Raw genomic sequence first — 246,078 nt, 5'->3', positions numbered from 1 at the left:
TTTAGAAGATTTATATTAGTTTATCTATTCTTTTAATTTGTACGTTCCAATTGGAATCCAGACCTAATTTGGGATCAACTAACAAAATTGTCTCCGATTGAGATAATTATTAATTGGTTGCATTATTTCTCCAAGAACAATTCCTTAAAAAAAGAAAATCATTATTGTTTGGTTTTTTTCTTCTTTCCATATTTTGATCTCCTGACTCAAAGACGGTTTCATTTTAGTTTTGAAAATCTCCATTTTAATTTATAAGGCTGAAATTGATAGTTGTTTCACTCTTTTTAAAAATTAAATTTAGAAATATTGTTTCCACTCATGTTATATGATGTTTTCAAAATCTAAATTAAATTTTAAAACGCACAAAAAGTAGGTTTTATATTTTAAATTGAGCTAAAATTTCACATATGTTTTCCGAGTGACTTGAAAACCATACTAATGAAATTATACAAAAACACACAATACAAAACAGAATACGAAAGTGTGTTATCAAACCGTAACTAAAATTTCAAAACTTTGTTTTATTTTATAAATGTTTTTTAGTCCTAGTCTTTTTTTTTTGGCACACCATATCCAATTTGTATATATGCATATGATATCACGTGCACAACTCTTTGATTTTGACCTTATACTAATCCGGTCAATAGTATCATGAATTTAGATCTTGAAAATTTATATATCCATCTTCGTACCATCGAGTCTCGATAAAATTAAAATTCAATACATGTTCATTATTAAGTTTTTCACTATGGTTCAATCTACGGAATGTTGTTTCAATTTTTGTGTGAGCTCGAGGGTGCTTTGATGAGAGACTTTACAATTTTCTAAATCGCAAAATTTTTGAAAATTATATGTTTCGATAAATGTCTTTGGTTCAAACGACAACTTAGTAGTATAATTTTATCAAGCCCCCTATTATAACATGAATAAAAGAGAAATTTTTTTCAGTTCAACAATCTGGGTGAGAATTCAAACGTCTAATTTTTTAGAATGATGAATAGTGCCTCTAGTTCAGGTGGGGATTGAACCATTGACCTTTGGAGTAAAAATAGATGCCTTATTTACGGAGACATGCTCGAATTTACGCTTTAATCAATTGAGTTATGTTCAAATTGACGGGAAGAATTTTGAAATTTGGGGCATATTGGTAAGTATGGTTTGAAAGTTAGAATGTTGTGATGGGGATGTGATAAGATCTTGGTTGTTTCCAAGTTGAAAGATGGGATTTTAACATCATTTCCAACAAGGATAGGGAGATAATTCAATCTTGAATCTTGATCTGTTCTTTCATTCATATTTTACAACTTTGTATGATTGTATTTATAGTTCCAAAACGTCATTAATAACCAGGTTCAATTAGTTAAGGTATATATCTCGATTAAAAAATTGTAGATTTGAATCTCTATCACACGTTGTACTAAAAAAACAATTTTAATAAAATTTTCCTTTTTTAATTTGTTTGTGCTTTTAGAATAGGTACAAAAATAGTACAACTTTAAACATTGCATATGCATTTACTTTCATGGATTCAAATGTATCTATATCGATATAGGACAAAATAAGCTAGACATTGATTTCCATTGAAAATAAAAGTCAGCACATGTTATCTTGTGCTTAATTTGCAATATATTATCTTGTGCTTAATTTGCAATATATTATCTTGTGCTTAATTTGCAATATATATGATACCTCGATCAATCACATCAATAAAACATAAATAAACTCTAATCTTCTTTTTTTTTCTCTTTGTTTTTTAATACATAGAAGTTGCAGTTCGAACATACGACATTTTGGTTGGAGATACATGCCTTAACCAATTAAGTTAAGTTCAAGTTGACTCTAATCTCCTGTTTTGATATAACGAGTTAGTAAAACTAAATTAAAATATCGCGCAAGTCATTTCTTATGATTTGTGTAAAGGAAATGCAAGGGGAAAAAGAACAAACTTAGCAACATGTGGAATGATTGATACCCAACATTTTGGTTCATCAAAATAGTGGAACAATGATAGTGGTAAATTATTATAGGATAAGTGTGGTTCTGCTTTTGGCTTTGTTCTTCACACATTCCACAAAACCTAGTAAGCTCCTACTCATCTTTCCCACATTCAAACAAACAAGATTTCAAGTTGGTCTCCAAGGATATGGCTATTCTGTTCCAATTTCAAATTTAAAATCTATCCATTTCATCTAAATAGTATGGCATCTCAAAATATTGAATAAACAACTATTTTTATAATTTATTCCCTCCTCAAGTTCGAAAAAAACATTATCAAACAGAACCTGCGACTTCCCGAATTCTTTACAGCGGTTTAAAACTGGAATGGTATTTCGATACTATAACTCTACATCAATCCTTATTTTAAATACAGAACTGCGAGTATACAAATTTTCCCTTGTTTATGAGGTTGGAGACTTTAGGAGGATCAAGAGAACCCCATCTCTTCATTTTGCTACCTTTCTAAGCTGATGAGAGTGGAGAAATTGCGGCGTATTTATCTACAGATTAAGAAGAACACAGCTTCTCTAAACTTGGCAGCCTTGAGTGTATTCTTGAAACAAATTCAGAACGAGAATCAGCTCGGCCGAACTTGTTCATGAGCTATCGCGTAAAGTCGGGAAACTGAGTCCATCTTTTAGATGGCTTACTGAAGTAGGCCATGCCCATTTCAGAACGTTTGGACCTAAGACCTGATAACAATATCAACACCCCAGATGGGTTACTTTGTTTTGTTTTAAAGAGTTCAGAATTTGTGATTCAATTCTTGGAATAGAAATGATATCTATAGAAATACAGCGTTTTATCGTTAAGAACTCAGATGACTAACCATATGGACAGATCATAGATTCAATGTTTTCAAATAATATAAGACACAAAAAGAACTTTGTAATAACCCAACATTCAGGATGGAGAGAACACATGGGAACATGTGTGTTAAGACAGACACATATATGCAGACAAAAGGGGATAAGAAATATAAGATACCAACCAAGGTTATATTTCTATAAGCACCAAGATCGAATGGGTGCTGGTAGCTCTGTCCGGACTTTCTCGCCAACCATGCTGCCCGTATTCCTTCGTAATACTGGTCAAAAGAAACACAATTCTCACTCGATAATCGTTGGGGGAAGTAAATTCATGCATATAAGTCCAAGTATCCAACTGTAGAAACCCATATTGTACCTCTATAGTTGTCATATTCCGAATTATGAGGTAGATATGCCAGGCCAGAAGAGTTCCAAGAGTCGTGGTCAAGGAGATCACCATCGCCCCGCAAATGACCTAAAACATAAAAGTTAACTAAATCTTTTTGCCCATAAAATTTGGCCAGCTGCAATGGTTTTATTGGGAATATGTTATGCCAGTTAGAATTTCTCTATACCTTATAGTTATACCAAGTAGCAACTAATATGATGAAGTTGAAGATGGATTAGAAGCATGAGTTGATTAAGCGAAATAAACTAGTAGATTGGACGAGGACTAAAATTGGTGACGCAGACAGCTTTGATGGACTATAGACTAAGCTCAAAGTGCTTAACCAGATGAATGCAAAATTATGATATTATGAGTAGTGAAAATGGAACCGGGTTATATAAACAAACAGCTTACATAGAAAATCTTTACAGGAAGCATTCCCTCAAGATTCCAGTTCTTCTGGAATGCACAGCTCACAATGATGAACTAAGCAATCAAAGCTAGAGTCATAAGCAAACAATTATACATACTGTTGAATGAAAAAAATTAAACTGAAAAAGGCATACCGTGGAATGTATGCTTGCCATAGTCCCATATGCGACAAGGACAAAAAAGGACTTGTAGTTCCAATAACCAACGCAATTATTTATCCACAAACAGTGATGATCCTGCATCCAATTTAAGCTCAAGTGAAATGGAACAAAAAACCACAGGGATTCAGATTATCCATATTCAAAACGAAGAGTTAGAGTTCAATTTTTGACGTCTTGGTACAGCAGAACTTACCATCCTCAAAACACACCTTCTGCAGACCCGACAATGATGGGTCCTTGGAGGCTTGTAGGTGCTACACTTTTCACAATGCTTCATCTGTAAAGCCTGTTAATCAAATCAATGAGTCCAAAATAATCCATATTCTAAAGTAAACAACTGGAATAATTTCCTGTTTGCTTCACAAAAAAATTACTTTTCCTGGTGCATGTCAAATGCCTAACATATAGAAAGATTGGTTCGTGGTACAATTACAAGTCTTAAAGGTGCCACTGGATTCTAGGTTTGGATTTTACTCAACAGGATAGTACCTTCGATATTAAGAAAGAGAGAGATACAGATATGTATAATGATCAGCGGCATCAGCCTGCATTAAAAGGTCCATTAACACCATTGGTCATCGACAAACAAGTAGCATACTTGAGCTTCAAAACTATATGGACTTCTGAGAATAAGGCTATGTGTTTCCTCATTGTCCTATTAAATATAGGATTTAAAAGTTCACAGTTAGAATAGGATTTGGCCAAATGATTGCTCCGCCACTAAATTACCGTCCAATCTCCTTTGTATCCATTAAACTTCGAAATATGATCATCCTCTAAAGTATGCAATCAATCAGGAAGAAGAGGCAGAGTGAAGAGGGAAAGAAAGGGGCAAGTGTTCCCCTCTCGATCGTCTTAGATTAAGAAAATTATATAAAAACCTTAAGATTTTAAAGTTTTCTCTCTACTTTCCCTCCCTGTGAAAAATTATCGCTTTGCACCTTGCCACGTAGTTAATGTAGCAGGCTTTGCAATCTCTAACTACCTTGCTTGAGATCATGACTCCACTAATATGATATTATATATTAAGCCATAAAGCAGTATGGCTAAGAAATACAAGATATTACATGTTACAATCAAATATCTATCTGAACTAATAGAGGCTTAATTAAGTCTTCTACGAGACAAATATGAAATAAGAATAAATTCAAATGAGGACAAAGATCCTTTTTTGGGCTTTCGGTGGCTACATATATCAATAAATCATACATTTCTACAGTATCTGTAGTCCTCAAATAAAAACAAAACGAAGATAACAAATAAAATGTGTTTCAATCTGACTCTTAACATCTTTTACCAAATATATCAGACAATAAGAATTCTTTCCTGGAAAATGTGATCACTAATATCAACTGAGGCTCAAAACCCATACCCCAACATACGTGTAATTAGCAATTCATGCCCATACAAACACAACCAATACAAATTAGCCTGAGAAGCAGCTAATTGATAAACCAATAACCTCATAAATAAAGCATAAAATCAGAAGAAACCACAAATCCACAGCATAGAATCGGTGAAAACAAAGAAATCTAGCTCGTAATTCTAAAATTCTTCACATAATACGAGTCCCCAAACTTACGGTACACTTGGCATCTTGATCTGAGCCGGCATTTTCTTCAACATCGGGCAAATAGGAAGAGGGAACAGAACCCGGGTCGGTGAGAACACAGGTGGCGAAAGAGAAAAGGCATAGGGAAGCCAAGGAAGTGAAAATCAGAGAGTTGAGCAACCCGGGAGAAGAAAGCAAACCAGTCCAATCCTCGATGAAAATGAACACCGTGATGTAATACACAAAACCCATCAAGGAAAACACACAGAAAATGGGAACTGATACGAATTTCTTCAACTTCATTGGGGATTCGAGCAGAAAACGAGCGAAAACAGAGCGAGAGAGGCAAAGCGAGGGAATTTCAGGATTTTAGCTGCCCGGGCAATTTCCTGATGGGCCTGCGTTTGGGCTTTACAAAAGTTGGTCCAGATTCTCGTAGCCCAAAGTTTGGGATAAAATTCAATTTTTACCAAAAACTTTTAATTTCATCGAACTACGTTTTAAATTTGAATGATTGTTGCAATCTTTACTCGATATTTGAATGGTTGTTGCAATTTTAATCTTCTGATTGGTTTCTTTAGAAAAATCGTTAGAAAAAAATATTATCTCGTGCGTTTATATGTTTATCGTGAAATTGATGAATAAAGAAAATTGATATTAGATTTGATTTTTTTTTTAAGTTTAAGAATTTTCATAAATATATTCAGTAGTTTTTTTAAGTACAACACGTGGAACGTGCGATGTGGTTCAATCTCACAGTCTCTTAGATATATGTCAATTACCATTGAGTTAAGCTCGCTTTGGTATAAATATATTCGATAGTTGTTATGTATGGATTGAATTTAATTTTAGGAGATTTATACTAGACAAATTACATAAATTGGACAGGTCAAGTTTAGGAGTTACAATTTTTGTTTTTTCATAATATTAATATTATAATTCAAAACAAAGTGGCTGGGCAAAGGGAACATAACTCCACCGACATATATCTCCAATAAGGAGGTTATGAGTTTGATCCCTTATCCCATACTATGAGTAAATATTGATACAACGAGATCATGAAGTTTAAATTATAGTGTTTTTAAGTACAAAAGTCATATTTTTAAGAGATAATTAAAAAAATAAAATAAAATGAATATGTATTTTTATATATAACATTAGCTTTAAAATTTTACAAAAATAGCATAAGTTGCAAACTTTTATAATTACATGAGACCAATCAAAAATTATTTATGTGACATTTTTCAAAAAATAAAAAGTAATGATATTTTTATAAATACATATTTTTTTACTTCAAATACATATTTATTTTAGGCAGTTTAGTTTAAATTTTTTTTTAATTAAGATGATGGTGTTACATAGGATAAAAGTTAGTTTCGGTTTTAAAAATTAAATTGAATTTAAAAAACTTTTATGCATTTTAACAAAATTAAATTTTTGTCTTGTGAATTAATAAATGAGAAAATACCCCCGTCAAAAAATTGAAGGAATATATATATATATATATATATATATATATATGATTGATTCTGTTTTTATTTTCTATTTATAAAATATTTCTGCTTTTTTAGTACATAAAATATTTCTGTTACTTGAGCATGCACTTTGTAATTTTTATGATCTTCTTTTTTTTTTTAATATATATATAGCCTCATAAATTTCATTTAATTTGTTTTTTAAAAGGAGAAATATCAATGGGTGGCAATTCATTTAGCTATAAATAATAGCAATAAAATTATGATTTTACAATTATGACAGATTCTTAAATTTTGTGTCCGCCTATTTAAACATTTTTATGTAGTTTTATTTTTAAATTATATCAGTAATAAATTGATTATGGATAGATGTTCCAAGCTACTTTCAATTTTTCGTAAAAAAGAAAAAAGCATAAATCTAACTTTCCTTCGATACATTCACAAATCTAAAATGTTGTTGTTATATTTACAGTTAATTGAATTTATTTGGTTAAGTGTTTCTTAAAAAGAAAAAATGTCTCTTAAAAAAAAAGCATAAATCTAACTTTCTTGGTGTGTTTTAGATTTGGATTTTGGAATTTTTTATATTTATTTTAAACTTTCTAACTATATTTGAAAATATATACTAATTTTATGCTATTTAGGTAAATACTTCATCTTAAAACTTAAACTCGAAAAATAAAATATAATAAGTTCGGTCATAAACTTTATATTTTATTTAAGATTAAATTATAAGTTTGGTCATACACTTTCAGAAAGTTCACAACTCAAAATATCCGCTAAACACAAAATTTAAAATTTAAAAGATCTATGAGATACAAGATTCAAAATTAAAAAATCTATCAAACACTAAAGACCTACTAGATACAGTAATAAAAATTTATGGACATATTCTACACTTTTTAAAATTTGGAGATTTATTAAATACGATGTAGTCAAAATCTATTTACAGACCAAAACTTATAATAAATTAACCTATAGTTTTGTTTATATTTAAAAACACTTTTAGGCCCTATTATACTTTTATTAGAGTAATGGGTTAGTCTATAAACTTTAGTTGGTAACAATTTAATCCTTACACTTCCAAATTAGTAATAATTTAGTTTCTATCCCGCAAAAATTCTCATAAAAATTAAGTATTGATTTTATTATGTAATAATTTAGTTTATGTAGTTTATAAACACATTTGTTGAGTCCCTCGTCAGTTTATCGATTTACACATATTTATATATGAAACTTCATCAAATCTCAACAACATTTTCCACAATAAGAACTAAATTATTGTAAATTTTAAATTACAAGGAACCAATTTGTTGCCTACTAAAGTTGAGCAAAACAACTAAATTATTAAATAGAATATCAATGAAATTATTATAAACTGAAGTTCAAAATCGTTACATTTCGCTCATTAGAGTGGAAAAAATACATAATGAAACAAACAGGATTGCATTAATTAAATATTCTGTGTCTCAGTGAGATACACATAAGCTGTTAAACACAGACAATTATAGAAACCTAAGACATGAAGAACATCAAAACTAATTAACTTGTCCAAATCTCTGTGTCTGTCTCTAATAAGTTATATGTTGTGTATTTATTGCTTGACAGGATCAGTTTATTGATTAAGTTTCCATTCTCTCTCTATAATTAATTTTGGAAGATTGGAAAATGGGGTTAGAGAGAGAGAAAATTGAAAAAAAAAAAAGAAAAAGGAAAAAGATGCAGGCATTATGTGGAAATGGTACAATAAATGACCAAAGAAGCAGTATTGTTTATGTATTTTCTTGATCATATATTATTGTACTGCCTCAAACAGTTTCTTCAGCTGACCTGACTGTGAGTGTGACATTTTTTCTTTCACATGCTTCTTCTTCACCAACCCAAAAAAAAAAACAATAGTTTAAATTTCAAAACGTCCATTCTAGTTACTATACGTGGCTAACATGTAAAGATGGTCGTCTTTTTAAGAAACGACATAATGAGATTAAAAAACAAAAATTCAACTATTGCATGTCGTTTCTTGATCAAGAGATGACCATCCCTACCACGTAACCAGATCGTCCCTCGGAGAGACAGTCAATTATTTTTTAAGCATTATTTTAGAAAATAGTTTGATAAAGAGTATATTTTGGGAAATAATTAAAAAAAAAACCATTATTAACAGTCCTTCCATACAAATTTAAAAACCATATTCTAGTTTACCTTCCATACAAATTTAAAAATGAAATATCATATTTAATATAAATTTTTACGATGGAAAATTTTGCCCATCCTTAGTTATGTTTTTGTGTCTGAGTGGTTTTCATTTAATTTGCCTAATGAAGTTCTACAATTAAACCATTTTTCTTCTTTTTTTTTTTTAACTAAAATTTGATACCAGAATTATTTTCAAAATAGTAAATTTTTGTTCTTTAATTAAAAAGGGAAAAAAAAAAGTTGGTAAAAGTATGTCTTGATATATAATTATTCTCTAAAAGTTTGTTTTTTCCTTCCCTTTCCCCCCCTTTTTTGCAGTGTACTGTTTTCAACTGTTACATAATATTTGAAACGATAATGAAGTTATTTTTCATTTCAAAGTCTCCAATTTTATAATAATAATAATTTTTAACCTGGACAGTATATATAATTATAAATAGTTTGAAAATAAAATAAAATAGATATATTATTGGAGAGGGAAAAAAATACAGAACTGATTCTTGCAGAGACCTGTAATCATGGATAAAACATTGTTTTGGGGGGAAGGGCAAGAAATTCACCTTTTTCGCTATTTAATAGTCAAAATTTAACTTCAAATCTTTTATTTCTCATAAATTGAATTATTAATTTAAACAAGAAGTTAAAACTAAAACTCTCCCCTAATAGTTTTTTTTTTTAGTTTACCAACATAATATGGGTTTCCAGCCTTCTAGGTCCAAGATAAATTATGTCTCGACTAATTAAATTATGTTCATGTTGGTGATAAAATTAAGTAGAAGTCATCCTTATAAAAATCGACGAAATATATCTAGATTTAATTAAGCATAGTTATAATTATGCCAACATTAACTTCTACTCATTCCCATGAAGTTGGAAGTTCAAACACTCGTACTAAAGAATATAGCTACAATTATATATTGGGAATTTAATTTCTAAACTTCATGAACCAACAAAAGGTATTAATTTCACCACACAGTAAAATCCATGATTTGATTCTATACTAAACTAAAATTGAAATATCAAATTAAAAAACTAATTTTGCTTGGTACGGTAGGAGTTCGAACTTACGTCCCTTAACCAATTCAGCTATAGTCAGGTAATTGACAATTCAAAAACTAATTTTAACCAAACAAACTCTAAAAATTAAAGTCAACCTGAGCGTAGCACTAGTTAATTAAGACACCTGATCAAAAGACCGTGAATTCGAATCTCCACTCTTCACATGTTGTATTCACAAGAAAAAAAAAAGTTAATAAAAAATAAAATAAAATAAATAAAAATAAAGAGAAGAAAGTAGAAAACCTTGTTACTGTTTTTTTCCTTCTTCAATCTATTACCTAATATCGAATCATAATCCAAAGTTCCAAACACGATCTTCTAAATTAAAACCCCAATACCATATTCTCAGACCAGTGGAAGAACAATCGAAAACTTGAAAATTAGGGTTTTTTTTTTGGTGTAAAAAATAAAGAAATTGAAACATTAATTCCGATATATATTGATTTGATATCTAGGGTTTTTGAGGACCCAATTGTTCCACAGCCGATGTGGGACAGAAAACCAGTACGAAAAGGCTGCGCCTTTTAAACACCTTCAATTCGTCATCTCTCATCTTCCTCTTCACAAATATCTCAATTAATTTATCTGCAAAACATTCAAACCCTAATTTGTACCACAAGATTTATTTATGTAATTACTCTCTCTCTCTCTCTCTCTCTCTCTCTCTCTCTCTCTCTAGACCCACACTAACAGATGAGAGAAAGAGAAAATTGAAGATTTTGAAGAAAACCCTCTTTTTTTTTGTTTAAACTTAATTTTAGATTTAGATCTCTCAATCCTGAGAAAACCCCAAGAAAGAACAATTATGTATATATATAATTTCTCTCGAATTTACTTTTTGATTTTCTAAAACCGTATATAAAAAGTTAGAAGGTAAAATTTTTCTCGAAACGAAAGCGAAACAAGAAGCGGGTTAGTGTGTTTTTTTTTCCCCTAACTCTGAAAGAACTCTGAAAGAACCCTAGAAATGGGATTTGAGATCGACCCGCCATGGATGAAGATTCGACGAAATCAAACAAAGTTCATAGATTTCATATCTAAACAAAAAAAGAAAAAAAAAAACAGTAAAGAGCAGAAAGAAAGAACTGACCTGAGATCCAGAGTAATAGAGATAATATAGCCATTGGAATTATTGCTAATGCAGCATCATCAAGATTCTCAATCCAATTAAGAATAATAATAATCAAGGTTTTAAGTTTATAATTTTAATTCTTGTTGTGAATCTTGATGATGCTGCACCAGCAAATTTCCCAAAAGAAGATCAAGACAAGAAGAAGAGAGAAAAAAAAGAGGGGGTGTGGAGAGATTGGAGGTTAGAGGTGGATATATATACACGAGGGCAAATAGGGAAACTAAAAATGGAGAAAAATATTTGCAATTGAAAAAGAGAGAAGCTGAGGAGGTTAAATGGGAAATTAATATGTGAGCTGTTACTTTCCTCTTACAAGTCCAAGTCCTAGATTACTTTCCAGCTCCCTTGGGGCCACTTTACTCCTTCCAATTCTTTCTTTTTCAATTGCCGACTCGAAGCGTTGCTCGACTGGATAAGGTATCTGACCACAAAGTCGTGAGTTTGAATTTTCGTTCTCACATGTACTAAGAAAAATCTTAGTTTGGCGGTTAATTAGACGCCTCTATACTTCTAAAGGCGGATGGTGTTATAGGTTTGAATCTTACCTCCATATTTATATTGCAATATTCTCTAAAACATAAAAAGAACGAGTTTATGACATCTATGACCACTCTAACTAGAGATTAGAAAGTTTCAAAGTTTCAATCTGGCACGCTACAGTAAAATATATTTAAATTCATAGCTTTTTACATAAAAGTTTAAGCATGGCTCGACTAGTTAAGGTGTACTATAATATATCATCCTCTTCACCCTCATATATGTTGTTAACTCAAAAAAAAAAAAAAAGAAGGATGCGTATTGAAGAATCTTGGACTATAATCTATATTACATTATGGGTTTCTTAACGTATCAATAGTCAGCGGAGATTTGAACTTTAAATCTCTTGAAGAGTATGTGTACTAAGTTAATAGTAATATTTGTATCGTTTTTTTTTAGTCCAACGAGTATGATGACATGTGAAGGATCGAACCTCCCTCGACAATACTTGACCACTTAAATTATGTAAGATGGGTTGAAAAAAAATGCTCCATCAATTAATTAATTGGGGATGATTATGACTTTTTTTTCTTCTTCAGTATAACTGAAATTAAAAGGCCAAAGCAAGCATAGGTTAGCGGTAATTGACATATATCTTCAACCATGAGGTTGTGAGTTGGATCCCCCATCCCACATGTTGCATAAAAAAAACTGGCAAATAAAAAGATGAAATTAATGTATCATACGCTCAATTTGAAACTTTGTTAAATTTAATAAAGAAAGAATTAATTGATTCCTTCAATGAATTCGGCTGGTTGCTACATTTTATCAATTATATTAGGAAAAATATAAATATATGGTTGTAATTAAGTTTCTTTTTATGTCAAAAGAAAAAAAAAAGTTGGACGTGGGGGTATAACACATAATTAAAGGTGTCTTGGTTTACTGATTATAAAAATCAAGGAATTATTCATATCATATATACTAAATTAGTTGGGTAGTCCTATGAAATTAAAAATACCACATTAATGCCATTTCTTTTGCATTTTTTATTTTAATAATGAGATTCCCATTTTTATTCTAAATAATGAAAATAATTAAATAACTAAATAAATCAGCTAACTATTAAATGAGTGAATTGTTATTTTTGTTACTATTGATTCAAATATGGTTGATGAATTTTAGACTAATAGACGAAACTGTTGGTGCATGATTTGGATCAAAGATGGTTAGGCCAAAAATCTGATTTGCACACTGATGTGGTGCTAAGCCGGCCCTCTCCCGACTTTACTTTAGGTGAATTTAACATGGTGAATTTATCCAATAACACAAATATTTTGATCAACCATATATATTATAAATGAAGGAAAGATTGTTGAATAAAGAAATTAAGTGATGGGGTTTTTAAGAAAATCGACAGAAAAATATTATAATGATAAGGTTGAAGAAAAATTGAAGATTGCACTCAGAAAAAGTAATTGATGAAATATTCCAAAACTGAGGTGATGTCATTGCTTCAGCCCTTGTGGCCCCAATAATCGTACATATTCTCACTCATTATCTGTACAAAAATGAATGTATTTCTTTGTCCATGGGACCTCCCATTTTCAGCCTATATTGTCTCTATTTCTTCAACTTTTAAAAGTTTCAATTATATATATTTTTAAATTTGGATCGTCCACTTATATACTATAGTGTATGCGGACAAGTATAGTATATTCGCATACGTATCACACTGCAAGAAATAATGCTTTTTGTGACGTCATTTTAGTGACATTTAAAAAAAAATGTCGCTACAACATAGTTAACTTCTTTTTAACGACACGGCAAGGAAAATGTCGTTGAAAGTACTTTCAGCGACACAGTGTTGACTTTTGTTGTCGTTGAGAGTTTTTACAGCGACGCAGTCAACTTTTGTCGTTAAAAAGATAGTTTCAATGACAGATAAATAGCCCGTATCTCTGAAAATCCCAGATTAGAAACTCACTCACCCATCTTCTTCATTCGCGTTTTTTTTTTTTCAAAACTGTCGTTTTCTCCCCTTCCAGCCTCTCGCCTCCGCCATTTAAACTCTCGCTATCTTTTTGTGGGTTTGCAAGCTAGGATGGGATTGGAAAATACTTTTAGAGTACAAGGGCTAATGGTTTGTGTGGTTTATCGATGATTGTAATTTTGCAGATATTATAGATTCACTAAATCGATTGAGGTCGTTGTGGTATGAGTTTGGAAACGAATAGCATAAGAGTTATATACGATACGAAAATTTAAGAGTAAAAACTAAACTATGTTAGTGAGACTTCAAATACCAAAACAAAATATTGAAGTAAGAACATACATTTAGAAATTGAAAAAAAAAATGTTAAATTATATGTTTACCTATTGAACTTATGAGACTTGCATCTAATAAATCTCAACTTTAAAAAATATTTCAATGGTGTTTAGTAGGTGTCTTGGAGCTTTCAAAAGTGTATATTAACAAATCTCTGAACTTTACATTTTGTATTCGATGGGTCATTGAACTTTCAATATTTGTATTTTAAATCTTTGATTTATGAGACATTGTTTAAAGCTCGGAGATTTATTAATTAGGCACAAAATTTTAAAAAGTTTACAAACTTATTAAACACATTTTTTAAAATTCAGAAATCTAATAGACACATTATTGAAAATTTAGAAACTTTTTAAAAATTCAAGAACTTATTCAAGATAAAACTCTCAAACACGTACTGTTTCAGACACAAAATTGAAAATTTACAGACTTATTAAACACTTTTTAAAATTTAATAACTCATTAACACGTACTGATTCAAAGTTTAAGGCTCAAGCGTGTTTTTTAAATGAAATAAAAACTTAAACTTAACCTTTTCATTAAAAAAAATCAAATAATATAATTTTAGAAAAGAGAAAGAAAAAAAGCATGAGTTCTCCATTAGATCCACCAAGACTAAATGCATCTTTTTAGAGAAAAGAGAGTCAAAGAGTGACATTATTTGGCTTTGCCTTCCACATTTGCCAAATCAATCAATATCATGAGAATTATTATCTTCAAAAATAAAAATGGAGATTGATGCATTTATTACTTCATATACACATAAAATTACACTCAAAGAGATAATATATTTACAATACAAACAAAAATCATATCATTTTTTACAAGATTCTCCTTTCTTACCAATAGTTAAACTCCCCTCCCCCATTATTCAATAACTTCTTTTTCTTAAAAAAAAAATTATTATCAAACTATAATATCTTCTATACTAATGGCAACATAAAATATTATGGATAATATGAGTTAAATGTTCATATGATATATTTTATCTAAAAAAATGCCAACTTAAAATTTATTTCAGTCTTTATTACCAAGCGACAATCTTGATCCTTTTCTCTCGTTATAAAATAGATAAAATATTTTGATAACTGACATCTTTTAGTCGTCAACTATATCAATATCAATGTCCAAAACAATCAACTTGTTTGATGGAGTTGACAGTAAAAATGTCTCATCTTATTTATTTTTTTTATAGACATAACACGTGTTTTTATCGTGGGTAAAGATCCTTCGTAATATGTATTTTGTCCAATTACTATGTGAATTGATAGAAAGGACTTGTAAGCAAAATAAAGGAAATGGGAAAAAAATCTTTTTGGGCATGTCTTTTAATATCCAAACCAGGAGTTATATCTGTTGGTTATAAAAAAATAAAAATAAAAAATAAAAAAAAGGTTTTGGAAAAGTGAGGAAAAAAAGGTTGGTTATATAAAATAAACAAATTAATATGGCCAACATAACAAGGCAAGTGGCATCATTTTTAACTTTAAAAGCACACAAAATTGTTTCATAAATGTTCCTGTAATGGCCGACAACCTAGTACTACTTTTTTAACCTTTTTTTTTAATTTTGATTTTTCTCCAAGAGTAGATTTATTTTTTTATTTTTTATTTTTTGTTCTTCTTTTATTATTATTATTATTTTCAAAGGAGTAGATTTTAATTTTTCCCAATGAGAGAAGGACTGGTTTTGAAACATTATAACACACATGTCACCTGCCCATCAAGATGTGTTTCAAATAAAATATTTAAAATTTAATTAAATTAATCCTGTTTTTTTTATCATTCTAAAAAGTCGTACCCAAACAACTTCGAATTATTTTAAGTCTGATTTTAAAAGAATTTATTTTTGACTTATTTTTAGACGACAAAATTAGATGTTAGATTTTTTTATTAAATAATTTAAAGTTAATAGTGAGATTAACTTTTGAAATAAAAGGTAATATTCTTCGATTAATTAAATTTCCATTTTTTTGGGGATCTATGAGCCACAAGAAAATTGAAATGAATTGGAACAATTTAAAGGTCTGTTTAGTACCTATTTGATAACGTTTTTATATCTTATTTATGGTTTCCAATTTTATTGAGAAATTTAAGCATTTGGTAATTAAATATGTTTCTTGTTTTTCCATTCTTAGAAACATTTTAAAAATTGTATAGAAATTTTGAAAACAACAAAAATAAATTCCTTATTTATTGTAATCGTTTCCAATTTGTTCCAAAACATAAATAAAAATATTGTTTTATCATTTGGATTCATGGGTCGAGGGTATGCCATTTTAATTTTCTTTATTAAAATTGAGGGGAAAAAAAGTGGGAATGTTGTCATTTTCAATTTATTTTTGTGCTGGATCGTGCAATTCTATTTTGTTTATTAAAGGAAAATAAATAGAAATGAAAACGTTACCCAACGGACTTCATTATAATTTTCATTTGCCCTTCTGTCTCTTTGTCGATTATTTTAATATTCTTTCCGTTCCAATAAAAAATGTAGGTTTTTTTTTTTTTAATCAGGTCTATTTTAATTTTTAAAACTTAAATAATAACAATAATTTTCTTTTTTGAAATTGGAACATAAAATAATTAATTGATTGTGATGATTATTGCATGTTTTGTGGACAATTAGTGGGAATCTCGATCACTTTACGATAATCACTATGAAATAATTTAATTAAATTAACTTTAAAGTAATGGATTAGTCCATTAATTAAGCTAATTTTCTCCTCTATTCATCTAGGTTTGAGGATTCCTCTCCCCCACCCCTACCAATACATCCACTAATAAAAAGTTTGTACGATTTAGTGTTAAAATATGAGAGAAATTCTTCCAATATTAAAACTACAAACATATTTTGTAAAAAAAAAGAAAGAAAAAAAACTACAAACATATGTTAATTTCAACATAACTCAAATAGTTAAAGACACCTATCTCCAATCTATCTCCAATCAATAGGTCGTGAGTTCGAATTCCCATGCTTTAATATTGTACTAAAAAAACTAACTAGATACATGTGATTTTTAGAATTTATAATTCGATTTAGGGTATGATTTTATGATTTTAGAATTTCTTTACTCGGGGTATAGAATTTTAGAGTTTAGCCTTCTTTTTTGGGATATGATTTTCTAAGTTTATCATTCTTTCACGGACTTGTTATGATTTTCAGAGTTTAGCTTTCGATTTGTGGCATGATTATAACTTTTACAGTTTAGCATTCGAGGGTATTAGTTGTAGACTTTAGCAATCAGTTTGGGGGCATAATTTCAATTTTCAGTACAAAATTAAAGATACGTTGTGTTAAATTGAATATATAACTCATATGTTATATTATGTGGTATATACAAGAGATATATATATATATATATATATGCATATTAGTATGTAATTATGTAGTATATATTTGCTGTAATGTAAAAAATAACAAAGCTCTCAAACAAAGTATCAAATATATGAAGTATGTATTTGATCTAGTGTAATATTTAAGTTACTTGATTTTGAGTATATGAAAAATAAAAATGGGGTATATTATGTTATGGTATGAAAAATGTATATATTCGGTTTACATTTTGCTGCAAGAATAACATAAATTAGACAACAACGAAGGTTTGTTCCTATATGTTGATAATTGATATATATTTTTGATGATGTAGCCAATGTTTAGGGGAAAAAACATATTGGTAAAATAATATCATACCAAAAAAAAGTAGACGTAATGATATGGAATTATAGATTAAGAGAAGATCGCAGGAAATGCAATGTATCAAAAAATATATATATATATGGAAAATAAAAAGGAGACAAATTAGCGAAAAAAAACTTTTACTTTTTTTTAAGACTGTGATAATTGAACATGTATTGACAAAGAAGTTGAACTAGTGTCGGTGAATAACACGAAAACAAAATTGACGAAAAATAGAGAAAATAAAAGTTAATAATAAATATGGAGGGAAGAAGATTAGAAGAATAATTCAAATTTTGTAAAAATAAAATAAAAGTACGCAGTTTATAAAAAAAATATAAATATTTTTAAAAAATCAGATCTTTCACAAATGTCTCAATTAACTATCTTAAATGAAGGGCAAAGAAAATGAAAATAAATAGAAATATCATAATAAATATAGAGAAAAAGAAAATTAAGAAAGAGCAATTTAGAAACCTAAAAATAAAAAGAACAAATTTATGGGGAAATTGGGCTGAATGATTGAGATTTTGTTTAGGCCCAAGAAAAGTTGCAAAGCCCAATTTCCCGGCCCAAGTTTTCCGTTGACGTATTTTTCCTTCTTAAAAGTAATGGCCTACTTCACAAACAAACATAGTGGGCTGTCTTTGCAAATTCTCATAATGCCATTTCTTCTTTATTTAAATATATAATTTTATTATTTTTCAGTTTTATTCCTTGTAATTTCAAATTTTTTACTGTATTCCATATGTATTAATATAAATTTCATCAAATAAAAATCATGGTAGTTCCATAAAGTAACATCCAGTATCATTTATTTAATTACATATTTCAAACGTAAAATTAAAAGACTAAAGTACCATTAAATATTAATACGGGTTTGATGCTGTATTAGTTGGTATAAATGAAGACTTTTTGTGTAGGGGAAGAGAATTTGTTATGATAATAATTTTTTTTAGGAATATGATAATCATTTTAAAAAGAGAAATTTCGTTTCATTTTTTAATAATGATTAAATTTTGCTGTGTAATCTTTTATATTTTAAATAAAAAATATATAATTATTATATACGTGTTCAAAATTAATCGGAAAGAAACTTTACAGTAGGAGAATAAAGAATAATAATAATAACAAACATCTACAATCCATAATTGAACAAGACTTTTTAATAAAGCAAAGATACAATCTTCAGAATCTTCCTTCTTCTTTTTTTTTTTTAAAGAAATTCCATGGTAGCTTCATTTTATATTAATAATCATTCTATGATTTACCAATTAAATAATAAATTTATATAACTTTAACTAACGTTGCTTTGCTAATGCTAATTATATGATCATCTCGAGCTATGAATTTGGTTAATATAAACGCTGTTACATTTCTAGAAATTTAGTAATAGATTACATCTCACAAAATTTAGTTATTAAAAATGAATGGACTAAAATGAAGTACATATACCGTATATGTTTTAAAATGAACAAATATTGAAATTACAGTAATAAAAATGAACGTTTTGAAAATACAGTAACCAAATGAAGCAAAGCAAAAATTACCATAGCTAAAATAGTATTTAGACCTTATATATAATTATAGATAGATATAAACTTATCAATCATGCATTTATAAAGAAGTTATATATTAAAAAAATTAGGTTTGCAAAAGATTCATATGTAGATTATTCATACACGAGTGATTTATTGGTCTAATGAGACTACGGTAAAATGAGAGGAAATAGATTCAAACCTCATGTTGACCGTATCTATCTTATGAATTAATTCTTATTTCTTAACGTGTTTTTGATACCAAATATTGTAGGATTTAATAAATAGATCGATCACTCAATTATGTGTTGGAAAAAAACAAAATGCATGTTTATAAAATTATAGCCATTTTAAAATTGATGACTGATTTTTTTTTTTCAATGCATGTTTATAAAATTATAATTTTAACATCGTATTTTTAAAATTGTTGTGCTTACGTGAGCTCCTAATTTTATTAGGAAGAACACAGACTTTAACTTTCTAATTACTCCACCAATCGACTTTCCACACGCAATTAGTTTTTGTTTATTTTATTTTATTTTTTAGTGCTCTGCACGCTATTACTTTTTATTTTTGTAATTACTCCACCAATCAACTTTCCACACGTTATTACTTGAAAGCCAATAAATTAGTTCTTTAAATATTGGTTCCGACACACACATATTAACTACCTTTTAAAAATCAAGGTCAAAACTTTATTTAAGGATCAAATAGAAAAGATCATGGATCAAAAATGTATTTCATTCTTATAAAAAATATCTAATATTTTATAAATATATCATAACCTCGAAGAGTTCCACCTCTATAGTAATTTTGTGTTATTTTTTTAAAAACATTATAGTTTTATATTTCTAATTTTTAGTAATTATTTTTATTTTATTTTTGTTCAAAATTAGGTCCAAGAATAATACATCCATCTTAGTATTTACAGATAGAGGCGCCGACCAAAATTTATAAATTAAAAAAATTAAAATTAAAACCATTCACATTTCGTGGGGGAGGGGGAAAATTAAAAAAATAATAAAATTTAAAAGCTGTTCACACGTGCGGTTGTGGGAGTTGAAAGGACGTGGGCCCCTAGGTTCAGCGGTCAACATTTGCATTTAAAATTCATAAAAACTATAATTATTAATTATAAGCAAACAAAGAATATCTTTGATAACTTTAATGCAAATCTTCGCTTCTTGTCCTTCGATTATTTATTTTATTTGTTTATAATTAATAAACTTATTATTTACTTTATTTTTTAATTTCAATGTCTTTATTTTATATAACACCTTCGCAGGCAGCAGTATCGAGGGCACTGCGTATTTACCTTTTGCTCCCTGCCCATGAAGTCACCGAGGGCGGTGTGGCGAGGACAATACTGGAAATTCGCTTCCCAAGGACGAGCAAATATTAAGAAAAATAAAATTAAATGCCGACTTGATGGAATTGAGAGAACTCAAGATCTAATTAAATCTCATCTTTGAACAGTTTAATTCTGTTTAGGATCGTGCCATTAATTTTTTATCCACATTATATTAAAATCAAATTTTAATCATATTATTATAAATTATTCAAGTTGGATAAAAATTTTAAATATTATTTGCATTTCTAACTGTTAATGAAGTAGAAAGTACACTGCAAAAAATGTAATTAAATGTAAATTAAATTACAAGTTCTCAATGGATCAACTTTTAATGTTATGTTTTAAAGTGAGAGTAGAAGGCTTTTAAATTTGAGGACCTCGACCTTACAAGGATCTACTCGATTGAAGATGAAATTCATACACTCGTGATAAATAATTCGATATTTTCAATATGATATACAAAGAGAGATGTCAACAAGAATTTGCGCATGTACTTACTCGGGAGTATTGTGGATGGAAGATAAATGATTTGTGATTATGTTGTATCCGATTTGCTTGCTTGTTTAATAAAAAACAATATTTGAAGTATTTAATGAAGTGTTGTATTGTTTCAAACAAAAAAAAGGTTTCTCATGAGTATTTGAATTTAAACCTCTGTTATAAACTTTTAATTTTGTATCTACCTCCAATATTTTATAAAATTTAATTTTGTATCTACCTCCAATATTTTATAAAATTTACGTAAATCTTGATTTTTAAATTTTATGTTTAATATTATAAGAAATTAGAAAGTTGAAAATGGACTTATATGGTTTTAAAGTTTAAAAATTTATTGAATATAAATACTGATTAGGTATAATATTGAAACTTCAACAATTATAGGTACTTTTTAAACTCTATAAACCTATTACGTTTCAAAGTTCGATAATTAAATTCGTAATTTAATAAACCATGCTTTAATATTATAATAAATGATTTATTATAAATAATTATAAATCTTTAGAGAGTGTCACGCCTTCCAAAAAAGGGATATTTACAACTTCACCCCTAGTTGGACCAAGTCAATAGTTCAAGTACCTATACTATAAAATTCAATAAAAATAAATAAATAAATGTTATTGCAATTTGTCAGCATCATGGCTTAAGTCCAGATTCCTACTCCTACTATATCTACATGGAGTATTTATTTGTTTAATGTTGTTTCACACCATCACGAAAAAAATGTATTAAAATAAAAATTAATTCCAAATTAATAGTCTTTTAGTGTTCTTATACTAAATAATAATAACAATAATAATAACCCGAGACTTTCAATTTTCTGTTTATTAAAATGCTACAGTTAATAGTCTCTTAGTGTTGATTTAGTCCCTATGTTAAAAATTAGGATGAACTTATAATTTTAATTTGGTTGTCATAATCTTAAAAATTTCACATTAATTTAGTTTGTCAAAGTAATTTTTAAAACAACAATCAAATTAAAATAAAGTTAACATATTTTAGACAACTAACATTTCTTATTTTTGTGATGGTGGATATTATCACATTTTAAATTAGGGTTCTTATTTGTCTAAAAAAAACAAGAAATTTAGGACTCTTATTACTTTGCTTTTAATTTCAAAACATGGAGGTAATTGTTTTTACTAATATGTACCTTAAAATATTTTTAAAAATATCTAAATATTCACCAATGAGTATTGTGTTTACCAATGATTAAATTCTTAACAGGGAAAAATGTAAGATCAAATAATGAACTATCAAATTATCGATGGTAGGAATTTAAACCCAGTACTTTTCGATTGGGATATACACTGAAGTGCCTAAAATTTAATATACTTTTATTTAAGAGATTTTACGTAATTTATTACTTTGCAATTTTACCCATTGTTGAACACATTAAGTAGGGTTATTATCATCTTTTTCGCATGATGATGATGTGGCATTTAGAGTTGGAAGACAATCTAATGACAATTAGATTGTTTGACATATTAGATTGTTTTTTTAATACAAATTTTTACCTACCAGGCTGTTTATTTTCAAACCAGCCAAGAGTACTTGAAACTTTTGCAATTCTTGATTTAAGTTACACGTTTGAAACATCAAAGTTGGGTTCGTTCAACCTCTCATGTGGAGTGTTTAACTTCGATCAAGTAAAGAACTAATTTTCCTTACCTCGTGGTGGTAATCCCACCTTACTCTTCCTTGAAGTTAGCTAAATTGATTTTGGGGGTTTTAATGTTTGTGAATTAGGGGTTTACCTACCTAAATGGTTCATAATTCCAATTCTATAGGTTTTGATATCATATATCTTAATCAGTTCAACTAATTAATATTGTCACACTCTAAGAATGAGCCACAATTTTTTTCCAATATAACAATATATGAAAGTGAAGATTCGAACACACACTCAATCAGATACATGTCTTAATAGTCAACTTAAACATAATTCAATCCGTTCATTTTGGTTTCAAATTCTCATATATATTTTTGGATTTAAAAATGTATATATGATTCGCATAGGATTCGACATTCGGCCTAGGATAAACCACCGCTTAATCTCGAACTCCTCTCCTTTTTTTTTTTTTATGACTGATGCAATAATAAATCATTAATTAAAGGAAAAAGAGCTATTATTATTTTATTATATTCCAAGAACCCACGTAGGAGTTTAGTAGGACTATAAAGTGAACTCCCAAGCCCCCAAAAATAAACCCCACTCCTCCAACTCCAAGCTTCTCAATTCAACAACAAATCCTCTCTCTCTCTCTCTAGTTTCTCTCTCTAAAACCCATTTTCTCCAAAAAAAAAAAAGAAGAATTTATTCTTTGGTTTTTGAGAATTGAGATCGTAAAATAAAAATGATGGAAGAACGAAGAAGGCTGTGCAGCAGCAGGAGGAGAAGAACGGCGTCGTTTAAGCAACGCTGCAGTTTGCTAGTGAAGGAACAGAGGGCTAGATTTTACATCCTCCGCCGATGTGTCGTCATGCTCGTCTGCTGGCATTACTACGCCGACCCTTAAATCTTCTCCCTCTTTTTTCTTTCTTTCTTTTTTTTTTTGGTGTATATACTTATATTTATAAACCATTATTATTTTATATTTTAGTATTATTGTTCCAAATTAGGAGAAAATTTTGGGGATTTTAATTATATTCGATCAATTACTATATTATCCCTGTAATTTTGATCTGGATGGATTGATTATATATTAATTCCATGTCTTAATTTTAACCTACCTATTTCAATTTTGCCTTGAAATTTCTAGGAGAGAAATCATGAGAGAAGCTGTATTTTTACCATAGTTATTAAATATGAGGCGTTTCAAGGGAAAAAATTGTCAATAAATTTTAATAATTTATAACTTGAATTATTTATTATTAATAATGAATAAATGAATGAATAAAATAATAATGTGAACCGACAAGAAGAATCTTTGGAATAGCGAGCGAGGCATCGAATCGTACGACATCATCCCCAGAAAAACTCGGATTGGACCGCCATAAGCCCATTTCCCTGTACCTCTCTTGGGCCCACCGCCCGTTTCAAGGCCCAAATATGTATTTCTTTTGGTTTAAATATTATTTTTTATCTATGTTTTTTGTCATTGTATTTTTAACTTTTGATTATTTTTATCCATATCTACTCGTCTTGCAATTTAAACAAAATTTATCCTTTCGTCTTTATGGGCAAAATTTTAATTCAAATTGAAATCTTTTAATAGGAAGTTACCTTTTTAAAAAATTTAGCGAGTGAAATATTTTACTAAAATTTTGATCCTAAAAAAATGAAAAAGTTAAAATAGTCATTTTTTTAACGTACAAACCAAACCAAATGTTTTGAAAGTATAAAAACTAAAATAAACCAAAGTTAAAGATATATAGACTAAAATAGACGCTCGAAGGATACAACGATCAAAATAGTATATAATAAAATTTTATTATTTTATTACAAAGTCAAAACTTTTGTCCATAAATATATTTAAAATATCATTTTAATCCTTGTATTTTTTTTCTAGTAGTTGTATTTAATATTTGTACTTTTTAAGTTTCTAAAGTCAGCCCTAAATTTTAGGCTACGGTCCCCAAAAAAAAAAAAGAAAAAAGTCCGCAAATCTGGTTTGTAGGCTAAGATATCCACGCTTTTAAAAGATCCATGAAACCAGAAAACAATGAACTAAAAAATCAAAAGATGTTTAAAAAAAACACACACACACAAGTACTGATATGGGACCGAAAAAGTAAAAGAAACTTCGAACCAAGTTAAAATTCGGTGGTGACTACCTGCTTAGGATATTAAACTCTAATAATTTTATCATCAACTCAATTGTAAAGTTAATTTGATGACATTAATCGAAATACATATAAATTGATCCAGGTACTCACATATATTAAAAATGGTATATAGTTCTTGCTTGAGTGTTTTGCTAATTTAATTAGTTTCTATTGTTTAAAAGGTTTTATTTTAATCAGGGACATTATACCGTACAAGTTTACCAACCCTCCAATTTTAAGATTCACTAACAATGAGGGACTGAGTTGAAATATAAGGGATTAAAATGAAACTCTTAAACAATAGAGACTAAATTAAAGCAATACAACAACGAAGATTCAAACCTTCAATATTTTTTGGAAAATATACAACTTAACAAAATGATTGAATTACGATGAAAAGTGAGGGCCCACTTGTTTCCCAAGGTTTACAAGAGTAATGTTCCCTAGAAAGTGGGTTGGTCTAATCAAACACATCTCTCTCTCTTCCCTTAGAAATTCAATCTTTTTGCAAAGAAGAAAAAGAAATAATGCATGGCAATGGAATGCTATGCTCTCTCTTTCATTCAACATTTTGTCTCTGTTTGGCCTTCCAACCATTTCTTTTAATAGTTCCACTTTTGTCCACACTTCCTTTTCCCTCCTTTGCCCTAACTTTTTCTATGTGGGTTTTCATTTCTTTTCTCTAACCATAAAATGTGGGAGAAAACACTCTCCTCCTTTCCTTCTCTTCCCTTTTTTAACCAACTTGTTCCATACATCGTGTGATTCTTTAGGGAGATAATCGTTCGCGATTTTAAACTGACATTATTATTCACATGAATCGAATTTGGCAAAGAAAAGCAAATTGATGACATTAAAGATGAAAGGTAGTAAAAGGAAAAATATTTTGGATTTGAGAGGTAACTAACTAGCCCATATGGATAGATTCTTTTTTCGGTAGAACAAAAATATAAGAGAAAGGATAAATGTTTTGACTGCTGAGTTATGCTCATATTGAGTAGATCAAATATTCTTTTTAAGTCCATGGAGATCAGTTTCGTTAATGAGATAGGAGATATAAAAATTTGACAATTAATAACAAGTATAAAAATATTTAGACTAAAATAAGATGATACTGCAACCAATGTTCCACATTGGCTATAGATAAGATGACAACAATACCATACTACTGTGAAGATCTGTTTTGTTCCTAACTTTTTCTTTCCACGGGAAGAAAGAAAAATCTCGATATTTAAAAAGAAAAAGTCAACAAAATTCCACCCAATAAATTTAACCCAAAGGAATGGAATCAAGAATAAATATTCAAAGAATCAAGATTATTATGGACCACAAAGCACATACATCATCAATCCCAATCTACAAAAAAATCAAGAATAGTTTTACATACTTTGGAAAAGTCTTTCTGTCACACTTTGAAACTAAGATACAATAATGAATTAAAAAGAAGAGATAGGGCTATCCAAATTGATCTCAATGAGATCATTTTTTTTAAAAAAAAAGTTGCAAAGGGAGGGTTCAATGATTAATTCCCAAAGAGTTTGATTTCAATTAATTAGGGTTCCCACCACCAAAGCACACAGTTAGAAGATTGGGTTATGAAAAGATTTGAGGATTGCAATCAAACAAGATAGAAACTAGAAAAGCAAGATTGTCCAAATTGGTAGCTTATGATGGGGAAGTGTGTTGCCAATGCATCATGACCCATTTCTCCCTTATCCTTCAGGTGGAGTTGTCCCCCAAAGCCAACTTGGATTGTCTACTCAACAAATTTCCAAATATATATGTACACATCATCATCATCCCCTCTTAGTTGCTTAAAACCCTAAATGGGCCCCTCACTTTTTCAACTTTCATGTGAGAAATAAGATCAATGGGTTGCATTGTGTTCCTTTAAATTTACTACTAGGAATCACGATAAGTTTTGCGAATTTTCTGATTTGATAGGTATCATGAGTGACTCATTGGTACAAAGAGGTTGTGATGAATTGAGAGGGAATTAGTTCAAGTCTCATTGGTCTAACAAGGCATACATTTCTTGTCAATCGATAGCCCATTATTCATGTAAGATCAGTAGAATAAAAAGCTCATTCCACAAATTACTCTCGACAAAGACATGCTAAAGTTGACAAAACATTGTTGCTTCCTAAGTTAGAGAGAGTTAAAAACAATGTTACACATCGACATCCGTATATCTAAATCGTGACTAACAAGAAACTAAAGGTCGTAATCATTATCAAACTAAAACTCTCATTGTCTTCTAAAACATGTTTTTCAAGACGAGCTTTATCAAGATGAGCTTGAGATAAGCTTATCTATTTGAAAGTAGTCTTATCTACAAACAAGAATAGATGTTTTAAAGAGAAATGACTAATCTAAAATGGACATGCTTGAATCTCCAATCAAAACATTGAAAACCAAAGCAAAAACTACCAAATTATATGTGATCTCAAAAAACTTTCTATGGATACCACTTAAAGAAAAAAAGAGAACTTTCTTTGCCTTTATATTTGTGTTCAAACAGAGTTCTTGAGGCTTAAGTCTACTCATGATTTGAAACTTTAGAAGCTGTGCTACTATGTGACAAAGTTGTCATTCCCCTGTACTTGGGCCTTGTAGTTTAAGATTGAGGGCCCAACTTGGGAACTGATGAAAAAGACAAATTTGTGGGCCACAGCCCAATCCAGTCGGCAAAGCAAAGGAGATTAATTTCTTTTTTCAAAAAAGTTTATCGTATCCATATATACGGGTACGGGTGGAGATTTGAAACAATTATACTTTAAAAGAGATAGAGATATCTTAACTATTTAAAATCATATCACATAGCTCGATAGTCAATAAACCTACTCTTTTCCTGCGAGGTGATATTCAAATCTCACACCCCACGATGTGTTTAACAAAAAAGAAAGAAAGAAAATTACTTCTTTCTCGATGATGCTATTACAGTGCTACATGAAGTTAAAAGAGGGTGGTTAAGGATTCTTAAAAGGAATATTTTGTGAATCAAATATATGGTTCTCGATCATATTAAGTTCTACGCAACTTTCTTTACTTTTTGGGAGGTGTCTTTCATATTAAAAACAATTGCATTTTGATGAGGTTCACGAAACGATTGAACAACAATTGCTTCTGTCCACAAGCAATTTAGCCAACTCAAAACAGGACATGCCAATGGCACAACGAAACTATATATCTTGCAATCTCCACTCACGTTTTTTGAGAAAATAATTTTAGAACACCCGGTCGAAGAAAATGTTTTGAAAAACATATTGGATAGCATATTACAAACTTAAAGCAACATAAGATAAACAATGGCTTTCACTCATGATAAGTTGGTTCATTTTGCATATTATTGTGTTTTTGGAGGTATTTTTTATTTTTAATTTAAAAAAGCACTTATATAGAAGTCCGGCCCAATTGGCCCACTTTCGTTATTGGGCTCAGTTGACGTCTCTTCTTCTCAGCGTATCGGATTCGGATCTATTTGAGTTTCGGATCCGATATATCATTTTTCTGGTAGACGACGTCGTTTCTGTCTGCGATTCATTGGAAGATGAAATGTGAAATATTGTGGAAAAGTTTTTAACAGCCATTAACGAACCAGTCCCGGAGGCGCAAGCTTTCATCTTTTGCAGAATACTCCAATTGCTGCGTGGACTCTACGAAAGTTCAATCAATAGCTTAATTACTTGGATCGATTATTTTACAGACCTTGATCGCCATGGGTTGCTCCTCCTCTCTCCCAGGTATCTTCCTTTGTCGAATTCGTTGCTTCAGTTCTTGAGGGTTATCGGGTTCATTTCTCTGTCTAAGTTTGATCTAAGAGGATTTATTGAAAAATTTAAGAGGTACTGTTTGGTCAGTTCTTTGTTTTTTATTATGGAGTTGTTCTGGTTCTTTGATTTTTTAACGGGGACATTAGGGTTTGGTGGGTTTTTTTTCTCCCTCAAGTCATTTACTTCAGTTTTTAGTTTTACTGATGGCAGCGTATTTCGAGTTTGGTTGATCTTTTTGGGGGTTTTATTATACAGACGGGACTTCTGGGCGATCGGGTGGGCTTAATCCAGAGAACAGTGCAGATGATTCCAAGAATTTACGCGTCAAGGTATTTGAGAAGCAACAAAAAGCTGGTTTTTGTTTTTATTCACTGAGTGTTCGGCTGATATTTGCTCATGATGTATTTTTTTTCTTTTCTTTCCTTTTCTTTTTCATTGTTAAAGGAATAAGACCCCCTTAAGTGAGTTCTTTGTTAGACTGATAAGCGGAAATTTTGTTGATTTTCAATTCTTTCCCGTAAGAGGACAAACATACGATGGCTAAGATGCAGCAAAGGTTTCCTTGTTGGGGAATTGATAATCAAGATGTTATCAAATTTAATGATATTCAAAGTTGAAGATATGCTAATATGTCTGGTTGAGCGCTTGCTGAGAAAGCATAAAAGTTTCTATGGTCTCTTATTAGTTATTTTTCATCTTCTCTTTCTGTCTCCATGCAGCTTGTCCTGCTGGGTGATTCTGGTGTTGGTAAAAGCTGTATTGTTCTTCGCTTTGTCCGTGGTCAGTTTGACCCAACATCTAAGGTCAGGATTGTATTACGGTCCAGAAATTATTATAAATATATGCTTAACACAAGTAAATTTGTGTTATTATCATTTCATTCCCAAAGTAATTACAATATTTTGGTTATAAATGTTCGTTGGAAAACTCAGGTAACTGTTGGAGCATCATTCTTGTCACAAACAATAGCTTTGCAAGATTCCACAACAGTGAAGTTTGAAATATGGGACACCGCTGGGCAAGAGAGGTAGGATCATCTAAATCTCTAGTAGATATCCTCAAACTCCTCGTGTCTTTAACTTCTTGGCGAGCTACATTAATCTCATTGGCAGTCTTTTTCTAGCTTGCTTCATAGTCACTAGAGCTTTTTGTTGCAAGAGTGTTGTCATTGTTGATTTTTCTTGGTTTAGGTATGCTGCATTAGCTCCACTTTACTATCGAGGTGCTGCAGTTGCAGTTATTGTATATGATATAACAAGCCAAGATTCCTTCGCTAAAGCACAATATTGGGTTAAGGTATGTTTTAAAGTGATGATTAAAGTAGTTTTTGTCCTATATTTACTTCTTGTGATTGTTGTATCTGTTCAATTCCAAATTGTAACATCATTGGGCCTTTTACTAGTGATGATCTTATTCCATAGGTATTATGCGTGAGCGTAACCAAAGCAAAACCTAGGAGGCAATTCTTCATTAGCTGAGATTGCCACTCAGTACTGGCCAATTTGATACAGAATCTAATTCTTTTTAATCCATGGATATATTATCTTTTTTTTTTCTTTTTATGAAAAGTTGAGCTTTCATTGAGAGAAATGAAAGAATACAAAGGGGTATACCTAAAAAAAAAAACCAGCCCAACAAAAGGAGCCAAATTAAAAGAGGGCTCCAACCAAACAAAATCAAGTCTAAGGAGTAATTACGAAACACTTTGGACACCGAGGCCCAAAGGGACACAACCGACACATTGAACCTAACAAGGTCCCACACCTGCTCCCATGATCTCTCAACCCTTCTAAGATTCATGTGGTTCCTTTCAAGCCACAAAACCCAAAGAACAGCAAAGACACCCGCTTGCCACAAAAAGCGACCCTTGTCCTTGAACGGAGGATAGTGAAGAGCCTCCTCAAGCATGGAGCAACAATCTCCATGGATATATTATCTGATGATCACATTTCCCTATCTATCTGTTCCCTTGTAGCTTATACTGGCAATATGGTTTTGATATTGGCTCATTAGGATGCTCGATAACCTTGTGCCGAGGCCTGAAGATTATCACTCCTTTTTAACTCCTTTTTCCTAGTAGATGAAATTCGTTACATCTTTGCCGCTTGATAAGCAATCCTCTCTTTTTATGGGACTTCGTTGTTAATCAGTCTCCAATAGAAAGGGTATGGAAGTTGGAACTTTTTCCATCTGAGATGTCTCAGGTTTTGTGTTCGGAGAGGAAGAAAGAGAATTTTAAATGAACAAGTTGGACAATATTTTGTCAGTTTGAATAAAAATATTTATGTCTGGTATAAAGTGAATAGTCTAAAAGATTTCTCTTCATTTTGCAAAAGAAAAATATTTCTCTTCTTCTTTTTTTAGTTTGCATGCATGGTATATCCTTTGACTAGTTCAGTTTGAGTTGGTCATCCTTTGACTAGTTCAAAATCTTCACAATCCATATTGGGCACTTACAGGAGCTACAAAAGCATGGCAGCCCTGATATTATTTTGGCATTGGTCGGTAACAAAGCTGATCTTCAAGAGAAAAGGAAAGTGTCTGTTGAGGTAAAGTCGGTATTATTCAATCGAATGCATTCTTCTTCTTCTGTCTTCTTTATTTATCCTCCTTTTATGTTATTTTGTTTTTTGCAAATGGGGAAATAATTCACTGATATACTTATGTGTCACTTTTGAAGGATGGCACTGAGTATGCAGAGAAGAATGGAATGTTCTTTATTGAAACTTCTGCAAAGACTGCAGATAATATAAACGAGCTGTTTGAGGTATTCCTGATTTTATCCTTTTAGTATGATTTTCATAGCTGCTGTCTATAAACAAGGTAGATTATTGTGTATGCTACTTTTATGATATTCCACTGTTGTTAGAGTGGTATTAAACAATTTCAATTGAATATTCCTAGTGGATGCGAATGGGAAAGATATTGAATACTGCCGAGAATTGGCAGTTAGAAGTTCAGAATCTGCTTAATACATTGTCATAGGCTGTTAACTTTATAATATTCATTATAGTTGGTAGCCTTAGGAAATGAATTCTTTATTGGTGGTGGTTATGTTGAACTCCATCAAGTGTGAAGTTGGAACGTTCTTTCACCCCAGCTCTTTGTTGGTGGTTGTATCTTAACGTTATGCTACTCCATGAGGTGTCAAATCAAGTTGTTTGCTGTTAGAATGTTCTTGTCTTCTTACAACTCAAGGTCTTTATTGGTGGGTCTATCTTTTCATGATTGCTCAATGCCATGCCACCCTTATAACTGTGGCCTGCGGAATGAAGTTATATCAATTTCTGCGCGGATCCGTCGTTTTTTTGGATTGGATTGCTTTCTTTTCCTTGCAAAATTGTCTTCAGCGAATGTTTTATTGCACACCTCTCTCTAATTCGTGCTTTTAGTAGACACTTTATGAAATTGGGAAGTTTATTTATTAATCTCTAGTCCTCAGATACATTGGCATATCTTCCCATCTCTGATAAGATAGCATACGTCTATCATATCCCAAATAGGAAAAATCCTAGAGATACACATTTAACTGCTCAAATTATGTGAAGATGTTCAGTAGTTTTCGTGCTCACTTATCGAGATGCTGTTTCCTCTTTATCCAAAGCTTCTATAGAAATGTATATCACTCATCCCAATAGGGGCCACTTTGATCTTTCATTCAAATGCATTGTGGGATCAACTGTTTCTTCTTTATTTGGCAGGAAATTGCGAAGCGATTGCCACGACCAACTTCCTCATGATTGAAAACCGCTGTGACATTAATTATTTAATCAGCTCAGCAGCATATTTTACAGGAAATCGCTTTGCTCCCATGTGATCTGTATAGTGTGGTGAGTCCTGCAGTCTTTCGCTTTGTTATTTGCTTTGACTTGTTGATATTCAATCTAAAGTGTAACAAATGGTGAAAGATTCATTCCCCTTTAAACCATAAACTGCATTTGTAGACTATATTTTCTCTGGATTCTTAGAAAAAAAGGTAGATTTTTTTTTTCTTTTTACATGGGTTTCTGTTGGAGTGCAAACATTTTACGGATCAAATAAAGCATCATGTATTGCAATTTGGTTCTTTTTCTGGTGTTTTGGTGCATTCTTTGCCCTTTTCTACTAGATTATTCAACAGATACACTGATTTTGAACACGCTTTTTCTCTAAAACCATGTGTAAATCATTGTCAAACATTAGAGTATGTTTCAAAGGGTCAAAATCACTTTTGTCATTACCAAAATTACTTTTGTTATCTTCTAAAATCATGTATAAACCTGTCTTTAAAATCTTACACTGCTTACTCTTTTTTTCCCTAAAATGAAAACCAACTAATAAATTTTATTTTTTAAGTTAATAAAGGTCGAAAATCACAGATGGTTATTGAACAATATTTTTACATTTGGACAGTAAGAGGTAATTTTTTTTATTATGAAAAAAGGTTCAGATATAAGGAGAAGTGGAGAATTTATTTTTATATTTAGTTTGATCCGTTCATTAAAAATTAAATTTGAAAATTTTCTAAGGCTCAATTAATGCATTAATTCAATCTAGATAATGCTAAAGGCAAATTCATTTGAATGGTCTTGAGTTATTCTACAAAAATTCTCAATCCTAACTACAAAACGAAATGAAAGTGTAACCTTTTGGTAATATAAATTTAATTACAAGCTATTTGAACTTTAATGTATTATTTCAATAAACTTCTAGGGGCATTTAAATAGGTGTTTAAGTGAGCATAACTCAATGGTTATTGACAACCAAAAGGTCGTGGATTCGATTCGCTTTCAATTTTATGTCTAATAAATTCAAGAATTTTATTTGTGTGTCTAATAGTTTATGATCTATTAAGTGCTTTTTAAAATCTACGAATCACTTAAATACAAATTTGAAAATTTAGAATTCTTTTAGACATAAAATTGACACATATTTCAATTTTATGTCAAATAGATTCATAAATTTTGAAAGAAAAAAATATCAGAAGGTTTATTATATACAAAAAAAAAAAAAATCGAATGTTCAATGACCAATTACATACTTTATGTTTTTCAAAAAAAACAAAAATTACATGGGGGGCGAGGCTCGGGGGAACCTGTCCCCCAAAGCTTATTTGACCTGCATTTTTTAATACACATAGATTTGCAGATCTTCCGGCACTGAGCAGGCGTCAGTCCCTATACACGGTCTTACGACTTTGCGGAGAGCTTATTAGACACAAAATTAAAAGTGGGAGAACTTATTAGATACTTTTAAAAATCACGAATCTATTAGATTTAATCTTTGAAATGATAGAAACTTATTAAACATAATTCAAAGTTCATAGTATATAGTTTACCTCATAATTAAAAAAGGTTAAAAGTAATCCATCTCACGAGAAACAGCATTTATTGCTTATTCAAATTTGAAAATTTTGAAATTCAGCATTAAATTTGATTTTGAGAGCCTGATATGGGATTAGAAGAAGAAGGATAAAAATTAATATTAAAAGTAAAATTTAGAAAAAATAAAAATAAAAATGGTGGCACGCAACCCTACGTGGATGGGATTATCCAGTGAGGCTTTTAAAATACCTTTGTGAATAAATAAATAGATAAAAAGGAAGAGTCTTCGGAAGTACATATTTTTCAAATATAAAAGTTCCATAAAACTTTAGGTTCTTATTTTTCTATTAAAAAAAAACAACAAACATCTCTTTATTGTTGTGATTCCAGGCTTCTTCTTTATTGTTATTTTTTAGAATATGACCATGTCAACCTTGCAATTATTTTGGTTTTTTTTTTCCTGATATCAAAATGTCTCTTTTAATTTATATACTTTTGACCTCTATTTATCTTATAGACAATGAAAATCTGTTAATACAAATTTATGACTACATCTTATTTAATAAGTGAAATGTCATATTAAAATTATAATAATAATAAATGAGATAAAGATGAAAATAAATGTCCAAAAAGTAAGAAATACAATACAATGACTAAAACTTTGATATAAACAAAGTTAGAGATTACACAATCAAAATAATATTAGACCATATATTTATTATTAATTTCCCCTTTTTCCTTGTAATTCAATTTTGGAAAATCCAAATAATATGGAGAGGAAAAGTCACGTGCATCCCGGAGTTCCTTGTTTCAGTGGCCGCCGCCGGTCACGTGCAACTGCCGTCGCCGGATCACGAGCTCCTTTCTTCCCATAGACCTCCGAAGTTGAGCTTGCTTATTCTTCTTCTTCTTTTTTTTTTTTTTTCTTTTTTCGGTTCTTTTAATAATTAATATAGCCTGTCAAAAAATTTAAAATTAAAATTAATATATATGATATTGTGAATTTACCTAAACACCACTTGCCTAATGGGTGCAGTGCAGATGAGGTGTCCATGCCCATAACTTTATTCACACCGGACATGGACAAGACAAAGGATCTTCCATATTTTTTTTCCGTATTTTTAATAGACTTTAATCTACAACGAGATATGAATTATTCACCGAGCTAAGTTTATGTTAATAATTTCGATTTAGTCGTGTATGTTTTAATGTTTTTAAGTTCAGGCCCTCATTGTTAATCAATATTTTTTTATAATAAAAAGATTGAATAATTGGTTAGTGAATGTTAAAGTTAGTTTATAATAAATTTAAATGTTAAAATTAGTTTATAGTAAATCTGTTTGTCATGATATTTTGTGAATCGGTGAAAGTTTAGAAGATAAAAACTCAGCATAAATTTAACTCAACGATTGACGTCTTTGATCAAGACGTCATGAGTTTGAATCCCTCACACCAACTTGTTATACTGAAAATAAAAGTTTTAGATGATAAAAAATTATTAAGATACGAAAGATTCTAATTCATTCTAAAGAATTTGTAAGAAACTAGTAGAAATTTTAAGTTTCTTTTATCTTGTTACATCTATCTCCTTTAAAATTATTTAAGAATTCATCAACTGGGACTAAACCAAAACTTTTCTAACCCTATAAACTAAATTGAAAAAACTACAAAATATTAGACACTAAAATATATATTTATTAAATTTTTTTAAAATATGCTTGCATGTGAGACTTATACGTATATATATGTCAAAATAGCTTAGTTCAACTAATTAAGACATTTATATTCGACTAAAAAGTCATGAGTTATCGTACTTTTAGACGGTGAAACGTTGAATTTTGTTTGTTACAAGGAGAATAATGAAAAAAAATATTATAACAAAGAGGAAAAGTTATTATTTTTGAAACATGGTGTTAAAAAGGTATAGTAAATTCATATTAAAAAATACACTAAATTTGGAAAATAAATTATATAGTAATTTTGAATAAAAATACAGTAAATTTAGAAGAAAAAAAAGATGCAGTGAAAAAAAAAAGACAAATTAACTAAAAGAGAGAGAAAAGAAATGAAGAAAAAGATTGATAAAAAGGGAGGTGAGAATAAATAAAAGGGAAAAAAGCGTCCAAAAGTTTATGAAAAAAAAAAAGAACTGTAAGATATTTAATGAGATATTAATTTTCATAAAATAATTAAAAACCAAAAAATGAAAAAATGTTCACATATTATTGGATCGGATGACCAAGCCTTTTCCTCTTAAAGATATCCGGATAGAATTTCAATTTTCAATTTCCAACGCGACTTCTCCATAAAAATTTAAAAATAACTAAAATAATTCTGTGTAATATTATTTTATTACATATATATATATATATATTTATTTATTTAATTAAAATTAGTAATCGTTTCTCGTGGTCTTTTTATTGATTTTATTTTATTTTATTTTCATAAATCCTCTGTGATTCTCTCGCATCACGACATCAGCACCTTCCTTCCCGCTCCGCCCTCATGTCCACCGCCACGCGGCTGAGTAGGCTCGCCGTCGCCGCCGTCGCCACCGCTGCCGGCGGTTCTATCCTGCTTCAGCCTTCCCTCTCCTCCAATGACCGCGGTGCCAGTGGTCACGCGCTCGAGTCCTACAGAAACAAGATCAACGATCCGACTGCCGTTGTTCCGCCGCGATCAGTCCAGGAGTCAGCTTTGATTGGAGCCAGCCCTGTCAATCCTCTTGACATTCTCGTCGTCGGCGGAGGCGCTACCGGTTGCGGTGTCGCTCTCGATGCCGTCACACGAGGACTTCGCGTTGGCCTCGTTGAGCGCGAGGATTTCGCGTCCGGCACGTCTTCGCGTTCGACGAAGCTCATTCATGGAGGTACGGAGAATTTGAAGAATTTGAAAATTCTGTCGTCGTACATTTGTCGAATAATCTTTGTAACCTTTTTCAGATGTCCAATTTTGTTTCTTCGCCGTTTTATGAAGTATACGGTGAAATTCTGCTACTCAATCTGATAATTTTATTTCGATTTAATTGTTTTAGTTCTGCATACGAATTGATTGAATAATCAACAACATTAAGTTTTATTCCGTTTCGTGTTCATGGACGCTAAATTGCCTCGTATTTCATTATCAGGTGTGCGGTATTTGGAGAAAGCAGTGTTCAATTTGGATTATAAGCAGCTTAAACTGGTCTTTCATGCGCTTGAGGAGCGAAAGCAGTTTATTGAGAATGCACCACACCTATGCCATACGTTGCCGTGCATGACGCCCTGTTTTGATTGGTTCGAGGTTATCTACTTTTGGATTGGGTTGAAGATGTACGATTTAGTTTCAGGGCGTCGCCTCTTGCACTTGTCTCGGTACTATTCTGCGCAAGAATCTGTGGAGCTCTTCCCTACACTCGCTAGGAACGGTCAGGGCAGAAGTTTGAAAGGCACCGTGGTGTATTACGATGGCCAGATGAATGACTCGCGGGTCAATGTGGGTCTGGCTTGTACTGCCGCTCTGGCTGGTGCGGCGGTGCTTAACTATGCTGAAGTTGTGGGATTTTTGAAAGACGAGGATAGTGATCGAATTATTGGTGCGAGGATTCGTGACAAGTTGTCAGGTGCTAATTACATGGAACACTATCTTTTATATTTAAATTGAGTTGCTTTGGAAGACTTTTTTCTTTTTAGTTCTGTTAGATTTTTGCAGGGCAGTTCGTGTGGATGCTTTCAGTTTTGCTGGAATTATAATTTTGAGGGTTTAATCTCTCTCTTTCTAAAAAAAAAAGCCTTTCGCCACCCACCTTCTAACTTGATTTCTTTTGCTTTGTGGCGACTACTGTTGAAGGTTTTGATTTTTTTTTTTTTTTAAAAGTAATGTTTCAGTTGAGAACAGAAGGCAAGGAAAAATTCTCCTGTTGGATACTTATGTGAAGGATACTTTTGCCAATCAACTTGCTATACTGATTTTAGATCACTGCAATAACCTCCTGTTGGAAGATGAATCTAGATGTTACATGGTTTTGTATTTGGCATAAATGACAGTAGATGCTAGTTTAAATTACATAAAAAAAACAAGCAATGGAGTGTCCAGTAAAATTCTAAACTTAATATATTCCTTTTATTTCTCTGATCCTCACTAACTATCCATGTGTACCAGGTAGAGAGTTTGATACCTACGCAAAGGTAATTGTCAATGCCGCTGGGCCATTTTGTGACTCTGTGAGAAAGATGGCTGATAAAGAGGCAGTCTCTATGATCTGTCCCAGTAGTGGTGTCCATATAGTTCTCCCTGATTATTATTCTCCCGAGGGAATGGGTCTCATTGTTCCCAAGACTAAGGACGGCCGTGTTGTTTTTATGCTGCCATGGTTAGGACGAACAGTTGCTGGAACCACGGATTCCAACACCAGCATCACTATGCTTCCTGAGCCACATGAGGATGAAATTCAGTTTATACTGGATGCAATCTCTGATTACCTCAACGTAAAGGTATGTGGTTTTATTGTTCTTACCAAAAAAAAGGTATTTGACTTATCATTAACACCTGTTTCTTTATACTTTCTTGTGCAAAATTTAAATATTTTTTTCTTTTTCAATATACTTTTTATTGTATGACTAGGCGTGTTAAAATTTGAAACAGTTGAGAGAATTTTTGAGATGGTTGAACTTACTGATGTCCGTGTATTTATCTGCATTCATTTTTGTGCTTTGGATCCATAAATTTTATGCACGATTTGTTTCCTGCTTTGTAATAACAACATTGAAGCTCAAAACTCTTGTCCTTTAGAAGGCGGGTTTTAGGTGAATGCTAGAACTTAAAATTTATCTTTTTTGTTCATTTGGTTTATCGTTTCTTTTCTTATCTAATCAGTCTAACTACGCCCATCCTTAATTACATTGATGTAGAATCCATCAGCCACTTGCCACATTGCTTCTGTAATATGTGTCTATAACCATGGTTGATAAGTACTCACAATTGAAATTAGTAGCAAAAAATGACATTTAGAAAGAAAAATTTTAAAAAACTTTTCAAGGTATACACTATTAATTTCAAATGGCAGAAGAGAGTTTTCTGTTGATTCCTTACTTTTTATGGTAAAGCATGTATTAAGTTTGAGTTATATGCTTTAGCTCTGCTGATTACAAGAGGGTTGCATTTTAGCACAGTTTAATTTTGTAAGTTTCCTCTTTCACCTAGTCAGCTAAAATTTTCTCCGGGTTCCTTACATCTAGTATTTGTGTGGCAGAAAAGTAAAGGTTGGCTATCTTTTACGAAGTTTGTACGTGGAGAATAAGTTAAAAGATGACTCCAGAGTATTGTTTGTTTTACTGTTCTGTCATGGGATGCTTGGAGCTAATAGTTACCTCATTCAGATGTTGATCAGTGAAAGGGATTATATATGTTGGGTTGGGATTGTGTCCGATGGATAACTGATGGATTATGCATATATTTCAATATCTATGTCCTCCATGGCCCCTGAAAAGTAGTTTTTTATCGTTTTAGTTAGCTTTACTTGTGCTAGATAGAAAATTATGTCTCTTTCCTTCCTCATTCTGATCTGATCTTCTTCAAGGGACTTAATTCCTCTCCAAAATTTAGGTGCGGCGAACAGATGTTCTCTCAGCTTGGAGTGGTATTCGTCCTTTGGCTATAGATCCATCGGCAAAAAGTACAGAGAGCATTTCAAGAGATCATGTTGTTTGTGAAGATTATCCCGGATTGGTCACAATTACTGGTGGGAAATGGACTACTTATCGGAGGTACTATTATCTTGGCTGTGATGAAATATCTGGTCTACACGATTGAGAATTGTCAATGATTGAAATGGAAATCTTAATGCATGTAGCAAGTATTCAATTTGTTGTATCCTTAACGAAGTTGTCATATCAATATCTGGTTAATGTCTTCAATATTGTCTTGCTGTGTAGGCTGGCAGATTATGACTTCTTAGTAAGCCTTACACCTTACATGTTTTGACACTTTTTATCTTCTTGTCTTAATTAGACCATGTTTTCTTGGTTTCAGTATGGCAGAAGATGCTGTTAGTGCTGCTATAAAGTCTGGGAAGCTGAAGCCAACAAATGCATGTGTAACTGACAAGCTACGGCTTGTTGGTGGAGATGGATGGGAGCCTGCATTTTTTACTGTCCTAGCTCAACAATATATACGTATGAAAAAGACTCATAAGGGTAGTGTTGTCCCCGGAGTTATGGACACTGCAGCTGCAAGACATTTATCTCAAGCATATGGTGTTTCAGCTGAAAGAGTGGCTGCCATAGCCCAGGTTTGTGTTTCTCCCCTATACCATTGCTAACTTCTTTTTATAGCTTTTATTCCTTATGCCTCTAAAGAGAATATTTAAGAAATCTAATTTTGACCACCCTTCATTCTGTATGCTGATAGGATGGTCATATTAGGGTTAAATAGGCATTAGTCTGTGAATCTGTCATAGGAATAGTGGTTATATATGCTACATAAATAAGTGGTTGGCAGTTGGCACCATTAATTCTCGGATCGGGCAATCTCAGAAGTAGTAATGTGGCTTTAGCCTCCAAAATGTTGTGGTGTTTCTCTTAGGAAATAGACTCCATTTGGAGGAACTCCTTGTTACAAGTATTGATTGGGCAAGGATGGCTGTGTTTACTATAAAAGCTATAGGCATCAAATGGCCAGTACTAGGAACTCTATTGCCAATCTAGAGAGAGAATTAAGTGTGGAAGATTAAAGTTGGTAATGGATCCTCAATCTCTTTCTGGTCAGATTGGTGGCCAAAATCACTACCGTAAAGGAGAAACTTCGGCATTCTGAATCTTTATTGGTCAAGGATTTTGCTTGAATTTGACTGCTAATGGTTGGTATCTAGAACTTTCAAGTGGATTAAGCTTTCTCATCTTCTTGAAAGCGTTCAGTTCTGACCAAAGGGGTAAGACATCGTGGAGTTGGATTCAGATGGCCTCTTCGGACTGCATCTTTATTCTCCTTCATTAACACTGAAGGAAACGGCGGCGGCGGTGGCGGCGGCGGTGGTGGTGGTGTTTCCTTGAATCAGTTTTTAAAGATTTTTGGAGGAAGAAAGTGCCCAAAAAGGTAAACTTTTGTCTGGCTGCTAAAGGAGGATTGAATACTGCAGACATGGTTTAAAAAGGAACCTTATGTTCTCTCTTCCTCAAGCTGGTGTATTCTTTGTAAAACCAGCTATTTTCTGTCTTCAATCCTAGCCTCAGAGCGATTTGGTCATGCGTGATTACGAGTGTCTTGTGGGAAGTGTGGTGCAAAGAAATGCAATGAATCTTGAAGATAAGTCGAGAATTGGATTTTTTTTGTAACTTCTCACCAATTCAATTAAAATTTTTGGTTGTCTCAAAACAAAATCTTGGAGAAACAGATTAGTTGAATCTTTAAAATTTACATAGGCAGCATTGTGAGTGAAGTCTGCAAAGGTAATTTCAGGAAAATTCAGACGTTTAGTCATTTTTTGAAGTAACTGTTTAATTCAAATAACCTATTTAGAGGAAGGGGAGATCGGCAGTGAACCCAAAGCAAAGTCAATTTCAATAGCTTAGTACGAGATTTGTCATATCCATTCTATAAGATTTTTCCTTTTAGCTTTTAGGGGCTTTTTTAAGTCTAGTTTGTTTGATAAAACTTTTAGGACTAACTCAAATTCTTTTTCACCACAGAATGAGAGTTTGGGGAAGCGATTGGCCCATGGCTACCCCTTCTTGGAGGCTGAGGTTGCATACTGTGCTCGGCATGAGTACTGTGAATGTGCAGTCGATTTCATTGCCAGAAGATCACGGCTCGCTTTCCTCGATACGGACGCTGCCAACCACGCATTGCCTCGAGTAATTGAGATATTGGCATCTGAACACAATTGGGACAAGACAAGACAGAAGCAAGAACTGCAGAAGGCCAAGCAGTTCTTAGAAACTTTCAAGTCTTCAAAAAATGCCCAGTTCCATGATGGAAAGCACAATTAGTGAGTTCCTTAATGCTTTTTGTTTGTTAAATAGTTTTTTTTTATCCTGAAATTCATACATATTCATGAATATGATTTTGCTTGTTTGAAATTTGAATGCAAGGTTTTCAAACCCAATCCAACCCAACCAGCTGAGCAGAATTTTTCAAGAGCTCGACAACTCTCAACTATAATCTAAAATTGCTAGACAGCAACATTTCAATCTCATCAGGTGAAAATAATTATACTCTATGGCCTTTAACTTGTAATTGTTCTTGGCTGAGAGTGCCATGCTTCATATTGGTATAGCCTACACATACCAAAAAAGTATAAAAAAACTAAATTAACTCAAGATTGTTTTGCACCTTATTCACCACAAGAGTATAATGTTATTTTGATTATTTTGAAGATACACTGTCTTCACATTCTCATTTTTCTGTTCATCTTTTATGAGCTTTTTAAGATTTCAGTTATAAATTATTAGAGATTGGGACGGATCTTATTGGAAGTTGGATTACTTTGGGCTCTTTCAGCAATGTTTCCGTTTGTAATTTTATCAAGAGATTAAAGTATTTGACAACTATTCATGTATGTTATTTCTCATTTTTTAAGAAACGTTCTCAAAATTGTATAAAAAATTTGGAGAAAACAAAAAAAAGTTTTCTTGTTTCATTGTTTTCGTTTTCAATGTGTTCCAAAAACGTAATTAAAAACATTGTTTTATCGTTCTTGAAATGTTGGGACTATAAAATTTTATTTTTCTTTATTTAAAAAGAGGAAACGAAAATATTACCAAATGAGTCCTTTGTTATCCATAGTGTTGTTCTCGATTGAGAAGGCAAACTTGTTTCTGTTACTTCATCGTATTTTTGTTTTTGTTCACTTACATTGTAAATTAGGTAAGTGTTTGTCATTTCAGCCGCAATAATCTCTTGAGCTTGAGAGATGAAAAATAAGTTTAGGCCTTTTTTTAGTGAGAATTACTATAGGTCAATTAGAGCATGATTTAAGCGGATAAGACATCTATTGTCATTTTTAGAGTTGATTGTTCGATCTTTCACCTCACTCCACTCCATAATTGTTGAAGTAAAGAAAATGTACTATATAAAAATAGGGAAAAATACATTTTTTGTCCCTACTTGGGGTAGGTGTCAATTTGGTTCATGAAATTTCAAAATGAACATTTTTGGTCCTGAGATTTTGAGTAGGTGTTAATTTAGTCCTTTTCTTAGATTTCGGAACGCTCTAAATAAGAGTATGCACCCGATTCTTCTAATAAGCGATAACATATTTTCTTTGTCATTTTGGCAACAACAAGGAGGGAGTTATTTTGAAATTCATTGTTTGGGTGGTCCACCAACAGAGGGCAACCCCCAGCAACTGAAAGAAAGTCGCGAACGGTTAAAATGAGGATCTTTGACACCTCAATTGGACCGAAGTCCTCTCATGCGAATGAAATCCATTTAGCCAATGTTTTGTCCGGGTTCCTAAAGTTTTCTAAATTATCCCTAACCAACGAAAAAATGACGTGGCAATTAATTGATGACTGGAGTTTTTTTAATTTTTTTTAATGAGGTGTACAAAAATATTAATTTTTAAATAATTTTGTTATTTTTTATTCCTCTCTTCTTTTTATATCTTCATCTTCTTGTTGCCATCTACCACCAGTGCTGTCAATCATCGTCGTCCGTCGTCGCAAGGAGAGCTCTTCCCTCTCTTTGACGACACTGCTTGAATCTCTAACTTCATGGAAAGAGCCAAGCGACTCTACTATTAAATGATTTGACTTGGCAAAAATAAATGAGATAATAGCATAAGGTAAATTTTCTTCAAGCTTCGAAGGCAAAATCCCCGACCCTCCACGTTTACCGAGGATTTTTAATAGGTGGACTATTACGATGGAGTGTCCTTTCATCATTCATGTTAGTAGCAGTAGGATTTTTAATAGCTAGCAGGCATATGTATTAGAAGAAACTTAGTTTATAAATTTTGAGAGTCTGATAATTTAAGAGACGTTACGATAATATTAAAAATCAATAATTTAAGACTCGTTTAGTAATGAAATCAATTTCCGATTCACGTTTCTAGTTTTCTCCAAAATATAGATAAAATTATTATTTTATCATTCTTAACTATAATAAACATTAAAAATAAAACATAACAGAAAATCTTGGGTATTTAATTTAAAAAATTAATTTACATATTAAACTTTAAAAAAAATTAGAGAACAAGAAATAATAATAGTTATCAAAAAAAAAATGTAAAACAAAAAGCGGTTGTTTTCTTTATTAAAAAAGGATAAGCAAGATATGCATAAACACGTTACCAAAAAGACCTTTCTAACCTTTAAACTTGGAAAATAAAAAAATAGTAGTTGGTGACCTAAAGAGAGGCATTGCGACAATTATGAGAAAGAAGAAAAGAGGCTGTTTAACTTTTAAAGTTCAGAAATAAAAAACTGCAATAAGGTGATATGACAATTAAAAAATGGTATGGCAATGATAAGCTGAGTTTTCTTCAACAAATTAATAATGTCGGTTCTGTTGATTAAGGTTTAGTGTATCCCCTCCCTCTCTCTCAGCCCATTAACCATCTCTAGTTTGGAATATTCTTGTGTGAATTTGGATGTGATCCTTTGGAAGAACTCATTGATAATTCTGTGCAAAAATTGAATTGAAACATCCTCCCAAATAAATAGTTTTCCTACACAATTTTCTCAACTTCCTCCTGAAACTCTCCTACTTTAAACACCATCATTTTGCTCTAGTCTAGTCTAGTCCCTAGATTCACTCAAATTCCCTACACAATCCAAGATTCAACACACACAGGAACAAGGGCAAAAATCATTTGGATGATGTTTATCAACATCTCATGAAATTTCAAAGATGGGATTGTGTAAACAACCAGCCCACTTTATCAAGCAGAGATTTATAACCATTTCATATTTCCCAGAGACTAGGTCACAGGCAATAGGTTTGAAGGAGATAAAGACATGGGAAGAGAAGAAAAAGAGAGGAAATAGATTATGATATCCTTATAAGAAGCTTGGTAATCTAATTAATAGAATCGTAAGCCAAATTTCAGGAGGAAAATTAATGGTAAAGTATTTCAGATATCCAACAAGAATCAGACGGGACTATTTAGGAAGCAAGGCAGGCATAGACAATTCTAAAAAGTATGAACACTTCAATTTGGGTAACGTGTTCGAGTGTCGAATACGTATCAGACTCTTGTTAGCTCAATAGATATGTGTCACACACGAGTTGTAGAAAGTGAAATGAATTCGACATTTGTTAGACATGCGTCTGAACACTTGTTAAGCATAAGAAATAGACAAAAATAGTAATATATGACACAATAATAAATTTTGAGGGTGAAATACATCAAACTCATTTTTTTTCCAGCATTAAGACATTTAGTTTCCTTAAAAATGATATATACTTTTTTTTAAATTTATATTTTAATAAACATGTCCTTGTCGTGTCTGTGTCTTAGTTTTTTAGAAAATTACATGTCACCGTGTCTCGTGCTCGTATCCTTGCTTCATTGAGACAGGATGAATAATGTAGGGAACTATTTAAAGAATCCTTTCAAAATAATGGTATTAGAATCTATTCAAAATAAAATTGATCATAATGTGCAAAAAAATATTTCGAGAGATGGAAAATGACAAACCATATGGGGTATGAAATGAAATAGTCTCGTCTCATTGATGGAGGACATAAAAATTATCCGGTGAATGAAACCAATTGTGAGGGAGATTTCCGTGGCCTGTTCCAATACACATAACAAATCATATATTATTCTTCCATTCTCAATGGTTGAAGAGAAACTTTCTTTTTCTTTTTCTTTTTTTATCCTTTTTTTTCACTTTCATGAACGTTTTGAAAGGAAAATTTTCATCTAGTCCAAACTGAGAACTCAGCAAGGACACCAGTCAATGAGCAAAAGAAACAAATTGCCAGAAAGACATAACTTCCGCCTTACTTCATAGTTCTTCAACATCAAACCTCATCAGAAGTCAAGATTTATGGAGCAGAAATGCTAAACCGAAAGCCAGTTTTGCCACGATCGTGCTCTTGTTGCTTGAGTATGTAGTAGAAGTTACCCTGTTCATAGAACCAGGCTAGAATGAGTAGCAAATACAAAATAAAATCAAAAGACAATCTAAGACAATATTTCGGGGTGGGTCGTTTTTTCTGTTCAATAGGAGAATTATAACGAGGAAACAGAAGTCCCAACTTTATACTCGATCCGTAAGGACCACACACCTTATCTTTAGATAGAAAAACAGATATCAGAACCAGGCCAACGAATAGTATAACAGAACAACGAAACACACAAATCAGGGATCAGGGATCGTGACTGACCTCTAGGCGGAAGAGTCTTGTTGGAACCACAACTCCAACTCCTACAGAGGTACGAAAAGTTTCCAAGAACTTCTGAAAAGAGAAACTGCGGAACTCATTCTCAGTCAACTTTGCAAGGTTCCCTGCCCCAGCAAAAATGTGTCCGTGGATTCCATGTTCTCTTAACCAGCGAATTGGGAGGTCGAATGAAAGATCAGCAAAAGCAGTGACTGCAAGATCCCCTCCAACAAAATCCCTTCCAGGAGAATCATTGTTTTCACTATTATTTTTATCTTTCACTTCACGTCTTGGCTCAGTAGGCCCCATCCCACGGGTCTTAAATCCCCATACAGTTGTTGGGCCTCCAATGGTGCATACTGGAGAGAAATCACCACCTAAGAAAAAGCGTTCCGGAAGGGATGATGGCTTGTTCATGAATCCATTACCCCAAGGAAGGACAACGCCGGCAGAGATTCCAAAGTTCATGGCAGCACGGTCAAAACCAAAAGGAACGGCATAACGTAGATCAAATTCCTGTTAAAAGATGGAAACAAATAATTTTACTCAGCATTAAAAGAAACGGGTAGCATGGTGTACAACTATGAATGAATGTCCAACAACAGACGAGGTACAAATAGGCTTGGGAAAGTCTTATATTGTTACAAGAAAACCAAAAGGAAATGAAGAAAACCTGGCGCACGAATCGCAAGCTCCGATGATCAGGTGCAAGGCCACCGATTTGACTAGTAGAAACAAAAGCGTATCCTCTAGTCGGCCTCACTACTGAATTCCTCTTGTCAACCTTAAAAGTATATTTTAGAGAAGAAAGTAAACTATGTCCAAGCTGTCTCCTTATTGACCTAGATGCCATTTGAGAAGGGTCGGTTATGGTGCGCCATCCGAGGTTGTATGCCAAATCATGATACCTTGTTGAATATAGGCCAAGTGAAAGACCTAATGACCGCTCTTTGTAAGATGAAAACTCCAACCAATCTTGGGAAAGTAGGGATAGCCGTGCCACCAAAGGAGTCACCAATTGCTTCAGCCTTGGGAAATAAACACCGGCACTTACCTCAGATGTTTGGTTAGGACCGTATGCCAAAGAGCCATCCCATAAATCCCCATATCCAAGCCAATTTTTATACTTAACAGAACCTTCAAAAGTCCACGAACGAGCCTACAAAAGCATTATACTACTTCAAACTTCCCACTTGAGATAGCATGCCAAATAGTTCGTGCATAAATTCCACAATTAAACAGGCAATAAGCTTATCTTGGGAAATCATAGTCCGGACAGAGGAATCACACTTCAAAAAAGTAACAGAGTTCATGAATTCAGAACTGCTAAATGATATGTGATAAGCACGAAAAAGTTCAAATATCCATAGTTACAAGATTCGGTGCCATGAAGTACGACTGAGACAATTGATTTAGACAGGTATCAGAAAATAATGACGAGGGGAAAAAGTTTGTTTTTACATTACCAGTGACAAACAAGTGTGCTTTGATTACATGCTGACAGTGTAATTCTTCTTCTGATCTAATTCAATACAAAACACTCCATAGTAAACTGAATAATGAATTAGACAACCGACTATTCTGAAGACGAGAAAAGGGCGTAACATACCAATTCAACAACCTTAATGTTCCAGAACAGTTTGCAATGGGTTTTATGCACAGGTAGCAGTTACAAAACACAGGGCGTATACAAGCAGATTGTTCTCTGCCTGGGAAACTTACTTTTAGGTTCTAATTTACAGCAAGTCCTTTATGTCTTATATTAGAGAATGTAATTTACATTTCTGGAAAGGAAACCACGAGAGGCACAGGCCGCATAAAAGATGGAAAACCATTGAGATTTATTGGGGTAGACAACTATAGTAAAGCACGTCATTTTCCATTATTTAGCAATAATTTATCAACCAACAAGCCATAAATTCACGCATTACACACAAATATCTACACATACAAAGAATAAAAATCCTACCGCAGGTTTTGTGTAAGCACCGCATTCACCAGAGAGAGGGTTGTTCGTCTCAGCGACCTCGATAACAACATTTGCAGTACCAGGGAGCTCCGGCGGGCCTGAATCAAGTGTAATCTTGACAGAGTCAAAGATCTCAAGCCTCTGGAGCTTGGCATTGGCTACGCCTGCCGCCTCCAGCAGCTCTTGCATGGTTGAGGCGTTCTTAATAGCCTCCACTTCGGCTTCGATTAGAGAATCCTTGGTCTTCGTGTTTCCCTTGATCAAAATGTCGTGAACCCGAAGTTTGACATTCTCCTTCCTCATTCGCTCAATCAGGTTCTCTAACTTGGACCTCTGAGCAATCAATCTGGAGGCATCCGAAATATGCTTCCTCGGCAGCGGTCCTTCGTCAATTTCATCCTCGTCTTCCTCGTCTTCTTCCTCACCTTCAACTTCCTCATCTCCATCCTCGGCTTCTCCGTTGCCATTTTCGAAATCGGGAGGCTCTCGGTCTCCTTCCTCCTCCTCGTAATTCGGCCTAACAGGACCCTTTCCTACTTCCTCAGAGTTTGCCATTTAAACTATGATAAAACACAGCGAAAATTTATCAATTCTCGAATGAACTTACTCGAAAATTCTGAAATGAGCCCGATTCCAGCAGTAGTCTTGACTCTTCGCTGTGGTTAAGGAGTAGTTTTCTTAACTGAAATTGAATTCTGCGTAAATGAAGGAATATACAATACAGTTCTAGCTTGAAATACAACGCCGCATAATATTGGGAACGGTGATTCAAGAAAAAAGCAATGCTGCTTCAGCGAACAGTGATTGATTCTTCAGATTGAAATCCATGAAGTGAAACGCAAAATAACGGGGAGAAAATGATGGTTGATCGATCTGAATAAAGAAATATGCTAGGGTTTCTGATTGAAGCATCGGCAGCCGTACTGGTCCGGCTCGTAGAAGAAAGCGCGCGTGAACGCGACGCGTCTGAGTGAAATGTTTTGGGGCTCGCGGGTAAAGAGATTTTTGGGCCTCCGGCCTTCCACCATACGATCAAAGCCAAAGGTAATAATCCCTTCGTAATTCAGTTTTTTTTTTTTTTCATTTTTCTTTTATTGTTGTTAAAAAATATTTTGTTGGTGTATATTTAATCTAAGTTTAAAATATGCAATAATTTAATTCCTATCCGAAAAATGTCCATTTTTATTATGTAATGATTTGATTTGGTCCATTATTGGTTTTACATATGTGTCAAGTCCTAGTAAATTTTAACAACAATTATCACATGAAAACGAAATCATTATAAATTTTTAGCTGCACAGACTAAACTATCGTATGCTAAATTTTGAAGAATAAATTGTTACTTCGAGTACAATGATCAATTGTGGGTGTTTTTTTAATATATATATTTAACCATCGTGGAGTGATGAGATTGAAGTTTTAACTTCACAAAAACATAGCTGATTGTTGTTCATTTGATTATGTTCGATTTTGCATTCGTACTTAAAAATACCACCAGAAGTCACGACCACCAAGATACACATAGTGATTTGATCTCTTGATCACCTATTTTTTGAGTTGTTGCAAACTACCCGTTGATTATAAACATGGCTACAATTAAATATAACTATAAAATTGCTACCTTCAAACTAAACAATTGCCCATCTGAACAGTTCAACCGATTAAGGTAACTATCTCCGATCAAGATATTGTGAGTTAGAAATTTAAAACAGCATGTGGGGTAGAAGTTTTAACATGCGATATTTTAGTCGAATATATGTCTGAACCAATTGAATTATGTTCAGATTAACATTGATAAAATAAAATGAGATGCGATGCTGTGGACTATAACACATGATTTGAATGTTTGTGGATAAAAGCTTAGTAAGCACAATAGTTTGCATTTATTTTTTCTTGAAATATTAGTTTGCACAACTAGACCTTATGACATGTCATATATGAATTGGAGCCTCAAACACAACAAATGTACGGAGAAGATTATCGACGCGTAATCTACTAATCACGATTTAATCCAACATACATGTCGTTTTACTATGTCCAAACTAGTATTTTTCTTTCGCCACACCTGGTTAAATCACTCTACAAAAGATCAAAACGAGCATGAATCTCTGATTAAAGTAGGTTTGGAATCACAATGTAATATCATAAAAATTATTTAATTTATAGTATTTTTTAATTCCACAATCGAGGATTGAGAGATATAGGCAGGTTTAATCGGTAATTAATTAAATACAAAATATGTCACTCAAAAGCATAGATGAATGCATAAAATCCGATCTATTAAACTACCTATTTTCAGTGAGCTTGAGAAAAGGAAAAAAAAAAGAAAGAATGCATAAGATATTAATTAAAGGACACATTATGTAAAAAAAAAAAAAATAATAAATTAAAGGATAAATGTTTTAATTGCGTCAGCTTTGCTATCGTGAAATAAAAGAACAAAAATCAAAATCCAAAAAAAATCACCAATAGAATTGGTAGCCTCAAGTTCAATCGTGTTCCTTCTCCAATCCGAATGGTATAAAGCAGTGACGAAGCCGCGCGCGAAGGCAGTAAAAACTACCAGAATTTCGATTCCAATGGCTTCCTTAGCCGCAGCACTCTCTTCACTCTCCATTCTCTCCAAACCTTCCTTTATCCTCAACCCCATTCGCGCCATTCCTCGCATTTCCTGCTCTCTCTCCTCCAATTCCGCTCCCAATGCCTCCTCTTCATCTCCGTTGGAGTTCAATATCACATTCGCGCCCCCAAAGCCGAAACCCAAATCCGAAATCCAACACCCATTTCAGTTCATTGATCCAAACACCGGCGGTCAGCTCTTAATTCCCTGGATTGTTCGCGGCGAGGATGGCAACCTCCAGCTCCAATCGCACCCTCCTACGCGGTTCCTCCAATCCATGTCGGAGGCTGAAACCAAGCCCAGGAGGAAGAAGGGTTCTGCCGATAAGCGCGTGCCTGAACCACCCCCCAAGCATTCCAAGGCTGCCCGGAGATTTTACAACGAGAATATTAGGGACTCGTCGCAACGTCTCAGTAAAGTCCTTGCTGCTGCTGGAGGTCGTTCTTCTGACTTTTGATAACGTTTCTGTCTTTTTACTTATTGTTGTTTGGCAGTTGGTGCGGCGCTAGTCGTCTTTCCTTGGGTTATTTTTTGAAAAATGTTTAGTTATACCGATAAGGAGTTCTAGAAATATAATGGAAGGAATATCTACTTGTAGTTTAGTTAGTAATGTGGCGACACGCCTAGATGCAGAAGACGCACTTGTGTTGGTGTAAATCCATGCTTGAGATGGCTTTACTTGGCCCGAACTTCAAACGGTCATCCTTTGATATGAGCTCTAACATAGGGTCAATGTACAACTATACTTCAATCAGAAACAATGTCAAAGGCCCCCAAAGAACCAAGAAAGAAATATGATTGGAGCTCAACATCGTCTATCACGCAGCCTTCTTTTGTTCTTGTTGTCTATGCATACTTTTTTATTTTTGCTGCTTAGTAGTTAGTGCTCAGTTACTTGCTGCTTGTTTGGCTTATGTTAAGGGTAATTCTTCTCTTTGAGCTTCATTTTTCTTAAAAGTAGTAAGGTGGACTATGTAAATTGACATGTATTGTAAAAGTTCGCTTTCGTGAGCAATGACAAATATGACTAAATATTTCTTGTATTTATCCTGTTTGACCCTTTCGGAGGTGTGAACATTTGGTTTGAGTTTTTGTATTTAGATACGTAGATGGAGGATGTGCCCTATTTTTATCCTGTTTCTCCATCTACTTCATTCATGGTAGGAACTTAAGTTTGAATACTTCTGTGGATAACATGTTATTTCTAGCTAGTCTCAACCAGGTTAAGAAGACTGGGGATGAAAGTTCAGGTGTTCACCATTTGGTTGAGTTTGTAATTATAATTTCCATGAACTAAATGTTAAGTTGTAAGGCTAGGTACATGATCCTTCTCTCGTGTTTTATGGTTTCGCATTGGTCTTGGAGTGTTCTGTTTTGTTTTCTTCTCCAATGTCCTGTATACGTTAACTATCATGGTCCCAGTAAGATCTCATAGTTGGTATTGTCTCCTCTTTTGTTTGTCAGTGGCATCAAGACGGAGCAGTGAAGAGCTTATTTTTGAAGGCCGTGTGACTGTTAATGGTTCTGTTTGCAATACTCCTCAGGTCAGTTGGCTGTACCGTGTGGGTTGGATGGATTTTTGTCTTAACCACGAAGGAATAAATGATTCACATTTCTGTAGACTCGGGTGGATCCTGCAAGAGACGTTATTTATGTGAATGGAAATAGGCTCCCCAAGAAGCTGCCACCAAAAGTTTATCTAGCCTTGAACAAGCCAAAAGGGTTTGTCACTTAACCTCTGCGGTCAATTTTCCTCCCCTACCTGTGATTCCATTGCTAATTTTATTTAATGCTACGGCAGGTATATCTGTTCATCTGGGAAAAAGGAATCGAAGTCTGTGATAAGTTTATTTGATGATTATTTGAAGAGTTGGGTATGTTGAACCTACTAATCCATGTTGTCTTCAAGCAAAAGACTAGAAAGGAGCGGTGATCTTGTGATCATATTTACTCATGAAATATCATTTGCAAGTTATTCAACTAAAACTTTTTATTTGCAGGATAAAACATATCCAGGACAACCCAAACCACGTCTGTTTACTGTTGGCCGACTTGATGTTGCTACAACTGGGTTGATTATAGTGACCAATGATGGTATGTTCTTTGACAAACTAATCATCGTTGCCTCCGTTTTTAGGATTTCCATAGAAAAAATTCGGAGTTAGAAGGACAAAATTAACATTGATATTTCTTTCAGGAGATTTTGCTCAAAGTATCTCGCATCCTTCATCTGGCTTATCGAAGGAGTAAGTGATTGCATTTTCTTTCTTAACTATGGCTGAGGTATTATAAGGTTACCTACAAAAATAACTTTTGAAATAATTTCCATGGAGTAATTTAAAGATCAACAGATCAACCAAAAACTCCGACATCATAGTTACCTACTGTGTACTGACCATTTCAGGGATAAGGAATATGATACTGATCCTTTTCTTTTGTTCTTTTTTCCCTATAAAAAATTCAATTAAAGCATTTTCTTTTCTTTTTTTATGCTTCCTAATACATAAATTTTTAAGTTTTTGAATGTTGTGATTACTAAAAATACCAACATCTGCACATAACTGTAGATACATTGCAGCAATAGATGGTGCTGTTAGTAAGCAGAACCTGATAGCAATCAGTGAGGGAACAATAATTGATGGCGTCCATTGCACCCCAGATTCTGTGGAGCTGCTACCGCGACAGCCAGATGTATCAAGATCTCGTCTGCGTATTGTGGTGCGTTAGTCCATCCATATTATACTTTTTGAATCTCTATGCATTCTCAGCTCATTCATGCCTTCTTGTTTGATCTAATCGATCTTGAAGTTATGATTGTAAAGACCTGCAACATCACTTGCTTTTCTAACCTGAATGTTGTTGGTATTTATGTTCTCTTCTCTATAATTTTCGATGCTATGCAGTAGTCTGTGTGGAAGAAAATATACTAGTACCTTTTTTCTGCTCCCGGTGCTTGTTACAGCTCCGGACTAACTTAATGTGCTTTTGCAGGTACATGAAGGAAGGAACCATGAAGTTCGAGAACTTGTAAAAGCTGCTGGTCTAGAGGTTAGCTTCTGACTTTTTTTAAGATGCTTACCCTTTACTGTTACACTTTTCCACCAGTCTACAGAGATGACCTTTTTTCCACAGCCCTATAAGATAGAAATTAAGTAATACTATACCACTTTTTCTTAGTACAGTTGGTTGTGCTGTTAGCTACAACTACATTATGGCAATATTTTGAACGGGCATATTCTTCCATTGCATTTTATTCAGATAACCTTTCAACCCTTCGGTACATTAATAAATTAAAATTTGTTAGTCTGAGGGAAAATGATGGATGCAGTGGCTAGTTGGGACTCTATGTGCTGCTTGGGACATTTGGCTAAAAAATAATAGAAAGGTTTTAGGTCACAAGGTGAAGGAGATATACTGGAGGTGGGATTTCTGGTGCACTTTGCATACCTTTGTTTTCTGTAACTAGGGATTCATGTAACTACCATCCATATATGATTACTAACATTGGGGTTTATACTTGTAATCATGTTCTATATAGATTTTGGGTTTCATTTTCTTTTTGGACGGTTTTATTGTATCTTCTTGTTCTCATTTGTTCCTCTGTATAGCAGGCCTTTCTTTCCTTTCTTTCTTACGTTCATAGTCTTAATGGAAGTTCTGTTTTCTCTACAAAAATAAACATGTATTTACTTACATTTGAGAGAGAGGATCACACGAACACACACAAGGGAACAGAGAGAGAGAGAGAGAGGACCTGACATCGAGGGAGCCTTTTTGGCTACCATTTTAAGTTTTGGTTCTATTCTTTGGTTCCTGTCTGCCAAGTGTAATTTCTGAATTTTATTGTTCCAGATTTATTCATTAAAGCGTGTAAGGATTGGTGGCTTCAGACTTCCATCTGATTTGGGGTACTTGCTTGTTATGATACATCTTTGATCCTTTTCCTTTTATGATAAATTTATAATTTTTTGAGAATGGGTATAGAAATCAGATTACATGATTTACTCGGCAGTTCATTTTTCACATAACAGAAAACAAGTAATATATATAAATAATTTCTTATGTCTTGGAGTGGTTTCTTTATTATTTTGCAAGTACTTATTCACAAACATTGGTGAATAGTAAGTGTCGGTGTATTATATCATAATGATATCAAACCAAATGAAAACGTATCTTTCCCACTGACTGAACAAAGAACATCTTCGAAGTTTATCGTTGAAGATAGTTTTTTTTTCTTTGGTTAGATTTAAGACAAATTTAATTTTCAAATAAGATTTATCACAAAAGGTTTTAGCTGACAAAAAATAAGTTTTCTTCCCTTCTCCCAAGGTGAACTGTGAAAATGCTTTAACGAGGTTTTAGCTGCAACTTAGTTTATTTATGAACATGGGTATTCAGATAAATGCGATGTCATGTAGATTCATTGAATCTTTTTCCCAATAATTTCAGGCTTGGAAGTTATACTGAACTAAAGCAAAGTGACCTGAAGGCAATTGGATGGAAAAGTTGAGTTTCTGATAACTACAGAGTTGTCCATAGTTGTTAAAGCTTGACTATGCCAGGAGTGATTTCAGACATACCACCTGCATGGAAGCCATAGTTCTACTCTTGCTGCTGGGACAGTATATGAACATTTGAAGATGCTGGATACTGTTTACTCCAGCTCACGCTTCACATCATCGCCACTGATTATTTACAACAATGCCTGGGCAGAATATGTCAGTCAACACTGAAGGTGCAGGTTATCAAATTTCAACCTTCAAAGTTTTCTACCTAACGTGAATGAAGCGCAACCCCCTTCTATCAAGGATTATTTTCATCATATTGTGTATTAGACTGAATAGTACAGTTAGGAAAATACAGGTAGTTGCAGTTATGCTTTGTAACAGAATCTTGCGTTTCTCCCTCCTCGTTGAATGAGAGTGTGGGAGAGTATACTAATGCGGTGCTTTAATCCTGTAGTCACTACTCATATATGTCTTCACATTTAATTATTTTCTTTCCTCAACTTCCTTTAGCCATATTCTGCTTACAACCTCTTCCAGCAGATGCATGGGATCAGGCATTGCCGCACAGATGGGGTTTCTGTATTAAGCTCATATATCTTGTTTTAGCAAGGAAGCACCTACTACTGGTTGCGAGTTCAACGTGCTCTGCCTTTGAAAGCTTGTAGGTTAGAAGGTAAGATCCTTTATCGACAATATCCTTTCGTTTAATTCGTCTGTCTCTTGCATCTGTGTGCATACGACACAACATTTAGTACCAATTTTCCCGGTGGCTGAAGGGATATAATTATCATCGCACGAACCCTCCGACTGGTTTTATGTTCATTATACTGTGCGTCATTAATACTTAGGTGCTGAATTACTTGACATTTGATTGAAGTAAGTTTATGTTTAATTTGGTTCATATATCTGCATCATGTTAAACTGAAAAACAGGAAGAAGAATGCTAGAAAACAGGACTTAGAATGGAATGGAAGAGGTCAAGGACTCAAGCTAGATGAACAGTATGGAAATCTGAATACAGCTAAGTAGGCAAGTCCAAGAGCACAACTGCCTGGATCTTAGCCTTGTAGCTTAGCTAATTCAGTCCTGCAATTCAATCTTATGAAGATCTTTGTACTTTCTGAATTAACTTGAGATCTGGGAAACATAAAACTCCAAAAGCATAACTACCTAAATTTTAGCCTTGTAGCTTAACCTTCTATTCAGTTCTGCACTTTATCCATGGACTATCTGAAATAACTTGAGATCTGGGAACATTGTTTTTGTCCAATTCCCACAAGTCCAATATCATAACTACCCAAAATTTAACCTGTAGCTTAACTTTCTATTCAGTTTTTCACTTCATTTTTTTTATTAAGATCTATGCACTATCTGAAGTAACTTGAGATCTGGGAACATGGTTTTTGTCCAATTCCCACAAGTCCAAGTGCATAACTACCTGAAATTTTGCCTTGTAGCTTAACTTTCTATTCAGTTTTTCACTTCATTTTTTCCAAGATCTATGCATTATCTGAAAGAACTTGAGATCTGGGAACATGGTTTTTGTCCAACTTCCAGCTTGCACCGACTAACAAAATTGCCATTCATTGTCAGCAAAATGAAGCAACAAAAAACAAATGGACAGCAGAGCCTCACCTCTTCTACAGTACGGCCAGAATCTTCCTTCAGACTGACAAAATGGATATTATGCAACCGTATTTTGGTACATCCATTAACTCAAACTCCAACAGGTACGAGGTTTGGTTATTCATTTTAACCTTATGGGTTTTTACTGAAATTGAATAATTACTTGCAGAGATATATGGATTACTATGGACCCGTTTGATAACCCTTTCGTTTTTATTTTGTGTTTTTTAAAATTAAGCTTATAAACATTATATCCTTCCTTTGTTTTGTCATGTAGTTTCTATAAACATTTTCAAAATCTATATGAAATTTTGAAAACCACAAAAAGTAGCTTTCAAAAACTTGGTTTTTTTCTTTTTTTTTTTTTTGAAATTCAGGTATGAATTCAAATATATTTTAAAGAAAGGCGTAAAACTTACCAACAAAACTATACAAAAACAAGCATGATTTTTTACTTAAAAACAGAAAATAAAAAATAAAATGGTTATCAAACGGTCCTAAGGATTGATTTAAAGTAGAATGATAAAAATGTTTTTAGTCATTTAAAAAAAACTTTTGAGAAGTTATTTTGAAAATACAGAAAGTTCTTTTCTAAACAAAATTCGAATTGGCCAAAGAGAAGGCTTACTTTGGTAGAGTTTGACATAATTTCTTTTTACTGTAAGGGGAAGAGAACAGGAGACGTCTGAAAAAAAAAACTTGATTTTCTTTGAACAATGGAAATAGAATAAAATAATTGATTCAAGATTTGGAATATTATTCCAAAAAGGTGAAAGAATAATCTTTTGGCTTCCAATTTTATTCTCTAATGCCTTTCACGCACTTCATTGCAATGAAGCTGTGAAAAGGAGATGAAAAAGTTTCTCATTATTTCCTTTTACTTCCATAATGTCGGAAAGAAGGCAAACTTTTTTTGAGAAATGAAAGCCCTTTTCTTCTATGAGTTAGTGGAAAGATATATTATTTAAAAAAAAGTCCAATTACCATTTGTGTTTGATTTTGCTTTCATAAATAATATTAGTGAACCTCGCGGTGATATTGACATGACGGATACTCTCAGACTCGTAATACCATAATTTTTTTTACTTTGCTATTCTCATTGTCATAATCTATGGTCTAAGTAAGTACTAATTTATTTTGGTTGAGAGTGATTTCTCAGCCTGATTAGATAGTCGTTGAATATGCTAGTGATATCCAACATGTGAAATAGATGCATAACGATATTGTATCTATGCAGAACATAGTTGAAGAATTTTGAAAGTACTAGAGATTCATAAACATAATTTTCTCGATCGATTGAATGATTTTTATTTTTATTTTTGATAATTTCATTGTATTGAAGTTATTGCAATTTCTTATTATCCTTCAATAACTCACCCTGGGTCGTTTACGAGTATAAATATTCCATTAAATGTCAAACAATAATCTCCAACAAGAAGGATCGTCCTTTTTAATATATGGTGAGAAAACATAGCATGTGATATATACTTCATACTCAATTTCGTTGTAAAATCTTTGCAAAATTAAGTGTCCCCACAACATTATCAATGGGTTATGTCTAGAGGTCCCTACAAGTTCCACAAGTAGACATGGATGCACCAATTATTGACCTCAACTTTCAAAATGAAAATGAATAAATCTTGCCCTAGAGCTATAGACCTCACAAGGGAATGCAACTTTGGGAATTTTGTAGTTTTTGTCAATCATTAATTTTAGAGGCTATTTTGGGAATAATGTTGGCCGCTTTAACGCTCATGCTTTTGGACTTGTGTGGTCGCCCATGTATTATTTTTCGTCCAATAATTCTTTGACGAGATAGAACTAGAAGGCTTGTCAGCAATCAAGTATCGTTGTTATTTCAAACTCATTATGGTGAGTACCGTGCCAAATAGAAGCAGATTGATAAATAAATTTAGATTTTGGATAATGGGCCAAACTTGAATCTTTAGTATTTTTCTTGTTGATTATATTTGTCTATTATTTAGGTAGAAGATGTTCGTCCATGGTTATCAATAAGGCACCTACAAAAAAGGGAAAAATAGTGCACACACAAATTGAAGAGAGGAGAAAAGTGGGGAAGGAGTTAAAAATTCCCATCTAATGTAAGCAAATGGTAGGAAAAAAAATGAAAAAAGCTAACGTGAATTTAACTCAACCTTATTGATATCTATTTCCAACCATTATGTTGTGAGTTCGAATCTGTACACCTCCATAATGTTGTACTTAGAAAAAAAAAAGGCTAAATTACCAAAGTACCCTTAAACTTTGTCATTTGTTAAAAAAATACTCTATTCATCTCAAAAGTTTTAATATTACCCTTGACATTTCATAAACATTTTAAAAATACCCTTTAAGCAAACACCTGTCAATATTTTGAATGAAAAATTGACATGGTAGAATATGAAATGACATGATAATTAACGTAGAAACTTGTCTAGAACGATGTGACATATAACATAGAAAAACGCATCTACTTAATCTAATAAAATGCTAAATCTAACAATGTTGCCCTATACATCAGAGTTTAGAATGTTAACTAATTCTATTTCTAACAATAACGTCCTCTAAATTAGAGCAAACATTTATTTATATGCCACATTGTTGTTCCAGACAAGCTTCTACTCTAATCACCACATCGTTCTAAATTGTGTCGTATTAACTTTCCTTCAATAGTATTGAAACTTTTGAAATGATCTTGATGTTTGTTAGAAGAAAGGGTAAAATTCATGAGTATTTTTTTTAGTATTAATATATCATTGTTTTGAGTTCGATTGATGAATGGGTTCAAACCATGTTAATACTAAAGATATCATTTGTTTATTAAAAATGAAATATAATTGAGTAGTAACATACGTATGATATTAAAATTTTGTGAGATAAATTGAGATCGCGTAAGCTAAACATTAAAAAAAAAATTGATTTAAAATTAAAATTTCCTTAAAATACATTTTGGCGTCAGTATAAAAAAATAAGCAAACAAATTAAAAGGCGACAAAGAGAAAATACTTTTAGCTATGATATTATAAAGTCTAAATAAAAAAAAAAAGAAAAGGGAAGAAATATTGTTATTGGTTGCTTTGGAGATTGAATTTAAATGGCATTTAATTTTAGTCAAATAATAGTGACAGTAATTGAATAACTATAAATTTTAATTTAATAAATAAACGCTGCCGCCCCAAACGTTACCCAATTGCCAACGCGGGAACCAGTTCCTCTCTCTTTCTCTCTCTCTTCCTCTACGTGCCGGCCTCAACTCCTCCTCTGCTCTGGCATTCTGATAATGGATTCGTCGTTCTGTAAATGTGCGTTCGATTCTCGGATTTTCGTTCTCTCTGAAGCTTCGAGCTGTATGCTCTGATCAGAGAGAGCTTGGTTTCGAAGAAAATGGCTATGAATGGCGGTGGTAGTGCTTTCAGGTCTTCTATGAGGTCCGAGAGGCAAGGTGTTCATCACCATGTGCCTCTTTCTCCTGCTCATAGCAGCTCCTCTGGCTTCTCCATTGCTGCTTCCAAAAGTGTTGGTCATGGACAGAGTGTCGTTTCTTCAGCTCGCGCTAAGGCGTCCCCTACTTCTCGACGCTCTCTTACTCCTAATTCCAGGTCGCATTCGTTTGACGCCGACGAAGGTCGTGATTTCTGTATTCCTCTCTCTAGTAGTTTCTTTGATTCCTCGGTTTGGATGCTTGTCGTCCTGCTCTGTTCCTGACTATGTTGTTTCGGTTCAATGCGTGTTCTGTTTGCTTATGCGTCTGCTTCCTCGGGTTAATGGTATCTTTATATTTTAAATGAGTTTGAGCTCGTGCATCTCAGTTCGTCGCTGTATGGGCAGCTTCGTGGATTCTTTAGGGGATGTGATGTATGGAAGTTGAGCGAGAACGGATTTTTATCGGAGGCCATTTTGTTCACGAAGTTAACCAAATATATAAATAGATAGTTGAGGAAGCTTACAAACTTGTTAGCGTCACAGTTCGAAGTTGCAGTTATGTGCATTCCTTTTGTTATTAAACTTTGTTCCATGTAGCTGCTTGCTTTCTTGCGACGAGATTAGTACGAGAATGGTTAGTATGCCGGATGTCAAATTTAGAGAAGGTGCTTAATAAACTTGTAAATCATACAATGGTTAGTGTGTTTTCTTTGATACAATCATTTTGGAAGGGCTAATTACTAAAATTAACATACAAATATTGACATATTGCGATGACTGTATCTTAAATCATTCTGAAGATATTTGGTTACGTTTGGTGGGAAAACAGTGAATAGCCCCCTGCCTTTGGTGGAGATGAGTAGGAATAGTATTTGAACAAGTTTTTAGCTTCTCCGGAAGATATGTTTTGGTCGTTGTTTCTTTAAAGAGGTTTGGTTCCTGAAAGGATTGTCTTGCATTTGTAGGAATAGTGTTTGAACAAATTTTTAGCTTCTCCAGTAGATAAGTTTGCTGTTTCTTTGAAGAGGTTTGGTTCCTGAATAGATTGTCTGACATTTGTGAAGCTACCAAGATATAAGGATCACATTTTGAAGTTTTTTGCACGTGAACTTAATAGATCCCCAGAGGGTGAGAGTTGCTGTTAGAGTTCGACCGAGAAATGCTGAAGATCTCCTTTCTGATGCAGATTTTGCTGATTGTGTTGAATTACAGCCAGAGGTGATTGACTACAACATAATTACAAAATTATTTCATGAAGAAGCTTATGTATCCATTATTAAGCTGGAGCCCCTACTTTTTGACTCGGTCCATTTGTATTGGATCAAAAATATTTGTGAGATCTGTATATTTATTATTTATAATATCAATATCTTATCTACTCATCATCAAGTAGGAGTTACTAATGTGCTACCAAGTCTTATTCTTACTTTATTATCTATGCGAGCCAAAACTATGGGTTACCATAATAATTTTATTTTCTTTTATTTCACTATGTAGCTGAAGCGGTTGAAATTGAGAAAAAACAACTGGAGTTCTGAGTCATACAGATTTGATGAAGTTTTTACTGAATCTGCCTCTCAAAGGCGTGTATACGAAGTGGTAGCAAAACCTGTGGTTGAGGTTAGTGACTGATAAGTGATGTCATTAATAACTGCTTAATTCATATTTGATATGTGAATGTGATTTAATTTTCATAGACATCTTCTAGCTGCTTCCTGTATCTGTGGTTCTTCTTGTTGAGTTGTTGTATAGATTACTATTTTTTCATCTTTTAAATCTGTACAAATTATGCTAGTTGACATTTATGTTAATAAATTTCATGTACTTTTTGCAGAGTGTGCTAAATGGTTATAATGGGACAATTATGGCCTACGGTCAAACAGGAACTGGCAAGACTTATACACTTGGAAAAATGGGTAAAGAGGATGCATCTGAACGTGGTATCATGGTTAGAGCTTTAGAGGATATAATTGCCAATGTATCTCCTACTTCAGATAGCGTGGAAGTTTCCTATTTGCAGGTACAGTGCATATTGTGCATTTATGAATGGTGATGCTCGGACTAATTTTTGTGCATCCAATTACTTTGATGGATTGACGCATTCTTTATTTTCTTGAGCTTACTTTAAAGTTTTACTTTTGGTTGATTGGTTTAGGATCAATCTTGACCATTTAAATTTGTTTAGGTGAGATTAGAGATCTGTAAAATGTTAGAAGAATATATATAAAGCTTATATTTTTGGATGGATGAAGTCCACAAAGTTGAGCAGCTATTGGATTCTCGCATAGCTTGTTTAAAAATATGGATTTATGCTAGGTAGAAAACTGGTTGAAAATCTTCTTTGCTCTTCATATTCCAACTTTATAACTTCTTTTGAAGATTCTTGAGCATTTAAAATGATGCAACATATTCTAACGGCACTCTTAACTAGATCTCTAGAAGTTTAATTCTTGTAAAAAATTAAGAATTTATTATGAAATACGTCGGCATACTTATATGCTTAAAAGAGAATTCTAAACATTCAATTTTTGCTCCACTATTTTTTTATGGGCCAATGAACTGAAAAAAAGAAGAAGAAGAAGAAAATCCAAATTCAAAAGAACAAACTGAATCTCTCCGTCTCATACGTGTTGGACACAAGCATATTACCACGGCCATGCTTAATTGCTTTCCATTAGATTCCAGGTTTTTCTAATGGTATATGGACAATCAGAACTTATTGTGCTCTATTTCTTCTCAGTTGTATATGGAATCTATTCAAGATTTGCTCGCTCCTGAGAAGGTCAACATTCCTATTAATGAAGATCCTAAAACTGGAGAAGTATCAGCTCCTGGTGCTACTGTCGTCAAAATTCAAGATATAGATCACTTTTTACAATTATTAGAGATTAGTGAGGCTAATCGCCATGCAGCTAATACAAAACTGAATACAGAAAGTTCACGAAGTCATGCAATCCTCATGGTTGGTATTCAATGGGACGTTGGCTTTAAATTTGTAAATAATATAAATAATTTATCAATTCATGTTCATAGGTTTATGTACGAAGGGCTGTCAGCAAAAGAATTGAAGATAGGACTATTTCCCTAGAGAATGACAATGCAGTTGATGTTCTGGGTGGTGATGGCATACCCATTGTTCGGAAAAGCAAGTTGCTTGTTGTGGATCTAGCAGGATCAGAAAGAATAAATAAATCTGGTTTGTTACTTATTTTGACCACTACCAAGCTTTTCTCAGTTTCTTTTAATGCTTTTTTAGTTGATCAAATTACCATTTACATGGTAAAACTATGTCACAAGAACAACTACTTTGACTTGTCTTTTACTCGTTCCTTTATGTTGCAGGAAGTGAAGGTCATTTACTTGAAGAGGCAAAATTTATTAATCTTTCTCTCACTTCCCTCGGCAAATGTATCAATGCATTGGCGGAAAATAGCACTCATATACCCACCAGAGATTCTAAGCTTACAAGACTACTTCGTGATTCATTTGGAGGTTTGACTTTGGAAATCTTGTTCTAGTTTTCCCATGACCAGTTTTTAATAATTAAAAAAAACAATATCAAGCATCTGTGAATATAAGAGTTTCTTCTTCTCTCTTAATGTATCCTTTACTGTTTTGTGTTGTTAAAATCTCCTATATTTAAATTTGCATATTAAATTGACAAGTAAATCAGTTGATCAAGCGATATGTGTTGGTGTCTTTTGCTTTCTTTGTTTATGTTATGTTCTCAGACATTCTCTCAATTTGCTTATGAACTAATGATAGTTTTAACTCTATTAGGTTCTGCCAGGACTTCTCTCATTATAACAATTGGACCATCTTCACAGTATCACGCAGAAACTGCTAGCACAATAATGTTTGGACAACGTGTGAGTTGGATATGTTATTGTTTCTTCTCTTTCTTCTCCATGCTATCATCATTGGTGTTTTGAAACCTTTTAAGGAATAATCCCTCGGAGATTGTTCACTTTTCGTTAACATAAGCTCTCATTTCTTTTACTTTCTCCGTGATAAATTAAAGATTCTGTGGTGGTAAATTATGTATTTATGGTCCAGCTAAGTTTAAAGCGGTCTCAGTGGTGCTCGTTTTTACATTTATTTAAGGATTATTCTTCTAGTATCATTTGTTCTTCTTAGAATGCTTTCATATTTCACTAGTTGTAATTTTTTTTTTAATTTTTGTCACTTCGAAGTTTGTATCTTTGAACATTTTTATTCCTTTTCACTTGTCAAATGAAAACTTCGTATCTTGTTAAAAAAAAAAAAACTTATGTATGTGTAGTATATTCTGAAATAAATGATTTATAGATTTTAATGAAGTGCTGACGACTTCATATTTTCTTTTGGAATGGAGACAAGAAAAGAGCAAAAAAAAGCATCTGTGTACAATTTGCTTTATGTTTATCTTTTAGAATCTTTAAAATTTTTAGAATTTCAGTTGGTATGTCTTTCCTAGCCTTTAATTTTCTAAATGATCAGAGTGTATTACCTCTGCTACCATTCTAATCATTAATCAGAATGTTTTGCTTCGTTTCTATATTTTGTTTCAGGACATTAACAGGCTGCTATTTTGTTCTTTTATTAGGCAATGAAGATAGTGAACATGATAAAACTTAAAGAAGAATTTGACTATGAAAGTTTATGCCGGAAGCTTGAGAATCAAGTAGACAATCTCACTGCAGAAGTTGATAGGCAGCAAAAGTTCAGAGAAATTGAGAAACATAAACTGGAAAAGCAGCTGAGAGATTGTCAATCATCCTTAGCTGAAGCAGAAAATGGTTTAATTTCAAGGTCTGAGGTAGCCATCTCTCCTCTTGAATACATTTTCAAATTAACTTTTTCCTACCAGTTTTTCGTTTACCACTTTAGAATACTTATATATTTCAAGGGTTTTCTCTGGTTCCGAGAAATTTGTTCTGATGATGTTTATTTCAGTTTCTAGAGAAGGAGAATACCCGAATTGAAAAGGAGATGACGGATTTATTAACTGAATTGAACCGTCAAAGAGATCACAATGACCTGATGCGTGATAAAGTTTGTGATCTGGAAATGAGTTTAGAACACAGTAAGGTATTGTCAATTCTGAGAAAGAATGTACAACATCTTTTTGAACGTTTTGAATTTGAAACCATTTATTTTTCCAGTTTAACGAACTCGTGCTTCATTGTGTTATGTGGCATATTCTGTTAACCTAGCGTATGATGAATGGTGTACTAAACGTGCTTACTCTTGAATAGTCATTATCTAATCACTAAAAGATAAAAACAAGTCAATATCTGCCTATTAATTTTAGCCACAAGGATGATCAATAGGCTTAGTTGAAAGATGATTAGATTACTTATCATGGTCTTACGGTAGTCAATCCCGAGTTCAAGCCTTTACTATTGAAATTTCTTGTACATGTAGTGTCATTTGAGTCATCTGTATCATTAATTGATGTGGGTGAACTATTTTGCTTCTTATCTTGGGAGTAAACTAACGCTTTGTAGTTTGTGGACATCTAAAGCGTTTGGGATCAGCTGTATTTTAAAATTAATATTAGGCTTCCTAAAAAGATCAATTTCTATTCTGGGCTCTACTACTGCTTAGTATGGCGTATATAATTCACGATAAGCACCTGTTCTTGTATCTCTACTCCTCATAGTGTGCTTTGCGGGAAGGTCTGGAAAGTGGAAAGATTATAGACCACATTTTGTGCATTGCCCTTTTACCTGGAGGCTGTAGTCCATAGGAAGGATGTGCTGTGCACCAAAGAACTTAAACTCTGTGGTCATGAGAATTGATGGTCTCTTTTTGTGTACTGGCAGCAACATCAACTTGAAAACTATACGTATCAGAAAGTTTTGGCTGATACCACTCAAATGTATGAGAAGAATATAGCAGAATTGAAAAAACAGCTGGAAGTCGAGCATGTTCGCTCTGTCAGCGCCAAGGAAGAGTTAGAGGTGATGAAAAAGATTTTATGCGATCACAAAAAGTCAATGCAGGTCAGTAAATTTAGCGGGGTCTTTACTGTCTTTAGCTAAATCTTCATCATTACTATTTTACCATCTAGGATAATCAATATTGTCATATTTTATTGTGAATTTGGAATAGGAGCTAAATACTACTGTGACACATGCACGTAGTCGTAGCTTTTGATCACAAAGTTTTTGGTTGTAAGATTAGGCATTTTTCTATTTATGTTATAATCATGTTTGTTCGTTGCTTCTTTTTATCTTTTTGGTTTCTACTTGGTATTCATAAATGTTTTTGAAATTCTGTTTTTAAATTGAAAATGTAAACAAGGCGGCTCCAAATATTTATGATATCTTTTTTATTTAAAAAATGGTTGTCACATACATGAAATCATTTGACCGCTTGCAGTTCCTTTTTCCTTCAACATTTATACTTGATTGCTATCTTCCTTACCCCTCTCTCCTTTCCCCCTTCATTGGAACTGTAGTTGGCCTTAGTGCATGAACGTTGAAAACGATAATGTGGAGGGTTGATTTTCATTGTTTTAAACATCCAGTAGATTTCTTATTCTCCTTTGCTGTGAATAGCATCATGAAACAGAGAATTCAGCATATAAGAAGGCACTTGCTGAAACCACTCAGAGATACGAGAAGAAAATGGTAGAGCTAACGAAACAATTAGAGGATAAGAATGCCCACATTGAGGTTATGGAAGAACAGTTGCATTCGGCAAAGAGCTGCTTAAGTACTCATCAAAATTCAATGCAGGTTAACTTCTTTCTAAGATAGTAAACTATATTATTTGACCTTTTGTTAACATCATTACAGCTTCAAAAAGAATTTTACTCCATCTCACACTCTCTCCTCCCCTTGATGAATTGACATCTCATATAAAACATGATTTTTAAAAGCGATTCTTAACTCAAGAACAAGAATCCTGCTCTGTGCATGTCATCGATCCAGTTTACGATGAACTAGTCATCATTTTACCACGTCTAATGATAGTTGGAAACGTTCATTGGGCAAGGTAGTGCCGAAGATCAATTCGGTTGAAGCCTCTTTACCTTTCTGCATTATTTGGTTTTGGTTGAGCCTAAACATATTAAGTCTCATTCTTAATTTAAGTTCTAATGATACGCGTAGGACAAATGATTTAATTGAGACCAAGTTCTTCTTGCCATCATCATTATCATACTCATTTGTTTTGTTGGATGTATGGGTAGGAAGAGATCGAGGAACTCAAGGAAAAGTTAAAACATTCATGCCAGTTGCATGAAAATACTCTCACTGAATTTCAATGCTTGAAATTGGAGCATAAAGATCTAGCAGAAGGGAAGGTAACCAACTAATTTGTAACGAATTATTGTTAGTGGATGACGAGTTGTTTAAAAATCCTATGTTTTCTTAGGAAAAACTGAAGGAAGAACTTCACATCATGAGGCAAAAACTTCTATCAGAAGAGAAGCAGAGGAAGGCTATTGAAAATGAATTAGTTCAAATAAAAAGGACTGTACCCACGAGTGAGAATGATTTTGAGGTAAATTTTGTCATACACTTCCCCCATATCACAATCGTTCTAGTTCTTTATGGTTTTCTGATTCATTGAACACAGGATAAGAAATCGTACATAAAGGATAATATACAGAGAGAACCTTCAAACTTGGGAACTCCCTTGGGTTTACACAAGACGAGTCAATTGAAAGAGACCAATTCTGGTCAACGTGCAACAATTGCAAAGATATGCGAGGAAGGCAAGATGATTGTTAGTAGACTTGTATTATGATAAAATGGAAAATTGCTATGAACTTGTACATTCTCGAGAATTTTTTATTCTAATATGAACTGAATTTGTAAACTATCCTGATGAAAATTTGTCTGCTTCAATATCCAGTTGGTCTTCAGAAGATCTTACAGTTGTTGACTTCCGAAGACTCTGATGTCCAAGTCCATGCTGTAAAGGTGGTGGCCAATCTTGCTGCTGAAGGTGTACATTCATCTCCTCGTAATCTCTGTGTAATAGATTGGTGTCTATTCGGTTTGTCAAAATTTCTTTCTGGGGAATTGTTTTTACCCCTCAATGAATCGTCGCTGATGCATTAAAAGTTGAGGATGTTTGTATTACAATCTAATGGTCTTCATATATTTCAGATTCAAATCAGGAAAAAATCGTAGATGAAGGTGGCTTGGATGCTTTGCTTATGCTACTGCAGTCATCTAAAAATATGACAATTCTCAGAGTGGCTTCTGGAGCTATTGCAAATTTAGCAATGAACGGTAATTCTTTGGCCAAATTTATTTGCAAACATAAAAAGTAATCTGCTGCATTTACTTAGAACTATGTGAGATGTGCAGAAGTCATAGGTCTCAAAATCTTAACATTTTACGTTATTTTCATTCATAATGAGAAGTTCGTTTCTTGTTAAAAAAAAATTCTTAATATCCATTAAACAGACGGCAGGCATTGTCTATTCCGCATGCAAAAATTATCTGAGTGTTGCAAGTTATGCGCTGTACACTCTTTACAATTTCTACTTAGAAGTTCCAAAATTTCAAGGTTTAAGGTTTTGGTACCCGACATGGTCGATACACTGTTTTACCTTGGAGCTCCCTTTCACCTTTTTTCCCCTTATTTTTTAAATGAATAAATTAAAAAAAATTTGCAATTCTTCTTCCGATTGATGCAATTGGAAGAATTTTTTGTCCCTCAGCTTCCTTTATATCCTTGTGATCCGGTATAACTTTGTGATGTTAACGAGAACTTAATGTAACATAAACACTAATCCTTATTGATCTCTACACATAAAATGCAGTCATACACTCATACTTAACAATTTTCAACTTTTTTGTGGGGTGGCGTTGTGGACTTTACTCAGAAAGGAATCAAATCGTAATAGTGAACAAAGGAGGTGGCCAGCTACTGGCAAGAACAGCATCCAGAACAGACGATCCTCAAACCCTTCGCATGGTTGCTGGTGCCCTTGCTAATTTATGTGGAAATGGTAAGCTCGAGGTGACAATGCTCCACCTTGTCCAACTTTTAGAACTGAGAATCATGTTTGGAAATATTCTGAATTCTTAATAATTATCCTGATACTATAGGCCACTTTTTCTTTCGTGGAGCAGTCCTCTAATAGAGAATTTTCCAGGATACCATGAAAGAGATTCATAATTTTTTATACTGAAATTTTCGCGAACAGAAAAGTTGCACAAGATGCTAAAGGACGACGGTGGTATCAGGGCACTTCTGGAAATGGTTAGATCTGGAAGTAACGATGTTATTGCGCAAGTTGCAAGGGGAATGGCAAATTTTGCCAAGTGTGAATCAAGGGGAATCGTTCAAGGTTTACCATATATTTTTGCTTATGTAATTTGTATTGTTCAGAAACTGCATCCGCATTTTCACCAATTTCCCCTTGTTGCAGGACGCAAGAAAGGCCGTTCTCTTCTAATGGAGGATGGCGCCCTTACATGGTTAATCAACAATTCTCATACTAGTTCTGCATCAACTCGGCGCCATATTGAGCTTGCCCTCTGTCATTTAGCGCAAAATGGTAAGACATAATTAGGCACTTATAGAGATTCTTAATCACTCAAATTGCGGTATCTGGTCAGTCTGAAATTTTGGATCATTTATTGTTAGAATAATATTTAGGTGTAGTTCGTAGGTATCTTCTCCTCCTAACCCCTATTAAAAAATTGACACCTAGCACTTAAATGTTATTTTTGTGAAGAATAAAGAGCTCGATTCTAGATATAAGGCTGCCAAACAAATTCTTTCTAGCCCAGCCTTGTTTGATATATGCCACTCCACTTTGCCTCTTCAAGTTTTTTTGAGTTCGTTAAAGTTACTCTCCGTACCATATCATATCGACCTGGTAGAATCATCAACTTTTGACGAGTTCACTCCCCAAAATTAAGTCTAACAACAGATCCTTCTGGCATTCTATGCCTTGCGTCAGTTCTTTGGTTTGGTATGGCACTGATTTTGAAACGCAACTGAATTTAGTAGCTACTAAATAGTTTCCTCTCAACTGAGTGAAATCCAACATGAATCCCAATATGTTCCTATGTAATACTGTAGTTTTTATAGGTTATCCACAGCTAACAAACTAAATGTATTGGCAGAGGAAAATGCAGCAGATTTTGTATCGAGTGGAGGGGCGAAAGAGTTGGAGCGAATATCGTGCGAATCGAATAGAGACGATATCCGCAGCTTAGCGAAGAAGATGCTGAGGCTAAACAGCACATTTCAAGCTTAGATAGAGGAGAGAAGAGAAGAGAGCAAGATGTACAGGACTGAAGAATGTTTTGAAATCTCATAAATTCCTTGTCTGTGCATTCTGTTTTGACCAAGAAAAGAAAAAGGAAAAATGCAAGATCCCGAGTTTTAACAGGGCTAATTGTTTCCATAAGGATAAAACTATGGTGAGATGTAAAGAATTTTAATTTCCACTCTTAATTACAACTTGTGCTCAAATTTTCTATTTGACAGCACCCCATTTGTGGGAGGTATTAAAAACATCTACTGGTGAATTATTAATGTAGTAGCTATACTTGTAATGCAATATTGGATCTAAATATTCTAGTTAAATTATAAGTTTAGTTTGTGATTGTGTTGTAATAAATCTATAAACTTTCAATTTTAATTTTGTGTCTTGGACTTTATGTTATGATTGATTTGACATTTTTTAAAATTCCGAAACTTCAAAAAAAAAACTTTTAAATTTTGTATTTAATAGAACTATATTTTTAATTTTGTGTTTAATAGAACTGTGAATTAAAAAAAATAAAATGGGAGACTCATTAGACAATTAAAATATCAATAATTTATTAAAAAATGTGTGAATCTAGTTTAAACCCTCCCTCGATCCTCAGGTGATAAAAAATAATTAAATTATTCCAAATTATTATTAAAGAGTAAGTGAGCCAATTTTTTCAAAATAAACTGAAAATAAGTTTTTAAAATGGAAAAAAAGGGACATTCTCCGCATGCCATTTATGCACATCTTTCAAGTCTTGATCTGTGTTAATTTCAATTGAGATTTTTTAAAGTCCAGAGTCTTAAATTGAAACAAAGTTTTAGCGTACTGCAAAGAAAAAAAGTTGACTGGCTATAACATGATTGATTTAAATTAGTTATAGAAATGATAAATATATATATATAGTTATTTTTAAAATTTATAAAAAAAAAAGATAATGAATAGAAAAACATATTCATTAAAAAAGTAAACCAAACAAACCAGAACATGACCCAACTAGTTTAGAAATAACCAACCTTTTTGAAAGACGAGAATTTCAATTTCCATCCCCATATTTTGTAAAAATAAAATAAAAAATAAAAAATTCTCTAATTATTCTCCTCTCTATGAGACCTTCCACTCACAACACCAACTAGTGGTCTACAAGATTATAGAAAATACAATTTATACAATTTTTTTATAACTAGGAGTCGGAGCTTTACTATATAACCGGGACACCTGAGTTCACCCTAAGGTCTGGATCCAGCAAACATTAAACTCACCGAAAATACAATCTATACATTTGGAACTGAAAAACTTAAAAAAGTCAATCTTTTTCATCCAAGAATTGAAATGAGGAAAATAGACTCCATCTTTTTTCATTATGTACCTGATCATAACCCAAGTTTAAAAATTCTACATTGATACTGAAATTAGTGTAGAAGAAAAAATTAATATAATTTTATACAAGAAAACATTTCTAAAGTACATGTACATAAATTTTTTTTAATAATTCTCAACCTGAACTGAAGTTACCAAGGAGCATTGACAAATTGAAAAAGGAAGCAAAATTGATTCTGCACAAGAATTTAGAACACCGCCACAAACGAAGTGATAAAATTTACCGCATATGATGAATTTAGGATAGCAACCTCCTCCATTGAAGGAAGCATCGTTCGGTTTCCACTCGCCCCACTTCAAAATCTACCGAGCTATATGCTTGAACTGGAATCCTTGTTGGCACGACATGAGCATAGACATTCAAAGCATTCAGGAAATTAATGGGATAAGATCTCCGATATGTGATCTTGTGCGTTGGATGGGATCTTAACGGGATAAGACCTCTGATATACGATGGTGTGCATCGGCTGGAATCTCCCTTCCTGGAACATGGACCTTGAGAAGATTGGCATACCTATGAAAAGAACATACATCCACTGTTTAGGATCAACAGTTTCACCAGAACACCCTCGTTAAGCAGAATGCAGAGAAGTTGTGTTAAGAACTCACTCTGCTGCAGTAAACAAGTGCTCGTGCTCCATGATAAAGGCAAGCAAGGCCTGCAGAATAAAAATATTTGCCATGGTCAGTACAACATAATTAAACGTTCGATCATCAGATTTTGATAATTAAAATAAACAACTTACCTCAAATGGCATGTTTAACAATTCATAGTAAGTACGCACACGATCTAATCTCTGCTGTACTAACTCGCTGTTAACTGAAGGAATTGCTGCTAAGGCCTGTAAATTAGAACACAAGATAGATTAAACCGTTATAAACATTCTCACAATGTAGTTGTACGCCTTTCTCATATATTTAATAGCGATGGCTTTGAGATTAGACAAATATAATCCAACTAAGATTATTTTAACTGATTACTCAGTGTATCGGTTTCCACTAAGAGCAATTTATAAGCAAAGGTCGCATAAAATCCCCAAATCTTGGCTCATTTTAAAGTCAAGCTAATAGAAATGGGACTCTGTAACACCAGAGAACTAAATAAAGGAAATGTGTGAAGCGGAAAGAATAGAGATTATTTATGGGCTACATAGATCGAAAGGAATCAAAGAATCTTCAAAGGAACAAGCATATGATAGATTTTTTGAAAATGAAAATACTGTCTACGTTGCAATAGTTTGGTGCAAAATGTCACAGCTCTTCCAGTCTTATAGTTACGCTACACTTTCGTGCAATGGGGGAAGTTTCTGATAACTCCTCTGGACGGGTTGATTTTTTCCTCTCTTTTATAAATCTCATACATCAATGGAATTTTTTCTTATTAAAAAAAAAAAAATCCAGCTTATTGATCCTTCAGCACATTATCAGTTATCGCTTCTTAAGCTGTGATTAAGGCAATGTTGTGTTGAGATGAAATGGCTAAACCAACGGTAACTAAATGTGCCAAACCATTGAAAAGCATGAATTAGAATATTATGCGACCTTTGGTTAAATGTTCCAAACCACTCCAAACATAATGATTTTCAGGCTATCTCACTCATTCCAGAACAGATGCATTGTATATGATATACCTGTTCTAATGCAATTGAATTCCGACATATCTGCTGGACGCCAAAGAGATTGATAGACTTGATGTCAGCTACCGCCTAAACATACATTCTTACAAGTGAGAGGCTCAACCGAGGTGTAAATTTAAATAAAAAGCTAAAATCTAAAAGTTAGCTAATGATAACTCCCCAAGAATCTGAAGGTAATGAAAACATAATGAAAATATGGACCTTAATAAATGCATTTGCTGCACTAGCACTGATTCCGCCAAATATGTAATTCCGCCTGAGTCCTGAAATAAAAGGTGCCATTTCCTCGTCTCTACGTGTTATCTACAGGTAAGAATAGAAAGTATGTGAGTTCTTTTTTAAATGAATAAACATAAAATGAAGTAAAATATAAAGAAAAAAGAACAGCAATCAAATATATTATATTTGGAAAATAGATGAATAAGAAAGAGATGCAGATCTTCCCTCGCACTTTCACCCAGGATATGCATAATATACATTTGGGGTTTGGGTTTAGAGAGTATATGTGGATTATTAGCAAATACTTCCCTCAAAAATTCATTTTAAAAGCTATCCTGACTAAATTAGAAAAATTCAAGAATCTACTACTTTCAAGTACTGAAAGTTCTCATGATGTTCAAGAAGAAAAAACATATTCTGTTAAGGAAGCCAAGAGTTTAATTTTTTTTAGAAGAAACAATTTCATTAATAATATAAAATTTGAATTACAGCAGGTGCAATACAACCCGTTCTGAGAGAGTTACCAAAAGGCTCTCCAATTGGATATCAAATAGGAGATGCTAAGAGGGGGGAACGTTTACACCAAGAGATGACCAAGAAAATTAAAGATTCGAAAACTCGATCAAGTGGGAGTTCCTTGTCATGGAAAATCCTACCATTCCTTTTTACCCAGATAGTCCAAAAGAAACCACAAACAAAATGCATCCAGAGAATTTTTTTCCCTTGTCAAATGGGTGCCCACTAGAGTATATGTCATGAGGCTAGCATCATTTGAGAGAGCAAGCCAAGACTTTAATTAATATTTGACCATAGAGATTGTTTTACCCCTTTTTGTAATTCCATATCATCAACGAGACTGTTTTGAATAAAAAATAAAAATAAAAATAAGAAAAAAGATTGACCATAGAGATTCAGTAATTATTTTTTTTATGAAATTACGTAATCAGTTCAATTAAACTATCCAATAAAGAATCATCCTGAACTGGGAAAACAATATGGTTATTGCTTAGGCAATAATCAAGTGAACTTACCTGTGCGGTGAGGGAAATAATGAAGTCATCTGGCTCTTCAGCATCCTGGTTCTCCATATATTCCCTAGTTGTCATTTCCTGTTTCAATAATAATACAAAAAATTTGTTAAACTTTGCCCATCAAGCAAACTCCACAATTATTGACAATTCACACTTTCCAACCTGTAAATGGAAAAGCGTCTCAAGTTGCATCTCAACACGCAAAACCTTGAGGCAGTCAATAGATAATTTTCTATACTCCTCTGCAAATGATGCCAGATCCCGAGTAAATGCACTGTGACTTCGGGTATGATGGGGCCGGCCACTAACTTCTGCTTGATATGAAGGTTTCAAAGTTGTTTGTCCTAACCTGTTTGCAAACAAAAAATTGTTCATTTAGAATTACAGCATATGATTATCATATTCATATCACTAAATGCACCAAGCTCTTCAACATGTGCGTCTACAATCGTTAATAATGAAGAAAATACAATTAGCACTTTCCCAAAGAAGGAAAGAATAGTCAGCATATATTGTCATTGATCTTAAGTGTGCTACCCACTTCAGCATGTCATCATCCACTCCAAGTTATCCAAATATTGATATGGAGTCCAAGTTTCAATGAAATCCATCATATATTCTCCCAAACTTGCTCGTGTAGAGAATGGATTGTAATTGAGCAACTCATGTTGATGGGAATACGAAGCTGAAGATATGGTTGTTAAGATCTCTAGAATATTGTTAGGCCCCCGATCGTAAAGGTTTATGAGAGAAGGGATTAAAAGGGAAACGAACACGGTTTTAGTTCTAAGCCTGTATTTGGCCATTGGCAAGCAGGGGAGTTGCTTGTAGATTAATTTCCTCTCCCAGGTTTCGTTGATGTAAATTTTATGGGGAGTGGGATAGGCAATTGGTGAGCGAGAGGAGAGAGTATTTAGGAGAGAAATTGGCTGCCTCGAATTGGTGGAGTCTTTGTAATTGAGAGCTTGTAGATCTTTTTCATTTGTATATTGCAATAGTGAACTTGATACCAAGTACATCGTGATCTGGGGAAAAGAGGGAAAATGGCGAAAGAGCAAGTGAAGGTGACAGAGAAGGAAATGAAGGAGTTGCAAAGGCTTGTAGGATTAGGAAGGTTGATGGAGCACATGGCAAGTGATTACGTCACTAGAGGAAACTAAGAAGGCGTTATCGGCCATAATTACTGAGCAACATACCAAGATGCATGAGGTGTCTCAGGGAGAGGATACAGATGATCAGACAGTGAATGGAAGAACTCTAGAATACATAGAAGCCTTGGTGATGAAGGAGGGGGAGTTAAATAAACTTGCTGGAAATTTGGAACAGTTCGACCAAAGAAATTTAAAAAAATGGAAATACATGTCTTCAATGAATAAAACCCTGACCCGTGGTCGTTCATGGTTGAGAGGCACTTCAAGCTTGACTTCCTGACAGAATCAAAGTAGTTTAATATTGGTGGTGAGCTTTGATGAAGACGCACTGTCATGGTAATGGTGGGTTGAGACTGGGGGAGGTTTTAAGAGTTGGAATGAATTGAAGGAGAAACTTCTGATTTTAAAACCTATAAATTTAATCCTTAAGAGTCCATTGTTCTACATTCTTTCACTTGTTATCAGTACACATTTCTTCATTTTCCATTTTCCCATTTTATTATGTCTTACTCTGCTTTTGTTTCAGGAAGAAAAAAAGGGCCTCTCTATAATCTTCAATGTTAACACGTTCCTACTTTCCTAAAGGCACCCGTCGAGTGATAAATGGTATCAAGCAACAAATTTAAGTTGTAGTGTGATATTAAATTGCAGATTCTCCTAAAAAGTTCTGATTCACAAGCACCAAAATGGGTGTTAATCTCATCGATTGCCACGAAATAACCATTGAGGAAGATACATATAAGCCACTCAGATCTGTGAATGTAATGTTAGGCTTCTATGTGACACTCCCCAACTCTTTTGTTGGAACACAGAACTAGGTCCCCTATGTGATGCTTCAACGACTACTACTAAATTATTTAAGCCTAAATTTGCATCAATCAAAGTCTACCAAGAAAAAAGTGCTTCAAAAAAACAACAAAAATAAAAAAAATAAAAAAAGAAAGAAAGAAAGAAACATGCATGTACAACCAGATGCTTACTTGTCAATAGAGTCGGCAACAAATTCCAGTGAATCACTGAGTGATGCCAGCAAAATTAGTTTGTTATCATCACGGATAAGATAGTCCTAAACAGGTTTACAAAACATGTAAGCTTCATTCTATTTTTTATGTTCTCTCTAGAAGGGAAGGAGACGAACTACCAACTTTAATATTCAAAGTCTGAACTCAAAACTTAGTTGTAATAACAAGCATATTATGTGCAAACCTGCTTTATTGGTGGTAAGTTTAATAATAAATTGGAGAGCTCTAACTCGATCTCGACAGTTTCAGCATTAGAATAATCATTTTCCAGGTTTGACCCGCTGCTAAGATTTGATAACCAAGAACTAGCTGGATCAAGTCTCAACAATTTCTCAATATCGTGTCTCCCAATAAGCATATAACTCTGCTTTTCGAGAACTGCCTGGAATTATAACAACTCTTTTGAGTGATACAAAGTAATTTGAAAAAAGAAGTGTGCTACAGTGTAATTGTAAAATCGACTCAACAAGGAACCTTCCACCAAAAAAAAAAAGCATCAGTACTGACTTAAAACTTTCACTATGACATGGATAGAGATTGAAGGCAAAAAATAAATCAATATCCCCCATAAAAAGAGAACAAGACTTGCACAAAGCTCTTGACATAGAGGCCAAATAGGGCTGCATCCCGAATATTTCTATTGCTTATTACCATAATTAATTTCCTTGGAATCCATCAACGATTTGTCTCAAGGAAATGAACATTCCCGAAAGATTTGTTAGGTTTCCAGGAACATATGATCAGAGAAATATGCTGCTCCAACAACTTTTATACTTTGGCTTGAAAAAAGCACTCATTGGTTCTCGATTGATCTTATTTAACTATTAATTTGGTTTTTATATCATGTGGTATGCAAGTAAAGCAAAAGCCACATTGAGTCAGAATTGTCAGCATTTACCTAATCATATGTCTTTTCTTGCGAGGTTTGCCTTTGTTGATCTTTCTGTTTCAAGTGTTCTTTATAAAAAAAAAAATCTTATTTTAGTATTCTTGAACAAATCTTGTCCACAACTACAAAATAAAAATAACCTCGCCTCCAACCTACTCCTCCATTAATTAATCCGGAGTCTGTTTGTATAAAAAAGTACAAAACAAGTATTCTATTGTTTTGAGTTTGTACGAGAAATTGAGAAACATTTATCAAGTATAATACTTCATGGTTCAAACCTAACAAATAATGAACAAGAAGAAAAGTGAACACACTAACCAATAAAAATAATTTAAAATTAGAAGGATAGCATAAGTATAAGCATATTCCAACTGAGGAGAAAATAGAGCAGCAGACAAGGAACAAAAACACGTGCCTCCATATATGATGTTCGACACCTTTCATACGTTCGCTCCAAGAAAGTTTGTACATACTTCACAACGTCACTAGAAAACTTGGGCATGGCTTGAGCCCAACCAACAACCTAAAACAATTTGGCAAGTCCAAATCAGAAATTTTAAAAGCCAAACATCAGCGTCCAATATCAAACTATCAAATACAACAAAAGTGAAATAATAATGCAGAGGGAAGTCCACTTCTCCATCGGAGAAATATGGACTTACCTCTCGCTCAAGGAAATCAATAGCCAATAGACCCTGTAAGACTGGTCGACCCCTCTCAACAGATGAATTATAAATTGCAGCAGCATGGGCCCTTGGGCGAAATGCAGCAGGACCTACAAGGGGATCTTAAATTTAGAAATATAGTTCACCAGAAGTATCATAGGGCACAAACAACTGACAATCTTATATAAAAGTATCAAACTGAATATGCAGGCAAGGTTTTTCCTTCTTTTACAAAATTAACTCCATACAACTCTACATTTGTTCTCTTTATTTTATGCCAAATAAAAACCCATATCCTCTTATGGCAGATATTATTATGTCATATCAATCAAAAGACTCAATGGAGAAAGTTAATGAAAACAATTGGAAAACTATAGAATCGCCTTTAGGATATTATTTTCGTGGTTGGCACAATTCAATTTGTCGCAACTTTAATCTCATAGGAACTCCATCTATTCCCCATGCTGCAGTAAACAGAAATGGCTTGGATAAACCTCTACAATGCTTCACTCTATGCCTCATTTTCTGCTTTCCTTTGTAATATGCTTGTTTTTTAAAATTTATAAACAAATGGGGGTTAACTTTTTGAGGTTTTGCATTGATTATGCGGTGGCTTTGTCCTATTCTCCCTAGACACACAAGATGCGACTCCTGTACTTCCATTTTTCTTAAAAAGTCTTTGGTGGCTGTGACACTTGCATGTATTTTTGTATTTCCTACCAAAATCATTTATATCACCAGGAAAAAGCAGTAGGGACTTGAATTCTGAACATCTGATGCATGTAAGATAAATCTAATTCATGTCCATAAAACTCCTTGCCCTTTAATTTGGGGTATTTCATTTTTTCAATGAATGATTTCATATAACAAATGTCTGAAACTTAATTCAAGTTGCAATCATCCAATAGTTTCTAGAACGTGAAGCTAAGAGATGAGAGAACTTGCTTGAAATAGCTTGTTGTACACTTTTCCGGTAGTCCACAAACATGGTAGGCAAAAAGTGGTCCTTCACAAAGTTCTCCAGAAAAGGAAGTAGTCCATCGTTCCTGTAACTTTAAGAATTAAATAACAAAAACCAATAATAATGCAGAAAAAAGATAATAAAAAGGATTCTGAAGATAATATATTTGGATGAAGAAAATATAAGTCATGAATACTAATTTCTTTTGTCAAATAAATATAAATATTACACTTTAACTATCATATTGTTCGCTAGTAATATCTGCTTACTTATTATCATGCATGCATATATACAAAAGCACTTGCACACACGATAAAGAGAGCAACTAATGGATGCTGCAGAATAAGTTGTTATAAATTTTCATCTCTTGCTCTACAACATGGCTATGCTCTCTACAATCAATATTTGATCCTGTAACTCTACCAAGCTCTCCATCATATGCTCACATGTGCAGAATAGACAGAAAGTAACTATGTGGGGATTCCTTTCAAGTAGGTCTTCGTATAAGCACATGATTAGGTTTTCTACATCTTAAAACTTACCCGAGCTGTGAATACTTTTTTGGAAGCATTTTAGCAATTGTATCTGTGAACTGCAGAAGACATCAGAATGTCAGGACAGAAACCCACTATGGACTTGCTTGTTCATATTTGATTGTCTGCATATGTAACAGTCAGAAACCTGAAGAACTGGCCGATATATGGCTGCTGCCAAATAAATGCCCTGTTCAGGCAAGACAGCTGCTGATCCATAGCCTTCTTGTGATGCACTGGGGCCCTTCCTACTCCATCCATGGCGAATGAGATCCACACCTTTAAATAATTAAACAAAATGGAAAAATTTTCAGATATGCTGAGGAATAGAGAAATTGAAGAAGTGAAAACACACACAACATGGAAATAGTAACTGTATATAATAAATATCTATAAAAGGTATCCAAAGAGAATCTAGCTCCAAAGCACAAGGCTGTTATTAGCCATTCTGGCAACTACATAATCAATCAAGAATGTTCCACGGAATTGTTCCTTTCTCCCTTCTTCTGAATATATTTTTTTCAGTTTCTTATCAGAGGGAATGAAAGAAAATAGGATAGAAACAAAGAAGGGGAATTGAATTCTATAATTTTTATTGGAATTTTTATTCTGGTTGGAATTTTCCTTGGCTTGGGATTCTGGTTTGTTCCCCTTGTTTGTAATATGTACTGTTAATGAAATTTATTTGTTTTCTATCAAAATATGGAGAGTGAGAGAAGAAAAATGTTGTCGATATTATTATGCCATATACTAAACACTCACAATACAACCAAGAAACAATTATGCGCTTTTGTTATCAATAAAAACTACCATCATTTAACTACAAAATGTTTTATACTTTTTCGCACAAGAAAAATAATATTAAAGAAAATAAATATACAAAAGAGCACATCTCCACATTCAAATGGCAAGAGAAATTATAAAACGGTTCTCCAATTGACACCACTTAGCATAAAAATACCATATAGAATTGTCATCAGCCCTAAAACATGAACTGAACGAATTAGAGTTCTTGGCATCAGTAGAAATTGTCATCCGTGTAGTAATATCTATACCCACCTTGGTTAGGAACAGATATAGTAGCATCTGTGAAACGAAAAGCAAAGGTGAGACCATCTTCTGCCCCATCTCTGCAGATCATTTGCATGAGAATGACAATAAATATTCAAGAAAAATAAGTAAAACAAGAGAAATTTAATTGGCATATCATTCTCACACCTTAAAAGTATGAATATCGTACCAACTACAAAACCAGTAAAAAGAAACATAACCAAGATTGACATGTTATAAAATACCCTAGAACCTAGCAAGAACTTATAACTCTGAAGCCAACTCCAGACGTCAAATTATACTCCAGAAGACCAGAGAAAATAAGCAAAAAAATTTAGAAAAATGACAATAAAGAAGAAATAAGTAAAATAAAATAAGCTGAAGGTTGATGAAGAAGGTTAAGTAAATATACTGAAGGATAAATGAAGATAAAGTACAAAATATTTGTAGTAGTCAAATGAAGATAGATATATATACCAAAAAAAAAGAAAAAGATTCCAAAACATGCTGAGAATGTAAAGAAGATCAATTAAATACATGCCTCTTTTCTGTGGAGGGCACCTTATTCGCAAGCCTAGCAGTTTGTACAGCAGCATCAGCTGATGCTGCTTCAGGAGTTGCTCGCAGAATCTCACAAACTAGTTGCTGGCATTCACTCTGTTGCATAGGATGAAACAAATACCAACTTTGTTTAGAGATATAAACACCCATCCACATGTGCTTCACTACCCTTTAAAGTTGAGAGTTCTATATTAGCCAGCTAACAAAAAGTAAGCCACCAATGGCTGGTAAAAAAAGAAAATCTCCCAACTTCCTAAACCAAAACTAACTAAATGATCTAAACAACCAAATTCCATACATAAGATATATACCAACATTTTTACTAAAAATGCCATATGATGATTAAAAATAATAATAATAATAAATAAATAAATAAAAGAAGCAATTAGACGATTACCTGCAAAACTGTCAAGGCAAAGCCAATAGTATAACCTCCTGTAACTTGAGATCCTTCCGAGTCTGGGTTCCAACTATCATCAGTTGGCATGGACTTTGGTGTATTCATGTCTGTTTGTCGTGAGGATTTTGATTCCAAAAGCTCCCCAACAATAACATGATTCTCTGCTTGATCACTATTGGCAATTAAAATTAAGCATTTTATGGAAAAGAAAAATAAAAAGATATGAAAAATGAAAAATTCTGACCAAATATACGAACAACGGCTTCCAAAACAGAATCAAGAAGATCTCTAGCAGAAGTCTGTGCCTTTCCCATGGGCGCCATCACAGGTGAGACAGGGCTTACTGCAACCAATGTCCCAGCCAGTGGAATTCCATTCCGGCCCTTCTGTTTTGGTACATGTAAACTTTCTGACTGTCCCTTCATAAAATGAGCAGCAGTCTCAGATCGAACAGCCTGACCAAAGCCTAACCTCGAAGAATTTTTTTGTTCTGCATAAGCTTTGATTTGGGAAGTTATTATCTCATGGATAGTTGGCCGCAATCTTTGGCTGAGAAAAAAAAAATATTGAAGACGTTGATAGATCAAATCAATTGAGATCATACAGAATATATTTTGTTCCTTTGCAGGTACATAAATTAAATCATGTAAAAAAAATATATAAAACCAATAATGATAAACAAAAGAGCTCTGAAAAAAAAGAGTATAAAAGAGAGAGAAAAACTATCCCTTGAAGTAATAGATTGAAAGCAATTTCTACGAGATTAAGATACTGGGAAATGGAACTCTGGAAAGAGCAAGAGCGAGCAAAATAAACATTCATCTAAATGATACATCTGAAGCAATTTTTACAAGTTCAAGATTCTCTCGTGCAGAAATTATATCCCTACTTTTTAAAAGAAAAATGTGCTTGCCCGCACTAATGATGATAATTGTCAATATCCTGACATGTAGTGCCTAATTATACTAGCTGTCAAATAAGTAAATAAATAAGGGAAGCCAATTAGATAATTACATCAAAAATAAGAAATTATATTAACCAAAACTAACTAAAACCAAGACAAGAGGACACGGGACAAGTCAATAAACAAATCCTGTAAGAGATTGTTAGAAGCTCTCCAGTTAGCAATAATAGGAGACAGGATAAATAATTTACAGAATCCTAGAATAATTTACACAATCATTTACGGGGAAAATTCTAATGAATCAATATATCACCACTTTTTTTTTCTTTTCTTTTCTTTTTTAAATATAAGTAACTAGGAACAGGAAGCTATTGATTCAAAATTCCTGATACAAAAAGGAATAAAGTAAGATGTCAAACAAAATTCAAGCCAAAGGAATAACAAAATGCCTCCCAATTGGAGGTAAACTAAATAGGTTGTCTTAAAAAAAAAGGTACCAGACTTTCATTGAGATAAAATAAAAATGAAAGAATACACAAGAACATACAAAAAACAACCCAAGAAAAAGGAGTTGACCTGGAGGAAGGGGCTCCAATATAACAAAATAAGACCTCACCTAACGGATAAAAAGTCTTTAACTACTAAGTCCTAAAGAGAAACATGAAATCTAATGAGATACCAAACCTCCTATCAAGAACTCTCCACCCCTCTAAAAATTTCATTGTTTCTCTATCCACAAACCCCATAAAATAAAACAAACTCCAGCAAATCAAAGAAAACGCCCCTTATCACGAAAGGGCGGACTAGAGAGCAGCTAATCTGCCAATGCCCTACCAACTTTGGGGTGAGTGAGGCTGAAACCAAGCTCACCAAAAAAACTGTTCTGAACCAAGTAGGCAAAGTGGCAGTTCCAAAGAAGATGATCAAGATAGTGAAATACTCTCTCCACAAATATTCCTATTTCATTGAGCATCTATCCAAGATGGTGCCACATTCTTATGACTTTTTACCGGCATAATTTTTCTGACAAGAATATTTGTTGCTACCTTAGAACTATTATAGTTATAACCTTGTCAGTTCTCTCATTAATTCTCCTATTCTTGACCTTTAGACACTAGCAGAAGTCAACTCTCATACATAGGGTCTTACAATTGCATAGATGTGTTTTGAGTAGATACTCCTTTTTAAAATAGGTTGTCTTATTACAAAGGAATTTGGATGGAATAAACAAAAGGACACTCAAGAATCTGACAACGTTCCAAACGTTCTATGCAGAATGTTCTCTAGGCAATTGAGGATGGATATTCCTAGGAAGCATCAAGTATGCAAAAGTTAAAAAGAGGTCAGTAACAAATAAGACATATATTAATAGCAATTATAAGATTCCTTACAAAATCTTCCAGGGCAAAAGCATTAATTTCAAGTGAAAACAAACATTGACAAGGAGCAAACCATATCATAGCACCAGCAGCAGCAACTTTGCCGAGCATACACAGACATTCAATCATGGTCTGCAAATACTTCACATGAAGCGGAGCATCGAGCTTCTTTACTGTTTCCTACGTCCAAAAATTAATATAAACTCAACCACGAAATCTAGGGAAAAGTTATAGAATCAAACTATAAGACCATAAAAAATATTTCCTACTAGAAATTCATCTGGAATGGAATTTGAAAGCCATGTTGGCAATTGCCGTGTGGTCGGCTTCACGTCCTTTGACTGGCCTTCTGAGACAGCTTCATCATTTGATTCCAAAATACTACCTTCCTCGTGGCCATCAAAAGATGACCTGGAAATAAATAAAGGCACAGATATTGAAATAATTTAAAGGGTAAGCAAGATGAGACAACAATAATTAAAATAACATTATTCCCTCACAAACATCAGCAACATTTAATTAAGAAAAAGACGAGAGAGCAGGGTCTCCACAGTCTTTACAACTAATAGTTCAGGAGATATTGTTTGCATATCACATAAAAAGCATTTCTTAATAATAATGTAACCTGCTGGCCTTTAATGTAACCTTTCAAGAAAATAATAATAATAGTGTGGTCCACTAGAACAAATTGATTGTAAATACAACACTGTACTGAACAAGGACGACCAAAAATTTGTTCAAGCTCAAGAAATCAATGACAAAACGTAATTTTTCACATTATTCATACACATGGTAGCCATCAAAATTGGCTACATCAAGAACTTTGAGAAACGACCAAATGTACAAAATGGACAAATAAATTATAGGTAACTATATAGAGACAGGGGGGAAAGAACAGTACTCTAGATTGAGAAGGTAAAGCAGTACCTACAGATGAGGAAGAGAAAGAAAGAAATAAAGAAAAGAAGAAGGAAGTTCGTAACTCTTACCCATCATCAACAGAACCTGTTCTAAATGATCCAGCCACATGAATGCCAAACTGACTGTCACCTCTCTGTGACTTGGTTCTTCGAGACAGGGATTGTGAGCTATTCAAAGACAAAGCAACAGCTTCAGCAGTTGGGACTTCATTGTCTCTTTCCTGCATGATCGAGGCTGCTGAGCTGCAGAAAAGCAGATCAATAGTAAATTTGCATTAACAAAAACCAAGTCCAAATGTCATAGCTAACTTATAATTACCCAACCACATAGTTCGAGGTAGCGGCTGAAAGACAAAAAAGAGGCAAAGACCTTTGCTTTGCCTACAAATTTTCATTTTTCATTTCCCAGGAAAGATAAAGAAGTATCTTAGTGAAATGCTTCTTACCCTCAAAAGGAAAAGAGAAACTTCGTTAATGTATGATGGACCAAAAATGGAGATTTTTCAGAGTTTTTCTTTTCTTCAATTTTCTTTCCTCTAACAGAGGTAGCAGCTTACTTAACACAAACCAGAGGAGGAAGCCAAAACAATCACTTAACACAAACTGAACGCCCGAAGAAGTAAAGAAGATAAGTAAAGAATCTGAAACCTCCCTCCACCAAGAGAAGACAAGAAAACTATAATATCTCAACCTTCAAAACTGCAAAGCGGAACCAACCAAAAACATGTTGCCTACAATTAAAGCCTAAGTATTAGTGATTGTAACTAGGGTAAGGCCTACATCTTCAAAATATTTTTAAAAAACTTTTATTATCGGTGCAAGAAGCTTTTTTGACTACCAAAGGATGCTCCTGGGAAGGAGAAAGAATGGTATCCATTTATATTAACAAAGACGAGACAACCTAAGGGTAGAGGGATGAGAGAGCCCCTTCTCAACAGAAACTAATACATTATCACTTTCCAATCCTGTAGAATCGAGGATTCAAAAAAATCCTTGTGTTTAAAGCACCAAAGAGATGTCGTAAGTTGTACACCATATATGAACCTGTTAAAATTAGAGGCAGTTCCTTCAAAAATTCCATTGTCCCGTTCCTTCCACACCATCCACAAAAAAAGCACTAACATCACACCTCCATAACGTCTCAGCTTTACCCTTTAAAAGCCACCCGAACAACACTTCATTGAGCCACCCATCAATCGACTTGGACTTACAACAATTAATATAAAAAGTTTTAAGCAAAAACTCTCAGCCTATTGGGGTGAATTTACAGTGAAGGAATAAATGATCCGAAGTTTCTTCATGTTGGAGGCAAAGGAACACACCGCAGGAGAAATGGGCCACCCATTAAATTTTTTCTGTAACCTTTCATGTGTGATGAGACTTCTGTACAAAGAATAACTTTCGACTTTTTCGGGATATTAAATTGCCATATTGCTTTGATTAAAGGGGAAGTCAACTTCTGGTTTGAATTAGTGAGACAGAGAAAATTTGATTTGGTGGATTCCAAAGACCATGCTATCTTATCCGCTCCTGTAACCACACAAACCGTATCAATTTTCTCAATCAAACCCAACCAAGACATCGTTTTCTGATAAGAGACACTAAGAATTTCATTATAAAAAATGGGGAGTACACAAAAAATGGCTGAAAAGACAATGAGATCTATAAAAAGACACCGATCCAAAAGGAAATTTTTACTTTCAGGAAACAAAGAAATAACTTCACCCGTTTTCAGAAAAGCTGAGTGTTGGAATTAAAGTGCAAGATATTGGGACTTGCACAGAGGCCTTTTTGACAGATAATTAGATGGTTGGTTGAGCTTAGTTCGTTTGCTAGATATTGTGCACTTAGGAGATGGTAGAGATAAAGCTTGCTGGTCTTTGGAGAAAGATGGTGTGTTATCCACTAAATATGCCTTTTTGAAGCTTGTCGATGCTGCTCCTTCCCTAAAAATTCTCCCTTCGTCTCCTCCATTTGAAAATTCAACTCTCCTAACAAAATTAAGGTTTTCTTAAGGTTCTTGGCGCACAGAAGCTTGAACACTCATCACCTTCTTCAAAGAAAGTTTAGACATTGGGTTATCTTGCCTTCCATTTATAGATTATGTTGGAAGAGCAACGAAGATATTGATCACATCTTTCTCCACTGTCCCTTTGCTTCCCAAGGTTGGTCTTTTTTTTTTTTGATAAGAAACAATTCACTGAAGAAAAGAGAGGCCAAGGCAGCCCCTTCCAAAAAAAAAAGCTAATCACAAAAAAACTCTCAAATCCTGTAAGATCAAAGAGAGACTGTAATTAAAAAAGAATTTCATATTTCGTATGCACCACCAGGAAGCTAAGACCTGCACACCATTACAAAAAGATTCCCGAGACTTATCTTTATCTTTAAAGGAGCGTGAGTCCTCTCCAGCCATAGGTTCCACAAAAGAGCTTGAAAAGCACATCTCCACAAAACTCTAGCCTTTCCTTTTAAGTGCCACCCATAAAAGCATTCCAAAATCCAACTCTCCACGTCTTTTGGCATACAAATGTTAATATCAGAACACTATGGCACCACATCTCCACAAGACTCTAGCCTTTCCTTTTTTTTTTTTTTGATAAGAAACGATTCATTAAAAGAGATTGAAAGGAACAAAAAATAGCCTAAGGAAGAGGGACAAGGTGACCCCCTCCCAAAAACTAGCAAAGGAGAGCATTTCAGTCCTGTATAATCATAGAGAGGCTATAATTACAAAAGAATTTTATATTCCTATGGCACCACCACGACGCCGTAATATGAACACTATTACGAAGAAATTGAACATTGTGAGGCATGCAAGAAGAAAGGCCAAAGAAATTGAACAGAAAGTGCCAACCCTTTTCAACAAAAGAACATTGTAAAGAAGATGTGGTCTAAGGTTTCTCCACTCCTCAAACAAAAGAGACAAACAGAAGGAGAAATCATCCAATTTGGGCAGTGTTTCTGTAAACGATCATGAGTGTTCAACTAAGGTTGGTCTTCTTTGACAGATATCTTTGTATCTCTATTTGTTTTCCTAAACAAATAGATACTTGGTTGGTGGAAGTCCTAGTCGGTTGAAATCTTCCCTTAAGAGCGAAGAACTGTGCAACTAAAGCGCTAATTTGGCATATTTGGTTAGAAAGGAATCGTCACACTTTAAAAGAAAGGTTTCTTCTTCTGAAATTTTTTGTAGGAGTATACATCTCACCTCTCTTGGTGGTGTCTCAATCACAAAAAAATCCCTTGTAATTACAGTCTTTCCAATTGTGAACAACTGAAAAGCTCTTCTTTAATTTTTTTTCTTGTAGGTGGGGTAACTACCCCCAGCCCTTGGGCTATTCTCCTTTATGTTCTTAATACATTCAGGTTTCTTCTCAAAACAAAACAAAAAAACTAGGCATGGCATCATAAGTGAGTACGCCCCTAAAATTTTATGCAACCATGGTAGATTACACAGACTTCTACTTCTTTTTCTCTCGACACATAAAATTTCACGTCTACATTCACAAATTATTCCATTTAAAAAAATACTGAAAACTAGGACAATAATTCATGCATAAAAGGAAGCAAATACACAAACGATATATCATTTGTATATCTCAGATATTCTTTTCGTTCAATTTTTTTTACCAGCTTTAAGCCATTGAGAACAATTATTAAAATGCTTCATGATGATGCACCTTTTAAGTCCCAACAATTAAATCCAACTAAAGAAGTCAACATCGAGAACTAGTTTGAACATTTAATCAAAAAAATAAGAGACCAAGTTCAAATAATCAAAAGTAACAATGGATAAATACAAAACTCTATAGTCACTGGCACCCAGAAGGAGGTATTGAACCAAGTGTTTTTTTTTATAAGAAACTGCACTTGCACTTTCATGGAGATAAATGAATAAAAACTACAAAAAGAGGGCATACAAAAAAACAGCCCAGCAACAGGGAACCCCTAAAGAAACGGGCTCCGATCCAGGGATCGCTCCTAACTGATAATTACAAAAAGCCTTAGTGACCAATCTCCATAAAGAAGTGTTAAATCTAATAATATCTCACACAGATCCCTCCACTCCCCTAAAAATTCTATTGTTTCTCTCCTGCCAAATACCCATAGAGTAGCCAGAAAACATCAAGTGTTGGACCGAATCTCCCCTGAGACATCTTCTTCCCCCTAGACCACTCTTCCCAAAAATTCAAGAATCAAAACAATATTCGAATTATAACATACCATTCATTAAGATTAAATAAATAATTTTGTCCGTAATTGTAACATACATCAAAATTGATTTAAAGGCAATAACATGAATCACAATGGCACAACCACAAGGCCACATCTTTGTCTCTTGCAACTATTCTTCAAGAGTATGGAGTAAGATCTTTGTCTTTTGGGATTGTCCACAGCTCTTCCCACCGACATGAGTCTCCCATGGCATACACACTCATGGATCACCCTTTTGCCAAGGAGAAAGAAAAATCCTCTGGATGCGTTTTTTTTCTTTTGACATTATTTTGGTCTATTTGGATGTAACAGAACCCTAGGATTTTTCAAGACAAGGAACAACCAATTGACCGTTCTTTTGAATTGAATCATTAGATTTCTTGGTCGTTATATGGTGTAAATGTTCCTCTCTTACATCACTACAGTTACTCTTCATTGTTATCCAATTGGAGAAGTTTTTACCTTGGAATGGGTTAGGGAGCTCCCTATCTTGTACTTTAATTTCATATATCAATGAAATTGTTTCTTCTTAAAAAAACATGAACCACAACCAACAATGAGAAAGTACCAATGACCAGTAAGGTGTAGTAGATAATACCTACCTCATGCATAAACACAAAGCATAACATAACATCTCTAGCCATTAAAAATACAAATATACAAACACCCACAAGGCAGAAAAAAAAAACGAGGAAGAACCAAAATGCTGGCATCATTTCGTTTGCAACTTACAAAATGACACAAGGTAATGCCAGTGAGTAAATAACTTGACTTCTAACCAAGTGTCACCTACAAGCAAACAAGAAGATGAAGAAGAAATAAAATACCTGTATTCACCCTTATTATAAAGATGGGCATGCAAATCCTCCAAAACTTTATAAAAAATGACTCCCCGTAATTTCGTCAACTCTGATCGCACATCTTGAAGTGCACCAACCTAGCATGTGAATTGGTGTCACACAGGGCATCCACGATAAAGCAAACATCCTTCAAGTACTTGAAATAATAATGATATGTGTGTCCATGAGGAACCAGAAGAGAAACTTCTGAAGCATTAATATGAAATAGCAATGACGGGTGCTGAATAGAATTTATATGGGATGAAAAAAATTAGCATACTATATCAAATCTTATGAAATCATGCTATAAGCCCTAACCCAGTTCACTCATAAACGGAAATTAACCACAATTACCCATGCTCCCTTCCCTTTTCACTCTCTACCCTCCCATTCCTCCCATCTCTCCCTACCAAACATGGAGCAATAGTCACACCAGAAAGGAAAAGTGAATATAAATGTTCCTGTGGCAACAAAAAAGTTGTCAGCTAAATTTCCTTAATAAACTTACTGTTTGAAGCCCTTCTCGCTCAAGCATTAATGCAGATTGCACATGCAGCTGAACTGCTGCATAAAACTGCTTTTCTGCAATCAGTTTCTCAATTCGTCCTGGAACCTGACACGTGTTTCAGAAGAATATTATGACTGTTCACAACTATTGGGAATGAATAACAACATTTTCTGTTCACAACTGAAGCACAAAATCACAAAAAATCCGCGATGGCCGAAACTAGTCACTGCCACTCCCGGCAATGGCCACAAGACTACCTCAAATCATCACCCCAGGGCGAACATTTTCACTAAAATATTTTTATTGAAGACTAGAAATTAACTCTTGGTATAGGGGTGAACATTCAAACCTGAAAAACCAACAAACCAATGTCGGTCAGTTTACAAAACCGACATGTTGGTCAGTTAGTTTGGCCAAAAGTAATTTTTGACCAACCAACATATTGATAAATTAAAGAAAAAAAAAACAACAAAAAGATAAGGGAAAAAACAAACAAGAGCTACTGCTCTCTTAAAGAAAACCAATAATTTTTTGTTTCAAGAACAATTTATATATATATATATATATATATTAATAACCGCCACGCCAGCTCTACAACTGCACACCCTCATCACTTTCTCTTTCACTCAATCCCCCATCTATCTCATAGTAGGCCCACACCACCACACGCCTCCCCACTACCCTCCCCTCCTCTACGGCTCTCCCCTCCTCAAGTCTTCATCTCATGCTCTCAGCCCTCTCTATCTCCCTCTCGGTTTTCCACATCACTCCCCTCTCACTTCTCCACTGACATCTAAGCCCTCTCAGCCACGCAACAGCAAGCACACCCTAACTCCATCTCCCTCTAGCGTCCATCAACCTTTCTCCGATCTCACTCACTCTCGGCCTTGGTTTTGGCCAAAACAACCGACCAAACATCAATATTTGATTTATACAAACCTTCAAAAACTGCCAGAAAATAAAAAGAGGCATACCTTAGCAATGCCCTCAATTTGATCTAGGAGGGATATAATATGACGCAATGTAACTGAACGATACCATAGCTGATGCAACTGCTTACTGCGGGCACTGAAACTTCTTTTTGTATCAGCTAAATCAACCTTCAAAACTGCTATACTTTCGGCAGATTCACTAAATAACCGCAATATCTGAAGAAAAATCAATAAAAATATTCAAATCCACGCCCAGTAAATCCTGCATCACCACTCAGCTAAAAGCCTAGAACAAGATTTAGTTTTATAACAAATTACAGAGAATTCTGCAACAAATACAAGAGAGAAGGGGGGAAATGAGTAAGGCAGAAAATTGCAATATACATCAAATATTTATTTAATGAATGAAACGAGCTACTTATTAGATCAAGGAAAACTCTATGCCAATAATGGGTTCACCTAAAAGAAAATATGATGCAAGATTAATGACTAACTGAGAGTCCAAGTGAACATTTGAATCCCTAATCAGTGAGTAGAAGGGAGCATTCAGGTAAGTAAAAGTCTAAATAAACCTGGGAGTAATTTTGAATGGCTTTGTTGAAACCACTGTGAAAAGCATGCACGACTTCATCCACAACTTCCTCAATAACATCACTCTGCTCCTTTAAAATTTGTGCTTCCCCGTCACGATCTTTTGATGTCAAAATATGTACAACATGAGGAAGTGAATCAAACCGTGCAGTAGCCCAACTCTCATCTACTCTGGAAAGTTCATCCTTCAAATACTGCGTTTAACATAAATGTTCAGATATAAAGATAATTTGCACATGGTTTCAAGGAAATTGTCAAACTCAATGTTGATATTTAACAAAACTTGTTCAAAAGTCATTGGCTACATTTCTTTTATAGAAAACAAAGGGATTTAATTGCAGAATAATGATGACTAGGAAAATTAGAAAATTTCCATCATTTCAGTAGTTAATGTACTGGAAGAATCAAATAAGTCCAGTTTTATGCTTTTCTTCATTAAGACTCACAAATACAAATGGAGCAAATAGAGGAAATATCATATAAAAAGGAAGAGCAATAAGTCCTATAAAACAAGCAAAGAACTACCCACGATAACAAAGAAAATAAAAGATGAAAGTAAACCATAACAACTAGAAAAACACATCCATAATGAAGTCAATAAATAAACAACTCTGCAAAAGACTTAGCACCTTCCTCATCTCCAAAAATGCTATTGTTACTTTCTTTCCAAATGCACCAGATATGATAGGTGACATATTTGCACACATGCAGTATCTAGTTGGAGTCTTTACATAAGCATTTTTGTAATTACTCAATTCATCTTATTATTCTTGAGTGGGATATTTTTTAATATCACTGCTTGGGGAGATGCATTCCTGAACTACATGAAAATGAATGTCTAAAAGAAGACTCACAGCTTTCTCAGGAGGTACTGGCAAGCCATCAAAAATTCCCATCTTGAGCCTTTACCTAAGAAAGAGCAGCAGGTAGTTGTCGAAGCACAACTCAAGTCATTCAACTGATTCTTGAAACCAAGCTGAAAGGGCAAAACTACCTATTATAATAAGAAACAAAAACATAATAGCACAGCATCCACAAATAACAGTCCTAAAATGAACTTAATGCATGTCATGATATCTCCCCCTGGAGAAGCATATACTCTCTACAGGAAAAAAAATGCAGCACAAAAGCAACAACTCCCTTCCTTCATTTTAAGAAACTAATTTCAAAATAGACATTAGAGATATGTGTGTCAAATGGATGGTAGTACCAACAGTTACAGGCTCTTATATGGCAAGGTCAATACAGCATAGGTTATACAAAGGAAGACTCCTAAAATGGCTTTGCAACCATCCATCTGTTTATGAAAAGGGGGAAGGTTTGAGTCACGTTTTCTTTTTCTGCCCATATACTGCTGCTTGTTGGAATCTTTTGTTCCAGATGTTCGAATTAGCATGGGTGTGGGATCAATAATATTTTTCAGCTTCTCCATGGAGTTTGGTTGGTACCAAAAGCTAATCTACTTTGGATTCATGGGTTTAAGGCAATCATCTCAAAATTATGGTTTGAGAGGAATCAAAGGATATTTGAAGATTCTGGTCGTACGTCATTAGAATGCTTCAACATTGCCAAATTCAAAGCTGCTCAATGGTTTGCTCTTTCCGATATTTTTTCTTTGTATTCCCCTAGTATGATTTGTATGAATTGGGAGGCCTTTATTTCTCCTTTGTAGTTTTGTCCTATGTTTTATATTCTATTTCTTGTTTTTCACTCTCACCCCTTCGGGAGTTTGTATTTTTGTATTTTTGAACAATATTGTTCCTTTTCATCTATCAATTAAAAGTTCATATCTTGTTAAAAAAAAAAAAACCACAGTCTCGTTTTTTCACTTGAGGATACTTTAAAGCCCAAACCAGACTTTAAACCCCCTTTCCCCTTTCTCTTTATTTTAGTTGTTGATTGTTTCAGCAGGCTTCTCTCCCATGCTAGCAGTTCTGGATCAATTGAGGGCTTTTCGGTGGGCGATCCTCCTCATGGTACCCTCCTCATGATACCCTCCTATTCTCAACAGATTTGTATCGGGCCATCTAGAGGGATTCGTATCCAAAGACGATCAAATTCTTCTGGTGGGAAACTAGCCTTCACGCATTGGCGACAGGGTCTTGAAAGACAATCTTCTCTAGAGTTTGTCGTGCGTATTCAATGCGTGAAGGCTAGTTTCCCACAAGAAGAATTTGATCGTCTTTGGATACGAATCCCTCTAGATGGCCCGATACAAATCCGTTGGAGCAGTAGGTGAGATGGGCCTGTTAAGGTCTTTAATAAGCGAGCTTGTGGCAAAGGAGCCATGAGATTCCAAACTCCAAATGTAGGTACCAAATTTATAGAGGGCCGATGGGAGGGTAAATTATGGAGAAGTGCTGCCAGCTCAGATATTTATGCATCCTTAAGGTTGCGCCAAAAGTGAATATCCCAGGAGTGAGATTCCAAAGACTAGAAATTCTTAACAAAATCAGATTTTCTGGAATGAAGAGCAAAAGAAGGGGGTAGGTGCGGCATAAGGGCTCATTGTTGATCCAAACATCTTTCCAAAACCGAGGAAGGGAGCCATTGCCCAAGCGAAAGGTGATTCTGTCCTTAATCGAAGGATAAGGCTTGACAATGTCTCTCCGAGCTAGGTTATGTGGGCATGTGACCCAAGTGGGGGCATGATTATGAGAGGGATTTACTATGGGTTTATTGTGGGCTGATGATTGGCCGCTTTATAGTTTCATGCCATCGCATGTAAGGTCCAACTATGGATCACATCTGACACCAGAAATTGAGTCCTTCACTTTTCTCTATTAAGACCCTGTTACTTCACCTATGATGATTACAAATCGACCGTGTACACTTGCTGACGTGCATACATATGCAATGGTCCCAAAGAAGTACGAATGATCTGCTTAATTCTAGTTGAGATTATACATTTCAGACCTGATTAACCAACATAAAATTTACCACATAACTCGGCTAAACTGTGATGAACCTTCATACTTAGGGAAGGGAATGCATTTTTGAAATGCCAAAGCACAACGAGCAAGACCAACAAACGGGACTGAACTGCTTTGTTACCATGCCATGTTTGGTCCAGTTGATGTGGTTTTTTATAGAACTTTGAGACAAACTATTGTGGTTGGGTTGTTTTCACATGGTTTTCGATGGTTTTTTCCGACAGTCAATGCAGTTTTATCTTAAATTTTTGCTGAACCGACACATAAGCTCAATGTTAGATTTATACCGAGGGGGCCAAAATCAAAGTCAACCAACCAACAGCAACTTACACCGCTAGGTTCCCACAAGATTAGTTAGTTCAACCAACCAACAACAACTTACACCCCTAAGTTCCCACAAGATTAGTTAGTTTTGTGTATTTAACACAGCCCTTTACTGTGGTGACAAAACAATGGTTTTCTATGGCTCGATTTGATAATTTATGCATTCAAATGAATGGATTCAGCAAACATTAGCAAAACACTTTAGACGCTGAAGCCCAAATGAAAACATGAAACCGGGCAACGACCCACACCTCCTCCCCATATCTCTTCGTCCACCTAACAATCCTGTTGTTCCTCTCATACCACAAATCTCATAAAAAAACAACAAAAAAACCCGCCTGCCTGCCACAAAAACCCACCCTTATCGCTAAACGGAGGTTTGTCAACAATATTTTATTGTCAATGACCCACCAAATCGATAGAAATTGGATTCAATCTAACCATGAAATCGTGTACAACATACAGCTATCAATAGATTGCAAATAACAAACAAAACAATTTGAGCCTATCTACCATTTTCGCTACTAATGCTAATACTTTCATGTCTCAGCTGAAACACAAACACCTCAATGTTTCGGATCCAACGCCAGCACTAATTTCCTCCATGAGGTATCATCCGTCTCAAATATAAATAACGAAGAATAACTTATACTTTCTTAACACCCAGCTAAAATATCACATCATCAAACAATTCAAAGAACATCAAATCTAAAAACAGCATCTTCATTCTCCATTCATAATCTAATGCTTACAATGAGAGGAATGTAGAAAAGGCGAAAGGAGAGAAATAAGAACTCACAGAAAACCCTAGAAGACCAAGCAGCCGGTTATTGAAATTGCTTATCCAAGAACCCAGCAGTGGGTTATTGAGGATCGCGAAGTCACGGCAGATAAAGCTCTGGAATTTGTCTTGTTGTAGCGTTATGGGAAGAGATTTCTGTGGAGTGGGGCGGTGGCATGAAGACACAAATTCGGCTTTCTTCTGTGTCAGCACAGCTCTGAGGACTCCGCGATCTGTTCCTCTCGCCGCTGCTTCTTCCTTCTGCTGAAATTTTCTCTTTCGCTTTATTGTTTTCTTTTTTTTTTTTTTGGTTGCTTTATTTATAAATTTATTCTCTGTCTTTCCATAAATCGTAAGGAGTCTAATAGATGATTTAACTATAAAAATATTTAACCATATTTTAAAATTTTAATTTTATGCCGATGATATCTCACGTCATTTAAAATTTGACCACATATCATAAAAATAATATAAATTTATTTAACATTGTCACGTCATTTAAAACTTAACCACTCAATTATGCCATGTCATTTTTCTGTTAGTCAACTAACGGTCAAATAAGTTTATGGACTATTTATAACCATTTTCTAAAAGTTAGTAACCAAATTATTTTTTGAAACTTAAGAACCAAATAGACACTTCTCCTCAAACTCATTGACTAAAAGTGTATTTTAGCCTAAAATTTTTTATCACAACATGGCAGATTTGGGAGGCTAGGAACCGAGCGATTTTTAAAGGAGAAATTTCAAGCACTACAGACATCCAACATAAGATTAATATTTTTCTCAATCCACGTTCATCACCACATACATCTATTTAGAGAACTACATTATCAAACAATGGCACAATTTCAGGAAATTATCAAGTCGTTTGGAAGAAGCGTACCAAATATGTAGAGAAGAAAATACTTTAACTATTTTGATGGACCCCTCCCCCGGCAGGATCATGGAAGCTCAATACCGACGCGGCCTGGAGTGCATAAAGGAGATTTGGTGGGTTGGGTTGGGTTGGATACTCATAAACGATAAAGGATAAATTTTGAAGGCGGGCTGTGAAGTGATTAGAGAAGAAAGATAGATTACTTACCTTGAAATGTTTACGATTTGCAAGAGTTTGGATTCAATTGGGACTGAAATTCAAAAACCAATCTACTTAGAGATCGATTCTCTAGAGGTGGTTGAGCTTCTTCGCGGACGAATTCAAAATCTGAATGAAATTTGATGGCTACTCCAAGATACAAAAAGAAAGATGAAGAGATCAATCTGGTTTCGAAGGTGCACATCCAGCGAGATGCAAATGGAGCATCCCATGGTATTGCCCGAAGAGCTATCAAAGAGTGGATTCTTGGGTTTCCCATCTGGATGATGGAGCACACATTGATTAGTTTTTTTTTTCCTAAAAAAACAAAATAATAAAATATAGACTAAATAATAAAATGGCGACGATTTTATTAATAAGGAAAAAAAAATGAGGAGGGTATTTTTGTAAAGTAGATTCCCAGGTCGGTCTCCAATTTTACCCATCGCCGGGTAAGAACCAAACCGTCCCTTAATTTTCTCTCCGCCGACGACCGTCGCATCAGTTATTCGGAGTCGCTATCGCCGGCAGATCATGGATTCGTCGGACCAGAGTTCCGAACTATTTGATGCGTTCCCGCCGATTCCATTCACCCTCTTTTTGCCGGAAGATAATTTTAGCCTCAACATTAATCCTAATTCCGACACAACGATCACCACGGGCATCACTCCAAGTCTGAACCCTAATTTTGGTTCGAGCCAGTTTTTTCCATTCCCAGTTCCCAAGAAGCGGAGAAGAGGCAGACCTCAGCGAAGTGTCACATCGTTTAACTTCAATCCCCTTCCTAACGGCAATTTCAATGGCAACAATGGCATTGTCTATTCCTCTTCATCAGTTTCAACACCAGCACTCAGAAATAGCGTTGAAATTTCTAGCGCTTCCGTGCCGAACGTCCCAGATGTGGCCGACGAGATTATCGTCATTAATAAAGAATCCACTGCCGAGGCTTTGCTTGCGCTGACGGCCGGTTTTCCTGCCGATCACCTAACCGAGGACGAAATCGATGCTCGGGTGGTCTCTGTCATCGGAGGTATTGAACAGGTGAACTATATCATTATTCGGAATCACCTTATTGCTAAATGGCGTGAAAATGTGTCGAATTGGGTGACTAAGGAGATGTTCATTGATTCTATACCTGCACATTGTGATACTTTACTAGACACTGCTTATAATTATTTGGTTTCACATGGGTATATAAATTTTGGGGTTGCCCCTGCAATCAAAGAAAAAATTCCTGCCGAACCATCTAAGCCCAGTGTAATCGTGGTTGGGGCAGGACTGGCAGGCCTGGCTGCTGCTAGGCAACTGATGCGTTTTGGTTTTAAAGTGACTGTTTTGGAGGGTAGGAAGCGGGCAGGCGGGCGGGTATATACTAAGAAGATGGAGGGAGGAAATAGGGTATGTGCAGCTGCAGATTTAGGTGGGAGTGTTTTGACAGGTACTTTGGGAAACCCACTCGGGATTATGGCCAGACAATTAGGCTACTCTCTTCATAAGGTTAGAGATAAGTGTCCACTTTATAGTCTGGACGGGAGGCCCGTGGATCCTGATATGGACTTGAGGGTGGAAACTGCATTCAACAATCTCTTGGATAAGGCAAGTATGCTTAGGCAGTCAATGGGCGAGGTTTCTGTTGATGTTTCTCTTGGTGCAGCACTGGAAACGTTCTGGCAGGCTCATGGGGATGCAGCAAATGGTGAAGAAATGAACTTGTTCAATTGGCATCTTGCTAATTTAGAATATGCAAATGCAGGTTTGCTGTCAAAGCTTTCACTTGCATTCTGGGACCAAGATGATCCGTATGACATGGGAGGGGATCATTGCTTCTTGGCTGGGGGCAATGGAAGGTTGATTCAAGCATTGGCTGAAAATGTTTCAATTTTATACGAGAAAACAGTGCACACCATCAGATACAGTGGTCATGGTGTGCAGGTTATTGCTGGAAATCAGGTATTTGAAGGTGATATGGCTTTGTGCACTGTACCTCTTGGAGTTTTGAAGAGTGGTTCTATTAAGTTCATCCCAGAATTGCCTCAGAGAAAGCTAGATGGAATAAAGAGATTGGGTTTTGGATTGTTGAATAAGGTTGCTATGCTTTTTCCTCGTGTATTTTGGGAAATGGATCTTGATACCTTTGGCCACCTATCTGATGATCCAAGTCGTCGAGGAGAATTTTTTCTATTTTACAACTATGCAACTGTTGCTGGTGGTCCTCTGTTGATAGCCTTGGTTGCAGGTGAAGCTGCTCATAAATTTGAGAGCATGCCCCCAACAGATGCTGTGACCCGGGTTATTGAAATTCTTAAGGGTAATAGTCTTATGCTCACGCCTTTTTTCTGTATGGAGTCCCTGAACTTGAACTGTCTCCAACAAATTTGTCAACCATTTCCTTCTTGTGAAGGTTGTTAGACGTTGCATGGTCACATGTTAGATTTTTTACGGCAAGGGGCAAGAATAAATGGGACATATTTATGAGACAGGGATATTGCAGTTAGACTTTTCTAGCACACTCGAGATTTGGATAGGAATCGTATATTTGAAATCCTAGATTTTAATTGATGTCCTTTGATCGTGTCTTCCTAAATTGCATTGATTTATTTTTGTCATTCTTTCCTCTGAAAGCTTTCCTTTTTATGGGAAAGTAAGAATTTTTATTAAAGAATGCCTCAGATGAAAGATTTTAGCAAGAAAGGAACTTTTTAAGAGAAAATTAAGATACATCGGTACATCACTTTTAGAAACTTCCAATCAAGAGAATCCTAACTTTTTTTCTCTACCTTTGTGTCTTTATCTTTTTCCTTTTTTTTTAGTTTTAGTACTGTGTGCTCTCAGTGGAACCATTTTTTTATGAGATATTGTTTATTAGTTGTTAGTTGTCTTTATCGTATATTCTTACAGAAGTGTTTTTTTAATATATATCTTTGAAATGATTACTCTTGTTAAAAGATTCTTAGCATAAAGGGATGCAGGTATCTATGAACCCCAAGGAATTGATGTCCCAGAGCCTATTCAGACAGTCTGTACGAGATGGGCTAGTGATCCATTTAGTCTAGGCTCCTACTCAAATGTTGCAGTGGGGGCCTCAGGTGATGACTATGACATTCTCGCAGAAAATGTGGGAGATGGAAGACTCTTTTTTGCAGGCGAGGCGACTACAAGGCGATATCCTGCAACTATGCATGGCGCTTTTCTCAGTGGACTAAGAGAAGCAGCCAATATGGCCAAATTTGCCAATGCTCGAGATTTGAGGCTGAAGATAGATAGAAGCCCTTCCAAAAATGCACACTCTTGTGCCTGTCTTCTTGCAGATCTATTTCGAGAGCCGGATTTAGAATTTGGAAGCTTCTCATTCATCTTGGGTCGAAAGAATGCTGATCCTAAGTCAACAGTCATTCTAAGGGTGACATTCAATGATCCACAGAAGAAGAACCATGAAGGTTCAAAATCAGACCAACAGCACACAAATAAGTTGCTTTTCCAACAACTTCAATCACATTTTAGTCAGCAGCAACAGCTTCATGTTTATACTCTATTGTCAAGGCAACAGGCGCTTGAACTGAGGGAGGTGCGAGGGGGTGATGAAATGAGATTGCATTACCTTTGTGAAACGCTAGGGGTGAAGCTAGTGGGTAGAAAAGGTTTGGGTTCTAATGCCGATTCTGTGATTGCTTCCATTAAAGCTGAAAGGGGGAGTAAGAAACCGTCCTCAACTTATTTAGCTCTTAAATCAGGTGAGCATGATCCACTTTTCCCTCATTTCAGTCAAATTTACTGTAGATAAAATTTGAACTTTTACTTGGTTTTCAAAAGGGACATTGAAGTTGAAAACCAGCACTCTGAAGCGAAAAGCAGTTAGGTACTTTTAAATGTCTTAATATCTCTTATCCCCTTTTACTTTGACAATCTGTTATACGAGATTGATTTTCCAAACTTGGTAATTTTGCTTCTCTTCTTTAGGAGGGCCAAAATAGTGAGAAACAGTAGTAGATTAGCAGCTCCTCCTGTTTCAAGCACATTAAATGATCGAGTATCGGAGAACATTAAACCGATGGATCAAGACTCGTCTGCAGCAGCCCTTCGTCCAGGTAAATAGTCTGATCCACTTAATTATAAGTTGGATGTTGTCGCACCTTGGTGAGGGGTACGTTTCAGATTTTTTTGAGAATGGATTTTCCATTGTTATTAAATCGAGCCTTAGCTAAATAACCAACTAGCTCCCTTACCTGGAATGTAATGATTTAACAACCCCTTGCGCTGTATTGAAGTGTTTGGTTATGTTGAATAACTCATCTCCAGACCTATTTTACATTTACTTATTAACTATTTTGTGTTTTAATCAGAAAAGAAAGGTATGTGTTTTCATCTTCTTTTTTTCTTGCAATGGTCAACGACTGATAAGATTGGTTTTTCACTCTATTTTCTTGTCCAAAATACATGTCATGATCCAACCTTCCCCTGATGGAATTTCTGGTGCCTCTCACAGATCAAAACCAACATGATACACTGAAGCAATGAGTAGATTTCTTCTCAGACTTTCGATGCAATTGATCATTGAAGGGGCAACCTTTTGCTTCCAAGCCATCAAAACGTAGCTCCCTTTGGAGCTGGCTGAGCTGCAGATGACGTCTCCTACCTGGGATTCATTGATCAAAGGCTTACAATGACACAATTGGAACATCTGATTAAACTAAGTTCCTCAATATAACTGATATTACTGACCCGGAAATAGAATCAGCCACTAGCCATGGCTGTAGTCTTTAGATGCCAAGGTTATTTTGCTGTGGAAAAGCTTCAGCACCTGGTACAGCCTTATGATGAGGGCTCAAGGGAATCAAAGCAACCAATGTGGACATCGCATGTGGTGTTGGGTGAAAGACTTTGAATTATGTACTTCAAGTCGATGATTAGAATTGTTAATTAGAGAGCAACTTTTTATCCTATTCTCAGTGAATGTAAAAATGGAGACAAGTGGTTGCTGAGAAGTGTGCTGAATAGAATGAAATGGTTTATAGGCATTCTTGGACTTTAAAGGTCTCTTGCTTCTACATTTCCTTTGTAGGCCTTCCACTTTATTGGTTACTTCTGTTCCAGATGTAAGTTGATTGGCAAAATGTTTACTTGTATACTGCAATAATGGAGAGAAAGCCGAGTGGAAATGTTAGTTTTAGTTGTATTTTAGACACAGATTGGAATATAATTTGTTTTTATCATAACTTATTACTAATTTTGTGGAGATCTTATTATATTCCTAATCTTTTTGGGTAAAAAACCAATATTCTTCTTCATTTTTTAGCCTAAAAATTGCAGGGGTGGAGGGTCAAATGGTTTACCTTTGGAACGGTGGTAGTTGAAGCTTTATCCAGATTTGAAGATAGCTTAAAAGGGTTAGGAAGTTATAAGTTTGAATTTTATTATTATCATCATTTTTTTTGTAATATCAGGTTAAAAATTGTTTCCCACTCCATTCGCAATAAAGAATAACTAATTCGTTCTCTTTTCTATTGATCTAAACATGATTTAATAGACGATGCATTATTAACTTTTCAAGCCTCCCATTTTGATGAATTTAAAATAATAATAATCATCATCATCAGTGTTTTGTAAACTAATAATAATCATCATCATCAGTGTTTTGTAAAAAGTTTATTTACTTTATAACAAAAATGTAGTCTGCTGAAAGAAAAGAAAAAAAAATTAATTAATAGACAACGCCCCACAAATATTTATTCCAATAAGATGATGTTACAAAGCTATAAGAACACAACTCTTTACTAGTACAACTCATGGAAAGACGTCCCTAGAAGTTAATGGTTGGCCAAAATGATGGAAGAAAAGTACATGTGTTTGAAGTGGTTTTTAATTCATCATTTTTACAGTTAAATTAAGCATTGTCAACTCCCCGTGAATGGTCTTTCCCTGCGCTCAAATCTATAAGCTTATCCAAGCCGCCAGCCCCTCCCAACCACTCCTCCAATTTTGCTTCCTTATCAGCCCTGAAATCATCGAAGTTATCGGACCCCGAAAGTAAATCGGGGTCCAAACTGGCGTCAACCTGGTCGTCTCGTTGCAACTCATCGTTAACTTGACTAGACAGCGGCAGCTCATTAGTAGAGCCCAAATCTGGCTGTGATGAACTAGAACTAGCGGATGCAACTGATGGTTGGTTAGATTGTGGGTGTAGTTTATCGACTTCAACTTGTGCCAGATCGTCTTTGATGTCAAGCTGTGGCCACTTAAAGTTGCTGGCCTTTTCTCTAGCTGACTTGAATACCGTTGAAATATAACCACCACTGTATTCGTTGTGCGGGGCAACAATTGCACTTCGCCCCCACGTGGCCGATCTCCAAGTGCTTATTCTCCCTGTCTTCTGCACACCAGAAGTGTTGTGGATCAAGCCCCTTCTTGGTTGTTTGGTTGACATGATAGCAAGAGACTTCTTTATGTCTCTGATCATCTCATCAGCAATAGGAAACCCATATTCTTTCATCGACCGCAACATGGTAATCGAATCCTCTGAATCTTCTGTGTGCAGAGTTGTTTCATGAGACTTGTCCACCACACGATTTCTCAGACCGACAACATTGGGAACAGCATTTTGTGTATGCTGCTGAATATAGAATAATCCAGTTGAAGGTTCATTTGCAATATACTTGATCATCTCTGCCAAGCTTTCGGTTATCTCCACAAAGCCATCAACTGTGGAGAATCCATACATCTTTTCAAAGGTGAATGGCAGTTCATCACTGGGTTTGTGAAACATAACAGATGTAATTGCTAATCGAAGTGAAGGGGTAAAAAATGGAAGACAATCAATGAATTGTTGAAGAACTAAAAATACTAATTGTTCGGCCAAGTTAACAACACTAATTATCAGATCAAAATAGATTAAAAATTCAACATGATAAAAATATTTAATGAAGTCTAAAAATTTACGAAAAATGGCAACCTTCTTATCTCCACGTCGTCCATATTTCCCAGTCTTGCTTACTTTTGGCATTGGCAGAGGTCTACAACCAATAACTAAGTTTCATTAAAAAAGCAGCTAACCAGTTTCAATTTGCAGTGCAGATCTCTAATATAACGTGCACATACACTAGCTCTAGTAAATGCTAACTAGTATGGTGCAGTTGCAAAATGAAATAAAAACATAAACCAAGAAACAGAAGCATGGACAAATGAGCATCTAATCCAAGAAGATAGACAAATATTTTTACACCTCAGTTTCTTCTGGTTTCTTGAAGCAAAGAAAATGTATCCATTTTGCCTCAGTTTCTTTACTCAATATCATTTTTATAGTTTCATGCCATCGCATCTAAGGTCCGGTCCAACTATGGATCATATCTGACACCTAGAAATTGAGTCCTTCACTTTTCTCTATTAAGACCCTGTTACTTCACCTATGATGATTACAAATCGACCGTGTACACTTGCTGATGTGCATACATACGCAATGGTCCCAAAGAAGTACGAGTGATCTGCTTAATTCTAGTTGAGATTATACATTTCAGACTTAATTAACCAACATAAAATTTACCAAATAACTCGCTAAACTGTGATGAACCTTCATACTTGGGGAAGGGAATGCATTTTTGAAATGCCAAAGCAACAAGCAAGACCAACAAACAGAACTGAACTGCTTTGTTACCATGCCATGCCTGGTCCAGTTGATGTGGTTTTTTATAGAACTTTGAGACAAACTATTGTGGTTGGGTTGTGTTCACATGGTTTTCGATGGTTTCTTCAGGCAGTCAATGCGGTTTTATCTTAAATTTTTGCTGAACCGACACATAAGCTCAATGTCAGATTTATACCGAGGGGACCAAAATCAAAGTTAACCAACCAACAGCAACTTACACCCCTAAGTTCCCACAAGATTAGTTAGTTTTGTGTATTTAACCCAGCCCCTTACTGTGGTGACAAAACAATGGTTTTCTATGGCTCGATTTGATAATTTATGCATTCAGATGAAAGGATCCAGCAAATATTAGCTTGAAAAGCCTGAGAGATAATATGCCTCACAAAGAGTCGATGACTAACTACAGAGAACGTGAACCAATGTTAATCAGTTATTTGCTACAACACAAGGTTGATTTTATTTTATTTGTTATTAATCAGAGCTCAATATATAAGTTGATTATGGCAGAAATCATTGATTCTTTTCTTATGAGAAAATTGTTATAATTTGTATCTTGTATGACCTTGTATTTCACAATTTTATCCCATCGAAACAAACTATATTGCTTAAAATTGTTGAGGATCGATGACTATAGTGAAACATAGATAAAATAACAAATCAGTTGGCACCAGTCCATCTGTGAATTTATCTGAAGCTGAAGCTGAACTTACTCCCCATAACATGTCAAACCTCAAAAGATAGTGGGAACTTCCTAAGAAACTAACATTAGAAAGAACCTCATTCTGATCCTTACAAGATTGCAATAGACATTGAAGTTGTGCTTCAGTCAGAACTTCCTAGGATCATAATTTACATATAAACCTATACTTAAGATTCCTAGAAGATTGGAATTATTTTTATGAGGAATGGACAATTTCATCTGCCCTTCCGATAATTGGGTTCACCGACAATTTTATTTTTTATTTTTATCTTTTTTGATGAAAAGCCAAGCTTTCATTGAGAACGGGCTCCAATCAAGCAAGATCAAACCTAAGGAGTAATTATAAAACACTATAGACACTGAAGCCCAAAGGAAAACATGAAACCGGGCAACAACCCACACCTCCTCCCCAGATCTCTTCGTCCATCTAACAATCCTGTTGTTCCTCTCATACCACAAATCTCATAAAAAAAATTAAAAAAAAAAAAAAAAAAACTCGCCTGCTTGCTACAAAAACCCACCCCTCGGAGGTTTGTCGACGATATTTTATCTTCAATGACCCACCAAATCGATAGAAATTGGATTCAATCTAACCATGAAATTGTGTACAACCTACAGCTATCAATAGATTGCAAATAACAAACAAAACAATTTGAGCCTATCTACCCTTTTCGCTACTAATGCTAATACCTTCATGTCTCAGCTGAAACACAAACACCTCCATGTTTCAGATCCAACGCCAGCACTAATTTCCTCCATGAGGTATCATTCGTCTCAAATATAAATAACGAAGAATAACTTATACTTTCTTAACACCCAGCTAAAATATCACATCATCAAACAATTCAAAGAACACAAATCTAAAAACAGCATCTTCATTCCCCGTTCTTAATCTAATGCTTACGATGAGACGAATGTAGAAAAGGCGAAAGAAGAGAAATAAGAACTCACAGAAAACCCTAGAAGACCAAGCCGCCGGTTATTGAAATTGCTTATCCAAGAACCCAGCAGTGGGTTATTGAGGATCGCGAAGACACGGCAGATAAAGCTCTGGAATTTGTCTTGTTGTAGCGTTATGGGAAGAGATTTCTGTGGAGTGGGACGGTGGCATGTAGAGACAAATTCGACTTTCTTCCGTGTCAGCACAGCTCTGATGACTACGCGATCTGTTCCTCTGGCCGCTGCTTCTTCTTTTGCTGAAATTTTCTCTTTCGCTTTATTGTTTTCTTTTTGTTTTTGGTTGCTTTATTTATAATTTATTCTCTTTCCATTCATATATAGTAAGGAGTCTAATAGATGATTTAATTATAAAAATGTTTAACCATATTTTAAAATTTTAACTTTATGCCAAGCGTAACTCACCAAAAATTATCGACTTATTTTCTAATCAATAAATTGTGAATCAAACTTTCAACTATATTTTTAACGATCTTTTAAAATATACATATCTATTAGATATTTTTCAAAAATTTACTGATCTAATAAATATAAAATCAAGTCATTTTTTAAATCTAATAATTTAATATATATGAACTTGAAAGTTGATAGAATAGCTTTTAAATATAGGGGGACACGATTGCAAAAAGAAAAAAAAAACTTATTTTATTATAAAATTAAAAGTTCACGATAAATAATACAAAACTTATAATGTTTCTTCGACATAAATTTAAGATTTATAATTGAAAGTTAATATACATATATTTGCATAATAAATATTTTGTAATAAAAAGATGAAAAATTTGAACTCACGATATCTTAATTATAAGTAAGTGTTTTAACTTGAATTATATTCACGTTATCAGGGATAATAGAGATATGAATTACACTTGAATTATATTCACGTTATCAGAGATAATAGAGATATGAATTTTAAGTTGGTGACATATTTGACCTGAAATATTTTTTTTTTTTTAAGGAACATGAAATTAAAGTTGTGTGTATATATATATTATATATATATTTAATTCAGTAGTTTATTAGATATAATAAAAATGAGCGTAACTTAACGATAGTTGATATATATTGATAAGTATTTAATTCAATAATTTATTAGACATAATTAAAATGAACATAACTCAACCGTTGATATGATAAATATATCCGATGTGTTTCCGAAAAAGTTTATTAAACATGAGTAGCATTAAACACCACTAAAATTCTAATTTAACAATTAACTAATATTGTTTTTTATTTTAATTAATTTGAAGGTTTTAGGTTAAATTAGAAGCAGCGTAAACCAGTAGTCCCCGCCGGCGAGAAGCTGAAGCCTGAAGGTGAAGAAATGGCGCGAAAGGGAAAGAGAACAAACCCTAATAGCGACAGCGACGACGACGAAACCTTCTATTACCGATATCCCTCCGCCGCATCTTCTGCTCCGCCGCCGTCATCTTCACAGTCGTCTCAAGCACACTCACACTCTTCCATCAAGTCCGGCGGCGGCTCTGGAGGTTTGGTGCCTTCGAAATCGACTGTTTACGTTTCCAATGTTGACTATTCCCTCACCAATTCCGACCTCCATACTCTCTTCTCCACCTTCGGTAAGATCGCTCGCGTCACGGTGTTGAAAGACCGCCAGACCCGCAGATCTCGCGGCGTTGCTTTCATCCAGTTTATTTCGCAGGACGACGCGGTCAAGGCTTGTAAAGAGATGAACGGGAAGATTTTGAATGGCCGTGTTCTGAAGGCTGCTATAGCGACCGATAATGGCCGCGCCGCGGAGTTTATAAGGAAGAGGGTTTATAAGGATAAGAGTAGGTGCTACGAGTGCGGTGCGGTTGATGGGCATTTGTCTTATGAGTGCCCTAGAAACCAATTGGGGCCAAGGGAGCGACCAGAGCCGAAGCGGGGGAGGAGGGGTGGAGTCGGTGCAAGGCACGAGGAGGACTGGGGATCGGATGGTGGAGAAGGGTTCGAGGATGACAATTGGGCCTCGGTTGTGGATGGAGATGCGGACCAGAGACTGTTGACCGGCGGTGAGAACGTTGCAGAGAGGAAAAAAGGGAAGAAAGCGAGTTATTTCAGTGACGAGAGTGATGAAGATGAGTAACTTCCAGTCGTTCTCTCTTGAAAGAGTTCGCGAAGGTACGTGGTTTCCAACCATTGTATTGTTATTTTTTGAGCTCGAGTTTTGTATGATTATGGTGCATGATGTTTGGGAGTCATTGTTAGATGAAACTAAGCTTATAGACATCAAATTTAGGCTTCAGGCTTCCGGGTGCGATGGGTTAGAGTGAGTATACGTAGTTTACATTTTGCTTCGCAATAATGCCAGGAGCATTGAGGATAGAGATAACTGTTGTTAACAGTGTATTCCAATAGCAATAACCCGCCTTTTTTTAAGAGTTTAAGGATTTTTGTAGTGGTAATATAAAAGAGTATAGGTGCTATTGTGTTAACATATTAAATCCACCGAGCATGAGTTAGTTTGTGTATTCTTTACCACGGTGCCTATGTTTAATGCCGTTGATTTTTAAGGAAATGAATGGGACTCAGTTGGCCATCGGGATTACGGAACAAAACACCTGCAGAAATTTTACTGCAAATATCGTTTCCCTTGTGCTTAGACTTATTTGCAGGATCCAGACTTGATCAACGGTCCATGCTGCTTTGAGCAATTATTATTAGTTTTTTACGAAGAAACAGTACTGCTTATTAAGATTAGATGAAAAATAGAGGTGAGAAACCTCCATAGAAGCCAAGGGAATTGAGGCATAAACAATGAGATAGAATTAATTACAAAAGCATTCGGAGGGGAATGCAGATACACCGATTTGAAGTGAAGTAACAAAACTAGATTTGTAAAAAGAAAAGAAGCAAAATCTCCACTTTTATCAGTGTAGGTTATTACTCTTCCGATCAACAAGGCCGGCTCCAAGGTAAATTAACATGTTAAATTACTTGTCCCAAGAATCTATGGCAAATGAATAATGGAGGAAGTTCTGATTCTCCCCACGAGTTCGACACATAATGCACCAATCTAGGTATAATGGCATAAAAGGTAACATCCTTTATAATTGTCATTAGAATTCAGTTTTTCCCAAAGCAAGAGTCTACTTGAAAAAAAATTTCTCTTCCAGATCCCTTTGGTGATAACTAGTCTGATTAAGAAGAAAACTTGTCACAAGATATGCTATGAAAGGAGTTTGGAAGAAGAATTTCCATACGCTCGTTAGAAAACTTAGGGAGGGAGAACCTTCCAGCTTCCTCATCAGATCTAAAGATTACTATGGGAATTTAATTGTAATTTAATCACTTAGTTTAAACAAATCACATCCCCGCCAGCGAAATAGGGCTTCACATTCTCTGAGTATATAAAACTCGTCTCTGTGCATAACTTAATTCTAGATGGATAAGTGTATTTGGTCTGTTGATCCCTCAAATCTTTCCTTCTAATTCTTTCTTCATTCATCTTGTTTCTTTCGTGATAGGCTTCCTCTTCTCTCTTTCTCTCTCTGTCTTTCTTTCGTGATAATTTCAAAGAAAGTTGGGTTCTTCATATGGTTGGTTGCTTATGTAGTAGGGATTAACACCCCTGAATGGCTTGAATTTCTTCAGAGATCTTATTCCTTTGCTTTTACCCACAGTGTGTTTTATATATTGGCAAGCTTGAGTGTGATCATTATTTTACGGTGTCCCTTTTCTCTGCAGTGTCGTAATTTGTTTAGATGTATGAGATCTCCTGGGTAATCATAGGAGTCGCCTGTCGATGGAAGAGTTCTTTAGGCCTTCCCTCTTTCATGAGGAAGAAAAACTTCTCTGGTAGGCTTATCTCGTTGTCATTTTGAGGAGAATTAGTTGGAGAGGAATAGAAGGGTTTTTACAGGTGTAGAGGTCTTGGGGTGTAGTTTCGGTGGTTGCTTATGTTAGTGCATCCACTTGGTCTTGTTTCTAAGTTCTTTTGTAATATCCCTTTCTTTTTTTTCACAAAAAATCAGGCCTCTCAACTGTAACTTTATTTATTTATTTATTTTCTCTTTTTGGCTGATCCCCGTTGGTCTGGCCCTGTCTTTGCATTACCACTTACCATTTTCTTCCCTTCATTTTCTTAATGAAAGTCACCTTTTTTTGTTTAATTTTTTTAACAAAGCTTAGACTGATATTCAAATTCTGTTCAGTTCATACGGCTGCTTCAGCCATTTACTGCCTACCTCCGAATTAGGCTTTCTAGTCAATCCGCTCAGCTTCAGGGCAGCACCTTGGCTTTTCTGTTTTGGAGAATAGTTTTTCGTTTCTTTCTCAATCTTCTTCTCATTTAAAAGACACCTCTGATTTTAACGAAGAAGCTCGGTCATGGAGTTTTCCTTTTGTTGCCATAACAAACTCACGGAGAAAATATAGTTTTCTTATCCATTGAGCCACTTACCACCACTATTTCTTCTCTGGAAGCAGCCTGCCACCTTTATGGTATAAGCCCGATTTTACCTAAATTAAGGACTCCTTGTTTTTGTCAGGTCCTCAAAAAACTCTTTGTTTCACTGCTTCATTTTCTTTATAGGTTTCAATTCATGCGAAAATTGAAAAGCCAACTAATCATCATGATCAATAGTGATATACAGAAGGTATTCTAAGAGTTAGTATAGTCACAGAATTCTATATAAAGGCCGGACTCAGGATGTATCAAGAACGATATCCGGAAGGTATTCTTATAGTTAGCAGAAAAGTTATCATTCATGGCTGCACCTACGTAATCTATTTCGCACTTACAGTAGAGGACATAGGCTTTAATCTGATTGTTGGCCTCCACATGATCGGCTATGTTGTCCTTGCCCACAGAAAGAGGTTTCTTCTGTTGACTAATAGGCAAATTATCGATTTCACCCTTATCGGTAATAAAGTGTCTTGTTTACATAGCGGGACGACATTTGATCATGTAGATTGGGACTTCTTAGATGCTCTCTAGGAAAGGAAGGGTTAATATGAAAGCTTTTATTGTTGGATTGCATCTATTAGAAATTAATTCACCCACTCCCAAATTTGAACCTTTTCGAGCGTACATGAAACCATTGATTTTTTTTTTTTTCCTTTTCTACAACCTGCCTGCAGATTGCTCAGAAGGTTGCAGGACTTCATGTTAAGCTTAAGCGTAACAAGAGTATGTGAGGTGAGGTAGTATTAATGAATATATCCTGTGGAGGAAGTCACCAAATCAAGGCCCTTCATTGGCTGCCTTCAGCAACTATTCTTCTAGGACAGTGAATGGTGGAGAAGACAGAAAGCAAAACTAAGCAATGGAGGAATACTGCCTTTCTGTTAGAGGAAGCTTTATTTAAGGTTCCCTTCAAACAAGTTGGGTGTGGCCATGGAGAAAAAAAAAAGTTTAGTCTTTCTTTAGGAAGGAGGGAGGAGGCCATGTGATCGATTGGAGTGGGGAATTACTTGTTTAATGATATGGGTATTGGAAATTTAAAAAGGAAAAATGTGGGTTTATTTGGTTTTCTTGTTTTTCCTTTCTCCTAATACGTATTGCAAATGCAAAAAAATGTTTTTCTTTTTTCCTAATATGCATGGCAACTTTTAACTTCAACTTGATCGCCCTTCAGATTCCAATTTTATAGGTTTATAAATTATACCCTTTTTATTGATATAGTTTATGTCTCTCCCTTTTCTACTTTCTCAATTTGTAAAAGTATATATATTATTTGAAGTAGTTAATATAGTTCGTCAGTTAATTAATGGTGTGGTGTCGCTCTCCCAAAATAGAAGGTTATTAAAGGACGTCAAAAACTATACTCATTGTTGATGTATTAAAATGAGTAATAGAAAGAAAAAATGGAATGATGAAATCATAAATTCAACGATATATAACTATTATATATAAAACCGCCAAATAGTGGTGGATTCCTCTCCTTCCCTCTCATCGCCCCTTTTCTCCCATCTCTAAAATACTTTAATTAAAATTGATTTTCTTATTAACTTAAAAATAAATGTTTCATTTATCATTTAATCCTTAGTTTAGAAACACGAAGGGAAGACCCAAAAAAAAAAAAGGTGAAGATTAACAAAATTTGGTAAAAGTTCAAGACTTCTCGAATTGGTAAAAGTTTAATGATAATGATTAGAGCATAAAAAGTTGCATTTGGAGGTTAAAAAAATTTAAGAGTAAAATACAATTTGATAGAGAGGGGACTTCAATTCGGGAGTTTGCATTTTTCTGTTTTTCAAACTCAAAAACCAAAAGTATATTTTGACCTAAGCGGAAGAAACTTGTTCTATGAGATTAATGTACCCCAACAGGAGAAAATTTACGAATTTCCAAAGACTAGTAGTAATACTAAAATATATTTTCTTACTAAAACCTCATTGTAATCTTTATCAACCTGTTCAAGAAAACTCGTGAAATTCTTCCCCTTTAAAGTCAGAAGTACCCAAGTTTTTTTCCGAGATCACTCGACCACAAAGTGGGGTTGAAAAAAAAAGCAGATTACAGAACTAAAATGCGACATATTTAATCGAAGAACACCCAGTAAAAAACAGGACATCTTAACTTATATTTTGTGGATAGAACATTAAAAAAAATAAATCCGGCAGATAAAAAGAGAGATATCTACATACGTGGAATGACAAATGTACAGTTGATGTTGGCATCACATCAGAGCGAGCAAGTTTTCTGAATCGACTGATTCTTCATGGAGTTTGCCTTGAGTCCATCTCTTCAGCATCTCTAGTGCAGCCTTGGGCTGGTCCATGGGTACCATGTGACCCGCATCATGAACCTGTTATCACACATCCAATACAATAACATAACCACCATAAACGACCAAGAACTTGAAATCCACTACAACAGTGCAAATATGAGAGAGAGAGAGAGAGAAACCTTGAGAAAACTCAGTGGCCCATGTGTTTTAAGCAATCCTGCTTCTGAACCATCGACCAGAAAAGGCAAATCAGGAGAAGCCGTGAAGTTCTGCTTACCAGACCATTCCATTGCATTTACCCATCTCGAATTACCCATCCATATGCAATCATGCTCCAAACTTAGAAAAAAAATATGTACATGATGGGCATTGTGAAGTAAATGCTTAATTATTTATCCATAAATAAGATTTAATATCATGTCTGAATGTTACCTAGCCAATTGCCGATCAAATCATACTCTCCAGCATATACAAGCATCGTGATCCCATCCTCGAGTAGAGCGGGTATACCCAGTTCGGCATTCCTCATCCAGTCCACTAGCATGGCCCTATAGACCGAAGTACTGCATGAAACAAATTCTATGTCCCCAACTCCAAGGGCTTCCCTAACAGATTACTGGTTCAAGAATTTCTCCATATTTGAGAAGTCATAGCAAAGTCTCCCTTCACACTTTTTTCTGATATCATAACGCTGAACAAGAGTGGAAAAGTTAATTGTTTGTCGGCAGTATAAAACTATTCGGTTTCTACAGAAACTTTTTATCCACACATGAAACATTCCCATTTTCAATTAATAAACTGTAGAAATAAGGTTACTCTGATTTTATTATTGTCATGAAGGCCATTCAGATTAGGTAGAAGATACATGATAGATGTGATTCAAAAAATATCCTGGAAATTGCAAATTATTCGTCTTGTAAATTATCTAAAACAATTATTCCGTAGAGATTAATCAACCAAGGTCATAAGAAGTAACACTAATTTAAAACTCTGATGCTGTGATCAGAAAGAAAAGCGGTACTCTTACATTCATATCACCAGCATGGAACATAATGCTGGTAAATATGGCGTTGCAAACATAATAAGAAGTCAAGCAAGATAGTGTGCCATCAGTACCTGGAGAAGTAAGGCATATTAAAAAAATATATCAGAAGAAGCCATTACAAGCTAGAGGAAAGAGAGAGAGGTTCCGCAGAAATATCACAGGCCAAGCTAAAAAATACCGACCACAGATATTGATTGCCAGTTCGCAGGGTGGAACCAACAAGTTAATACGGTGATATTGAGCCTTAGAAATTATGCCCATGTCCAATGCATAATCTGGGTAAGTTCTATATTGGATTGCAGGATCCCCTGACCAAAACATTTATTGATAGATCAAGTCAGAAGAAGAATATTTTGTACATACTGCTCTAACTACAAGACACATTAAACATAGTTTAAGGTTTATATGAGTTCCTTCTTTGGCTTTGTTTCCTTGATGAATCCGGGCAGCCAAAGCAGGAATATAATGCCCAGCATAAGACTCTCCAGTTATGAGGAAGTCATTCTCCACAAAGTCAGGGTGTTCGCCAAAGAACGCCTGATTACAAAAAAGCCGGAGGTCCCATCATCGAGAGTCTTTAATATTTGTCACAAGAATTTTGAGCTCTCCACATTCACCCACAGTTAGTCAAACAAACAATCGAGCTTGTCCCAAATGTTGAATCAATGATGATAACATTTTTTTTTTTTTTGAATAATCAATGATGATGACAACTAAGAAAGTACTTTCTCCAAAATCAACGAGTAATACCACTAACTTAACAAAGTGAAATGAAGGGAGAATACCTGTAAGAAGTCATACAGGTCATTACTAACACCTTTTTCATCGTGACGAAATATCATTTGGTCAACATACAGAAGATTTGATGCCTGCATCAAGGGAAATAAAAATTGTAACATCTCCTCTTGCAGTCAAGTGAAAGTTTGTATAGACACGTTGGCCCAATATAAGTTGAAGATAATTAACAGTTGTATAACTGCTCGGCTAGCTAGATCCTAACCTTAAAAAAAGATCTAATATAACCAAATCGAGAACCAAAAAAGAAAAGAAAAAAAATTGAATAAAGCAGCAAACAAATATACCTTATCCCAACCATATTTATTCCAAACGAGTGACAAATTATCAGCAATTTTAAAAGGCCCATTTTCATAAAACAAAGCCAATTCACTGCTGCATCCTGGGCCTCCAGATAACCAGATAACAACAGGATCTGCCTTGCTGTTGCGAGATTCAAAGAAAAAGTAGAACATCCTACACAAAAATTGAACAATCAAAATGCTGAGCGGCGCAATAATAGATGATGTAATTTGGATAGCTTCAACAAACCATTTCGTTTATGCTCACACAAATGTATGGCCAATAGCAGAAAAAATCAATTACTGTTTCAATAAATTGAAATTAAAACAACGAATTGCGATTAAAACATATATTATAATTAGTACCATGCTAAAAAAAGTATTAGCAATAAACATCCATAATCCACACTTCCAGAACATCACATTCAGCTGGTAAACTGTAGTCACGCCAACTATTAACAATAATCCTTGAAGATACCGAGTATGATGTGATGAGAAAATCCACCAGACCACCACGAAAAATTCAACCTGCAGGATTATTGAAGTATGCAAAAAATTACGCCAGTGTATCCTGTAAATCACCGAAACGCTAGGGTTACAAAAGCCTCACCTGGCACCACGAGAATGCTCGATCCTGTAGTATCCTGCGTGGTGGCCGAAGTCTTCCACAGAAACCTCAGAATCGTCAAGGAATGGGAATCTCAACCGCTTCTCCACGATTCTCCTCGGTCCGAGGGCGATCATGGAGGAATTTTTGAGATTTGCATGGACGATATTGGCATCAGTAGCAGGAAACAGATTGAACTGTCTGATCAGGTGCTCCGCCTGGACGGAAGGAAAATCGGAATCGACGATTCGAGGCAAAGACGAAGCCGGAGAAAGAATCAGAAGGAGGAGCAAAGTAGAAACAGAGGCAAGGCTGAAGCCGTTCACAGCTTGTTCAGTGTGATACGAAAATGGAAGAGTTGCTCAGAAGGATGAGCAGAGCACTGAACAATGGAGGGGAAATGATGGAGAGTATTTCAGTTGTATCTTTTTGCCGTACGTAATGCAGATCTCAGCCGTCCATTTGCTGGGCCCATTTCTGATTCTGTGGGACCGTTATGCGTGAACGGTCCAGATCAGGTCTTTTAACAACTCCTTGTTTCACTGTCCTTGCCTACAGAAACAGGTTTCTTCTCTTGAATAATACCCAAATTATTTATTTCGTTCTTATTGGCAATAAAAGTGATTAGTGAAAAAATAAAAAAAGGGTATTGTTTTCATAAAGGGATTACATTTGATCATGTATGTTGGACTTTTCATGATCGCGATCTGCGTAAGATTTAATATGTTAGGCGTTTTTTTTTTTTGGCAACTACATGTAGTGAGTGCACTATTACGCGACGGAGATTGTAACTTTTTATGAATTTCTGAATTCTCACTTCACGATGGAATTTTGATTATTTATTTTTTTAAGGATCGACGAATCAAAAGATGCTTTTGTTCCAATTTTGCTTTTCTTTTTTCTTTAAATTAAATTGATTAAATTTCTTGTAGTATCAATGATACAAGTTGGATCCTGTCTTTTATGCGATCGATTTATTAGAAATTGTTTCACACACTTTCAATTCCAATCTTTTTGGAGTGAACATGAGACATCATCAAATTTTTTATTTTTTATTTTTACAATTTTTTCTCTTCTCAAGTTCTACAACACTTGAGATACGATGGAAATTTAAACTTTTGATAAACTTTTCATCTCTTAGTCAAAGGTATATATTTTGACATCCGGTTTTTGTGTAGGATCCTTTTTGTTATATTTCATACATCAAAAAGTGTTTTTGTACTTAAAAGGAAAAGTTGAAACTACTCTGTTCCTATTTTCATTCTTGAAAGAAAGGGATAGTGAAATGTTTTTGCATTGGCAAGTGTTAAATAAACTCTGAAGCAGGGTTGGGAAATATTGGACGACATGCTTGGGGATCTTGGAATGGAATAATATCGAGATTTTTTTTCTTTTTATAACATCTTTTTTTAGTACAACGTGTGAAGGTGAGATATCGAATTTACAACTTGTTGATTGTAGATCTATGACCTGAACTATGTTCATTTTGACTTTACAACATCATGATACGGTGTCATTGTACCATGACTATTAATACATAAAATAAATCAAAATGGTATTAACGAAATAAATTGGTAGGACACATCCTAAACTTTGTAATTATTCATTCTCTTACGACCTCAATCAATTTTTTTTCCTTTTCTTAAGAACCTAATTTTTTTTTCCTTTTCTTAAAAAACCTCACCAATTTCAGGCATATATACCTTAATAATTATTACATCACAACTTTTACCATTTATTTCTCATTAGTAATAAGACTCATTATTTTTTAATTAATTATTTTACATTTTTATTATTTATACTACTAATAGTTTTTCTTCTGAGAAAATTTTATACAGTTTTTATTAGTTAATTTTATTATAAAATATTACAAAATATTAATTAATTTGTTCAAATAATTAATTTTGCTTTGTCATTATCTATTAATATCAATACGTTTTTTAATGGAATTCATTATTATTATAACTATGAAGTTTAATAATATTTGATATTAAATCGTGGTTGTTCTAATAAAAAATTATTTTAGTTGTTGTAATTTTATTTTAATTATTTATTATGTATTAATATTAGATAAATTGTTATAAAAAAACATTTATTATCAACGAAATAAATAAATAATTGACAAGATAAGCACAATAATATATTTGTAATTAACTAAAAATTAGATTAGTATATTAGTAATTATTATATATCTTATTTCCTATTATGATTCCAGATAAATTTAGTATTAAAAAAAATTACAGTAAACAACATCAAAGTAACATTCTCATCCCAGTGGATATCATTGCGAAAAATTTTCATTCCTTTCCATTCTGATTTCTTGTAAGTAAATAAGGGCCTAACTTTTTGTGAAGTTAGAGATTTCAATCTGTATCATACTCCATTGGTTGAAGTACTAAAAAAAAAAAGGAACGGAATGAGGGAGAAGAGCTGGATAATAAAAGATTGTTCAATAAGAATGGTGGGAACTACAAAGAAATTAATCTCCTTTTCTTGATGGAAAAAAATGATTGAATGAAGTTGACACACTACACTGGCTTCTAATTTGAATGCAGATTTGAAAATTCTCTTAACATAGATTCGAGATACTTTTTAGCTTAAGGAAAAAAAAACCTACGATTTCCCCGTGGCCAAATTTACGACTTCTCTATTGAATCAATTGAATAAAGAGCAAAAGAGCAGGAGAAAATTTACGTATATCTACAAACTAATAATATGATAGAATGCATTTTTTTCTTACTAGAACGTTTTTATCAAATCCGTTCAAGTCGACCTGAGGATAGCTCAATTGGTTAAAGCACCTATTTATGATCAAAAAGTAGTTCGAATCCACCCCACATGTTATACTACCGAAAAAGATCATTCAAGAAAACTCATGAAAGTCATTCAAGAAAACTCATGAAAGTCTTCCAGACTGAAGTAAAAAGTACTTGAGTTTTTTTCGCCTGAGACCAATTGACAACAAAGTTGGGGTAGAAAAACAAAAGATTATAAAACTAAAATGCGATATATTAAATCGAAGAACACCCAGTGAAAAACAGGGCATCTTAACTTAAAATTTATGGATAAAACATTAAAAATAGATCCGGCAGATTAAAAGATATCTACATACTTGTAATGACAAATGTCCAGTTATGTTGCCTGCCATCATCACATCTGAGCGAGCAAGGTTTCTGAATCAACTGACTCTTCATGGAGTTTGCCTTGAGTCCATCTCTTCAGCATCTCTAGTGCAGCCTTGGGCTGGTCCATGGGGACCATGTGACCCGCATCATGAACCTGTTATCACACATCCAATACAATAACATAACCACCAGAAACGACCAAGAACTTGAAATCCACTACAACAGTGCAAATATGAGAGAGAGAGAGAGAAACCTTGAGAAAACTGAGTGGCCCATGTGTTTTAAGCAATCCTGCTTCTGAACCATCAACCAGGAAAGGGACATCAGGGGAAGCCGTGAAGTTCTGCTTACCAGACCATTCCATTGCATTTACCCATCTTGAATTACCTATCCATATATAATCATGCTCCAAAATTAGAAAAAAAATATGTACATGATGGGCATTGTGAAGTGAATGCTTAATTATTTATCCATTAATAAGATTTAATATCATGTCTGAATGTTACCTAGCCAATTGCAGATCAAATCATACTCTCCTGCATATACAAGCATCGTGATCCCATCCTCGAGTAGAGTGGGTATACCCAGTTCGGCATTCCTCATCCAGTCCACTAGCATGGCCCTATAGACCGAAGTACTGCATGAAACAAATTCTATGTCCCCAACTCCAAGGGCTTCCCTAACAGATTGCTGGTTCAAGAATTTCTCCATATTTGAGAAGTCATAGCAAAGTCTCCCTTCACACTTTTTTCTGATATCATAATGCTGAACAAGAGTGGAAAAGTTAATTGCTTGTAGTCAGTAAAAATCTATTTGGTTTCTACAGAAAATTTTTATCTACGCATGCAACATTCCCATTTTCAATCAATAAACTGTAGAAATAAGGTTACTCTGATTTTATTAATTGTCATGAAGGCCATTCAGATTAGGTAGAAGAGACATGATAGATGTGATTCAAAAAATATCCTGGAAATTGCAAATTATTCGTCTTGTAAATTATCTAAAACAATTATTCCGTAGAGATTAATCAACCAAGGTCATAAGAAGTAACACTAATTTAAAACTCTGATGCTGTGATCAGAAAGAAAAGCGGTACTCTTACATTCATATCACCAGCATGGAACATAATGCTGGTAAATATGGCGTTGCAAACATAATAAGAAGTCAAGCAAGATAGTGTGCCATCAGTACCTGGAGAAGTAAGGCATATTAAAAAAATATATCAGAAGAAGCCATTACAAGCTAGAGGAAAGAGAGAGAGGTTCCGCAGAAATATCACAGGCCAAGCTAAAAAATACCGACCACAGATATTGATTGCCAGTTCGCAGGGTGGAACCAACAAGTTAATACGGTGATATTGAGCCTTAGAAATTATGCCCATGTCCAATGCATAATCTGGGTAAGTTCTATATTGGATTGCAGGATCCCCTGACCAAAACATTTATTGATAGATCAAGTCAGAAGAAGAATATTTTGTACATACTGCTCTAACTACAAGACACATTAAACATAGTTTAAGGTTTATATGAGTTCCTTCTTTGGCTTTGTTTCCTTGATGAATCCGGGCAGCCAAAGCAGGAATATAATGCCCAGCATAAGACTCTCCAGTTATGAGGAAGTCATTCTCCACAAAGTCAGGGTGTTCGCCAAAGAACGCCTGATTACAAAAAAGCCGGAGGTCCCATCATCGAGAGTCTTTAATATTTGTCACAAGAATTTTGAGCTCTCCACATTCACCCACAGTTAGTCAAACAAACAATCGAGCTTGTCCCAAATGTTGAATCAATGATGATAACATTTTTTTTTTTTTGAATAATCAATGATGATGACAACTAAGAAAGTACTTTCTCCAAAATCAACGAGTAATACCACTAACTTAACAAAGTGAAATGAAGGGAGAATACCTGTAAGAAGTCATACAGGTCATTACTAACACCTTTTTCATCGTGACGAAATATCATTTGGTCAACATACAGAAGATTTGATGCCTGCATCAAGGGAAATAAAAATTGTAACATCTCCTCTTGCAGTCAAGTGAAAGTTTGTATAGACACGTTGGCCCAATATAAGTTGAAGATAATTAACAGTTGTATAACTGCTCGGCTAGCTAGATCCTAACCTTAAAAAAAGATCTAATATAACCAAATCGAGAACCAAAAAAGAAAAGAAAAAAAATTGAATAAAGCAGCAAACAAATATACCTTATCCCAACCATATTTATTCCAAACGAGTGACAAATTATCAGCAATTTTAAAAGGCCCATTTTCATAAAACAAAGCCAATTCACTGCTGCATCCTGGGCCTCCAGATAACCAGATAACAACAGGATCTGCCTTGCTGTTGCGAGATTCAAAGAAAAAGTAGAACATCCTACACAAAAATTGAACAATCAAAATGCTGAGCGGCGCAATAATAGATGATGTAATTTGGATAGCTTCAACAAACCATTTCGTTTATGCTCACACAAATGTATGGCCAATAGCAGAAAAAATCAATTACTGTTTCAATAAATTGAAATTAAAACAACGAATTGCGATTAAAACATATATTATAATTAGTACCATGCTAAAAAAAGTATTAGCAATAAACATCCATAATCCACACTTCCAGAACATCACATTCAGCTGGTAAACTGTAGTCACGCCAACTATTAACAATAATCCTTGAAGATACCGAGTATGATGTGATGAGAAAATCCACCAGACCACCACGAAAAATTCAACCTGCAGGATTATTGAAGTATGCAAAAAATTACGCCAGTGTATCCTGTAAATCACCGAAACGCTAGGGTTACAAAAGCCTCACCTGGCACCACGAGAATGCTCGATCCTGTAGTATCCTGCGTGGTGGCCGAAGTCTTCCACAGAAACCTCAGAATCGTCAAGGAATGGGAATCTCAACCGCTTCTCCACGATTCTCCTCGGTCCGAGGGCGATCATGGAGGAATTTTTGAGATTTGCATGGACGATATTGGCATCAGTAGCAGGAAACAGATTGAACTGTCTGATCAGGTGCTCCGCCTGGACGGAAGGAAAATCGGAATCGACGATTCGAGGCAAAGACGAAGCCGGAGAAAGAATCAGAAGGAGGAGCAAAGTAGAAACAGAGGCAAGGCTGAAGCCGTTCACAGCTTGTTCAGTGTGATACGAAAATGGAAGAGTTGCTCAGAAGGATGAGCAGAGCACTGAACAATGGAGGGGAAATGATGGAGAGTATTTCAGTTGTATCTTTTTGCCGTACGTAATGCAGATCTCAGCCGTCCATTTGCTGGGCCCATTTCTGATTCTGTGGGACCGTTATGCGTGAACGGTCCAGATCAGGTCTTTTAACAACTCCTTGTTTCACTGTCCTTGCCTACAGAAACAGGTTTCTTCTCTTGAATAATACCCAAATTATTTATTTCGTTCTTATTGGCAATAAAAGTGATTAGTGAAAAAATAAAAAAGGGTATTGTTTTCATAAAGGGATTACATTTGATCATGTATGTTGGACTTTTCATGATCGCGATCTGCGTAAGATTTAATATGTTAGGCGTTTTTTTTTTTTGGCAACTACATGTAGTGAGTGCACTATTACGCGACGGAGATTGTAACTTTTTATGAATTTCTGAATTCTCACTTCACGATGGAATTTTGATTATTTATTTTTTTAAGGATCGACGAATCAAAAGATGCTTTTGTTCCAATTTTGCTTTTCTTTTTTCTTTAAATTAAATTGATTAAATTTCTTGTAGTATCAATGATACAAGTTGGATCCTGTCTTTTATGCGATCGATTTATTAGAAATTGTTTCACACACTTTCAATTCCAATCTTTTTGGAGTGAACATGAGACATCATCAAATTTTTTATTTTTTATTTTTACAATTTTTTCTCTTCTCAAGTTCTACAACACTTGAGATACGATGGAAATTTAAACTTTTGATAAACTTTTCATCTCTTAGTCAAAGGTATATATTTTGACATCCGGTTTTTGTGTAGGATCCTTTTTGTTATATTTCATACATCAAAAAGTGTTTTTGTACTTAAAAGGAAAAGTTGAAACTACTCTGTTCCTATTTTCATTCTTGAAAGAAAGGGATAGTGAAATGTTTTTGCATTGGCAAGTGTTAAATAAACTCTGAAGCAGGGTTGGGAAATATTGGACGACATGCTTGGGGATCTTGGAATGGAATAATATCGAGATTTTTTTTCTTTTTATAACATCTTTTTTTAGTACAACGTGTGAAGGTGAGATATCGAATTTACAACTTGTTGATTGTAGATCTATGACCTGAACTATGTTCATTTTGACTTTACAACATCATGATACGGTGTCATTGTACCATGACTATTAATACATAAAATAAATCAAAATGGTATTAACGAAATAAATTGGTAGGACACATCCTAAACTTTGTAATTATTCATTCTCTTACGACCTCAATCAATTTTTTTTCCTTTTCTTAAGAACCTAATTTTTTTTTCCTTTTCTTAAAAAACCTCACCAATTTCAGGCATATATACCTTAATAATTATTACATCACAACTTTTACCATTTATTTCTCATTAGTAATAAGACTCATTATTTTTTAATTAATTATTTTACATTTTTATTATTTATACTACTAATAGTTTTTCTTCTGAGAAAATTTTATACAGTTTTTATTAGTTAATTTTATTATAAAATATTACAAAATATTAATTAATTTGTTCAAATAATTAATTTTGCTTTGTCATTATCTATTAATATCAATACGTTTTTTAATGGAATTCATTATTATTATAACTATGAAGTTTAATAATATTTGATATTAAATCGTGGTTGTTCTAATAAAAAATTATTTTAGTTGTTGTAATTTTATTTTAATTATTTATTATGTATTAATATTAGATAAATTGTTATAAAAAAACATTTATTATCAACGAAATAAATAAATAATTGACAAGATAAGCACAATAATATATTTGTAATTAACTAAAAATTAGATTAGTATATTAGTAATTATTATATATCTTATTTCCTATTATGATTCCAGATAAATTTAGTATTAAAAAAAATTACAGTAAACAACATCAAAGTAACATTCTCATCCCAGTGGATATCATTGCGAAAAATTTTCATTCCTTTCCATTCTGATTTCTTGTAAGTAAATAAGGGCCTAACTTTTTGTGAAGTTAGAGATTTCAATCTGTATCATACTCCATTGGTTGAAGTACTAAAAAAAAAAAGGAACGGAATGAGGGAGAAGAGCTGGATAATAAAAGATTGTTCAATAAGAATGGTGGGAACTACAAAGAAATTAATCTCCTTTTCTTGATGGAAAAAAATGATTGAATGAAGTTGACACACTACACTGGCTTCTAATTTGAATGCAGATTTGAAAATTCTCTTAACATAGATTCGAGATACTTTTTAGCTTAAGGAAAAAAAAACCTACGATTTCCCCGTGGCCAAATTTACGACTTCTCTATTGAATCAATTGAATAAAGAGCAAAAGAGCAGGAGAAAATTTACGTATATCTACAAACTAATAATATGATAGAATGCATTTTTTTCTTACTAGAACGTTTTTATCAAATCCGTTCAAGTCGACCTGAGGATAGCTCAATTGGTTAAAGCACCTATTTATGATCAAAAAGTAGTTCGAATCCACCCCACATGTTATACTACCGAAAAAGATCATTCAAGAAAACTCATGAAAGTCATTCAAGAAAACTCATGAAAGTCTTCCAGACTGAAGTAAAAAGTACTTGAGTTTTTTTCGCCTGAGACCAATTGACAACAAAGTTGGGGTAGAAAAACAAAAGATTATAAAACTAAAATGCGATATATTAAATCGAAGAACACCCAGTGAAAAACAGGGCATCTTAACTTAAAATTTATGGATAAAACATTAAAAATAGATCCGGCAGATTAAAAGATATCTACATACTTGTAATGACAAATGTCCAGTTATGTTGCCTGCCATCATCACATCTGAGCGAGCAAGGTTTCTGAATCAACTGACTCTTCATGGAGTTTGCCTTGAGTCCATCTCTTCAGCATCTCTAGTGCAGCCTTGGGCTGGTCCATGGGGACCATGTGACCCGCATCATGAACCTGTTATCACACATCCAATACAATAACATAACCACCAGAAACGACCAAGAACTTGAAATCCACTACAACAGTGCAAATATGAGAGAGAGAGAGAGAAACCTTGAGAAAACTGAGTGGCCCATGTGTTTTAAGCAATCCTGCTTCTGAACCATCAACCAGGAAAGGGACATCAGGGGAAGCCGTGAAGTTCTGCTTACCAGACCATTCCATTGCATTTACCCATCTTGAATTACCTATCCATATATAATCATGCTCCAAAATTAGAAAAAAAATATGTACATGATGGGCATTGTGAAGTGAATGCTTAATTATTTATCCATTAATAAGATTTAATATCATGTCTGAATGTTACCTAGCCAATTGCAGATCAAATCATACTCTCCTGCATATACAAGCATCGTGATCCCATCCTCGAGTAGAGTGGGTATACCCAGTTCGGCATTCCTCATCCAGTCCACTAGCATGGCCCTATAGACCGAAGTACTGCATGAAACAAATTCTATGTCCCCAACTCCAAGGGCTTCCCTAACAGATTGCTGGTTCAAGAATTTCTCCATATTTGAGAAGTCATAGCAAAGTCTCCCTTCACACTTTTTTCTGATATCATAATGCTGAACAAGAGTGGAAAAGTTAATTGCTTGTAGTCAGTAAAAATCTATTTGGTTTCTACAGAAAATTTTTATCTACGCATGCAACATTCCCATTTTCAATCAATAAACTGTAGAAATAAGGTTACTCTGATTTTATTAATTGTCATGAAGGCCATTCAGATTAGGTAGAAGAGACATGATAGATGTGATTCAAAAAATATCCTGGAAATTGCAAATTATTCGTCTTGTAAATTATCTAAAACAATTATTCCGTAGAGATTAATCAACCAAGGTCATAAGAAGTAACACTAATTTAAAACTCTGATGCTGTGATCAGAAAGAAAAGCGGTACTCTTACATTCATATCACCAGCATGGAACATAATGCTGGTAAATATGGCGTTGCAAACATAATAAGAAGTCAAGCAAGATAGTGTGCCATCAGTACCTGGAGAAGTAAGGCATATTAAAAAAATATATCAGAAGAAGCCATTACAAGCTAGAGGAAAGAGAGAGAGGTTCCGCAGAAATATCACAGGCCAAGCTAAAAAATACCGACCACAGATATTGATTGCCAGTTCGCAGGGTGGAACCAACAAGTTAATACGGTGATATTGAGCCTTAGAAATTATGCCCATGTCCAATGCATAATCTGGGTAAGTTCTATATTGGATTGCAGGATCAGTAAGACCATTTCCAATAGCAAATCCCTGACCAAAAAATTTATAGATAGATCACGTCAGAAGAAGAATATTTTGTACATTACTGCTCTAACTACAAGACACATTAAACATACTTTAAGGTTTATATGAGTTCCTTCTTTGGCTTTGTTTCCTTGATGAATCCGGGCAGCCAAAGCAGGAATATAATGCCCAGCATAAGACTCTCCAGTTATGAAGAAGTCATTCTCCACAAAGTCAGGGTGTTCGCCAAAGAACGCCTGATTACAAAAAATCCGGATGTCCCATCATTGAGAGTCTTTAATATTTGTCACAAGAATTTTGAGCTCTTCACATTCACCCACAGTTAGTCAAACAAACAATCGAGCTTGTCCCAAATGTTGAATCAATGATGATAACAATTAAAAAAATACTTTTCTCCAAAATCAATGAGTAATACCAGTAACTTAACAAAGAGAAATGAAGGAAAAATACCTGTAAGAAGTCGTACAGGTCATTACTAACACCATTTTCATCATGACGAATATCATGTCTATCAGAACTATAGCTAAAACCAGTACCAATTGGTTGGTCAACATACAGAAGATTTGATGCCTGCAGCAAGGGAAATAAAAATTGTAACATATCCTCCTCTTGCAGCCATGTGAACGTTTGTATGGACATGTTGGCCCATATGAGTTGAAGATAATAAACAGTTGCCTAACTGCTCGGCTAATATAATATAACCAAATAGAGAACCAAAAAATTAAAAAAAAAATTAAATAAAGTAGCAAACAGATATACCTTATCCCAACCATATTTATTCCAAGCAAGTGACAAGTTATCAGTAACTTTAAAAGGCCCATTTTCATAAAACAAAGCCAATTCACTGCTGCATCCTGGGCCTCCAGTTAACCAGATAACAACGGGATCTGCTTTGCTGTTGCGGGACTCAAAGAAAAAGTAGAACATCCTACACAAAAATTGAACAATTAAAACGCTGAGCACAACCCACACACATTATAACAGAACAGAGCAATAATAGATAATGGAATTTGGATAGCTTCAACAAACTATTTTGTTTATGTTCACACAAATGTTTGCCAATAGCAGAAAAAACCAACTACCATTTCAATAAATTGTAATTAAAACAAAGAATTGTGATTAAAACATAGATTATAATTAGTAACATGCTGAAAAAAGTATTCGCAATAACATCCACGATCCACACTCCTATAAACATCACATTCAGCTGGTAAACTGTAAAGGAAAGTCAACATATTCTTCACCGAATCGGACATAAATGCTCAGGCGAACAAACTAGTTATACCAAATAGTCACACCAACCATTAACAATAATTCTTCAAGATACCGGGTATGATGTGATGAGACAATCCACCACACACACACAAAAACATGCAGGACTGAAGTGAAACGCTAGGGTTACGAAAGCCTCACCTCGCACCACGAGAATGCTCGATCTTGTAGTATCCAGCATGGTGGCCCAGGTCTTCTACAGAAACCTCAGAATCATCAAGGAATGGGAATCTCAAACGCTTCTCCACGATTCTCTTCGACCCGAGGGCGACCATGGAGGAATTCTCGAGATTTCCATGGACGATATTGGCATCACTTTTAGGAAACAAATTGAACTCTCTGATCAGGTCCTCGGCCTGGATGGAAGGAAAACCGGAGCGCGGAACACGCCGATCATCAACTATTCCAGCCAAAGACGAAGCCGAATAAAGAATCAGAATGAGGAACAAAGTACAAACACAGCTCGATCCGTTCATTGCTTGTTCCCTGTGATACAAAAATCGAAGAGTTGCTCAGAAAGATCAAAGATGAGTACTGAACAATGGCAGGAGGAACCGATTTTCAGAACGAAGATACAGAGAGCAGCATCGTTTGTTTGTGTGGAGGGGAAATGATCGAGAGTATTTCGCTTGTATCTCTTCGCCGTACGTAACGCAGATCTTAGCCGTCTATTTACTAGGACCATTTATGATTCAGTGGGACCGTTGTGCGTGAACGGTCCAGATTGACGTACATCGCACGCAATTTTAGTTTTGATTACTTATACATACAGAATTCAAGACTCAACTCCAACATAATTAGTAATTACTATGATATAGCTGATTCTTTTAATTCTTTTGGTATAAGTATAAGGTGTGGATTGAACTAAAAAGGTACCTTTTAAATTATATTTAGGTGGTAGTTGACCTTTTCAAGTATAATTTATATATAAGCTATATTCAGGTTGGCAGTCGACTTTTTAAGTATAATAGTTGGGTAAAAACGGCCTATTGTTATAACAATAACATTTAAATGGAAGTTAATTTATGTGATACTCAAAAAGAATAATAATAATAATAATTTATGTGATATGATTTGTATTTGTCCATATGGTCCACGTACTTCTGAAGAGTGAACATTTTTATCCTTATTTATAGAATTTGTCCATGTCCCTATTTATAGAATTTATCAATTATGAAAAGTTTTTAATATAAATTCATTTTAGTCCATCTTGTCCGCGTACTTACGAAGAGTGAACATAAAAATACCGATCAACCTGAACTAAGATGAATGAAAGCTAAAATATAGGAACAAAAAAATTATTTAATATAAATGTTATAAAAATATCACAATTAAAACTAAAATTAAATTCAAGTAATTAATATAACGAAAACCAACATAAACTTGATCCATTAGCAAAAGTATAACTAAAATAATTTTTCTCTCAAGTTGAAAGTTTAAACAAAAATAACGAAAAGTTAAAATATTTTCAAAGTGCCTTTTTTTTTTTTCTGAAAGTACCATTTTTTTAAAATCTAGTAGAAGTACTAAAATTCAAATATAAACCATGTATTTACTTAATCTATAATGGATGATTGAAAAATGTTCAGATATATTGTTTTTTTTTTCAATAATTAATTGCTCTCCTTGGATGTCCTCAAAACAGTACAAGTTTGTGAATAATAAATTATAATACGTACAATAATGTTAGATTTCCGATCAAATTAATTGAAACACAGCTTAAAAAAGGAACATGAAATTATTCAAAAAAACAATTCTACAAACAAGCTTCCAGTGTCCAGACTCTGAATTTCTGCTTAAATACAAGATGCTGGACAAAAGTGGCCAACGATACAATGTTGGGTTAGTTGTTAGTTTGAACAAAGATCACAAGGTAAGATGATTATAATCTTTACGAAACTAGTAAAAGGAAGATCAGGTAGCAGGTCGTCGGGGAACGTCTCCGGGAGTTAGATACAGCGGTCTCAACTGACAACTCTCGTCTACTGCTAAAAAGAAAATTTCATGTCGAGTTATCTAATCGAAAAGCCCGTCGTCATGCCAAGTATCAACCAAGAAATCTACCATCTCCTGGAAAGTCCATCATAAGCATCAAAAAACATTGTGATGAGATGAGAGGAAGATGAAAAGAACCAAGAAAATATGCAACGACAGAGACATTGTATGAAAGTTTCAGAAGCTTACAGGGAGAGGTATTGGCTCGCTGAAGGGTTCATTAGTGGAGAGCAGGTCTTCATATGCCGTTGACCAGCTGCAAATTTAAAGTAAAAACATCATCTTCCATATAAAGTGACTTTTCCTTTTTTTTTTTTTTTAAACTCGAGGTTTCTTGGGTTCATCATAGAGATTGGAGAACTACGGTGGAGGAAGTGCTTTTGTTTTCTCCTTTCTGCGAGAAAGGGAGATTTTTGTGGCAAACTCAGTTTCTCTAAGATTTTGTGGGTGATTTAGTTGGAAAGAAACAATAGAGAATCTTTAGGGGTGGAGAGAGATTGGGAGTCTGTTAGGGAATCCGTTGGGCTTAATGTCTTCTTATGGGGTTCTATTTCGAATTGTTTTGTAATTACCAGGTAGGTTCTATTTTTTTTTTTGATTGGAAGCCCTTTTTTTAGTCTGGCTCCTCTTTCTAGGCTTTTGTTTTTTGTATATTCTTGTGTATGTTTTATGTTTTCATTTGTCTCAATGAAAAGTTCGGTTTCTTAAAAAAATTTAAAAAAAAAAAACTCAGATTCGGAGCCTTGCTGCCCTACACTTGAGATAACCCCACACTAAGGCTCGGACCCAAGAGACATCAAGAATTTTTCTTATTAAACTCATCTGAAGATTCATGCAGTCTCTAGGTAGGTAGGTGTTACTCAGACTAGGTAGGTAGGTGTTACTCAGAGACCGCATGCCCTTGCTAACGAGACTACCTCTTGAGGGAAAGTAACTTCTCTTTCTACTTGCCCTTTTCTTCTCTTTTTCCAGACCTATAGATCTCTTATATTGTTGAGGACCGACATCTGCGCATTTGGTTTGAATGATAATGGATGATGTTCCCTTGTTAGTTATGGATATGGCCAAGTTATCACCCACCGAAGAGTTAATACAAGAATCATAAAACCCTTTATTTCAGCTATTAACCAATTTCCTCTAGGTGGTCATAGTAATAGCTATTTCTAGGAGAATTCGATTATGAAGGAAATGTCTTCAGAGACAAAACTCTAGCGGATACCTTGACACCTGGAAAATTTTGAGGATGAATTTAATAATAACGTCAGGAATATTTTTTGATCCTCAAAAAACAGGGGGGTCTACTTGTTTGCCTACTTCTGTTTAGGGGACTTTGTTTGAATCTTTCGGGATTCGTTTCAATATTGTTATAGTGTTTAATGTAACTTCATAACGTAGTAGAATTTCTTGTTCGGAATTCACTGTATCTGCAGCATTCTCCATTTAATTTTGATTATGAACTTTTCCTTTTCAACCGATCAATTAAACTACTTACAAGCAAAAGCACGACATGGAACAATTGACTATCGTGCAACTGAGAAATAGGGGAGAGAGAGATGATCACCTTATGATGGATTCCCTTTCCATTCTTTGTTGTTGTTGAGATTGTTTATTGATCCACTTCTTTCTACTCTCGTGCCAACGAATTGCAGCTACACAACACATCCAATCAGATTGACAATGAAAAATAGATTTCATACCAAACGTAAGGAACTAAAAGTTACTCTGACTAATTTTTAAAATATATGATTAAGCTAGAAGAAACAAATACTTCCTTGTTAAGTAATTTCATGCGTATATAAAAGCTGCCAAAAGAAGTATGACTTCACATCAATTCAGGCTGGGAAATCTGTCCTTCTAGCCGTAGCAGGTGTTCTATTTTAACTCGTACTAGATCAGTTTTCATAATATGCCTCATTTGATATTCAATCAATGAAATCAAAAATTAATGTTAAAGAATGCATATATAACACTAAATGGTCATGGAGGTGCACATCTTCCCCACTGCCAAGCCATAATTACTAGTGCACTTTACTTCCAATCGTTCCTTCAGTTTTGTCTGACTTCCACCTTCAACACTCACATATACATTCACCACACTAAAAAACTTTCAAGTTCCATGGGGTCATCAGTTACAGCAGGCATAATAAAGCACATAAGAAGTACCAAATTATTAATTCAAAGAAACTGGAAAACAGGTGGCTTTATTCCTATCAAATATCAAATCCAAAACTGCAATTACAAACTCCATTAGATGCTTGCTTACCCTGATTAACAAACGTGGAGGAGCTTAAATCTTTTTCTGCAGGCTTTTTCACTTCACTAGAAGATGAAAAATGACCCGTATTCGGTTTCTCTTTTGAATAGGAACTTACTTTACTCATCTCTATCTTATCTGAACTAATAGACTCATTCCTTCCAGTTCCTGCAATGATAAATCAAGTACTCTATTTTAGAGGCCCACAAGAGGTGCTTCTACTAAAAAGAATAACAAGTTCTGACATAAAAAATAATCTCAGAGATCGGCCACGAAGCATAAGCAACTTTCTGTGGTTTTTATCTGGTCGAAACAGAGAAGACAAACTGAAAATCATTACAACTGACAAGAAAAATCATCAAGCAAAGATATATTCTTTGCTTTATTCACAAAAATTGAAAAAAATTTCTCACTATATTATATGTTCTACAATTCAGATAATCAGTCTAGTTTCAAATTGAAACTCTTAGCCTTATTAAGGTATCCGAAGTTGAGCCGGAAAAATAAATTGCTGACCTTATATAACAAGATTGGCGGAATAAAACTAGTGAAGAAACTGGTTGGTGCTCAGCTATATTAAGAAAATTTGACGGCAACATAGACGCGTACATAATAAATATATGTGAGAATTGTTTGAAGTTGCAAAAATATTTTATCTATTCAGAATCCAGTTAACCAGTCCTCAATTAAATTTATATCAGGAACTACTTTTCAATAGGAGATCACAGAGTAAATAAGTTTACCGACAAATTTCTTTAAGTAGCAATTATTTTGGCCTCTAAGAGAAATTTTCAAATCAAGAACAATGAACATTTCAGGATCCTCAAGACTTTTTTTTTTTGCTTCCCTACAATAAAGTGCAAACTATACCAATACACATCTAGGAACCCTTATCCCTTTGACTGAAAGAATTTACCCTGATTTTGGCTCCATAGTGCAGACGAAACCAGATTCATTTATCCATCTTGCTGATGTAAAAGTGCATACAGCTGCCTTATCATTCTGTTTTTGTCAAGAAAAACAAGGAAGCTCCACGATTTTCCTCATAAAAATCAAATGATACCAGAAGTTATCGTCGTGGTTTAATCAGACCACCATGTCCAGCTTTGGAGACCCGTAATCACGTTTAATGAGCCAATCAAACAAACTTAAAGAAATTTAAGACTGATCCTCGCATACAGAAATGAGAAATCATATGCAAGATATTCCTTCCGAACATAATAAATCGTAGACCTCTAGAGAAAATACTTAAATCTCGTTCAAAAAGTAGCCACCCGAAAAAATTACTTCCCGTAGAGTTCCCAAATCCTCAACTGGAAAAAATGCAAGCATAGGACCCAGAATTTTCTGGCTCTCGTCACCTAACCTAACCATCGAATTCGATCATTTTCGATTAAGAAATAGAAAAGCAAAATTAGACGCGAAACTCGAAAGGAAATAAAAAGGATTCCGTCAAGAGCAAATCAAAGTCCCCTAAAAAGATCCACCGGTGTGTTTCTTTGCAATACGAAATGCATTCGGCTCAAATAACATCCAGATATCAATCCACCTCCATGAAAACAAATGTGCGACAGAAACGAAAATCCAAATCAAAACAACAGAAAGATGAAACAGATTCACCGGAAACAAGAACGTTGGATGAAGTCCATACCTCGATGCGGAAACGTCATATAAGCATTCCAATCGATGCAGAAGAACAGACACAATGCGAACACAAATCCAATCCCGCTCTCTGGATTTGAGCAAGGATAATCGAGAACGAAGCCCGCGGAAAAAGTAAAGGGGAATGGAAATGAGGAGAAAATAAGAAGAAAACCAACAAAATAAATTTAAAAAAGAAAAAAGAAAAATCGCAATCAATCGTTTTCGTCGAAATGGTTTGGCGATGCATGGCGTTTTCTTCTCGGATTTGACGACTCCAGTCGGTTGCTGACGTGGATATCATAAAAATAATGGATAATGCCGTACCGTTTGATTGATCAAAATGACGGAAACAGCCTCCTACTAGCTTTCTGGTAAGGGGTCCTTTCGTCATTTCGTACCGATGTTGACGCGGCGCGCGAGTCTTGCCGAATTTACTTACCAAACCACACCGTAATGAAACAGACGTTTTACCATTAAATAAATATACAATGATTCGTTCGTTCTCAAAAAAAAAAAAATATATACACAATGATTCGTTTATGTATATAAATAAGGAAATTTTATAATAAAATAAACTGAGATGGGGAAATTAAGGAATGAAATATATGGTCTAGCTAGCAATAATTAGAATGTGTTTTTCATCTACAATTCGCGAGTTCAAATCCGTACATCCTTAATTATCGTATAATAAAAAGTGTATATATATATGAAAAAAATACATTAGAGGTTTGAATTTTTATGTATCAATTTAATCTCCCAAGTCAAATTAGCTCTCGTATACTATTTAGATCCATTTATTAAATCTTAAGGATAAAAAATATTCATTTTGAAATTTTAGAAACCAAATCGATGCTTATTTCAAACCTCATGTATTAAAAGTGTGTTTTTCTCTAAATTATATGTTAAATTACAAGTTTACTTTATTTTTTGCATGTGTTTAATAAGAGTATCTAATATATTCTCATACCTTCCATTTTGTGCTTGATATATTCGTCGACTTTTTATTTTTTTTAGTCAATGTTCGTGAAATTTAAAAGGTGTTGGTTATTTAACTTTCAATTTTGTATCTCCCAGTGTATTTAACATTTTTACAAAATTAACCAACCTGCTGTATAAAATTTTGAATTTTGTGTCCAATAAATAAAATCATAAATTTTAAACTTTGAATCTAATAAGTTAATAAATTTTTAAAATGTTGAATGGGTTGTTGAGTATTAGATATAAGGACCTATTTTGAATTCATATACCTAATATAAAAGTGACAACAACAAAAAAACAATATTCTCACAAACTTAAAAGTTTTAATTTATTTTATAGGGCTCGATCACGTGTCACAGGCTGTTCTTATCATTTACCATACTTGAAAAGAGAAGGAATATGTGACATTTTTTCTTACTTGACACATTCGACATTAAAGAACGCAATAAAGTTACTTTGCTCGTTCAACATATGTTCAGATTCACTATTACTTCGACAAGTTAAATTAGTGTACCAATATAAGTGATTGCTCACTATAATACTGTAAATAAGTTTATAATTTGTTGTTTACCAATATTGCTTGGATTGAATTGTAATCACTCTTAATATCTTTTTATTTTGTAGTTATGTAAATTAAGTTTTGCAAATATGATAAAATTTTGACTTATGTATAAGACTAACGTTATTAAGCTATAGTGGCCGTCAATGTTACGATTCATATTATTATCCATTGACTCGAAGGTATTTTATATTACAAATAAAAAAAACATACAATAATAAAAAATAAAAATAAAAACAAAAACAACGCATGGTGGGAAATGTTTAAGATGGAAAATGAATCGATACATTTCGGTCGGATTTAAAGTAAATGTAGCACTTATTTTCACCAATCTAGGCACACCATCATATTTTACTAAATAACATGACATTTTCAATTAGGGACCTATGATATAAATAAACACAAAGTTTATATTTGTTACTGCAATCCTATCCCATTATAATTCTATCAATAATTGTAGTGGTGTTCGTCAAACTAATAACAGCTCAATGAGTTAAAGCAACTATGTTTGACTATAAGATCGTGAGTGAGAATCCCTATCCACACGTTACATAATAATAATAATAATAATAATAATAATAATAATAATAATAATAACAATCATGTTTTAAAATTTATAAAGTTTTGAATATACATTTCAATATGGTACTTAAGTAGGAGAATGAGCTTATCCACATGATCTCAATTGAGGCATTAAGTTATAGTGACATGTTTTGGAACATTTATGTTTTATTATTTATAATAAAAGTAAATAGAATTACATGACCCCACCCGTTATAGTGTTGAACGGGTGGGGTCATGTAATTCTATTAACAAATTGAAAACGGAAACGAAAAATAAGAAACTTTTGTTGTTTTCAAAACTTCTGTACCATTTTGAGAATGATTATAAAACTTTGTAATTGGGTTTTTAAAAGAATAATAATAATAATAATAATATTGGTTATTTATAAACTATTCAAAAATTATGCACAAGCCGACCTTAGCTCAGTTGGTAGAGCGGAGGACTGTAGTTGAATAAAAGCTGAAATCCTTAGGTCGCTGGTTCGAATCCGGCAGGTCGGAATGTTTTTTACAGAAATTTTATTTGTTTTAAATTTATTTAATATAATACAATGAATATTCATAATCCGACCTTAGCTCAGTTGGTAGAGCGGAGGACTGTAGAGGGTAACCAAGCAGTGATCCTTAGGTCGCTGGTTCGAATCCGGCAGGTCGGATATCTTTTAATTAAATTAATTTATCTTTTTCTCTCGTTACAATATTTTCTTCAATATTAATTTTATGTTGTTTATTAATAAGTTATTTAATTTTGTACTAATATATATATATATATATATATATATATATATATATATATAAGTTATTTAATTCTGTATTGTATTTTTCTTTGACGAATTTTGATATACCGGCCAAAAATTGAAAGTGAAAAATATGTTTTCAATTTTGTGAATACCTTGCCACTTTCCATTATCATGTGAGGTGGGAAAGTTTATTGGCAACTGATCAGTACGAAGTTCTTTATCATGGTGAATCAACGATGATGCTTGAAGATATTACATATCTATGTTTAATTTGTTTTTTAAAGTTATTTGTCGGTTTGTAATTGTTTCCGCTACTTTAATTTTATTTATTTTCTTACTTTTTAAAATATAAGATTATCTTGTCAGTCATGCTTGTGGTATAGTCTTGTCTTCATAAAACAAATCCCAATGAGATAAAATAGCCAGTCAGGATCATGTCCTGTCGGTCACGAACCTTGTCATATTTGTTTGTATTCATTTATATTGGCTAGAGACTTATTGACGCCAAAAAATACTATAAATATCCTCATAAGCCTCGCTCTTAATGGTATCTGAGTCATAAGAACATCATATCAAATTTTATGAAAACGCAATGAGATAAAATATATAAGAAAACTTATAAAAGTAACAAATTCATAATAAATATTTAAATAAAAAAATAACATTTCACATTTTTTAATATAAATTACAAATAATTAATATTAATATTATGTCTAGATAGTGATATTTTGTTTGTTAGTCTTTTTGTGTTACCGTGAAAATGTCGATTAAATTTTTATGTTGATGTTGAACCCATGTACGTATGAAAATATTGACGTATTAAGAAATATTTTAATACCATCTCTAACGTAAAGTAAAACAGCCCTGCATTTTCTAAAAAAAAAAAAAGGCTTGCATCATGACATGAATTCAATATTCAATCAAAAAACTTTTATTGATAATATTATGATCCACCATTCATTGGACTAGCTAGTCATTTAACACTATTATGAAAAAAAAAATAGAGCTTTTGTTGGATAGAAGACAAAGAAACAAAAATTTTGATTAAATTAAAACTTTTAAATTTGAAACCTCAAATCAATAAAAATCAAAAGTATAATTTAGATATTTAGTTTAAATATAGACGATGGACTCTAATATTTGAGATATTTTTCATATTCTTATTGCATATGTTACAAAAATTATATCGGAAATATATTAAGCATTTTTAATTAGGTCGTCAATTAAAAAAAATTTGTTAAAACTAACCAATATGAACATAACTGGTTAAAACACATATAATCGACAAAAAAATAAAAATTTAACACGTGAAAATGAAACTTGAACGTTATTCGTTTGTAAAATTATATGTTAATAAAATAATAATTTGAAGATAATTAGTTTTATGTTACAAAATTTATTGAAAATTTAATACATATCTAGGTAAAATCGAGAATTTTAAAAAATTAAATACCAAATGGAGGAAAACCACGAAGATCGGAGACAAACAATTCATATATTTAGCCTAATATTTATCTACCAATTGGCTTATATCATTATTGTTGCTCACAGCCTAATGAAGTTGAAGATTCACTTTAAATATAAAAAAAAAAAGTTGAATATTCACTACGTTTTTATTTATTCATTTAATTTATTTTTTCCCCAAGAGGTTCAATCCAATCCAACATCTTCGCAGAAGAGTTCCAAGCATTTGGGTAAGATGAAAATGGAAGATTTTTCAAAGAGTTCCAAGAATTTGGACAAAGCTATGCAATTCAATTCGAGCTTCTTCTTGTTCTTCCATGTCCAAAAAAATGTGTGGTCTGCTTTAAGTCGAAGGCTTCAACGGTCAAGAACAGCTCGCTTCTCGGTATGGTGGCTCCCACTTTCCCTCCAAAATCTCCCTCCCAGACGGAGATACTCCGAATCTTCTTCTTCTTCTTCTTCTCCGCATCTGGGTCTCTCTTTATTTCGCAATTTCGAAGCAGAAATCAGTTTCAGAGAGGAAGTAACGAGTGAGTGAGATTTGAGAATGAGAGCTCTGAATTCGCAGTTTGTGCTGATTGATCTGCACAGTTCATGGCATTCGGCGAACCAAATCCCGATTTCGACCCTCACGTATCTGCAAAACTCCCATTTCGTTTCGAAATTGTCCCCGTCGTTTCGTCGAACACGTCGTTCGCGTAAGGGGATTGTTTCGTCCAATTCCTCGGCTCCGTCGTTTCATTCCCCAGAAATTCGCAGGCCGTCCGATCGGTTGTTTTCGGGAAATGGGTTGTTGACGAATCTGTCGAGTTCGAGTTCCAACTTGGATTCGGACTCCGCGTCGACTTCCTCGCTGGCGGAGGCTTCTGCGGAGCTGGAGATGTTTATTGAACTTCTGCCTTCGGGGATGAGGAAGCAGCTGAGCTCGCATGCTGAGTTCCGGGAATTGATTGAGGTGGTCATGGATTTGGGAAGGAACCCTATTGCTAGGTTTCCGTCGGGGGATTGGGCCATTTCGGAACAGCCCGTGAAGCACGAAGATCTAAGCCATGCGATATCGAAGGTGATGATCTGAAAGATTTCTTCGTCCCCTTGAAACTATTTGTGATTCACTGCTAATTGGAGTATAATTAAAGTTTTTTTCTGGGTCAGAAAGTATAACTAGTGCTCTTTCTAAACTGGATTTATTTATAATTATGCATAAAATTGGGGCTTGTGGGTGAAGTAGACGTATTTTTTCCATACGGAAATACAATATAAGACTCAGTTTCCCTGTGAATGTGGTTTACGATACACTAGGTCTACTTTGTGATTGATCCTGCTGAAATTTTCTGGATCATGGCACATACTCGTCCTGTAAAATAACCAGGCTATAATGGAAATCATTTGCTTAAGGGTGAAGATCAATTGAACTTTGGGGTACTCGATTTGTTATTTAGGTTGGAGACTTTTCAGACGATAACCGATCGGGCATGGACAGATCTTTGCATCGGATAAGTGCAATTCGAAATCGTAAAATGCAAATTATTGGCCTCACTTGTCGGGTGGGACGTGCTGTCTCTGGAAGTGCTGAGATCATTCATGATTTGGTAGAGGGTGGAGGTTCCATCTTGGTCATTGGACCACCAGGAGTTGGCAAAACCACGTTAATCAGGTATGTAGATTCTCTAAGGGCAACTGACAAACTCCAAACTCTTATTATTCTTCCGTTTTCCCCATCTTGACTGGCAGCATATTGTGCTAAAATGTGCAAGATGAACTGGTGTGCAATGGTCATTAGAACGATACTCTTCAAATCAATGATTATGGAATCAGAATTAGTTGTATTAAACTTTTCTTGATGTCCTACATTTTTCGGAATTATGGTTTACTTACTCTTCCTTTATTCAGTACATCAAATTGTGGGATCAGAATCACTTTTGTGACCTATTTGATTTATGCAGAGAAATTGCTCGGATGTTGGCAGATGACCACAAGAAACGTGTTGTTATTGTAGATACTTCCAATGAAATTGGAGGTGATGGAGATGTTCCTCATGCAGGAATAGGCAGTGCGAGGAGGATGCAAGTCCCTAATGTTAATATGCAGCATACGGTCAGAGCACAAACAGATGTTTATGGATTCTTTAACCAATACTTCATTTCATAGTTTCACATCAAAGCTTGAGTTGCTAATCTTTTCAGGTTATGATCGAAGCAGTGGAGAACCACATGCCCGAAACCATAATAATTGATGAAATTGGAACAGAGCTTGAAGCACTAGCTGCCAGCACAATTGCTCAAAGAGGGGTTCAGCTAGTAGGGACAGCACACGGTATCACCATTGACAACATAATAAAAAATCCATCGTTGCAGATCCTTGTTGGTGGCATTGAGGTGAGGAGGAAAAAAGTCCTAATATTTCTCTTGACCTGCTCAAACGCATTTGCATATACCTTTAACTTGAATATTGCAGCAATTGTTAATCAAGTATTAAAATGATGATATGCACCTCTGCAAAAAGTTCTCTCTTATAATCTGCTAGCAGTTTTGCTAATCCTGTTTTGTACAATGGAAGTATATTGATGAAAGTGCCCAACTCTTCCTTTCCTTTATGTTCCTCCTCGCTTTTACTTGGACACAGAGTGTGACCCTTGGTGATGAGGAAGCAAGGAAAAGAAAAGTGCAGAAGACAATTCTTGAGAGAAAAGGGCCTCCTACTTTTACTTGTGCAGTTGAGATGATATCCAAAACTGAATGTCGTGTTCATCACAGATTAGATACGACAGTTGATGCAATATTAGCAGGTAGTTCATCCAACTACTTTGACATTGTTTGCTGTATTTCTTTCCTTCAAATATATTTTTACAATTGATCATCTACCGTCTGTATTCTCTTTGGAGTAGGAAAAACCCCTCTTTTTGAAGTACGTCATGTGGAGACTTATGCTAACCATTCTATGGAGCCGTCTCCAAATCTTGAAAAGAGTCTTCAAGAAAGATTACATTCAAAAGATGATAACATCATTGCTGATAATGATTTTGACATGGAAGTACGTCACGTGGAGAGTTATGCTAACCGTTCTATGGGGCCATCTCCAAATCATGAAAAGAGTCTTCAAGAAAAATTACATTCAAAAGGTGATAACATTGTTGCTGATAATGATTCTGACATGGAAGACATGGTTCACTTTCCTCGTCAGTCTAAGAGCAGAACTGTGAGCAAAAGAAGCTCACCAGTGCGAGTCTATACTTATAAGGTAAATCGCCTATGTTTTGTTATAATTAATACTCATTTGGGATGAGGATACAGTAGTGTAGTAATACTTGAGCTTACGATGCTTGTCAAACTCAAAGATGTACTTTTGGATTGCCATATTTTACAATAAAAATGTATTGATGCTCCCTGTTTTGGCACTTTCATTCAGATTCTTGAATTGGATCTACTTCAAGTTGCACAAGTATTGGGGCTTGAGAATGAAATAGACGTAACTGATGACATTGAAGCAGCTGATGCAATATTGGCATCCAGTGATGAAATTAAGCAGAACCCATGGATCCGAAGTGTAGCAAAATTTCACCACGTGCCCGTCTTCGTAATCAAGGTACTCTTTACTTCTATAAGTATAAAATAAGCACATTCTTTCTTCAGTTATTTACGACTCTCTCAATACAGTCAAACACTATGGCTCAAATGGTCAAGGCAATTCGCATGATTATAAAGATAGACTCCACTGCTAGATCAGAGAAACCACCAAAAACCCCCGACATTGTAATAGAAGATGATGCACCAAAAAGAAAGCCATCCCTTGAAGAGATAGATGCATTGGAGGTAATTTCCTTTGCACATTGATGCTTATGTGTGTGTGTGTTCTTTTGCATTTAAATTAAAGGCATTCCCCAACCTTAACCATGATTTATATTAGTGAAATTTGAATTTAAATCAGATACCACTGGCTCTAATGGTTAAAATAATTACAACATTGTTGTGTTCAGCATGTCTTGCTATCAAGAGGTTTTCTTCCCAATCTGAATTATAAAATCACCCATCTCTGCATAATGGTGTCAAGTTTCCGTAATAGCAACAATTAATTTTGCTCTTTTACAAAATGAAGTCATTTTCTGGTTTAATATGTCAAAGTTTCATACCTATTCATGGCACGATCAGAAAGTGGGCACAAAATTTTATTTAATTTTATCATTTATATGCTGAAACTTCTATCGTTTAGCATTTTCCCTCTTGCTTTATGTGGGTACAAGTACAGCTAGCTTCATGATTAATGGCTCTCTTCCAGTTTCTACTGCAATTTTATTCTTTTATAAGCATCATATCCATAGTCTAGTCTGCTAACCCTGTCTGACAAGAACACATGGTGTGATATGTGGCGATAGTTTTATTTCGTCCTTTAAGGGAATCTCAATCTATTTTATAAAGCTGCGATAATCATTTCGTTTTTAGTTTTCCGTTTTTAAAAATTATACTTGTTTTTGTACGATTTCATTGGTAAGGTTTTCACCTCTCTTGAAAATATAGTTGAATTCTTAACCATATTTTTAAAACAAAAATTACCTTTTGAAAATGACCTTTTCTAGTTTTCAAACTTTGGCCTAGATTTTAAAAATATTTACAAAAGCTATATAACAAAACATGTCGAGGTGCAGACAAGCTGACCTAAACACTCGTGGATATAAAAAAACTATATAACAAAACAAAGGAACACATGAGGTGAAAGTAATGTTTCTAAGTTTAATTTTTAAAACAGAAAACAAAAAACGAAATGGTTATCAAACGGAGCCTAATCTAATCGTCTTGGTGATGTTGTAAAGTTAATTTCAGCTGAGGGTTACAATTATTTTGACATATATTCTTGTTTCATGTGAACCATGATATGATAATCTTGTAGTCTATACAACCCATATTGTACTTCCGCCATAAATTTTCTCCTGCTCTTAAATGTGACAGGAAGTTAGACTTGCCATCGAGTATATTGTCATTCCTGGTGGAGAGCCAGTCGAGCTTCTACCTCGATGTTCTGAAATAGTCGCCCGACAGCTTGAACTTGTGGAGAGCTATCAGTTAGCAGCTGAATACTCCGCTACTGAGGGGAACCCCAGGTTGCAGATTCTTCCTCTAAGGTTGAAGAACAAGAATCTTAGAGAACAAAAATCGAAATCACTGACTGGCAACAGGACCGGTATCGCAAGGCTCCCTTTGCTGCCTGAATGAAGTTTAAGTTTAACCAAATCTCCAAACATGGTACAGTTCTATTGTTTTCTGGTCAATACAATTGCCAATTCATGTACAGGCATGTAAATTATACATATATGTATATCTCATTAACATAATTATTTATATCTTATGAGTTCTTCCATCCTGGTTATACTTGTACAACATTGTAAAGAATTCCTTCAATCAAACAGAGAAATGACTGTTCTAGTGTTAAAAGTTCAAGCAACTTTTACTCCCCTTTTTACTTCTTTTGATGGATAAAGAAGACAAAAAATGAAGAATCTGCACTTTTTTTTATCAGTTGACATGGATGATTTCCCTTTTAAGTTAGACATGGCTTCGTTGATGAGTAGTGTTGAAGTATATTTTGGAGTTTGTGCAGTTTATTTCTGATGCAAGTTGTATTAATTGTTATTTGAAACGCTCAATTCGTCTCAGTAATCTATAATAGGCGTTTGATTCATGGGTTAGATTTGTATACTATGAAGTTGAGACGTGGAGTCTATGTGTGTTGTGTGGGTTTGCTTATCCGAGATGATGTATTTGTTAATCCACATGTTAAAATAAAACTCAACATATACTTAATTAATCTTATAAAATTTGTATTGATATTAACTTTTACAAATCATATGACCATAAATTTAGGTTTAGACAATTCAACCACATAAAAATTTAGCATTCTCAGCTCTATGTTTCATGCACTACAACTATTGGTCCACTTGGATATTTGTGATATAAAGCTCTGGGATATTAAATATCTATATTTGGATGGGTAGAACAATCCATATCGGTACATTAAATATTTGTGTTTGTTTTATAGATTTTGTAGGTGGGAGTTCTATTTATTTAACCAATTAATTTGATGTTAATGAATAAATTGATGTTATCAAATTATTTAATATCAATTAAAATTTTAGTTTAAATTAGTTAATATATTATAATATTAGTTAATCAAAATAAAAATAAATAAATAGTTTTGAAATAACACTTAATAATTAATAATTAAATTTAATCAGTAAGAAGTAACTAAACAAATTTAAATTAATTAAAATGTCAATATCAAGTAATTAAATTTCTCGTAAAAGTTAATGTTACATAGTTAAAATAATATGAAATAGTAATTATAAATGTAATAAGTAAAATTTATTAAGAATAATATGTTAATAATATATACTAACAAAAATTATGTTAAGAATAAATTAATAGTTAGTTAAAAACAATAAGTATTAATTAATTGATAAAAATTAAATAATGAATTTGTTTTTATGATTAATTAATTAATAATATTAATTTGTTTACTATTATTTATTTCACAGCCATAAAAATTCCACAAATATGAGGGTAGTTAATATTTTATTCTATTATTTTTGCAAAAATGAGGGTAGTTAATATAATAACCCATGATGGGTGGGTTTTAATCTTCCTTATAATCATATCTCGAGTTTTAAAAATTAAAAATATGTTAAAGAAACTGAGTATTTAATAGGATTATTTTTAATTGAACAACTTTATCAAAGAAAAGACAGCAATATATATGGAATCATTATCAATATTAAATTAGTTAAAAAGTTAATTTTGATTTAAAAATTATTAATCAAAGTCTTAAAAATACACCATTACAATTACAATTGATCTAAAAAACACAATTACAAACTAATTTGAGAGTGGCTAAGGCAAGTGAGGTAATATTTAAAAAAAAAAAAAAAAAGGAACAAAACCACAATTTGGGTGTAAGGGATCCATTAGAACAACTCAGGTTGGGGCCCAAAAAAGCCCATGTCCACCACCAGAAAAGAGTAAAACCCAAGCCCAGGCCCAGGCCCATGCCCAGCCCAAGCCCGAGACACGGACCTCGAACGCTAGGGTTTAGAGCCTCAAAACCCTACACCGTCTGGAGCTCACTGGTTCACGTTGTGGTTCACTACGGGTGAAAAGGCGAGTGTTAATTCTTTTCTCTTTGCAACTCTTGATTTGAAATTCCCCATGTCGAATCAGACGGAGGCTCGATCATAGTATTTTTCTGAGCTTGTCTTATTCAGTTTCCGGTTCTTGTTGCGGTTTTCTGCAGGAAGTTTTGTCTGATTGATAGCCGAAAGGGGAATGGCTGGGAAGGACGAGTACCGAATATTTGTTGGAGGATTGTCATGGAACATCTCGGAGCGTCAGCTCGAGAACGCTTTCAGCCGCTACGGCAAAATCCTGGAAACTCAGGTAACTTTCGTCTTCCATGTTTTTCCCCCTTTCATTATGCCTCATATTTGCTTATCGGTTGAGATGACGATGGAGAAAACGAAATCTGACCGCTATTCTGAATAGAACAAAAGATTCTGAATGTTTCGACATGCACGAGGTCTAATAGTGACGGTGTAAACGATTTTCTTGCGAGTAGTTTGTTTGTTTGTTTTTGGTAATGAAATTGGCTGCGTTTTGACGACATTCCTTGCAAATTATGAGTTTTTCTTTTCCATTATGCATGTCGGTGGTATTTTGTTAGTTGCATGCATGTCCGTTTATTTGTGTGTGTATAATATCTTTGTTCTAGTTCACGTTTCTTTATCGCTCATTTATTTATTTTTGGAAATAATGTGTACATGGACATTAGTAACATTCGGGATGTATTAGTTTATTAAGGCTAAAAGAATCAAAATACTCCCGATCAATTTTGCTTCCTAGATTATAACGATTAGTTTATCTCAGGCTTTCTCTTTCTTACCATAATTTGATCTTTTGTTATGTAGAATATGGTCCAGGGAGTCAGCTTAAAGCTGAACACATGAGTCTGTTCGTACATTATCTGCAGAATTCTTACATATAATTGAAGAAATGGTTAATACACAAGAAATCCCATCCATGACTATACATATATTGGAAGAAATTGTTTGGAGACTGGTAGTATTTTGAAAGAAAAGTATTCTCACAATAATGTTTCAGAAATTATTACTGATGCCTTCTCCTAGGACACCTCCTGAGATGTTTCTTCTGTTGACTATGGGGAGGAGAAATCATAGTTAACCAAATTTGCAAAACTCAATCAAGACCATTCACTTCCACAAGCAAAAATTTAATGTTCAACATACAGTTTGCTAATGTAGTTTCCAACTTATCAGAGTGTAAAGTGGATAATGTTTGTATTTCTTGGAGATCTATTTGGTCGATTTTATTGGGAATGTTTCTGCAATTTGTTGTAAGTAGTCCTAAATTCCTTGAGAATAATCCAAAGGTTCTAACTGGGGTATAAGCTGTTGGATTGAGCCAGATGCTTCTAGAAACTCTGATGTTCAGGTTCTTGTTGATTTACACCGGGCCTCCTATCTTAAAATATTTTGCAAAGTATTCCATACCTAATGTTTGGTCCTTCTAGTTTCAAGAACATGCAAGACTTATTTATCTTGCTTTCTGTTGCTTGATGCATCTATAAGGTTTAATCATGATCTTGCTCAGTCAGTGTTAATGGTGAGTTCATGCATTGGTGAGGGTATAAATTGTCATCTGCCTTGCTGGTGGCATGCCGTCTTGAGGTTCCTGCTTGACATTTGTGCATATCTTGGAATTGGAACTTCTTATAGTTTAATTAGCATATAGCATTCTAGCGTTCTAGTGCTTCCATATGTTCAGGATTTCTTTTGTGTGCTTTGGCATGGAAGAACATGCTATTGTCAAAATATTTCGTGTTAGTTCGACAGAGAAAAACTGACACTGTAATTTCAGTTATTCACCATCTCTACTGAATCTGTGAACATGCCCATGGTGACAAAAAGGGATTGTAATACGATTGTCACGTATATTGTTGCATGCTGAAGCTTCAGGTGCTAGACTTGTTTTGTTTGGTATGACATCCTGCAGCACACACAGCTTGCTTGGGTATTAGTGACTCCACAGTTAAATTGTACTGAAATCTCTTTTAGTTGTCAGTGCCGGCTTGTTCCATTTTAGACGACAAGATTTTGCAGTAAATGGGACATTGTAGAGATGTGACACCAGAATGCAGAATAATCTGAGTTAGAATTTTCTCTGTTGCTTTTACATTTGTTGGCTGCTCAGTGAATCATAAAGGACAAACCTCAATTTACTGTGTAAGCTAAGAATAGCAGCTGAAGTGAGGACAGTATTTAATGCATTGTTGTGTTTTCGTCTAGTATGTGGCATTGAGTTGGGCAGTGGCATGGTGCAAAGAATCAAGTATTCGGTATGGCAAGAAGTTATATCTCCTCAATATTTTTTCTTCTCAATTTGCTCATATAACCGGTGTCTAGACTCTAGAGTGATTTATATGTGACTGGGTTATGAACCGTGGAATGATGTCTGACTGCAGCAGTGGTGGAGTAATTTCAGTAATCAGTAAAAGTGTTGCCTCGGGTGAATATCTCAAAGTGAGATAATCTCTAGTTAACTTGTAGAGCTTGAGATCCTGAGTTTATGATGGGACATTTCCTAGTTTGGACCCAAAGAGACTGTGGGAAGTAGAGGTCAAAGTTTCTCATTAAACGATAGATTTGGAGAGTTGAAGACAACTTGTGTGACAATTTTCAAGTTGTGGACACATTGCAGGGCTTTGAAGGGAAATCCTTCCAAGTGTATCATTAAAGTTGTTCCTTTGATGATATACTTGGGAAGGAGAAGTAAGTTGTCAGAATTTTTTTATTGTTTTACAATTTCCACTCTTTGCATAGCTATAATACTTTTCATAGTCTATGTGTTGGAATTGAACAACAATGTAGATATTGATTGATATTACATAATGTAAACTCTTTGCATGAGCTTCTCTTGTGGTGTTTATGTAGATCATGTTAGAACGAGATACAGGCCGTCCTCGTGGATTCGGTTTTATTACCTTTGCAGATCGTCGAGGGATGGATGATGCAATCAGGGAGATGCATGGGCGTGAGCTTGGTGAGAGGACTATCTCAGTAAATAAGGCTGAACCGAAGATGGAGGGAGATGATGGAGAACCAGGCTTTAGGGGAGGAGGCTATTCATCTGGTGGTAGGCCCAGTTTTGGGAGAGGAGGAGATAGATCTGTGGGGCAAGATGAATGCTTCAAGTGTGGACGCCCAGGACATTGGGCACGAGATTGCCCATCAGTTGGTGGTGGACGAGGTAGGGGTAGAGGTTCATTTTCATCCCGTTCTCGATTTGATAGTGATAGTCGTGGAGATCGTTTTGGAGGAGATCGGGACCGATATGTGGATGACCGCTATGATGGAGGGCGATATGGAGATAGAGATCATTTTGACCGTAGAGATGACAAGTATGGAAGTCGAGACCGCTATTTTGATGACAGGTAGTTTTACATCTTTTATTTGTTCTAATAGTGATGTGAATTGTGGTGTTGAGATAAGGTGAGCATCTTCCTACATGTCTAATACAAAAACTACATATGTTCTCTCTCAAAGTGTGATTTGATTGACACGTTACCGAAGTAGTAGCTAAGACTCTGTTTATAAAAAAAAGCACTGGAAATTCTTTATAACCGAGATTTTGTTTGCAAACTCTGTAGGTACCCGTCTGGTGGAGATCGCTTTGCTGGTGGTGATAGGTATGATGTTAGCGATCGTTATCCTCAAAACGGCTATGTTAAAGACAGAGGCGGGTACAATAGGGACATTGGTCCTAGGAGTGGCAGTGATAGGTATGGAAGCGGAGGTCCAGGCCGTTACGAGGGAAGAAGTTATAGAGATAGGGCAGGTCCTTACGACCGCCCAAGCAGGGGAGGACGGCCGTCTTCCTACGAGCGCTATTAAGGTTAAGATGTACGTATGAATGTCGGTAGTTGTTTGTTCACAATTGCAAATCATTCTACAAACTTGTAAGTTAGCAATGAACTGTGACAGTCTTTATGCAACCCTCTGGCCTTTTGGCATTGATGATTCTCTCCAAATATTTAGTAATGTTCCCTTGATTCATCAGCCTCCCATTTTTGACTTTTGACTTCTCAATGTGATGAATTATTTTGTTGCCCTTATTCAATCTGATTTCACAGCTTTTTCTTTCTCTTTCAATTTGGGAACATATGTTGACATTAATCTGTTGTTTTCTTGGAGACAACAGACAACAGACAGAAGTTTCATTTTCTTGATTCTTTTTTTTTTCTTTTCCTTTTGGAATTATTATTTGAAGACCATTATTTTATAGGGGAAGATATTGAAGATTTCTTGATGAAGACCAATAGAGTGAAACTTAATGGCATTGAGTCAAATTGGTTTGATTGACCATTGAAACCCTAGCTGGATTGTGATAAGTATTGACTCCTATCTTATCTTGACTCTCATGCTCCAATTATAATTTATTTTGTGAATCAATTTTTTTAATACAATTTATGAATAAAACAATTGAATCTTTGAATTTGAAATTTTCAGTAGTTAGAATGGTTTACTTAAAGAAATAAAATTATTTTTCCCCCATTAGATGTTTAAACGTCACAATCCATAAGACTGCGTGAGGTGTGTGTTTTATTCTAAAATTTTGAAGTTGGCTTGGTAGGGAATTCTTTTTTAGAAGTGTTTATAGTCAAAGTATGTATATATATATATTTATTTTTTTATTTATTTATTTTTGATTAAGAGCCCTTTTTGTAAAATGCAAGAGTGAAAAATTGTGGGGATGGGGTTTGAATCTCCAAGGAAAGGAGCTAGGTGCTTTAATGCTGAGAGAGGAGAAAAACATTCGTAAAGTTTCTTAATTCTTTTTTCTTTTCCTCGAGAACATTCATAAAGTTTCTTAAACATTGCATATTTATATGACATTTGTCGATTTAAGGGGACATACATTAGGCTAACCACAAATGAGTAATTATTGGTTTAGAAACTAATAGGGAAGAAATGCAAAAGTGATGAGAAAAATGCATGGACTTTTTGTATGGTATTGAATTCATGGCGTGAAAAAGTGGCAAAATGCACAGTGTATGAGTTTGTGACCAAAAACTTCTCTCTACCTTTCTCTCTCTTTTTTCTTTTTCCTTTTTTTGTTAAACCAAAATTCCATCTTTTGTTTAATTTATTTTGAGATTTGGCGTAGATTCTAACTTTTTATACATTCAATATTTAAAGTCTAGAGAAAAATTACAAAGTCTTGAAGTATTTTATACATGCTTTTTGAATTACGACAAAGTAAGAATGAAGTAATTGCTAACTGGAACACAGTTAAATTGGTCAAGATATCTATTTTCGTTGAAGAAGTCATGAGTTCGAATTCTCACCCTTGAAGAAAAAAAATAGAACAATTTTTTTTTTAAAAGTTATTATCCGATTCTTTTAATTTGCCTTTTTAAAAAAGTTAACTTCCGTTGTTATTTTATATCTTATTTAATAAATAAGTACATCTTATGCTAAAAACAAACCCATTTAAAAAATAATTTATTCAAGGCAAATCACACACACACAAAAAAAAGTATCTTTCATTTTGTCCATATGCAACATATTTTTTTGCTCTAGTTAAAGACTTCACTAAATCAAAATCCCCAAGTCATATATTAAAAAAAATCAATTTTATAAGAAAAATAAACTAATTGTCAATAATTTCCTATTTATGTTTGTTAATTGCAATGACCACCCTCCAATAATTAACAATTATTTATTTTATTGACCTCTTTGTTTACAAGAAAAGTGGCAAGAAACAGCGAGAAAATCTATGTGAAGAGCTGTCAACAAAATATTAAATTAAAGAAAGAGGTCAAATTTTGCTTCTTCCAATTGAAAAAAAAAAACCCACACTAAAATATTTGGTTAAATTTTCATTGACTTTTGAATTTCTTTAAGTTTGCATGCTCATCTCCTCCTACTTTATACTAACGAAAGATAATTAAGTTTTTTTAATATTGAATAGGTTATGTAAATTAAATATAAAAATTAGACTTAAACATGTATTTATTCATTTTAATCTCGATGCTTTTTTTTTCAATAAACTTTGTGTTTAATTAATTTTTGTTTTCAGATGTTTTTATATATTTTTGAATAACTAATCTGTGAACCATTTTACATCATCATAATATAAAACTCAGTTCTCCAGGTGTTCCAATTATACTACTCTTCTAATTACACGGTTATGAATTTAGGGTATTCATTCTCGAACTATGTGTTCTATCTTCAGCATTTCAAGTTCAATAGTCACTAGATCCTAATTTTTTTCGTACCTAACTCAAAAGATTTCAGCGAGATTCAATTCTTGATTTCATAAAGGCCAACAAGTTCGATGAAATTTGATTCGACATAATTTGGATATAACGACTTCGTATCCCAACTTTGAAACCTTCATGTTGCCTTAGCTTCCATATAAGAATGGAAATTAAATCTTGAGAATTAGGATCTAGAATAAACTATACATCCATTCTAATTTTTAAGGAGCCCTAAAATTAACTTATTATTAATGAAGTGGCCCATGCATATGAAGAATTAGGATCAAATTGGTCTAACTTTTCTCTTGGTATTATTATATCCACAATATGTCCAAGAAAAAGTCTCCCAAATATCTTCATATTCAATATCTCAAATTTCAAAATTGTCAATATATTGCCATCTCAAGAAAATATCTCATTTTTATCAAAAGATGAATAAAAATAAAATTAGGAAAATATCTCAAAATATGAGGTATAAACTTTCTATATTTCACAACGATATTTGTATTCACATAACATCTAAAATATCAATTTGACCTACGTTATAAAATGTTTAAATATAGTTATATATGGATGAAATTAAAAATATATATATATTAAAAAAGCTTGAATGGTTTGCTTAAATAAATATAATAATCGATGAAGATGGAGAGGAAAGTAAAACATAATAGGTTAAGACGATTTCCAATTCAAAAGGTATAAAATATCATTTGGTCGGTCTTACTAATAATTTATCTGTCATACATAAAATATATGACAGTAAAATAAATAACTGACAAATTAAATTCCAAATTTACTTTTATTCATTAATGGATAATCTCTTTTTGTAGATAAGTAGTGCATAACTCAACACCACAAATTAATCACAATAAAACTCGTGAAGGGAGAGAGAGCTACGAGTTTTTTTTAGTACAATATAACATGTTGGGGAAGGGATTCACACTCTCCGTTGTGGTTGCTTTGGCGAGAGAGCTACGAGTTAGTAGAACTTTACTAGTTAAAGTAATTTTTACTAATTATGGTCAAGAGAGAGAGGACTATACGCTATAGTCTAGTTATATTTCTCTCGACTTTGGGGCGCAAGTTCGACATTAGTAGTCAGGAAATATTAAACCTAGGTGTTAAATTTGAGGGTGTTATGATATTCGAGATTGAAAAGTCTAAAGCGGGAGTGTACGTAGGTAGCTTGGGATTGAGTAAGCTTGGAGTGTAAGAATGTGTAACCCAGAGTTGGGTTTCTAATTTTTTTTTTCTTCATTTTTTTAAGAACTATTTTACCCTTTTACAATATTATAATTTATTTTTCTAAATTACAAAAAAATTGGTGGATAATCCATAAGATTGAACATTAAATACCATTCAAGTCCATGAGACGATTAAATTGAGTAAATTATGTTTTTAAATTCATGTCCTAAACATGAGTTTGGCTTGAGATGTCAAACTCATCGTATTCCAACCCTTCTTAAATACCTTCTAAGAGCCTTTTTTCTTTTTAATAATATATATATATATATATAAAACATGGTAATCGTTAAAATTTTTAATCTTTAGCTGTTTAAGAGAATATTCAACTTAATTAATAAATTCATAATTTTGGAGGAGCAAAACCTAAGTATACACAATTTTTTATAATCTTAAAATATACTCAAGTGTAACCTGAGAGTCAAATATTGCAATATTTCTTTATACATTTTTTATTATATCGTATGAGACGCTAAGAAACTATATAATATTAATATATATGGAAATTTTAATATTATTGAAGCATCAAGGAATATCACATGTTTGTGCCATTAAAATATATTAAGTTGAGGAAATTCACTCCTTTGTTGTATTAACAAAATTTGTCAAATTGAACGTAGGATAATTCACATACACTCCAGAGGCCGTGAGTTCGAAAATATTCCTGGAAAAAAAAATTAAAGAAAAAATCTCTATATAAATAATATTCATTTCATAGGCTTCATATATCTTTCAGTTTGAGCGAAAGAAAGAAATCTAAAAAGAAAAATGGAGGCGGTTACCGGTAGCGGAGCAGGAATATCAAGCGAGAAACGGCGTCGTTCCGGCGAGAAATTAGGGCTCGTCCTCCACGTCCTCACCGGACCATGGTTCATGGTGTTCGCTTCGTTCCTCGTGATGTCGACCGCCGGCACGCCGTACATGTTCGGGCTCTACTCGGGCGCTATAAAATCGGTGCTCGGCTACGACCAGAGCACGCTGAATCTGCTGAGTTTCTTCAAGGATGTAGGAACAAACGTGGGCGTAATCTCGGGCCTAATCAACGAGATCACGCCGCCGTGGGTGGTTCTGGCGATCGGCGCGGCCATCAATTTCTTCGGCTACTTCATGATCTGGCTTTCCGTGACGGAGCGCGTGGCTCGGCCGGAGGTTTGGCTGATGTGTCTTTACGGCTGCCTCGGCGCGAACTCGACGGCGTTCGCGAACACCGGCGCGCTGGTGACGTGCGTGAAGAATTACCCGGCGAGGAGAGGCGTGGTTTTGGGGATTTTGAAGGGATACGTAGGGCTGAGCGGCGCGATTTTGACGCAGATTTATCACGCGATTTATGGCGATGATTCGAAATCGTTGATTCTGCTTATTGCGTGGCTGCCGGCGGTTATCTCCGTCGCGTTCCTTAGAACTATTCGGATTATGAAGGTTGATCATCGGCCCAATGAGCTCACGGTTTTCTACAGGTTACCTTACACTTACGACTTATAACTGACTTTGTTCATTCGTTATTTCAAGGTTTTTTTCTTTTCTTTTTTTTTTCAAAGGAAAATTGATGATTTTTTAAAAAGTTTTGAAAAATAATGGAGTCAAATTTTTCTAGTAGCGCTAAGCAAGTGCAACAAAATAGTTGTTGACTGGTTGGCCTCTGTTGGTAATTTTCTTTTGTTGGTGAAATTTTTTTTATAAGGTTAAACCTCCCTTCCATAAGGTATGGAGACTGTGGATATAGTTTGAGAGTTCATTGATTGAAAGCGAAAAAAAGTAAAAATCAAAAGTTTATTGGGATAAATTGGGTTCAAACAAAAATAAATGAACACCAATAAACTTTCTTAAAAAAAACCAACAAAAATTTGAATGTTTAAGCTTCATGAATTTTTTATTTTTTATTTTTTGAAAAGATCAAAGCTTTATTAATTAAATTCCTCAAAAAAGCAAAATAATGTAATGATATTATACACTATTCCATTTAATTATAGTAACGAGTAACTAAAATCAAGATCCATTATTATTTATCCTCGACAGGTTTCTGTACATTTCTCTTGGACTCGCTGGGTTTCTAATGGTGATGATCATTCTCCAGCAAAAATTCAAATTCTCCCACATCGAGTACAGCAGCAGCGCCGCCATGGTCGTTTTCCTCCTCTTCTTTCCCCTTTTCATCGTCATCGCCGAAGATTTCAAGCTATGGCGCACCGAATTACTCTCAATCGACGCTTCTCCTCCTCCTCCTCCACTCAACATCGTCTCCCAAAAACCCCCGCCGCCGCCATCGCCGTCCTGCTGGAGAACCGCCCTGAGCCCGCCGCAGAGAGGCGAAGATTTCACGATCCTCCAGGCCCTTCTCAGCGGCGACATGCTCCTCCTGTTCCTCTCCACCGCGTGCGGCGTCGGCGGCACTCTCACCGCCATCGACAATCTCGGCCAAATCGGCGCCTCTCTCCGCTACCCGAAACAGAGCATCAGCACATTCGTGTCTCTGGTTAGCATCTGGAATTACCTCGGCCGCGTGGTCTCTGGTTTCGCCTCCGAATTTTTCCTCACCAGATTCAAACTCCCCCGAACCCTAATTTTGACCCTAATCCTCGTCCTCTCCTGCGCCGGCCACCTCCTCATCGCCTTCGACCCCCCCGGCGGCCTCTACGTCGCCTCAATCGTCATCGGATTCTGCTACGGCGCCCAATGGCCGATTCTCTTCGCCATCATCTCCGAGATCTTCGGCCTCAAATACTACTCCACGCTCTACAATTTCGGGTCGGTGGCGAGCCCGATCGGGCTGTATTTCATCAACGTTCGGGTCGCCGGAGATCTGTATGACAGGGAGGCGAACCGGCAGCTGGAGGCGGCGGGGAGGAAGAGGATGGCCGGAGAATCTCTGAACTGCGTGGGAGTGGATTGCTATAAACTGTCGTTCCTTATAATCACCGGCGTTACTCTGTGTGGGGCTTTTTTTTCCTTCATTTTGGTGCTCAGAACCCGAAGGTTTTACAGGACTGATATTTACAGCAGGTTCAGGGAGGAAGAAGAAGAAGAAGATGCTGGGCCTGGGCCTGTGCTTGGGCCTGGACCTGGGCCTCGGCAGAGTACTGAGATGGCATCGGCCGCTCCACACGGTGTCGTTTCAGCGGTTGAGAAAGTTGAGAGGAGAAATAAGTAGTTGCCTAGTTGGTTTGGTGGGGTAACTGGTAATTGTAAATTATAACTTCTACTGTTTTACCGTTTAATTATTCCATCGTTGTGTAACTTTTCTGCGACGGTGAATGAAATTTACAAACCGGTATGTTTTACTAGTTTAAGTGAAAAAACTATCATGAATTGAGTGAATAAAAGGTGTTTATTTTGAGCTTTTATTTAAAAATCCAAAAAAGTCGTTTTCTGTCTTTATTTTCGTTCAATTCAAAAAATATATATATATATATTAATAACAAAATGGACCGAGTAAATTATGATATAAACAATTAATAAAAACTAATTATGTTAAACAAAATTATAGTATTAAATAAAAATCCAGTTTTTGTTATCGTAAACCTTATAAGACAAATTAGTCTAAATTTATGGAAACATGAAATGCAATAAGCACAGTTTTAGTGTATTTAATACAAATGCTAAATTATAAATTTGATTGTTGAATTCTCAAAATGATGTCTATTTCTTTTTCGAGCTAAAAAATTATGACGATGAAATTTGTTCAGATCAACGTGCTTATTTAGTTCATGTATTCTAAAAGGTTTATGACCATTTTTTAAAAAATTAAAATTATATTTATTTAGAACATTTTTTAAGTTGGACAAAAAAAATTATATACTGAATAGTCAAAACGTCATACATAATTATATACACACACATATATTATAACATTGAAACAAATCACTGACCCTCTAGGCATATGCAGATTTTTTTTGTTAGTGATGATGTCCCATCTTCAATTTCAATAATCAACAAATAACAAATATATTATGTATTATCATGCAACTATTTATTAAAAATATAGGACGATGCCAAGTGGTAATACAATGTATAGAATATATGACACATGTTCGATGTTAAAATGTTGTAATGAGAAGTGTTATAAGCTTTGAATGAAAGTCCCGACATAAGTTAGCAATAACATTGACAACCTACATGAATTAATGTATAACGATGATTTCATTGTCTCTGACATAGACCCACATTTAGACATACTTGAACTATTAACTCAACCCAACAAATATAAGTTAATTTCTATTATTTAAAATTTGGTTAGTCCAACCATTAATAGTGGATATCAAATGAGATATAGAATGACAAATTATGTAAAATAGCACAAAGTTAATAAGTATTTTAACTTTTAAGTAACCGTTACAATTTTTATTTTTTTTAAATATAATATAAATTTAACTTTTCTTAATATATTTTATATCTACATCTTAACAAATACACCTTCATATCTTAAAAAAAAAAAACCTTAATTTTAGGGTATTTATGTAAAATAAACGTGGAATGTTTTGTTTAATATTATATGTAGTATACAAAAAATTCAAATATCCGTCCCCACAACATCTTATTTAAAATATATATAAACAAACCATCGTTTAGCGCCATGGCTTCTCACTTCTTTCAACTCTCTGAACCCGAGTCTCGTTTCAATGTCTTGGCGCCATGGTTAAAGGCGAGCTCCGTTCCAGTTCCATGTCCTCTTGAATTACTTTTTCACCGTCTTCACCAGAGGATGCTTGCATTTGATCCAATGGAGGTTTACGCTATTTCTCAGGGCTTTTCTCTCCTGCATCCTCATCGTGTTTCTGGTTTTTTTTGCAGGATAAGTAGCATCTTCTTCAGAGCAAGAGAGGAATGGCTCGGAAGGAAGAGTTCGAAGTATACGTTGGAGGATTGTCGTGGTGCATATCGGAGCGAGAGCTCCAAGATGCCTTCAGCCGTTTCGGAAGAATTATCGATACTCGGGTAACATTTCGTATTTTTGTCATTTTTCCGTGCATTTATCTCTGTTTTGGCATTTCCATGTGCTACTAAGTTCCTGCGCTTTGGCTCTGTGCTTATCATGCACTTGAGTGATTTTTAGGGTTGCATTTCCTGGTCCAATGCCTGCATGTTTATTGTTTGGGATTAATTGTATTTTACAGGAGAAGAGTTGAGATATCGTAATTTTCGCTTTCCACATCCTCAATGCAAGGCAACGACATTTATTTACTTTGGTTTATGCTGGAGGTTTCAGGTGTCATACTGAAAGATTTCTGCTTGTTCGAGATTTTACTAAGTGGGTTTCATTTTCATTAGGCCAAGCTGCAGCTATATTCCTGCAAGATTTCTGTAGGTCTAATTCTTGTTTTGATCGATTATTATAGTCGTGAAAATTTATCTTTTACTAAGTGAGTTTCATCACGCCAAGCTGCAGCTATATTTCCATAGGATTTTTGTAGGTCCAAATATTGTTTTGACTGATTATTACCGTCATGATTAATTTTGTTAATCTCCAGGATCATATGAAGAATTAACTTATTTCTGTTGAGTTTCCATCCTTAAATAATTTTTGTTTGTTTGCATGAGTCGAATTGGTGGTGCCTCTGCAGGTCATTATAGACAGATTTCATCGTTGTCGTGGATATGGATTTATTACCTTTGCAACTCGTCGAGGGATGGATAATGCAATCAGGGAAATGAATGGGCAGGAATTTGACCAGGGGATTATCAGTGTCTAAGGCTAAACAACCCGAAATAAGGGGAGAATATGTAGAACCATGCTTTAGCAGAGGCTACTTATCTGGTGGTCGGGATAGCTTGAGGAGAGCTAGTTCTGGGCTAAAAATGGAGGGAGAAGATATAGGGCCAGAGATTGAGAGAGGTTACTTATCTGGTGGTCGGGATAGCTTTGGGAGAGGAGGTAGATCTGCGGTGCATGATGTATGCTATAATTGTGGATGCTTGGGGCATTGGGCACGTGATTGTCCTTTAGCTGGAAGGCGTAGACCCTCATTTTCATCTCGTTCTTGGTTTGAAAGGGATGACAGTGAGAATTCTTTTGGGGAAGACCGTGATCGATATGTGGACGAGCAATATGATGGAGGACGAGATAGAGTTAGGGATCATCGTCTAGATAATAAACAGGACAAGTATGGATGCTACAACTACCATCATAGCGACAGGTATACTAATCCGTACTATTTGTGTCCTATATCAATGATGGTTTGGTGGTGGCTAATAAACCTAGTGTTTTCATATTTGCTTTAAAGGTGTTTTTTCCCCTTTATTTTATATGGTCTGATTGATTATACTGCATCAGTTCGGTTGACATCTCCCCTCCTTGAATTTCCTCATAAATATGGAAAAAATGGTATATGAGGGAAAATCTGAGTTTTACTCGTGAAGAAAAACAGCTTCCATCTTCCAAGTTCCAACAATGATATGGTCTCTTATTAGTTTTATCATCTATGACCTAGGAATCTTTAGGAAGTCACAAGAATTGTATCAAATTTGTTAGGAGTTGATCTTGCTAATTGGCATGATCCTCGTTAGTTGGCAGAAATTATTTCATTAACTACTTTTGGGTTTTTAAATCTGTAGGGTGGCTTCTAGAAGAGGAACTTCCAATGCAGATAGTTCTTGCTCTCACTTAGCTGACTCTGAGGTTGGAAATGTGACTGTGCGGTTGCCAAATAGAATGCATAAACATTGTGAGAAGTGCAAAAACGATTCATATTCCCACGAGGATCGAAAACATAAAAAATCGTCTTTTCAGAATGAAGAGGGAGAGGGGGATAGTGAAGCTTGTTTATCGGCTATAAACTTCTCTCTGGATAATTCTAGGACTATGCTTTCAACCATGGTTTTATTGGATGAGTTGTCATTTAGGCAGGTGGAGAGTGAAAGATTTCAGAAATTTTGTCAATCATTACAGCCTAAGTTTGTCATTCCTTCACGAGTTACAGTGATAAAATATTGGTATCAAATATATATGAGCAAGAGAAAGGGTCTGAAAAATGTCTTCACACAGAATTGCCAAAGAGTTTGCTTGATTATTGATATTTGGACCTCCGTTCATGAAGAAAATTATATGGTTTTAAGTGCTCGCTTTATTGACAGTGGTTGGAATTTGCATACGAGGATTTTGAACTTTTGTCAAATATCTAATCACGAAGGAGAGACAATTTGTAGAACAACAGAGAAGTGTTTGCTTGAATGGGGTATCAATAGTGTAACCACTATAACTGTTGAAAATGCTGGATCCAACGATGCTGTAATAGGTTATTTGAGGAAAAAGTTCATAGCACCGGGTTCTATGGTGTTAAACGGGAAGTTCTTGTATGTGAGGTCAATTTCCCATGTACTCAGGTTGTTCATCAATGATGCTTGGAAACACCTGTACAAGTCTATAGTCCAAATTCGTGATGCTGTGAAGAATATTACATCTTCCCCTGCAAGGTTACAAACTTTTAGAGACTTTGACCAGAAGAACGGTCTCCCTACAGAGGAACTTCTCTATATTAGATGCACCGACAACATGGGATTCCATAGATGTGGTTGTAGCGGTTTTGAAGTTCCAAAGAATATTTGAGAGGATAAAAGATCAAGATCCAAGGTTCTTTTTGGAAGTTATACCTTCACTTGAGAATTGGGTAAATATTTGTGCATTTGTCAAATTGTTGATGGTTCTTCTTGAAGTTGATTCAAGGTTTTCTGGATCTTTATGTGTCACTCCAAATGAATATTTTCATAAGCTTTCCTCGATACAAGCGTTGATTCGAGAATATTCTCAAAATCAAAATGGTAACCCGCAATTGAGTAGGATGATACGAAGCTTAAAAGCTAAGTACAGCAAATATTGGGGTGCCTCTAAAAAAACAAACTTCCTTCTATATGTTGTTGTAGTTCTTGATCCAAGGTATAAGTTGAAGTTTTTGAAATATCGGTTTCGGGAGTTTTGGGGGGATGATGTTGCTGATAAGATGACTACGAAGGTAAAAAGGACTTTACGAAAAATGTGTGATGAGTACTTCTTCAATATGACTAGAGGTGAACTGAGTACTGGCATTAGTGCACATAGTGATTCTTCTCATGTGTCAATGGCCAAGAAATTTAAGAAATTTCTTGATAAGGAAGCGCCAAATGATTGCAGGATGGAGATAGACAACTATTTATATGAATGTTGTCATCGAAGAGACGATACAGATTTCGATGTTTTGAAATGGTGGAAGTTGAACTCTTCTCGATTTTTAATCCTCAGTCAAATAGCCAAGGACGTCTTTGCCATTCCTCTCACCACGGTTGCAACTTTTGAAACTGAAGCCCGTGTGCTGGAATCGTTTTCGACGCTCATTTACTCCTAAGATGTTAGAAGCCATCATTTGTGCTCAAAATTGGCTACAATCGAAACCACTCTTGGTTGAAGGAGGTGATGAAACAGAAGATATTGATAAAATAGATCAAGGTAAATACATTAATATCTTCTTTCTATCACTTACCACATGTATTTTAATAGTAATTATCAGGTTTTTTCTTTTCAGAATTTTCCAAAGTTTTCATGGGGATCAACTTGGACTCCATTGCAGATTGAGAACTTCAAGGTAAATGTGTAAAATTGATTAATGTGTGTTGTTAATTTAATTGTGATGAACATGAATAAAATGTTGTCCTTTTATTTTCTAGACTGTTGATTTGGATTATATATTTTTATTTGACAATTGACATTGCCACACCATGTGTCAATTGTCATATTTTTTCTATTTTCATTTTGGGTTAGTTTGTTATCTCAAGCTGTTTAGTTCAAACATTATACAGGCTTCAAATTATTTAAAAATGGAAAGAAATTTGGTTGTGTCAAGGACATGCATAAAATATTAAATATACATGTTAAGTTCAAGCCTTTTCAGTCTTTGAATCTATTATTGATTGAAGAGGGTAATAAAGCTAGAGGTACTAAAGTGTTACTTCCTTTTCATTTCATATAATAGCTCATTCGTTGCATCTTAGAAAATTTTAAAAATATATATGAAAAATTGAATATACTATAATTTAAAACTTAAACTTTTGGGTTTAGCATTGATTTAATAAGTTTTGTTGCATTAACAAGTACCGTACAATACTCTTGACTGTATATGGTGTAGTCTGAACAAATGAGAGAAGTCTCCTGAAACTCTTATCCAAGAGAGTTTAACAAGACATTAACCCACTATTTTAGGAGGAATTAACAACTAACTAAATATGTCTAGAAATTAAAAGAACTGAACTAAAAAAGCCATTTTAAAACTCTCTAGATCAATATATATTCCTCTCTGACTCACTAATGAAATGAAATTTTGTCTTTTCATATTAAATTCTTTATCCTCTCTCAGATTTTCAGTTGCAAAGCAAGAGGCTATGGTAAAGATTTTGGCCATCAATGTGGGAATCATTAAGCAGGAGGAGGAATTTTCAGAGACAGGCCATCTTCCTTTGAGCACTGTTACTATATGGGTACGTATTTTTCTTTAAGTTGTAAAAGGTTCCAAAGTTTTCATTTTGTAGTGAGAGATTAGGTGAACCTTTGGCCTATAGCATTCTCTTTTGTTGGGATGTATAATTTCTATTATTGGAGAGATTCCTGCTCTAAAGGTAAGGTACCAATATAACCCTAGCCTGTCAAATAGGAAGAAATGCTAAAAATATATTGACAATGTTAAATTTATCGAGTTGATACGATGCAATGTTTTACTAGTCTAGTAATCAATAAAAAAATCAATGTAAATAGTAAATGGCTAAGAGGAAACGAGTTTGGTGGGAACCTAGTTGTTTTGACAATTAAATGTGGTAGGGTCAAGTAGATATCCTATGACTCTATGAATAGTTGAAGTGTACAAAGCTGGCTTTAACACTTACGGATATTAAAAAAAAAAGAAAGAAAGAAATATATATGTATGTTTCAATACTTTATTATTTATTAATTTTGTCTTTATACTCTCAGAATTACGTTAATTTGAGCATAACTTAGCTTATTTAAGTATATATATCAAAAGATAGAAAGTTTGAATTCTCAAAAAATCACTTTATTCTGGTTGTCATTGAAAAAGAAATAACCTATTCAACTATGATATTTTTGTTACTTTTCTTGAAAATGGCTATGCTACATTTATGTCATTTACCGTTTTTGATGAAGTCATTCATTTATTGATTTGGCTAGCAATTGATGAGATTTAATTAAAGGTAAATGAAAATGAAGTAAATCTATAGAAACAAAAAATTTTTACGTGGAAAAAATACAGAAAAGTTCAATTTGTCCATTTTATCTAGCAAAATTTATCATAGTCTCACGATTTTTTAAGAATGATAGGGTAAAATTTTGATTCTCCCTAGAAATTGACCTACATAGGAGAGAATGCTCCAAGCTCAAGCCCATCTAAATTTGATTTATTATTCACAGAGATATTGCATATGAATCCTACCTCTTTATTTATAGGCTTTTGTTTCTTGGTACTCTTTTAGAAATCACCGCGGAAAAATGTTACAAGTAACACACAATGCTTTAATCCTCAGATAATCATTTATAGAGATCAATCGTTAAGATCTAAATGGATCGACTCAACCTTTACAAAATTTTAAATTGCTTATTCGTCTTCGAAAAGTTTGATCTTCATGCTGTGTCATTACAATGACTCGACACTTACTATCCACCCTATAGTTCTTGATTCATGAGATTTGAGAAATCATCTCAACAAATTTGTTTTAATTTTTAATTATTTGCTGGCATTTGTCCAATACATTTTCATCTTCTTTAATAAATACATTTTACTCAATTCTTATTCAAATTTAAATATATATATTTTTTATTTTTAAAAATTTAACTTAATTTTGAAAACGTTTCGAGAAATATATACCTATGGAATGTCAGTGTTTAGTGTTTGCAAGTTTAATTTAAAAAATATAAAAAATGGTACAAATTCAACTTTTCTGAAAGAGGAGAAAAAGAAAAAAGAAAAAAGAAAAAAAAAAGAGCGAAAACGCAGCGTAAAAAAGGGAGGGAACCCATCAGAGCAGAGCTCGCAGTGGACGATTCAGACTCTCAACGCCTGAGGGGCGCAGTCCATTTCTCTCTCAATTTGCATGTTCCTTCTGGTTTCTGCCATTTCCTTACTCCAAATTCGAATCTTCCCCTCTCCGCCATAGCCATGGCGTCCAAGGGCAAGGGGATTGCCAAGGACACATCCTCTGGAAAGCGGAAGCAACGCGAAGACAACAATGGCGCCGACCTCGCCCGTAAGAGGAGGGACCGGAGCGTTCTTCAGTTCTTCGAGGACGTCGCTCCGGAGGTTGGTGGCGAAAGTGACGATAGCGATTTTCTCGATGGTACATTATCTCTCATTCTCGTTCACTCATCATCACTGTTTTCGCCTCTTTTGGGGGTTTCGAGGGCTGTTTCGAGCTTCTAGTTTTTAATATGTTTGCTCTGCATTTTTTTCGGTCTTGGGGGAGTAATTGGTGAAAATGGTCACGTTTTGGCTCGTTTTTTCCTCCTAGAAGATCCGTCTTAAACCCTTTTACTCCGTTGAAAAAGCCTGTTAGATTATAAATTTGTGCGCCTATCTCATTCTATAGGTTGATGATAATTTTGACATATTTTCTGAACATGTGGAGAGGCCCGCGCTAATTGTATGATGCTTCTAGCGAGGTCGATTTAAGTCGCTAGAGTGCATCTGGTGCGGCTTTCTCTGACTTTGATTTTGGATGTCTTAAGTTTGTTAATGGATAGATGGACTGATCTCGGAACTCAAAGTCAGCATTGGCTGTAACTTTGTGGGTCGTTTTTCTTCCAAATTCCTCATGTACGTGTGTTATAATCACCGTTTTGTATCTTTGTATCACAAGGTTTTGGTTTGGTTCTTGACAATACGGAGATATGACCAGTTCGGTAGTATTGATTTGGTTTGGTGGTCAGTTTTGTTGCTTTTGTTCAGACAATCAGTTCAGGTTTTCAAAAAACTGGTTTTAGCTTCGGTTTGTTCCTTAAAACGATGGGTCGGTTTGGTGACAATTAAGATCCTAAAAGTCAAGCACAATGGTTGAGTTCTTTCATATCGTGCTTCTTCACGTTTAAACTTTAAACTTTCTTCTTCTGGGTATTCATTTTGTTGCCATTTCTATTGGTTTTAATTTTTGATAAATTCTTAATTTGGTGTATATCGTCTTTTAAGGTTTTGGATTGTGAGAAGGTTGCTTTTCATTCTGAAGTCTAGGTATATTTTCCCTTTATGCAATTTCCTTGTGCTGTTATGAATATGCTGAAAGTTTGATTTCCTTACATTATTTTACATTTGTCTTTGTAAGAGAATGGTCGGTTTTTTTGGGTGAGTGGTTGGCTTGTGCCATGGGCTCACCTCGAGGCAAGGTGTAAATTGTTAGCCTCAATGCTTATGCGTACTTTGGTTTATAAGAGGTTTTTCCCTCCATGAAAATGCATTAAGGGATGGAGTCTTTCCACCCCATGTAATGGCCAGAAGAATAACGTTGATTTATTGTATATTTTTCAAAATATAATAGTCCACTTATGTTTTTAATATTGATAGAACATAGATTGTGGTAACTCACTCATTGTTACTTTAACCTCCAAGGCTTAAAAAATTTATTGAAGATTAAAGTGATAGAATAAGTTGATCCTATTAGGAATGACCTTAAGAATCATTATTTAAGAAAGTAATCTAATCTTTAGAATTTCTCAGTGCTAAAGGTTATGAAATCATTTGGTTGTCTTGTGGGATGAATTGAGGCATGTATAAGTTGGCTCAATGCCCGCAGTTAAAAAAAAAATCAATGTTTCTTCTATCCAAACTGTAGACTCAATTCTGCCTTTTCATTTCCTTTTACTCAACCCTATTATTTGACAAAAACAGATTTCATGGAGGAAGAGTTTGATACAGAACCGGCATTTAAGAATGATGCTGCAAAAGATCAAAATATTCCATTCTTCCCAAAAGAAGAGGAAATGAATGAAGAGGAGTTTGATAGAATTATGGAGGAGCACTACAATCAAGGTCCTGGACTCGGTGCATTTGCAGAAGAAAATTATGAGAACAAAAATTCTACTGGAAGAAACCCTCTTCAGCCGTCTTCCAGGGATACTATCTCTCTGTGGAAAGTTAAATGCATGGTATGGAGATTAATCAATGGAAACAAATGCTTCAGCTAAGGATTGAGTATCCAGTCTTCATTTCCATTTTTTCTAACTCCATATATTGATTTTTACTGCCTGGAAATTTTCTTTGTAGGTTGGACGTGAGCGGCAATCAGTTTTTTGTCTTATGCAGAAATTTGTTGATTTGCACTCATTTGGTACCAAGCTACAGATAAAATCTGCATTTTATGTAGACCATGTAAAAGGTTTTATTTACATAGAAGCTCCTAGGCAGTATGATTTAATTGAGGTAACACGAGATTTTCTTGTAGTGCTAGCATAATTTCTTTAGTCAATAATCAGTACAACATTTGACAAGTTACTCTGGATCCAGGCATGTAAAGGGATCAGTGGCATATATTCTACTCGCATAGCTTCTGTTCCCGAAAATGACATCTCTCAGTTGCTTACTGTTCGAAGTAGAGTCAGTGAAGTTTCTGTAGGTACAATGGCCCGTGTAAAAAATGGAAAATACAAGGGAGACCTTGCTCAGGTAAAGTGTACTAACTTGTAGACAGACTGTGCTTTTGCATCTATGAGCACTACTTCCCCCTTTGTTTTTCAAAAATAATATTTAGTGATTTCTGCAGATTGTTGCTGTCAACAATGCACGCAAGAGAGCGACTGTGAAGCTTGTTCCAAGGATTGATCTCCAAGCTATGGCTGCAAAATTTGTATGAAATTTTGTTTACCTTTTGAAATCTTATATCTTAAAAGAGTGTAGTATTATTCTACTTGCTGCAACTAGCTATATGATACTACATTACTGGGAGCTTGTGAGGTTACCCTACAGACTCTACCTGGCCTATTCCATTTATATATTTCAGATAATTCGTACCTATTTGATTATCACTATTAGTACACCACAAAAATGTGGGTTCTTTTTATTTCCAAAAATCGGACTCTTTTTATTATTTTTAATTGTTATATAGGGAAATGCAGTTATGATGTTGGTAACTGCTTTGTGTACTTGAGATGCATTGAAATGGAGAGTTCGTACTTTCTTTAAAATCTTTTTTTATTAAAGTTATCCCCCGTTCTTTATTCAGGACATTTGCAGAAAGCTTTTTTTAATAAATTGCCTCAGCCTTTTGTCTTTGGGTTTGATTTCTTACCCTTTGTAACCTTGAGGGACATTCCTTTTGACGATTTTTTTGGTTTATTGGAGAATATTATTAGCTATAGTTTGGATCTGTCATTTTCTTGACTTATATTTTGAATCGTTAGCCTTTCTGCCTTTTGTTTTCAAGTGATTCTATGATGCTTTGAACGGTAGTTTTCAGGTGCTGCTCCTCGAGCAATTTATCTTAACAGCTACACTAAAATTATGTTAACAACTTAACACTAGGGAAGCACAGACTTGATGTCAAATTAAATATCATAAATTAGTAAACTTGATATATAAGCATAGATGATTTTGATTTTGTTGTAAGGTTTGTATTTATCACGTAAAGAATAAGGTCTGAAAAGTGTGTGCGTTTGTTCGGGGGGTGTGTGGGGGGGGGGGATTGGTTCTTGGACGTGCCTTTGATCAACACCAACCATATTATATTGGAATGAACAATGTAGTTGTACGAATATATGTAGTAGTCAATTGAAAAAGCTCTCTCATTTCAGACGTCGGTTTTCCGCACGAAAGAATTTGGTTGTAGATTTTTTATGGAAAGTTGAATTGTAAAATCTGTAGTCAATTAACAAAGTTTGTGCTATATACGTCTTATTTTGTGTTTGAAGTTTCTTCTATTATATATATGTACTTGGTGCCTTTAAGTTTAAAGAGAAAAATGTTATGAATACATATTCCATGTGGAATAATATATCTTCTCATTATAGGGTGGAGGAGTTGCTGCTAAGAAAACTACCAATCCTGCACCACGATTGATCAACTCTAGTGAACTTGAGTAATAAGAAATAATTTGTTGCTTTCATTATTATTTTTTCTATCTGGAGTACATTGACATTGATATTTTTTTTTCTTTGCTTTTTGTAGTGAATTTCGACCTCTCATGCAATTTAGGCGTGACCGTGAAACTGGGAAACTTTTTGAGTTTCTTGATGGGATGATGCTCAAGGATGGATATCTATTCAAAAAAATATCTTTAGATTCATTGAACTGCTGGGGCGTAATGCCATCTGAAGATGAGCTCTTAAAGTTCAAGCCTCCTGAGAGCAACGAGTCTAATGATCTAGAGTGGCTTTCTCAACTTTATGGTGAAAAAAGGAAAAAGAAGATCATTAGGACTGAAAAGGGGGGTGGAAAAGGAGAGGGCACATCAGGATCTAGTTCCATGAACAGCTTTGCAGATCATGACCTTGTTTGTTTTGGGTGAGTCCTTGGTCTATCTACTCATAAAAATCGTGAAATACTTGCAGCTAATAGATTTCTGTTGACTCGTTACTCAATTACTTTGCAATGGTAAACGTTGCTGTACCATGCAGCCGGAAAGATTTTGGGATGATATTAGGAACGGAAAAAGATGACAGTTACAAGGTATATATATCTCTAAAAGTTTACACTGATTTATTTTTTACCATAGGGGCTTTTACTTACTTCCATTACTTGTATTTGATCTAGATTTTGAAGGAAGGCCCTGATGGGTCTATTGTGGTGAATGTGCAACGGAAAGAGTTGAAAAGTGGGCCTTTAGAGGGTAAATTTACCGCTGCTGATCACAATGGAAAGATCATCTCTGTTTCAGACAATGTCAAGGTGTTGGAAGGATCACTTAAGGTTTGTTATTTTTTTTATACAATTTACCTGTTCATGTACCATATAAAGTATGCTGTCTTATGCAATCACTTTTAACTTACAGGATAAGCAAGGGATTGTTAAGCATGTTTATAGACACACGGTGTTTGTATATGATGAGAATGAGGTGGACAACGATGGTTATTTCTGCTGCAAATCTAACATGTGCGAGAAAATCAAGATTTCTTATGATGCACCTAGTGGAAAGGTCGAGTGAACTTCCCCTTTATTTTGTTGATCAGTTGTTTAGCTTGGGCCCAGTCCAACAATTTTTTCTTTTCTCCATTTAGGATGATGACAAAGGTTTCTCTGGTTTTGAGGATTTCTCCTTTTCTCCCAAGTCACCCCTATCACCTAAAAAGCCATGGGCAGAGAAGGACAGTGGTCGTGAATGTATGTATTAATATTGCTGATGCATAGGCATTTAACCCATATATATTTCTGTTGAAGACATTCTCTGGATGCAGACAACCGTGATGATAAAGATGGAATGTTCTCTATTGGTCAAACCTTGAGAATACGTGTCGGTCCTTTAAAGGGATACCTATGCCGTGTTATAGCCGTACGTAAAAAAGATGTTACAGTGAAGCTTGATTCTCAACAGAAGGTTCTTACAGGTATGTTGGTTGTGATTGTATCTTGGCCCTGTTGAATACTCTGTCAATACTGGTAAGGTTGAGGGCTAGGCAACATTTCATCTATTATTTATTTTCTTCAATTTATTTCCCACAGTCAGATCTGATTTTCTTTCTGAGGTATATCGGAAGACCTCTACTGTGTCTCTCAGGTATTTTTAACTAAAAAATCTCAATGTGTTCTTGTGTAGTTTACTATAATTTGTACTGCTATGTCTATATCTCTCTCTCACAGAATACGAATATCATTTTGTAGTGAGGATACAGAATTCGGTTCTCTAAAACCTTTCGATATACTGGGAAATGAAGGCAGTTCCCAAGGTTTGAATTCGTGTTTCAGCCTAGAAATTTGAAACTTTCTTACATGAATAGGTGCACTTGAATGTTTGAGAGCTTTTTTAATCTCTTTCAAATGTATTTTTTAAAACTAAAAATTCAGATTTATTGCCTATGCACAGAATCAGTTTTATTTTACCAAAAAATGCAGATTTATTTCCTATGTGCAAGTTTTTATTTTTCGTTGCAAGTTCTCTCTCTCTCTCTCTCTGGGAAATGATTACTAGTTTGACACGCTTGTTCTTTTTTTTAAGATTGGATGGGTGGCACGGGGTCATCCACAGGTGGTGATGGCTGGAATTCTGCTGGACCTTCTTCAGAAAGGTATGTTTCTGCTACCAATTTACATGGATATCCAATTTTTTTTGCTTGTGTGTGTGTTTTCCATTTCTTGATCTAAAATTTAGAAAGAAGAAGAAAAAGGAAAAGAAAAAGAGAAAAGAAACTGTGGAATGCTGTCCTATGACAATCAAGTCTGAAATTTGTAGAATGTGATTATCTGCCTGGTTTTCAATGTAATACTGTAGTTCATAGAAAGTTTTATTGACGCGGTTCATTATCTACTTCAAGCTATATGAAATCACGATCAGGAAAATAAAGACAACAGTAGTTATTTATGGATGGACCTGCAAGTGTGTATTTTTGTAAAATGCATTTATTGAACTTTCCTTGCATTTGTTTTTGCGTTAAAAGAGGTTGTCCCATTAACGCCTCTTTTGAAATTTTTATTTCCTCGACATTTTTATGTCAATCTTAGGTCGCCTATCTTCTTCTCCAAGAGAACATTGATTGCGTCTCTGCTTTTACGTGTCTTTTTGCTGCTTGTAGAAATAAGCTTCTTGTTTCAATCTGGATAGATCACTGAAAGTAGTTGATAGATATGATCATGAGAAATTTATAATGTAATAGTCCCAAAAAAAATTGTCTTGGACATATTCTAACTATGCATGCATCAAGATGTGGAATGGTTGGTGAGTGAAACGTTGAAATTGTCGTTTGTTTGCATGTATAAATAATTTTCTTTGATTAGTTTTATCTCATATAGGAACCAATAACTGTTTACACGTCTTTTAAAAAATTACTTTTTCGTTTTACCTTATATAAGATCCAATAACTGCATAGTGAGACCTTTGTAATTATAAATTATGAATTTCACTACTTTCTCTATGTGCCTTCATAAGTTTGTTTATGCAAATGTACTTCCCTGCAGAAGTCCTTGGCCCAGTTTCCCAGAGTCTGGTACCTCGGTTAGTTTTTTTATTCCATCTTCTTCTCTCTCTTCTTTGTGCTGTTTAATGTTAATATTATAAAAGAATTCCATGCATTTTATTTCTTTCCCTTTCTGGTTGCAGAATTGTCCAGGGTCCAGTTCTAATCCTTTCGGTTCTGAAAGCCTTGATGCTCAAAAAGGTACCATGAATAGGGCATTTACTTTAGAAATTGATGCTTTATTCATGAATAGAAATTTTTGATAAGCTGAGTTATGTTGCTTCCATGATAATTACAGATGTTGAAGATTCTCCTTGGGTTAGCAAGACGGTTCCAAATGCAAGCACTTCCTGGGGTGCTGCAAAATCAAATGTTGACGATACTGTTAATGATGACCAAGCCCCTGGATGGGGGAAGAGCGAGTCATGGGACAAAGCTACTGCTAAAACTAGTTCAGATGGCAATGCCTCTGGTGCCTGGGACAAAAAAGTAGTACCTGGTGGAGATTGTGCAGGCCCTACAGATCAAGCTGAGGACAAGTGGGACAAGGGAAAGCGTGTGTCTTCTGATAATCAGACTGGCAACTGGGGTGATGGAACTTCTGGTAAGAATGAACCCAGTGCATGGAGCAGAGATAAAGATTCGGAATCCGGGGGGTGGAAAAAGAGTCAAAATGCTAGTTTTGGTGATGAAAATAATTCAGCAGAAGCCTCAGCTGATAAGTGGAGCAGCAAAAATCGATCAAGTGGAGGCTGGGGAGATTGTAATGCTTCAACCACTGTCTCTGAGATCAAGCCAGCTGGCAAGAGCAATGCAGGTAGTTCTGCTTGGAATATAAGTGACGAAAACTCTTCCTGGAATACCCAAAAACAAGAATCAAATCGTGGCAGTTGGGGGAAGCCTAGTGACCGTGGAGGTACTAGGTCTTCTGAAAGTGGAAGAGGTGGAAATCAAGTCAGGGGTGGATCATCTGGTCAAGACAGCTCATCTGATTGGAATAAATCTACCACTACTGATGGAGCTGGAAAAAAGGACGGTTGGAATAAACCAAATCTTGCTAGTGAGGATGAAAGTATTGGGAAAAAAGGATGGGGACAGGGTAATGAAGCCAATGATAGTGGTAACAAATGGCAGAGTTCAGGGTCTGATGGTGGAAAAAAATGGGGCACTAATGAATCAGAACGTGATGGTGGAAACAAAAGTTGGAATACATCCAAGTCATCTGATGGGGATACTGGCGGTGGGAATTCAGCTATTTGGAAAGACAAATCTGATTCCTCAAGTTTGACAGCCCCAAAAGGAGACCAATGGGGCGGAGATTGGGATAAGCAGCACAGTTCAAATGATACCAAAGCCTCTGAGGACAATTCTCCTTGGAATAAGAAATCTGTTGAAAGTGGCAAAGATGGTGAGCGTAAGGATCAAGGCAGTGGCTGGAATGTTGGAAAAAGTTCTGGTGGAGATTCTGCATCTGGATGGGGTCAAACCAGCAAGGAAGCTGGTTCAAGTGACCAAGCAGGTAGCTGGGGTTCTAATTGGAAAAAGAATTCTAATGCTGGGAATGAGGATTCTAGTTGGGCCAAGAAAAGCAACTGGAACTCAGGAAATGAATCTAATGATAATCAATTCACAGGTGATACCTCAGGCCATGGAAGTTGGGGGGGAGATGGTAGTGATAGAGGAGGCTTTAGAGGTAGAGGTGGTTTCAGAGGAAGGGGAGAAAGGGGCAGGTTTGGTGGTAGAGGCAGATCTGATAGAGGTGGATCAGACAGAGGAGGATTTGGAGGCAGAGGCCGTGGAAGATGGAACAGTGAAGGTGGTTCAAATGATGGGGAGAATAGAGGGTGGAGTAGTGGTGGTGGTGGAGGTGACTGGGAAAAATCAGGATCAGACCGAGGAGGATTTGGTGGAGGCAGAGGCCGTGGAAGATGGAACCAAGAAGCTGGTTCAAATGACGGTGACAGTGGAGGGTGGAGTGGTGGTGGTGGCGGACATAGAGGCAGAGGCCGGGGAAGATGGAATCAAAATGGTGATTCAAATTCAAATGATGGTGACAATGGAGGTTGGAGTAGCGGCGGTGGCAGAGGCGGATTTGGAGGTGGTAGAGGCCGTGGAAGATGGAATCAAGAAGGTGATTCAAATTCAAATGATGGTGACAAGGGAGGTTGGAGTAGTGGTGGCACCAGCGGTGGTGGCTGGAGTAGTGGTGGTGGCAGAGGTGGATTTGGAGGTGGTAGAGGCCGTGGAAGATGGAATCAAGATGGTGATTCAAATTCAAATGATGGTGACAAGGGAGGTTGGAGTAGTGGTGGCGGTGGTAGTGACGGTGGCTGGGGGAAGTCTGGATCTGACAGAGGTGGATTTGGAGGTGGTAGAGGTCGTGGAAGATGGAATCAAGGTGATTCAAATTCAAATGATGGTGGCAATGGAGGTTGGAGTAGTAGTGGTGGCAGAGGTGGATTCGGAGGTGGTAGAGGCCGCGGAAGATGGAATCAAGAAGGTGATTCAAGTTCAAAAGATAGTGACAATGGAGGTTGGAGTGGAGGTGGGGGTGGCTGGGGGAGCTCTGGATCAGGAAGGGGCGGAATTGGAGGGAGAGGACGTGGAAGGAGGAACCAAGATGGCGGTTCTAATGACAACGAGGATAAACCTGCAAGCTGGAGCACCGGTTCGGGTAATACTGGAGGGTGGAGCAGCAGTGGTGGTGCAGGATCTTGGAGCCGAGGAGGTGATGAGAAGAACCAGCAGCAGAGTTGGAAGACGAACAATGAAGGCGGTGACCAATCCGGTGGTCAGGGATCGGGTTGGAAGGAACCAAGTGGAAATGAACAAAATACTTGGAAATCATCTGGCGCTTCTGGCTGGAATAAATCAAGTGCAGGCAAGGATATCGAAGAGAGCGGCAGTCAGAAGAGCAGCTGGGGGCAAGCAGCAGCAAAGACAGATGCTCAAGCTGGTGGAGGTTGGGGCAAGTCAGCATCAGGTTGGAATGGAGGATCTGAAGATCAAACAACAAAGAAGGATGACAATGCAGGTGCTAAAGATGGAGGTTGGCAGAAGCCTGCTTCTCATGGCAACAACTGGAAATCTTCAGAGACTTCTGGCGAGGGCCAATCTTCCACCTGGAAGCAATCAACCACGCACAACGAAACCGACACTGGCCAAAACAGCAACCCGAGCCAAGAAGCCAATGCAGGTGCCACCCAAGGAGGAGGAGGAGGTTGGGGGAAGCCTGCATCAAGTTCTGGAGCTTGGGGAAAATCCAGCTCTGCAGACGGGGGAAAGTCGTCATCCGATTGGGGTCAGTAATGGATGACAATAATCTCTAAATCTACGTTTTGTGGACAAACCAAAAGGAAGTACACTCTTAAGACTGTTTTCTAAGGCCATTAATGGATCTGGTACTCCTAGTCCTTGTTAATATCTTTATAATACTCGAAATATTCGTAAACTAAGCTATCATTCTGTGTAGTTTCATATCTTTGAGCATGTTTGATTAACTAGGGAAGTTGTAGGATCTAATATCTTAACTTTTCGTGCATTGGTTGTCTGATTCAGTCAGTTTCTTGGAAGAAACTTGGCTTTGGTTTTTGGTATTTGTTAAAGAAGGAATTGTGCAGTAGAATGAATGTAGCAGATCTTTTCCCTCTCCCCTCTCCTTATGAAAGAGAGGGAGAGAATTTGTAATCCATGTGCTATGTTGCAGTTGCAGACAAGGCCTGCTTCGGTGAAAGTGGAAGATTTTGAGAATTATTTTCAAAAGATTCCATTTTGTCAAAGGTTTCCACCGACTTACACACATCCCATGTTCATATTTTACTGCCACATGCAAAATTCAGCACCCTCATAATGATAAAAATATGGTCTATAGAGGTCTATTTGGTATCTTTATCCAATTTTTTATTTCTCTATTAAAAAAGAATAAATTAGAAACAAGAAATACAAACATACGGATAGAATACGTAAATACAGATCGTATGTATTATCAAAACATTATTTTATTGGTATATTTAGGACAATGGATGTTAATAATTTAGATCATAAATAAACTTGATGTTAACAGATCTTTTAAGAACATAAAAAGAGATTTTTTTTTATACATTATATTACGAATGCTGAGAAAGTTAAAATATCAATTTTTTTTCTTCTTTTTGATATATCCTTTTTTTTAATTCTCCAATTCCTACAATAACAATGTTGTGAATGATAATAAAGCATCATAGTTGGAGTTAGTATACAGAGCCAAAATAGTAACCAGAATTAGAACCATGATGTGAACTGAAAGAGATGGTGGCGATGGAGCACTGTTCACGTTGCCCCCGCCAAATATCATCCCGAAGTAGTCCCCACCGCCATCGCTGCCACTCGCCCTCGAACTGGAGGAGCTTTCGTCTCCGGGATATGAACTGCTCTGTCCACTCTCCCTACACAACTCAAAATGAAACGAAGCTCAAGTTAACCTTCAAAAATATCAAACCCAAAGCCATGCTCAGCATCCACCAAGCTAAAACATCAACTCATCATTTAAATTCCTACTTGTATGATTTGACACTAATTTTGAGTTAGAAGACAGAATTTAGACATATCATATCAATCAATTGGTCAACTCAAAGAAAAAATGGGCAAATAAATAAACATACCACACCACATAACAGTTTGATACCACAATCAAAAGCCATAGCAAATGTTTGGTAGTAACCATTATCTTAGTTTGCTTTGGAGAATGAGTTCAGACGCTTGTTGTTTATATTTGAAATTTGGCTTAGCTTAAGAACTATCTTTGAAAAATAAAAATTGGGTAAAGAGGTTTAATTATTAGAAAGGAATTCATCATCAATTTTTCAAACAAGTGTTCTTCTACCTGAACAGAGGCAAAGGTCACAAGTTTCATTATAAATTTATTGAACATGATAAGTAGGTTCCACTATTTGGAAATAATATATAGAGAGAGAAGACCCACAAGACATAGCTGGAAAGCAAAAGGGTAAGGGGAAATCAGGAGTGAGAAGCGAAACAGACCAAAAACTAGGCTAAATAACACATAAATGTCTTCAATTTTGCCATTTATTTGAAAGCTATCTTTTATCCTTTCAAATTCAAAATTCAAAAGTTTCAATTACTTTTTATAAATGATTCAAAAATAGTTTTAGAGCAAACTTTCGTTAATATTTAGCTGCTGGCATGGTAAAATACGGAAGAAGTGACAATTAATGTGGAAGTCTGAAATAGTTAACTACTTGCATGGATGTTTGCTCGAAAGATAGTTTAGAAATATTTATAAAAAGTTTAAAGGGTAATATTGAAATTTTGAAAAGGATAGGAGTATTTTTGAAAGAAATAAAAAAGTTTAAAGGGTACTTTTTGTTAGGGAAAAAAAAACTACTACCACCAAAAGAATGGAACTTTCACCACTGGCATTAACTAATGCAAAAACCCCACTTGCTTTCCTACCTTACCCTCCCCATCCCAACTGGCTTCCTTTCTACCTTTCACCCTTTTTACATGCTTGAAACTTAAAAAAGGCAACTTTTTTTTTTCACTTTTTTCCTCTCTTTCCCCCATTAAATCCACAGGACAACTCTACCCTTTCAATTGAGCCAATATTACCAAACAGAGAACAGAAGAGAGGAGGGTTGATGATTTTGGTGTCTAATAATATAATACAGAATGAATAGTAATTAATGAATGGGTTTTCCACTTTTAATTGCAGAAGTGGACAGGACAGACAAAGGCAATAGAGGCAGAGAGAAAAGACAAAGACAAAAGAAGAAAACAAGTGAGCTGTTTTTAAGGCTGTGGTGTCAGTTGAGGTGGACTTGGTCTAGATTCTCACTCCACACCCCATTTTGAGTTTCACTTTCACATTCATTTTTTATGCTTAGTTTAGATTCTGCTTCTCTTTAATCTAAATCTCCATTGATTTAAAAGGAGAAAAAAAAAGAACAGAAACCAATTTCTGAGCCCAATATCGTCAAATCACTAGTGAAAAAAAGAAAGAAATAGATAGATGTTTATAGGTCAACAACACACGAACAGTAAAATATGAGAACCAACAGTAAGTATCTTCTTCAAGTAAGATTGGAGATTAGTATTCTTAGTCAGAAATAGATGACAATTATGTACTTATTTTGCCTCGATAAGTAACTAAATATTGTTTAAAAATAAAAGATTGTAGAAGGGTGTTTTGGTAATTTCACGTCAATGGAAAAAGTATCCCACTAGTAAAAATTTGTTAGCTAAACGGTAATTAACATATATCCCTAAAAATTGAATTTGTGAGTTCCATTTCCACCTCTCCTGCACTACTACATGTTTATACTAAAACAACCTACTAAAAAAATAGAAAAAAAAAATATATTATATTTCTCTGTTACTTGTCAAAATCGCGATTAATAAAAGATAGGTGCTATGGGAAAATAAAAAGTTGTAGATGGGTGTTATGGTAATTTTGCATAAGTGAAAAAAAAGGTACCTGGGGCCGCCGAAGACGCCGGCATTGAGAGTGAGCTGGTCGACGAGGGCGGCGGATTTGGGCGCCACGCTCGTCGCTTTTACGTACATATTGCTCAGTCCGTCCCCTGAAGGCACAAAAAATGCTCCATTTACCATTACGTCCCCCTCCGTCCTCCAGTTCCACTCCGACCAATCCCCCGCACTTGTGTCCACGCGCTTCGTCACCTGCGCCATCATACGACACCGTTTAACGACTCTGTGCCCGAGGACCGTCCCGTCAAATCACCACCTTTCATTTTAGTTCTAGTCCCTAATCTTTCAGTAATTATCGATTTGGTTCTCAAGTTTTTAAAATTCTCAATTCAACCCCTCATGTATTAACAAATTAAGTTAACTCCTTGAATCTTATAAAAGAATGAGTCATGTTTTTTTAATTTTGTATCTGATATGTCACACACTTATCTCTTACCATTTGTTAAATTAAAGGAAAAAAAATGTAGAAAAGATCGATAGGCGATAGAAACAACCCGACCTGATCCAATCGAGAATTTTAACCCAATTGATCCAGTCCAACTAAATTGACAATTAAGATTTATCACATATGCTCTTAGTCCTTTAAAAGATCACATCATCAATTTGTTATTTTGATGAGGTAGGTAGATTAAAATGAAAATTCTAAGAATTAAAGGACTAAAATGATAATTAAGTAAACTAATAGAACCATTTAGTATATTTATCATTACCCTTCTAACTCTCAATAATTTTCGTCAGCGGCGCGTCCTGAAAACGCGCCGGCGAACTCTATTATAGAGTGGAGAAGGAGAACGAGGTACCTCTTTCGCATTAGGATCTCCCGGAGCAATGTACCGATTCCCCTGGCTATTGATCGTCGGACCACCGCTGCCGCCGATGGCGTACATCTCCCACGATCTGAAATTGTTGTTCACGACGTGAATGTATCCCCGCCGGCACCGCGGCATCCGCTGCACAAGCTTCTCCCCGAACAAATTGAACGCAATCGTCACCTGCATCGCCGAGTCCGGCGAATAGCCGTCGTCGTGCCCTAGCAGCATCACCTCGTCGTGGTGCGAGAAGTAATTGTTCGAGATCGTGATTCCGGTCGATCCCATAATCGCGTCGATCAGGCCGTCGGTACAGTACGAGAGGGAGCAGTGGTCGATCCAGATGTTGCGCGAGCTGAAGATGGAGATCCCGTCGCCGTCCGATTTTCCTCGGTATCCGACGTGCGTAGGGGTCGCGCGGATGTTGGTGTGGCCGGTAGGGATACAGTGGTGGATATTGATGTTGTGGATGATTACATTCGAGATGTACTGGAGCGTGATGCAGCCGCCGCCGGTGATGTGAACATTGGCGCCGCGCCCGTCTAGGGTTTTGTAACTGTTCATCATGAGTTCATATTTGAGCTTAATGGTCATATCGGCGGAGAAGACTATCCAGAGAGGTTCATCTTGAATTACGGCGTAGCGGAGAGTCCCCGGGCGAGGGTTTACGGGGTCGGAATCGGAGGAATCTGTCACTATGTAGATCTGACCTCCTTTGCCTCCCATGGCGTCTCGCCCAAATCCAATGCCGCAATCGGCGAGCCGTTGGCGATTGGCTTGCCAGTTCGAGTCGCAGTGCCAGCAATCGTCGATTGGGTTCCCAGTTTGACATGAATTAGCTTGGCCTTTCGAATGAATGGATAGCATTTGCCTTCTGGAAAAAGAATCGTTCACTGTCCTGCAAAAAGGTAACCCCAATCCCCAATTAGTGTTACAGAAGTCATAGAAACAGGGGACAGCAGCTTGAGCAAAACAATGCACATCAACTGTTTGTCAAAATGTCAAAACGAGCTCAAGTGCAGAATCCCCATTTGGGCATTTCCTTTGTTGAAACCTGAAACAATGGAAAATGGTGGACACACAAAATACCCAACAGCAAAACCAAGAAAACCCAGTGGGGAAGTGAAATGGCAGCGTGTGAAGATGGGTGAAGAAGAATCTGTTACCTCTGAACTTCATAAGCAACAGCTTCAGGATCTGGAAGAAGATGAGGGACAGTGAGATTGAAACTGAAAGTTGCCATGGTAGGAGCAGGCAGAGAAGAGCTCAAAACCCATATGAAGAAGAAGAAGAGAACGCCAGTGGTAGCACTCATTTCCGCTAGCTAAAGAAGACTTTTCAGGTACCTTCCTCAAAATGAACAATCACAACAACTCTTCATTCAGTACAACTATTGAATCTGCAAAAAAAGTTGGGAAAATGAGATGCGACTTTATAACCCAAATGAGAGAACATGGGAACAATGGGAGGAAAATGCCATTTTTACTTTCTTGCTAGGGTTTTGAGCACCAAGAAGTGATGGAGGGCAGACACCTGTGTCTGGTCTGGTCTGGAGGAAGGTGAATGAAGAAGGAGGAGCGAGATGATTCTCTCTCCTTTCCCCTCTTTTTCCCCCTCTCTCTAGTGTCTTGTTTTGCAGACTGTTGCTTGAATTTATTATAGGGATATGGAAAAGATTATTCTAAAAGGGTATAATCCAGAGAGACAATGGGGGAAAGTGGGCTTCTTCTTCTCCAAATGTTGAAGGTCCTTCTCTTTCTTTCTCTGGTTTCTGTTTGAGTCTGTGGATTAAAAATTCCCTGCTGAGGAGAGACAGTCTGTTTAATGTTCCTCTGCATTCTTCAAACTATACTTTATTTTGATTCTTCACAATCATAATATGCTTCTTCATCTTGATTTCTTTTGTTGAAAATTGTGTTTGATGGAGCCTGTTTAGTTTCTTAAAATATTGGTTTAGAAGAAAGTTGAATTTTTAATTCCCCATGTAATTATGCTTCACGATGATTGATGCCATTGGCCTTTTGGTAAAAAATAATCAACTTAGATTTGGGTTATTAGGTTTATTTTAGTTCAATTTTATTCTCTGTACTTTAAAATTTTGTTTATATTAGTCCATGAATTTTTTAAATGTCAGTAATTCCTAAGTAAGTTGTCATCAGGAGGTTTGAATTCATTCACCCTTAATTAATCATAGTCCCTTTAATCCAACGAGCCACCCATAATCGGTTGTTTTGGTCCTATTTTTATCCCTTTATTTTTTTATCTCATTTATTTGGATTTGACCCCTATATTTTCGACTTTTATTTGTTATGTTCCATTTTTACGGAAATCAGAAATTTAAAATAATGGTGAAATAAATGAAAGTTTTTATTTCCATAAAAAAAGTATTTCTTTAATATATATATGTATATATATAAATACTTTCTTTTTATTTCATAAACTCTCTAAAATATGATTCTATTCAGCCGACTTTATTTTTAAAAATAATTTTTGGAGTTTGAATTCTTTTTACTTACTTTTTTCTTTAAATCCCTAATTTTATTTTTGCTTTTTCAAAATTGAGTAGAGGGCTGGATATGCATTTGTTATACCTACATTTAATTATACACACATACAGCAAAAAAAAAAAAAAAGCTATGATTTAATAAATAAAATCTCACTTGTCATGGGTTAATCAAAACTGAAATTAAGTATTAATTAGTAATTAAAATGGAATATGCTAAAATATCAAATTTTAGAAAAAATCGTATGGACCCACCTCAACCTCCACATGCTATTCTATACGTCTGTTTTCTTAATGAAGCCAATTTTGACTTAAATTAGCCTATAATAAATTGTTGGAGGTTGGATAGATACGATAGAAGCCTCGCTACTTTATTTATATTTATATATATATATAATGTTTAAATAGTATTTCGGTTATTGTATTTTCAGCTTCGACTTATTCTAATATTTATACTTTTAAACTTTTGTCTATTTTGATCCATTGACTTTCGAAATATCTAACTTTGGTCCATTCATTTTTATTTTATCTCATTTTTTCAATGATAATCTCATCATAACAGATTTTTTTAAATGTACTAATAAATTTGTATGAAATTTTTTTTTATTAGGTACAACATTTTGCATATATGGATCAAATATATTGAAAGTATATTGATGAAAATAACGTTGTGAAAGTACAATGATTAAAATGGACAAAAAATAAAAGTTCGACGACTGAAATGAACAAATGTTGAAAGTAAGTGACTAAAATAAACTATAACCAAAAGTTTTTTAAATTAACAAAATAATAATAAATAAATAAAATAAACCAGAGCCAAAAATACCGAACCAAAATAGTATTTTAATCTCTGTGTGTGGTCTAATTGTAGAATATTTCACCATTTAATCAATTCGACCAACATGCATCAAATAAAATGAAATTTTGTTTATACTATGTTGATGGAAATTAAACATATTATGATGAGAATTATGTTGCCGAATATCCATGTATTTGAAAAAGGTGAGGGGCAAGTGAAACCTACCATGAATTAAAGATGGGATAAAAAGTGTGGAAAATGACCTTCCCATTTGTCATGCGTCAAGTTTTAAAAGTTGAAGATTCTTAGCCAACCACAAGAGCCGATGACAAAAAGTGAAATATATTATGAGATGAAAGGAGCGTTTTTTTTAATTATTATTATTATTTACGAAATGAGATGAAAGGAGCTTGATTTAAAGTTTTTTTTAGTACACGACGGGAGTTCGAACATGCAACTTTTTATGTTCAAGTTGACAACTCGATTTAAAGTTAGTAATAAATAATTTAAATACATAATACTCACTCTCATTACGAGTATTAGTAAATAATAATACTAATAATAGAATATTCCATTACAATCTAAGTTCAATATAAATTTTTAAAAATAAAATTTAAAATTTTATTTTATATTTCATTTTCGTTTATCCGTCTTTAGTGATTATTGTTGGAATTAGTTTCATAATTAATTCATAGGCATGTAACATATTAAAGAGTAATTATATATAGGCTAGTTTACTAATATATATATATATATATATATATATATATATATATATTTGGGCTCTTCAATGGACATCTTGATTACATGATTTCTCGATCTGTTACGTAGAAAGCAATCCACTAGCAGTATGAGAAAAATATATAGTTATGGTTCTCAATACATGCTACTTGTTCAAATTTGGTTCGGGTTGCATAGTTGAGAAAAATCAAAAATTACAATTTTTTGGAGTTATGATCAACTTATTTAAGAGTTTCAGGTAATTCTAATTTTCTTTAGATTTTAGTTTTCTTCCGTTCTTTATTGTTCTTGAATTTTATAGTATTTATTATACAATAATTATGAATTAGAATTTCTTTATTTTTCCAACAAATAGTATCCGAGCAAGTTTTGAAGAATTCTCGAAATTTAGCAGGGTATTCAAGAAAAAAAAAAGTTTATATATCGAAATTTATTTCAATGTTATGTTCTGTAAATCTTTATGGGATTAAACGAGTAAGGTGGGCTCACTTCTGGGCTTGATAGTCCATAACGGCCCAATACCAACCCATTGGCCCATCAGAGATATAGGCTTGGGGTACACGCCCGAAGATTTAAATTAGGTTCGGAACTTGCTTCGGACAGCCGTTGTGCTCCCGAATGTCATTGTACAATTTTGCCCTCGCACTTTTACCAATTTCGCGCCCAATCCACAGAATTCAATTCTCTCTTCAGTCTTCCCCCAGCAGAAGAAACTCTGTCAGTCTTCCCAAGATCTGTTGTTTAAGCAGAAACATTTTTAGGGTTTGGGCGTAGTTTCCCCAGCATGGAGGGTATAATTGCGCTCGATTCGGAGAACTGTGACGTAGGAGGTACCTTTTGTTTTTGATTCATTTCACTTTCTACTAACTTCTTGATCCTTCCCCTAAAATTTGTTCGAATTCTTCAGATTCCTTTTTCTTTCAGTTCTATGGTTTTTGGCCCAGTTGGTTTTCCTGTGGCATTCTAAATTATTCTTCCTCTCGTCTAATCTTTCGATTTCTAAGAACTGAGGTTGCTAAATTGGAACCCTAATTGCATTTCGGGGTTTATATGGTTTACCAAGTATTCTAGGTTTCGGGCGCATGCCATTAACTCCCGTTGTTTTTACGGTTTAGGGTGTTAGATTTGCATGCGTTTTTATAGCTTTTAGGAAGAATAATTGAATTTGGGTGAACTTACCTCATAGTTGTTCTTAGTAAATTGAAGCAAGTCATTCACTAGTATGGACAGCCTAGAAGATGTTTGTTGATATTTAGCTAGCAACTCTATGAGGTTTTTCTTATTGACTGGGGAAGTTGGTCGTAGGGCCAAATATGAAAATAACCGGAGAGAAAATGATAAAGAGCTCCAAAGTAGGAGGTTCCCAGAGGAAAAGGCTTTCAGATATAAGCAACTTGAAGGAGCAACCTACACTGCAGAAACGAGATACGAAGCAGCAGTCGAGTTTGCTTATGACCTATGAATGTGTTGATAAGTTACAGAAGGTACTCCTGGTTGGTGTCCTATAAGCTAGTCCGTTTGATTGGCTAATCTTATTGACATTTTTTTGAATTTTTTCCAGGAAAATATGACGCTCATGAAACTTATCGCAGAAAGAAAGTATCCTCTGTGACTGTATTATTGATCCATCACCAGCAATAGTCGTTGTTTATGTTCGAACTTTCCCGTTTAATTGATGAAGTCTTTCCTTAATTAGCATTTTTTTTTCTAAAGTCGCATAATTGAGATAAGTGGAAATGAGCTGGAGAAATTGAGAACCAATTTTCAGAAATTGCAGCAACAGAATCTGCAACTTGCGCAAACAAACAGTCAAATGTTAGCGGTAATCTTGCACCTGCTTCTTTGTGGCTTAAGTTTCCATTTTAGCAATTGTTTCATCATGGCGGCCTGGGAAATACATTATAATAACCTTCTTTGCTTAGTGATGAACTTCTTTCTATTTTTCAGGAACTTAATTCAGGGAAGGACAGGGTAGGTCAAATTTCTGTTATCTGAAATTTGATTTAGTTTGCACATCGAACCCTTTTAAATTTCTGAAACTGAAACTAATTTTTCTGCAGCTTAAAGCACTTCAGCATGAGCTTGGATGTAAAAATGGCATTCTTTTGTCAAGAAAGCTGGATCAGGAGGTTAGTCTAATTTCGTAGTAGTCATTTCAAATTTGCAATTTAGTGTTTATCGGTTAGATTGACATAGCTGTAAAAGATTACATTCTGAACTACTGGCACTATAACATTTATCCCAGATAAAAGAAAAATCAGCAGCACTCCAAGCTGGGGAGGTACATAAACAATACTAATGTTTTCCTTTAGTAAAAAGTTCTTGTGCTACTTACACAATTATTTTCTCTGCATTTAGGTAGGGACCGCTGAATGTAATGAGGCAGAGGAATCTATGCATACAAATAAGGATACTAGGCCTTGTAAAGCTAACAGGCCACGACAATCCAAACGAGAATGTAAGTGGCAGCACACCGATTTACATTCAGTATTTACATATTGTCATTTTTAAAAATCAATTCTCCTCTTAATGCAGCTTCTGGCACTTCAGTCCTTCAAACAGAGGTTCAGCAGGTTGAAGACAAGAGGTCTGTTTGTGCACATTTAATTGCTTTATTTGTGCTTAACTGATGATATATCGTACAAAAGATAAATTAATCGTGAGTGTCACCGAAACTCTAACAGGCCTTGTGTGACGAGGCAGACTGCAAGATTCAAAACTGAGGAACCAGTGGCATCCACAAAGGAGTTATCTGAGATAGAAAATTTCAATTCTACCGATTTTTCTCAATGTAAAGAGACTTCAGTTGTTCAAACAGAGGTTCAGAAGGCTGAAAGCAAGAGGTCTGTTCATGCATATCAATTGCTTTATTTGGGTTTATGTTTTCAGGATGTGTTCAAAGGACAAACTGAACATGAGCTTCGTTAAATTTTTAACAGGCCTTGTAATAGAAGGCAGTCTTCCAGATTCAAAATTGAAGAACCAGTGGCTACAAAGGACTTATTTGAGATAGAAAATTCTCATTTTATCGATGCGTCTCAATGTAAAGAGACTTCAGTTATTCAAACAGAAGTTCAGAAGGTTGAAGACAAGAGGTCTGTTCATACATATTTAAATTCTTTATTTGGATTTATGTTTTCAGGATATGTTCCAGATAATATAGCACGCGAAAGACGAACCGAACATGAGCTTTGTTAAATTTTTTACAGGTTTTGTAAAAGAAGGCAGTCTGCCAGATTCAGAACTGATGAACCATTGGCTACAAAGGACTTGTTTGAGATAGAAAATTCTCATTCTATCGCTGCTTCTCAATGTGAAGAGACTTCAGTTCTTCAAACAGGGGTTCAGAAAGTTGAAATCAAGAGGTCTGTTCGTGCATATTTAATTGATTTATTTGGGTTTATGTTTTCAGCATATGTTCCAGATAAGAAAGCATGCAAAAGACATTGAACATGAGCCTTCTTTAATTTCTAACAGGCCTTGTTTGAGAAGGCAGTCTGCAAGATTCAAAACTGAGGAACCAGTGGCTAAAACAGAAGACTTAGTTTCCAGTTCTACCAGTGCTTCATCTCTATATAAAGAGGTTGTGTGTGAAATTGCTCCAACAGCAGTATCATCAGTAGGAAGAGAAGACGATGGCAACGCTACTGATAAGTTTGAAGTTCAAGAATGTCGGAGGTCCTCCGTTGGTAGGCCGTTAAGGCGAGCTGCTGAAAAAGTTCAGTCCTATAAGGAAATTCCAATTAATGTCAAGATGCGCAGACAGGTATGATCAATTCAATGCTAACCCAGATTTCTCTTCCTGTTGAGGGGAGAGAGTTGTGATAGATAGCAAAGACAAGGCTGCACCATTACTTTTGTATCTGTATCTGTGATAGCTTTAGATTGTGTGCACTTCCTGTAGAAAGCTTGAATTCGAGTGCGCTTCCTTGTATCATTAAGAAATACTTGAAACCAATCCAATTGAGCTCATTTCCTGGAATCAACCATCACAACACCGTACAGACTAAAATGACCCATTAGTTACTGACTTACAACAAATCAGTTCACTAGGTGGAAGCTTTTTTTCTAGAAACAATTGTTTTGCCTAGGCAAATTAAACTGACGCATCTAGTTTATACTTCATCACTTGAAAATCTTCAAATCCTTTAGAGATACTACTACATTACTGAAATGAGGAAGCCATGGTCTGTGGTTCCTTTCCCATTATGATGTGATGCTTGACTGGTCCAGAGCTTTCTTTGTCACTCTTTTCCATTCAAACTCCAAACATCCCACTCTTTCTTCCTTTCTTTTTGTTTTACTGTCTGGTTGCTTGGCCATAGTTAGTATCTGATATGAGTGAATTGCAAGTGGCACAGTCATCCCCAAACTCTAGGTTTGAATCAAGCTGCACTTTCTTTTGAGAAAATGAATGGGTCCCAGTTTGTTGGTTTTCTGAAGTAGTGTGGTTGAACCTTCAATGGACAAATGAAAAGGTACCAAGGGAATGTACTACATCAGTCTTTTAGTCTGCTTTTAAACAGTGGATTTATAGAAAAAAAAATACCAAGCGAATGTGGTGTGTGGACCCCAAAAAAATTCACCTGCCCTCACATGCTAGAGAAGATAAGGAGACACAAATCCAAAAGAAAAGGTGGATTTTTATGTATCATCCTTTTCTTCGAATCCAAAACCGCGTTAGATCCTTAAGTGTAAAAGAAAGAAAAACCAATCCAAAACGTAACCAGCTTCCAAAAGTTCAATGTTCTGGCTGCATTATCATTTGTATGATTTGCTGAAAGTGTTGGTGGTTCTCCCAAATTAAAGATTATTATACGTTATCCGTAGACTATACTATATACATAAGAGAGTAAATTTTCTGGTAAAGTTCGTGTCTATGCAACAAAAGATGATTCCAGCACATACTTTTAGGAATATTTAATTGTGTTATAGGATATTCTATCAGTCAAGATGAATTTTTTATTGTCATTATTGTAAATACAAGTCCAGTTTTTTTTTTTCCTTTTGTTTTAGTACAAGTGAGGGGGGAGAACCATCATGGAATGACCTAGTGGTCAATAAGAGCCATTGTAAATAGGAAACGACTTTTAGAGAGAATAAATAAGAGTCATTGAACTAAACTCAGGTTAGTATATTAGAAAAAAATATAAATATTTTAACCGGGTAATTTTTAATTCTTGTGTTGTAAGTTTGAGAGAGTACTTTTTACTCCTCACTCTTGAATGGTTCCTATTATAATGAGTAACATCATGGATTTTAATTTTATAATAATTCTGTGATGTTGAATCTGAATCTTGAACTCATTCATAATAAGATAGAACATAATGAGAATCAAGAATTCAATGAATAGGACAACTGAAATGAACAAATGAAAAAGACAAACAGAAAAATGACACGTGTCACAGAGTGATTGCACCAAACAAAGAAACTTTGTCAAATCTTGAAATGGTTTCAAGATTTATTAACCATTGAAACCTTAGACGTTAGCTTGACTGCCACCGTTTTGTGTGTGTACACTCAGCTCATAATAACTCCAAATTTTGTAGCGTATCTATGTGTCAATGTGTGCGCGGTTCAAATTTTATTTTAGTTTTATATATATATTTTTTTCATTTTGATAACTGTAATTTCAAAATATTTATTTTAATCCCTATATTTGTTTTTAATTTATATTTATTCTAGTCTCCATGCTTCAAAACATTCATTTCGGTCACTGTATTTTTTTTAGAAATGAACATTTTTTGGCTCCTATTTTCATTTTTCAAATCATTTATCTTGATTAAAAGTTTAGTATGGCGTTCCACTCACTAATTTTTTGAAATATAGTTATAAATTTGCATTAAAAGATTTTTATGATGTATAAAATTTGTGTTAAAAATTTACAAACAGGGATAAAAATAGTTAAAATGAACCAAAATAAATGTTTTGAAAATATATGAACTTAAATAAACAAAAATAAAAAATATAAGAACCAAAGCCGAAAGTAAACCAAAATTATATTTAAACCTATATATAAGGATTAGCATACAACTGGCCTATTTTAGGATTCAAATTGCATAATGAACTTAACTTTTTAACCATTTAAGTTATTGTCTAGTGGAATCCATTAGAAAAATTACTCCTTTATAATATATATGTCAAATAAAATCAAATATGGAATAAATCTAGAATTTGGGTGGTTTCCTAATTTTTGTTCCGAAATCACTGTGCCGCCATGTTTCATGAAATTCCTAATTTTTGTTTTGAAATATCCGAAATCCCTAAATCCCTAAAATTTCTGATTTGAAAACCTAAAATCCCTCAAATACCACCCCACCCACCTAGAAGACTACTAGCAAGTATAACCTAATATATCATATAAATTAACATTTGAATATATACCACCAAAAATTATATATTATATAACATAAAATATTTGAGTATATACTAGTCAAAACTATATATTATATATTCTTTTGAAGTAGTATATGTTTATCATATGAGATAAAAATATATTATATAACATAATGGTATATAACACTAAAATGTATATAGATTTAGAAGAGTATGTTTATCATATTACTGAAAAAAATTGTCAGAAAAAAAAAACAAATTTGGTGAGGGGGGAATGTTTTTTTTATTAGAAAAAGAAGGATTTAATATGGACTGTGATATGAGAAAAATATAGAATTTTTTTAGGTTGGATTGAGGGAGAGATATTTGAAATCAAATGTAGAAAAAGTTGATACGAGTCAAAATTTAATAAAATAAAACAGTAACAATCGAGGGAATATTGAAATTAATGAAAATTTAAAATTTAAGAATCAATTTGAAAAATTAAGCTATGAAATATAATTTCTAAAATAACCCATTAAAGAAATTTATATATATATATATATATATATATATATATATATATATATTATAGACACCGTAAAGAAGCCCATAGATACCTCTTTTTTTTCCAAGGAATTTAGGATTTGGCTGATTTCTCTCTCTTTTGCAACTTTATCACTAGCAAAGGATCTTAAAAGACCCTACCATTATCTGAAAGGCCATTTTTTTTTGTGGAAAAAAAAAACAAAAAAGAAAAGAAAAAATCTGGTCCCCCTCCCTTCTCTGACTAAAATATAGGATGACTCTCAAATATACTAATCTAATTAGGGTTTTTATTTTTATTTTTATGTGCTTTATTTTTCGGTGCTTTTAGACTATAAATTTTGTGTTTTTGGTCAAAAAGAAGTTGCGTTTGAACTCAAATTTAGAGCCATTTTGGTAGAATCATCCATTTGGGTTGTTCTAATGGCAATATGACGTCATATTTAGGAACGTTTTTGCTTGTAAAGTTAGATTTTTTTTTTTTAATGGGAATCTTTAAATTCTTTGTGTTTTCTTTGGAACCTCTTGCAACTACTTTTAAATTGTTTGATTGCATGTTGACAAATGTTGTTGAAATTTTTTAAAATGTAGTTTAAATTACTTTATATTATTCTTGAACCCCCAAAAAAGAAAAAAAAGGCATGCGCCAAGTTTTTTTTATTTATTATTATTACAATTATTATTATTTTGACATAACCAAGTGTTTTATTTGAAAGTGATGATGAAAAAGAAAAAAATATATATATAAAAAAGTATTTAATCGTAGAAAAAGTTAGGTTGTTGGCCAAACATGCTTATGGCAAACCAATTTGATCCATGTGGTCAAACTTAAGCTAAAATTTTAACTTTTTAATATCTCATAAGTAAGCATGTTAAATATTAACGAGTTTATTAAATGTAAAATTTGATCATAAACTTTTAAAGTTGTATATAATAAATTTTTAAATTTTAAATTTAAAGTATTTATTATGTTCCAAATTTTCAATTGTGTGTCTAAACATTATTTAAAATTTAGGACCTACATACACAAATTTTAATTTTGTAACTAATAAGTCCCTAAATTTTGAAAAATTTCTATAGGCGATGGATTTACTAGACACGAAATTGAGAATTCAGAGACGTACTAAACATAATCTTAAAAATTCATGAATTTACTAAGCACGACTCTCACTCATCTATTCATACAACACGATAGTTTAAGCAAAGGATAGAGAGGGTTGAACTAGTGAAATTCCTTATCGCATAAGTAGTGATCTGTACGATTTTAATTCGTCGATTCGAAACCGAAAACAAAAGAGATGTGAGATTTTGCATGGTTAAGTGGGAAATGGCTCAAAAAATGGTTGGAAATATCTTTATGATGGTTGCAAAGGGAGAAACCAAGCTCATACTTTCACACGTGCGTGCAGCACGTGCCATGTTTGGCCTGATAATGCTGGCTTTTAAATGTTGCTTTCACCACATATTTCACATTCCCTCCCCCTTTCTTGTAGCCTATGAACCAAACATTCAAATCTAAAAATAAAAATATAGTTTTTTTTTTTTAAATCGTTTTGGAATTTTCTATTTTTTTCTTCAAATTTAAAATCAAGTTTTGTTTTTATTTAAAAAAAGAGGTGAAGGTGAGGAAAAAACTCACATGAAAATATTCATGCCAACAAATTCTCTATATATCTTTTTCTTTTTCTTTCTTTTATCATTTGACGTGTCAAATTATAAATGGACCAAATCCATATACATAAATCGTCATTTATTCACTTAATATATATGCTATTGCAACGTATTTCCGTGGGTCCTTAATTAAATTAAAGTCAAATGACAATTATGAACATGTTCGAGGGTTATTTTTGAAAAATACTTTTGTGTTGAAAACTGTTTTTAAAAATGGTGATCGAGTGACTTGTAAAAGTAAAGATTGTTATCCATTCAATATCGCTATTAATCTACGATAAAAATAATCACAAAAAACGGCGGTTCGAATACAATTATCTAAATACATGTTCACAAATAAAAGTTATTTTGCAAAATAGCCCCCACAAAAAGCAAAGTTTTTTCTTTTTTTAATTTTTCTCTCCCATTTTTGGGATTTTTGCATGACATATAGGACATGATTGTTCTATAAATACCCCAATTAGAGAGACTGAAAAATCCATCACACAAAAAGTGAAAAGCAGAGAGAAAAAATAACAGAGGAATGCCACAACTTTCCTCTGTCAATAGCAAAAAAGAACTACAGAAACTCTTATTTATCTGCTTCTTCTTCTTCCTCAGTTCATCTGAATTGATCACTGCAATCTATCCATGGAAGATCAATGCACGTCTCTTAGCTGGGAATTCTGCTCTCAAGAAGATGTGGGTATCTCATAAAAATGTTGAATTCTGCCATAATTCTATTTCTGCTGAAGTTTTGGGTTTCTGGGTTCTGTTCTAAATTGATCCAATTTTTCAGGGAATGGAGGAGCTGAGGCATGCTCTTTTTTACACAACTTTGGAGCTTGAAACAACAATCATGTCAGCTAAGGAAGAGATTTTGAGAAGAGAATGTGAAATTTTGAACCTCAGAGATCTTCTGAACAGAGCCATTAAAGAGAAAGATGAAGTTGAAGCAAAATGTGGGAAGTTGATGTTTGAGAATCTGATGATGCTTCAACAGAAAAAGAATCAAGAACAAGAAGTCACTCCACAAAGTGACAGTGATTCTGATGACAACACAATTCAGTCTTCTCAAACTGACCCAGTTGTGGGAGAGCCATTGTTACCTCAAGAACTCCCACCAACTGTTTGGGAAAATGCCTCTGAGGACGTCCCACCAACTGTTCGGAAAAATGCCTCTGAGAAGCCATTGCCTGAGATAGGCAAGCTTCTACAGGCAGTTATAGAGGCAGGCCCCCTCTTGCAGAACCTCCTCCTCGCCGGGCCGCTCCCTCACTGGCAGCACCCGCCACCGCTCGTCGACTCGGTCGACATCCCACCCGTGATCATCTCTCCCCGCCCTTCACAGCTTCCAGCTCAAAGCTCTTCCATTGACATCAGAAAGAGAAGCCATTCTCTGCTCTCTGATGTCTCTCAACATTCCCACAACAAGCATCAAAAACTGGCACAGTAATAGTCCCAATGACTCTTGATTTCTCATTCTCTCTACTTTTTTTCAATGCCCATCTGCTGATTTACTGTCATCCTTTTTTTCTTTTTGCTGTGATTGTGAGATGTGTAATCTGGGAGGTAGTTTGTTCCATTCTCTTTATCACAACCACACCAAAAAAAAAAAAAAAAAAAAAAAAGAGGGAAAGTGGGTGGAGAAAAGAAGAAGAAAAAGAGGAGAATTCTCATTCACTTTCTTTCCAAACACCAAGTACAAAGTACTTGAACAAATATTTTTGTGATGCTGCATTGCCAAATGCCATTCATTTCCCTTCTGTCTGAACAAGAATGACAGAAGAACACAACCATGGCTATGGCTTTGTTTATGGACCATTTTTCAGTTCTGTAACCATAACTGTTATTACTAATGAAATCCAATTCTCAAACTTGCAGCTGAATCTGTTGAGGCTTAGGAGTTCATTTTTGAGCACTTTTTGGCCAATATTTTGGGCCCTTTTGCTCTGTTTTTAGAAATGAAGTATGATCATTAGATGCAATAAGAGGATAAATCTTCACAAAGATTCTGCTTTGTCTGAGGCATTTTGGAGATCCCCACCATTCATAGTGGGTATGTTGTGGCTTTAATTAGTGCAGCAATCTTTCTAGATTCCCATTCATTATTAAAGCATTCAAAGCTTGGCCTTTGTGCAAAAGGGGACACAATTAACCCAACATTTGGATGGTTAAAGACACTAAAAGTTAATTCTTTGCATGTTAGGTTTCTGTTCTAAGTCTTGTTGGAGATTGGAACTTAAAAGAGAAATTTATTCTTCTTATCATTGCGATTCTTTTGGTGAACTTGTTAGCTGTTGCTAATGCTCGTTAAAAAAAAAGTTGTTCATCAGGCCAGTGTCACGTCAATTTTTCTTTACATTTAACACTACACGTTAGAAGGGAGAATGAAATGGGTAGAAATGTAAAAGTACAAGAAAACAAGATAATAGAAAAAAAAAAATCTCGATATTTTTTTTTAGTACTAACATGTTGTAGGAGGAGATTCGAACTCACGACCTCATGATTGGAGGTATATGTCAATTATCGTTGAACTATGCTCTTTTTGACAAAAAAAAATACTCGATATTGAAACGTTCAAATATAGATTATGTATATTCAAAATTTGAATCATTTTAAGCTTCTTAATTGTCTTTTAAGCTATACTTTGGTTCATAAAATAAGAGATGAATTTAAATTGCTGGGTAAATATGAGCGTGCTAGCTGTGTAAGTCTTGAATTTCTTCTATATTGAGTTGTGTTATTTTAAGTAATTTGAAATTATGGTCTATATTCAAGTCTATATCAATCACATTATTGACAACTAATATTAACCAGATTGAAATAGACTACCTTTACATTTCTTTTAGTCGGGTTTTTTGTTTATTAGATTTCACATTTTGATTAGGTCATTTCTACGACCACTCGAGAAAAAATCTCGAGGATCGATTGGAGCGAAAGTATTTTATTTTATTTTTCTTTTTGGGTTATAAATCATGTAGTACCAAACGAAAGCCAAAAAAGTCATTTAAAGTATGTAAAAATATGGCTCAACTTTCTTGAAAGCGCGTTAGGCTTTATCATGCAACCCCACATGCTCATTATGATGCCCTATTTACTAATTATGACCTCACTTTACACTACTTGAGAATGACAACAAAATTGTCAACAAATTGTTACCTCTATATATATATATCCAATTTATTTTTATTTGGGCAAAAAAGTAATAAACCATGTAGTTCTAAAAAGGGAAAAAATGAAATAAAAGATTCATTCATTATTACGTTTCTGGAAGTAATGTTAAAAATATATCGAAAAGGTGTTTACATGAATTATTCTTAAGAACATTATTCAAGATGAAAAAAAAAATAATGTAAAAGAGAGAGAATATATTTTGAAATTATTTATTGCATGTGTGTTGTAAAATATTTTACAATTGTTTACTTATCATTTCTTATCAATTAATTATATTATCACAAGAAAACTCTTGACGAGAAACTTGTGGGGAATGAGGAAACTGAAGTGGGCCAACTTTAGGCCCATTACATTTGATGGGTTGGCAATGGGCCTAAAGTTGATTGGTTGTATTTTTAAAAAATTATTTTTGGTATGAATACCCTTTTGATAATTGAAGTTTGTGTTAGAGATCTATTTGGTTCCAAGTTTTAGAATTTTACATTTTTTGTCCCTTAGATTTCAATAATGTATTTAAGATAACACGTGATGTATTTACCGACATGAGCATAGTTTAGTAGTAATTGGCACCCTACTCCTTCCTTTGAGGTCGGAGGTTCGAATCTTCATACCCCCAATTTGTTGTACTGAAAGAAAAAACACGTGATCCATTCAAAATTCGAATGACTTGTTGATTATTCTTACTCGTCTGAATAATTACGAAAATCATCAATCAAAATTTATCTTCGAACTCAATACCTCCAATCATATATATATCGTAGTAGTAGTCACAGTTAACCTTGTAAATATCACTCCACATCCTCGAAGGGTAAATAGAAATATATTTAAAAATGACGTTAGGGTCTAGTAGCATTTAAGGGACCATTAAAAATAATAAGTAATATCTTACCTTTTTAAGTAGAGAAAGATAAAAATGGTAACTTTCTTCCATTCTTATTAATTTTTTATTCTTTTTATTTATTTTATGGTAATGGAAATATAATTTGATACCAGTTATTATCCATATATATCATTCACTTAAATGGAAACATAATCTAATATATCACATACTTTAATGTAAACATAATGTAATACCATTTATAGTTCATACTTTTATGGTAGATGACAATATGGAAGTATGATGAATTTCAATGTTTAAATTTAAAGTTTATTAGGACATTCTTTTTTAAACCTGAAAAGAAAAATGAGCTATCTAATAATAAATTGCAAACCTTAACAAAAAAAATGAACTTTCAAATTGGTAAATAACAATTTGTCCGGTTCGATAACATATTCGAATTCTTACACCCACGTGTCCAAATTCGCCATTTTCATGGTTCTTCTTTCATCTCGTGCCGTTTGATAGCAATTTTATTTTTAAAATAATTTAAAAATTAAATTTCTTTATTTTGTTATCTACTTTCTGAAAAATAAAAAAAAAATCACTTTTTCAAAACATTTTTTTCCGTAAAATTTGACTAAAAATTAAAAAAATATATATATCTATAAAATCATGAGAAATTATGCATACTTTTTAAATATTAAAAAAAAAAGGTTATCGAACTCCCCAACAATCATCAAATTCCTGAACTAGGAAACAATTAACATAAAATCTTCAAAGTTCTACACCAAACTGAAAGGAAGCTTCTACAATATATATAATATAGCAATTATCAATCAAACAACCATTCTAGAGACTAAAACCAGCATTATTTTTTTCATCAGTATGAACAGAAGTTGAAACTTTGGGATGAAGTTTCCAAAACAAAAGTGGGAAAAAACTGTATTTACTATCGCTGTATTCACATTATCTACAGAGATTCTATTACATTTTTTTTACTCAAAAACATTACCCAACAAAACTCAGCCACTCCTCTTTTTCTTTGAACGGGAAAAAAACTGATGGGAGCAGTGATAGCCATAAATTGAATTGCAAAAGAGCATATATGATCACCTTGGATGGTTTATTTGTGCCTTTTTTCTCAAGAATTTCCATCAGCAGTATGTTTAGATCTCCTAAATTTGTTTCTGCAAGTTTGGTTTTGTGTCTTGTGATGTAACGCGCGCACCATCGTGTTAGTGGCAACAACCTCCATCTTCCGCTGCTTTGCGTGCTCGTGTTTTGTCCAAAATTTGCTGCTTCATGGCGACTGATCCATTTTCCAGTAGACTTGGAACTTTCAGTATCTGGAATAGAGTTAGAACCAATTTAGACCATGCCAAAAAAGCCATGAGATGAAATACATTTACTGTCGAGTGTCGCGTTTCATGGAAGTTTTCTGCCACTTCTAGAGCTACTCTCAACTCGATGCTAAGTGCAAACGCCTCAACAGGCTATCATTACTTTGTGGAAGTACGGAACTGTCACTTAGACAAGTTCTTTATCATTTTTGGCTTGCTTTTGAGTTTCAGGGAAATTTTGCATTCAGTTTAGGTAATAAATGACTAAACAATGTATTAAACCAAAAATTTCATTTGGTAAGTTAGGAGAGTATGAATTATTGTTCTGAAAGACTACACTCCTGGACAACATTTATGTTTATGAAATGGTGTGCAGTGGCTATTGTTAGCTGTTATCAGTCCCACTATAACATAATAATGAAGATTAGAAGATGATTCAAATAAAAATGGCGATAGAATGTTACCTTCAAACAGAGATCTCTAAAGCATCTATCGACATTTTCTCGAGTTTTAGCACTACACTCGAGAAACATACTTTTATGCTCCGCTGCAACTGCCATCCCTTCTTCTGTCGATACCACTCTTTCACTACCCTGTCAATATTAAAGATCCCAAGGACATGACACTGCACTTTTAAAAATTCTCTCCCAATGTAATGTAATTTAGAATGAAGAGTTTCAGATTTGAAGATTATCGATATTGTCCAATGCAAGCAAAGTAGCACGGCATGACAACAGAATGTCGATAAAGGATGAACGTGGAATCAAATAGCAGGATCATACAACTTACCCGGTCAACTTTATTTCCAACTAGAATTTTTATGCACTCATGGTTGGTTAAATACAGCTCCACTTCCTTTGCCCATATATTCAACAAGTTCGTAAATGTCTCCCGTCGTGTGACATCGTACACTATTGGCAAATATTAGGTCAGTATCAGGCCTCAGGAAGTTCAAACCAAATTTTATACACTCAAATTGTGAACAAGGAAAAAAAAAAGCATGCCACGAGAGCCAGTTTCAACAATATAAGAAACAAGAACAAAACTTTCTCTCCAAAACTGCAAATGGTTTGGTACACAAGAAAATAAACGAGGAGAAAAAAATTACAAATCCTGTTTCTACAGACTTTCTAAAACAAAAGAGGATAAAAGATAGAGCAGAAGTGAACACTAATTGACTACATCTCTTTCATCCTGTTTCTATTATCTCAGTTCTTTATCCTTGTTGTCTTAAATTACTGAGCAAAAAAAGTCTCCATATGCTCTCAATTGCTGAATTTTTCATTTTACAAATCCATGAAGGAAATTAAGATGAAACAGCAACTCATGAAAGGTAGCTAATCAACATTCCCAATAAAATAGAAGAATGTCAAAGATTATTTCCTCTCTGGCATACCTAGAATGATTCCATGTGCACCTCTATAGTAAGAGCTTGTCAACATTCCGAACCGCTCTTGTCCAGCTGCATATAAGAACATAGGATTCACGTACTGGAAAGTGTCTTGAATGAAACGACAAAAATCCTCGATAAAGAGTGTCAAGTTCACAAGGCTGTTTTATTTTTTATCTTTTACCACCAAGAACTTGAGACAAATGCTATTTCTCACATTACATGGGGGAATAACTTTCTAAGATAAGTGGATGATCGTAGAAGAACGGCCGGAGGAAAAATAGTAAAAATGAGACCAGAAAGAACTAGTCAATCATCCATACCTGTGTCCCAAATTGTTAGCTTCAATCTTTTTCCACCAACTGTTACAGTCTTGATCTTGAAATCCACACCTGAAGCCACACAACAAACAAATTGAAGATTATATGAGAGAGCTCGTCCGATATAATATCATTGCCCATTGTTGTTATCTACTTACCGAAAACTTACAAAACATTACTTCCGGGCAAAAGCGTCAAACCATATTTCAAGTTTAAACAGGAGATGGAAATTATGTTATATTGATTAAAATGGGAAATCATGAGCAGCATTACAAACATATGTATAATACAAGCACTCATCACATCTAACTATACTTATCGACGATATTTTCTCGATCAGAAGTATCATTTCACGGCCTATTGATCATATGCATACACATAAGAATATTTCACCTCAACTAATCCATAGATGATGAACCAATCACAAGCTTCTCTATTAGAAATTGCCTGTTTAAGAAGGAAAAAAAACTACTATCTATCTAGGCTACCGTTTAATTCTCTCTAAAAGCTCCTTAACAATGAAAATCTCAATATGTCTCTCTCAAGTCCTGAACTAATCAATATTTAGGAATAAATTTACTAAACCACAAAGTTGATTCTAACAATATTTAGCCCTTGAAGATAGTTAGAGACAGAGAAACCATTTCCAGCATGAAATCCCAATTCAGAAAGCACTTGAAGAAATTCCAGAAATCAATCACAAAATTGAAACCAGCAAACTAAGAACAGGGGAGAAGAAAAACAATGGAAGTAAGAAGGAAACCGTGAATAGAACATCTGGGTAATTTGAAACCAAAACAAACATGCAAATATAGAAAGAGGGAAAGAGAGAGAACCGATGGTGGGAGAGAGATCATGAACAAAATTGGAGATGTAACTGAGGAGAATACTGCTTTTTCCCACACCAGAGTCCCCAATCAACAAAATCTTGAAAGAGTAATCGTAGCTAAACCATCTTCCTTTTGAAGAAGAACCCATCATTTTCCAACACTCATAAGCAAGCAAAACCAGCAGCCTTTTTCTGTTGCCCCCTCCTTCAACTTTCTCTGAGAAAATCGCTTTCTCGGGAAAAAAGAAGAAGAAACCAAAACCATCTGAAGAAAAGTTTGTGAGCTATAGCTATGCAAATGAAACAGTGGTGGTGCTGGCGGTAGCCGGTAGCGTACGTGTGTAAGTCTAAATTATAGCATTTATGGCCATAATATTTAAGTATTTCTTTGATGACGGTGGCATATATCATCCATTGAAAGGTAGTGGTTCGAACCTTGACAAGTGAGACGAGAGATGGTCGATTTTGGATACCATAATTGGCACGAACCAAAAAAGAAACAAACAAATTGTACTGGAAAGTTTTCCTACTTAAGTTTGTAAAGTGTCCATGCAAGCAAAGTTCCAAGTAGACAAATAGAATTATTCATATTATGTAGATTGATTTTTTTTTTTTTTGTGAAATTAAAAGCATAGACCTGAGGGTCCAAAGTAGACCATATTAGTGAGAATCCATATAAATACAAATGAATTAAATTTATCTAATTTATCCGTTTAAACTTTTAGATTATGTGGTATTTTATTCATTTTTAAGAAGGTATCAAGAGAGATAATTGAGATATAAGAATATTATTGTACTTGAGAACGACAATCATGTTGTTAAATTAGAAGGAAAATAATATTTTTCTTTTCCATCTCATCTCTCTGTTGTTTAAATATTTTCAATTGAGTTTTAGGATTAAACTTTTTCCTCTTATTTTGATTAATGTTAAGGTTGATTGATGAGATGTTTTTTAACACAAAATTTTCAGTTATTCCTTTAAAGAATAATATTTAGCGGAGAAAGAATAACCTAAAAAGGGAGAGAGAATATAATTCTTTTTAGAAAAAAATAAATATAAAATTTGTAATGATTATAACGGGGAAAAAATTATCATCAGGAGTGAGTATAAATTTTGCATTTTTTTTTTTTTTTTGTTATGGTGATTTCTCATTTAAATTTATAACGACATGACTTTAATATTTACCGACAATGTTAAAAATATGAAATAATAAATTGAAAATTTTAAATAATATAAGAGCATAATTGGACAAGGTTACCCTTTCCTTCAATGGGTTTTTTGGTATGCTTTTGCAGGCATCAGCGCCTGCAATAATTTGTCTCTTTTCAAATGAAAAAGTCTTCCATTCTCTCCATAATTTTTCATTGGAATTATCAAGCTGATTTGTTAAGAAATTAATTGATTTGATGGAAATAAATGATTAATTGATGTTAGTTAATTATAGACCATTTAAATTAACTCCCGAAAATTAATTTACATTAGTTAATTTTAAATAATTAATTGTCGTTAATTAATTAATTTTTTTATTAAGTCAAATTCAAAAGAAACGTGTTTAACGAATTATATTAACTTTTAATTGTAATTAATTAGTACAATAATCAAATTGGAAAATAAATGATAAAAGGCTATATTTCATAAACAAAATATAATCAAATTGTTGGAAATCAAACATTATTGTGCTTGGTTATGATAGGAATGCTATGTGACTTTTATGGAAGTTAATCCAAACATTTTTATAAGTAAAAAATAATTAATTTCTTATTAGTAAATAATTATTTAGTAAAATTATATATACATTCAAAATAAGAATGAATAAAAATAAAAGAAAATAAGAGGCAAATAGAAAACTAGTGGTTTTGCAAGGGCGTAGAATTTTATTTATTTATTAATTAATGAACGAATAAATTATTTCTATCTCCAACTCAATAAACCTTGTACTGTATCAAAAACTCTCGCCCATTCTCCTCCCAAAATCTTGTATCAGCCCCTCATGCTCTTATTTATTTATTTACATTTTTTTATCTCTAACATTCAAGCTACTATTTATATATTAGGTCATAATTTCATTTTGACTTCAGTGACTAAGCTAATGAAAATCGTTGATTTTAAAATATTTAGGAAAATTGAAACTAATCTTATAATTTAAGATATTTTACATAATTTAGTCCCGTAATAAATAAGAGATTTTTCTTTTAAACTTTTTTATTAATAGAAGTGATACTAAAATTTAAATATTGATTCGATCCTAATTTAATAGATAAGATATAAGATATAGGTTAAGAGTGTTCTTAAAAAATAAGTTAAAAGAAAATTTGGTTCACGTCCACTAAAAAATAAAAAACATGTACACACACATACAAATATATAAGGCTATTTTTGTAAATAAACCAGGCCCAGCAAAAAGAACTTGCACCCAAATGGGCCAATCATAAAGTGAGGTCCAATGGGCCACTGCTGGTCTCAACGTGAAACATTTGGGTCAATATTAAAGGGCGTCCAATGGGCCACTACTGGTCTCAGGGCGAAACGATTGGGCCATTACTATGCGGCCCAACAATTTATAAATAGAGATAGTTATGAGTGACAAGTTTATATTCAGGTGATACGTTTGTAATATTGAAAATCTTCTTTTGTTCTTTATCGAGTTCTCAAATAATCTCATAGGAATATAGTGATTTGATAATTTCATGCAGGGAGCGAGAAGAAGCAACAAAGCCACACACTAAATTGTTAGAAATAATTGCTTGGCAAAATGTTCAAGAGACTGAAATGATTGTTTCTATTCGGACTTTTTTTTTTAATTAATGTTGATGCAGTTAGAGCGATGTTATTTTTTAAAAGAAATTGCAACCTAAAAATATTTCAGCTAACCTATTGGTTTAAAAAGAAAGACCAAAATAAATGATAAATAATTTGAGATAAAAAAAAAAAAGAAGCTAAATTGACCTTTCAAAAATTGGAATCAACCAAAATGCACCCTATTATAATACAATCCAATTGGCATTATTTTATTTATTTAGTCAGGTCAACTTATTTGATGTAGTCTTCTCAAGGAAGTTGTGTTTTATTTACTATAATTTTCATTTTTTTATTCTAACAAATATGGAGGGTGGAGGACTTAGAACCTTTGATATATTTATATATATATATATATATATATATATATATATTAACAGCTATGTTTAGATTAACATTGTAATTTATACTACATAATAAGAATGAAACCGAATTACAAATCCATGTATATGAATGTAAATTGATTATCATTTAATATAGTCCATTATTTTTTAAAAAACTATCGGGGCTTATTCTCCCAATAAAATGAGGTTGAATTACAAGTCTAATCCTTGTATTTTCAAATTTGTGTCTAATAAATTCTCGTACCAAGCGACTAATAGATCTTAATTTTCATTTTTGTGTCTAATAAATTTATAAACTTTCAATTTTGTATTTAATAGTCCACGACATATTCTACAATTTTAAAAATTCACAAACCTATTAGACACAAAATTAAAAATTTTAGGATTCTATTCGGTACATAATTTAATTTTATATTTAAAAAATGTCGAATATGCCAATAACCTATATACAGAATTGAAAGTTTATTGACCTATTAAATATTTTTTAAAGTCCATGAAACTATTAGACTGAGGGTTTAATAACTTTAACTTAATTTAACCAAAAATTAAAATTTTCATAAGATAAACCTCTCAAAATTAATAATCAAAAGTTAGGTTAGGCTATGCTAAAAAAAGGGAAAAAGTTAGGGCTAAAATTGACATTAGCTAAGTCACCTTCATATATTTGCCTTAAGAATGAAGTAAGAACTTGGGCAACTTCCTCCTCGCGTTCTTGAAAACAAATAAAATAATTTTGTTTTATTAGTATTATTGTTTTTATGAATTACACTTATACCCTTATAAACAAAATTTCCTAGCACTGGGAAGTAAAATCTCCAAGGGCAAGTTGAGGAGAAAAGCAAATATTAAATGGTAAATTATTTTAAATAATTTCTTATTAAGAAAACAGTAAATTGTAACGATACTTCATTAAAAATATAATTACACTTCATATTCATTCACCCTTCGATTCGATGCATTTGATCTTATGAATTAATCTGACGGATGCAATTACGTCACAGTAAAATTACCAATTCGTAACCGACCACTACAAGGGAGTCCACGTGTACTTATCTGGTTGATACGTTCACTTGGGAAGCGTGACAGACGAGTGATTTTAGACTACATTAATTCCCGAACCTTCTTCTTAACTAAGAGACTAAAAGAGCCCTCCTGACGAAGAAGCGAAAATGGACTTTCTTCTTGCCGATTCTCCGGCTTCATTTTTCTCTGCTTTCCTCTTCCGTCTATCGATTTTTTCATCCATTTGATCCTTGATTGCTTGAAAATCCACAGGATTGATCTTTGAAGATGAAGTTTGTCGAAGAATTCTTTTAATTTTAGTTTCGTTTTCGATCTCTCATTTTCTGTTCGGAAAATCGGTTAAACCCTTATCGATTTTTGATCTTCTGGTTATTTTTCTTATGGGCCGTGGTTCTGCTGCGTCTCTTGCTCCGGGGTTTCGATTTCACCCCACCGACGAGGAACTTGTGCGTTATTATCTCAGGCGCAAAGTTTCCGGCAAATCCGTCCGTTTCGAGCCTATCTCCGTCACTGACATATACAAATCGGAGCCGTGGGACCTTCCTGGTAGGTTACCTTCTCTTTCTCATTTTGATATGTGTAGATTTTGTTTGGAATTCTGGTAATCGGGTCGTTATATGTTGGGATTTTTTTTTTTCAGAGAAGTCGAAGCTGAAGACTAGAGACTTGGAGTGGTACTTCTTTAGTCCTCTGGATAAGAAATATGGCAACAGTTCAAGGACCAATAGAGCTACCGAGAAGGGGTATTGGAAGACGACCGGAAAGGACCGGCCGGTACGTCACAACTCACGGGTTGTTGGGATGAAGAAGACTCTTGTTTACCACAGCGGGCGGGCGCCTCGCGGGGATCGCAGCAATTGGGTGATGCATGAATATAGATTAACGGATGAGGACTTGGAGAAAGCTGGGGTTGTGCAGGTGGGGAATTCAAACTTTTTGAACTTTTACGTTTTCTTTTTGGGGTTTGTGTTTTCGTACTGTACGCATTCTCCCTCTCGTCTTCCGCTGAATTTTAATTCTTCTTGAATTGTTTGGCTATTGTTTTCGATGGGCAGGATGCTTTTGTGCTTTGTAGGATATTTCAAAAGAGTGGTACAGGACCGAAGAACGGAGAACAATATGGAGCTCCATTTATCGAGGAGGAGTGGGAGGACGATGAAGAGTTAATTGTAATGCCTGGGGAGGAGGTTGTGGCCAATGAGGGGTTAGTTGATGATGATATCCATTTTGGAGTGGATGACATTGCTCAGGTTTGTGCTTTGTTCAATATAGCCAGTAAACTTCTATCTGCCATTCAATCTTCCATGGTTAGGAAGGATTCTCAACTTTCGATTGTTAATATATATATAGTTTCTTCACCAGTAAGATTGCAAAGGACTATCTAAGCTTGGTCCTTTCTGCTGCTAAGTTTCAATTGAATTGTTTCCATACGGTTTCATATAGGTTATTTGATGTGTGCTCTAGATCTTCCATAGGGTTGTTTAGTAAACTGTGCAAACAGAAAAAAAAAGGATGGTTCATTGTTTGCAAATGGATTATGAAGCATATGTATATGAAAGGGTGAGGTCAAGGATGATTGAAAGCATGATTATTCCTTCTAAAAATGGATTTTATATACTATATTAATGGTGAGTTAGAGAGTGCTTTGGGAGAAGTGTTTTAATCAAACTCTATTCTATCTAGCAGTTCTAGAAGGAAAAAGTAAAACTAATCAAATGCTTTTGAAGGCGCTAAATCATTTTTCCCCAGGGGGCAGCCTTGTTCGTTAGGTTTTGGATCATAGCCTAAAATCTTGTGTCGAACCTTTAGGTGGAACATATAATAGTAGAAAATACCTTATCTCTTCTAGCTAGCAGTATGGTGCAGTATGGTGCGTGAAGTCTGTCGTTAAGTCAGTAGGATGGAACTGTTATCACAGATTAAAGAGGCACAAAAAGTTTTTTTCAACATTATGAAAATTTGAGAAGTACTACCCAATAGTTAAGAATAAGAATATTCTTAGGATATGAAAAAACCACTTTTAAATGTTCTAATAATGGTACTTTAATATTTACTCGAGTGCTTTTGATCAAATCATTGTTAAACCGCCAAAAAAAAAAGTTGTAATACGTTAACCTGTTGGAAAAGTGTGCTGAGATGCTTTGTCTTTGGGCAGCAGTATCTTGATGAAGGACTTCCATTTGAATATGCTCAACTTCCCTCGAACTATCCTGAAGACACTAGCAATCATGTTGATCTACCCGATGTGCTTGTTGAAAGTGATACAAAACCAGAAGTATGTGTAGGCGATACTTTGGAGCTACAGCATAACCATGGATTCTTTCAATTACCAGAGCAATGCGGAATGGGTGGGAATGCTGAATCAAGTGATAATTTTGCGGAATCAAGTGACAATTATAAGCATGAGGATGTTGATTACTTACTTGATGAGCCTTACCCAAGTGTTCCGGACGATCTTGCACTCAATGAGGAACTATTCCTTGAGGCCAATGATCTTTCAAATCCAGTTGAAACTGATCCTATTGGTTTTGACGTGCTTGAAGAGTATCTTACATTCTTTGATGCAGATGATGACAACTTACAGCTGTCTTTTGACCCATCAGAAATTTTGGGCAGTGAAGATCCTATTTCTGGCCAAGCAATTCCTGAAGAGGTAAATTTTACTGTCAAGTATTACAGTTGCGCATTTGGGATTTTAAACTTTGAAGATAACTTCAACTAAACTACAATCTCTCTTAATAGAAAGCAAATGGAGTTGCAGAAAACGAGTTCGTTGCTATCAAACAAACGTCTGTTGCTTCCGGCAATGATGCATCCACTTCAAAGCAAAAGCCTGAGGCTACTACTGAAACAGGCTTGGGTAGAATTCTCGACATAAAAATTTACACACCAATAATAGTTAGAATCAGGATGGTAGATACATTTTCATGATATCACCTACTCATTAATGTTTTGTTGTTTCAGATTCAAGATCATCATTTCTCAAACGTGCCAGTTACTTGTTGGGCGACATCCCGGCTCCTCCTGCATTTGCTTCAGAGTATCCATCAAAGGACACGGCCATTCAGCAGAACTCAGCCGCTCCAACTTCCAGTTCAGTTCATTTGACTGCCGGAATGATCCAAATAAGAAGCTTGACATCAAGTGAAGATCTGGCAAATTCCTTGGCCTTATACCGAAAGTATGCAGAGGTCAACCAAACCCATTTTCTTGGCGGACTTCAAGGTGTCAATGACGATATCATCCGCCAGACACCGATATTTGTTGCAGTATCTCAGAAGAATGGGAATACGGGGTCACGGGGCAGCTTCTTGTTCTTCTTTCTGCTTTTCTGGGTCCTTATACTTTCAGTGAGCTATAAAGTTGGGAGTTGTATATATTCCCATTGATGCAGAAGCAGAATTAAAGATTAGGTGTGGCAATGAATAAGGTTTTACTGGCTGCTGCTAAATCTCCCTCTCCAGCAGCCAAAAACAGCATATAAACTGAGGTGGAATGGAATGGAACTGCCCTTCTCGAGTCACTGCCTCGACTCCCCTTGCCCGCTCTCTGGGGTTTGCTTTTTAACTTTATACATTCTTTTGTCTACACTACAGAGATGTTTTACACAGTAGTTGGATGAGGGAAGAGAACATTTATACTTGCATATATATATTATTATCTTAGGTTATTTGGTTTTCTTTTATGCGTTTTGATCCCAAAACGCTACTTTACTCTCTTCATTGTTATAGGTATATGAGAAAACAAAGGGAAGAGAAACTTTCACCACACTGGAATTTGTTCATCATTCACGAGAAACTTACAATTGTTTTTATTCAAGTTTAGGGCTACTTTCTCTGCAAGGATTCATTTTGTGCCTTACTGATTTTTATTTATTTATTTTTTTCTCCCTTGTGTAATCTCATCAACCATATATTATCTGAGAGCTTCTTTTTCTTTAATATTACATCATAAATATTAAATATTTTTGATGAAGACTCAAATCTACAGTTAGCTTAGATAGGTGCTAAAATTTTATTGGTTGTCATACTCTGTTATTCTTTTAGAGTGTTTAGTATCTTCTTGTTTCTCATTTTTTATAAAATAATTTTTTTGTTTCTTGTTCTCATTTTCAATTTGTTCCAACATAAATGAAGATCTTATTTCATCATTGGAGGCTTGCAATTCTACTTGAATCTATAGATGTTGGAGACTTGCAATTTTATTTTTTTTATTATAAAAGAGAAAACAGTAACAAAAAATGGGAACAGTCTCTTTCTTAACTGAAGATTGGTCTTAAGCTTCGGCTTGTGTACTATGGCCCCTACTCCTCACTTGAGTGTCACGGCTCCTACTCCCTACTTCAGTGTCACATCGAGTTGGCACAAGGAAGGGTATTGTTTGAGTAAACATACGTGAGAAGAAATGTACAATTTTCCATCAACACCCTTTAGAGGGGTGGTTTTATAGTACAACTCAAAAGCTTGAAGAAAAAGGAAAATGCAAATGAGGTGTTTTGCATTTTAGAGATGGTCAAGCACCTTTCCTAACAATAAAATATATGAATTTATTTGTGTAAATTTCTATCTTAGCTTGAAAACATTTAAATACTATTTACTGTACATAAGAGAAGTTTCACACAGATACCCAAAATGGAGAACGCTCCCACATTTGAATGAAGTAATTGGTCAATGATAGAAGAAGACCAAAACAATCAGAGAAGGCAATCCAAAGAATGAGTATAAGAACAAATGCTGAAAAATGAATAGAGTCCAACTATCTGTAGTGTTTCCAGAGCACTACAACTTCATCTTTTGTATCCATTGGGGCGAAGTCGTGTAATCTGTTGCAAATCGAGCACATCAAGTGTCGTCTCTGTTACGTGCCAATCAAAGATTAAGAAACCGATACCGAAATTTTTTGATGTAACATGATTGATCTTAGCTTCACAACATCCTGGCTGTTTGAAGGTGGTCGTCTTACTGGAGCAGAATTTATCAAACTGGCTTCTGAGGACTAGCTGCTGGTACCCCCCGCGATCCACCGCCACACACTGCCAGAACCTTGTCTCTGAACAGTTGAAGCAACCTCCATATGTTGCTCCAGTGCAGATTTTTGTTCCCTCAGGAGTTGGACCTCATGCTCAATGGATTGCATCGATTCTAGCATATTTTGTAGTTCAGCTATTTGTGCCTGTTGGTCAATCAGGAACAAACTCAGAAAATGATACCTAAGCTAAGATCTTTTAATCAATATGATATGATCATCAAAAGTCAACTTTTCTATGAATCCGCCTGGTGCGTCAGGGTCAAAGGGAAGGGAAAATATGCAGTGTCATAAATTTTGTTATGAAATACAACCTCCAGTTTAAAGCATCTTGATCGTTCGGCTATTAGTTGACCTTGTACTGACTGTAATTCCTGATGAGATGAAAAGTCAACAAAAATCATAAGAGTTCAGAACCAAACATGAAATAACATCTTGTAAGTGTAAATTTTACCACAAACCACGTACCTTGGACAGCTCTGCATGAGTATTGTTTACTTCATCAATCTGTTGTTTAAGTTTAGAGTTTTCTCCTTCAACTTCAGAAAGTGCCAGTTCTAGCTTAGCTTTCGCTTCTCTAATGGCCTCGAGTTCAAAAGTGCCATCTGGTTGAGAATGCCTTGCCTCTCTTCCCTTAGAGACATCATCTTCTATTTTTTCAAAGTCCAACTTTTCAGTCTTGGCTAAGGCATATGCAGCAGTAACAGAAGCTGCTGCTGCCGCTGCTGCTGGTGATTGGAATATCTTGGGACGTGATGAATCTCTTGGTTTGGGTCTCATGACAAAAACCTATAAGTTAAGGACACAGAAATAAGTTACAAGAACAAACTCTCGGAACGGTTCATGAGATAGCAAGATAAAAACAGAAAGAGATGTGTATTATTCACCTAAAACATACCTCATTGTTATACTTTCCGTTGTAACCACCAAATGCAACCAGATATTTTTCTTGTTCAATTGTAGCCAAACTGATACTGATTCCCTATTTCCAAAATGCATTGGTAGTAAAACACCAAGAAGACCACATACATTATTAATCAAGACACTAGAGTTACATTGCTGCATCAAGGGAAATCTCAATTAATTGACAAAGTCAAGGACATCATTACATTAGGACCATTTGTTTAAACAACATATAAGAAAGAGAACACTAGTGTATATATGCATGCAATCATTAGATTATATGACATGTTTTTTTGGACCATTTGTTCACCTTAAAAGATCTAAGCTTCAAAAAACAAAAGCATATATCACCCTAAGAACATAAAAGGAGATAGTAAATACTTCTCACATATACATGTAGATGTGATCGTTGTATGTGCATTTTGCTCTAGGAATCAGAAATTATAGGTTGGAGATAGTGACAGACTTCTTTTCGTCATATTTGTTAGTATAGGGACTTGGCTCCATAAAGGCACTACATAGTATGTTAATGTTTTGCTTCTAAGATTACAACTTGCATTCTACTGAAGTTACATAATTGTCCCATCAAAACTCTTTTCATAAAGATAAAAAATTGTCATCAGTAACAAAAACCAAAGGTTTCAAAAATGTTTTTTTTTATTCCTTTTTGTTTTTATAACTGGTAGTCGGAGCCTTGCTCCCCTATACCCAGGGAAAATTGCGCCCGTCTCAAGGTCCGGATCCCAGACATCAAGGGATTTTGGTATTAAGCTTACCGGAAGGTTCGAACTTGAGACCTCTAAACCAGTATGACCAAGAGACCTCAAGCCTTTACCAACTAGGCTGCCCTTGGGGGCAAAAATATTAGTACGAGAAATATTTGTACTTAATTGGAAATCATTCCAAATCCCAGGCCAATACTTCATTCTTTGGGGAAAATAGCTGTGCATGTTACCCATTTCTTGGGAATAAGTCATCATATATTTTATGTTAACCGGGTAATTAAGGGCATAAAACAACCAGTAACCACCAAGGCTACTTCAATGAAAAGAGAAAGAAAAAGGACGAGAAAAGTTGCAAATTACCTATTTCTTGGGAATAAGTCATCATATATTTTATGTTAACCGGGAAATTAAGGGCATAAAACAACCATCAAGGCTACTTCAATGAAAAGATAAAGGAAAAGGACCAGAACAGTTGCACATTACACACCAGGACAAATCAATGCGATCTCAAGATGTTATCATAAAAAGTAATACCTAGTGTTTGCAACCATAAAATAAACTTCCACATGTAATATCGATAAAATTGATTAATAGGAAAGAATCTAGGCGAGAATGTTCTCTGCAATCACCTCACTAGCAAGGGGTTCTCTTTGCTTTACGCTTGTCAAAGCTAACCAAGAAAGCTTAGACATATTAAGCACAATTGTTTCTGGGCAACCTGAAAGAGAATGTCCACATATTCATAATAATCTTTTAGTAATTTAATATGTTAAAGTTCATATAATGCTTTAAAATAGCTCTAGATACCATTTTTATTATCACCACCACCGACTATATACCAGTTCTCGCCAATGGTTATACCAGCATGGCCAGCCCTGGGAGTCACCAAATCACCCTGTAATTCTGGCTGGGACCACTCCATCTGCAGCATACATAACACTTTAATGCTTCTTGAGTTTATAAAATTTGACAAAAATGATGCTCTCGGGACACTGCAATAATTCTAGCAGGAGGCTTATGGTTTCAGTTTCTAACCTATGGCGAGATCAAATACTCAAGACACTGACGGACAACCAGAATAGATTTAAATGGTTTAGAACCAAAATTGATTCTGACAATGGACAATTACAAAATGGTTTAGAACCAAAAAGTTCCATTCCACCAAAAAAAAAAGAAGAATTGGCTAGCTCAACCCAAAATGTTAAGCAGAGCAAGCCTACGATCTAGAGCTGGATCTGGTAGCTCCAGCTTTCAAGTTTTTCATAATCAACCAATCTCTCACTGAGCAAGCCATTGGAGTAGTTGATGCTCCACCCTACCAACCATGGGTCTACAAGGTAAGGATAAAAATAAGGCTTCCTTTAATATAATTGACATGACAAAGAACATCAGAGTTCAGGGGGCGGTACAGATATAAAATTGGAAATAAACTCCAACTTCTGTAACACGTAGTTAAGATCTATGGCTTAAGAAACCTCATGCTCTTGCCTCTTATATCCCTAACGAATCAGAATCACTCATTAAACAGATAATACACAACTACTACAAAAGGACGAAGAAGTTCAATTCTTTCTAGGAGATAAATAATCAAATCAATACCATTCAGGAATCACACAATTTCATGCATCAATACTGGCCAAGGTAACAGCACCAACCATAGTGTAGACATAGCAAGATTGCGGTATATTAACATGATTGCTCTATGAGGGCATTACAATTTACAAGTATGATAACTTCTAGTGCAAGTACTAGTATAAAAATCCTAGTTACGATATAGTCCCCAAACATTCTAATCTTTTTCTTTGTGGTATATGAAATGACAGTTTTTTTTTTTTTTGGTAAGAGGTATATGAAATGACAGTTTAGAAATGATTGAGAAGCCAAATGAACAGTAAGTCAAGTCATACAAATAATCACTTCAATGAGAAAAACACATGCATGCCAAAAAGAATGAAAAGAGGCAAGAAGAGGAATACTCACAGTTCGAAAATCCAGCACATGAAGATCACTAAAAAAGGCTGAGTGAGAACAACCGCCAAAAACTAGGAGGTAGTGTTCTGCGTGCATTGCTGCTGTATGATCAAATCTTGGAGGTGGTGGTGTCTGCCTATCAAAGCCCAAGGAAGTGATGAAGCAATTTCCCAAAGTAGACCAATACTTAGCTAAACAAGCAGAATGAATGCTTACTTTGTCTCCAGTACATCCCAGGTCCACGTCTCTAAATCAAGAACATAGATGTCATTTAGAAGACTCCGGCTTTCATCTTCACCACCGAACATTATGATTTTGGAACCAAAAAGTGTTGCTGAATGTCCAGCACGAGCAGTCTGAAATATACTCCATGAGCAATATGATCAATATCGTTTTGAAGGGTGACATATGAGCAAAAAGTCTGTAAAACTTTGATACAGCATAAGCACTGAAATCAAGACCATAACATTCAAAACTTTGGTCAAATACCGGAACTTCTCCAAACGTCTCCATAATGCTCCATATGTCTGTTTCTAGATCAATGCAATGAACTGCAAGGACCATAAGTAGAGAATAAGGTTCCAGAATTCAAATAAAAAAAACATACTGCAGCATAGTGTTAGGCCCCCAATAGTAAGGACGTATAGTAGAAAGGAGAAAGGGAAGGGTAAGATGATCATTGAGTGATTGTAGGCCAAACGGCCAAGAGAGGGGGAGGTAGGCCTAGCTGTGAGCCTAACTGGAGGTTGTTAGTGGGACATGTTGTCCTTTTTAGGGAGGGAATGTCGTTAGGAGGGGGGCATTCTGGATTTCAGTGTTTTTTGGTTGCTACATTGTAGCTTAGGAGAGTTCCCCACCCTCTCTTAGGAGAGTTCCCAACCCTCTCGAATTGGTGGGTTGATTATCTTGTTTTTCTGTATCGCCTTCGGGCTTGCTTTTGGGAATTTAATCAAAGAACTTTGTGAGGAGATACCTCACACATAGAAACACAAAATATCATTAAAAATAAATAAAAAAGAGAACGGGATTCAGTTAAAAATATTGCAGCAGGGCATTATGAATTATCATAGAGGAACAATATAATCTCGTAGACGCGCGTAAGCTGGCCCGACACTCACGGATATAAATATATATATATATATATATATATATATATATATATATATATATAATCTCGTAGACAATAACTTAGTTCATAGAGCACAAACCCAAAATTCTATCAGATGATCCTTTCAAATTTCCACCCAGCATGACAAGTTTCTTCTCCCATTTGACCTGCCAGTTAAAATTATCCAAATAGTCCAGCGGGTGACTATAAACGTGATTCAAGACAGGTATGGGGCACGTAATTTGTACCAATAAGAAGGCCTTATAATGATTACCATGCTATGCCCTGCGATAGGTGGAAGGGCCTCCGGTGCACCATTGCCTTCAGAATTCTCAGCACTAGAATTTATTTGAAGTTTAAGACTGGACCAGGACAAATTGCTAAGGTCCAAGACCTGTATATAGACAAACATGAAACGGAAATCAACCCAATGTAGATGAACATAAACCAAAATGGCCTACCATATTCCATACCTGCACATCAGAGAGATACCGGCCATTACGGCTTCCACCGACAATGTACAGTTTCTGATCAACTACAGCTGCAGCATGCTATAGTAAAGAGACGAAATCACCGAAATTAGCTTGCACAACAAGACTGCCCCGAGAATCTACATCACTCGCGAAATCATTACGAGGCAAAGAAGAGCCTACGTAATCCGACGTCAAAACAACAATTTACCTTATAACGAGCTGGCGGTCGAGAACTAGACACCGGCAGTGCCACCCACTGATCATAGGCCAATCCCCAGCGCCAATTGTCGACATCCATTTCCTACCTGCAGCAGATCATTCGAGTCGAGGGCATAAAGTTGGCAATTCATAACAATTCAACGGCCACAATCGAGGAAATTGACGCAATTGCAGGAATCGAAAAGCAAAATAGATAAGATTCAAATCAGAATTTGTAGTACCTGCGTAATGAGGGTGGTGGATTACTGGTAGCAGTACCGGGTAAGAACAAGAATTGTTCGCAAAAATCCGAATACGGAGATCGCGATGAAGCAAAAAAAAAAAACAAGAACCAGGCCGTCCGATCGGGTTCAGAGTTCGTCCGATCTGCGTCTGTGGGATAGAAAGAGAAAGATGCGTCTGTGGAGCGGACCACCGTAAAGGTCAAAGTCGTCGTCTTTGTTTCTTCCTACACTTTCATTTCAATATCCCACCGGCGTCCCATTTTTTTAATTATTATTATCACATATAACCTTTTATTTTAAATAAAATTATAGATCATTGGTTAACTAAAATAGTGCTAAATTGCTAATTACCTTTTTTTTCTTTTAATTTCACATGATATCATTTGATAAATCAATGAGGGTGAAAACAAAGATTTGGAACCACACCTTTGATATAAATATTTAATTAACTGGGACCTGAATCTTGGATTGATCATAATAATTTATTGATTAATCTATGTTTTAATTGTCAACTCGAATATAGTTACTTACACTTATGTCGGTTAGAAGATCATGAATTTGAATTTCTCCGTCCCTACATGTTGTACTAAAGAAATCTATATATATATTTGGATGAGTACAACGAAAAAATCAACATATTAATTCATCACAATTGACCTGTCATATTTCTTTTAATATGTACTTGTAATTATTTTTGCTGTTATTTTGTTATATTAATTCTTATATAATATTATATTTGCCATTTTTCTTTTATGAATTCTTAATTTTTAGTTATGCATTTTTTCAAGAGTTTTCAATAGAATTTAAATTTTAAATTCCATAATAGTTTGATTATCCTTATTCATAAAATGTTAATTCATGTTTTATTTCAAACTATAGACTTTTAGAATTACTTGTTCAGATCATTTTTACATAATTTCTAAAATTTAAGACATTACTAGATTTCATAAACAAGACTTAGAATACAAAATCTACAATACCAACCACCACACCATGTAAAACTTTTTTTCCCTTTTTTTTGTATGGCTTAACACCATGCAATATAATAATAATGATTAAATAGATTATTACGTAAAATTCAAAAGATTAAAACAAAATGTAAAATATTAGATCATAATAATAAAATTTAAAGCATTTTTAGCTAAATTAATAATATAGTAATAAAATTGTATGAGATTGGATTGATGGCGTTATCTTTAGGGATGACAATTGACAACCGAGAGGAGAGAAGTGAGAGATATCTATCCCATTTCTACCCCTACAGAAGAAAATTCAATCATCAATTTCTAAAAATAGTCAATAATTATTATAAAACTTCTAATATATATATATATGTATATTTTTTTTTTTTTGCTTTAGGGTATACAAAATGACATGTTAATGGGGTTTAAATTGAAAAAGAAAATTAGTCTCATAATGTTATCCTTTCTTATTTATTTTTTCTAAAAAATATTTTTTAAAAAATTATCTTACTTTTTTTTTTAATATTTATTGAGCATTGGTTTGTAAAATTTTTAAAAGAACAAGAGACCAGGAATGATTGTATTATTTCCAAAATTTCTAACAATTTTAAGTTTTAAAATTTTGATAAACGATAAATATGAATATAATTACCAAATGCTTAGATTTCTAAAAAACAGAGGCAAGAAATCATAAATAAAAAACAAAAACACTATAACATACCTTAAAAGATCAATCAGTAATACAATCACGTTAACAAGAATATTACATACATACCCACCTAAACTTAACTCAATCGATTAAGTCATATATCTCTAATAAAAAAATCGTGAATTTGAAACTCACCATCCAGATGTGAAGGAAAAAAAAGGCCGTATGCAATGGAGATAAAGATATAAGAAACCTGGTGAAGTCAAAAATCCAAAAACAAATCAGTTAATCAATACAAGAGCTTGAGAGATTTCTATGATATGGAAAAGAACTCATGATCGAGTCTTGATTGGACTCACTTACCGATCCAAGGAGCCAAAGCTAGTTGGATGGGGGTAAAGATCCGTGGAGTGTGGTGAATGTCATCAATTTATGATTTATATGGAACCACCATCGGTCGAGTATAGCATCTGAAAGAGCTTAGGTTTATAGGGGTCATCACTTCCAGTATGTGATCAAGTTCCTTATTTTTAACTCAACTGTAATCAACTTCCTGAATGTTCTGCAATTGGTATCGTAATATCTCCGTGTTGTGCTTGCAAGAAAAACCAATAGTAGTTGTAATAGAAAGAGAGAAAAAGGTATACCTAATTAAAAATCATATATTCTTTTTAAGAAATAAATTTATTGATAAAAAAAAATACAAAATAACAGCCCGAGGATAAGGGATGAGAAGGCCCATCCCGAAAACAACTATACGAGAAAATCAAAACATAGAAAAAATTTATTTTTTTAGATAAACAATTCATTAGAAATAAATAAATAAAGTGCCTAAAAACACGAGACGTGATGACCCTAAAAAAACAAATCAAAACAAAAGCTCTCCAATCTTACAAAATTAATTGTAGAGAATTTCGTATTTATAACACATCAGTTTTCTAAAGCATAGAAAAATCATATGTTAAAAAGTAGAACAAATTAAAGCATAAAAATTGTCAAGAGTAACATCTCTGCTACAAATTTCATATCAACATACATACCATTGAAAGAATGCATGACCTATTCGTTCCTGACCTTAGAACCTAATGAGTTAGGAGCCATCCAGTCTTCAACAAGTCAACACTTCTCATATACAAAAATTTCAAACTTTCTAAAGAGAGAGCATTGGAATTCACTCATATGCAAAAATGTTTTCCCAAAATCTGACAAAATTGAAAGCATCTAAAATGTGTATTATATAAATGAGCTCTTTTGAGTTATGAAATATGAATTTTCTTTTCATATATTCAGTCAATCCATATTGTTTAGATGACAATTTTGATTTGATCATGACAGACTCATATAATAGTTCTTAAATTGGTGAACAAATTCAGAAACTAAAGAGATTGCCAACATGTACACGGTTATAAACCCAGATGCAATTTCTTCCAATAGGTGATTCCACTAACATTAGCTTCATAACCATTCAATTCCAAATAATAAGTAGTTTTTGCTAAAGCAGAGTAGAAACAAGTAACCCTGTTTGCACAACCCTTGTGACAATTTGACATTTTAAGGAATGGTTTAAAATTTAGCCTCAAAGTGGAAAGATTGGTAAGAAGATAGCAGCATTCATGATAATAGATCATTTGCTTCCATGTTTCTGCTTGTGATTTTTTTCATTTTTTTCACCAGAACAAACAAAAATTGCTGCAGCATATCACTTAATCGGTAATGTCTTTTAGACAAGTGCGCAATGAGCAAGAAAGAAAATGATTTTGGGTTGCAATTCCCCACTTAGTCGTACCTTTTTGACGTGTCCATGCGCTGTCTTTCCTCCACATCAACTTCGAGAATCATCTTAGTGCTCGCTGCATCTTAATCTGCCAGTGCATCATTTTTTGAGGGAAAACAAATTAAACATCCTCGTTAATGACCATTAAAATAAATAAGTACCTTTTATAGTAACAAATTGGGACTTGAAAATATTTTTAACTTCTTCCGAAATATTACTCTCTTTTTATTAGTACAACAGGTGTGGGATGAGGATTCGAACTCTCAACCTCAAGATTGGATACATGTACCTTAGAACTCTCAACTTCATGATTGGATACATGTACCTTAATTGACTGAGACTCTTAAATATAATGATTTCGAGTGGAAAGTATTTTTTAACCCTCACAAAATTCATCTCAAATATATCATAAATGTTGTAATTAATTTGAAAAATAATTTTAATCAACTCAAAGTATTTTTTTTCCTGTTCTAACAATAATCAATCCCAGATATAAATGGTTAAAAAATCTAATAAATAAAGTTAAACTAAAATATAGGTCAAGTTTGATAACTATTTCGTTTTAAAATATTAAGTTTAGAATGATAAACACTAGTTTCACTCGTGTATTTTTTTGTTTTTTGCTACCTACTCATTAAAAAATATTTTCAAAATCAAAGCCAAGTTTTAAAAACTACAAATGAGAAGTTTTTGTTTTGTTTTTGAAATTTAGCTAAAAATATAAATATATTTTTTAAAAATATAAAAACGTAACGTGAAAATGATAAAGTAAACAAATATAATTTTTAGAAACATAAAATTAAAAATGAAAAAGACGTCAACCTAAGTATAGCTAACCGGTAATTGATACGAACTTCTTTCTTTGAAATTAGAGGTTAGGATCCAGTATATCCCCAAATTGTTGTAATAAGAAACGAAAAAGCTATCTTACCCTCAAATTTTTCACACCAGAAGTCAAAGAATTAGAGAGTGAGTGGGCATGGTAAGTAAGAATCATGATTGGCACCTTGCTATGATTAAAGGCAGAGAGCATGGAAGCAGGGTAGCATAGCCTGGAAGGCGAGCACTACAGAAAGCTGGAGGGAAAAGAGTATGATGCCATTTGTCACACCAAGCTTGCATTTGAAGAAAGACAAAATTTGAGTGGGATTTTGACGGGGTAGGTGAGTCAATGGGATTTTGTGGCCTAGGAAGCACGAAGCAGAGGCCAGAAGCCATGCTAGGCCTTACAACTGGAGGCAATATCAGAAGTTTCCTTTTAAAATATATCATCAAACCATTTTAAGTTATCAAGGCAAGATGGCATTGCATTCATCAAAAGATGCACCAAATTTGGCCTGATGTCCAAAAACATACATTAGGTAGAAGTGTGTGTGCGTAAGACAGTGAAGAGAATGGGAAAAGTTTTAGAGGATCAGTTAAACAGTTTTTGGAAGAAAGTGTGGTTTATCACTCGGTTTTAGTGTCTTCTTTTTCATTTAACTTCTAATAGTTGATGTTCCAAGTTAATTTGGATCTTGTAATTTTAATTTTTTCAAGATTAAATTTCTTTCGATGTTCTTATCATTATAAAATGTTAACAAATATTTTCTATATGTGGTGCATTTTTTTTATGTGCCAAACAGAACAACAATATTACCATCTAATAATAAAAAAGATGAAATTGAAACTTAGATAATGCACATTCATTACAATTCATACACTGGGAGGGAGGTTCAGAATCCAAATATGAAACGTAAAGAAAAAGTATGATACCTCATCTTCTTATTGGTCCCCTTCCCAAGGCCTCTTTTTAAGGTTCACTGCAAGTCAAAAGTGGGAGTATTATGATTGTATAATTCACTTCTTTTTTCATTTTAATATTCATAAGTCAATAGTGGTGGGACTGGGAGTATCTACCTACCACCATCCTTTATGCAATGCCATTGCATGAAATCAAATGTCTTCCTTAGGACAAATTAGAACTACTTCTAAACATGTTTAGCTTACACACAGCGTAATCTTATCATAAATGTAGAAACTCAACCTTCAAACGATAGATTAAATTTTATAAATCACAAATTTACAAACCAGATATGATCTACATGAATCTAGGCTTTTGAAACTAATTTTTCTACACAATTCAGACGAAAGTTATCCAGATTCAGACCTGTTAATGAACTCGAGCTTTTTAAACTTAGCACGTTCTATTGTTTGTTATATGCATAGATAAATCAGTTCTTACTTTCATTTTTGTCAATTAATAATTTGCTATGGACATTGTTGGCCACTAGAACTGTCACTAGCAACAGCACCACCGTCCACCGGCATCCCCACCACCAAAAACCAGTAACCAGTGACCACTAATTATCTTCTAACAGACACGTTTTTCAATCATAATCACGGTGTGAACTATCATTAGAATTTCGATAAAGTTTTCGGAAGCTTACCTTTTCGAATCCCTATATAAAGGGAATCCCCCGTTCCCAATCTCCTCATCGACGAATCGAATCATCATTTGAGTTCCTGAAATTGAAAGTGAATATATCAATTCACAGTATTGTAATCTCAATTAGAAAACCTCGGGTTTGAAATTTGAAGGTCCGAAAATGGCGTGCAGCAGGGCGATTGGGGCTACATTGTTGGCTTTGTTCCTCGTGGACCTCGCCTTCGCCGCCCGATCGCCGAGGGAAGCGTTCGGTCGAGGAGGAGGAGGTGGAGGCGGTGGTGGAAGCGGCGGAGGAGGAGGTGGAGGAGGACTATTTCCGGGTTCGGGGTATGGCTCCGGTTTTGGATCGGCGGAGGGGAAGGATACGGTGAGGGAGAAGGCGACGGGGCGTACGGGAGAGGAGGCGGCGGCGGAGGAGGAGGAGGAAGTGGTGGTGGAGGTGGGGGTGGAATAGGGTCCGGATCCGGATTCGGATCTGGAAGCGGCTCAGGGTTTGGTTCTGGCGGTGGAAGAGGCGGCGGCGGTGGAGGAGGTGGCGGCAGGGGAGGAGGAGGCGGAGGAGGCTCCGGAAACGGATCAGGCTATGGCTCGGGATACGGCAGTGGAGGCGGATATGGAAGCGGGAGCGGCAGAGGAGGCGGCGGTGGTGGAGGCGGTGGAGGAGGCGGTGGCGGAGGTTCCTCCGGCTCCGGGAGTGGCTCTGGCTATGGTTCGGGCTACGGATCCGGAAGCGGAGGATGGAACGAGATTTCGCCATGAAAACTGGCAATAGAAAATGAAAATTCGTACACAGGGATGGGTCCATAGATTACCAGTTATAGTAGTCCGTTGCATTCGGCGTCTGGTTGAAGAAAAATTACGAATAAGCACGGCGGCGCCGTCGTCGGCTTCCGTCGGAAGTTGCGAGTGGTGTGGCCGCATATAAAATAGAATTGTAGAATAGAAAATATATATATATGTAACGTATCGTTGTGTCACGTTTGCATGCATGATGCATATTTATATGTTAAATTATAATCACGTCACATTGTAATATAGTTCAGTCTTTATAATTAGTGTTTGATTTTAATTTAAATATTTTAATCCACCATTGTGATTTGTTTAAATCTCTATTTTTTTTATTTGACATCAGTTTAAATCTCTTAATTAGTGACAAAATTCATAAATTTATAGATGAAACACGTCGAAATATATTGATATCACGTTATATATTTTGGTATTAATTTGTATAAGAGGGCTGATTTACACTATTGTAGTATGCAATCACTATTGTAGTATGTATACATACTGTTTTATTAATAATTCTTAAGTCGAGGGACTGCCAAAGCGAGCAATTCAGTGATAATTGACCTATATAGTTGTGAGTTCGATATCTCACTCATATATGTTGTACTAAACAAAAAATTGATTATGAAACAAGAAATTTATTTATTGGTTAAAATAGATATTCTGAAAATTCACAGTACTGCTGAAAAAGAAAAGAAAACACAAATATTAAATTTAGCTTAAAACTTTACAAGTTTGTTGGATAGTTTTTACCCCCACGTTATTGCACTTAACTTTCATAAGCATTGCAATGTTTTCAAATAAAAATATTGCAATTTTACCTTATAATCACGTGTCTAATCATTATGTAAGTGTTACATAATTATTTAATAGTCAATTATATGTATTAACTGTATTAATTAAATTTAATTTTATGTCCCAACTTGATTTCATCAAATCACTTCTAGAATTTTGTATATTGTTTTTGGACAGTTGTAAATTTGTAAAAAATATTTACATTTAGTTTTTTTTAATATAGCACTAAAAACGGAAGTCTAATTATAAAATAACAATTTTATCCTAGTTGATATATATTTGTAATATATATGACTATTGGTATATGTATGTGATATAGATATGATACATTGATATGAATGTATGATATATTTGTAATATGTACGTGATATACATCTAATATATTAATAATACGAGTGTATGTACATAATTGTCGGTCATCCGAGAGTGCATGTGGCTTGCGAGTCGTCGAGGCTTCAAGGATATCTTGGTGGAGTCCGATTGTCTCACGGTCGTCGAATCCATCAACTCTAACAATAACATTCATCTCGAATCGAGCATTTGGGTGAGAGATATTGGCAATTTAAAGACCAAATCTCCTTTCTTCATGTTGGAAGAGAGTTCAACAAACCTACCCATAAGATTGCTTATGCTGCTTTTCATTATGAAGCTTTGGGGTCATGGGTGTCTGATTTCTCAAACTGGATTGTAATGGAAGTTAGGAGGGATCTTTTGTAACAACAAGCCTACTCATAGCTCTTAGTTTTCTATTAAATCCAATTATTCTAAAAAATATGAGTGTGGATATACTACTATCGTGAAAATTTGTACTATATTTAAAATTTAAAAAGGAGGTGAGGTATTTTGAAATACATAAAGATATTTTTTCTGCCCGTCCTAATTCTAGATAGATAAAAATTATTAAAAAATTATTGATAAAGGGTTAAAAATTGTTTTTTGTTTTTTTTCACTTCCCAATGCAACACTTCGAAAATCGCTGCGCCAGTGGCAGTGGGCAGTGGCCATTGTCTTATCCGTCTCTCCCGCAGGTCTCTGGTTGCTATCCATTAGAAATTACTCTCAGGAAAAACGTCGAACACTTTAATGGCGTTGAGTTCCTGCTCGCCAGGTTCCATTCCACTCCCCTACAAAAACCCTAGAAAGTTTGCGCACAGACCATATGTTCTCGCTTCTTCTGCGGACGATTCTTCCAGGCCGTTGCTTCGCACCTCCGCCAATTCGAATCCAAAAGCGCGCTTCATTGCCCGGAGAAGCGAATCCGCCACCGTTCGGCAGCTGGCGCGGCCTCTAAGTAATTTTAGAAGCGTTTTGGATTTGAAGACTGTTTGCTTTTAGGTTTATTTTGGGTTTTAGTTATGGAAATCGAGGGATTTCGTGTTTGGTGGTGCAGATGAGTATATGAGCTTGCCGGCTAGTCAGTACTCGGTGTTGGATGCAGAGAGGATCGAGCGGGTTGACGATTGCACCTTTAGGTGCTACGTTTATAGATTTAAGTTCTTTGCGTTTGAGGTTTGCCCTGTTTTGATTGTTCGAGTTGAAGAGCAGCCCAATGGGTGTTGCATCAAGCTGCTGTCATGCAAGGTTTGGATGAATTTGCGTTTCTTTTTCATCTCTCTTGTTTTGTGAACATTTCACTTCATATTTGTCTTAATCTGTTCTTCTTTTTGATTCGTTTAAATGCCGACAGCTTGAGGGCTCACCGATTGTGGCTGCACAGAATGACAAATTTGACGGTGAGAATCTCAATTATGCATAACTAGTGACTAGTGAGTAGAAACATTGAACATTTCAACTGAAAGGATTTTTGGGATTTTTTTCCTTTTGCTTTCTGCCTTTTCAATTGCTACGGTTTCTCTTTGTTGTGAAATGTGGATGACGTGAAATTTGAAGTGACAATTCCAAAGCTTATGGTTCATTGCTCTGGCCTCGCTTTCCCAATGTCATAACATATAATAATCAGTGATTAAATATTAATAGAGAATTCGTTAGTAATTTCATCAGATATGTTGTAACTTGTATGAAGATTTTGTTGTCATTTCTTGGTTTGAATATCCATCTTTTGGCGGCATGGCTCGATCCACCCTACTTCTGCATAAAGAACTTTTCCCTCTTTTTGCGGGGATTTCTGAACTAGTCTAATATTGCAACTTGCCTTGCCTGAATGACTAATGCCTTGTTTGGTAGTAGCCAAAATCACTTTCCATTTTCTAAAATTATCTGTATATCATCCTAAAATATTAGGGGCATACTTGGAGGTGGTTTTAGCAAGACCAAAAATCACCTTTATTATTGTCAAAATTACTAACATTTGAAATAACAATGTTTTGCAATGACACATCAGTTACTTAAGAAATGGTAAAAGTGATTTTGGCTATCACTCCTGAATATGTCATAAATGGAGCGTGACTTTTTTCTCAGCCTATTCCAGAAATTAGCACGAAGCATAGGAAAGCAGGAACTACTCAATGGCGCTTTTGTTTTTGGGCAATAGATTGCATTCTTCTAGTATTGCTGCTCTCCATTCTTTCTAAGTTGTTTTTCTGGAAGAGCAGCCATTCATCATGTTGAGATTTTGGTTCATGCTTTTTTCAGGACTGCTTTGACATTGATTTGGTGTCGGAATGCAGCTTATATGGTGAACCAGATTTCTTATGATGTCAATCGAGGCAACTCACCCTTGCAGAAACTCACGTCAGATACTGTCATTGAGGTAGCAGCAATGTTATACAACAGCATCATCACTAGAAAATATGCTTGCTGTTCTGAAAAGAAACACTAATAATAATTGCCTTATTATGGAAAATCCAGGTTAACATCGAGATTCCTTTCGCCTTCCGTGCAATTCCCGTACAAGCAATCGAATCAGCTGGGACCCAAGTCCTCGAACAAATATTGAAGATCATGCTTCCTCGCTTCACAACCCAGGTTAGTAAACATTTTGTGTGCAATAATGAAACTTTTGCTTCTAATTGCTGTATTTCGCGTTTGCTTGATCCTATAACCTGCTCTCTTCTCAAAGTTTCAGACCTATCTACATCTTCAAGTCCTCTTTGTAAATTGCTTTGTTTGTAATCTTCATGAAGTTGGAAAACTAAAAGGAAAAATCTACAATATATGGTTTTTAAACTCATCTTTTACATCACTAGCATATGCAATGTGAAGAGAAAACTACATTCTAACTGAAGTCCAAACCCAAAATTTAATGTTTTTAGGGCATTATCCATTTTAGTTTTTTTCAGTTCAACGAAAAGTGAGGGAGGAGATTTGACCCTTTGACCTTTTGGTCGATTATATATGTTCTAACCAATTGAGCTATTAGGTTATTATTTGCTTTAGTTCACTCGTACATCAAATGAAAAGATTCCTCCAAAACAGAGGCCTTTGCGCCATCTTACTGTGATTGCATGTAAACCATGTTGGGATTTCACGGGACGATCACTTCTGATATCTCTGGCCATTGATTGTACACCTTGGCCCTTTCAATGTGCTAAAACATTACATCATGAGAATTCGTGCTAATTACTTCATTTCATCACATTTCTAAGGGATCTTTTTAGCACCTTTATAATTGGTATGTTGCATGTAAGGCTTTCAATTCCCTCTCCTCGGGTCCAGGAAAAAGAACCATACGAAATAAACACACGATCGATCTCACCCGCATAGAGACACTTCAGCTTTCTCTTATCCATTTTATTGATCTCTTCTCTTCTATATGATAAATCCTTGACTGACATGATCATGCTATGCAGCTCGTGAAGGATTATCAAGCATGGGCCTCTGGTGATACATCAAGGCAACCTCTTGGAACAGGTAAGATCTGAAACGTGAATCTAAGAACTTCACCCTGATGTTCGATTTTCGATTTTCGATTTTCGAAGTCTTCTGTTTCCTTCGACGCTCGCGTAGGACTCGAGAGGCTGCAAGAATCTGTGTACTAGGATTCTAGGACCACTCTTTTAGGCTATTTATGCTCTTGTTTTCCCAGCCAAGACAGATTCTTCAATAGTAGTCAATTAATAAAATTTTTGTTTTTAGCAGGTTGAGTGAGTACATGTAAATTTCCTTGAGGTATTTTACCGCAAGTATAGTTAATGTATGTTATTTGAAGTCTTGAACTACTACTTAAGAATAATTTGGATTTATTGCTTGAATGATATTATTGTTTATAAAAGATGGTGGTATATTATATTTGGTGTATGATTAATTTTATTTTCAATAAATTGAAATTGATTGGGATTTGTAATGTATTCCAACTATCTGTTAATTTCTACTTTCTCATTTAAATGTTATAAGATTTTTTTAGTTCAACAACACGTGGGGTTGAGATTCAAATTGAACTTCTGGCTTATGATCAAAATATATCTTAACTAATTAAATTAGGTTTAGATTGACTTTATTTATGTGTGTTGCCTTTATGTTTATTAAACATACCAACTAGACTCTAGCTAAATTGTAGGGTTCAATAAAATGGAAAAATAAATTAGATAGATTGTCTATTTTATTATTGAGGTGCGCGTAAATTGGCCTATGTGAATATCAGTAAAAAAAAAAGGAAAAAAAGAAAAAAAAGACCTTCATAGTCTTCTCCACAGGATCAAATTCCAATCTCTACCATTATAATTGTATATAGTTAAATTACTAATTTAATTCTCGAAACTTTCATGTTTATGTATAACAAATCCTTCAACTTTAAAAAGCTGAAAATTTCAATTTTGTGTCAGAATTTAAAAAAAAATTCTAACAGATTTAAAGTTTTTTTTTTTTTTTTTAATATATCACGGATCTATTAAACACACGGTATATATATTTTCTTCAGCAAAAGAATTACAAAAGGATACATTTATAACTACATTCTCGTTTGTTTTCTGCCAATCCCTCCTTCCAAACTTGTAATGATCTGAGTGATTGATTGCATTATGATCAATCGATGACGTAGGAAGATGAGTGAATCTGAAGGTAGCTTACCATGAAGGTCGATGATTGGATTGGATCGCATCTGTAATTGCTGAACTGCAAAAACAAAGGTAATTCATGGCCTTATCAGTTATCAGCCGTTTCGTTAGCTTGTATGAAGCCTAATTTTATCGCCCCTTTCTTCTACGAGAAATATCAAATTTCTTGCTCAGATTATCGGCAGTTCGGCGAGGCCTCTAATTCAATGGTCGATTTCTGGTGTAAGGTAGTTCCGGCGCATCGCCATGAGTTTCTCGTTGGGGGGCTCTACTGATATTGCACTCTATAGTTCATCATTCATCAAACTGTCGTGTAATTGCGGGGAAGAAGAAAGCCAATGTAGATTTTGTATTTGCTGCAGCCGATGGGATGAGGGGAGCCGGAGGAAGAAGGTGATAGTTCTACTTCTATTTAGGTTTAAATTTTCACTTCCATCCCTTGAAACAAAAATGAAAAACAAACGAAAGAATAGACGTTGGCAATACTGAAAAAAACTTATTCCCATCTTTGAACTTTTTAAATTATTTGATTTTAATCGTTTTAATCCTTAAACTTTCCTAAGGTCTATTTCAATTTCTAAACATTTAAACAATCAATCATCTTAGCCCTCCTTGTCTTAAAAGCAAATTGGTAACATGGATTCGAGTATGTCGGTTAACATAGCACATACTGACTGAGCATGTGTTAGAACCGTAAATTTAATTTATTTATGGATAGCTCAACACTCCCCCCTCACTAGTGGATTTGGAAAATTGCAACAAAACCTAACAAGTGGAAATCATAATAAATTGGGAGAAAATAACAATGAAGGGGTTTGAACATAGGACCTCCGGCTTTGATACATATTAAGGATAATTAAATCACCACTCAACCCAAAAGTTTAGCTCAAAAGTTTAAGCTAATAGGTTGGGTAAATTTAATTTATTTATGGATATCTCAACACGAGCACGCTAAGATGACGAATGGATGTTAGGTGACAAAATAATAACAAGGATCAAACTAGTTATTTTTTTAAGTTTGAGGGACTAGTATAAACATTTTTTTAAGTTAAAAGCTCCAAATGGAACTAACACGAATGTTTAGATACCAAAATTGAATTTAAAAATCTTCTATTTTATCACATTATGTGTTTGAACATGATGCATAAATGAGTTTTAAGCGATAAGGATATTACTTTAACAACTGTTATTTTACTTGTATCGTTTTACAGCTAATGCTATATAACACAACCTGTAACGTGTAAATTTGGCCAGATATTGTATTGAGAACTAGGTCTTGCGAGGAAGACAATTCCTTTAAGGACATTCCTTGTCTCCTTTCTTCATGTTTATTTGTTAGTATCAGGCTCGTCTCCTCCATTTCTATGTCAGTAAGTACTCCCTCTGTTTTTATCCTTTTTGTGTATTGTTTTATTCCTAGCTCTTTTAGGGAAAATGTAAAGAGTAGTTCTCCAAAGGAAAAATGGGGATATATAGCTCAAACTTTTAGTTGATTCACATTCCTGATGCTTGGCTCATTTGGTCCCTTCTTTGTAGAAGTTCTAATACTGCTGATAAACCACAGAGGAGATTTCCCCTTTGGGGGTTTTCTCCCTCGGTCTGTTGCTTTTTATTTTTTAAGACGAGATGATTTGGTGGATTTTTTTGTGTAATAGTGTACAACATACGACCTCTTGGTGGTGCTTAAACCACTAAAAATTCTTTTGAGTCTCCTTATAATTATTAAGGATTGGAAGATATTGTGTTGATTTTGTAGTCTTTTGGGCAGGGGTTCTCTCTAACCCCGGCTCGTGGGTTGTCTGCTTCTTTTTTGTCTCTAATTCATTGATAGTTTCTTTTAAAGAAATAAAATAAAATAAAATTATTGTCTCAAGCGGGTAAATTAGGTGTGTGAGAGAGATAGAAGCCAGAACAAGAAGACACACCTTCTATAATCTACCCCTTGATCAAGTTTTTGTGAGAGCGACTTGATGCTTCAGCCAATTTATTCCCAATAAACTGAATCTTCAATAAGGGATCAAGTATTTTGACTTGGGAACTTTCATTGAAACAGAGAGTTGTTTTAGCATCATCCTGAAACAATATAAGAGACAGGTATCAAAGATCAGATTTGTTCAACTACTTTGTTTTTTTTTAAGGCACACTAATATGAATGGAAGGTGCTGATAGATACCTTTAAGCTCTGTGTATTATCAAAGGTTGAACCACAAGTGTCATAGAGCTCTGGATCATGAGGAAGTTTCCCATTGATTGCCTCTTCATTATGCTTTTCTTCTTTGTGCTGTTTTAGCTTCTCTTCAAGCACTTGAACTCTCTTGAAACACTCTTCTTTCTCCTCCTCCAGGTACTTTATTTTGCCCTTTAACTGGCTATTTGTTCTTGTTAACCGTGCAAGTTCGTTTTTCATCTTAGATAGCAAGGTACAAGATGCTTCTTTTGCAGTTAACTCCCACTCAAGCCGCCAAACCTTTTCCTCAAGGGCGGCTTTACACCGCTTGTAGTCCCCTAATTCAGATGCTACCATCTGTATATTAGATATTTCCTCCAAATATGTCACGCTTTTGGCCTTCAGCTTCTCATAATCTTCAGACAACATCTCAAAGGAAGCTTTGAGACACTTATTTTGATGTTCTGCTTCGACAAGTGATTTCTTGAGCACTAAAACTTCGTCTTGGAGCTCTTCCATCTTTCGCAATTTTATCTTAAGAGCAGAAACTTCCTCAGCTAGATTTTGCCTGTCACTTTCAGATGCTTTCAACTTTAATTCATGCCGCCGAAGCATGTTCTTCAATTTCAATTCACTGTTTTTGACATTTTCTTGGGAACTTAGCACCTTTCTGTGACAATCCATAAGAATGTCCTGGTTTTGCTTGGAAACTGCTAGTTCACCTATAACTCCCATAACTTTTCTTTCTGATTCCCTGTGGATGAGATCAATCTTGCTCTCACATAGCCTAAGTTTTCCTTGAGCCTCTTGTAGAGCAGCTTCTAACATCACCTTATCTTCTCTTAAACAACATAGTTCAAGTATAGCCTGTGAAGCCTCTCTCTCTTTTTCATCAAAAGTTGCAGACATTTGTTTCATGAGGTGTACAACTTTTCTTTCGAGATTGTCTACTTCAGCTGTTTTCTCCAGGTACATCTGATTCAACAGGCTATCATCCCTAGCGAGGTTTGCATTATGCTTTTGAATTTCTCGAACCAGAGCATCAAGTTCTCCAGTCATGGATTTCTCTTTCAAACTAATTTCTTTCAGCATCCTACAAAAACTCGCTTCTAGACTTTCTACTTCCTTTAAGATACCTGAAAAAAGCTCGAGTGTATCCTTCACTTCAACTTCTAAGATTGCACAATGCTCCTGTAAATCCATCTTTCGCTTCCTCAGCTCACTATTTGATATCTGCAGTAAAGAATTTTCCTCCATTATACTTTCAATCATAGCCTGCAATTTCTTGTTTTCTATTTTCAAATTCTGACCCTCTTCGAGAGCTTCAATACATTGTTTCTGTCTATCCTCTAACTTCTCTGTCAAATCAAGTTTTTGTGCCATTATTTCATTTTCCAATTCACTTACTTTATTCTGGAGTTTCCCAACAGTAGATTGTGAATCTTGTAACAGCAAACGAGTCGACTCATTTTCATCGGTTAGGTGCCTCAGAACAGCCTCCAAGCCACATATTCTTTCTGATAAGCAAATATTTTCATTTTCTAGTTCCAACAAATGCGCTTCTAGTTCATCATTTTCATTTTTTGACTTCAATGATGTCTTGGAAATAATATTATTGGCTAAAACCCGAGGATCCATACTGCTAGTTCCGAGCAAACCAGTCACATTCGCCTCCATCTGACTTTTCTCTTCCTCAATACTTATAATCTGAGTTTCCAACTCCTTTTTACAATGTTTCAAGCCTTCAATCTCCATGTCCTTCAGCATATTCTCATGCCTTAGACTGTCAATAGCAGCATTCAGCGCCAAACTGAACTCTGTACCCAGCCTTTCGGCTTCTGCAGTACCTGTAGATAAGGTATCTTCATATAAATCACCATTCTCCAGCTTAGTCTGAGCTTCTGGAGGAGTTCCCACTCTGGGATTCGGCATTCCTCCTATCTTGGATCCATGAATTTTCTTCTCCTTCCTAGAAACTGGAATATTCTGTTCTTGCTCTTTTCGAAATTCTGGCAATGGATGCAACTGGAGCTTCAAGGCTTTAGTTCCATTTGCTTCAAGCTCTTCACGTAATTGAACAACATTTTCTTCAATGCACGAACCGCGCATTCTTACATCCTTACGAAAATCTTGATCCTCCGAGCTTCTTCTCTTGTTATCTTCACTGCTGATGCTATAGGTATCCATATCTTCAATATCCACCTTGTCTTCTGAAAGGTTATTTATCTCCATCTGCTGCTTTTCCATTGTATTCTCCATTTCGTGTAGGACAGAAACAAGTTCAAGGTTGGCCTCCTGACTTCTCTTTAGCTGCAAAGCCAAATTACCATTTAATTCCTTTTGAAACTTCATTTCTCTTTCCCATTCCTTCGTTATGCCATCTTCATCCTTCATTTGAAAAAGAATGTTCTCTTTGGCCTCTTGTTTTTCCCTTGTCCCCTCCATTAGAATCCTCAGTTTATCAAGTTCCTGCTGCAATCCAGTGAACTGTGTGTGTATCTCCAAAAGCTCCACTTGAAGGCTTGCCCGGTGCTTTGTCTCCACTAGAAGTTCATTCCGAAGTTTATCCAACTCCGCCGTAAGTCGGAGAGAATTTTGTTTCCACATATCCACTTCTGCCCGAAGCAACTCGATCGTAACTTCAGCGGCGACTACAAAATCTTTAGATTAACCAGAATTATGTAGAGCAGATACTCCAACAACCGAAACTTGATCCGACTCTTCTCCTTGATTTTCGACTTGGCTGTCAGAGGTGGCAACTTGTGAGGCAGATGATGAATGGTTTGATCTTGTAGATCCATTAAATGAATGGTATCCAGAATTGCTGTCTTGAGTGCCACTGAAATCTTCTTGTCTTTCTGCAGAATCTTTTGAGACCCCACTCAATTTGCCTCTTGGAAAGATCTTCTCTTCCAAAAGAACCCTTGATGGAACCAAAGCCACTTCCTAAACTGATCTTCTCTTCAACTAATATGTTTCACTAAAAAACATTTTTCTGCAGTTCAATAGTAAAGACAGATTGTGATCCACTGGAAAAGGTAAAGTAAATCTGACCCCATTATTATTGTGTTTACTTTACTGTGCATAAAATTATAACTGTAATTATTAGGAGCATGGGAAAAGGCATAACTTTACTTTGTTAATCTTTCTGTTGTGAATTCTATGATTTCCATGTGAAACCGAAAGGAATCCTTTCTGATTTCGCGTGCTTCATATCGTATCAACTTTCATGGTGTTTAGGATGTTCCTTCCCCAGTTAAGCCAATAGATTCTAACTTAACAGGGAAATTCAGGAAGTCGCAAAAAGCTAGATTTTGAATGTAGTACATTTTCTTTATGAAGATTTGGAGTATAGTTGTTAGTTTGCTTGTGATGAGTGAAGAAATAAAATATGGAAATACCTTTGAGTTAAACCCACCCGACCGATAAGGAACGTCGAAGAGGTGAGAAGATGATGTTAGGTTTGCAAGGAGTACAAACAAAGTTTCACATTGGTTAGGGGAGAAGAAGATCATGAGTATATATGTAGGGACAACCTCCATTAGTATAAGACCTTTTGGGTGAAACCAAAAGTAAAGCTGTGAGGGTTATGCCAAAAGCGGACAGTATCATACAATTGTGGGAATATAAAGGTCCCTTGTTCGGACGGCTGCCTCCCAACCGATGAAGACCCTACATTTCTGATAAATGGATTATCAAATACATCTAACTTTTTTCCCTCCATGTCATCATAATCAACATTCATCTCCTCCACAATCAAACTCGCGTCCTCTGCGAGTTTCATCCCTTGACAAAGCTGCAGAGAACTCTTTTAGTAGTCGAGATGAAACGTAGTATCTAACTTGGATCAACTTTAACCTGAAAGCCAAAGTAGGGACCAAGATTTATGCATTAAAGATGGATATGATCAGCAGAAAATGGATTTGTTCCTCTAACAGAGACGGATTTATATATGTTTTGACACAATGATCACAATTACTCAATTTTCAAGTAATAGTGATTGACAAGCCCATATATACCTTCACAGCCCCCCCCCCCCCCCCCCCCCCCCCCCCCCAAAACCCCCAAATACGATTTGATTCAATTTAAGGAAGAAGTTATAACAGATTTATCTTCATGTTCGATCAAGTTAAAGAGTATAGAAAACTTGTTTTTAAACTCAAGATCTGAATCACTCCGCTCCACAAGTTAGCTTGATCAAGAAGACTACTTAAATAATTCTCACATGCAATTTTAAAATACAATAAATGCAAAGGAGAAGCTCATGACTTCATAAGCTAAATTTTCATATATCTTAAAATTCAAAATCTGCTTTTACAAACAATGGGTGAACTCGTTGCACTCTTTGACTCTCGAGTCCTTTATTGATTCATATCAAATATATAAAATGAGAAAGAAAAAAAAACTTATGAAATGAGTTTTAGAGAGTCTCTGTTATATAAAGTGAAAATGAACCATTATTACCTAAAATGAAAATGTAATCATTACTATTATATAAAGTGCACGGTAATTAATAATTTCTTTTAATTTTTCTTTTCAAATATTACATAATAAATAAAGGCTAGATGTTAAAATCTCAATTAATCTGAATATATCTCGATGGATTAAAGTATATATTAATATCGTCGATTGAAAATTGGATGTTTTATATTCGAATCCGCACTCCAACATGTTATTGAACTCAAAATTTTAAAATAATAAGAACAAAAGAAACATTTCAACCTAAAAATCATGATATTATCTTTGGGTGGTTTAATTGTGTTTTAGTATTCTTTCTTTTGTAGAAGATAAATTGAGAGAGGGAACACAAAAAAGCAAATAATTTCAACAAGTTGGGCGCCTAGGCACCTCCAAGAGCTACATTAAAATCGTCAGATACTGTCTCACGTGCAATGCACATGGAATTAAATGTTTGTTTTTAAAATATATTAAAAATGATGTTTAAAAAACTAAAATATAAATTTACGAAAACTTAAAAGGCAAAATAAGAAACATACATTCTCCTCCATAGATACATCTATACCATTTGATTGTGATGTTTCATATTGTAGTATGAATCACTCCATATGCGGATGATAACACTCTTCTTTAATTTATGTAAGCACATCCAATGGATTAACTTCTCTCAACGAACATATTTACCTGAATAATTTGCTCTTGTCAATAAATTTTTGAAAATTTAAATGGCAAGATAGGAAAACAAAAATCCTTATAATATGAAAACTAATACAATAATCTAATATGTAAATAATTAATTTAACAAATCAAGTAATAAATATTCATGGTTAAATACTCAAGTTAGTTAATAAAGACATAAACACAAAAATAAACATGAAATAAGGAATTTAAAAGTAGTTAACATATACAGCAACAATCAAGAGTCTATATTACGAAGAATACAAAATTAATAAACTAAAATAAATCATTAATATATTAATATAAAAATGTAATTTTATACTCTACCTCATCATCAAATCAAATAAATTTATGGATTCTTGGATCTTTAGTGTTTCTTTTGCAAATAACAAAAATTTTTTATTTTCATTGCAAGAGAAAAGCCTTTATAAACATTTTGAGAGAGAAAATACACAATTTTATGCATGGTGTTTTCTTTCATGTTATATAGATGTTTGTAATCACACCTATTTAGGAATGGATATATCATTTCATCAATCACACCTGTTGGATTAACTTATCTATCTAAAAGAATACATCGATCTATTATATTATATATAAACAATTATCAATCTCAATCACATCCATATGTGAATGAACACATCACTTCTCTCAACAGATACCTCGACCCAATAGTTGCATCCTAGATAAGTTTCAAGGGTAAAATAGGTATTTATTAAAAAGTGAAATGGCAAAAATGGAACGCAAAGATTCTCATCCATAACCCCATTTATATATAGTATAGATTTTAAAAAGTAAAGCAACACATTTAAATTCTCAAAAAAAAAAAATCTAAATCAGGACCATTTTAACGAATGGAAATAGGACAAAATATCCCTTTAAAAGCCAAACTGAACATAGCTCAAGTGGTTAAGATACCTTTCTTTTTTTGTTTTTGGGAGAGCCATCGGAATTTTATCCTATGGAAATTTGAATCGGGCCATAATGGGCCTCATATGGTCCGGACCCAAATACAAGCCCACTTATCCCATAATGGGCTGGGCTTCCCGTTCAGATGATTCTCTGTTCACTCTCCAGTTTTCCATGATTCTCTCTCTTCTCTTCTCTTATTCTCCCTTTTTTAAAATAAACTCTCTCTCTCTCTCTCTCTTTCCTTCTTTATTTCTTTCTTTTTTGTTTTTGTTTTTGTTTTTTTGTTAATTTGTTTTGGGTGAAACGATTCTTTGGATGAAAAAGAGGAGAAGAATGTGACATTCACATGAAGGGAGGAATTGGACGAAGAAGACAACAAATAATCATTCATCAATTTCTCCCTCCTCAACAGAATATTTTAAAATATAATTTTCTCTTTTTTTTTTTCATTTTTTTAGTTCTCGACTAGGAATCAAACTATTGAACATTAAGACGATAATAGATACTTTATCTACCTGAGTTATATCATATTTATTTATTTTTTACCTTTTTATTAATTAATAGCTTCCATTTTGTTATTACTCTACAAGATTCCGTAAGGTGGATCATTAAATAACGTGATCGAAATAACTTTTTAAAATAGTATTTTCAAAAGCCACTTTTGGCCATGCATCTAAACAAACATTAGGAATAGGAAAAACTACTTTTCAATGGTCCAAAAGTTATGACCAACATGCTTATAAGTCCTAAAGAGGTCGTCGCTCGTCAATATAAAGCATGGAGATTTCAATTCATACCTATAAAATACCGTATTTATGTTCTTTACGTAGCATCATTAAACGTACATTATACAACATTATTTGGTCAAATTTAAATTAATTCTTAAAAACAAAACATTTCTTCTTCTTCCCTTATTCCTTCTAATAATTAAAGAAATTTTTCAAATGGATTTGACAAACCTCCTTTTTCTCCTCAATGTTCTTTGAGAGAGAGCTAATTAATTTATTTTTTTTTCAAATGTTTCTTCAAGATCAAGACACCATGAGTATAGCTTGAAAACCAAGCTCTCTCTCTCTCATAATATTCCATGAGTAGAAGAGAGAGAGAGGTTTAATTTTTATTTATTTATTTTTTTAAATGGTTGGTAATTAAGTTTCCAACCTCTTTTCACCACATTAACTTCTAGAAACATGATCAAAGATGGATCCAACCACTACTAATTATGTGTCTTCTTTAAGAGAAAAAATAATATTCATAGCCATGGACTAGCTTTTGCATGCCCTTCTTTTAAGTTTTAATTTTGTATTTGATTCCATTTCCCTTCTTCACAAATCCCAATATGCTTCACCATCCCAATTTAATGTTAACTTCCCTATTCTAAAATCTATAAGAGTACACACATGCTTATTTATGCCCTATATCAAACTCATTTATTTACCTATGCTACCCCTTTTCAAAATTATTCACTCTCTAGGACTATCGTTTTCGTTTGCCTAAGAAAGAAATTGTGCATCGATGGTGTAAGCAAATTTGTCTTTATGTTTGGGTTTGAAATAACACGTACGAGTGGAGTTGGGAGATTTTGAATTCATGATGAACAAGGGTGTAAGACTATCATTTTCGTATGTCTAACAAAGAAATTATGGTATCCATTATGTAAGCCGATATGTTTTTATGCTTGGATTTGAAATAATACTAGTGGAGTTGAGAGATTTGAACTCATAATAAACAATGATAGAGCAAATATTGAATGGAACGACATTTATCCTTTATTTGTCTAAGGTGAGATTTTTAAGTTTTTCATTTACTTCACCCTGTTCTCTTTCTAAACTTTTAGAAGGGAAAGCTCCTATATCTACAAAGTTAAAATGTAAAATCCTACCTTGACGATGGATACAAAAAATTTTATTTTCATGATATTGTTTTTATTTAAATACATAAAGAAAAAATGTGTGTTATTGTGAAGACCATTTTTCAATATACCTCATTCTCTTTCAAAGTTTCTCAAATTGAAAATTCACATATATATATTATATATATATATATATATGAAGTTAAAATATAAAATTCTACCTCAGATGGTGATTATGACAAAGGGTGTGTTTGACATGCCAAAATCACTTTTGTCATTGTCAAAATTAATTTCCTTTTCATGGATCATATTTGCAAATTAAAATTTTGATTTTAAGTTTAAAATCCATTTAAATTGATTTTTTTAAGGCCCTTTAAATTAATTTTGAAAGTATCATTAGATGGTGATTTTAAAAAATCAATTATAATTAAATATCTTTTTCAAAATCACTCTACTATCACTTCGAGACACACCCAAATTTTATTTTCATGATATTGTTTTTATTTACATACATTTAAAAAGAATGCGTTGAAGACCATTTCTTCATTCTTTTTTTCAGGATGACGAAAAATAATGAAATTGTGTATTCAAGATATAAATAGCCTAAAACCCAAAACAAGCCAAAAATTGAAAATAAAATGAATAAAAATTTCTAATAGGGTTTATATATATATATATATATATATAATTTCTGTCTTTAATGGAAAATAATTTTGCTGCTGAAAATATATATGTGGGGTTGAATTAATAATGATTTATAATTTTGACTTAATTGATCAGCTAAAGGATAGGCACACCCACTTGTCCAAATAGCCCAATTAAAGTGCTATCTAACTATTCAAGATAATTTTTTTTTTTTGTCTATATAAATGTTATGAAAAAAAATATATATATATTTTTCTCCAAAACCAAATAAAAAAAAACATTTTAAAGCACTCCAAAATTGAATGATGCGGAGACATATTAAATTTACCCCTTTTTTGCCTGGGGAAAGTTGTGGCCTACAATGGGACAAAAAATGCTGATCTAATTTTTTTCAATAAAATTTTCATACAAAATTCAAAATTGCCCTCTCCCTCTCTCTCCCTCTTCCTTTTTCTCTCTCTAAAATTTCAACTCCCACCATTCTTTCTCTCTCTCCAAAATTTGAAATTTGGGGATGGAATAAAAATTTTTGGCAAGCACTCCCTCTCTCTCTAAAATTTGAAATTGGAATACGAAAAATTCCAATTCATCTCTCTCTCTATCTGGAAATTGATCAAATTTTAGTAAATATAACTTTAATAAATTCCCAGAGCCGTGTTAATCACTCAGCAAGAAAATTCCATGGCACAAATCTGCAGATCAAATTCCATCTTAATCACAACCGAAAGAGAGAAAATGAAGAAATTAAATCACCAGATGATCATGTAATTTCGTTTGAAAATTATTTCACAGTTTAATTGCAACCACAGATCGTATGCAAACAACAGCCGTACGAAATAGTTGGGGGAGGGGGGGGGAACCCTAGAAATGATTTTGTTGAATTTCGATTTCCTCAGGTTTTGTAAGAGTTTGATTTGAAATTTCAGATCAAGAACTACGGATCTGCAGGTTATAGTGTTGGAAATTATCAGAGAAGAGAGTCAATTTCAAATTTGAGGAAATCGGCGGTGAGAATTGGGGAGAAATATGTGCAGGAAATTGTGTTTGTTGGTTGATAATCTGAATACGATTATCTCTGATCGATGCAAAGGGGATTTGCATTCCATGTGTATGTACGTGTAATTAATAATACACATCAAGAGCTGATCGCTATGGAGAGGGAAAAAAGAAAGAATTAAAGAAAAATTGATTTTCTCTTCTATAATCGGTGTAATTTAGGGCTCAAACCGGCTCATCCGTCTGGTGTGTGTTGTTCAGGCTGACCGGCAGCAGCTCCTCTTTGTCGGCGCCGCCGTGGAAGCTTCGAGATCGTAAGCGGATCGGAAGAAGTTGTCGACCTCTTCTTGGTTAACGATCTCGAAGAACTTGAGCTCCATGGTCAACTTCCTCTTGCAGGGCACCGGCGGCCTCTTCGGCTTCTTCGGCGCTCCAGGACAGCTGACGATCTTCGGAATCTTGTGCTCGGCCGAGGTCGGCGTCCGGCAGCCGCGGTCAACTTCTCCGCCGCCGCAGCCGCCGCCGCCGCCGCCGTCGCGATCGGAGGGTATGTTGTCGGAATTGGAGGGTTTGGGGGATCGGACCTGCAAAGGGAGGCGGATTTTGGGGAGATTTTTGGGGAATTCCAGGTCCATGGACATGGCGGAAAGGATTGAAAGATTCTTTGAGAGAGAGAGAGGAAAAAAAAAAGGCAAAATCAAAGGATCAGAAGAAGGGGAAAGTGGATGAACCAACACTATAAAGCGTTTCTCTCGTGGAGCACTATTTATTTAGGAAATCACTTGGAAGACGTGCCTTTGAAGAACACAGTAGAGAGAGAAACAGAGCAAAAATAAAAATAAAAAGGAAATAAAAACTAGAGAGAAACTAAGAGATGAGGAGTTGACAGGTTGGTGATGGCTTCCTTTAACTCTCTCTTAGCTGACTCGACCCGGATCCGGAATCCTGCTCCATGGGGATCCGATTAAACCCGTTTAGCCACAATTATATGAAATAAATAATCAAATTTGTCGTAATTTATGTGTTTAAGTTTTTTGATTGACCGGTGATTTAATATGGTATAAGGGGTTAATATTGATAATCACAAAATGAATAAATAATTAAGGCTCATCATTTTGTTTCTTTTTTTCTATTTTTGAAAAGTGAGTCGTAAATATTACTTCTACTCGTGTATTTTTTTATTTTGATGTCTACTTTTTGAAAGCAAAAGACAAAATTGCTTTTGTTTTTTTAAATTTAATTCAGGATTCAAATGTGGTTTTAAGAAAAGTGAACGTATACTAATTATAGAAGTATGAAAGAGTAAGCATGATTTTAAAAAAGGAAACGATTATTAAATGGAGCATACATTTGTCGTAACTTATTAGTTTTAAGTTTTTTGGTCCACTGCTGGCTCAATCATCTATGTTTTGATTTCGATTTATTTTTATTATGGTCTTTGTATTTTTAAATTTGTATGGATATTATTATCGTTCATTTTGTATGTAGTTAGTTTTAGTTTTGTGTTTTCAATATTTTGTCCTTCTTATTTGTTTAAAAATAACTATTTGTTATCCGTCCAAACATGGCTCAAATGCATCATAATACCATCTTAAAAGTTTATGATTCGATTCTCATCCTGTAGTTGAACGAAAAAAAAACTATGTCGAACAACTTTTGTTTACATGACTAATAGAGGTTAAAAATTTGGGATAGATTTGAAACTTTTAAATAGTTAATGGTAAAGTTGAAATTGATGGCATTCGTAAGGGATAACTTAAGGTAGTTTTGTTCCGATATCAGTCTATTATTTTAAAAGTTTCAATTATGACAAAAAGAAAAAGAAAAATCCAAAGTGCGCGAACATGCTTTAGCGATAATAGACACCTAAAAGATCATGAGTTCAAAACTCTATCCCACGTATTGTACTAAAAAATAGAAAATGTAAGAGAGATTTTGTGCAGTCAACCACGAGATTGAGTTAAAAGGAAATAATGAAAACAATTAATTATTTGAGCGAGCTAAGTGACTAATAAAAATCAAGGGATTTATTAGAGAAATATTTTTCAATAAAAAATATATTTATTATTTCATTATTTTTTTTAATTATAAAATTGTATAAAAGTGAATAACATAGCTCAATTAGCCAAAGGTTTTTAATTCTTTGACATTGTTGGAAGGCTTATCCAAATTTAGTAGTTATTAAATTGCAATAATAAATTCCACAGTAAATAAGTTCCAAATTTCTTGTTTTTATTGCATTAATTACTTTATTTCATAAAGGCATGGGTTCTTTTTTACTTCCATTTACATTCCAAAACGCCACCCCAACGTTTATTTTTCTACCAAACTTAAATTTTTAGGGGAACTAAAAAGGTATACTCTTTATTCACGATATTTATGTATGATGTTTTTGGAGTTATACATCTTATCTGTGTACGTTATAAATTTTATGAAACAATCATCGCTTAATTTTGCTGAGCTTAAAGTTTGTTTTAAACAATGATTTTGGGAATCATTAGTTTTGCTTGGCTGGCATGTATCTGTTTCTAAAATGACGTTTTTAGAACTATGATCATAGGTAAATTTGAGTTATCGTGTACTTGAAATCGTCATTGTTACACTTGTGATTTTTTTCTTTTAATTTAATTATATTAATTCCACAAGTTTCAATAAGTTGCAAATTTAGTAAAAGGTATAGTGAAGAAAAATGGGGAGCTGGCAATTATCTCCCTTCATTCATCTTCGATTAATTTTTTTTAATACATGTGAACGTCCAGACTAATTTATGTACATTTTGACTAATCTCGTGAAGCATCCGCTTGACCTTACGATATTTGATGTCAGAAACACATAAGAATTAATTCCTAAAGTAAGTAGCTACATATCATGAGATGTTCGAACTCATTTTCTCTCAATTTACGGTCCAATAAAATAAAGATTTTAATTATTATTTTCTCTAAATTTTCAAAATGGGAAGATTGCATATAAAAATGTTAAAATGTAATATTTTACCCCACCAAGAAAATTACGGGTTCCACCCTTCAATTATAAACTGACAGGGCTTGAACTTGCAGCTTCTGCCTTGATAGGGCACTGACTAATTGAACTATACGCTTTAGCGATGTTACGTATCAAATAAAAGACCTGCTAGGCGATCGAAATCGCTAAGGTCAGTGAGGACTCACTCACTCACCTACTACAACTCTCTCGTTTTTATCTCGATAATAGTTTCTTCTATCTACTGATTTAATTTCCTTCTTGAACCATATGTATTTCATTAGTTCATAAGAATAAGTACTAAAACTTAATCAAATGTATCGAGAAAAATGCTATTCGAATTAGAAGAGTTTTGCTGAATCCATTGCAATGCATCAAAAAACGAATGAAAATAGAAACGCGTGGTATATTCGACGCAAGGAAATAAAAAATAATATATACAAATTTATATCTCATCGATAACCATTTTGTTTTTTATTTTCTATTCTTGAAAATTAAGCTTACAACTACTACTTTCACCTGTATGTTTATTTGCCTTGTTATTAACTTTTTAAAAATAATGCTTCCAAAATCTAAATTCGACTTCCAAAATTCTGTTTTTATTTTTTAAATTTGACTAATAATTCAAATGTGTTGGGAAGAAAGGTAAAAAATTTAGATATAATTTCACATTTTTCTCGATATAGTTTCAAATTAGTGATGTATAAACATATATAAACAACATTAAAAAAATAATTATAAGTTGCATTTAAAAGTTAAAAGGATTTTTTAAACTTTATAAAGTGAATTAAAAGGGAGGTGATAAAAATGATATGATCGAAGGAAAAAAAAACAAGAGAGTGAGTTTAAATTAAAGTTGAGACAAAACTTACAGGGTCACATCTTTCTAATCCCAATAATCCAAAGAAAAAGCCGCATGAAATTCACAAAAAAATGAACACTAGCGAAGAAAGAAACAATAATTGGTTACAAACGATGGGTGAAGGACAAGTGGGATCGCTCCACGTGTCACCCAATGATGAGGTGGAGGAAAGAGAATCACCAACATCGGACGGTGGGAATCATCATGCGTTTATTTTTTAATTAAAAAAAAAAGGTTTTCAAGAGGTTGACAAGTGGAACTTAAATTTTACGTTACAGTACAAGACGGGCAGGGGGCAGGGGCAGGGGGCAGCCTGAAAGCCAAAAGCTTCTGCCGGACCACATCGCCGGTTGTCACCCCCACGCGCCTCGCCCCGAGCGCGTGGCCCGTGTCGGTTGGGAAAGTTTCTTGTGCTTTGTTTGGTGAGATTTCACGTTTCTTGAGATCGATTTAAACCATCAAATATTCTTTTTTTTTTCTTTTTTCTTTTTTTTTTCCTTTTATCCTTTTTTTTTGTGAGGTTACTTTTGGGATCTCAAAAAAGTTACTAACTTTAATGTAGGCCTTCTTTTTTTTTTTTTAATAAATAATTTTATATTTTTGGGAAAAGGGTTAATGAATTCAAATGTATTGGTAAATTGTTTTTCTTTTTTCCCCGATTTGAATGTTTAATATTTCAATTTTTGGAAAAGTATCTTTTTACGCCTAATTATTTGTTTTCCCTCTCAATTTTTACAATTTCTTCTTTTATTTTTTTTTATAAATATTATGTTTTGAGAGTCAAAATCGAGCAAGTGTGAAGCTCAAGAGGCAACATTTAGTAGTGGAGACCAAACCCCCCAATGGACTAACGACCAAAGGAGGAAGCGACGCTAGCTATGGTAGAGACGTACGGGTAGTTATGTGGCACACTCCACTATAGAACATTTACAACGAGTCAAGGTGGTAGGCAATAGGGGTGATACCACGCTTCGGGAATGTCCCCTAACGACCTATCAGAGCTCGTAAGTAAGTGGATCTGCCACAGCGCACGCAAGGTATTCTCCCCAATTGACTTCAACACCTATAAAAGAAACAGAACACCACGACGCGGAGTAAGTGAAAATTTTATCATTAAGCAATAAGGTGCTTACCGTTTCTCTTTTCCTTTGCGATTACTAACTTGATCGTCAGAAAATATTAAGCAAGACACCGCACCGGTGTCGAGATTCATTGCTGGAGGCTAAACTTGTCTGACGATCCCCGATCGAAGGACACCTAGACTCTCCAAATTTCAGCATCATTTTTTTAAAATATTTTTTACCTCTTAAAAATAATATCATCAAATGTAAAAAGTAAATAAAAAAATTTAAAAGTACTATTTTTTTATTTTAAAAGTTGACTTAAAATTTTAAAATAAAGTTTGCTACACGGAGACAAGTACAACTCCACGAGGTAAAGTAATGCTATTGTTATAATCCCTTGAAGACAAAAGAAATAAAATAAAATAAATATATTTATATAAAAAAAACATTTATAATCAAACACAAATATTTATTTCTTCTAATTTTTTTATTTTTTTTACTTTCTTAGACCTAATTTTCCTTTTTCCTCCAAAATATATTTATAAAGCTATTTACTTGCAGGAGATAAAAAAGTGCTACAAGTCAAAATTATAAAATGAGAAAAATTGTTCCCTATTTTTCTAGAATGAGAAAAATGATTGTTAAGTGTGACAGAAGAACCAAAAATACAAATTAAAGAAAATAGCATTAAATTAAATTTGTTCTTAAATGGTATCGTAATTCTTGATAATTATCTGTTCAATTTTCTATTTTTTTTAACAATTAGAGTTGGACCATAATTTTTTTTCCTTATATATGTTTAAATGTTGAAAATGACTTAAAAGGGTTCTTAGGTATGGGAGGTGATCACATGGATGCTTTGATTTTGTCCATTGGAAATAAGATAGGACCAAATTTGATAAAATTGTTTTTTTTTTCTTGTTCTATAAAATAAAATGTATATATTTAAATGTAGTACTTACCACTATACTAATAATGAATTAACCAATAAAATTCAGTTGATTTTCTAGTATAGAGAAGGAGTAATTAGTCAAAATGTCTACTAAATTTTAGTTGATTTTTTATTAGGAGTGACTTGTACTCAATTTTTTTAGGTCACTTATGTTGGAAAAAAATGAAAATTTAAAATTACGACCATGATAGAAAGCTACTAATGCCTTAATTTTTTCTTTTTTGTCGATATCTATGACTCATCAAGCTTGCTTCGCACTTCAGCTAATTTCACGGGACAATCACCTAATCTTACCATATTTGATTGTCAAGAAAACACATAGAAAATTAATTTTTAAATGGGTGATCATCATGAGGTTTGAACTTATTCCCTCTTAACCATTTGAGTTCTACTCTTGACTAATTTAGTCAAATTTTAAACCGTCGAAGCTCAAATCACTCAATCTTTTTAAATAAAAAATCGCTCAATTCTTCTACGTATTCATTTGCTTAAATGTATTGTTCAACATTATAACATTAATTGAATAAGTCTTCATCCACTCGAATTATAATACGAGCATAACTCAATGCCTAAGACATGTCTATTTCATTTAAAGATAGCAAGTTCAAATCTCCACCTCACGTGGATGAAATGATATTCTAAACAAAACAAAAAATTCAAAATTCAACTAAATTAAAACATCAGTAACTATCGGTATGGATTGAAATGTCAATTCCAACCCCACATTTTAAATTAATGTTATATTCTTTAGAAAATCATAATAATCAACATGATATTCTCAAATAATTCATATAATCACAAGAACATTCACATCTAGTAACAAGAACTTTATACCAAAATTTTTTTTATTCTATGAAATTAGAACTTTACGAGATGGAAAAGTGGATTTCTCCCTAAAAAGAAAGTAATTAAAAAGAAAATGTAGCAGGTGACATAAACTACAGAAAGATAAATAAAAATAAAAATAAAAAGTTAGTAAAAAGAAGAAGGCGCGTGATGGGCACCGCACCGACGGCGGCATTGGATACCCACCAAGTTGAGCTTTGGGTAACCCTACTTTTTTTTTTGTTTTGTTTTTTTCTTTTCTTTTACAGCGTCTAATCTCCAAACTCCATTTTTTCCCCTTTTCTTTTTTGTTTTTTTCCTTAAATAATAATTGATAATTAAATAAAAAGGGAACGGAGAAATGAGTTTATTGATGGATTGGGTTTACCTAAATGAATCTCCCCACGTGAAATTGTTTTTTCCTCTCTTTTTTTAATTAAACAAATTATAAAAATTAATTTAATTTTTTTCTCTCTCTCTTGGTTTCACCGTCAATCATTGGCCTTCATTAAGTGTGTATTAAACTATCTCTAAACCGGATTAATATCCTTCTCTTTTTTTTTTAATAATTATTTTTCATATTTTTATCTTCAAGGGTAAAAGGGTAAATTGGCATTTTTCTTGGGATGATTGCAAACTGGATATTATTTTTTGTTTGAATCTCTATGAATGGACCTTGAGCCAATCCAACTTTTAGGTAAAAGTTTCTCTATTTTTTTTTCTTCTATATGTGATTAGCGGGGGAGTTAACTTTAGAAAATTGCTCAAATATTAACTAATAAATTATCCACAATTTTTTTCGAATCCGCACCTGTTCGAAGGTTCGAATATACGACTTCCATGTAGGTGTTACAAAGAGATTGCATGTTCTTAACGAAGCAACTCGTTGTAAGTTACCCCACATCTAACTAATAAGCAAAAAAATACGTGAGTGAAAATGACTATAAAAATAAACTAGAGAATATTGATATCGGACTAAATATATAGAATAGAAAATGCAATTTTTTTCTCACATCCATTAAAAAGTAAAAATCACGAGCATAGCTCAGTGGTAATTGGCATATATCATCAATCAAGAGGTTGTAAGTTCAATCTCTCACCCCACATGTTGTACTAAAAGAAAAAAAAGGTGAAAATCACTGCACAACTAAACTATGTAGTTCAATTTTCTTTTAAAATTGTCCAGAAAAAAATATTTTCAAAATAATATATTGAAACAAGAAATAGGCGTATAATCAATAATGTGACATGGAATCTAGAGTATAAATTTCAACACCTAGTTGTATGAGGTTATTTAAATTTATTTGACACGTGGAATATTTCTAATTTAGGTATATGTAAAATGTTGGCAAACCACGGCCACGGTAGCGAGATATTAATTATTTAACCTTATGTTATGTATTAAAATTTAAAAATGCAGACAAAACAACATTCCAGGTCTGGGTATTTTAAATCAACTGATTTTCCTAATACGAAGGTTGCTTCAAAATTACAAATTCTCTGTGCATTGCAGCTTATTTTAATTATATTTATTATCAATTTACTCGAATTCCATGTAATCATTTTCAATATTCTCTCCTTTTTTTGCAGAATTGGAAAAATAAAAAAATTACCAGATCCAATGGCACGGAAAAAGGGAGATTGAAGAGTTTATTACAAGCTTTGTATGAAGAATAATTTTATTTATTTATTTATTTTTGCTCTTTTATTTATGATTTTTATTTTTAAGTAAAAAGAAGTCAATAATGAGAGGAGGATGTGTAATTGACTTCATATTAGATGGTTTGGAAATTTGCCATTCTAATTATTTATTTTTTTTTAGTTTCTTACTCATTAAAAAGGAATTATAAATGGTTACTTTCAAATTCAGTTTTGGTTATTGCCTAATGCGAAAAAGATTGAAAATTGGCCATGTGAACATAAAAAATCGTTAAGATAAGTCTATTTCATCTTTAATTTTCATAGGTAGCTTAAAAGAAAAATGCCATTCGAAGACTTAGCTGACATGTTTTTTTCCACACGTTTGCTTTATATATTTA

At 34.4% G+C, this 246,078-nt stretch overlaps 27 protein-coding genes, 1 long non-coding RNA gene, 2 other non-coding genes and 1 pseudogene across 54 annotated transcripts; 17 read left to right on the top strand and 14 right to left on the bottom strand.

The window, feature by feature from the left end:
- Positions 1–2,214: 2,214 nt before the first annotated feature.
- LOC111006718 (DHHC-type zinc finger family protein) lies at positions 2,215–5,692 on the bottom strand. Its single transcript, XM_022278793.2, has 7 exons — positions 5,371–5,692; positions 3,982–4,074; positions 3,762–3,863; positions 3,610–3,681; positions 3,184–3,282; positions 2,990–3,085; positions 2,215–2,690 (listed from the first exon to the last, which is right to left on the bottom strand). The coding sequence occupies exons 1-7, from the start codon at positions 5,641–5,643 to the stop codon at positions 2,595–2,597; spliced, it is 831 nt and encodes a 276-aa protein (XP_022134485.1). The 5' UTR covers positions 5,644–5,692; the 3' UTR covers positions 2,215–2,594.
- Positions 5,693–28,385: 22,693 nt separating this feature from the next.
- Positions 28,386–32,678, top strand: ARA6 (Ras-related small GTP-binding family protein). Its single transcript, XM_022278546.2, has 8 exons — positions 28,386–28,581; positions 28,867–28,940; positions 29,331–29,414; positions 29,544–29,638; positions 29,802–29,907; positions 31,071–31,160; positions 31,292–31,378; positions 32,313–32,678. Exons 1-8 carry the CDS (start codon positions 28,557–28,559, stop codon positions 32,349–32,351), a joined length of 600 nt encoding a protein of 199 aa, XP_022134238.1. The 5' UTR covers positions 28,386–28,556; the 3' UTR covers positions 32,352–32,678.
- Positions 32,679–36,330: 3,652 nt separating this feature from the next.
- On the top strand, positions 36,331–42,266 carry SDP6 (FAD-dependent oxidoreductase family protein). 2 transcript variants are annotated; one of them, XM_022278525.2, is made up of 7 exons: positions 36,332–36,783; positions 37,042–37,515; positions 38,055–38,386; positions 39,498–39,658; positions 39,924–40,182; positions 41,579–41,877; positions 41,981–42,266. In XM_022278525.2, coding segments are annotated over exons 1-7 (1,890 nt in total). In that variant the 5' UTR covers positions 36,332–36,419; the 3' UTR covers positions 41,982–42,266. The 2 variants fall into 2 exon arrangements, with proteins under 2 accessions (XP_022134218.1, XP_022134217.1); XM_022278526.2 differs by lacking the exon at positions 41,981–42,266 and having other exon boundaries at positions 36,331–36,783; positions 41,579–41,878.
- Positions 42,267–45,542: 3,276 nt separating this feature from the next.
- On the bottom strand, positions 45,543–49,215 carry LOC111006355 (uncharacterized). 3 transcript variants are annotated; one of them, XM_088123348.1, is made up of 5 exons: positions 48,193–49,213; positions 46,897–47,382; positions 46,227–46,739; positions 45,844–45,965; positions 45,543–45,627 (listed from the first exon to the last, which is right to left on the bottom strand). In XM_088123348.1, exons 1-4 carry the CDS (start codon positions 48,745–48,747, stop codon positions 45,885–45,887), a joined length of 1,635 nt encoding a protein of 544 aa, XP_087979474.1. In that variant the 5' UTR covers positions 48,748–49,213; the 3' UTR covers positions 45,543–45,627; positions 45,844–45,884. The 3 variants fall into 3 exon arrangements, with proteins under 3 accessions (XP_087979474.1, XP_022133938.1, XP_087979475.1); XM_022278246.2 differs by having other exon boundaries at positions 45,543–45,965; XM_088123349.1 differs by lacking the exon at positions 46,897–47,382 and having other exon boundaries at positions 45,543–45,965; positions 48,193–49,215.
- Positions 49,216–50,648: 1,433 nt separating this feature from the next.
- Positions 50,649–55,820, top strand: SVR1 (pseudouridine synthase family protein). Its single transcript, XM_022277803.2, has 10 exons — positions 50,649–51,249; positions 52,277–52,356; positions 52,434–52,534; positions 52,614–52,686; positions 52,813–52,906; positions 53,010–53,058; positions 53,380–53,530; positions 53,804–53,860; positions 54,665–54,720; positions 55,262–55,820. Exons 1-10 carry the CDS (start codon positions 50,772–50,774, stop codon positions 55,320–55,322), a joined length of 1,200 nt encoding a protein of 399 aa, XP_022133495.1. The 5' UTR covers positions 50,649–50,771; the 3' UTR covers positions 55,323–55,820.
- A 4,300-nt stretch (positions 55,821–60,120) lies between these two features.
- MRH2 (Armadillo/beta-catenin repeat family protein / kinesin motor family protein) lies at positions 60,121–70,972 on the top strand. 2 transcript variants are annotated; one of them, XM_022278384.2, is made up of 21 exons: positions 60,124–60,571; positions 61,487–61,587; positions 61,867–61,989; positions 62,204–62,389; positions 63,110–63,331; positions 63,403–63,565; positions 63,712–63,861; positions 64,150–64,238; positions 64,955–65,167; positions 65,305–65,439; positions 66,177–66,356; positions 66,915–67,094; positions 67,550–67,663; positions 67,735–67,863; positions 67,939–68,077; positions 68,218–68,310; positions 68,475–68,600; positions 69,200–69,325; positions 69,524–69,667; positions 69,749–69,877; positions 70,452–70,972. In XM_022278384.2, exons 1-21 carry the CDS (start codon positions 60,331–60,333, stop codon positions 70,583–70,585), a joined length of 3,117 nt encoding a protein of 1,038 aa, XP_022134076.1. In that variant the 5' UTR covers positions 60,124–60,330; the 3' UTR covers positions 70,586–70,972. The 2 variants fall into 2 exon arrangements, with proteins under 2 accessions (XP_022134077.1, XP_022134076.1); XM_022278385.2 differs by lacking the exons at positions 69,749–69,877; positions 70,452–70,972 and having other exon boundaries at positions 60,121–60,571; positions 69,426–69,642.
- A 989-nt stretch (positions 70,973–71,961) lies between these two features.
- SEC8 (subunit of exocyst complex 8) lies at positions 71,962–97,732 on the bottom strand. Of its 3 annotated transcripts, none has more exons than XM_088122702.1 (29): positions 97,497–97,732; positions 97,296–97,379; positions 96,429–96,674; positions 93,227–93,348; positions 92,354–92,566; positions 91,824–91,997; positions 90,850–90,954; positions 90,330–90,439; positions 85,357–85,530; positions 84,637–84,778; positions 84,441–84,547; positions 82,329–82,633; positions 82,082–82,245; positions 81,665–81,780; positions 81,133–81,203; positions 80,222–80,352; positions 80,083–80,132; positions 79,525–79,625; positions 78,577–78,689; positions 78,326–78,437; positions 77,210–77,403; positions 76,984–77,069; positions 75,015–75,201; positions 74,853–74,930; positions 73,804–73,905; positions 73,597–73,671; positions 72,712–72,807; positions 72,575–72,624; positions 71,962–72,479 (listed from the first exon to the last, which is right to left on the bottom strand). In XM_088122702.1, exons 4-29 carry the CDS (start codon positions 93,266–93,268, stop codon positions 72,392–72,394), a joined length of 3,186 nt encoding a protein of 1,061 aa, XP_087978828.1. In that variant the 5' UTR covers positions 93,269–93,348; positions 96,429–96,674; positions 97,296–97,379; positions 97,497–97,732; the 3' UTR covers positions 71,962–72,391. The 3 variants fall into 3 exon arrangements, with proteins under 3 accessions (XP_087978828.1, XP_087978830.1, XP_087978829.1); XM_088122704.1 differs by having other exon boundaries at positions 93,227–93,281; XM_088122703.1 differs by having other exon boundaries at positions 96,429–96,671.
- A 145-nt stretch (positions 97,733–97,877) lies between these two features.
- On the top strand, positions 97,878–102,711 carry FLD (protein FLOWERING locus D-like protein). The gene is made up of 5 exons (XM_022278495.2): positions 97,878–99,795; positions 100,457–101,218; positions 101,298–101,343; positions 101,445–101,572; positions 101,971–102,711. Exons 1-5 carry the CDS (start codon positions 98,022–98,024, stop codon positions 102,000–102,002), a joined length of 2,742 nt encoding a protein of 913 aa, XP_022134187.1. The 5' UTR covers positions 97,878–98,021; the 3' UTR covers positions 102,003–102,711.
- Positions 102,712–103,185: 474 nt separating this feature from the next.
- LOC111006508 (MEF2BNB-like protein) lies at positions 103,186–107,049 on the bottom strand. 4 transcript variants are annotated; one of them, XM_022278491.2, is made up of 3 exons: positions 106,775–107,049; positions 104,434–104,494; positions 103,186–104,230 (listed from the first exon to the last, which is right to left on the bottom strand). In XM_022278491.2, the coding sequence occupies exons 2-3, from the start codon at positions 104,454–104,456 to the stop codon at positions 103,369–103,371; spliced, it is 885 nt and encodes a 294-aa protein (XP_022134183.1). In that variant the 5' UTR covers positions 104,457–104,494; positions 106,775–107,049; the 3' UTR covers positions 103,186–103,368. The 4 variants fall into 4 exon arrangements, with proteins under 4 accessions (XP_022134183.1, XP_022134186.1, XP_022134184.1 ...); XM_022278494.2 differs by having other exon boundaries at positions 103,186–104,183; XM_022278492.2 differs by lacking the exon at positions 104,434–104,494.
- Positions 107,050–108,001: 952 nt separating this feature from the next.
- Positions 108,002–112,346, top strand: U11/U12-31K (RNA recognition motif and CCHC-type zinc finger domains containing protein). Its single transcript, XM_022278668.2, has 2 exons — positions 108,002–108,904; positions 111,866–112,346. Exon 1 carries the CDS (start codon positions 108,105–108,107, stop codon positions 108,867–108,869), a length of 765 nt encoding a protein of 254 aa, XP_022134360.1. The 5' UTR covers positions 108,002–108,104; the 3' UTR covers positions 108,870–108,904; positions 111,866–112,346.
- Positions 112,347–113,243: 897 nt separating this feature from the next.
- On the bottom strand, positions 113,244–116,660 carry LOC111006108 (serine carboxypeptidase-like; annotated as a pseudogene). The gene is made up of 10 exons (XR_015790318.1): positions 116,624–116,660; positions 116,189–116,546; positions 115,585–115,753; positions 115,288–115,371; positions 114,892–115,039; positions 114,685–114,810; positions 114,485–114,573; positions 113,904–114,148; positions 113,637–113,784; positions 113,244–113,535 (listed from the first exon to the last, which is right to left on the bottom strand). The product of XR_015790318.1 is annotated as a serine carboxypeptidase-like (transcript).
- A 2,440-nt stretch (positions 116,661–119,100) lies between these two features.
- LOC148212061 (serine carboxypeptidase-like) lies at positions 119,101–122,470 on the bottom strand. The gene is made up of 9 exons (XM_088122379.1): positions 122,116–122,470; positions 121,512–121,680; positions 121,215–121,298; positions 120,820–120,967; positions 120,613–120,738; positions 120,413–120,501; positions 119,817–120,075; positions 119,564–119,697; positions 119,101–119,464 (listed from the first exon to the last, which is right to left on the bottom strand). Exons 1-9 carry the CDS (start codon positions 122,247–122,249, stop codon positions 119,336–119,338), a joined length of 1,272 nt encoding a protein of 423 aa, XP_087978505.1. The 5' UTR covers positions 122,250–122,470; the 3' UTR covers positions 119,101–119,335.
- Positions 122,471–125,026: 2,556 nt separating this feature from the next.
- Positions 125,027–128,571, bottom strand: LOC111006031 (serine carboxypeptidase-like). Its single transcript, XM_022277768.2, has 9 exons — positions 128,097–128,571; positions 127,443–127,611; positions 127,134–127,253; positions 126,776–126,919; positions 126,539–126,689; positions 126,339–126,427; positions 125,743–126,001; positions 125,490–125,623; positions 125,027–125,390 (listed from the first exon to the last, which is right to left on the bottom strand). Exons 1-9 carry the CDS (start codon positions 128,429–128,431, stop codon positions 125,262–125,264), a joined length of 1,530 nt encoding a protein of 509 aa, XP_022133460.1. The 5' UTR covers positions 128,432–128,571; the 3' UTR covers positions 125,027–125,261.
- Positions 128,572–129,674: 1,103 nt separating this feature from the next.
- On the bottom strand, positions 129,675–134,049 carry LOC111006447 (uncharacterized). 5 transcript variants are annotated; one of them, XM_088123343.1, is made up of 6 exons: positions 133,856–134,049; positions 133,121–133,753; positions 132,214–132,372; positions 131,512–131,599; positions 130,140–130,206; positions 129,675–130,025 (listed from the first exon to the last, which is right to left on the bottom strand). In XM_088123343.1, exons 2-6 carry the CDS (start codon positions 133,158–133,160, stop codon positions 129,972–129,974), a joined length of 408 nt encoding a protein of 135 aa, XP_087979469.1. In that variant the 5' UTR covers positions 133,161–133,753; positions 133,856–134,049; the 3' UTR covers positions 129,675–129,971. The 5 variants fall into 5 exon arrangements, with proteins under 5 accessions (XP_087979469.1, XP_087979470.1, XP_087979471.1 ...); XM_088123344.1 differs by having other exon boundaries at positions 133,121–133,570; XM_088123345.1 differs by having other exon boundaries at positions 133,121–133,206.
- A 2,311-nt stretch (positions 134,050–136,360) lies between these two features.
- On the top strand, positions 136,361–136,449 carry TRNAY-GUA (transfer RNA tyrosine (anticodon GUA)). Its single transcript is given in 2 exon segments — positions 136,361–136,397; positions 136,414–136,449. It is a non-coding gene; the product is annotated as a tRNA-Tyr (tRNA).
- Positions 136,450–136,514: 65 nt separating this feature from the next.
- TRNAY-GUA (transfer RNA tyrosine (anticodon GUA)) lies at positions 136,515–136,604 on the top strand. Its single transcript is given in 2 exon segments — positions 136,515–136,551; positions 136,569–136,604. It is a non-coding gene; the product is annotated as a tRNA-Tyr (tRNA).
- Positions 136,605–138,427: 1,823 nt separating this feature from the next.
- SPD1 (P-loop containing nucleoside triphosphate hydrolases superfamily protein) lies at positions 138,428–143,664 on the top strand. Its single transcript, XM_022278443.2, has 9 exons — positions 138,428–139,215; positions 139,592–139,806; positions 140,096–140,246; positions 140,336–140,527; positions 140,775–140,937; positions 141,037–141,389; positions 141,558–141,734; positions 141,806–141,961; positions 143,093–143,664. The coding sequence occupies exons 1-9, from the start codon at positions 138,700–138,702 to the stop codon at positions 143,354–143,356; spliced, it is 2,187 nt and encodes a 728-aa protein (XP_022134135.1). The 5' UTR covers positions 138,428–138,699; the 3' UTR covers positions 143,357–143,664.
- Positions 143,665–145,172: 1,508 nt separating this feature from the next.
- LOC111006270 (glycine-rich RNA-binding protein RZ1C) lies at positions 145,173–149,326 on the top strand. 2 transcript variants are annotated; one of them, XM_022278098.2, is made up of 4 exons: positions 145,173–145,294; positions 145,428–145,570; positions 148,141–148,640; positions 148,857–149,326. In XM_022278098.2, the coding sequence occupies exons 2-4, from the start codon at positions 145,460–145,462 to the stop codon at positions 149,098–149,100; spliced, it is 855 nt and encodes a 284-aa protein (XP_022133790.1). In that variant the 5' UTR covers positions 145,173–145,294; positions 145,428–145,459; the 3' UTR covers positions 149,101–149,326. The 2 variants fall into 2 exon arrangements, with proteins under 2 accessions (XP_022133790.1, XP_022133791.1); XM_022278099.2 differs by lacking the exon at positions 145,173–145,294 and adding an exon at positions 146,098–147,978 and having other exon boundaries at positions 145,325–145,570.
- Positions 149,327–153,351: 4,025 nt separating this feature from the next.
- Positions 153,352–155,992, top strand: LOC111006168 (protein NUCLEAR FUSION DEFECTIVE 4). The gene is made up of 2 exons (XM_022277938.2): positions 153,352–154,168; positions 154,728–155,992. The coding sequence occupies exons 1-2, from the start codon at positions 153,480–153,482 to the stop codon at positions 155,857–155,859; spliced, it is 1,821 nt and encodes a 606-aa protein (XP_022133630.1). The 5' UTR covers positions 153,352–153,479; the 3' UTR covers positions 155,860–155,992.
- Positions 155,993–157,312: 1,320 nt separating this feature from the next.
- On the top strand, positions 157,313–160,251 carry LOC111006199 (uncharacterized). Its single transcript, XM_022277982.2, has 3 exons — positions 157,313–157,643; positions 158,270–158,842; positions 159,261–160,251. The coding sequence occupies exons 2-3, from the start codon at positions 158,361–158,363 to the stop codon at positions 160,249–160,251; spliced, it is 1,473 nt and encodes a 490-aa protein (XP_022133674.2). The 5' UTR covers positions 157,313–157,643; positions 158,270–158,360.
- Positions 160,252–163,657: 3,406 nt separating this feature from the next.
- KTF1 (kow domain-containing transcription factor 1) lies at positions 163,658–174,243 on the top strand. Its single transcript, XM_022277756.2, has 18 exons — positions 163,658–164,015; positions 165,557–165,813; positions 165,932–166,087; positions 166,172–166,330; positions 166,428–166,511; positions 167,671–167,738; positions 167,828–168,163; positions 168,277–168,328; positions 168,413–168,568; positions 168,651–168,794; positions 168,877–168,979; positions 169,054–169,203; positions 169,319–169,373; positions 169,478–169,542; positions 169,812–169,881; positions 170,768–170,804; positions 170,910–170,967; positions 171,065–174,243. The coding sequence occupies exons 1-18, from the start codon at positions 163,838–163,840 to the stop codon at positions 174,073–174,075; spliced, it is 5,139 nt and encodes a 1,712-aa protein (XP_022133448.2). The 5' UTR covers positions 163,658–163,837; the 3' UTR covers positions 174,076–174,243.
- Positions 174,244–174,890: 647 nt separating this feature from the next.
- LOC111006021 (putative pectate lyase 12) lies at positions 174,891–179,801 on the bottom strand. Its single transcript, XM_088123279.1, has 5 exons — positions 179,548–179,801; positions 179,228–179,460; positions 178,053–178,959; positions 177,239–177,444; positions 174,891–175,190 (listed from the first exon to the last, which is right to left on the bottom strand). Exons 2-5 carry the CDS (start codon positions 179,374–179,376, stop codon positions 174,950–174,952), a joined length of 1,503 nt encoding a protein of 500 aa, XP_087979405.1. The 5' UTR covers positions 179,377–179,460; positions 179,548–179,801; the 3' UTR covers positions 174,891–174,949.
- Positions 179,802–182,745: 2,944 nt separating this feature from the next.
- On the top strand, positions 182,746–186,086 carry LOC111006020 (Shugoshin C terminus). Its single transcript, XM_022277754.2, has 13 exons — positions 182,746–182,934; positions 183,410–183,588; positions 183,666–183,703; positions 183,818–183,926; positions 184,052–184,075; positions 184,165–184,233; positions 184,350–184,385; positions 184,463–184,562; positions 184,640–184,691; positions 184,789–184,947; positions 185,044–185,199; positions 185,314–185,469; positions 185,582–186,086. The coding sequence occupies exons 1-13, from the start codon at positions 182,889–182,891 to the stop codon at positions 185,874–185,876; spliced, it is 1,419 nt and encodes a 472-aa protein (XP_022133446.1). The 5' UTR covers positions 182,746–182,888; the 3' UTR covers positions 185,877–186,086.
- Positions 186,087–191,104: 5,018 nt separating this feature from the next.
- On the top strand, positions 191,105–192,504 carry LOC111006018 (uncharacterized). Its single transcript, XM_022277753.2, has 2 exons — positions 191,105–191,317; positions 191,415–192,504. Exons 1-2 carry the CDS (start codon positions 191,267–191,269, stop codon positions 192,069–192,071), a joined length of 708 nt encoding a protein of 235 aa, XP_022133445.1. The 5' UTR covers positions 191,105–191,266; the 3' UTR covers positions 192,072–192,504.
- Positions 192,505–195,459: 2,955 nt separating this feature from the next.
- On the bottom strand, positions 195,460–198,821 carry LOC111006017 (ras-related protein RABC2a). Its single transcript, XM_022277752.2, has 6 exons — positions 198,499–198,821; positions 197,666–197,734; positions 197,349–197,414; positions 196,742–196,863; positions 196,417–196,545; positions 195,460–195,958 (listed from the first exon to the last, which is right to left on the bottom strand). The coding sequence occupies exons 1-6, from the start codon at positions 198,641–198,643 to the stop codon at positions 195,848–195,850; spliced, it is 642 nt and encodes a 213-aa protein (XP_022133444.1). The 5' UTR covers positions 198,644–198,821; the 3' UTR covers positions 195,460–195,847.
- Positions 198,822–202,774: 3,953 nt separating this feature from the next.
- Positions 202,775–206,497, top strand: LOC111006399 (NAC domain-containing protein 53). 2 transcript variants are annotated; one of them, XM_022278331.2, is made up of 6 exons: positions 202,775–203,201; positions 203,296–203,573; positions 203,711–203,905; positions 204,811–205,308; positions 205,398–205,515; positions 205,620–206,497. In XM_022278331.2, exons 1-6 carry the CDS (start codon positions 203,036–203,038, stop codon positions 206,042–206,044), a joined length of 1,680 nt encoding a protein of 559 aa, XP_022134023.1. In that variant the 5' UTR covers positions 202,775–203,035; the 3' UTR covers positions 206,045–206,497. The 2 variants fall into 2 exon arrangements, with proteins under 2 accessions (XP_022134023.1, XP_022134024.1); XM_022278332.2 differs by having other exon boundaries at positions 202,776–203,201; positions 204,814–205,308.
- A 679-nt stretch (positions 206,498–207,176) lies between these two features.
- On the bottom strand, positions 207,177–213,519 carry LOC111006400 (Galactose oxidase/kelch repeat superfamily protein). 2 transcript variants are annotated; one of them, XM_022278333.2, is made up of 14 exons: positions 213,301–213,519; positions 213,069–213,165; positions 212,861–212,938; positions 212,662–212,781; positions 212,488–212,554; positions 211,769–211,830; positions 211,496–211,635; positions 211,289–211,415; positions 210,116–210,230; positions 209,938–210,026; positions 208,579–208,662; positions 208,149–208,469; positions 207,995–208,054; positions 207,177–207,827 (listed from the first exon to the last, which is right to left on the bottom strand). In XM_022278333.2, the coding sequence occupies exons 2-14, from the start codon at positions 213,156–213,158 to the stop codon at positions 207,651–207,653; spliced, it is 1,530 nt and encodes a 509-aa protein (XP_022134025.1). In that variant the 5' UTR covers positions 213,159–213,165; positions 213,301–213,519; the 3' UTR covers positions 207,177–207,650. The 2 variants fall into 2 exon arrangements, with proteins under 2 accessions (XP_022134025.1, XP_087978715.1); XM_088122589.1 differs by lacking the exon at positions 213,301–213,519 and having other exon boundaries at positions 212,861–212,997; positions 213,069–213,182.
- Positions 213,520–214,955: 1,436 nt separating this feature from the next.
- LOC111006112 (uncharacterized) lies at positions 214,956–219,824 on the bottom strand. Of its 2 annotated transcripts, XR_002600817.2 has the most exons (5): positions 219,118–219,824; positions 218,444–218,490; positions 216,701–216,776; positions 215,278–215,509; positions 214,958–215,167 (listed from the first exon to the last, which is right to left on the bottom strand). It is a non-coding gene; the product is annotated as an uncharacterized LOC111006112 (long non-coding RNA). The 2 variants fall into 2 exon arrangements; XR_015790160.1 differs by having other exon boundaries at positions 214,956–215,167; positions 215,278–216,776.
- Positions 219,825–221,652: 1,828 nt separating this feature from the next.
- On the top strand, positions 221,653–227,397 carry LOC111006320 (RAP release 2, galactose-binding-like domain protein, putative (DUF1997)). 7 transcript variants are annotated; one of them, XR_015790305.1, is made up of 9 exons: positions 221,653–221,988; positions 222,088–222,278; positions 222,385–222,430; positions 223,325–223,407; positions 223,506–223,622; positions 224,447–224,507; positions 225,634–225,721; positions 225,824–226,042; positions 226,904–227,397. XR_015790305.1 is itself a non-coding variant. In XM_022278183.2 (6 exons), exons 1-6 carry the CDS (start codon positions 221,781–221,783, stop codon positions 224,516–224,518), a joined length of 717 nt encoding a protein of 238 aa, XP_022133875.1. In that variant the 5' UTR covers positions 221,654–221,780; the 3' UTR covers positions 224,519–224,894. The 7 variants fall into 7 exon arrangements, 1 of the variants encoding a protein (XP_022133875.1); XR_015790306.1 differs by having other exon boundaries at positions 226,861–227,397; XR_015790308.1 differs by lacking the exon at positions 226,904–227,397 and having other exon boundaries at positions 225,881–226,194.
- A 141-nt stretch (positions 227,398–227,538) lies between these two features.
- LOC111006318 (uncharacterized) lies at positions 227,539–230,085 on the bottom strand. The gene is made up of 2 exons (XM_022278181.2): positions 227,823–230,085; positions 227,539–227,722 (listed from the first exon to the last, which is right to left on the bottom strand). The coding sequence occupies exons 1-2, from the start codon at positions 230,073–230,075 to the stop codon at positions 227,585–227,587; spliced, it is 2,391 nt and encodes a 796-aa protein (XP_022133873.2). The 5' UTR covers positions 230,076–230,085; the 3' UTR covers positions 227,539–227,584.
- Positions 230,086–237,442: 7,357 nt separating this feature from the next.
- SIM (cyclin-dependent protein kinase inhibitor) lies at positions 237,443–238,233 on the bottom strand. The gene has a single exon (XM_022277861.2). It carries the CDS (start codon positions 237,996–237,998, stop codon positions 237,615–237,617), a length of 384 nt encoding a protein of 127 aa, XP_022133553.1. The 5' UTR covers positions 237,999–238,233; the 3' UTR covers positions 237,443–237,614.
- Between the last annotated feature and the right edge of the window lie 7,845 nt (positions 238,234–246,078).

The sequence above is a fragment of the Momordica charantia genome (assembly GCF_013281855.1).
Source record: "Momordica charantia cultivar OHB3-1 chromosome 4 unlocalized genomic scaffold, Mcharantia_2.0 BLBB01000004.1, whole genome shotgun sequence".
NCBI classification, from domain to species: domain Eukaryota; kingdom Viridiplantae; phylum Streptophyta; class Magnoliopsida; order Cucurbitales; family Cucurbitaceae; genus Momordica; species Momordica charantia.
This window is presented reverse-complemented; position numbering and strand designations above follow the sequence as displayed.

Bases quoted from the DNA above. Each gene is read 5' to 3' on its own strand.
- LOC111006718 (XM_022278793.2), bottom strand. From the start codon at position 5,643: ATGAAGTTGAAGAAATTCGTATCAGTTCCCATTTTCTGTGTGTTTTCC. The intron at 4,075-5,370 runs GTAAGTTTGGGG...TTTGATTAACAG, and splicing joins ATCAAGATGCCAAGTGTACC to GCTTTACAGATGAAGCATTG. The intron at 3,283-3,609 runs GTAAGCTGTTTG...TTTATGTTTTAG, and splicing joins TTCCTGTAAAGATTTTCTAT to GTCATTTGCGGGGCGATGGT.
- ARA6 (XM_022278546.2), top strand. From the start codon at position 28,557: ATGGGTTGCTCCTCCTCTCTCCCAG. The intron at 29,415-29,543 runs GTCAGGATTGTA...TGGAAAACTCAG, and splicing joins AGTTTGACCCAACATCTAAG to GTAACTGTTGGAGCATCATT. The intron at 31,379-32,312 runs GTATTCCTGATT...TTTATTTGGCAG, and splicing joins ATATAAACGAGCTGTTTGAG to GAAATTGCGAAGCGATTGCC.
- SDP6 (XM_022278525.2), top strand. From the start codon at position 36,420: ATGTCCACCGCCACGCGGCTGAGTAGGCTCGCCGTCGCCGCCGTCGCC. The intron at 36,784-37,041 runs GTACGGAGAATT...TTTCATTATCAG, and splicing joins GACGAAGCTCATTCATGGAG to GTGTGCGGTATTTGGAGAAA. The intron at 39,659-39,923 runs GTACTATTATCT...TCTTGGTTTCAG, and splicing joins AAATGGACTACTTATCGGAG to TATGGCAGAAGATGCTGTTA.
- LOC111006355 (XM_022278246.2), bottom strand. From the start codon at position 48,747: ATGGCAAACTCTGAGGAAGTAGGAAAGGGTCCTGTTAGGCCGAATTAC. The intron at 46,740-46,896 runs GTTTTCTTCATT...ATCTTTTAACAG, and splicing joins GCTTGCGATTCGTGCGCCAG to GAATTTGATCTACGTTATGC. The intron at 45,966-46,226 runs GTCAGTCACGAT...TTCTATGAACAG, and splicing joins CAAGACTCTTCCGCCTAGAG to GGTAACTTCTACTACATACT.
- SVR1 (XM_022277803.2), top strand. From the start codon at position 50,772: ATGGCTTCCTTAGCCGCAGCACTCTCTTCACTCTCCATTCTCTCCAAA. The intron at 52,535-52,613 runs GTTTGTCACTTA...ATGCTACGGCAG, and splicing joins GCCTTGAACAAGCCAAAAGG to GTATATCTGTTCATCTGGGA. The intron at 54,721-55,261 runs GTACTTGCTTGT...CAATAATTTCAG, and splicing joins AGACTTCCATCTGATTTGGG to GCTTGGAAGTTATACTGAAC.
- MRH2 (XM_022278384.2), top strand. From the start codon at position 60,331: ATGGCTATGAATGGCGGTGGTAGTGCTTTCAGGTCTTCTATGAGGTCC. The intron at 65,440-66,176 runs GTATTGTCAATT...GTGTACTGGCAG, and splicing joins TGAGTTTAGAACACAGTAAG to CAACATCAACTTGAAAACTA. The intron at 68,601-69,199 runs GTAATTCTTTGG...GACTTTACTCAG, and splicing joins TGCAAATTTAGCAATGAACG to AAAGGAATCAAATCGTAATA.
- SEC8 (XM_088122702.1), bottom strand. From the start codon at position 93,268: ATGGGAATTTTTGATGGCTTGCCAGTACCTCCTGAGAAAGCT. The intron at 77,070-77,209 runs GTTTGCACATAA...AAACCTGTTTAG, and splicing joins ACTTACCACCAATAAAGCAG to GACTATCTTATCCGTGATGA. The intron at 72,808-73,596 runs GTATATCATATA...TCTAATTTACAG, and splicing joins ATTCAATTGCATTAGAACAG to GCCTTAGCAGCAATTCCTTC.
- FLD (XM_022278495.2), top strand. From the start codon at position 98,022: ATGGATTCGTCGGACCAGAGTTCCGAACTATTTGATGCGTTCCCGCCG. The intron at 99,796-100,456 runs GTAATAGTCTTA...AAAGGGATGCAG, and splicing joins GGTTATTGAAATTCTTAAGG to GTATCTATGAACCCCAAGGA. The intron at 101,219-101,297 runs GTGAGCATGATC...GGTTTTCAAAAG, and splicing joins TTATTTAGCTCTTAAATCAG to GGACATTGAAGTTGAAAACC.
- LOC111006508 (XM_022278491.2), bottom strand. From the start codon at position 104,456: ATGGACGACGTGGAGATAAGAAG. The intron at 104,231-104,433 runs GTTGCCATTTTT...TCACAAACCCAG, and splicing joins GACGACGTGGAGATAAGAAG to TGATGAACTGCCATTCACCT.
- U11/U12-31K (XM_022278668.2), top strand. From the start codon at position 108,105: ATGGCGCGAAAGGGAAAGAGAACAAACCCTAATAGCGACAGCGACGAC.
- LOC148212061 (XM_088122379.1), bottom strand. From the start codon at position 122,249: ATGATCGCCCTCGGACCGAGGAGAATCGTGGAGAAGCGGTTGAGATTC. The intron at 121,681-122,115 runs GTGAGGCTTTTG...ATTTTTGTGTAG, and splicing joins GAGCATTCTCGTGGTGCCAG to GATGTTCTACTTTTTCTTTG. The intron at 120,502-120,612 runs GTCGGTATTTTT...TTACTTCTCCAG, and splicing joins ACTGGCAATCAATATCTGTG to GTACTGATGGCACACTATCT.
- LOC111006031 (XM_022277768.2), bottom strand. From the start codon at position 128,431: ATGAACGGATCGAGCTGTGTTTGTACTTTGTTCCTCATTCTGATTCTT. The intron at 127,612-128,096 runs GTGAGGCTTTCG...ATTTTTGTGTAG, and splicing joins GAGCATTCTCGTGGTGCGAG to GATGTTCTACTTTTTCTTTG. The intron at 125,624-125,742 runs GTAACATTCAGA...ATATATGGATAG, and splicing joins TTTGATCTGCAATTGGCTAG to GTAATTCAAGATGGGTAAAT.
- LOC111006447 (XM_088123342.1), bottom strand. From the start codon at position 133,160: ATGAATCTGGTTTCGTCTGCACTATGGAGCCAAAATCAGG. The intron at 132,373-133,120 runs GTAAATTCTTTC...TTATCATTGCAG, and splicing joins ACTATGGAGCCAAAATCAGG to GAACTGGAAGGAATGAGTCT. The intron at 130,026-130,139 runs GTAAGCTTCTGA...TGGACTTTCCAG, and splicing joins GCGAGCCAATACCTCTCCCT to GAGATGGTAGATTTCTTGGT.
- SPD1 (XM_022278443.2), top strand. From the start codon at position 138,700: ATGAGAGCTCTGAATTCGCAGTTTGTGCTGATTGATCTGCACAGTTCA. The intron at 141,390-141,557 runs GTAAATCGCCTA...ACTTTCATTCAG, and splicing joins TGCGAGTCTATACTTATAAG to ATTCTTGAATTGGATCTACT. The intron at 141,962-143,092 runs GTAATTTCCTTT...TAAATGTGACAG, and splicing joins AAGAGATAGATGCATTGGAG to GAAGTTAGACTTGCCATCGA.
- LOC111006270 (XM_022278098.2), top strand. From the start codon at position 145,460: ATGGCTGGGAAGGACGAGTACCGAATATTTGTTGGAGGATTGTCATGG. The intron at 145,571-148,140 runs GTAACTTTCGTC...GTGTTTATGTAG, and splicing joins GCAAAATCCTGGAAACTCAG to ATCATGTTAGAACGAGATAC. The intron at 148,641-148,856 runs GTAGTTTTACAT...CAAACTCTGTAG, and splicing joins GACCGCTATTTTGATGACAG to GTACCCGTCTGGTGGAGATC.
- LOC111006168 (XM_022277938.2), top strand. From the start codon at position 153,480: ATGGAGGCGGTTACCGGTAGCGGAGCAGGAATATCAAGCGAGAAACGG. The intron at 154,169-154,727 runs GTTACCTTACAC...TATCCTCGACAG, and splicing joins GAGCTCACGGTTTTCTACAG to GTTTCTGTACATTTCTCTTG.
- LOC111006199 (XM_022277982.2), top strand. From the start codon at position 158,361: ATGGGCAGGAATTTGACCAGGGGATTATCAGTGTCTAAGGCTAAACAA. The intron at 158,843-159,260 runs GTATACTAATCC...TTAAATCTGTAG, and splicing joins AACTACCATCATAGCGACAG to GGTGGCTTCTAGAAGAGGAA.
- KTF1 (XM_022277756.2), top strand. From the start codon at position 163,838: ATGGCGTCCAAGGGCAAGGGGATTGCCAAGGACACATCCTCTGGAAAG. The intron at 169,543-169,811 runs GTTTGAATTCGT...CTTTTTTTTAAG, and splicing joins AAATGAAGGCAGTTCCCAAG to ATTGGATGGGTGGCACGGGG. The intron at 170,968-171,064 runs GTACCATGAATA...TGATAATTACAG, and splicing joins AAGCCTTGATGCTCAAAAAG to ATGTTGAAGATTCTCCTTGG.
- LOC111006021 (XM_088123279.1), bottom strand. From the start codon at position 179,376: ATGAGTGCTACCACTGGCGTTCTCTTCTTCTTCTTCATATGGGTTTTG. The intron at 178,960-179,227 runs GTAACAGATTCT...ACCTTTTTGCAG, and splicing joins GTTGCTTATGAAGTTCAGAG to GACAGTGAACGATTCTTTTT. The intron at 177,445-178,052 runs GTACCTCGTTCT...ATGATGGCGCAG, and splicing joins GAGATCCTAATGCGAAAGAG to GTGACGAAGCGCGTGGACAC.
- LOC111006020 (XM_022277754.2), top strand. From the start codon at position 182,889: ATGGAGGGTATAATTGCGCTCGATTCGGAGAACTGTGACGTAGGAG. The intron at 184,076-184,164 runs GTAGGTCAAATT...ATTTTTCTGCAG, and splicing joins TTAATTCAGGGAAGGACAGG to CTTAAAGCACTTCAGCATGA. The intron at 184,386-184,462 runs GTACATAAACAA...CTCTGCATTTAG, and splicing joins CAGCACTCCAAGCTGGGGAG to GTAGGGACCGCTGAATGTAA.
- LOC111006018 (XM_022277753.2), top strand. From the start codon at position 191,267: ATGGAAGATCAATGCACGTCTCTTAGCTGGGAATTCTGCTCTCAAGAA. The intron at 191,318-191,414 runs GTGGGTATCTCA...CCAATTTTTCAG, and splicing joins AATTCTGCTCTCAAGAAGAT to GGAATGGAGGAGCTGAGGCA.
- LOC111006017 (XM_022277752.2), bottom strand. From the start codon at position 198,643: ATGATGGGTTCTTCTTCAAAAGGAAGATGGTTTAGCTACGATTACTCT. The intron at 196,864-197,348 runs GTATGCCAGAGA...ATTTGCCAATAG, and splicing joins TGCACATGGAATCATTCTAG to TGTACGATGTCACACGACGG. The intron at 196,546-196,741 runs GTAAGTTGTATG...TAATATTGACAG, and splicing joins TTGGAAATAAAGTTGACCGG to GGTAGTGAAAGAGTGGTATC.
- LOC111006399 (XM_022278331.2), top strand. From the start codon at position 203,036: ATGGGCCGTGGTTCTGCTGCGTCTCTTGCTCCGGGGTTTCGATTTCAC. The intron at 203,202-203,295 runs GTAGGTTACCTT...TTTTTTTTTCAG, and splicing joins GGAGCCGTGGGACCTTCCTG to AGAAGTCGAAGCTGAAGACT. The intron at 205,516-205,619 runs GTAGAATTCTCG...TTGTTGTTTCAG, and splicing joins TACTACTGAAACAGGCTTGG to ATTCAAGATCATCATTTCTC.
- LOC111006400 (XM_022278333.2), bottom strand. From the start codon at position 213,158: ATGGATGTCGACAATTGGCGCTGGGGATTGGCCTATGATCAGTGGGTG. The intron at 211,831-212,487 runs GTTTGTGCTCTA...TGGTCCTTGCAG, and splicing joins ATCATCTGATAGAATTTTGG to TTCATTGCATTGATCTAGAA. The intron at 208,055-208,148 runs GTACGTGGTTTG...TCATCTCATCAG, and splicing joins CTCATGCAGAGCTGTCCAAG to GAATTACAGTCAGTACAAGG.
- LOC111006320 (XM_022278183.2), top strand. From the start codon at position 221,781: ATGGCGTTGAGTTCCTGCTCGCCAGGTTCCATTCCACTCCCCTACAAA. The intron at 222,279-222,384 runs GTTTGGATGAAT...AAATGCCGACAG, and splicing joins TCAAGCTGCTGTCATGCAAG to CTTGAGGGCTCACCGATTGT. The intron at 223,623-224,446 runs GTTAGTAAACAT...CATGCTATGCAG, and splicing joins TTCCTCGCTTCACAACCCAG to CTCGTGAAGGATTATCAAGC.
- LOC111006318 (XM_022278181.2), bottom strand. From the start codon at position 230,075: ATGGAGAATACAATGGAAAAGCAGCAGATGGAGATAAATAACCTTTCA. The intron at 227,723-227,822 runs GTATCTATCAGC...ATATTGTTTCAG, and splicing joins ATAATACACAGAGCTTAAAG to GATGATGCTAAAACAACTCT.
- SIM (XM_022277861.2), bottom strand. From the start codon at position 237,998: ATGTCCATGGACCTGGAATTCCCCAAAAATCTCCCCAAAATCCGCCTC.